The sequence below is a fragment of the Asterias amurensis genome, chromosome 14 (genome assembly GCF_032118995.1).
Source record: "Asterias amurensis chromosome 14, ASM3211899v1".
Taxonomy (NCBI): Eukaryota; Metazoa; Echinodermata; class Asteroidea; order Forcipulatida; family Asteriidae; genus Asterias; species Asterias amurensis.
Genome location: NC_092661.1, coordinates 7243047 through 7478261, shown reverse-complemented (window position 1 = coordinate 7478261; position 235215 = coordinate 7243047). Strand labels below are relative to the sequence as shown.

Genomic DNA, 235215 nt, shown 5'->3' with positions numbered 1-235215 from the left:
AGTGGGTCCATCAGAAACTTTCTAGACCCGGGCAGGGTCACCCCTAACCAAGGGTTGTGAGTGGGTCCATCAGAACCTTTCGAGACCCGGGCAGGGTCACCCCTAACCAAGGGTTGTGAGTGGGTCCATCAGAACCTTTCGAGACCCGGGCAGGGTCACCCCTAACCAAGGGTTGTGAGTGGGTCAATCAGAAACTTTCTAGACCCGGGGTGGGTCACCCCTAACACAATCGCTAAAAAGGGCTGTGGGTCACACCCATTGAGTCCAGTATAGAAATAGTTACTTCTATAGCAGACCATTTTGGACGGTTTCAGACCATCTGTCGGTGCTTTATATTCTGTAAGCAGACCCTAAGTTTCCAGGCTTGCACAGTTGGGCTTTGCTTTCATATCATGTGGTAATTCTATCAAACTGTCCTATCTAAAGTGTCAATGTTGTAAACAGTCTGCAATGGTCTGTGGAGAAAGCAGCCTTCAAATTATTCCAGATATTACATTTTAAAATTCTCCATTTCACTATTTTAACATGCATTCATGGGTTTATGTATTTGGAGGGAAAGTTAAGTGTGGTTGCACTAAATGGGTTGGTGGTTCAAAATTTCTGATTATTAATTTTCCAAGATTCATGGTAGTGTAAATCGATGGCGTGAGTCATGTTCATTGTGTAGCAATATTGTTATTATCTTCTCCAAATCGAAGCTCAACGAGCAAAACAGTCTTGAAGCTGAGTTGTTATTTGTATATCAGTGGAACTTGTTCAAGACGCTAATATAAAGGTGGTTGCAGCCGGGAACAATGCCCAGATACTGTCTTCTTAGACTGTGAGAAAACACTTGAAGCAAAACCAAAGTGTGCGCAAACTACAATTCAACAAGTTTTCCTATATATTCAATTGGGACTTTGAGGCGCTAGGTGGCAGCAGACTGACCATCAGGTTATTCCATTGTTCTCGATAACGTGTGCCTGCTCAGAAGACGTAACAATGGAATTATATATCTGATTAGTCTGTTGCCACCTGGTGTTCCAATGTCTCCAATTGAAAACTTAGTTCTGTGCACACCTTTACCGGGTTCTCCTGAACAATGATAAGGATTCCATAACTCTTTGCTTTAAAGGGAAGTCGGACTATTTTTAGAATAGTTACAAGCTGTGCTTTTTTTATGGGTTCCTCTACAGTTTCACACCCTGTTTACATAATACTGTATTGTATTTGACTGTTATACTTGAGAATACTGTAAAAATAAATGAACTGAACTGACAAAAGCCCGGCCTCTACAATGTTGCACTTAATATGAGCGACAAACTCAAACAGCAGCAAAAGTTATTCGGAAGACGGCGCTTTGAAACTTACATTGACCTTTTTTAATGAAATGATCAATCTTTTCAAATCACACCAAACTGCACAGACAACCATAATCTTCAGCATCTACATTTAGCTCTACATTATTATTGTAATACCCGGGTAAACACACCGCACGCAGTGGAACTGTGGGCCGCTTACAGTGGGCCGCCCTCTTTCCACACAAGCCCCATCTTCATAAAACCTGTAAGCAAAAAAACGTGATAAGCACAGAAAAGCATTGCTTACCAGAAACAGGTTACCGGCCAAACTTACATTAAGTTGTTTTTTGAGCAGAATATTCCGCTAAACAGCTTCAAGAAATAGGGCCATGGTCAAATAGGTCATATACGGGTCTCTGGACAACCTTTCACTGCACCCCACCCCCCCCCCCCCCCAACCAGCAATCACTAAAGTATCGCCCTTCAAGAAAATATTCAATTGACTTTTTGGAAATAAAGAAGATCCCAAAGTCTTTTTTAAAGGCGTCACCCAATAAAACGTATACCTCAATATAAAAAGTATAATTTATTTACTTCTTCCACTCAAATTGAAATGGTAAATGATGGGGGTACCCTCAACCAATGAAGAAAGTAAATACGGCTCATCAAGTCCACATGCATTACTTTTTAGGAGCACGTCTCAAGTAACAAAGCCTATCACTGTAATTATGGGTCCACGTGCTTACCGCCATACGCTCAGCACACAACGCCACAACCAGTTTTATCACCTTTAACTGATCATTGAAAAGCACATGCAATTAACCCAATTTAGAGATGGGGTTTGATTAGCACCCGGGCCACTAAGCAGGTGTTACCGCCGTGTAAAAGGAACAGCACCGCATTGTGCAAATAGTTCAAATGGAGGAGATCACATTCATTATAAGTCAAACTGGAACATTCGTAAAAGGACAAACTTTAGTCGGCAACGCAGATCATTATTGACTTCTTAATATAAAGCAGGATGAATGAACAGATTTAAGAAGGGCCTAATAAGCCGGTGGACTCACAGCGTAAGCAGCATATAACGGTAGCAGTCGGCATAAATCTAAGGTAGACACTTATTCATACTGCCGCCATTTTGGTAATGCCCCCTGTGTTCAAACAATAAAGATTCAACGTTCTTATTTTAAAACAAGAGCGCAGGCTCTTTCAGGCCCCCACCCATAGTTTGAATGTGAAATATTCTAATGTATCGATCAAGTTTTGTGGATTATTCTCTGGCTATTCATTCACTACTTTGGGATGTGGCTACCATGCAGACAGACCATCCATGGCGTCACATCGTTGCGCGGTGCCCATTAAATGAGTAGCGAAAACAGACGACTATAGTTGTATTTGAATTGTGCAATACGGGGCTGGTATATATTGCTACTTGGGCCGTATCCGCATTGGCAGCTACAGCTACGGCTACGACTGTTGCTAAGTGTGTTGCTAAGGACTTCCCATATTCCAACGCACGATGACGCGGAAATATAGCCATAGCCGTAGGCTGTAGCCGCTAATTCAGACACGGCCTTCAATTCAATTCAATTCAATTCACTTTATTATCCACGATGGGAAATTCATTTCGACCTTTTAAACAACAATTTTACAAAATTTACATAAGATTATTTAAAATATTATATAAAACAAAACAAAAAAACACTACAAGCCACAAAAGTCTATAGAAATATATATTATATATTACATGAAAAAAACTGGAAGTAAAAGATTGATTTTACAAAAATATTTTAACGTTGCAATTGTTCATTAAAAATGTTTGTCTCCCGACTCCGATGACCGATTGAGCCTAAATTTTCACAGGTTTGTTGTTTTATATGTAAGTTGTGATACACGAAGTGTGGGACTTGGACAATACTGTTTACCGAAAGTGTATAATAGCTTTAAGGGACGCTCCGTAAGCACAAAACAGCTGCTTACATGTTTTATGAAATTAGGCACTGGGCCATATAAACAAATACTCATAATATGTAGATATAATAGTAATAATGCTTATTAATTAGCTGGATCAAACATAATTCCACTTTTTCGTTTTTCAGCATAATAAGTTTAGTGTTTCCGGCAGCGTTAACATTTCAAATTAATTGTATCAGTGACTTTCTATAGAGCTCATGGAACCGAATCGACGTGTTCGATGACATTTCTAAAGACAGTTCTTCACTAGATATTCAATAGAAGCAGTAGTTTGCGTACAGGGAGATCATAATTCCATTTGTTTGTGTGAAGTTGTAGATGCTGTATTACTTCTCAAGTATGGTTTGAGAGTAAAAATGCCCATCTGATCGAAGCGTTGATTTGTCGCCATTTTGTTAACAACAAAATGTCACTGCAAATATTGTTTTCCTCCGCGCGAAATTTCGAATCTACTGATTAATTTCGTTGACTTTAATTGACGATTTTTATGGAAGCTTTTATGTACTTAAAGATGGTGGACACTATTGGTAATTACTCACAATAATCATTATCATAAAACCTTTCTCGTTTAAGAGTAATGGGGAGAGGTTGGTGGTATACAACATTGCGAGAAACAGCTCCTTCTGAAGTGACGTATAGTTTTCGAGAAAAATGTAATTTTCCACGAATTTGATTTCGAGACCTCAGATTAAGAATTTGAGGTCTCGATCATCAAGCATCTGAAAGCATCTAACTTCGTGTGACCATGGTGCGACAAGGGTGTTTTTTTTTCCTTTTCATTAATATCTCGCATCTTCGACGACGGAGTGAAACATACAGCAACAACTGTCATTTTGTTTTCTCAATTTATTTCAAATTCGCCATCATCACAACACAATAAACTCTTACACATTATTGCATAAACCTCTTTACCAATGATTATAAAACAAATAATATGAGCTAACATTTTCACAGGTTTGTTATTTTATGCATACAAAATATGTTGAGATACACCAGCTGTGAAGATTATTCTTTGACAATTAACAAAAGTGTCCGGTGTCTTTAAGTAATAGTTTAAAACTTTATTTGAATTAACTGATGAAATTGTACCCGCCGGTGGTTAGACAATTTGGAGGAAATCCGGCTCTGTGCTGGTAGAGGCAGTTGATAACAAAGTCACTAAAATTGTTCCTTTGTAATTGTTTAAACTGTGTAGAGATGGGTGTGTTATTCGAGGGGAACCAACGAAAAGGTCGAGTTGGCGTTGCATGGAACTCCTAATGTGTCGCCATGTTGGAAATTTGTTGTATGTCATGTGCTTTATTTGCGCTCTCTGTTTGGGCTGCTTGTCACAAGAATATCTTGGGTAGGGGAGATAATACTGCAGTCTGAACATGGATGCAAGAAGAATATCTTGGGTAGGTGAGATATGCACAACATACAACAGTCTGAACAGATAATGGCTGCATCTCTTTCGTCGAGGCATTCAAGTGAGGCCTTCGCGATAGGGTCGTTTCGTTAAAATTGCGATGTCTTAATCAGAGCGATGAACCAACAAAAGCTTCGGTGTTTGGTTTTCTCGGTTTTCTTTCTACATTTTCTCCTAACCCTCATAATAAATTTTACCACTATCTTATGAGGATCTAAGGGTCTCTCTTTTGAAATTAATTTTTGAAAAGAACCTTTCAACTTTTCGCATCGTAAACGGAATTAGATTCATCTCACTAGATATCGCCCTGTCCGCCGAGTTTAGGCGTAAAGTGATTTTATCGACATGGGTTTGGATATTTAAAGAGCCGTAGGGCTTGGTTTGAACGCTGAGGCATCAACAGGCTCCCCATCGTCAAGAAAGGATGAGTTAAGTCAAATCTGCCGGGTCCTTAAGGGGCCAACCCGCACATGCTGCATCATGACAAGCTACGAGCAGGCAATCTCACTGGTTGGTTGGATGGTTCACCACGCAATACTGCCATCTGGCTAGTTTGAAAGCGTAGTTAATAGAAGCAGAGCGGTATAACTTGGAGCCACAGTGGCCCAAAATTATCCCTTAAGGATAATTAAAGAGAAAATATACAAACAAGTATCTGGGCTAGAGTGTTCGTTGTTTGATAGTGTCATGTCGATGTGGATGATGGTACATCAAACTAAAACACTCACCTATAGAGAAGACGGTTCGGCCGTGATGACTATCAACCCTTCCATTATATCAGAATGGCGGAGGCCGGCCAAATGCAATGGTACTTCCCCCCTTAGGGACAAAACTAAAATAAATCAAATCAATTAAAGTTTTTATTAAACAGAAAGCTTTGGCAGGGATTTTCTTTGCTGATTGTTCCTTTAACCTAGATTAAGATGGGCCACTCGAAAGATCTCAATATATCAAAATATACTTCAATTGTGTTTACAGCATAGATATTGTCAATTGAAAGTAATTGACGAGTATTTATGGTATCTAGAATTTTGATTTAAATATTCAGAATAATATTGTCAGTAACGCCCTTCTCTGATTAAATTTTCAAAATATATATATTATTTGTTTTTTTGCTTCGAAAGGAAATGATTCTGAACATTTGTATCGATCGCATTCGATATTCAACGAATTATAGCGATGTGGATTAAAAACTAAAGTAGGCCCACACTCTACTAGTGCGAGTCAATCACGTGAACTACATGCGCACCAAAAACAGCATAGAGAATGGTTCTTATCGATTTTCAAACATTGAATCAACGAAAGGGAATACTGTGATAAAAAAAGTGTACTTTTGGTCTCGCTCTGTATTTTACTTCCTTTGAAAATTAATGAGCAAGCGATGTTTAAACTTTGTACTAATGTATATTTGGTTTGCGGCAACACAATGTGTGTATCTACTTGCCAGGTAGCAGGTAGAGCTTGTTTTTAGAGAACTGTCTTGCTTTTATTCTACTGGCGCGGAGTAGATAATCGGAGGTTCGGGAGACTTCTCAGTTCTGAAAAGAACTGTCCTGCTTTTTAAATATTACCCTGGAACACACATGGTGTTACCGCAAACCAAAATGTACATTGATACCTCACCATGCAATGCCTCAAATCCTATACAACATTGTACTAGTTGACATGTGTCCCCTTGCGTGTAGCCTGGCGGTTCTGAAGATGAGTTTAACTTCTTATAATTGAATAATAAAAATGGCTTTTCATTTCAAATTTAACATACAGAACAAGTTGATACTTAGAGATACACATAAACAATCTCTCGTGTTTATATGAAATTAACTCATGAATAAAGCCTGACGACCGATGAGCCGCGGGGAGAGCTGGGTGGGGGAGGGGGAAGGGGGTGAGGACGGGTAGGGAGTCTAGCAAACATCAATACAAAGCAGACAACCGTGACAGACTGTGGTTTAGCATACTGGGCGACAATGTCCTTCTGCTATCTAATCAAATGAAGGCATTTAGCGCCAATTATGAGAATAATACCAGTATTAAGACTACGGAAACAGACGCATTAGTACCTGATTGATCCGCCCATTAAAAGCCGCGACCGTCACATGTGCTGCATGGCCCCCACCCATTAGCTCAATTTCTCCCCCCTCTTTTAAGTATTTTTGTCGAATATTAATCAGTTTTGTAATAAATGTGTCAGTGAGAATGTTATGATTCTTTGAAGAATCTGTCCGGCGTGCTGAGTTTGTTTTAGGCGCTGCTGCGTAGTGGTGTTGTTGCACACGCTGCTCATTAGCCTACATATTCAACACCCTAAATCTTGCAGATTGCGGGTTGTGAGCAAGAAGTGCGCCCTCTTTTTTGTTGGCAACTGGATAACAGAGTATGGACAACAGTACACTATGGGTGCGTTCGATTTGACTTATCCGCAAGGATAAAGACAGGTAGCTCGGTAGCTGCTATTCAGATCCAGTGATTCCATTGGGTACAATGATATCATTGGATACAATTTACCATAGTTTTGTTTATTGGTCTGAGGTCACCTCGGTTGGACAATCAAAGCACAGATATGGAAAGCCCACTTTCGGTCGTCCGCAAGTGTGTCTACGTGTGTGGTATTAACGGCGCGTTCGTTTAGCTTCCCTAGGTCGACCCTGGTCTGCGCCCGGTGCATTCGAATAGCTTCAACGTAATTCCAGGGGTTCACCCGGGTCAGCCCCAAGTGCACTGCTCGTGGAGTGGGTCACTTGGGGCTAGCCCCAGGTGCATGGCGTCACCAAGAGAGGGCGAGTGTGATCGTTCGATTAGCTCTTGTCAGGGGCTTACCCGAGTGATGAGCACCGTCGCAGGGTCGACCCATCCCAGGGAAGCTATTATCGAACGCACCCAACTGTTAACAGTGGGTTTGTTCGGTTAGCTTCCCCCTGGGTTGACCCCGCTGTGCTCACTCGGGTGAGCCCCTGACAAGAGCTAATCGAACGATCACACTCGCCCTCTCGTGGTGACGGCATGCACCCCAGGTCACCCTATTAAAGTGAACCACTTCACAAGCAGGGCACTGGCGCTGACCCAGGTGAGCCCCGTCAAAGCTATTCGAACGCACCAGGGCAGACCGGGGTCGACCCAGGGAAGCTAAACGAATGCACCCATGCACATACATGGTGGATGGTAATTTGGGTGCGTTCGTTTAGCTTCCCTGGGTCGACCCCGGTGTGTGGCAGGTTTTTTCCCCAGGACGAACGTGGATATTTATCTGCACACGTTCGTCCTCGTTAAAGAAAGTGTCACACACCGGGGTCGACCCGGGCAAGCTAATCGAACGCACCCTAAGTTGGTGTCGAACATGTGCGTGTATCTGTGTGAGGTCAAAGGTCAAACTACACGCCGGTTTTTATGTTCAGGCTAGCGCTCGATAGCTTCTTTTGTGGGTTGTGAAAATGGGTGCGTTCTTTTAGCTTCCCTGGGTCGACCCCGGTCTGCCCCGGTACGTTCAAATAGCTTTAACGGGCTCACCCGGGTCAGCCCCAGTGCCCTGCTTGTGGAGTGGGCCACTTGGGGTGACCTGAGGAGCAACGAGAGGGCGAGTGTGATCGTTCGATTAGCTCTTGTCAGGGGCTCACCCGAGTGATGAGCACCGCCGCAGGGTCGACCCATCCCATGGAAGCTATTATCGAACGCACCTAACTGTTTCTCCGATATGATATGAGCCTTCGTATAAAATTGTCATTTTTCCCCCCAGAAAAACTAACATTTGGAGCCTTTTTCGGAGTTAGGGTGACGGGTAGCTCTTTCGCCGCCTGTGTCCCGCAGTGCCCGCAGACAATCACCACTGACACGAAACAAACATGAACTTGTAGCCCTTGATTTAGGGCTCTCTGTTGGTGCAGATCCAGTAATTTCTTCAGGGTGATATATGCCTTTGTTTTTTTAATTTCTCTTCAGAACGGCTGGTGTTGAAGTCCGGAAAACACTCTTCGTGCCGACCATTGGGAGTAGGCTTGCTTAAACATCTGTTTAGCACAACGGACTTGTTGCAGGATCCCCAAAAGTTTAATATCCGATGCGGGAATATCCAAGCCACACACAGGTTCTCTGATTTTCTCTCTAGCATACCTAGCTCAGGAGTTATGGTGAAGTTTACAGACTCGGAGTGAACTTGTATACCAACCATTTCTGGCATCCCGCCCCCTTGCGTTCTCAATCCTTGCCGAAACTTGGCTTTATAGGGCTCACACTTTTGTCGGCTGGCTGTTTCTTTTTGCATTATTGAATAGACGTTTTTATGAGTGATTGAATCTGTGTCAAAATTACCCGAAACTGCGTCAAACTATTGAGGTATCTAAATGAAAAGGCAGCTTGTTTATCCACTTCCCACATGAGATGCGCACCAAAGCTAAACAAAAATGGAATTAATTCTTGGTAAGTTTTTTGTTCGATGTTTCGGCGTCCACATGTCGTTGGAAAACACATGATTTGTTTGTTTGCTACTAAAGCAGCCGGTCTATCGACGAACGAAGTGAAACATCATTCTTTCCGGGACGGAACTTCAGTGATACGGTTGTTAACTAATGCACTCGCGCTGTGGTAGGAAGTTCTATTTTTATTATTATTTTTTCTTCTTCCCATGAATCCCCTTTTTAAAAAGGATTGTATCGATGTTGAGTCGCCAAAAAACAGATGACAACTAAACGTTCAATTATTGCTCCCAAACTACGTTCAATAATGGCTCACCAACTACACGTTCGGTAATGGCATTTGGGAGTCATTATTAACGCGTAGTTGAGCTAAAAACCCAGGTTTTCCAGACTACAGCTACGTCTAGATCAGCGCGTCTACCAGTGTTGAAGAATAGGCAGACGCGCGCGATCTAGCCGTAGAGCTGTAGCATAGATATTTCGGACACGGCCTTAGCTTCCCTGGGTCTGGGTCGACCCTGGACTGCCCGGTGCGTTCGAGGGGGGCTCACCCGGGTCGGCCCCCAGTGCCCTGCTTGTGGAGTGGGTCACTTGGGGGCTGGCCCCAGGTGCATGACGTCACTACGAGAGCGGGGAGTGGTCGTTCCTTTAGCTCTTTTCAGAGGCTCACCCGAGTAAGCACCGCGGGTTGTATGGGGCGCCGTTTATGACTTTGTTACGAAACCAATATATATAGAATGGAACCAATATATACAGAATGAAACCAATATATATAGAACGAAATAAATATATGCAGGACGAAATAAAAAATATATAGAACGAAATATGAAATATATAGAACGAAATAAATATATAGAATGAAATAAAAATATATAGAACGAAATAAAGTATATATAGAACGAAATAAAAATATAGAAAACGAAATAAAAATTATATAGAACGAAAATAAATATATAGAACGAAAAAAAATATATATAGAACGTAACCAAAATATATAGAACGAAATAAAATGTATGTAGAATGAAATATATATCTATATAACGAAATAATATTTGATATATAACGAAATAATAATATAAAAATAATATAGAACAAAACAGAAATATATGGGACGAAACATAATTATATAGATCGAATCAGAAATATATGGGACGAAACATAAATATAGATCGAATCAGAAATATATAGAACGAAACAAAAATATGTAGAACGAAGCGCCCCCTTCGACGAATAAGGGCCAGGGGTTGTACAACATTAGCATAATAGCACGAACATTAGCATAGTAGCACGGCACGAACATTAGCATAGTATCACGAACATAAGCATAAATAGCAGGAAGCGCCGCCCGCGCGACGGACCAGTATTTTAGACCTGAAATCAAGTCGTTAGATAACAGAGTCGTCGTGCACACTTCCTTACTGCTGATGATAAACGTTGAATTAACTATCGCTGTTGAAAGGATGGCTACACGACTGAACACGTTAACTAATAAATGTCAATGACCTTTGGATAATCACACAGCCAAAGAGAAATTTTCCCAATGTTGGGGAACAAACTGCAAAGGTGAATCCAACTTTCAGAGTATTAACACTAGGGGAACTCACTTCAGCCAGCAAACATTCAAGATCAATAACATGAATACTAAATGACTACAAATAAACCAAGAACACGGTGCCAATGTTTTTTTTTAACAGATTACAAATCAAAAGCCATAATACCTTGAGAAGCAGGCATTGCTGATATTATGAAGTAAATTACGCCGGGGTTGACAATTTTTTATGCAATGTTCATTGATAGTATTTATAACAAAAGTGGTGCACGAAGAACTTCTCTGAGACTCTAAACAAAACCAAGTATTTTCTTCAACTACCACACCAAAACTTCAACGACTTGTTTATCAGCATAAAAACAAATAATAGCACTAATAGTACAAAAGGTTATTATTAAAGGATTTAAGATGGTAACTTGAAACAAAGGAAGGAGAATCGATTATGCTAACGGTAAGGGTGGCTAGAGGGGGATGAATTATGTAGTGTGTCAGGCGAGGATGATTGGAATGTGTTGCAAAACAAGGTAGTGCACGTTATTATGAAAAATTAAAATATGGGTCATCAAGACTAGAGCTTGAATATCAAAAAGTACTAAAAATTGAAATGTATGGACTTGTGGCTGGTGCCAAATACCAAAAACTTTGGCTAGTAAAGAAATTTTTTAAGCAGTATTTTCTGCTCAACAGATGAAACTGGTGGGCCCTGGTATGTGAACGATATTTGTAAAGCATCTTGGGGAAGGGAAGGGAATCTTGAGGGATTCGAAAGCGTCCATGAGAGAACGTAAGTGTATCTTGAAACGTAAGCGTAGCTGCGTATCTTGAAACGTAAGCGTCACTGCGAATCTTGAAACGTAAGCGTAGCTTAGAATGAAAGCACACCTTTTGCTAAAAATTAAGCATAACATGAAGAAACGTAAGTGATCTTGGAACGTAGCGTGGCTTCGTATCTTGGAGCGTAAGCGTAGCTTGACTCGGGTTGAAAGTGTACCCTTGATTGAAAGGGTAACTGGACGAAACGTAAGCATATATTGGAACGTAAGCGCTGTTGCGTATCTTGGAACGTAAGCGTAACTTGACTCGTGATTGAAGCGTACCTTTTAATGGAATTATAGCGTAACTGGAAGGAAAGTAAGCGTATCTTGGAATGTCGGCGTAGCTTGGAACGTAACCATATCTTTTGGAACAACTCATGGGAAACTGCAACATTTAATTGCTTAGTCGAGTCGCAACAACGCTATTCAACTCACTCTCGGTCGTGCTGCTACGACTACGTACTGTAGTTACGACTATGTACTGTAGTCGCGATCGAATTCCTGCTTGGTTAAACACTTTTGTCGCCCACGACTATTCACGAATTTCAAAACACAATCTTTCAATCCTTTCAGCATGAGTTTTACTTTATTGTGCTTCGACAAACAATATGTCGCGATGCATCTTGGGCAATGGGAGTTAAAGATTCGCGACTAGTGGAAGTCGCAGCTATTGAGGAATGACTAGTTGAGTAATAAATTCCATTATAGGTAACCACTTGCTTGTTCTGTATTCTGGCTGGCTGAAACATGGTCACGTACTAGATCTAGTGATCGCGCACGCGTTTTACTCGTGGGCGGGCGGGCACTAGTCTTGGAAAATAGTGTTTGGCTACAGCGCCCTCTCTTGACTTGAACCATGAACAGCAACTACAAAACCGAACAAAAGTTGTTAACATGAATGCTATTTAAACAAGTTTACAGGCCCAATGTTTTTGTTTATAAATTAAATGTAATGTTGATACTTTGACACTTTTTTCGTAATTATTGATTACAAAAATAGGCCCGCACCTCATTGTTTAAAAAAAAACTTACCACACTTCTGCCGCTGACGGCGTGCGTCAAAATTAATTTCCATAAAAAAGCTGAACATTATTAAAATGCTTTCAATTAATATTATTGACTGAAAGCATTTTAAGACATTTCACCTATTTTGTTACCGTTTTCGTTAAAACTGGTCTTTCATTATATTCTACTTCCTGTCAGAGACAATGTGGCAATCGTTGAGGATGCATCAAAAGTGTCAAAAAAAGACACAGGTTTTCTCATGCGCTGCCAGCGTTCCAGTAGGACGGCGTAGCGTATGGCACTTGCGTGTATTGGATAAAAAGATTGATAGATAATGCCGTAAATTTAGGCTTTATTATGCCGTACATACTGGTAAAGTGTTTAATTCTTCAGTCACGGTATAATGCTAACAAACATTAACGTATTTCGTTTTAAAAAACGACAAAAAATCACCCGCGGTCGAAATAAATCGCCGGGGCGAAATAGCCGTGAATTTGTTAGGGCAATGGGTCGTATGAATAAAAAGTAGTATTTACTGACAAGTACTAGCAAAAAGTAAAAGCATAAACTTCCAAGTAGAAGCATTCAGTAAAAGCATCTTCTAAATTCCGTATGAATAAACCCATTCTTTTACTGCAAAATATTCACTTAATGCTTTGGAGTAAATACTTCTGATATACCATGGCTGAATGGCTCTTAACAAAAGGTTTCCTTTGTATTACAACTCCCATTCACGTCTACGTACGCACTCACACACACACAGCCAAAGCGGCATTTGATTTAACAGAAACATAGAAATCTTCAAGTCAGCCATGAGGTTTTTATTCTGACAACATTTTGATGAAGACGACTTATCTGGACACACAGAATAAAAACGTTTTTGTTAAGCTTTTGAAACTTGGAGTTGAGCATGACAGCGCTGTATAGAGAAGATGAGAGCTGGATATGAGCATAGCTATTTAACTTAAATTTAAAAGTTTTAATAATAACACGAACAACATTCTATTGAAATGCATTTAATTGTTTAAAAAATTACTTCTTCTGATTTAATGAACAATAAGCCTTAATGATCGAGGCATTAATTTCTGAGTTAAAAAAATTCTTTATATCTTTTTAAAAAGCTTACTGTAATGATGCAAAACGGATTTTTTACAAACGGTTTTATTTTATCCTCAGCATACATAAACAAGTTTGATTAAAAGCAGTTTGAGTTTGTGTGTATTGTTTCTGTTGTGAAACACTGTTATGTGTCTATTTAATATTTCAGTGATGTCTTTCCTTTGGACTAAAACATTTATCCTGTGAGGAACATTCATAAACACTGTCATTTCTTCGGACGAGCCTTTTACTTCTGTGCCCAAGGTAGCTCTGGAGCTACCTAGAAAAATCACTAGTTTTTACTTGCATTTTGTAGTATATTCTCCGTTTTATTCATATGGAAGTAAGTAAGTGCTAAAATTAAAAGAATTTACTTTTTGGTAAAAGTAGATACTTTTAGCATTTTAGTAAATACTTTTAAGTAACAGTTTTTACTTCCTTTTATTCATATGGATGGTAGTAAATACTTGAAATTTTCAAGTAAAAGTAAGTACTACTTTTTATTCATACGACCCATTGTCCTAAAAACGCTCCCATAATCTGCAATTATTTTTGTAATAAATTTTTCTTTCAGCTGCACTTGGAACTGAATCGTCATAAACCATCCTGAATTTAAGTTGCAGTTTGTTCCTCCAAATTTGGAAAATTGTCTACTATGGCTATGTGATGATCTAAGATCATTGAACATTTTGAGTTAACATGTCCAGTCGTGTAGCCTATGGCAAGCCATATGCCCAATAATTCGATAAACACTGTTTATCACCGATAAACTAAGTTTATCGCCGATAAACACTGTTTTTCGACCGATAAACACTGTTTTTCGAGATAAACATAGTTTATCAAGTGATAAACACTGTTTATCGAAAAACTATGTTTATCAAGCGATAAACACAGTTTTTCGAGGTGATAAACAGAGTTTTTCGATAAACAATGTTTATCGACTGATAAACACTGTTTATCGAAAAACTATGTTTATCGAGCGATAAACAGAGTTTTTCGAGGTGATAAACAGAGTTTTTCGATAAACACTGTTTAACAAGTGATAAACATTGTTTATCGAAAAACAGTGTTTATCGGTCGATAAACACAGTTTTACGCCGACGCCAGATGCCCAATAATTCGATAAACAGTTTTTATCGGTTGATAAACACTGTTTATCGAGAAAACTGTGTTTATCAACTGATAAACACAGTTTCACGCCGACGCCAGATGGCCAATAATTCGATAAACAGTGTTTATCAGTTGATAAACACTGTTTATCGAAAAACTATGTTTATCGACTGCTAAACACTGTTTATCGAAAAACTATGTTTATCGACTGATAAGCACAGTTTTACGCCGACGCCAGATGCCCAATAATTCGATAAACAGTGTTTATCAAGTGATAAACACGGTTTATCGAAAAACAGTGTTAATCGGTCGATACACACAGTTTCACGCCGACGCCAGATGCCCAATAATTCGATAAACAGTGTTTATCAAGTGATAAACACTGTTTATCGAAAAACTCTGTTTATCAACTGATAAACACTGTTTATCGAAAAACTATGTTTATCGCCCAAACTATGTTTATCGCCCAAACTGTGTTTATCAAGTGATAAACATAGTTTATCGAAAAACTCTTCATCAAGTGATAAACAGAGTTTATCGAATTAATGAGCATTTGGCGTTGGCGCATAACTGTGTTTATCGAAAAAACTATGTTTATCAAAAAACCTTGTTTATCAAGTGATAAACTGTGTTTATCGAAAAACTGTGTTTATCGACCCGATAAACACCGTTTTTCGATAAACCGTGTTTATCACTTGATAAATATCGTTTATCAAAAAACTCTGTTTATCACTTCGAAAAACTCTGTTTATCGCTTGATACACAGTTTTTCGATAAACAGTGTTTATCAGTTGATAAACTAAGTTTATCTCGATAAACTCTGTTTATCGGCGAAAAACAGTGTTTTTCGAGATAAACTAAGTTTATCAACTCTGTTTATCGGCGAAAAACAGTGTTTTTCGAGATAAACTAAGTTTATCAAGTGATAAACAGAGTTTTTCTCGAAAAACAATGTTTATCGGTCGATAAACAGTGTTTATCGAATTATTGGGCATATGGCTTGCCATAGTAGCCACCCTTATAACAGCGATCGATAATTAAACGTTTATCATCAGCAGTAAGGAAGTGTGCACGACGACTCTGTTGTCTAACGACTTGATTTCAAGTCTAGCATACTGGTCCGTCGCGCGGGCGGCGCTTCCTGCTATTATGCTAATGTACGTGGTACTATGCTAATATAGCGCGAAACAGAAATATATATATAGAATGAAACACAAATATATAGAACGAAGAGGCCGCACTGTGCGGCCTGGCCATTATTCGTCGAAGGGGCGCTTCGTTCTATATATATTTTTTTTCATTTTATATATCTGTTTCGCGCTATATATGTTTCGTTCCATATATTTCTGTTTTTTTTCTATATATTTTTTATTTCGTTATATATATGTAATAGGTTTGAGTGCGGCTAGCGCACTCTGTGCTGAAACATAATAAATTTTACAAGGGACACGCTGTTTTAGTGGTGTTGTAAAATATAAAGAAAGATTTATTCAAATCCCGACTACTATAAAGGGAGAGGCGACTTTAAAACGCTGTATTTAAACAATGTGAATGAGATACTAATAAAATCTCAAATACAAAAGAGAGAAGTAAACCCGGCGGGTCTCGACAATATTATAAATGCAACAAAAATAACAATGAAACTTTATACAATAGAAATATAAAACAAAAATAAATGAATGGCCTATCTGTTGGTGGTGGACTTGGACGGACGATAACTCAAATTGGAGCAAAGTTGAAGATATTGGGCTGTGAAGATGATGACAAACTTGGAGATGGGGACTTCAGAAACAGGTCCTTGTCCTTGATCAGGGGACAGGATTACTGTTTCTGGTACGACTGGTTATGACGAAAATGCAGTGAAGATAAATAGGCTACAGTTGATGACACGCTGTCCTGCTGGCTCTCTTGATTTGGATTCGGCCTAGAGCAGGACAGGGGATGAATATACAATTATTGTGGTGATAAAGCTGGGCTGGCGCAATCCAACGTAGATGTCCGACAGAGGCAAAGTGTAATTATTGAAGGAACTTGGAGGGTTAATTCTAACACTATCCGTCCTCTGTCGGTGTCCAGTGGCCAAGTTTAAAATTAATACTATGCCATTCACAAATATAAACTACACTAAAATTAAATACCTAATAATAAATCTTATAATCCTTTAACAGAAATCACTAATCTTGAAAGTAAATTAAGTGTGAAACAATAACAGCTGTGTGAGACTGTTACACTAGCCAGTGCAGTATGGGTGCTAAAAGGTCACACTATTCCCCAGACCAGTGCATGCCTGAGGCAAAATGATGGACAGGGTATTTAAAAGCCAATTAAGGGAAACTGCACCCCTTGCATAGTGTGTGGTATAAGACATTTCATGGAACAATGACTCATTGGTGCCATGAAATCAGGACGTTACAATAAACAATGAAAAACCGTGGGAATTGGTTTTGACTACAATGACTTATATACAATGGTAAACTTAAAAGAAGTCTAAATAAAATTAAAGTAAATGCAAAACATTAAAAACCAAACAAGAAGTTAAAAAGCAAAGATATATGTATGAAACCATAGAGCAAAACTATGATAAAAATAATCACTGGCTGAAAAGTATAGTTTCAGTAAATAAAAGAAAGATAGATGCATAAAACTAAAACCAAAGAAACTTCAAATACGCAACTAGTCTTTGTCTGTTGCCAAACTCATATCAAAATGTCTTTAGAAGGCTAGTTGGTAGAGGGTCCAGATGAAAAGACTTCGGAGGAGACTTACGAATGGTCATCTCAATATGTGATTGTGAAACAGTCTCTAAGCGGAGTTCACAACCGACCGGAAGTTCAGAAGCTTGGTCATCGGCATTCCTTGGTTGACCGCTGATTTCACATCCGCTCCTAATCACCTTTATTTTCTCTTGAAAGAAGCCGCTGAAGTGGTTAGCGAGTTCCACTGGAGTTGTATGGGTGGGTAATACAGTAGCAGCTTTCCGATGCAAAAGCGAATCAATCACCGGGAAAATCTGACGCCAATCACCTCTGTTTTCATCTATTAAGTTCTGGTAGTAGTGCGATTCGGCCTCATTTATTAGCCTTACCACTTTGTTCCTTTGTAGCTTGTACATGTCTTTGTTGATGGTTAGTTGACTCTTGCGCCAGCGTTGTTCCAACTTTTTACGTTTCAGTTTCTCGATGTTAATTGAAGATGTAAACCAAGATGTATTTGGACGGAGTGTTAATGTTTTAGATTGCAAAGGTGCATGTTTCTCGAGAAGATCGGAGAGATGTTTATTGTAGGCATTGGCGAGAACATCAATTCAAAATAAGAGCTTGTAAAAAGGAACTTCTTTTCTAGAACTTCAATCATCAAAATCTAAAACAATATCCTTACACAATAGAAAGTAGCAGCGGTTGTTAAAACTAAATGTTAAGCGACACGCCGATCTTTACTTTAACTTTTAAACCTAACTAGGTTCACAAGAAAGATAAAAGTAAAATCAAACTCACCTAGAGCAGGACAGGGGATGAATATACAACTAGAAATTGAGAGTTTGTGTACAAACTCAGGGTGTTCGGGTGAATGGTCAAATGAGGTCACGTTGTGTACAACATTTGTAGAACATTACAAGAGGTTTCATGTAGTGAAAGAATCTTGTATGTAGCATTTGAGGTTCTCAAGATATGAATTTTCTAGTGTTTAACGTGTTTCTGAGCATAATGACGTCATCAATGACGTCATCATTCCAAAAAAGTTGCGGGTTCATCTACTCATGAAGGTTCATGTTTATGATAAGTTTCAAGTTCATAGTAGTTTAACATTTTGTTCAAAATCGCACGAAGAAAGATGAGGCGAATCCCAGCGTAGTGGAATTTGAATTACGCGCGCCTTCAACGGAGTCTGCATGTGTATACACAACCCGTAATGCCCACAGCCACGCAGTGCTGTATTGTCGTAGAGCATGGATACAATGTAGGCCTACATGAACTACACGCACACACACCCACACACCCACAATACAATAGTAGCATTCACATACATGAATGGCGATACTATCTGGTTTCTACGCGTAATGAATGGAGGTCAACACAAACGCGCGCTTTTACGACCAGAAGGCAAAATTCAACTGGCATTATGTTTGTGCAAAAGTTTGAGCAGGATAACTGATCTTCAAACTGATATTCAAATTTTGCAAATATGATATATAGTTCTTGAGATATGAACTTTTGAAATTTTGTACTTCCGGTTTCAACCGGAAGTAAAAGTCACATGAGGTCACGTTGTGCACGACTTTTGTAGCTAATTACAAGACCTTTTATATGCACCAAATATCTTGTGTGTGGCATTTGTAGTTCTCAAGATATGAACTCTCCAATTTTTAGCGTTTTTTTGAACGTAATGACGTCATCAATGACGTCATCATTCCAAAAATGTTGCTGTTTCGTCTACTCATTAAGATCAATATATATGGTAAGTTTCAGGTTCATACAAGCTTTAGTTTTTGCGAAAATCGCGCGAGAACGTTCGAGGAGAAGAACACGCAGAAAAAAAAAAAAAAAAAAAAAAAACAGAACAATAACAATAGTTGTTCGGCTTGTGGCCGAACACCTAATTATTGTGGTGATAAAGCTGGGCTGGCGCAATCCAACGTAGATGTCCGACAGAGGCATAGCCTTGCTCAAGGCAGTCGCATTATTCGCTCCGAAAAGACGCAGCTGTAAACCCACCCGCCGTATACCCTGTGCATGGTGTGTGCGATCACACCGAATGACCAACCCGTATACACACTGTCACATCGCACGAATACTGTTCACACAAGTCATCGCACTCGTACACCACTAACCGCATGCGGAGGCTCGGCCTGACGGCCTCCGCATGCGGATAGTGTACGGGGGCATCGTGTCGTGCGATGTTACGCACAGTGAATACGGGTGGGTTTTTATACAGCGGCGGTCTTTTTTCGGAGTGAATAATTCGACTGCCTTGAGCAAGGCTAACAGAGGCTAAGTGTAATTATTGAAGGAACTTGGAGGGTTAATTCTAACACTGTGACCCCGCCCCCTGTCCCATCCCACCTTGTGCCCCATCCTATTGTGGTCTAAAGACGACAGGCCACTGCGTCCAAACGCAGGCCGCGCGCGTATTTTTTCAAACGGGTGAAGACCGTTCGTCACACGAAATGCGCTGTACACTTTTAAACGGAGTTGCTGCAGCAGAGAGAAGTTTTCGTCCTTTTAATTGTCATTTGGGGATAAATACAATTGGAATCGGATCAAACAAACTAAAAATGCTGATGGTGAAGTCGTGCGCGGCTGTCAATCACTGGAGGAGGGAAAACTGAGTCGGCAAAGGGAGTGTCTTTCCATAAGTAAGTAGGCCTTTGCATTTTTTTAGCGATTCATATTATTATTATTATATCTAACGTTACAAATATAAGCCGGAAATTTAAACTATCTTTCATAAAATAATTATTATAGGCCAAGTATTTGTTATTTTTACCGAGCAATACTATTTTTGTTTTCGCTCCGTTACAGATGGTTGTCTGGAATCGACGAGGACGGGAAGCCCGGATTTCAACAGATGTTTGTCATAGCATCAATAATTAAAAGGTTCGGGAAAGCGACAAGTATATGCGAATTATGTACAGACGATACAAGTTCGTTGAGAGGATCAGTCATCTCGGAAATAGCCGACTTCGTTATTTGTGACCAAAATAAAAATATTTATTTCTGGCGGAACAGTAAAACGGTTATGGAAGTTTTGCTGTTGGGATTGTTTTTCAATTAACATGATGAATAGAAGCTTCACAATAAAACAATAAAAAGTTTAAATTTGTTAATGGAGTCAACTCTCACTTATCACATTGTATTTTGTTTTCATCTTTCTTGTTTTTTCCCCTCGATTTTAGCGAGTATGTAGTTCTCACTCTAGTGCCTACTCGAATTGTTTATTGTAGGAGCGACTCTTGTTTTGTCTTTATATGGTTTATTGCCATTTTCTCAATGAACTGAAAGAATAAAAAAAAACATGTACCTGAATCCCAATACAGTTTCTTGGCCGAGTTTTTGTTTAGAAATTTAAATATCATTATCATAATACTAATAGGGCATTTGATAGAAACAAATGTAAAGTTAGTTTGCTTTATTGCATTTCACTCAGAAACTTTTTCATACTTCAAACTATCGATCGTCATGTTTTCCCCACATTTCTATTCTCAATTTACAACTTCAACTGACAGACTCAAACCCGACCAAGTGCACATTAATTTACCCGTTTGAAGGAATTGCGCCGCCATTGTTGGGCCGCGTGTTTATGCACGCAGCATAGCGCAATGTCCTATCCAGTCAGTATAATGGAGATCAATGGGCTGATCCAGGTGAGCGCCGTCAAAGCTATTCGAACATACCATAGATAGAGCTGTATATAGCTCTATGGAACATACCCTTAAGATGATGTAACCAATCGTAACCAAGCAACGTAAGACTCACGCGCCCTCAACGACAACATTCATTGTTTACGTCCGTCCGTCGTCGAGTCGCGTGTATAAGTGGGCGGCCGGGATCTGTGTCGTTCTCTTGACTGAGTAAATCTGTATATCTGTGATCCTTTCTACTCTACAAAAGAATTGTTCCTGACCAATAAAATCTCTATAAAAACTGTATAAATAAAGCTTAGCTTAATAAGTTGAAGTAAATAATATGTCACTTCATGTCATCACGGAGATCGGCGTTCCAGGACGAATTGGTATGTCTTTTCGTTCGTGGGTTTTTAGATAACTAACTAGACTAACTAGGCCTAAGTCTATATAAATTAAAGTATAGTAAAGTAGAATGCAACTTTGTTTTCTATTCATGACACGACTCTTTATCTGTTTATGTTCTGGTGTCAATCTCGTCAATTATAGTGGTGGGCTCTAAACTAAATCAACAACAAAATTAAAACTTAAGTTACAGGTACTTACACTTACTTGCAGGTCCTCTTCTGATTGTAGAATGTAGGCCTTTGCTGGCCTATTTCATCAGATCTTCATTGTTAACATTGCTTGTGCGCATGTATGTGGGGGTTGGTTCGTCAATGTCATATTTGAAGGGTTGGGATGACCAGATCTTATCTACAGTCTAGTCTTGCCTCAAAGGAAAGGAATTGACACTAGGTGCTGTCACAACAAAGTTTGGGAGTCTATTCTTAGGGGTTAGTATTCCATGTGTCTGCTGATCAGTGTACAAAGGAGAATTTTCTTACATCTAAGCGGGCATTGATCTTGTTGACTTTATACTGATGACCCCTTGTGTTGTTGGTGTTAAGTTGGATGAAATTTGTTACATGTGAGTCTTATTTCCCAGTGAGTATTTTGAACATCTCAATCATGTCTCCTCTTGTTAGTCTGTAAGCTAAGGTTGGTAATTTCAGATGTTTCAGTCTCTCCTCGTACGACATGTCCTTGAACCCAGGGATAAGTTTAGTTGCTCGTCTTTGGACGTTTTCGATTCCAGTGATGTGTTTCTTGAGGAGAGGTGCCCAGACTTGGTTCGCATATTCAAGGTGAGGCCTTACCATTGCTTTGTAGAGCAGCAGAAAACTGTCCTTATCCAGGTAGTCATATGTTGCTAATTAGACCCATAATAGAGTTAGCCTTGTTTATTTTCGAGGCCATGTGACTGCTGAAGGATAACTTTTCATCGATGATGACACCGAGGCCCCATTCTTCTGTAACTGATTTAAGTTGATGCTTATTTTCACCCATGGTGTAGTTATTAGCTCCCACTGTCGTTTTCCCAATTTTCATGAAAGTACACTTGTCGGGGTGGAATTTAGGTAATGAGTTTTTCGTCCATCCTACCAGACGGTCTACATCATGTTGGAGCAATTCACAGTCCTCTTCTGAAAAGATACATCTAAAAATCTTGGTGTCATCAGCAAAAAGGTATACCATTGAGTCCTGAACCATCGCTGGTAACGAGTTGATGTAAATAACAAACAAGATTGGTCCTAATTCAGATCCTTGTGGTATTCCACTGAGTACGTCATGCCATTCTAAAACTGTATCCTTAACAGCCACCCTCTGTTTTCTGTTACTCAGGAATGCTGCAATCCACTGTAAGAGAGGATCTCCAATACCATAATATTTCAATGTGTCTATTAGACGTCCATGGGGGACTTTGTCAAATGCTTTCATGAAGTCGCAGTACACTACGTCGATTAAACCTCCCATGTCCAGGATTTCTGTCCATTTGTCAAGTTACAGTGATAAGCTGCAACACTGTGGACCTCCCACTAACCAAGCCAAATTGTTTAGAACTAAATAAGTTATTGTCCTTCATGTAGTCAACGAGGGAGTTTCTGACGAGGGTTTCAGAGACTTTGCATTTTACAGTGGTAAGACTGATTGGTCTGTAGTTCCCTGCGACTTTCTTACTCCCTTTTTTATGAATCGCTGTGATATTAGCCCTCTTCCAGTCGTCTGGCAATACCCCTGAACGTAGTGATGTTTGGAAGACGATGGCTAGTGGTTTGCTAATAATGTCTTTAAGTTCATATAGTACCCTAGGATGAAATTTGTCAGGTCCTGGAGACTTGGACACATTGAGTTGCTCAAAGCTTTGTGTACACTGTCCTCACTGACGTCCAGATCCATCTCATGAGCTACGGTGATTGTTTCAGGCAAATCCCAATGCCCCTCTGGCTCCCTTGTGAAAACTGAAGAGAAGAAATCACCCAAGACATCTGCTTTCTCTCTGTCATTTTCTGTCAAGTCCTCCGCTTCAATGTTTCCTGATTTTGACAAATTTGGAATTCCAGATCAACTTTTGGTTTTAGCATTGGTGTAACTCCAGAACTTCTGCGGATTGGTTTTAACTTGTTTGGCTAAGTTTTGTTCATAAGTCTTTTTAGCTTTTCTGGTAATCCTCCTGATTTGGTTTCTCAGCCTACAATAGTTTTGATAAACCTTGCCTGATTTTGTTTGGATAAATTTATTCCAGAGTCTTTTTTTTTCTTCTTAATTTTACCCAGTGATTTCCGGTCTAATGGGATTGTGAAGAATTTCTTGTTAGTTCGGACGATCGTCTTCGGTATACACTTTAATTCTGTTTCACAACACTTAGTCGTGAATTTGTTCCACTGCTGATCCTCATTTTCTGGGCACTCCTTAAATTTGGCTTCCCAGTCAATGTCCAACATAGGCTTCATTTGTTCGTAGTTGCCTTTGTCAAAGCTAAATCTAATTTTAGGCGAGTTGTCTTCGACTGGATAGCACTGAAGGTCAATTGCTATCAGGGCATGATCACTTTTCCTGAGTGGTGCTGTGACGTTTAATGCATTTATCTCCTCCTTGCTATTAGTGGATACTAAGTCTAACAGGGAAGGGGTATTTGTTCCCCTACCCCTAGTAGGAACCTCCACATGCCAAATCTTTAAATTGTACCTTAAAATGATGTACTTTTGTAATGTAGAGCGTGAGAGGCGACACTTTGCAGAGAAGCGTGGTTATGATAAAGCTACAGTAAGAGGTCGTCAGTTTATACCTCATGGAGAAGGATCTCAACCAACATGGAATCCTCATCCACATTGCCTTCAAGTTAAATATTCAGAGTAAGTATTCAGACAATGTATTCCAACTTATCTTTAGTATGCACTAATCCTACAATGCTCGAAACGGAGTGTGATAATATAAGTTATCACACAAGAGCGAGTGGAATACAGAAAAATACAGCACTTTTGCGTCCCATATCCAACGAGGGACGCATACGCGCTATACTTTTTCGTGTTCCACGAGCGCGTGTGTTTTTACGAATTTATCTTCCAGTTTCACGTACGTCAAAGCGCAAAGTTTCAAATTTCAGAATGTTCTTTTGCAATGAAGCGCACAAAGTTAAGAATGTAATTTTTGCGCTGTCTATATACTGTGTAATAAAAACAGAGGAAGTAGGACATAAAACAGAGGAAGTAGAATATGCTTTTATCCCCTAGTAGTTAGAGCATCTGATTAGTGGATTAGCGCATACTTGAAGATAATAAGCCATACCTACTCCAACTTTTTTCTATTGAACTAAGTGTTAATGCGTCACGCTCCACATATGGTGACCGAACAAAAAAATTCTAAACTTGGCACGTGCATGCTGAACTTCATGAAATAACATTTTTGTGGTTGTTTTAATGACGCTAGAACATAAGTATGTTATCACGCGCACGCTCGTGGAATAAAGAAAATATAGCACATCTGCGTCCCATATCCAAGTTGGCCTTCGGCCTCGTTGGCTGTGGCAGAAGCGCTTTATTTTTCCGTATTCCACTCGCGCTTGTGTGATAGCCTATAAATCACATTCAGGTAATTAGTGTCGTCAACTTTGGAGGCCAAGAAGCAACTTTTTTGTTAAATTTTAGAGACCATTGCTCAACTTTGAGCTGCACAAGAAGTAGCTATAAAAAGCACAACATAATGTTGCCTACAAGAAAAAAAGTTTACTAGCCAAAATACCAAGTCAGGTGACTAACTGGTATTCCCCTCATTCTTGCAGGGGTTTACTTATTGTAAGTTGTATTCTGTGGTATGCATTTAAACTCTGTGGATTTGAAAGCTGTCATAGGTGCTAGTGGATTTTGTGTCTATCAGGACTGCAAAAAACACATAATATAGCTCGATCTTTATACATGAAGAGTGGTTTGCTCTGGTAAGGTTTTAAAATTGCTTAATGTTACTTATCTGTTTTTTGTTCTTTTTCATTTTCCACAGTAAGGGTCTAGATTGGTCATCTCGTGTTCGTTACATCCCTGCCCCAACTGATCCCGAGCCAAGGGAAGACTTTAAACTTCCATCTTTAAGATGCTATCAAGGTAAGGTTTCTAGCCAGGGAAATAGCTTTTAGAACCCCTTTATGTTTAAGATACTCGGATGGTAATGGATGAAGATCCATTTTATAACAGAGCATAATTTCATTGTTTTTTTAAAGGATTTGGGTACCTTTTCAAAATGTCCATAGATTTACATTAAACTTACAGGGTTTGAAGATAATGATAGTGGAAAGCTTCCCTTCAAATATTACTTACTGATGTGCTGTAGTTTTTGAGAAATGAGTAAAACAATGTCATGGAAATACGTTTGTAAATGATTATAATAATTTTCGTCTCATGAGACGAAAAATATTTTCATGACATTGTTTTACTCATTTCCCAAAAACTACAGCACCTCAGCACGTAATATTTCCAGGAAAGCTTTCAACTATCATTATCTTCAAACTGTGTAAGTTTAGTGTAAATCTGTGGACATTGTGTTTTTTGTCTTACAAAAGTTACATAGACCCTTTAAACAGAAAATCTTGCTGGATTAGTTGAAACATTTCTTCTTCTTTGCAACAAATTACAAACAGTAGGCAGTCTTGGCTTTGATTGTACATGTATAAGATACAGAGGTCCCATGAATGATGTTCTTGCACAAAATATCCTAACCATATTAAAGGCAGTGGAAACAGTTAGTATTGTGATGTCACCGACCGACCAGTATTTTCACTTGGTGTATCCCAATGGGTGCATTCGATTAGCTTCCCTGTGTTGACCCCGCTGTGCTCACTTGGGTGAGCCCCTGACAAGAGCTAAGCGAACGATCACACTCGCCCTCTCGTGGTAATGACATGCACCTCGGGTCACCTTCAAGTGACCCACTCCACAAGCAGGGCACTGGGGGCTGACAAGGGTGAGCCCCAGGAATGACTTCAAAGCTATTCGAACGCACCAGGGACAGACCGGGGTCGACCCAGGGAAGCTAAACAAATGCACCCAATGCATGTGTAGTAGGGGTAGAAAATTCTTTGTGTTGTTATTCAAGTTAATTAATTCCAGGTTCTAGTTAATTGCCCTTTCCTGTTTACATTGTCCCTTCAGCTGTTTTATTGCACCCCTGTACATGTAGTTTGTTATTTTTTTAGAAGTCTTTTGTTACATGTTTGTAAACAGTTCTTAATCCTTTGGTAGTGAAGTCACCCATCCAGTGTATTGTATATAATTATAATCAGATAGCAGCCTGGCAGCGCAGGGAGCACATGTGTTCTAGCTCTCTTCTTCAAGTTTTGTTTTTCTTCACCATGTAATTTTGCCATCTTCAAGTGTATTTTCTGCTATTCTGGACTCGGTAAGCATATACTTTCATTTGTTATTGTATAAATATCTTGACAAATTGTAATATTCCTGTGATTCTTTGGAAGTTACTTTTTCTTAAACATTGGATTGCATTTTTTAAAGACCATGTGTTCTTCCTAAACTTGATAGAACTGTATTTTAATCAATTGTATTTCTTGTTGTTTTATTTACACAGGTTTCCTAAAGCCATTTTGATTTTAATTTGTAACTTTTCTTTGGCACTGTGTTTTAGTTTTAATCTGGTTTAACTGTGTTTGGGTTTTAATTTTACTCTAGTTTAGTTTTGGTTTTTGAGTTTCAGTTAGATATCTTGGTTTAGGTTTGACTGGTTTAATTTACGGTTTATAAGGAAGAAAGTTTAGATCCTGAGTTTGGTCTAGAGGTTTTTTATTGTTTAATACTGCTTTTGTTGATTGATTTATAGTCAATAAAGCTATTTTTTATTTTTGTTGCTGAGAAACCTACATTTTGAGTCACTGTTCCTATTTTTTTGCATCTCCTCGCGTCTTAGCCCTATCCGATCTTGGTTTCTCTCATTTGTTCAAGCGAGTGCCCCCATAGTTAGCATTTTTATTTAGTTTTATTCATTCTTTTTCTAAGTGTACCCTTTTTCCTGGTTACATTTTTTTGGTGGAGAATCCGGGTAGGGTTTATGTTCCTTAAGAACTTAGCCAGGTCTTGTTAAAAAGTAGGGACGGTCATTAGTTTTAGGGTTACAAACACAGTGTCAGAGTTAAGGAGCATTTTATTTCACTATGGTTGAACGGCCGAGTTCCACCATTTTGCCAGATGGGACGCCATGTATATCCCCACCCCCAGGATTTGGTTGGGATGAGGGTATCCTGCAACCACCCCCTGGATTTGGTTGGGATGAGGGTATACTGCAACCAGTGGTTGTGCCCATTATGACCACTCTTCAAATGTGTGGGTTTGACCCACAACCGGTAGAAAGACCTTCAGTTCCGTCGATGGAGGAGCCTGCTAAGGAGAGGAGCTTGTTAGAGACGGTGAAGGATCTCCTTGGAGACATCGTTGCTCAGCAGCAACGACAAGGAGAACTGTTGGTAAGCCTGCAGATGCAGATGGATGGAAGTCACCGCCAGAGGAGAAGTTCTGCTTGGTGCAGTAAAGTACCCCGAAGTTGCCAGAGGCAATGGCGAGAGTTTGATGGCCAATCCACACCAACAACAGTTTATTATAGCCCGTCATCGTTTCAACAGGTAGATTCGACCACAGCAGTAGAGGAAGCAATCCTGCCAACTCCTCCCCCTGACGTGAAATCAGCCCAAATTAAAGATACGGTCATCTCCAGAGTCGTGGAGTTGAAATCTTCAGGTCAAAAGCAGCCCAGCCCCCATCAGCTGAAACGTGAACCAGGAGCGGTCAAGAGGCTGTTGCACTCTTGGGACAACCTCGAAATCAAAGAGGGTACATTGTGCTATCGGCAAGGCAAGGAGGAGCCGGTGTTGGAGGTTTTGCCCAAGACGATGATGTGGCCGATTTTACATAGTATACAGGTTTTATTCAACATTAAGGGTTTCCGGGAATTAATACGTTTGGCTCGTCTAAGTTATTTTTGGCCTTGATTTTTGTATCTATGTTTTCTTTTGTATTAAATTCATTTTTGCTGTGAATTCATTTCAGTTTCTTTTTGTGTAAAACTAACATTGTTGAGGACAACAATGGTTTTAAGTAGTGGCGAGTGTAGTAGGGGTAGAAAATTCTTTGTGTTGTTATTCAAGTTAATTAATTCCAGGTTCTAGTTAATTGCCCTTTCCTGTTTACATTGTCCCTTCAGCTGTTTTATTGCACCCCTGTACATGTAGTTTGTTATTTTTTTAGAAGTCTTTTGTTACATGTTTGTAAACAGTTCTTAATCCTTTGGTAGTGAAGTCACCCATCCAGTGTATTGTATATAATTATAATCAGATAGCAGCCTGGCAGCGCAGGGAGCACATGTGTTCTAGCTCTCTTCTTCAAGTTTTGTTTTTCTTCACCATGTGCCCCCATAGTTAGCATTTTTATTTAGTTTTATTCATTCTTTTTCTAAGTGTACCCTTTTTCCTGGTTACACATGCATTATAACCTGTGGATATTTGGGCTCATCAATTGGTCATCAAGGCTTGGACTACTACTTTTAACCCAGGTCATAGTAGTTGAAAAGCAGGACAGTTGTTTTCAGAACTGAGAAGTCTCCCAAAATCTGAAAATCTACTTCACGGTAGTAGAATATATAGCACGACAAGTTCTCTAAAATATAGAAGAGTTTGCGGTAACACCATGTAATAACAATCTCTAAATGAGTTGGGGTGGTTCTGAAAAGAACCGTTGGGTTAACTCGACGTTTCGATCAGTATGCTCTGATCGTCTTCTGGAGAATGCTGGACTCTGATGCTGCATGCTGCTTAAGTACTAGGCGGTGGATCAGCAGTGATGCATGAAGGCGGGAAATGTAGGCGGGAAGTGAACTCGATGATGCGTGGTGAAACCTGTTGTGGAGCCTTGGGGGTTGTGTGGGGGGTGTGTGCTCACTGAACCGTGTCAGTAGGAACAAGCACAGGGGACAGTGAGGGTGTGGGGCCTAGGTGACTGAGGGTATAGATGACCCAAAGCAGTCTAATAGTTGGGGCCTAGGGGGTGACCGTGGATATAGAAGATCCATTGGTCGGGAGAAAAGGGAGCCAGATGTCACTGATGTGGAAGCCGATGTCTTGGGGTACGGTGTCATGCTTGTGGATCTCGATGGCCTCTCTAATGCGTCTAGGGTGCCACGCCTGGATGGGAGCGATGATCTCAGCAGCATCCCAGTTCACTCGGTGGTCAGCGATGTGGGAATGCTTGACGATGGCGGATTTATCGAAGTCCCCCCTCCTTCCGTGTGCTCGGTGTTCCTTAAGTCTAGTGGGAAGGTTACGCCCGGTTTCCCCGACATAAACCTTACCACATTCGCATGGAATGCGATAGACTCCGGCACGGGCGGAGGGGTCCTTCTTGTCCTTGTGCGATTGGAGAGAGCCATGGAGTTTCTTCGGGGCGGAGTGATACACCTTGATACCTGCTTCCTTGAAGATGCGTTGGAGGCGATGAGAGGGGGGACCTAGGTATGGTAAACTAACTGTGGGTGTGTGTGTTTGACCTTGGGTATAGGAGACCCTTTGGTCGGGGGGGACGGGCTTGCTAGTCTTGACTTGCTTGGCGTTGTATCCATTCCGCTGTAGAGAAGTGGTGATGTGCTGCAACTCATGCTGGAGGCTATCCGGATCACAAATGGTATAAGCCCGTTGAACCAGCGCACGGTTGACTGACGACTTGATGGCTGGATGATGGAAAGACCGCTGATGCAGGTAGCGGTCGGTGTGGGTGGGTTTCCGGTAAATGCTGTGATGTAGGGTGCCGTCTTGGTTTCTTGTAATGAGAACATCCAGAAAGGGTAACTTTCCGGAATGTTCTTGCTCCATGGTGAACTTGATACTGGAGTGTTGTTGGTTGAGGTACTGCAGAAATTCATGGAGAGAGTCCTGACCGTGGGGCCACACGACAAAGGTGTCGTCAACGTAGCGGAGCCACAGGCTGGGTCGGAGGTCAGCGGTGAGGAGTGATGAGGACTCGAACTCCTCCATGAATATGTCAGCTAGAACCGGGGATATAGGGGATCCCATGGAGGTCCCAGCTGTCTGCTCGTAGTACTTGCCCTGGAATTGAAAACAACTGGAGGAAACGCATGTGTAAAGCAAATCATGAATTTGGTCAGGTGAAAGACCAGTACGATCAGGGAGGGATGGGTCATGTGATAATCTCTCCTTGGCCAAGAAGCAAGCTTCATCAGTGGGCACATTGGTGAAGAGAGATTCCACATCAAAACTTACCAAGATATCAGTGGGTTGTAGGGTTAGGTTGCGGGTAATGTCAACAAACTGGGTGGAATTGGAAACATGGTGTTCAGTGAGACCCACCAGGGGTCGAAGTACTTTAGCTAGGTACTTGGCAGTGTCGTAGGTGGGGGATTCCCTCGAGGCAACTATGGGGCGGAGGGGAACTTCCGGCTTGTGAATCTTGGGATTGCCGAAGAACCTGGGACAGGTGGAGCTGGATGGGCGGAGCCTACGATAGAGTGGGACGGAGAGAGCTCCAGACCGGTGGATGGAAAGGAGTTTGCTGGCAACCCTCTTCTCGATGCTAGGGGTGGGGTCCTTGGGGAGGGGGCGGTATGAACCAGATGATAAAATATTGCTTACCTTGTCAGTGTACTCCGTGCGGTCCATGATGACAGTGGCATTCCCTTTATCAGCAGGCAAGATGTGAATGGATTCGTCCCGGCGAAGTTCTCGGAGGGCTGCCTGCTCAACCTTGGAAAGGTTGGACTTGGCTGGTTTCGCCTTCCGCAGAACCTCGTTTATCTTGATCCGGACATCAATCTTCTCCGTCTTGCTGAGGTGTTTGAGGGCTTGCTCTGTAGACTGGATAATTTCTTCGGTAGGGATGGACTTGGGGGGCTGGGCAAAGTTCATACCCAGGGACAGGACGCTGGTCTCGGTTTCCGTGATACTCCGGTTGCTAAGGTTGACTACGGTGTGTTTCTGGAAAGCGCGTTGACTACGGAGGTGAACTGGTGGCCGTGAGGATATAGGAGATCCTGTGGGTTGCCCAGGGACGCGATTGAATAGAGATATAGGAGATCTCATCTTCTCGGAGGGTGCGCGATTGAAGTGAGATATAGACGATCTCTGCTTCTGGTGGTATAACTTGTGGAATTTGGCTATCTGCTTCCTGCGGGCGGTCGTGAAGGCATGTTGGCTGGATGAACTGGAGAGGGCGCTGATCTTGGAGAAATCTCTCGGGAGTAGGGAGGATTGCAGTTCCCGCTCGGTGTGGGTGATGTCATGATCTAGACCGGCTAGAGATGATCTGGTGGATGATATCCGCTCCTTGAGAAGGGCGGAACTAGCGGCTTGAAGGATGGACGAAGAACGGCGGCTGCGGACTGGATCTTGGAGGCGGAGTCCGTTTGGTTCATACCGCCCCCTCCCCAAGGACCCCACCCCTAGCATCGAGAAGAGGGTTGCCAGCAAACTCCTTTCCATCCACCGGTCTGGAGCTCTCTCCGTCCCACTCTATCGTAGGCTCCGCCCATCCAGCTCCACCTGTCCCAGGTTCTTCGGCAATCCCAAGATTCACAAGCCGGAAGTTCCCCTCCGCCCCATAGTTGCCTCGAGGGGTTCCCCCACCTACGACACTGCCAAGTACCTAGCTAAAGTACTTCGACCCCTGGTGGGTCTCACTGAACACCATGTTTCCAATTCCACCCAGTTTGTTGACATTACCCGCAACCTAACCCTACAACCCACTGATATCATGGTAAGTTTTGATGTGGAATCTCTCTTCACCAATGTGCCCACTGATGAAGCTTGCTTCTTGGCCAAGGAGAGATTATCACATGACCCATCCCTCCCTGATCGTACTGGTCTTTCACCTGACCAAATTCATGATTTGCTTTACACATGCGTTTCCTCCAGTTGTTTTCAATTCCAGGGCAAGTACTACGAGCAGACAGCTGGGACCTCCATGGGATCCCCTATATCCCCGGTTCTAGCTGACATATTCATGGAGGAGTTCGAGTCCTCATCACTCCTCACCGCTGACCTCCGACCCAGCCTGTGGCTCCGCTACGTTGACGACACCTTTGTCGTGTGGCCCCACGGTCAGGACTCTCTCCATGAATTTCTGCAGTACCTCAACCAACAACACTCCAGTATCAAGTTCACCATGGAGCAAGAACATTCCGGAAAGTTACCCTTTCTGGATGTTCTCATTACAAGAAACCAAGACGGCACCCTACATCACAGCATTTACCGGAAACCCACCCACACCGACCGCTACCTGCATCAGCGGTCTTTCCATCATCCAGCCATCAAGTCGTCAGTCAACCGTGCGCTGGTTCAACGGGCTTATACCATTTGTGATCCGGATAGCCTCCAGCATGAGTTGCAGCACATCACCACTTCTCTACAGCGGAATGGATACAACGCCAAGCAAGTCAAGACTAGCAAGCCCGTCCCCCCCCGACCAAAGGGTCTCCTATACCCAAGGTCAAACACACACACCCACAGTTAGTTTACCATACCTAGGTCCCCCCTCTCATCGCCTCCAACGCATCTTCAAGGAAGCAGGTATCAAGGTGTATCACTCCGCCCCGAAGAAACTCCATGGCTCTCTCCAATCGCACAAGGACAAGAAGGACCCCTTCGCCCGTGCCGGAGTCTATCGCATTCCATGCGAATGTGGTAAGGTTTATGTCGGGGAAACCGGGCGTAACCTTCCCACTAGACTTAAGGAACACCGAGCACACGGAAGGAGGGGGGACTTCGATAAATCCGCCATCGTCAAGCATTCCCACATCGCTGACCACCGAGTGAACTTGGATGCTGCTGAGATCATCGCTCCCATCCAGGCGTGGCACCCTAGACGCATTAGAGAGGCCATCGAGATCCACAAGCATGACACCGTACCCCAAGACATCGGCTTCCACATCAGTGACATCTGGCTCCCTCTTCTCCCGACCAATGGATCTTCTATATCCACGGTCACCCCCTAGGCCCCAACTATTAGACTGCTTTGGGTCATCTATACCCTCAGTCACCTAGGCCCCACACCCTCACTGTCCCCTGTGCTTGTTCCTACTGACACGGTTCAGTGAGCACACACCCCCCACACAACCCCCAAGGCTCCACAACAGGTTTCACCACGCATCATCGAGTTCACTTCCCGCCTACATTTCCCGCCTTCATGCATCACCGCTGATCCACCGCCTAGTACTTAAGCAGCATGCAGCATCAGAGTCCAGCATTCTCCAGAAGACGATCAGAGCATACTGATCGAAACGTCGAGTTAACCCAACGGTTCTTTTCAGAACCACCCCAACTCATTTAGAGATTGTTATTACATGGTGTTACCGCAAACTCTTCTATATCTTATCTCCACCATGCAAAGTTTCAAATCCTACTTAAGTTCTCTAAAGACCAAACTCTACCAAGCAAGTAGACACACACATGGTGTTACTGCAAAACAAATGTAGATAAAAGCAGTTCTTTTCAACACAAAGCAGAGTTAACTCAAAGTGTATTGTTATTTCTTTCAGGTGCTCTTTTCCAGACTCAGACTGAGTGGTCCTTTTACCCTGAAGGCTTCCACATCGGCAAACGATGCCAGTTTCCTCCTGATGCACTACCTCAAGATAAAAATCATCCAGCAAGTACGACGTCATCAAAGGAAATCACTCACTCCATTATGCTGGGAAAAAATAGAAAATGTGAGAACATTTCTTTTTATTATTTTTAGCCTCAATTTTGTTGACCTTCAAGAGAGAATTTTGTTCAATGTATGTGTTCAATTAGAAGTTGCGAGTAGGAGAAATACTGATGATACTGCAAGAATAATCACCAGTGGAAGTGGCAGACCTTAATTGAAGATTAACTTGGAGGAAAAGGAATTACAACATTAGGTTTTGAAAAAACATTAGGTGAACGTACATTAGGTGGACCCGCTTCGATGAAAACTGCAAAAATAGTTTGAAGGGCGAGTTAGTTTGTCCTTGTGTCTATATGAGGCAAGTGTACATTTATACTGGCACTTTCAAGGGGTACCAAGGCCAGAGGCAGTGGAGGCTTTGTTGAAGTAGAATCAGTCCTGAGTTTTGTATTTGCCAAGGAATTTGCTTGTGTGCATATTTTTTAAGGTTTATGTTTATTACAAAAATAAAAAAGGAGATTTTAAATGTGTTTTTTGTTCTGCTCTAATTTCAATGGTACAGTGCACACCAAACAGAACCATTTCTATTGAGAATACAAACTGACATGAACATAACAAATTTACAATCAGTGACCTCTAAGTTTGTGTCTTTTAATTATTGTTTAAGTGGGTGTTTTCCAATCTCGTATAAGTTGGTTCCCAATCCTTTATATATTGTGTTTGTGATGAGGAAGTTTACCTTTTTTGAAAACATTTACCTTTCTCCTTTAAACTCAATATTATTTTTCAGCATAGTTTTTGAAATCTGCAATTTGGCACCGTTCTACATCCTACTATTGCATCATAATAACGCTAATTTTTGCTTCTATATAGTGCATATATCTGTCACTCAGTAACGCTCGAAAAGCTTCTATGTTCAGTATTTTCCTGCAAGGTATGCAAGACTAGGAATTATGCGACCTTACTCCGTTTACATAACACCATGTACCGGTAATGGTTTGAAAAGTGCTGTGGCTCTATATTATTGCCAATCAACCATGCCAGGCACACCACGTGAACCCCTTCTCTTTTTTGCGGTAAGTGTACTGGGTTCTTTTACGTGCGTACATACGACCAACAGCTTTAAGTCTCATCCGAAGGACGAAGCGTCATGGTTAAGTGTCTAAATGGGACTCGAACCCACACTCTGCTGATCAGAAACACCAGAGTTTGAATACTGTGCTCTTAAACAGTAGGCCATGACACGCTATGCTAAGCTGTAATAAATAATGTGTTTGTTTTCTGTCTTCCATTTAGTGCCATCCACATTTGAAAGAAGAGGTTATATCCCTGCCGCTGCATCAGGAGATAAGTCTTATCAAGCTGTAGAATATTCTCCTCAATTCCACAACTTTGGCTCCACAAGACCTATTGTTAACTTTGGGTAAGGAAGCAGTATGGAGACACTTTTATTCATTATTGTATTGACCTGTTGTACTAATGACACATGCAGCAACTGTCTGCCCATTGTCTGCCATTTTGAGAATCAAATTGCATTTAAAGTGAAGATAACATGCACATAATATGATGCGATCAAGCAAAGTGAGTCGTTTGTCGACCCCGGTCATTTTTTACTTGTTGATACATTTAAAAAAGAGCATAATCTGCGCTTTAAAGCCATTGGACACTTTTGGTAAATATTATTATCCAAAGGCCCTCACTTTGTGTATCACAACTTACACATAAAATATCGAACCTGTGAAATTTAAGGCTCAATCGGTCATAACGGGAAAACCCACCCTTGTTTCTGCACATTTCCCTGTGTCATGACATGTGTTTAAAATAAATCCGTAATTCTCGATATCGCGAATTTATAATTGTTTTAAAGTTTTCATGGACTGCTATTTCAAGGGAAGTCTTTCACCATTACCTTCGGTAAACCCTGTAAGTTATTTGTAAATCTGTGAACTTTTAATTTTTGTTCTGTTCAGAAAGTGTCCAATGGCCTCTAAAAAGTTATGAAATTAGAAACACCAAAAAATGTGAGAGAGTTGACCGGAGAAAAGGATTTTAAATCAAGTTGTTAATTGATACATTGGCACATTTTATTCATTTTATTTCAATATTAATTTTAACTCTCTTTTGAAACCAGTCACAAAGATTTGACATCACACAAATGGCATTAATGCTATTCAACTTCCAAACTTAGACTTGTTTTACCACTTGCATAGAAATAAGACTATATTGAACAGAGCTGTAGTGTAAAAGATCAAAAGATCACCTTGAATGAAATCACTCATGTGATATCATAATACAAAGTTTTCCTCCCTGTTATTTTGTTGAAACTTCATTGTAAAAATTGGACCCTGTTCTTTTATTTTTGAACAAGCGTTTTTCTTTGTCAAAAACAGAAGAAAAACCCAATACATGACGTGGTAGGGTATGTAGGTGTTCATATCAAAATCATGTACAACTACAATTGGAAGGGCTAACAAAAAAATCAAACTTTGCACAGTCTCTGACTGATTATTTACAGTAAAGAAATACTTTGAACACATAGAGTAATGTGTTTTTATATATGTATTTGTCCTTGCAGCGGTGATGTACGGAAAAAACATGACACGTTTGTCCCTCTTCAAGACTTGCCAAGTTATCCAAGGTAAGTTTAATATTATAATGAATGTTTATGAGTGCAATGATGCAAATATTGAAAGATGAAAGATGGAATGTTCCATTCAACGAGGCGGATCCAAGTTGAATGAAACCATCCATCTTTCAATAAATGAAAATATATTCCCACTACATGTATTGCACAAATAAAAAACATTCATTATTTGTTTTTTATAACATCCAAGTAGATCTTTGTCAATTTAATTGGATGAAACTTTGAAAACAAAGCATACAATATTTAATTGTGAAAATAGGCCTACCCAGTTCTTTTTGTTTGACACTTGGAGTTTGTTTTTTGTTTAACTTGTTTGGAGTTTGTACTGTGCATATTTTGAGACATGCGGGCGCCATAATGTAGAATGCCTTGCAGTTACTGTACTGCTGCATTATCAAAGAATGGACTGAAAAATGCACAGTGAATGACATAGCCTGCAATGGTACATTTATTTTATTTTTTATCATGTGACGGACAACCCTCCAATGGATCGGCTTGGGTGTTAAATAATATACAAATAATGAGTGTTTATGAATGCAATGGTGAGAGTACTTTCTTGAGTTGAAAGATTTGGCATTGTCCCAGTCAACAAGGCGAATGGTGATGGTCTGGCATGCAGTTGTGCAAAAAGGATGTACCAGAAGTGCAAGCTCAGTCTGTCAGTGAAATGATGTAAAAAAAAACGAATGCCTCGTGCCCGCCTATCGTCCAATCAAATGACACAAATTTTCTTGGGCGCTTAATAAAAAGGTTTATTTAAATCCTTCAGTTTACCTCTGATAGCTGTGTTCATCTTGTTCCCTGTATTCTTCATGTCTGTTCTAATTGTCCTCAATGTAAGGGTACCTGGATATTTTGCTTTTAGGCTCAATTTGGGCGGACATTTCACCAGACTTGCATCTCAAAATTTTTACTGGACACGGATTTATTTTACAAGAACAGAATCAAAATGAGTTAAACAAGCACTTAAAACGATATCAATTTCATTTGTGTTTGTAAGGATACTTTGATACTTTTGAAAGGCAATTGAAAAGTTAGTTGGCACATTCAGTCACATTCAGTCACATTCAGTCACATTCAGTCACATTCAGTCACCATTTTTTCACAAAGATTGTTTTGTAACGAGGTATATGTATGTTATTCATTTGAAAATTCACCAGCCTCATCATGTCTGTGCTAAACTTTGAGCTGGTTTGTGACAAATAGCAGTGAAGCAAATATCATAGGGGAAGTAATTGCACCACAAATGTTCATAATGACCTACTGAAATGTATTTGTCAATTTTTCCAGTGAGCGTTTCTCCATCAAGGAAAGAAGACGAAAGTATCGCGAGGAACTTAACTCTGTACAACAGTTAGATGTATGGGAACCAGCTATTCCACTTGGTGCCCCATTTGGAAGTGAAGAAAGCAGAAAATATATCACCGTGTAGGGAGTGATTTTAAGATCAGATGTTTGGACACTCGGCAGTTATTTATTTGTATTTGTAAATGGGACGATCTGCAAGGCTGGATGAGAGTTTGTTCTTTTTGAAGCTTGTAGAAGAATACTGGGAGAAGATATTACCACCATCTTTGTCATGTTCCCTATGTTAAGCAATATCACTATAATCATGGATTTTTGGAATGCAATGGGACCAGTCTACATTGTCAATTCAGAGAAAGTTTGAGTGCACTCCAGGGTTAACTAAAGGTTGACTATTTTTAATCGAACCTAGGCTGGTCGACCATTGGTTGACCACTATGTTAATTTTGGTTTTTACCCATACACCGATGTGTGTTAGCACTGTATACTCAGTACTTCCCGAGTCCTGTGAAAAAATATCACAGGCATGTTACTTGGGTGGGATTCGAACCCACGACCCTTGCAATTCTAGAGCAGTTTCTTACCAACTAGACTACCGAGGTTGCCCGGCAGCTAGAGGCAGTTCGAATCCTATGTTTTGGCAGCGGGTACCGCAACGATATAATAGATGTTAAATTTGCATCGGGGATAAAGAATATTAACTTTGACCACTATGGTTGTCCATTTGGAACCAGCCTCAGGACTATGGTTTCTTCCTTGCTCGGATAGCCTGTTCCATGCTTACATGTGTAAAGCGCAGAAGGGAACGGCAGAAGGCAATGGAATGCTCTATACCATGGTACCAATGGTTGACTAGGCTTCCAATGAGTCGTTCAAGTGAGTATGTCACTGCGCAAGTACGTTGCTAGTCGATCACGGGTCGACTAAATGTGTGCACTCAAACTTGCTCTCAGCCTGACGTTGATTACATAAAAAACATGCATTTATACAGCGCTTAATACAAGGTTTCTAAGCGCTGAACAGGAAGTGTAAGATAACAAAAAATCACAATTAAAAGTGGGATGAAATAGCAGAAACTGAATAGACTAGATGGATTTAAATAAGTGTGTTTTTAGAGCGGTTTTAAATGAGTCCAGTGTAGATGAGGCACGGATGTGAACGGGAAGATTTTTCCAAAGAGTGGCGATTGAGAAGGAGCGGTTTCCATAGCGAGTGCGGGGGATAGGACTAGAGTTGAATTCCAGGTGGGCAGTAGATGATGATTGAAAAACACGAGTTGTAGGTTGCTTTTTAGGAATAAGTAATTCTGAGATATATTTAGAGGCTAGACCATGTTTAACTTTAAATTGGATCCTTTGAGACACAGGGAGCCAGTGTAAGGAGCGCAGAACAGGAGTGATGTGGTCTGATTTCTTTGTGCGAGAAACTAGACGAGCTGCTGAATTCTGTATACGTTGTATATGAAGGTCTTCCATAGCAAAGTACTGAATGCAATGGTGGTGGGCCTACAGAGCTATATTGAAACAAGTGAAATCATTCAATTGGTGTTGAAGTGTAGTCGGCACGCTGCGCCATCTTTACTTTGTACACAAAGAAAATAAAGAATACTGTCTTTTGAACTTTTAATCCAAAAAATTGTGTCTTCCACAACAATTTCCCTGACTTGACTGCATTAGATATTGATTTACAATGTAGGATACACCTAATAAATTGTAACTACACAGCAAGTGAATATTGAAATTCTGACTGAGAAACCAACCCATTTCCATGTCCGCGATACTTAAACTCATTGGTTTCAGGAATTACTTTATGTTTTGAAATCAACACAAAGTCAAAAATACTATGAATTGGGTTTGTGTACTCTTGGGTAGTATTAGTGAGTAGTATTAGTAAGACTTTGTTCAGAGAAATAATGTATTTACAGATGATTTCAGTACAGCCTTTTTATGCACAAATTTACACATTGCTTTGTTGTTTTGTGTGGTCTTTTCCTAATGCTTTTTTTTTCATAGATGCAAGATACTTACAATTTACCAAGAAAACTGAACAACAACAATTTTGCTGTTTTTATATTTTTATTCGTCACATCAAGTAGAAGCAACTCTTTGTATATTTTAAGATTCTATCACGTTTTTCTGTAAAATATGTACAAATTCAGTGCTGTAGATAATTGATATAAAACCTTACTTTATACTTTTGATCAAAGTAGACATAAAGTGTACCACATTGTGGGTTTTTTGCTACATGTTTGCAAATAAATGAAATTTGAGTAAAGACTACTCTCTAATGATGCTGGTCTGGAATGAGATATTCTTGAAACCTTATGGGAACATTTTATGGAAAAAGAAGAGCATGGTTTTGGCAAAGTCCTCCATGAAAGACTGTTGGATCAATGTCCATTAGTTCACGGCAGATTACCACCCAATATTAATAACTACATATATGAAGTTCTTATGAAGCACATTTTACAATAACGTATCCATGCGCTTTACATTAGTGCCCTACGGGTGGATTTCATTAAGAGTTAATACAAGTCTATCTCCAGTTAGGATGAGTTACATCCTAATTTAGGACTAGCCTTAAATTTGTAACAACTCCTTAAATAAAGGCAATGAACACTTGGTAATTACTCAAAATAATTATTAGCATAAAAACTTACTTGATAATGAGTAATGGAGAGTTGTTGATAAGATAAAACAATGTGAGAAACAGCTCCCTCTGGCAAGCCAGGTGATAGCAACATCTATAGTCTGTTTTCTTGTCAATCAGGAACATTGGCAGCATATTTAAGTGATCTTGTGCAGATATACACCACAGGACATCGTGGCTTACGGTCTACAAAACACAAACTCATCCAGGAAAAAACAACTAAACGTCGATGGGGGGAGAGAAGTTTTCAGAGCGCAGCACCAAAGCTTTTGGAACTCCCTCCCGAACACTGTGAAATTCTCCAAATCACTCAACACATTCAACATCAGTTTAAAAACTCATCTTCATAGAGAGGCTTTTTGTTAAGTTTATTTTCTTATTTTGTTTTGCTACTTTCATTGCTTAGTAGTTGTTCTTTTGTAGAGTAGCGCCATGAGCTCCGCTTGCGGCGGATACCGGTGCTTTAAAAGTGTCCATTATTATATTAATAAGTAACATACTTTTTGAGAAAAAAAGTAATTTCTCACTTAAATATCTGAATTTGATTTCGAAACCTCAGAATTTGATTTTGAGGTCTTGAAATCAAGCATCTGAAAGCACACAACTTGTGCAACAATGGCGTTTTTTCTTCCATTATTCTCTCACAAATTTGACGACCAATTGAGCCCAAATTTTTACAGGTTTGTTATTTTATGCATATGTTGAGATACACTAAGTGAGAAGACTGGTCTTTGACAATTACCAATAGTATCCAGTGTCTTTAAAAGCCCTGGGACTAGTTTGAAGTTAGGACTGTCTTTGTGAAATTGATGCAGGTCATTGGGCCAATGTTTCTCAGCTCATTGAAAGGTATACAGCCCCAAGCTCCTCCAAATACTTTTCCAAACACAATAGAAACCTCTACCCTCGCAGGTACCCATTTATACCACTGGGTGAAGAGAAGCAATTGTAGAGGTGGCTTGCTCAAGCCATTTAATACATCCTGATGGAAACAGTACAAATGTACATTTTGAGCCACAAAAGTCAGCAAACATAGCGTCATGAAACAAATCAAAACATATTTCCCAATACTTGGACACAAGTTATGTTTGCTAAGTCTTTCCTTCATACTACAATGTCAAAGTAGCATTTTAATCTAGTTTGGTTAACACAATGCGTCTGGGTGTCACCTGACCAGCTGGTGGTGTCTGATTGGTTAATACAGCTTCCTTATCAGTTTGCCCTTGTGACGATTCTTCAATACCCTCCATTGGAGCTCCGATAATGGTTCTGTTATCCTGTTGCATAAGAACTGCTGGGTTTCCAGAAGAAGTAGGTATTTCTACCGGCATGTTGACATTGACTGGGGGTTGGATTGTGGTGGTTTGGGTTTCTGGGGCTATTTCACCATCAGTTTGTTTGATGGTGGTGAGCTGGATACGTCTTGGTTGGACTGCTGAAAAAATAAATCATAATCAAAAATAAGGTATTTGAATGATTGAACAAGGCCTTATGAAGTCATGACATGACACAGCTGACTTGATGCCCTGTATAGCCCCCGATTCAGTTGGCTGTTGGTTCAGAATAAAGAAATAAACGCACAACAGTTTTGCTAAGTTGACATAATCAGTTTTATCTTCCAGTCTGCGCTAATCCTCCAATCAGATGCTCAAAAATGAGTGTGATATAAAAAGCTATAACCTACTCCCAGTTTTTTAAATTGCACTCTGCGTATTGTGAGTTTCAATGCACCACGCTCTGCATACGGTCAATGCAAAAATTACATTCTAAATTGTGCGTGTGCAAAACCCAAAACAAAAACAAAACCTAACCTCATTGACTCAATGAGGCTGAAAGATAAAATTCGTTATCACACTTGTGCTTGTGGAATACAGACAAATATAGCGCATCTGCCTTCCCTATCCAACTCGGCCTTTGTTCTCTGTAATCCATGAGCGTGATTGTGTTAACTTATAATACTCATAAATAGCTTGATGTATAATACCCCATATCACCTTGTTATATACCAAAAGAGTATTCTGGTGCATTTGAGGCAGGCAAACTGCTTCAAGCAAGCAATGTCCTGAACATAAAAATCAGCCAAATCTAAGGACAGTTTATTGGCTGGGCTGATATCAGCCCAATTTTCCCGACTGTGTTTTAACAGGGTTGAGATTTCACTTCATAGTCAAGTTCGGTTCGGAAGCAGTAGTGCCAAGCCGAACGGATGTCATTGTGGGTCTAACATGTGGATGGATCTCTTCGTTTAAAATCTCTCCACGTGTAGAAAAGTAACCTGCAAGTGTGGCTGGGAAAACATTTGTCACCCACAACATGGTCTCATAAGAGCAAAATGGAGGGATGAACAGATGGACGCAGTAAGCAAGGACAGTACCCCTTTCAGCCTATGGGACCGAGGAGTAAACATGATATTGAGCTTAGTTTATTATAAATGCCAGTTTGGTTACTTTATTTATTTGTTTTTTATTTTTATTATTTTTATGCAAGTCGCCAGACACTCAAGGCCTGAAAACCACTCCAAGGTGTGGGCTACAAATCAACAACTTTTCAAGGGGCCGTTGCTACCTACTCCTAGGGCTGAAACAGGGTTACCCCCTTTAGAGTCCATACAGATGTAGGCTTGGGTATCATCCTAACTGGTAGAGCAGAAAGCACCACCTCCCCAACTTTACGAAGCAAGCATGCTTAAGCGTCTTGCTTAAGGACGTAAATGTCACGACCGGGATTTGAACCCACACTCTGCTGATCAGAAACACTAAGCTTGAATCCGGTGATCTTAACCCCTAGGCTAAGACACGGTTATTGTTGAACATGACTCACCATTTAGTGATTGTCTGCTAGGCTGGGGCTGGGTAGTTAGGCAGGACGTTGATGGTGACAGGGAATTGTTGCTGGTAGTAGGGGAGCTCTGACTTGAAGATACTCTTTGAGGAATCTCACCAACAGTGGGGCTGGACAGTAGGGTGGTACAAATCCGTCTTGCACCAGTACTAAAAATCAATCAAGCCATCAAAATTCAAATCAGCAAAAAAAAAAACAGGTAAAACATTTTTAATTGATCCAGCTACAACTTGTTTTCCTCGAGAATAAAAAAGAAAGATTTGAAACTTTGCGGTAGAATAATATAAACTAAGAGAGGGCTGCGGTAACACCATGTGGATATCTCTTTCTGAGTAGTGTTGGTTCTTAAAAGAACCTGTGGTTAACGACTCAACGCTTCGGTCAGTATGCTCTGATCAAGTTAATTTTCCTGAAGACGATCAGAGCATACTGATTGAAACGTTGAGTCGTTAACCACCGGTTCTTTTCAGAACCAACACTACTTAAAAAGAGATCCACTTGGTGTTGTTGCAACCTCTCTTAGTAGCAAACATAACTTCATGACAACCTGTCTTGCTTATTTTCACCCTTTTTCCTTTCTTTCTGCCCAGCTTACGACAAGCAAACTAATGTGCTTTCGAAAAGCAGTAAAAAGTGAACGTACCAGTGGGTTTAAAGAAACACGATGCCTTGGATCGGTCAAGCTGGTCTATGAAAAGCGTTTGTAACCATTTGTTATAAAATGCATGGTTAGAGAGATATTTTAAAAGTAGAATATAATGATCCACACAAGTATCACTCGAAATATCACTTGTGTGGTATTCCTTATACCTCGTCGACTAACACGGTCGGCCATGGCCAACCGTGTTAGTTTGCAAAGTAAATGGAAAACCATGCAATTTCGAAGCAATTTTGTTTGGATCATTGTATTCTACTTTTTAAACATCTTTCTAACCATATGCATTTTATAACAAACGGTTACAAACGCTTTTCAAAGACCAACTCAACCGATCCAAGGCTCGGTGTTCCTTTAATTACTCAGACATGTAACTTTCTAATTCCAAAAAAGAAAAGCAAATGGCCGATCACACATAACTTTTGTACAGTGTTTTTCAGTTTCCTATGGCACTGTTCTGAAAAGAAAAAGAGGAAATCAGCTGATCAGCTGAAAAGTTGCATGCCTGATAACTACGATTTAAAACTGTGTGTGCACATTCACAAAGAACAAGTGAATTTACCTGTTGGTTTTGGCTGGAGGATTGTTGGTAGGGCCAGTAGGTGACACTCTCCTTGGCTCAATCTTTCTAATAATCATAGCCTCTCCCTGATTTGCTTTCACATCATGAATATTCAAAGGAGGTGGCTGAGCCTGATTGGATGAAACTGAAGTTGACCCTGCAGCTTGAGAATTGACCTTTGGTGCCTCTGTTGCTATTGGTTTTACCGGTGCTTTTTCAAAAGGAATACCAATTTCTCCTTCCTCGAAAGTGACCAATGAACAGAAGCCGTCTGTGGAGGACACAACTAAAACTCGTCCGTCTGGTGACCTAAATCAATGGAATAAAATTTTAGAAATTATTAATATATATTTGATTTGCAGTAACACCCTGTGTGTCTCTACCTGCCAGGTAGATTTTGTTCTTTAAAGAACTGTCTTGCTTTATATTCTAATACAGCGGAGTAGATTTTCGGAATCCATGAAACTTCCCAGAAAAGAATTGTCCTGCTACGGTACCTGGGCGGACGGTAGAAAATCAGCCGGGACTACTATCATTAACTGATCAAAGTACAAGTAATTTACTTCAACCCAGCAGATTATTAACATTTACAGTCCTCCAGAGAAATGGTTTCAGCGGAAGCCGCCTTCTTTACCAGTTGAGAAAATAGCTTTAAAAGAAACTTGCATTTTGTTTTATGCATTGTCTCAGAATATAAACACTCGGCAAAATCCGTCTTTTCCATTTCACTCGCCTTCACCTCAAAAAATGGAATAGTCCAGACTTTATCTTACAATTAGATTCTGAGAAAATAGAATTAGCTGCTGCAAACAATTTACTAACCAAAACGACCAACCAATGGTATCAATGCAAAAAATTGATACCTGTTTATGTTTGTTGTGTTGTCATTTAGCCGTTGAGAAAGACTCTGCTAGGGTTGAAATGTCAGGCCATTAACATTTTTAGCATTTATACCATAGGTCCTTTGTTGGTAGGCAGTTTGCAATCAGCTAATTCTATTTTTGAGAATAAATGATTGTCAGTATTGACAAGTGTATTCTCACCATGTGACATCACTGAGTTGGTGATAGTGGATATTTGAAATCATTCCAAAAGGAATACTTTGTTGAGAGTCATAGAGGATAAGACTGTCTTCAGTCAACACTGCAAAGACAATTCTGTATGGAAGACTGTTGGAAAAGTAAACATAATAGCGTTATTGCCCAAGAACAAAAATGCACTTAATAAAAAATGAAGCCTTGTATAGTGGAGCAACAGTAGGCCTATGGTTTGATTTTGCAGCAACACCATTTAAAGTTTGTCGAGTGGATTCTTATTTGTGGTATGTCCTGGCCGAGCAGTCAAGCGCATTTGACTCAAGCTCTGGTGTTTCTGATCAGCAGACTATGGGTTTAAGCCCCGGTCGCAACACTTGCATCCTTCAGCAAGACACTTAACCATTATTGCTTCATCCTTAGGATGGGATGTTAAAACGTAGGACCAAAAAGGTTAAAGAGGAGGGTTATTTAAAGCCCGGGTGTTTCTGGTATTGTGCAGGAATATTTGCCACCTCAGCTTGTATTCCTTTCAAGGTGTTGTATTTTATGGTTGCTTTGTCTCATAAAATCATTCTGTACAATCTCCAACAGATTTTATAATTCAGCAGGCCAGCAGCCTATTTCACGAAAATATACGCCAATGCGTAAGTCAGGCATGAGAATGGGTGATGACAAAAGGACAGAAAAAAAATTCAGTTTATTGCAAATGTTGCAGCGCGAAGTCCCTTAGGGCCGGGGTCTACAAGGGTATTTTAGAAGTTCTGTTGTGGTCTTTGATGCATTTTTGACACCTATTGTTCCAGGTAGAAGTGAGCTACTTTCGTACGATTTTTCCTTTTTTTTAACAAAAAATAGTAGGTTTACAGGAAAATACGAAGTGTAAAGCTCAAACAATTTAATTGCGAGGTCGCCTGCGATTTTGTTACGATTCCAGAAAAAAGAAACAGAATAAAAAAAAATAAAAAACATTAAATGATAATGAAGCAGGATTTCTTGGAACAATTTCTGTTAAGGTTTGCAAGTAATGATAACATTTATATTCCAGGCTTAATGATGCTTTTCTGAAACTCAAAGTTCTGCAAAAGTTGCGATGACTGTATATCAAATGCTATTTTTGAAACGTCCTCTAACTGATCTTACTTGAATAAGGAGATGGGTTCATTATTACTGGGTTCCGTATCAACAGATGGTGACATTTCTTTAGGGTTGTCCGATTTCTCCGCCGTTACATCGTTTGTGACTGTGGATGTGTCCATTGACTCTGTAAAACAAGAATTAAATAAAATGCTATCAGTCTTAGCCTCTTTTAAAGCCGTCACTAAGCCAACTTTTCTCACTTACTATGAGCAAGTTCGAGTGTGCACCATGGTTTACTAAGGGAATGTGTGGTGAAGAGGTTTTCAACTAGTGGTTTATTCCCAACGAGGCCTGGTTTTTGATAATTTTACCGAGACGAAGTCGAGGTAAATTATCAAGAACCAGGCCTCGGCGGGTTTAAACCACTAGTTGAAAACCGAAAATTATAATTGTTCAATGATTTCTTTCAACACAACAACTCTCCAGCTATGAAATGGTAAAGCCCTCCGCCGCACTCGGGTAAACAACTCCTTATAAGGGAATGCTGTGGGCGTCGCGCGTATCGCGTGATGTGGCACAACTGTCCCGGCTGTTGCTCTCTACAATAGGAATGAAGAAACTGTCTTATAAGCACAGGTGCGAGCTCGCGTGTCACGCCCATGTTTCAACACTTTTTACCGGTCATAAACAAAGATTTATACACACCCACATGACGTGCTCTCCACCAATAGGAATAGCAAAACTGTCCGAGGTATTTATGAATTAAGGTTTACAAGTTTTAACTCAAACCCAGGCTGGTCAACCATTGGTTAACTTGTTTAGGGTAACAAGCTAAATCAGCTATTCTGGTGATCATTCATTAAGTCACACACACATTGGTCTCACTCTCTGGAAAAGCGACCTGCAAAGAATTCTTCTTCTTTTTTAAGTGAAAGGAAAGTCTAAAAACATCACAGATTCTGAAAGAAAAATTCCTGAATCAAAAATTTTCTCCAGGCATTATTTCTTTTGGATTCTAGTATTTATTGGAGCAAACTTAGTCAAGTTGGTATGGTTCACACTGGAATGATGACAAACTTAAAATGGGATCGGGGAAAAAAGACTTGTGTCGTAATAAACACAATACAAAAAACACCATGTAAGAGCATTCACACGCATCTTCAGGGCTAGAATTTAGGAGAAAAATCCACAAGAATGCAGGGCTTGTAGCACACAACTTTTATGGACTAGAAATGTCTGTACAAGACCAGAATAGAAAAGGTAGAACAACTTCCTGAGTCGTGACAACATTAATTAAAATGCACTAAGACATCTGTAAGAGAAGTATTATCTCATCTGACTTTGTTGCTATTCAAAGTATACTTCATTACTCCAACAGAATTGAAAGGTTTTTTTCTGACTCAAAGTCAACATTTGAACAACATTTGTTTCTCTTCAAGATATCACACTGTGAGGTATTGTTTCTCTTCAAGATATCACACTGTGAGGTATTGTTTCTCTTCAAGATATCATACTGTGAGGTATTGTTATTCAAGATATCACACTGTGAGGTATTGTTATTCAAGATATCATACTGTGAGGTATTGTTATTCAAGATATCATACTGTGAGGTATTGTTATTCAAGATATCACACTGTGAGGTATTGTTATTCAAGATATCACACTGTGAGGTATTGTTATTCAAGATATCATACTGTGAGGTATTGTTATTCAAGATATCATACTGTGAGGTATTGTTATTCAAGATATCATACTGTGAGGTATTGTTATTCAAGATATCATACTGTGAGGTATTGTTATTCAAGATATCATACTGTGAGGTATTGTTATTCAAGATATCATACTGTGAGGTATTGTTATTCAAGATATCATACTGTGAGGTATTGTTATTCAAGATATCATACTGTGAGCAGGCCTCAAATTTCCCGATTTTTAGGGCAAGGCCACTTTGGCCTTGAATTTGTCAAATTTTGAAAGGGCACCAAGGCCATGAGGTAGGGCACCAAGGCCAACTTAAAATTTGAAAAAGGGTATCAAGGCCATAAAAAATAAAGATCGTTAAACGATTTCTGTTAAGGTCCATGAAGGCTATTTTAATTAACCATTTCATTACTTTTGCTTTCCTTTAACAAAAAACATCAAGTTTTTTTAAATGTGTTTAATTTTATTGATTAATGGGAAGTAAAAGTACGCATGAATTTTTTGTTGCGATGGCCAGACGTAAACAATGAACTGTCACTTAACTGTGTGCAGCGGAGATTTTGTTGCGACGGCGGGACGTAAATAATGAGCTGTCACTTGACTGTGTGTAGAGCGGAGATTTATTCAACGGACATACATGTACCATGTACATGTACCTTTCATGTACATGTACCTTTCATGTACATGTACATGATGCGTGATTTACGTAACATGGCCCACGTGCACAAACATGTACGAGTACCAGTGAACAAGCACAATACCAGTGGAATAGGCGAACGCCCAACTTCGAATGAAACCGAAATTGTGATTAGCTGGTACCCATCATGGACAACCATGCGTGGGTACGCGTGTTGCAAAATGAGTACCAGTGCGATTGTTCTCAAATGGTCGTTGCAAGTACATCCGGCCCGTGTATAAACTTCGAGTACACAATGTGTATGGATGCACGTCTGTCGTTCGTTCTGCATCGTGCACACACATGCACTGCATGCTGCCGTCCGTTTCAATGGACTTCACAACCGACCGCGCTCTGTGTGCGTGTATTAATATAGGATGTACATGTAAGTGTTTGATTTTATGTGCACACAGACGGACGGTATCAAAACGTAAATTTTGATCTCAAAAAGGGCACGGCGGCCATCGGAGAAAAAGGGCACGGCCTTTTTGGCCGCGAAAACGTCCAATTTTCTCGGGGCACCACGGCCAGTTAGAAGGGCACCGGCGGCCATGGCCGTCGTGGCCGCCGGGAAATTTGAGGCCTGTGTGAGGTATTGTTATTCAAGATATCACACTGTGAGGTATTGTTATTCAATTGTTAGACAATATTACTGGACAATTTGCTGGACAATATTGCTGGACTTGTCTGGTCATAAGTTTACTTGCCCGACACTAAATCCACCGGCCTCAGCCCTTCGGTCCAGTAAAATTCAGGCCCTGATCTTGAGAAATGCAACTAACTCACCATCATGGACTGAATCATCTTTGGGTTCCTTAAGCTCCTCCTCTGGTTTACGCAGTTCAAATAAAATAGGACAGCATCGTACAGCAATAGTGGCTTTGGTAGCACCAGGCAGATACATCACTGGTCTACAATTAAATCAATGCATTCCATTTTGAATTCAGAATTCACTTTTATTGTGAAGATCTAATATGGGCTAAATTACTGCGAACAATATGTATTGGCCCCTTTGATTGATCGCTCAAGGCTACAATAGAAAACCTTAACAAAATAAAAGAACAAATTCATGGAGGAAAGATGGCTAGTAAAATTTGGTTTGACCTATGACAGATTGTACAACGATGGACAGCAAATTCATACAAGTTGGGAGTTTCAAAGTGTACATAACAAGGGAAAATGTTGCAGAATGTCTCACAATTACCAAGTGTCGTGGCCGAGCGGTTAAGAGCACCGAATTCAAACTCTGGTGTTTCTGATCAGCAGAGTGTGGGTTTGAATCCCAAGCCGTGACACTTGTGTCCTTAAGCAAGACACTTAACCATTGCTTCGTCCTTCGGATGGGACATAAAGCTGTTGGTCCTATGTGTTGTGTAATGCATGTAAAAGAACCTAGTGCACTTATCGAAAAGAGAAGGGGTTCGAGCGGATAAGAGCACCGAACTCGAGCTCTGGTGCTTCTGTTCAGCAGAGTGTGAGTTTGAATCCCGGTCACGACACTTGTGTCCTTGAGCAAGATACTTAACTATAATTGCTTCTCTCCACCCAGGGGTAAATGGGTACCTGTGAGGGCAGAGATGGTTCTTGTGATTGATTTAGCTGAGTAGCGCATATTAATGTGGCACAGGCTGCATACTCCCCACCAGGGAGCTTAGATAATTTAAGGAGTGATTTAAGGCCCAGTGACCAGGGGTAATAATATGAAGCGCTTTGGGACATATAAAAATGGGTTATTATTATTATTGTTATTATTATTATTATTATTACTATTATAAGGTGCTACATTGGGTCTCAGAATTCATAACTTTCAATAATCTTTCTCCAGAAGACGATCAGAGCATACTGATCGAAACGTCGAGTTGAAACCAACGGTTCTTTTCAGAACCACCCCAACTCATTAGAGATAGTCGTTACATGGTGTTACAGCAAACCTTTCTATATTGTATTTCCACCATGCAAAGTTTCATATCCTACTTTTCAATAATCTCTCTTTCTGTATAAATATATATACTAAGCGCCTTGAGTACCTTGTTGGTAGATGCGTGAGCTTTATAAGACTTTGATATTATTATTATTATTGACATTAGTGTCCAGTGCCAAGAAATCATGCCAAGAAAAAGACAACAAATATACAATTCCAAGCGGTAAAGTATTACCTTGGTACTGAAGACCGTGTAAAGATGTATGTGGTGTTACATGATGTGGAGGAATCTCCCACCTCTAAGGAACCAGAAGGGACTATAAGAAGCTGACCATCGGGACTAAACGTCAAACGACGGAAGAAAGATTTCATACTGTCATCATGGAACAAGCGACACTGCTTTGTTGTACTCTACAAATAAGATCAAAACAAAATAGATAAAATTTACAAACAGACCAGCTTTAATAGAAAAAGTACAGTATTGTCAACAATCAAATAAAAGGGAATAAAAGGGTAGCGACGAGTTCTTACACGGCCGTTTAAAGGCGGCAGGGTCAAATTGCCATGTGATAAAGGCGAGGGCCTTAAGCGCACGGCAACGACCCTCCAAGGTTTTAAACGGACATTTAAGAATGAGTCACTACTCTTTTATTTCAATTCATAAATGCCCTTTTGTTAAAAAACGTTAAAAAAATACAATTACATACACTTTGACAGTAGAAAAATCAAGGTTTGAATTTCTTTTCTTCAAAACTGCCTTGTGAAGAGTCTGTTTCGCGTGGGTTGTGTGTACGCACGCGCGCTTAGAAATAGATTATGCATGCGCGCTTAGAAGTAGATTACGCGCTGTGAATAGCGTTCCGCGTGATAATCTTCAGCGCCTGACACACGAAAGCCAGCTGGTTATGAACACTAGTCATTATCAACCGTTTAAACACCCCCACGTGACGCGCTCTCCACACATAGGAGTAGAGAAACTGTCTGGGGTATTTATGAACTTCTTTTTAAAGCTTACTGATTATAAAGTTCACACGACCCCCTTTTCTCAATAGAGTTACTTCTGCTGAAAAACTCTCAAAGTTCTGAAAATAGCATTTTAAAAAAATCACAATTTATCACTGCAGAATTTAAAGCCATTGGACACTTTCGGAACAAGAAAAAAAAAGAAGTTCACAGATTTATAAATAACTTACAGGGTTTATTCCATGAAATGCTTTACTTTTTGAGAAAACATTAAAACAGATATCAATTCTTGATATCGAGAATTACAGATTTATTTAAAACATATGTCTGACACAAGGGTGGAAACAAGGGTGGGTTTTCCCGTTATTTTCTCCCAACTCCGATGACCGATTGAGCCTAAATTTTCACAGGTTTGTTATTTTATATATAAATTGTGATACACGAAGTGTGGGCCTTTGGACAATACTGTTTACCGAAAGTGTCCAATGGCTTTAATTCCTTGAAAATCTTAACCAGTTTTTCCGTTAATTCCCTTAAATGTGAGCATCAAATTTGATTTTCAGAGATTGGTTGTATGGTTTGTTTATCAAAGGTAGGAGGATAGAAATATTTTTTCGTTTCTAAAAACCAACGATGAAGTCTAATTTCCATTTAACTGGAAACATAATGCAAACATCATTTGCTGAGAATGAAAACATACCTCTCCATTGTTGCTGGTTGATGACATAGTCATCTTGACTATATTAAACGCACAGCGATTATTATTTAGGTTGTATAAACGCAGTGACCTGTAGAACCAATGACACAAAAAAACATAAATAGTTAGAACATTGCGATTGGACATAGGATTGTGCATAGTTTTCCAAAATAGTTAAACAGAACTTTGGACTTGTGGTTAAGCGTTCAAACATTTAAATGAATTTCAATCTGAACTGTCTGTGAACTTCGGATAACTGTTAAAAACTTCATTCAGTAGTTCAGCAGAACGCAGACTGCACTGCTATCCTGATGTTGGACAAACAAAGCAGTCACTTCATTCCAAACAATAATTTACACTATAAGTCTTTACATACTACAATAAAGGCAAGACACATTGTACGTAGCACGAGAAGGCTCTTTCTGAACAATGCGATAGAATAAGCATACGCACTCTGCAGGTGAAATATAACAATGCAATACGCGATAGCATCAAAATAGCAGTAACAAATGCCTTCATCTAAGACTACACTCGTCTGCACATGCTCTGGAAATCATTGCTGGTAAGATTAGTTTGAAATAAGAAAATGGTATCAGGCCACCAGGTTTTCTGGAGAAACGCAACTTGTTTTCTACTGTCCCTGCTGGCTAGTAATAACAGGGATGCCAGTGACTCTTTCCCTCAGAGCCTGAAACAATTCGCTGCCAAGGAAAGGGGGTCACCCCCCCCCCACCCACCCCTCAAACCAAAAGATAAAAAAAATATATATATATTTTTTTTTTTCGGCCAGATGAAACATGGAGCGCCGGAAAAATTCGGGGAAAATTTGAAAAAGCCTGAATTCCGGCAATAGCCGGAAAACTGGCATCCCTGTAATAAGTTTCAACCACTGAGCGAGTCTACTCTTTGAGTCTGCACACATCAGGCCATGAATTGTACGCAGGCCATGGAAGTGCCCTTTGCATAATGAAAATGGCCTTGCCCTCTCAAAGATGAAACTCCAGTCCACGCTAGTTGACGCTACTAGGGCCGAACTCGGCTCGAGACGTTGTTACAACGGATATGTCCAATGTTAGAAATTCGTCTGTGCCATCCAGGTTGATCCTAGGCAGCTTGAACAGCTTGATCATGTTGTAGGCCATTGGTTGTATTAGCTGTGATATATGTAGGTGCAGCGGAGGCTTCTACCCTGTCGAAGGGTTCAGATGGCTGGTTTTGTGGATTTACGAAGGTAGCGAGAGGCACCTCAGGCCTGACACATTGCTGTTAGTAATGTGATGAATGTTGTACACAGCCAAAGAATGTGAGCGCAATACTTGTACATCCTACTACCAGGGACCAAATAAAGTACAATATTTTCAAAAAAGCAAGCCATGTCTAGCAACAGGCATAACCTGGGATAAACACTTGTGTCCCAATACTGAATACTGAATAGAGGAAATTACAAAATGTCAATGATTTTGTATGGTATTTTTCAATTTTGAATGGTAAAACTGAGATTTAAAAAAAAGATTAAATCAGCTGATCCAAGGAAAAGTTGCATGCCTGTTTTACCTTGAGTTGTATAATCTAACTTACCTATCACAGCTCAATGTAGCGCAGTACTTGCCCAATGGATCCCATGCCACTCCCTGTACAAAACTACGATGATCTTTCAAAATTACAAGCTTTTCACCTAAAACAATAGAGCAATCAATAAGAGACTTTTAGACAATTGATGGCAGCAGAAATACCAAGTAAATTCGCATTGCTTACATTATACTGAAAATGAGTTCATTTAAAGCATTTTAAAATTAATACTATTTGTTGTCAGGATCCAATTTAAGGAATGTTTCAGGGCTCCAATAACATTACAGCCCAGTAAGAATCAGGGTTTGAATTCAACACTGGACCGCAAGCCTGAGGTCTGTGAGCATTGGGCCAGTAAACTCACAATAGGACAAGCATAGTGGTCTTGTCTTGTTATTTCAATTTGATAACATACCTCATTATGAAATATATTTGTGATAAAAAGTTGACTGACCATGACAACTATCTTTCAATTGTCTTTCACCATTATCAAATTACACATAAGCTGTAAGTAAACATTACACAAATGAAATTGCTATTGTTTAAATGCTTGTTCAACTAATTTAGATTCTGGTTTTGTAAAATAAATTCAGTCCAGTAAAACATTTGATCTGCAAGCCCTGCAAGCTTGTGCATTTTCCATTCAAATTTGAGCCCTGCCAGGATATTAATTGGCTTTCAAGTAAGACACTGCCTGGATTCCTGTATACGGACCTTTCTCATAAGCATTGAGAGAAGGATTAGGGGGGGTCAAAAATATATACCAATCGGGATAGTTTGAGTGTAAACCCTGCATTGAAATGAAAACAAAGCGAGGAAGTGAAGTTGTTGTTACCTTTAGTTACGTCCCAGATGATTGCGCTGTTATCCACTGATCCAGAGAGTAGACGAGTCCCATCAGGTGACCAGGATAGATCATATACATCCTCTAAATGACCTCTGTAACAAACAATCACAGAATAGTTCATTAAATAAGGGTCCAACAACAAAAGGCTTCTGGGGATCCCAAGACAAGTCCACTGACCAAGTTTGGAATTGATACGCCTAGTCCTTCTGGAGTTATAGACTGTGCAAGTCTCGCGCGCACCGGAGCGAGAAAACACGACAACTGAAGAACTTAATTTGTTATGAATCAAATCTTTGCTTTATTTTTTTCTTAATGCCGAATCTGAACAACAAAAATACCCATTAGAGCTTGTTTAAATTAGTTTTAGCTTTTTAAACTAATACACAATTATCGGTTAAAGTCTATGTATAGACAAAAGTAAAACTCTGGGACAAGGATGTTTGTTTGATCTTAAATGTTTTGAAACCATTAATGGAGATCAATGTTTGAAACCCCTTTTGTAAATCTACGCCCGAATGTGAAACTACTGAAATTTAGCTGGTTTATACGCGGACGCACGATGGTCGCAAGGGCGTTAGATAAACGCGTGACGCATTTTAAAGAGGAAGCCGACGCCTAAGCGACCAATGAAAAGGCTTTCCACCCCACGCGGCCAAAACAAGCGTCTGCATAAGTTTCGTGATCGGAGATGGGCACAAATGCTTAATTTTTTACAAGTAACTTGACCTGAGGTCAAGTTTAAATATCGGTTTTTCTTTGTTATTATGTTGACTTTATTTTTACTTTTATATATGTTGTTAATTAGTATTACATTTTTAACAACATATGTCATTTTTATGGTCATAAACTATATTAAACTAGAGTAATGGACGAAACAAAATCTCCCCAACGTAAAACTCCATAAGGTTGGGACCACAATGGTCCCGGAAGTTCAAATCTGCGCGAGACTTGCAGTCTATTACTCGGACAACTTTCTTTTCTTTTTTTAGCCACAAAGACCTTTACATTTTTACCTTAGTGGTAAGCTTGGGCGATATCTCGATGTTATCGAAAATCGCGATACCATTTCTTTAATGATTACCATATCGTCTAGATTTTTTGTTAATCAAATGATTGGCATATTCGTGGTTTTGATGAAGTATCATGATGTATTCCCTCATTGAGACGTCTTGCAACCAGAAAGGGCTGTTTCAAAAAATATATAGTCCCAGAACCAACTGCAGGATTCCCCAATTGATCCCAAAATGACAGGGTTTCTTTGAAAAAACAACATCAAAGTCTTTAGCGCCCAGGCGGTCTCACACAAACACTACAGAAGTAATACAATTGTATTATTTTCCCCTGTGTGTGGAGCAAGGCGGTCTCACACAGACACTACAGAAGCAATACAATTGTAGAATTTTCCCCCTGTGAGTGGAGCCGGCCCGCCGTGTGCCGCAAAATGAAAACCACATTGGGATCATAACACAAACCACAACCCATCAGAAGTCATCACATGTGCATTATGGATGCTTATTGGTTAATTAGAATGAAATGGGCGGGATCTACCAAAATATGCACACATGTTAGAACAGTCATGCGCAGTAGACACTTCAAAAGACTCTTGATGTCAGTATGTGTGTGTAACTGAAAGGCCAAGGTTTGCACAATAGATAGACAGTACCAGTGCTGGGCGAATAGTGAAATTTGGGTATTCGGTTACCGCTGGCCAACCATCTGAAATTAACCGGATATTCGAATAGGTTTTTCCGCCGCTAGAGGGCGCTATTAAAAATTTAAAAACTGGGAAAAAAATTGCCGCTAGAAGGGGCGCTGTTAGTTTGTGAATGAGATCTTATGGGCGGGTTGATATTAGACAGTGTTACTCGGTTCATTCATAAAAATAACCGGATCTAATTTAAAGATGGCGATTTGCTTTTTCTTTTGATCTGAATTGACTCTACGTGAAGGAAAACTTTCGTAATCTTTGTACAATTACGTCAGAAATGTCATTATTTCAACTCTTCACGGAGGTGAGCATAGTTAAATACTTAATTTATGCTGTTTTATGCTGTCTTAATAGAAGTTTCATAAGGATTCAGACAAAACATTCCTATCAGTTGTCGCCCAACGTCCGCGGATATTCAGATATTAAAGAATATCCGGTTACTTGGTTGTAATTACAGAACTATCCGGTTTTGAATAGGTATTCGCGCCCATTGCGGGTATCCAGTTAAGAAAAAAAATATTTGAATAATTCGCCCAGGCCTAGACAGTAGGCCTGGGCGAATTATTCGAATATCCGGTTAATGGCGAATAGGTTTTCCTATCCGTAACCGCGAATGCCTTTTTTTTCTTAACCGGATATCCGCATAGGGCGCAAATACCTCTGTACAAACCGGATAATTCTGTAATAACAACCGAGTAACCGGATATTCTTTAACTATCCGAATATCCGCAAACGTCGGGCGACAACAGATATAAATGTTTCGTCTGAATCCTTATGAAACTTCTGTTAAGACAGCATAAAACAGTATAAATTAAGTATTTAACTATGCTCACCTCCGTGAAGAGTTAAAACAATGACATTTCTGACGTAATTTGTCCAAAGATTACACAAGTTTTCCTTCACGTAGAGTCAATAACGATCAAAAGAAAAAGCAAATCGCCATCTTTAAATTAGATCTGGTCATTTTTATGAATGAACCGAGTGACACTGTCTAAAACTGATATCAATCCGCCCATAAGATCTCATTCACAAACGAACAGCGCCCTCTATTGGCAAACAAAAATATTTTTTTTATATTTTTTTTTAAATAGCGCCCTCTCGTGGCGAAAAAATTATTCGAGTATCCGGTTAATTTCGGATAGTTGGCCAGCGGTATCCGAATAACAAAATTTCACTATTCGCCCAGCACTACTAGACAGTACATCCGACATTGTGGAATTAAAGCAATATCGCCCAAGCTTATTAGGGGGTCCAAAAACAATAGGCTTCTAGGGGATTCCAAGACAAGTCCACAAACCAAGTTTGGAATTGATACGCCTAGTCCTTCTGGAGTTATTGCTCGGACAACACTTCTTTTGTTTTAGCCATTACAACGTCCGTCGATGTATTGAAAATACTCAAAAACTCGATATTTGTTTTGACATCGAAATCGCCAATGTCACTTTTTTAATCATATCAAAATATCGAAAAATTTTGATGTTTTCGATATATCAAATTTTTTTGATGTTTTGAAATTTTCGATGTTCCTAAATGATATCGAAAATACCAAAAGAGTGTCGGATTATTAAAAAAGAAATCTGTGTTTGAGTATTAGAAAAGCCGTCACCATTATTGAGTTTCATCATTTTGAGTTGCCCTGTTAAATAAAATACTTTTTACAACCAAGTATGTCTGTCTCCCTGTTCTTTGTGTTTCGCCATCAGCCGCCCACCGCAGAAGTTCACGACAGCGGCGAGCGCACAGTAAAAACCTCAAAAGAAACCGACGTTGCTGCCTCAGCCTATCGGCTGTTTAAGATGCAACTTCCAATCGCACATGTGATCAAAATCAATGCGTCTTCATCACAGCATTTTTGACTTGGCAAAAATAGCCCACAAAAACTTCCCCAAAACAAAACAAAGAACAAAGTGTTATGTTATACTGAAAAATAATCTTTCTATCGATCCAAGGTATCGTAATTGGCGTCATTTTGGTCAAATAAAGCCTACACGTTGTGTTGTTTTCGTAAACAATCTAACATTTCCGCGGAACTATAATTTTATGCTTCGCAGACCATGCTGTCGGCGGCTATTGTGTGCGTACCAGCGAAGACATGCTGTTGTACGGTTTAAGCGTGCACACCAGCGTTGGTGGTTATTGCAATTCGGGGGGAAAACCCATTTGCCCAAGCATGCGCAGACACGATCAGTCTCGTTCAATGTTTCTAGCCTTTATAGTAGTACCACTGCTGCGGGCATTGTATAAATTGTGATCGCGGAGTGGTACATGTGTAGGTCTGTGTTTTGTGGGACTTTCTAGTAATTTTTTTCGATGATTATCTCAACTATTCTCAACTGTAAAAGTGTAAACATAGTAGGCATCTTACAATACAAACGGGCCATCGACGGCAGTTGGATAAAAAAGGGCTTGTGAATTGTCGTTATTTTCGAGAGCATCACGTCTCAGTGCCCGTCAGTGCCGTTGTTTATTTCGAGGCATGATACGGTCTATTAAAATTAAACAACTAATTTTTGAAATAAATATGTGTAATTCTCTCTCTTACTACATAATTTCAATGAATTTTCGAATAATTTGTTTATAATTTTGGCTCTTAAATGTTTTTTTCCCTAACTACTTTAGTGTTGACAAAGTTTGAAGCGCCACGCTCCTAGCACACTTCATTCTCCACATAGAACACAGGCCTGTTTACCTAATGTAGTTCTGACCGCACGAAATTAGATTTATTTCAACACAATCTCAACTCAAAGCTGCCCGCCAGCGCCCATCTGACAACTTGATTGACACTTCTATGTCAATGCATCGGCAACTGACGCCATTGTCGGCGGGTCACGCACCTCACAAAGGCTGTGTCATTTTGAGACGGCCAATCACGAATCGAGAATTGTGGTGAGCGTTCACAATTAGCCAAGCCAGCGGCAGCGGCGATCATACTTTGTTGTAAAAGCAGAAATAATGGGGGCGGGACTACGCAATTTGATATTGAACTAAAACAAAGTTTGGGGGATCAGACAGAAACAGGTTTAAATGTAACCCTATTAAACTGTTAGTCTTCGGTATATATATTTCTACCTCCATGAGTATACCAAGTGCTTTTTTTAGGCTTCATATTGCGCGCGGGAAATACTTGATATATTGAGTATAATCGATATTAAATTTTTGATTAATCGGTTATGGAAAAAAAACCGACATCGACGGACGTTAAGCCATATGACCTTTACACTTAACCTAGGGGATGCAAAACCAATAGATTCAGTAAATAGATTGTTCTCACCTCAACATCTTGAATGCATTCCAGCCTTCTTTGCTTTCTTCATCCTCCTTCCCAAATGCTGATCCTCCTCCCTGAGTATCGGTCAACCTCCATAAGATCACTAAACAGTCTACAGCAACAAAAAACATGACATTATCAACATGGTTGTAGCTAGACCAATTTAAGTGGTGGGCAATACATCCAAAATATTCGGAGTCCACCAAGGACCAGATCAACAAAATTATTCATGTTTAATTATGGGGCCATTATTGCTAAAGTGGGGCCAGGTTTCCAAACTGTTTGTGTATGGGTCCATGCAATAAGTTAGATGGCCTATTGACTGTGTTCTTTATTTGTGACATTTGATACTCCTTATCATAAGCTGTGTCTCAGACCAATACACAGTGGACAATATTTTGAAATCTGTGCTGGGAAAACTCAGGCCTGCCCAGCACCGCCCACCATGGCTACAACACTGATTATCAACACTGCATGGTCTACCCAGGAGCCAATAGGTACCTGGGTGAGCAGAGATGGTTCTTATAATTGATTTAGCTTGATATCTTGCATATTTAGCAGCAGTCACAGATTGCATACTACCCATGGTGCTGAGATGGTTTGAGGTACAGTATAAATAGCCCAAGGACCCCAGTAACAACAGTTTTTTCCTTCCTCCTATCAGAGTGATTGGGTGACAACAAGGCTCCCTGCTTGTTCTCACCCATACACTCTCGCTTTGCTGATAGATGTACGTGTATATTGTAGAATCAAGAATTACTCAAACAGCTTTATTCCACTTACTGCATCTTTTTGGAACTCCTTGCCTGGTGTATGTTTGCCTCTACCCTACAATCTTGACTGTTTTAAGTGGAATATCAATTCCTACCTTCACCTTTTGTGACTCATTTTCATATTACCAAATAATAAACCACACTTTCTTCTTAAGCCCTTTATTCTTGTAGTCTCTTACCAACAGTGGATGTTAGCCTTGTTTTGGCAAACTTGTTTATGCGGAATCAACATAAATCAAACAACACAGGCCTGGAATTTCATATTTGAAAGGGCAAGGCCAATTTTATTTCGCAAAGGGTATTTTCATTGAAATATCTAAAAGTCAATGGGGAACTTTTAAAGGGACACCAAGACCAAGGCCTCCGTGGCCTGCGTGTAATTCCAGGTCTGACAAGTTGAAGACCTAAACATACCATCGCCTCCAGATGATAGAATCTGTCCATCCGGTGAGAAACGTACGACATTGACGGACTTTGTGTGACGTGACATATTAGAAGCAAACTCTGCTGTAGCTTTGCCATCATTATTGATTCTGATGTACCACATCTACAGTGAGAACACAATAAACATTCACAAATCAGATCCAAAACAAACAATTTTTTGAAAAAGAAAAAAAAATAGAAAAAAGGAAAAGCGCAATACATTATATTTGACCATGCAATTACATTAATTTGTACTTGTGCGCATTTTTACATCATGGAACTTTAAGTACCAGGTACAGTGCTTTTAAATCTATTTCTTTTTATGGAAACAAAACTGCAATATTTAACATTAACTTGTGAAACCTGCATGATCCATACACAACACACTAAACAATAAATCAGGCCTGTTACTTCACTCTTGTCATTAGACCGATCCATTAGGCTCCGCCCACGTCGACGTGTGAGCAAGAACATGTGAGCCTCTCCAATGCCTTTGTGCACAACTCTGCCGCGCGCGCCAACCTACGCGCCCGCATGGCGGACCTTATTTGTTGGACCTTCGTTGCATTGTGATTGGTCAATACGCAATAAGGCAGATCTTAATGGATCGGTCTATTGTCAGGACTAGGAAGTTTTCATTATCAGCATGATCAAAGAGCACCTCAATGAGGGTAATCTAAACTTCTGCTGTCAAAACAAGTCAAGGGGCACCAAGGTGATAACCAGGGGCATGGAGGCAGCCCTCTGAGCGGTATCATAATTGACAAATGGGAGAAAAATGTTAAGTTAACATTACAAATACATTCAATTGATATAACCACATTCAGGGCTTAAATTCAACACTGGACCACAGGCCTGTGATTTCAGCATCGGACCAGTAAACTAAAAACTTGACAACCACGGTGGTCTTGGGTTTTTTCAATTAAATAATAAGAGGCTACCTAATTAATGTCTTTGTGAAAAAAGTGTTGACTTTATGAATCTGAACCAATTGTTCAACTTCACTAGATCTTCTCTTACTTCTTAGTGCTTGTTCAACTCATTTTGTTTCTGGTCTTGTAAGACAAAGTCCCGTCAACATTTTGGGCTACAAGCCCTGCAGCCCTGACGTTATTCTGTAGTGAAAGGGTTAATTAAATAAAGAGGATACCTACCCGTAGGTTGCCATCATTACCACAGCCTGCTGTGGCTAGCCGTCGAGGTTCTTTCTTGGCTGTACTCAACGGCTGGAAATCAAGACTATAGATGGGTTCTCTACCATGCCAAGAAATCTCTGGAGTGTCTAGCTTCATCTCTACAGAAAATAAAGTCAATTTGTTTCATCATTTTTCGTTCAGTAACAAAGGTGAGCCATACAAACAATGGCTCCTGACAAAAAGATACTTACTTTTTGCCGTGCATAGATCGGAACGTTGGTTGTGTGTGACCGCGCAGCACCAATGGTCTTGGAACCAAGACTCTGGCTGCACAGTTGCAGGGAAACACAATGCACCACACGCAGCGCTGAGTCAATGACCCTGCTGACGTGCACACGGCCGAAGCTCCGCCCCCCTCAGATTCGAATTTTCAACCTGGGCCATTTTTTACTCTTTCGCTCGAGGATCTGGTAAGTTTTTGTCTTTTTTCTTCAAATTATTTCCTCGATGGTGTTTAGAGTGATATTGTAGGATTCATTAGACATTGAGGATCAAGTTCGTGTTCCTAGAATTTGTGTCATGATTTTCAAAAGTGGTAAAAATGGAGCAAATCTGCTGACTAGCTGTCGAAATTTTACGTTTTTAACCATTTCGCCCTGCACACATTGCGTTAGCTTCGTAACCCTCCGGCTACGCCATCGGCAGGAGGGTTACGTTATCGCAACTATTAACTAAGCCAATTATAATTTTTATTATAAAGAATATAACTTATATTAGGGGGTCTATAAGTTTCTAAAAATAACACTAAAAAACAGAATACACAGTACACACAAAACAAAATGTTCACTGAATTGTGTCTAATTTTTTCTCAAGGTTTTTAAAGTCTAAAGGATCACCTCACACACGTCATGTCTCATGACAATAAGTCAAAGTTGTACCATGCAACAACATAATAATATGATATTGATAAAAATGACATTGTTGACAGTGCAGTGGGAAAAGTTTCCGTATGGCGCCACCACTTTTTCATTCGATATAAAATAATACAGGAACTTCTTGACCTGATTGATATATCCCTCTTTAGTCTTTGTAAAAATGAGTGAAAAAGTGGTAGCGCCATACGGAAAGTTATCAGTGCAGTGGGCCACTTTTGTAGCAATACTACAATACTAGCCACACTTGTGTGGCCAAGGCTAGCTGAATCTAGGATTAAGCCACACAAGTGGGGCTACAACAACTTCACTAACTAGTCTAGCACTACCTACCATACTCCTAGAACTATTTCGGTTTCGTCCGGCTATCGTCTCCGGTTACGGGAAGACGATAGCCTAACGGGAGACGATGATAGCCGGCGGACGAAACCGAAATAGTTCTAGGAGTATACCTACCAGTACTATACTATGGAGGAATACATTAGCTAATTTATTCCATTTATTCCTCCATGCAAGTACGTAGACTGTACTTCTATTCTGTGAGCCTTATAAAATAGTTTCTAGAAGTACGTAGACTGTGCCTGTGAGCCTTATAGTTTCTAGAAGTACGTAGACTGTCATTGGCAGTGGAGTGGCCATCCAGCATGTCCAGCACTAAGTAGGGCTAGCTGAGAAGGATTCAGCTAGCCTTGGCGACACAAGTGGGGCTATAGTCCAGCACAGCATCAGCATGCACACTCACACTGCCCACCACAGCCGGCCACGACAGCACAACAGAAGTAAACGGAACACCGATCGGCGATCGGTGGACGATGGTCATTGGTCATATTAATTATGGTCGGACGATGGATCTCTAATACTAACAAACGAATATAGGCCAACTTACCTTTTTCGAAATCAAATGCGGAACTTATTAAAAACAAATAATAAATTGGGTTTGATTAGGCACGCCACAGGATTGATTAGTTCAGAGAGCAAAACAACAGTCACAGACACACACAGTGTTCGAGCGATAGATATGCAGTTTACGTTTGCCAAATTTGCCGCGAAAGTTAAAAGAAACTGCGCATGCGTGGATCCATACTCCCAAGCCTTCTGGAAATTTGTACGTATCAAGCAAGGGGATGGCTCAACAACTAATGGTCCCACGAATCTCGCGAGTACACCGCCACAACTCGACTATCTCACCGCCCCGGCGGTGGAACCATTGACTTGTCCACAAGAACTTCATGATTGAAGAATGAAAAGGACTGCCGCCCAGAGATTATTGATCTGCTTTTCAGTTGCCAATGCAGAAAAGTTCTGAATAACTGAAAACATTTTAAAACCAAAATGAATATGAAAAAAATGTAACTGGAAAATAGTTATAATTTTTCACCGGTTTCCTTTATTTTTAGCCTGGCATTTAGATACATGTTCTTTACTAATAGCATTTTTCATACCTGCTAAAAAGCATTGGTTTGCACAAATCTGACAAGCCCAAATACATTTTGCTTAGCAAAAAATGTGAGCGCTCTTTAAGAAATATTTCTGCTGTGCCCCTTTATGAAAATACAAAGTGAAACTTCAAACACAAAATAAGTACATTATCATAAGAAAACTTTATTCAAACAAAAATCAACTCGATTTTGTTACCTTCAACAACAAACTTTGGAATGACAACTTAACTAAAATTCTGAACAGTTCTAAAAACTTTGTTACTGTAAGTTGGAATGGACCCTTCCCATGAAATTACATTACGCATGCGTACATACCCCATTGGTTGGCAAACACCATAGAGTTGTGCCCTAAGCAGCCGCGCAATCGCGACTGTGTCACGCACCCATTAGCCGTGTACAAAACAGCCCGATATTCCCTCATTTTGCCGACTAATTTGCACATGCAAGTGCGCACGCACTATGTGAAGATGACATATTTCATGGGAAGGGTCTATTGCATCAATGTCTGGTTACGGTACAATGATTAACTACATGTCATGGGTCAATGTTTTGTCAATGTACAATGACATTAATTTACAAAAAACTTCCATAATACTGACCACAAGGCAGTGACACATGAAGGACATGATATAATCCAAATATCTGATTTTGTGGGTAATAAAAGCCATTACTAGGCACTATTATTCTTAGCTTCTGTGTCAAGGTGCATTTTCACTCTTACTTCCCATGTTCATTGGGCATTGAGGAGATGCAGCACCAACAGTCATAGGATGCTAATCATTCACTTCAACAATCTCTCATAAGAAATATAGATTTATTATTATTTCCTATGGTCATGTAATATGACTTAGACAATTGACCTAAACTTTTCTGGTTGAATGTGATTACTTTGTAGACATTGCTAAACACTGGGGCAAACCTGGCCAGGCAGGAAGAATCCCTATAGGAATACACAATTTAAGCTTACACTCAAATTTTCGGGATAAAAAGTTCTTTCCACAAGGTTGTGCTTGGAAGTTTCTAAAAATGCATTTTACTGTCGAAAGCTGCTGTAGTTCTTACCTCCAAAGTTTTCAAAGACCCATCAAAAAAACTATAACGACTGGTTATATTGGAATACTATAAATTCTCTTGTTTTCATGGAGCATGTCAGAAAACTAAAGCCCTGTTCGCATTGGACTTAATTTGGGTAAACTAACCGAGCCAATGGCCATTTTAAATCCAATGCGAACAGCCCAGGAAGTTTCCTCCCAGGTAACTTATCCGACCCGAATGGGTAGTTTAACCGAGCCAAAGGTGCCCAGGAAGATTGACCAGGTTAGTTTAACCAAGCCAAAAAGTCCAATGCGGACGCGATGACTCTGTTAAATCTCCCATCCGCCCGTTACCTGAAGAAACTGACATGTTTTGTCACTTTTGTCACGGAAGAATAAGATTTTCGTGATTATCGAACTATTCAATGTTATGCAAGGGGCCAGCTCGGTTAGTTTACCCACGGTCTCGGTAAGTTTACCCCAGTCAAATCAATCCAAGTGCGGATGGTGGGAAAGTTAACCCGTCAGAATGTTACCCAGCGTCATGGTTAAGTTACCCAAAATATGAATCCAGTGCGAACACGGCTTTAGACATATTTACCAATAAAACTGCTACTCACTCTCTTAAGAAGGGCTCCAAGTTCAGTTTTGTGATGCAATTATTTTCCAATAGATGGAATCTTTATGTAAATAGGGGGCCTATACTATATGGTCTCCCAACTTACAATAAACCATTGATTTGCAAGTAAATTTATCATTGAAAAACATTTAGTAGGTCAAATATACCAAATCATCATCAAAAGATTGTCTTAAGTCCTTTCCAGCAAATCAAACTGTTTCTTTCATGATAGAAAAATACTTTAATATGAACATCTTTACAAATGCAAAAGTGATTTGATCTTCCTTTTCCAGATTGTTTTTCTTAACTACAAGAGCTCTTTCATTTAAACTGACACAAATATTGAGAGAACAAATCTTGAAGGTTGTGGTTAAAAAAATGAATCGGGCTTAGTGCTTAAAATGGATGCCGACCAACACAATCATAGACCTGCTTTGCCCCAAGCTATAATTTAAGACTGTAGATTTTCACTTTTAAAAGCTGAAGAGGATTTTTGAATGGTGTTTATAAATGATGGGTTTGTAAACATGGTAAATGGTGGGTTTGTATTGTGGGTTTTTTAAGGGACCATTTGTTTTATTGTTTAAAAGTGCATAGTTAATTCATTTGGACTGTGTTTCAAATGTTTACTTTTCTCGGAACTGTCAGAGGCAAACCACACACAAACATGGCTGTATCACACTCAACAGTTGTTGCAAACAATGTTCAGTGGGAGCAAGTTATGTATGCACTGGCAACATTAGCATACATCAGCAACAGTTGACAAATATGTTCCCGAGTGTTCACTGGTGGTGGCATTCTCCGCTTTTGCCAAGGGGCGCCACCATATTGACTTGCTCAGTGAACAAAAGTTCATTTTACTTAAAGGCACTCAAAGACCAGTATTCTCCCTATGCATAAAATAAAAAGTCTGTGAAATTTTGGACTCCATTGGTCATCGCAGTTACAAGAGAAGAATGACAGAAAAACACCCTAGTTGAGTAATTACCATGTGTCCAGTTCTTTTAACAGGTAACATTTGTGCAAATGATTTTCTAAAATGTTTGCTCACCCAATGATTGTGTTGTATTTTGTCCCAAGTTGTGATTGAATTCCATGTAAATAATCATCCACACAACTACATGTATAATCACATTTCCAAACCTTTAAACTGCAACCAAACAAACTACCGATCTGTGGTTAAAATCTGCCCACAAATAATTAATCAAAGTTAAACCCAGATTCAGTATTGACTCATTCTGCCTCGTGAATCACGACATGCAATACACCTTGTACATTGTACCTTACAGTTAAAAATGTTTGGTAGTTGAAGATGTTATCAGGCCTGGATGTTATACAGCAGGACCATGAGGTGTCATGATGAGAGAGTTGTAGACGGAATGAAATGGTTTCTACATCGCTCATGGAATACCTGAAATTCAAAAAGAGAAAGTTTAAAAATAAGGCAACTAATTGTACCGCCATGACTACTACATGAACCAACAATCATCAGTAACCCAATCCTTCAATCCACTCAACGTGAATTTTACTATATTGCACTTGGGGCAAACAATATGCCACAATGCATCTTGGGAGTTAAAAATTAATTGCGACTAGTGTCAAAAACACAACTATTTGACGCTTGACAAGTAGAGTAGTGTATTTTAATAGTTGCACAGGCTTACATTTCAGTGACACATGACATCAAACTCAGTCCTCAGAAAACTGCAGCTTGATAATGTACACTATGACATTTATTGGCACTGAAAAAGTACACAACTTTTACAGTTGAAGGTTCAGAAATCATTCAAACATCTGCATTCAATACACTTTTAGTTTGATTTGTGTTTGGGACGTTTCAATCGTTCTCCCCCCAGCAGTGGTCTGCTAGCCAATAAGGGAATCAATGTGTGGTGAAGAGTTTTTCAACTATAAGGGAATCAATGTGTGGTGAAGAGGTTTTCAACAATAAGGGAATCATGTGTGGTGAAGAGGTTTTCAACTAGTGGTTTAAACCCGCGCCAAGGCCTGGACTTGATAATTTTACCAACCGAAGTCGAGGTAAATTATCAAGAACCAACACACTTTGAGTCCCACCTGAACCGGGTAACAGATTTCAAATACTTGAGCTCGTAGGTTAATGACACAAAGAAGGAAGGCACTCAACTCCATGAAGAACATATGGTCAAGTCAGATGTCCCAGTTCCTGAAGGAATGAGTACTGCTGAATGGATGTGAGTCCTGGACACTAGCCAGTGGTCTAGAGAAGAGACTGGACGGCTGCTATACGAGAATGCTTCGCTGTGTTAAACAGATTCATTGGGAGAGGCATGTCACAAACCTGGAACTCTACGGTGGACTACCGAGAGTTAGCACCAAGATTAGGGCAAGAAGGCTGAGATTAGCAGGTCACTGCCTCAGACATGCTGAGCTGGCAGTGAGCAAGCTTATGCTTTGGGCCCCTACTCAAGGTCACTGTTCCCGAGGCAGACTACAAACCACCTATGTGGACACCTTGTGCCGGGATTCTGGACTGCGTCGAGAAGAGCTGCGTACAGCAATGGAGGACCAACGTGTTTGGAGGGCCATCATGAATGAAATGAATTGATTCCCATTCATAAATACCTTTTCGATCAAAAAACATCAACACTTTTTGTTCAAAAGGTAAAATAAATGCAAAAAATTATAATTGTCCAATGATTTCTTTCAACACAACACCCCTCCAGCTGTGAAATGGTAAGGCCCTCGGGTAAACAACTCCTTATAAGGAGATTCTGTGCGCGTCGCACATATCGCGTGATGTGGCACAACTGTTTCAGTCGTTGCTCTCGACCAATAGGAATGAAGAAACTGCCTAGTAAGCACAGGTGCAAGCTCGCGTGTCACACCCATGTTTCAACACTTTTTACTGGTCATTATCAAAGGTCTATACACCCCCACGTGACGTGCTCTCCACCAATAGGAATAGCAAAACTGTCTAAAGTTTTTATGAATGCTAGTGATGAGTGATGACCCGCCACAATTCTCTCCAATTGGTCTGGCTGTGTTGTTCTCATGATGATGACTAGAGCAATCTAGTCAAAATGATAAGAACCAATTCTAAATCTAAGGTAGTGAAGATAATAATGATTCACTAAAAGCTTAGAGGCACTTGACACCTTTGGTAATTGTCATAGACCAGTATTCTCATTTGGTGTATCCCAACATAATTACATATGCATAAAATAACAAACCTGTGAAAATTTGGGCTTTTCTTGGTCATCGATTTTGCAAGAAAATGATGAAAGAAAAAACAACCTAGTTGTACAAATTTGTGCTTTTAAGTAGAAAAAAAAACACTTCAGTTGAAGTTTTTTAATAAGTTATTGAGAAAATACCTCTTTCTCAAAAACTTTGTTCTTTCAGAGGGAATCGTTTCTCACAATGTTTTATACTATCAACAGCTCTCCGTAGCTCGTTACCAAGTAAGGTTTTATGCTACTATACTTTGAGTAATTACCAAACATGTACAGTGCCTTTATTGGACACTATTGGTATTCACTCAAAATATTTATTAGCATAAAACCTTACTTGGTGACGAGTAATGGGGAGAGGTTGATGGTATAAAACATTGTTAGAAACAGCTCCCTCTGAAGTGACATAGTTTTCAAGAAAGAAGTAATTTTCCACGAATTTGATTTCGAGACCTCAAGTTTAGAACTTGAGGTCTCGAAATCAACCATCTAAACGCACACAACTTCATTTGACAAGGGTATTTTTTCTTTCATTATTATCTCTTAAGTTTGGCGACCAATTGAGCTCAAATTTTCACAGGTTTGTTATTTTATGCATATGTTGAGATATACAAACTGTGAAGGCTAGTCTTTGACAATTAACAATAGTGTCCATTGCCTTTAAGTAGTAGTCCTGGCTGAAGTCTACCTTCTGCCCAGGTAGTAGTTTAAAAAAAAAACAGTTCTTTTCAGAACTAAGAAGTCTCCTAAATTCAGATAATCTACTCAGTGGTAGTAGAATATAAAGCAAGCAGAAGAATAATCTACCTGGCAAAAAGATACACACATGGTCTTGCCACAAACCAAACGTATAGTTCAGTGTTAAAAAGCATTCCTATTTAATATGAAACAAGGACTAGTAAAACAACTGGGCCTTGTGAAACAATAAGGTTTATCTTGCTAATCACGGAAAAGTTAAAGACTCTGGACACTATTGGTAATTGTCAAAGACCAGTCTTCTCACTTAAAGCAATCGCACAACATCGGTTAACAGTATTATCCAAAAACCCACACTTCTTGTACCACAAATTATATAAAATAACAAACCTGTGAAAATTTAGGCTCAATCGGTCATTGGATTCTAGAGAAAATAATGGGAAAACCCACCCTTTTTTCCACACATTTCACCATGTCATGACATGTGTTTAAAATAAATCTGTTATTCTCAATATCGAGAGTTGATAATTGTTTTAATGTTTTCTCAAAAAGTAAAGCATTTCATGGAATAATATTTCAAGGGAAGTCTTTCACCATTACCTGTAGGTTATTTGTTAATCTGTGAACATTTAAGTTTTGTTCTGTTCAGAAAGTGTCCAATGGCTTTAATGTATCTCAACATATGCAAACAAATAGCAAACCTGTGAAATTTTGAGCTCAATTGGTCATCGAAGTTGCGAGATATAAATGAAAGAAAAAAAACACCCCTGTCATACGAAGTTGTGTGCATTGAGATGGTTGATTTTGAGACCTCAAATTCTAAATCTGAGGCCTCAAAATCAAATTTGTGAAAAATTTCTCTTTCTCGATAACTATGTCACTTCAGAGGGAGCCGTTTCTCACAATGTTTTATACCATCAACCTCTCCACATTACTAGCACCAAGGAAGGTTTTATGCCAATAACTATTTTGAGTAAGTACCAAAAGTGTCCACTGCCTTTAAGGGAAAACCCAGTACTGTAAAAAAACACTTACTTTATAACTTCTATCTTTAACAATTTCTTCAATGTTCAGCTCAGACTGCATAAGCTGTAGCTGTGAAAGAAAGAAAGCCAACAAAAATGAAATCATGTATCTATGAAGTATTAACAGAGTATGACCCAACTACCTGACATCATCCTAATAGTAGGTTATTGGTTGTGTCATTTTGGGCATCAATGTAGCTGTGTGTTATACAGTGTCTAATACGCCTTTTAAGCAACGTGGTGTTTACACACTACATGTCATTTTCCAAATGATAAGCACAGCAGCAGTATACGCACACGTCAGATTTTCTTATAAAAAATAGTATTAAATGGCATAACGAGAGCACTGAGAAACATTGCACCCCTTATAGTTTGGACCTATTTTTTGCGCTGAAGGCAGGGAAAGAACTCACTAAACCAACCTGGTCCCCCAGATAGCATAAGCCCTAAAGGAAACAAGTTGCACCCTGTCAGACCCTTACCTTTGTTCGTTCCTTTTTTAAGTTCCTGTTGACGGTAACATTATCTGGATCTTGAGCCCTGGCTTCACGTAGTTTAGTCACAGTTGTAGATACTTGGGATATACATCTTTTTATAGCACTATCTCGTTGACTGTATGATTTTTCTAACTGCAAGTTAAGAAGGCAAAGAACAGACCGATTCATTGAAAACACGTAATTGGAAATTATTAATAAAATTAAAAATAATTACTTGTAACGTGATGCGCACATACTGTATCCACCATGCTGGGTGTTCATTCAAAGGCGTAGTAAAACCAAAAACAAACAAGAGAAAACAGAAAAACAATTTGTTGATTACCGGTAGTTTTAAAGACATTGGACACTATTGGTAATTTTCAAAGACTAGTCTGCACAGTTGGTGTATCTCAACATAATATGCATAAAATAACAAATCTGTGAAAATTTGAGCTCAATCGGTCGTCGAAGTTGCGAGATAATAATGAAAGAAAAAACACCCTTGTCACACGAAGTTGTGTGCATTCTGATGCTTGATTTATGAGGTCTTGAAATCAAATTCGTGGAAAATTACTTCTATCTCAAACTACGTCACTTCAGAGGGAGCTGTTTCTCACAATGTTTTATACTATCAACCTCTCCCCATTACTCTTAATCAAGAAAGGTTTTTTGATGATATTTATTTTGAGTAATTACCAATAGTGTCCACTGCCTTTAAAGCAGCAGACATAACAGGTCAATTTCCATTGTTTATATCGTTCTGGGCAAGTGCACTTTTCTAAGATCAACAGATGGACCTAGTCAGTCTGCTGTCACCTTGTGTTTCGAAAAAGTCTCACTAAGTTCACAAACTATTTACATCAGAAATACTGTCAAAGTAAAGTCTCGATGTGCTTGTAAGATTCTCCCTGCCCTAGTAAAAGCAATCTATAAATTCAATGAGTGGGTCTCATCTGTACAAATCAGATTCAGTTTTATAAATGAATACAATAATAAGGGAATCAATGTGTGGTGAAGGGGTTTTCAACTAGTGGTTTGAACCAGCGCCAAAGCCTGGGCTTGATAATTTTACCGAGACGAAGTCGAGGTAAATTGTCAAGAACCAGGCCTCGGCGGGTTTCAACCAATAGTTGAAAACCGATTCAACACACTTTGATTCCCATTCATACAACGTAAATACCTTTTCGGTCAAAAACATCCAGCACTTTTGGTCAAAAGGTAAAATAAATGCAAAATTTTTAATTGTTCTATGATTTCTTTCAACACAACACCCCTCCAGCTATGAAATGGTAAGGCCCTCGGGTAAACAACTCCTTATAAGGAGATGCTGTGCACGTTGCGCGTATCACGTGATGTTGCACAACTGTTTCAGCCGTTGCTCTCGACCAATAGGAATGAAGAAAGCACAGGTGCAAGTTCGCGTGTCACGCCCACTATCTATCTAGTGTACAAGACCCTATTCCGAGGGGCAGAAAAAAGGGAAAAAAACATATACAACAAAAGAGAAATATAGAATGCAATCTCGTTGTCATTAACCCTGCATTTGTGAGTCACAGTGATGTCACATTTAAAATAATATGGATTGCATGTTTTTGTACAGGAATTTATTTTTATTTGTTTCAGTAAAAAAGGCGTTGAACTTGACCTTTTGACTGATGCCAAAACTCGGTGGAGACCAAGTATTTGAATCGTGCTCGACTGTGACATGTACATGTACATGTGTAGATCACTCACTACATGTGTACCTGTCTACCTGGCTGCATGGTGTTTATATTGACTCCAAACCATGATGATTGGGAGGGTGGAGTAGAGTTAAAGAAGAAACCTGAGCAGTACCTGTGAATACAAATCTTGACATGTTGCACTGGCATCGACTTGTCCCTTGAAGGATTGAGTAGGAACTGTTGTATTTAGAGCGTAGATTATTTTATCATCAATGGTACGCATACTCTTTAAAGCTTCCTATAAAATAAAAACAACATATTAAATACCTCAGACTCAAAGAGTTTAATGCACTCTGACTGGTTGAAGACTGTCAAATGGGAGTGTATTTAAAACATGAGATGTAAAGACTGGCCTTGCGAACTAGCAAATAAAATTGCCCCTACTAAAAAAGCATGTGTAAAAGTTCTGTTTGATCTGTGCTTGTGTGCTGTGCAGTTAGTTCAGCCTATCTGTTTTTGTGTAGTTTACTTAAAGACTTTCGGCAGTGCCAATTGGCCAGCAGAGCAGAGGGCGCCAGAACAGCTCCATATAGTGTAACTTCTGCTGGGATCTGTCGATCGTTGAAGATGCGTCTTCTAATCGAGTTTACGAGGTAGAGTGGCAGTGTGTGTGCACTGTCCATTACGATGCCCAGCATTCACGCATAACGCACACATAATTTTGACACAACACGGTGTACTGCAAACACCCCTTTCAGGGTTAGGCGTTGGGCTCAGCTGTGAGTTAGCTGTGAGCTTCCTTGCTCTATGGTGGTAGGCCTCATGTAAATTGAAAAGTTCAGTCCCACACCACATGCCCCCCAAAAAGCTTGATCTTGTAAAGTTATTAGTACGAAAATTTAAAATGTTATTAGACTACAATTATTTTCGTAATTAAAATTACCAAGGAGTCCAGCATGGACGCACAAAACTGTCGCCGGGCCGTCGGGTCCCCATCAACAACTGAGGCCGGTAAATCACGCTTTGTTAAAAAGCAAAAAATCCACTGAAACAATTAACCAAACACTTATTAACATTTTTAAAAGCCCAATGCCTACATCAAAAAATGGTGCCGCACTTTCATCGACATGGAGGCAATTCAGCCTACGTACATGTAGGCGCCTAAAAACTGAACACTGTGCGAACGGTAAATTTTCCGGGGAAAACAAATCTCCGACGCCAACTTGCAAATAATCTGGCTGTTGTGCCTTGTTGAGATACAGTCAGAAAGATAATTTAGAAACCCTGGATGGTATTATATCTGGACCAGCTGCTTTATGGATGTTAAGACAATCAAGTAACTTTTTTAAGTCACCTGGAAATATATTTTGTTTTTCTTCAAACACTAGAGTATATGTTTCTGAACAATAAAATAATTTTTTTAGTAATTTTTTTTAACGATTTATATGTTTAAAAAAATAAATAAAGTTGTGTGGGGGTGACTCCGCCTACCCCTTTTGTGACATCAATCGAGGCAGACTTTGCATCGATCGAACATACGTACGTGCAACTTGTACATTCAAGTCCTAGTCGTGAGTTTTTTTTTAAAGTTTTTTTCTTGCATTTTTTCGGCAATGTCGACCACGTGTATTGCTGCTGGATGCAGCAAAACAACTAAAGATGGGATCAGTTTGCAAGTCTTTTCCAGCGCTGTGCAGCAAACACTTCGAGCGGTCGTGCTTCGAGAATCAGGAATACACTACACATTTTGACAATTTGACATGAAGAGAAAAGTTATTTTCTAAAACATGACGCCATCCCAACAATTTTTCCAGCTAGTGGGGAAGTCGAAGAAGGTACCTGAAAGCGGAACGAACCTAAAGGAGCATTTGCCTAATGTGAAAAAAATCAGGTATTGTTTCAACTTTGAGGGCATGATTTAGCTTGCGCCAGGCGTCAATATCTTGTGTTGGCACTGCATGCGATTCATCGCGCCTCTATTACTGTCACGAACAGCGCCCACTTGGTTCGAGATTATTTTCAAATTTGTAAATAACATGGAAACAAATTTTTTTAAACTTTAGTTAATTGTTTACTCATACACGTATTCCACTCATCAAAACACATATTTTAGTGACATAAGCTTTATTTTGACAAAATACCACTTCCAGCAGCCGATTTCACGAACACTAAGATTAATCCTAACTCGAGTTAGGACGAGTAACCCGTCCTAACTAAGGATGAGTTCAATGCGTCCTTTGTATTTGGATACAGAACTGAACCCGTCCTAAGTCTGAGATTAATCTTAAGTTAGGAAGAGTTTGGTGAAATCGACGGCAGGTGGACCTTAACTCCTTCGGATGACACAGTAGAAGAACCCATGCTTTTTTTATGGTTGCTATGTCCTCGTCCTTGTTGAAAACTGACATGACTGAGGAAAACTGTTCATTCAGTATACATGTACATGTATTTGCTTTTGTCAAACCGTAAGAATACGTTACGCGGTTCTTGCCTTAAGTGGAGAGACACCAGAATTGTCACATTTTTTGCTTTTGATAAAACCTCAGAATCATTTTGGGTTAGTTGTCAACTCAGGGCTGATGTACTCACTGTATGCATGTTTAACAGGCAGACCTTGCTGTTGTAGTAGGGAGTCCGGCAAAATTTGCCTTTTTTCACAAAACCCCAACAAGTTTTATACCATTGGAAAGAGGATAGCAAAAGCAATCCAATGGTGTTTATTTCATTTCATTAGCTTTGGGGAAGCTACGCTCATTTAAACATGGCAGAGGGACGTTTTGAGTCTTTCAATTTCTTATTGATTAAAAGAGTGTGGAAACTGCTCCTGATTTATTAATAAGAGCATATTACGACAAATTAAAAAATATATAATTTTTTTTAATCCATCTTTTCAAAAGGACTGGCCTAGGAGCTTTTCCCAAATCTAACTTGATGCTCTCGTACACTTGTAACCGTCTGTTTCATAAAACAATATTAGTGAATGCCTACCAGCAAATCTTTTTAGTGTTATCCGACCCTGTTAAGTGTTATTGTTAGTGTTAACACAGGTCCTCATGCAACTAATACTAGGTATAAATAAGTTTGCGGTTGATTTAAAGCCATTGGACCCTTTCGGTAAACAGTGTTGTCCAAGGCCCACACTTTGTGTACCACAACTTCTACATCAAATAACAAACCTGTGAAAGTTTAGGCTCAATCAGTCATCGGAGTCGGGAGAAAATAACGGAAAAACCCACCCTTGTTTCTGCGCGTTTTGCCGTGTCATGACATGTGTTTAAAATAAATCCGTAATTCTCGTTAACGAGAATTTGTATTGTTTTGCTGTTTTCTCAAAAAGTAAAGCATTTCATGGCATAATATTTCAAGAGAAGTCTTTCACCATTGCCTTCTGTAAACCCTGTAAGTTATGTGTAAATCTGTGAACTTTTATTTTTTTTTCTGAACTGAAAGGGTCCAATGGCTTTAAACTGAAGAATTGGTGGCCTGTTTGATTTGAAATACTTAGCGGCCATCTTGAAGAAAAAAAAGTAAATAGTAAATAGTAAGGCCCTCATCCACCTCTTTTTTGAAAAATCCGGACGATCAAGTAGTATTTTTTGTTATTTGGCCTTAGACATAATAAATTTGACACAATTGATCTCGGTATTCATTTCCAATGGGAAACTAGGTGAAAATTGTGTCTTGTTTTTTTATATATTTAAAGCCTAATTTTTTATATATTCAAAAAAAGGTAAACAAATTAAAAAAACATGTAGCATGAATATATCAATGTTTGTTCTTCGTTTCAGGTACCTCAAGTCTTGAAGATTCAAGCAAGTCAGAAAGACATAAGCTGCACAACTAACCGCTACCATGGCAACTGAAAAAGTGCATTTTATGTCAATAAACAAATGCTAGTAAAGAAATATGGGAATTTGTGTGGCAAAAAAAAGGTGTTTTTTTTAACATAGTTACCCGGTGTTTTATTTAAGGTAGTATCGATTAATTAGAGTAATTATGTTTTCTTCTGTTTATTGTGACGCAAATTTTAAGCCCTTTTTTCATTTCTGAAAGTTAAAATAAACATTGCCAAATGTGAGTGACCCAAAGTTGATTGAAGCTTCTTTGACTTAAGTTATAATAATATTGCTTGGTTTTTGGTGCCGAGGTTAAGTAAAAGAAAAAAAGGGGTCGGTGCTGAGTTTGTATAGTGCCGACATTCTGGTTCCAAGTGGGTGCCGAATTTGCAAGGTGCCGAGTTTGCAGGTGTCGAGTTGTCCGGTATTCGTACGTTCGTGTGGCCCAAAAGGGGCGGAATCGGTGGACGGGTGTATTCTGGTGGACTTGCTATTTTCAACCCAACAACAAATATGACATTGTAATTGTATTGTCATTGACATTGACAAGGCAAGGCAAGCAAATGAACGATTTTTACTGAAGTCTGAATCTGAATTATATCTGAATCTGACTTATAATTATATAGTCGGCAAAGCATCCTTTCAGGAAACATCACACCAACTTTTGTTAAGCTTGCGCGTCGCGTGGGTGGGGGCGATTATTTTGCTCCGTATATTATGAATATGATGTACAAAATTCTCAATAAATTAGTAGACATCCCAACTGTAGACTGTCTGACTGAGTCTGACTCCTAATAATCGCTCATCACGGGGACATAAACAAAAACTTATGCAGATACGCACCAGAACTAGAATTTTCGACAACAGCTTCTTTCTTTCCAAGAACAATCAAAGATTCGAACAGCCTCCCACGTAAAATTATAGATGGCATCCCACTTTCGCACTCTGCATTTTTAGGCAAGAACTACTTAGCCTACATCATAGTTAGTCTGCATATAATATAAAACAGTGACATTAACAGATAAGGCCACAAAAGTATATGACAAAGTCAACATTTCATCTCGCAATCTTGCTCATTATACAACCGTGAATGAAACTTCACCTGAAACTGAAGAAAATCTCCACAAAACACGTTTTCGTCCATGTTGGCTGCCATCTTGGGTTGATACGGGGGAATGTACCATTTTGATTTGAAGAAAAAAAGTTCTGCCGTTTTCCCTATTTAATATTTTAAGCCCAGGTGATCTAAATTCTTGACAATTATTTTGAAATAAGTGTTCACATGCGAATTTTATAATTATTTGAATTTGGGTAAGATGTGATTATCCAAATACGGACTACATCACGCGATTTATGATGTAATTAACAATGAGTATCACCTACTAAAAAATGGTGTAGGCTAATAATCATTGACCACCTAAGCTGGTATAATTTTGTCCTGATGGGGCAGCAAAAAAAACTAGTCTGGTTCCCAGACCCAAAAATCTCCGACTAGGCTCTGTCGAATTAACAAGAGACGTCAAGGAATCTTTGGTTAGGGGACCAGACTACCTATGGGTGCGTTCGTTTAGCTTCCCTTGGTCGACCCCGGTGTGTGGCGTGTTTTTTCCCCATGACGAACGTGGGTAATTATCTGCACACGTTTGTCCTGGAAAAAGAAAACGCCACACACCGGGGTCGACCCAGGGGAGCTAAACGAACGCACCCACTATTGGCTGCGTTCGTCTGGGTCGTGGATCAGCCGTTGATAGTAAATTCATGGTAGTCTAGACCAGGGGTGCGTTCCACTCGCGCAAACGTTGCCAACAGTTGCGCACGTTCGCCAACAATTTCAAGTGGAACGAGTTGTTCGCCGCCACCGTTGGCGAACGTTGGCAACTTTAGGCGAACATACTTCTGAGGTGTTTGCGAGTGGTTTTTAAAATGGCGGACAAGCATACCGTATTATTTCTTTGTCACAAACATAATTACATTGTATTTTCAGTGGATGATAATGCAGATTTGGAATAAAAAGTTCATTAATTGATGTAATGATGTCAAAAAGAGGACTATTGCAGCAAAAACAAAGTAAAAAAAAAAAACTACGTATGGTGCGCGCCATCTTCATTTTAGGGCGCCGCCATATTGACATCGCGTATAAGCGCCAATCGCTAATAACCATCACACAGCAATATTTGTTTAATGATATTTAAGCTGTGTGTGAATTAATTGATCAAAGACCAGTACTCTCACTTGGTGTATCCCAACATAAGAAAATTTAGGCTCAATTGGTCATTGAAGTTGCAAGAGAATATTGAAAGAAAAGACACCCTTGTTAATTGCAGATGTATAATTAAAGGTTTCAGAAGTCTTTTACTATTTGAGTGAGAAATTACCTCATTATCAAAAACTAAATGTTTCTTCAGAGGGTTTGCTTTTAAATCCCCATTGCTTGTTTCCATACCAAGTAAGTTTTAATGCCAACAATTACTTTGAGTAACTTTTACTCACGCGCCTTTAAAATTGTCCAGTTTAAAGCCATTGGACACTTTCGGAACAGAAAACAAATAAAAGTTCACAGATTTACAAATAACTTACAGGGTTTACAGAAGGTAATGGTGAAAGACTTGTCTTGAAATATTATTCCATGAAATGCTTTACTTTTTGAAAAAAACATTTTTTTAAAAATCAATTCTCGATATCGAGAATTACGGATTTATTTTAAACACATGTCATGACACAGCGAAACATGCGGAAACAAGGGTGGGTTTTCCCGTTATTTTCTCCCGACTCCAATGACCGATTGAGCCTAAATTTTCAAAGGTTTGTTATTGGCGAGCTGCAGAGCAGTGCGAGCCTATCTAATACCAATTTCCGTCCGGCGTCCGTCTGTCTGTCCTTCCGCATTAAAGTTTTTGAAAATGTTAAAAGTTTTTGGTTTAAGTTTAAGTCTTTGAGTTGAGTTGTTTTTGGTATATATATACATGCCAAAGTGAGATTGTTATATACAATTGCCAGTCATTTCAGTAATTTTCAGGGGTTTTTTTCAAATAATGTTGAAGTTTTTGGAATAAAAAAATGTTAAAATGTAAAAGAAACAAACTCAAATTAAAATCTTTGAAATAATTTGTTAAAACAAAAATCAAACTCTCTGTCACTGGTTCCAGTTGAATGAGCTGAAACAATGAAGAACATAAATGATCATAACTCCTGATTGCAATGATGTGCTGACTTGAAACTTAAGTCAAACATTGCTTCTTACAAGTAGATTCGTATGAAAAGAGATAACTCAAAGAATTAATCGCAGGTCTCAGTTGAATGAGATAAAACAATGAAAATTATTAAATGGTCATAACTCCTTATTGCAATGATGTACTGACTTGAAACTTAAGTCAAACATTGCTTCTTACAAGTAGATTCATATGAATAGATAAAACTCAAAGAATTAATCACTGGTTTCAGTTGAATGAGCTAAAACAATGAAAAATATTAAATGATCATAACTCCTTACTGCAATGATGTACTGACTTGAAACATAAGTCAAATATTGCTTCTTACTTGTAGTTTCATATGAAAAGATAAAACTCAAATAATTAATCACAGGTTTTAGTTGAATGAGCTAAAACAATGAAAAACATCAAATGGTCATAACTCCTTATTGCACTGATGTACTGACTTGAAATGTAGATTCATATGAAAAGATAAAACTCAAAATATTAATCACTGGTTTCAGTTGAATGAGCTAAATCAATGAAAACCTTTAACCTCATACTTGTCAACATCCCGACCCCTTTGACCTTCAGTTGATCAAATGATTGGTTTTTCTGTCAGTCATTGGTTCTATATGGTGATCAGCAGCTCGCCATGGCAGCTTCACTGTTCTAGTTTTATATATAAGTTGTGAAACACGAAGTGTGGGTCTTGGATAATACTGTTTACCGAAAGTTTTAAGCTGTCGGAAAATTAGCGTCATTGTTGTTCTATGCAGTTCATTGACATTTTCAACAACAAAAAAGTTTTCTTCGAAATAAAAATAAAACAATGAGACCCCAGGTTAATTAGTTGCATTTAGATGTGGTCCTTGGACCCTCAAACAAGTACAGTAAAACTTTAGAAGTAACACGTCAACATGCAGTCGGCCTATAGGTTGTCTGGGCCCAATTTCATAAAACCTAGCACAAAAACTTGCTAAAAGCGTAAACAACGTGCTTATTAGCAGAAACTGGACGTAGGATAACCAGATAAGTCAATAAAGTTTACATTGTGACAGGTGCCCCACCCATTCTTTTGCCTAGCGTTGAAAATTAATTGAAATCGGGCCCTGGATATAAAAAACTGGACACGATGAAACATTTAAGGTCAGTTCATTCGAATTACTGCACAAAATGTAGAATGTCAAACAAGTAACTGTTTTTCTTTGACACCCCTATTCGACGGTGTCTCTACGATCATCTCCTATAATAGACTTGTGGACAAGTCGTTTAATGTCTGTCGCGGTGATAGCGTTCCGAATCTCCTCCCGCGGTTCCCGCGGTATTCTCGCGAGACTGCTTGCCCCACGAGACTAATGCTATTACTACTACGGTCCCTGAATGGAGTAGTCTTGAAATCAAGTCGGTATTTGTTAAGTGCGGTGTGGTCATGGGGACGGTATACTCATCCTCGATACCAGTATGTGTGTTATAGCACTGTGACTGTTGCTTGAACGGAAGATAGGCAGCGCCTAACGACTTGTCATCAAGCCTATGAATGGAGTATTCAGCAATACAACCTGCAGTACACGCGAGAGCAGTAATCTCGCAAGAACACCGCTACAACTCGACTATCTCACCGCAGCACACCATTGACGACTTGTTCACAAGTCTACCCCGGGCCCACTTACGGTTCTCGAAAAAATCGCGAGAAAATAGGAGATTCAATAGCAGCTGACATTTTTCGGAGTACAAATTTAACGTGTATTTGATGATAAAAGTTAGATATATTTTACCTTAAAAAACATCCTTAAGCTTGTAAATTTTTATGTTTAGTTTAAAACTCAATTTCAGATATGCAGTTTGAACAAACATTTAGGAAAATTAGGACCCAATATCCGCATTTTACAAAATGTTCAACTACTCGTTAATTGAAAAAACTAATTTGTCGTCGACGAAAAGTAGTGTGCACAAGTCTGCCGGAAATAGATGTGTATTTTGTGGAATTCTTGCGAAAGAAAGGTAACAGTTTTACTTGATTTTTTATCAAACAACTTTAATCTTGTTGAAGTACATAATGTATTATTTTTGTATGATATTCAACATTAATTTTTGTTGTGAAATACTTGACCGATTGTAAAAATTGCCTGCCGGTAAAAAAAGGATTTGCAATGCAATTGCATGCTTCTTCCTTCCAGTTCCATCCCTATCCATGTGCCCACACCTCGATCACTTACAAAACCGTACAAACAGGGAATCATAAAATTATTGACATTCTATTATTCTGTTAATTTTAAATGTAAATTACAATACAATGAATTTTACTATAAATCATCATTCATGAGATTAGATTGAGATTGAGAATGCTGCCACTGCACCGACTCAGTCACACTGCACTGGTTTTAACTTTTATTCATAATTTCCATAAATACCTAGTCAGAGTCAGACAGTTTCGCTATTCCTATTGGTGGAGAGCGCATCACGTGGGGGTGTTTAAACCTTTGATAATGACCAGTGTTTATAACCAGTTGTCTTGAGTCTTGAGTCTTGAGTAATTTAATCCCTAAACAGCTTACGTAGGAAGCTAAACTGGGATGGTGCGTTAGTGGCGCCATTGGTCGACGGTGCAAGGTGCGAAGAGAATAAATAAGAAAAAGGAAACAAAAAGGTTGTGTACTATTTACATTGTGCAAGACTGGATTCCTCCATGGTTTACAGCATCCTAGAGCGGAAACTCCACGCTAGTCTTACTCTTGGTCATGGGTCATGTTGGTGCAAGATGTTTCTTGTTACGGGCGCTGTTGGTGAGTTGGCCGCGCTGTGTGTGAAAGGAAAACAAGAACGTGTTGCACCAAGACTATACGCACATGAACGGAACCAGAAACTGTCGGAAATAGGTGTCTGACTCTGACTCATAACAATGCAGCACACGGACGTCATACGTACATCATACAGAGGCTCGAGCTCTTGGAAAGCAAAAAAACTGTAAGAGTGCCCTTCACAATTTTTCAGAATATTGTTGTTTACATCTTAAACTTGCATTTATAAAAAAATTACGCATTTTGAAAAATACGCATTTTCGCAAATCAAGGTTAAAGGTCAAATTTTTGCGTATTTTTTCGGTGGTGCGTGGAAATTTTTTGATTTTATGTTATCAAATGTGGGCCATGTCAAGAGCTTCAAAATGATGTAAGTATTATCTTTGTAGGTGTTTTACTTTTGGAGATATGATTGTCCAAACATAGCAGGTCATGCTAATTAGTCAAAAGTTCGTTAAGCCGTATCTCCCAAAATAATGATCCGAGTTACATAAAATTTGGGATTTGGGCATTTCTCAGGGAGTCCAATCAGCACACCGAATTTCATTTAAATTCGTGAGGGTCAGGTCCAAAAGCGTGTTGAATTGACACGGAATGACCCACAACAATTCTACTAAATCTACAATGGCCTTCACTCCAATTCAGAAAGGAAGTGGCTATGAAGATCATGCTATATAAAGTCTCCCACAGCCTTATTGCAATAGACAGAGCCCAGTACCTTACACCTATGTCTGATACTAGACTAAGAAACTACCATCCAGCAAAATACCAGCTCCTAACTCATTCCTCTAAAGATATTTACAAGTTCTCCTTCATGCCCACAGCAGTCAGGCTATGGAACGCACTCCCTGCAGACGTCATCACCGCTTTATCGGTGACTGTCTTCAGGTCACACGTCTACACCCATTAGTTTCAACTAGTGTTGTTTTTATTGAACTTATTTTCTACATGTAAGCACAACTTTCCACCTGTTTCACGCACACCTAGTCTTCACCTCAGCTTTTACATCCAGAAGTGTACTTTGCTGAGTCAGCGTAGATGTAGATGTTTTAAACGGCCGTGAAAGAACTCGTCACTACCCTGTTATCCCTTATTTACTGATAAGTTTTGTTGTCTGAAGACATGACATGACTGATGCGATATTCGTAACCTTCCATCCTCCTGCTGATGATCGCTTAGTTGCGATAACGTAACCCTCCCCCGATGGCGAAGCCGGAGGGTTACGACCCAGGTTCGAAACGAACTGGGCAAAATGGTCAAACAAGTACAATTTTGACAGCTGGTCAACAGATTTGCTCCATTTCTACCACTTTTGAAAATCATTTATAACACAAATTCTAGGAGCACAAACTTAACCCTTTCAATACCACGTTGTTTATTGCAAGCCCCCAACCTGATACCTCATTGTTGTTGACAAAGGTCACATTGCTGTGCTTTGTACCATATTTTTTTCACACAAAAAGCAACTTGCAAGTATTGACCCCTTGCACCTGTATCACACGCGGCGACCAATGCCACGCTCGCCATGTTGGTGGGCAGTTAGGTTTATGTGTATTAACGCCGCGTCGCCTAAAATGCACACTTTCACTGCATAACGCACAGCAGAGTTAATATAAAAACGCACACCAGTATGGCGCATTCAAGATTTTTGTGCTGATGACGTCAGGTAGTCAGGTGAATGGGTCAATATTTGTTTCAATCTTGATTTTTCTGTGGGAAGACATAATTTTTTTGAAAAACTTTGTGCCTACCACGTACATGTATTTGTAGCATTAAATGATCTTTCATACGATGTCAAATTTGTATACTATCTTTCTTTTTTTGCAAGATTTCTGACTAAAATTACTAAGATTTTCAACCTACTTTGTCCTCATGACAAGTATTTAGAAACTTTTCAGACAAACCTATTTGATAATAAAGCTTCCATTTGTACTAAACATTGGTGCCTATTTTGTTGAAAAATCGATCTGTTTTGAATGTGTTTGGCCACCTCTGTAACTGCGACCAGCTCGAGTGGGTCAAGGACCGCCAAGCCCAGGCCGAGGTCCACAATGGTGAACGGGTGATGTGCTCGGTTGCTAAACGTACGTGTCTATAGCCCGGTTCTCTTTCATCACATTAATACATGTGTACACGCAGGGTTCGACATTAACGCTGGTCCGCTGGCCAAATGCCAGTAGAAATCGCGTCGGACCAGCTGAAACCCTTTGCCAACTGGTCCGGCTGACCAGTAAAAAATATCGGCAGCGGTACTACAGAACTATGACTATTTTTAAAATATTTTTAGGCTCGAATAAAACGTAAAAACATTCACTTAAGGTTTGGATAAATCGTAAAAAAAAACACTCGAAGTGCCGCTGAACGCTGGCAAACTTCCGACGATCACGCATACACATGTGCACACAGCGCAAAATCCCATCATGCAACGCAAAGGCTCGTAGTCTTCGTATTAGTTCACGTGTGGCAAAAAGTGTAAGAAACATTGAACACTAGAGGGCGTTTCAGAATATTCGATAGCGTGGGAATAGACGCCCTCTATTGGTGAAAGTACGCGATAGCTTACAAAACTAGCTTCAATCGCCTTGACAAAAGACCACAAAGCAAAACACATTCTGTCAGCAGCATGGTCGTCGACAACGGAGCAGATTTCGGTGTGGGAATTAAGAGTCTAGCGTGTTTACGAAAAACCAGCAAGACGGTGAGGCCTCATTCAACAAAAATTACCAAGTTACAATACTCTGGATGAGCAAAAAGGAGTATTTAATTGTGTTTAGTAAGGTTCTTCCGTCCTCATTTTGCTTATTTTTTTTTGTTAATTGGGGCTTGTTTTTTTTGCGGGCGATTGGTGGGTGATCTAGTTTTGCTCCATGGTTTTATGGTCAAATATAATGCGCGGTTGTTTGGGTTTTTTTGCGGGTTGATTTCAAGAAAGACTTGGGTTCTAGAATGCAATACCTCCATGGTTAAACAAAGGCGCAGTTGTTTTTGCTACTTTTAAATGAAAGTTTTGTTCACAAAACAGACGCCGGTATAATTGAAAAAAAATACCGTAAAACTCATATGCTTCTTCATGGATGTTGCAACTATTTTCATGTCTACCTTTTGGGGGGTTTATTTTTCTGGACGAAAGTGGGAAGATTTTGGGAACTTCGGTTATCGGTACGATGTATTATGTTTATGAATACTTATTAAAAGTACAAATAGGCAATGTTTATACATGATAAAATAACTTGAGCGATTGCATGTAACCCTCCCCACCGTAGATTTGAAGGCAATACATAAAAAGTTAATTTGATATTTTTAACAGTCGGTTTTAAAGTGGTTTTTTTTGTTAAGTAAAACACTAAAAAAGAAAATCATAAAAAAAGTTCTTCTTACTTGGGAATACTTGGATGTCGAGTGCTTACAATAAACCGTGGACTAAAAAAACTACCTAAATAAAGATCATATTAAATTTTTTCATTTGCTCTGACAAATAATTTGACCCGTTTTTAAATTAACTTTAATAATATTATTGTTTACATATTTTAAAAGAAAAAATACTCTCAAATTAGTGAGCCCCCTTACGAACACAGTATCTTGGTACACATAAATTAAGTATGGCTTCCACTGCAGTTAAGTTGACGTTGCAATTCATGTTGAATTTTGAAATAGCGACGATCGGAAATCGAGTAGTTGGTATACAACAGTATACTTTTAGTTAAAAAAAATATACAAAAATTGACGGACCAGTCAAAAACGTGGCGGACCAGTGAAAAATCAAGCCAACTGGTCCTGCTGGCCAGTTGAAAAAAAAGTTAAGGGCAACCCCTGACACGCCTGGTGACGAAATACATGTACTATTTTTTTTTAGAGTCACTTTATGCAAAAATATTTGCCAAAACCTCTGTGTAATGAACAGCCATAGACCTTTTCGCAAATACTGGGGCGCGCGCGTAAAGCTTGGAATTAGGTGCATTGTGGTCTAGCTGGTAGCAAAATTTGATTCATATCTATCCCACAATGCACCTCATTCAACAGTCTGCGCTTGCGCATTGGTATTTGCGATAAAGCCTATGATGAAGATTTTTGTCGGAAAAAAACAGAAGCGTGAATTCTTGAAGTGAACTTTTCTTGTAAAATCATAATGCCGCCCTCATATACAACACACGCCATTGTAAAGCTTGTTAAGAGTCCCTGCCCGTAAGAATGTACCAAATTAGGGGGGGGGGGTGTGATTCATGGGTTCGCAGTTCTTCTTCTAAAAAATTAGAGTGATACATCATCATACCAATTGAATAAATCTAAAATTTTAGTTTGCTGACGCTTTCGGTTTTGGAGTTACCAGTTATCAAAGTTTGGGCCAAAAGACCCTCGAGAAACAAATAGTACATTCCCTGTAAACACAAAAATGTGCGCCAAGCTCGCCTCAACAAAAGTAAAACATTTTTTGAAACCTCCAGTTTGGGCTTATAACAAAAGCGTACCTGAACCTTTGACGAACAGTGCCCTCGTGCCATTTTCAACGCCTCATAATTCATCGCGCCTATAAGATCCCATAACAAGTTCACATGAAAGAGCTTACATCCCTTAAACAAATTTAAGTGCAAAGTCCTGGGATCTCGTTGGCGCAGAGAAATAATAGAGGTCAAAGTTCAAATTTTACCAATATATTGCGTTTTCGCACCTCCGTAACCTTGCGCGCCAACAACAAAAAGTTGTTTTATGGCAACCCAGTGTTGGAATAGTTTTCATCTAACGACAAATGAAAAAAGAATCTTGGGATCTCTGCAACTTGCATGTCAAAAGATTTTTTGAAAATTTTCTAATGTATTGCCATTCCACACATTTTGGCCTAAATTGGCACAACATTCACTTTTTTCATCACTGTAAGTATCTGTGCCAACAAGATCCCATCAATGTTTTCTTGTATTTGGTTAAGTTGAGTGTTCCTAAACAGATTTCAATTGAAAAATAATTTGGATCATGTTGGCCCACCAATATAACAAAGGTCAAAGGTCATATGAAACTACACTACTGCCTATTTCGGGCGATTTTGCGTCGTCTAGAAATCCTTGTGCCAATATGATCCCATTAAATTGTCTGCGTTTTATGATTATATAGATTCTCAGCAACACATAAAAAGCAAAAACCAAATGGGATTTGAGTGGCGCTAATAAATATTCCTGAGAGTTGTGTGTGGTGTGCTTGTTCATGTACATTATTATAATCATGTATGTGCGCTATCAAAAAAACTGTAACCATTTTGCAAATCAGGCCACTAATGACAGATGTGTGTTTGCAGTCGGTGGACTCTTTTCACCAGGCATGCCAGGAGCGGGTGAAAAGTCTGTTTCGTCGTAATTTAGACGATAATGGCCACCCGTTTCATGGTGGACTTACTGATCATATTATTCCAAGAAGTGGTAGGATGAGACTTAAGCTTGGGCGATATTGCTTTTATTATCCCACGATATATCTTCAAAAAAGTATCGCGATATTGGATTAAATCGTGATTTATATTTGAAGTGTAAAATTTTAAAATTTTACTTCGCCTAATTTGATACTTCAAAATTCTAAACAAATCGAGGTATGAATCTGTGAGGTGTACTGTCTACCCATGGTGTTATAGCTCTGAGTTACACACACATTAAGTGTCTTTTAAAGTGTCTACTGCGCATGACTGTTCTTACATGTGTGTATATCCTGCGTATTTCATTCTAGCTAACCAATAAGCATCCATAATGCACATGGGGTGACCTCTCATTCATAAAACGTTGTGGATGGATTGTAATTGATACATTGTGTTACTTCTGAAGTGTCTTTGGGAGATCGCCTGGGCGCTGAAGTCTTTGATGTTATTTTTTTCAATTGGGGAATCTTGGGGTTGGTTCTGGGACGTTATATTTTGTTTTAATCAGCCCGTTGTGGTTGCAAGACGTCTCATCTAGGGAAGACATTGTGATACTTCATCAAAACCACGATATGCCGATAATTCGATTAACAAAAAATCAAGATGATATGGTAATCGTTTAAAGGCAGTGGACACTATTGGTAATTACTCAAAATAATTATTAGCATAAAACCTTACTTGGTAACGAGTAATGGGATGAGGTTGATGGTATAAAACATTGTGAGAAACGGCTCCCTCTGAAGTGACTTAGTGACTCACGGGACTTGAATCAGAAGATTTCAAGTCAGCAATGGGGGACAGAAAGGCTTGGGGAACCATCGTGATTCAAAGACACCACTCGACTTAAGCAAGCTAAGTAAGCAAGCAAGCACAGGTACACGGATGGGTCACAACATAGTTTTTGCCAACAGTTGAAAAGATGGACATGTACCCACTTTTAGTCACATGACGAAACATTGGTTGCGCAATCGGTTTTATTGTGGCACCCTATATTGATCTCTCGCAATCCTTGTGCACACTCTCCGTTGCACTCCTACCACAAAGAACATTCCTGGTGTTTGTTGTTATATGGGCCCCTTTGTCCTTGGGAAAACTTGCATTGTCACCTGGTGTTAATCGATTGGTTCAATTAAATGTCAGCTTGCATTTTTCAACACCAAACCTTTTCCTGTGGATTCAGGAAATCTAAGATTGAAATATTTAAGGGCATGAACAAAATCGTTTGTGATGCAGTGAGAGTGAGTGCTGAGCTATATACATGTACAGTACATGTACATACATCATGGATAGATGGCTGGGCCTTCATACTGTCCATGTACTGTACAAGACTCGCTGCCATTCAGTGGTGATTTGTATGAAATTCATGTCAGATGTTGATTTACAGTACCTTACTTATCAGATAATATTTTATAACAAGGTGGAAGTCCTCTAGTTCTTAGAGGCTTGTCCTTTGTTTCCTACATAGCATTGGTTTAGGAAAATTGTATAACTTGCAGTTGACTCCATTGCAGGAAATCCATGATTGCAAAATTCTGCTCATATTTTTGCCTGATTGGAACCTCTCACGGGTAGGCCCTATTTTTGATGAAGTTGTTCCAACATTAACATTACGGATGGAAGTGAGTGAATCATATTGCATCTTGAGTCCTGTGGTTATTTTAAGATGGCTGGATGTGTCAGACAGTGACTCAGTATGTGAAATCATCTTTGTGGTTAAGGGTCAGTTATGCTGTAGAGAATGCCACCATGCATGCCATAAGAACCACAAGTCAGGTACATGTATAGAGGAAGGGAAAGGGCATATGGTGCTCAATACATGAGCGTATCCGTGTACACTATACAACTGTACATGTGTAGTCTTAATTAAATGTACAATGTTGTGGCGTTGCATACATTTTTACTTCAGTATTTATGTACATCAATTGTTGTCAGTGTATAACTCTAAATGGGTTTTAAAGTTTGTGCGCACTATTGGACATATTTTGTGGCACAGGAAAAATTATGTTGTGCATCCATACAGGAGAAAGTGTGCACATAAATGTACATGTAGTGTGTTTATGTAACTGGATTTATAATGCACCAGTCTGTCTAAGAATGGAATATGAAATGATTCCCTTTCTTCATAACACGTTCAAGGTGATGTGGTGCTGCCAGTGCCAAAGTTTACATTGTCAAATACATGTCTGTACATCTACACATGTACCATACATACATATGTGGATGTGTGCGTCACTTTACATTAAATTATGTATTGATGTACACTGAATGAATCAAACTTAAACTGTATGCAGCTCTGTATAGGGCACCCATCAGTTAACATCCAAGACCAAAAGAGTCTAACAAACTCTAATTTTAAGGTAGCATGAGTAGACCCTAAACTATCTATTTGTAGGCATTAAGAAAAATAACGATAACTAATTATTAAAAAAGGCTAAAATTTCAAACACCATCGGTGTTTATAAATAATAGGCCTCGAATTGCCGTGATGCCCTTTTAAAGGCAGTGGACACTATTGGTAATTGTCAAAGATTAGCCTTCACAGTTGGTGTATCTCAACATAGCATAAAATAACAAACCTGTGAAAATTTGAGCTCAATCGGTCATCAAAGTTGCGAGATTAAAGAAAGAAAAAATACCATTGTCACACGAAGTTGTGTTCGTTTAGATGGTTGATTTCGAGACTTCAAGTTCTAAATCTGAGGTCTCGAAATCAAATTTGTGGAAAATTACGTCTTTCTCTAAAACTATGGCACTTCAGAGGGAGCCGTTTCTCACAATGTTTTACACCATCAACCTCTCCCCATTACTCGTCTGCGTCACCAAGTAAGGTGTTATGGCAATAATTATTTTGAGTAATTACCAATAGTGTCCACTGCCTTTAAAAATCAGGTACCTTACGGCCACTTGGCCGTCGTGCCCTTTTCCATTGATTCCATAACATTATTTATTCGAAAATGTTATTTTATGTTTAAATACATTGTGATCCATTTAATTATGAAGGAAATTGTTTCGGAACGTACGATCCCACACACTAGTTTTTACAATGCTGCTTTGCAATATAAAAATATGTGTTGAGAACCTGGCATGGTAACCATATCAAACATAGTTGATCTGTTTACTACTAAAAACGCTGCACCAGACTACTCCCATGTATTCGAACTAAGTTACGCATTTTCGCACTGATTTTGTCTAATAATTGAGATCTGTATTTGTAGGAGATGGAGGCGCGGGGGCAGGATACAGTCTATGTTTTTCCCGTGGCTATTTTGCTGGTGTCCAAGGCTTGTGGTTTTAGATTAATGTGTGTGACCCACCACTACCAGTGACCTGCCTGCCTTGCGCTTTTCTTTTTCATTGCCAAACACATGTTTGTGTGCACACAACAAGCGTGGAATTGTAAAACGTCAAAATCAGATTATATGGAGGTAACGGTAGAGCCCTAATTTTGGAAATCATCATACTCCATCAAGTTCATTATTGGTTATTCAGCTTGCCATCCCACAAAAGACGCAAAAATAAGCAGGAAGGCGAAACGGCCGGGCTGGCAGCAAAGTGCAAACGTTTAGAAGCGTTTTTTAATTAGGTGCGTTTGTTTTTTAGTAAGTATTTTAGCAGTCTAGCGTGAACATCGGCATGCATGTTACAACTTACATAGCTAAATGCTAGGCCAATTATTTTGTGCTAAGGGGGAGGGGTTCGTTTTTAATTTTCAAAATCATGTTAAAAAGATTTTTTTTTTTTAAATCAAGATACTTATTTTAAATTTTAAGGTTCATTTTTCTGAGTCAGCGGACTTGGTTGAGCCTTCAGGGTTGGTGGGTTGTTGGCGTGGGTGCTCGTTTGTCTCGCAGAGTTGGGGTGGTGGTGAGCCGGGGATTGTTGTTTTTTCTTCAGATTAGCACGCAGGTAATTAATGTTCTTAATATTTTATTCAACAATTCTTTGTTCTGGAGCAATGATTTGTTTTCAGCTGAGCAGAAGGGAGTGTAATTAAGTCGGGGAGGGGGGGGGGATGGGGTAAGTTACTGGGACAATCGTTTGCAATGTGAGTGCTATAAATAATTCAGCAACAAATATTTTAAAACTTTTATTCAATTTCAATTGCACAGCATGTAAACAGCGACAATGAAATAAATATGGGTTGTAAAGTTGACCACCAACTTGAAATCAGTGGAAAGTATAATAACATAATCATCAACAAATAAAGGTTTGAAAATGGCCTTGGTGCCCTTTCAGTTGGCCTTGGTGCCCCTTTCATTTTTGGAGCTTTTGAGGCCAACTGGCCTTGACCCTTGAAGCTAAAGGTTGAGGCCTGAAATAAGGGAATCAATGTGTGGTGAAGAGGTTTTTAACTAGTTGTTTAATCCCAACGAGGCCTGGTTCTTGATAATTTTACCGAGACGAAGTCGAGGTAAATTATCAAGAACCAGGCCTCGGCGAGTTTAAACTACTAGTTGAAAACCGATTCAACACACTTGACTTTGATTCCCATTCATACCTTTTTGGTTAAAAGGCGTAATAAAGTAATAAACTCTGTAAAACTTTATTCGTTTCCGAGTGCTTGAGCTCTGTATGTTTCCACCTCCATGGTATGTTCAGTATACGTCTTGAATGTACATGTACGATGTCTGTACGCGTGTGTTTTCCGGTTCCATTTGTGCGCATGCCTGTATAGTCTTGGTGCATATTCGCTGGTTTTCCTTTCACACACAGCGCGGCCAAATCACTGACAGCGCCTGCATCGCCCGTAACAAGAATCGTCTTGCATTAAGACTAGCGCGGACAACCAGCTATAAACACTGGTCATTATCAACGGTTTAAACACCCCCACGTGACGCGCTCTCCACCAATAGGAAAAGCGAAACTGTCTGAGGTATTTGTGAATAAAACATAGAGATTTTCCCCTAATTGTACGGTACTTTATTAGTGATGATGATAGTTTCTACAGGTTTCCTGTAAATAATTGTGTAACAGACAGCGCAGAGTTGATTTCCAGTTATTTCCCCTTCCAAATTGCCAAGCAGCGTTCTAGCCAGGCATTAAACAGCGTGCCGGGCTGACACGCTATCGAAAAGCTCGGACACTCTTTGGAACCGCCAATACGCTATCGATACGCTATAATAAAAAAAATCATGAATGTTTTTTCTTTGTTTTTCGTTTTGTCAGAAAAACTTCTGGTGTGTTTTTCTGTTATTTATTTGTTATTTTTTTTAATCCAAAAAATTTTCGCGATGCACATTCACAGTGTAGCTTACCGTCTTGCTGTCACAACAGCGTCGTAAAAGCGTTCAAAAATTACCACATCGTATAGAGCAGCATGCAGCATGAACCCCACGCACGCATGGTATGAAAGCGGAGAATTTTTACGCGTTTTCGTTAGATATTTGGGTACCAATCTCAACCTCCAATCTCATAAACCATTGACTCAGAATTTGCCTACATGACGTTGCATGACGTGACTGTCGACAACCTTATACCGCATACATTCTACAGTTGCTTGAAATGGAACTTCAATTGGTTCCACAGCTTTTCTAAGGCTTCATGTGTGTGATGTGATGTGGGATGCAGCGGCAAGCGGCAAACATTCGCTGATGTGATGATTTTTTTTCTGCAGGCGTTGTAGAGTTTGTTTGAAGCATCGCCATCGCTGCGCACTACTTTTTTTCTGAGTTCAGTGTTTGCACATATCAGGTATTTTAATCATGTTTTAATAAAACTGAGTTGATAAAACGATGTTTTCTTTCTGTTCGAAAGTTGGTGGAGAATAGTCTCATCTACATGTATAAAATTGCACAGCTAGCCAGTTACATGTACGTAGCTTGCTAAGCAAAGATCGATGTCTCATGTTATTTTAATCTGAAATCGTTTTTTTTTTTAATTGCTGTTTTCTCCTAACTCCTTAATTATTAAACCTAACGGAATTTATTTGTCCATCACCAGTTTTTGTTCAGTGGAAATAATTAATGGCAATGTCTTTTGTTGATGTTTTTTTCTTCAAACATCGATTACAACTTGCCTTTGACCTGTGTCATACAGTAGTTTTTAAGATATCATTCATTATTATTTACAAAAATTAAACAACTTATAATAAAACGTTATGCAAACATACAAATACTAAGAAAAAGGTCAGTTGACTTGGTTAGTCAGTTTAAATTTTTGAGCAAACAATTAATTATTACCGTAAATAAATCTCGATATATGTTGATTGGTTGCTAACACTTTTGTTAATTGATTAAATTAATTAATTATTCATTTGTTTAAAATAAATATTTTAAAAACTAAATTATCTGCTTCATGACCAAATAATTATACATCGAATGGATAACAGATGGGAAACAGTCCTAATTTCTACAATAAAGATTTTTTTAAATGCCTCTTCATTTAAATTTTGTTTAGTCTTTAAACAAAAATCTGTATCAGAAGTATCACAATTGGGCCAAACCATATTTTGTGGACAAACTTTTACTGCATTATTTGTATTACTTTTAAGTCATTTCAGATGATGTTAAAGGGTCCAAGAAATGTCTCTGAAAAGGCCTTAGATTGCACTAGAGGGCATCTACGACATAAAAATTTCCCAGGCCCTAAAGCGGGCCCCGGACTCCACGCTGTAATGGCGTCGCGCTTCGTGCTCGCAATTTCAGATGTTTTAATGCCCCCACCCTATAATCCCTATAATTCTTTTCTGGCTAGAACACTGTTGCCAAGATCTCATCCGGCGGCCTGTTGGGTGTCCACATTTGATGTCAGCCTAAAAACACTTTCTTAAGCTGGCTTGGGCAGCAGCTAATCAGCTGGTCAGAAATTCAAGCAAAATAAAAATGCACTAACTGATTTGAACTGGTTTGACAATATTTAGGAGGAAATAAAAGAAAAACAAGAACGCATTGAATTTTGGGGGCAATTCATGTAAGTTGTTGTTCCCTGTGTATTCATTACTACATAATGATACACTGTGTCCGCATTGTATGTACATGTACATGTATGCCTTAGATTCACTGTGCATGCACAAAGAGGTGTTGTGCACATTGCAGTGAGTTTAAGTTTACCAAATTGATTGTGAGAAAACTTTTTAGAATGATGGTGTAACTTAAAGCAACATTCTGACATGGTCATGAATATTGGTCGACTGGATGTATTCACTAAACATGTAGTGTGAGGTGAAAATCAAAAACTTGTTCCTGATCTATCTAAGTGTACCTTATTTTGAAATAAAAGTTTGTCCGAAGCCACACTATTTTAAAAAGCTTCCAGATGTGATTTCTGCTTAATGTGTACTAAGCAACAATCTCAGTTCCTTATCCCATTGCTACATTTTTTGTATTTTTTAATCCTTTATGTACCTTGAGTGGCAGCTTTAAGGAAAGTAAGAATGTAGGTAGAATGGCTGACCTTTGGCTGATTTTATCAATATATACACGTTATGTACTCATATTCGTTCAGGGAAGACATATTGAAAAGGTTTTGTCTGGGTAAATAAATTAAATAGATAAATGGTGCCTGGGCGTTCATTTTCCACCTGTATCTCGTAAGCATTCATTATTAAGAAAATGGCCATCAAGCCTTCACTTTTTAACATTCTACTTCAGGCCTACATGTACATGTGTACATCATGTCTTTAAAGTAACTTACCAATAGGAGCTGTACAAGTACAAGTCGTTATGGTTAGAACAATTGATCACTTTGTAATCATCTGTTCATTCATGTATTCACCACATGACACAAGTTCATCATGAACAATTTAGGAGTGAATTATGCCAACCTTGGTTGGTAAGCTAAAGTATGAGCAACCTTCCTGCAAAAGATTTTCCATACATGTATGACAACATGTATGATAATGACTCATTATTAAACAGTATCAAATCACCACAGTTATCCAAACTGATAAATCATTTTTACTACCTAAAACTAACTCTTTAATAAAAGCAAATATGATATTTTTTATTAAAAAGTGCACAATTGTGCCAACCTACATGTTTGCGATTGACACTGAATGCTACATACTGCATGGTGCATAGTGATCTGTAGAACAGTATTAAAATGCAACCCAATATACGTAAATTCTTGTATTTGTTTATATTCTATTATAGTACAGCAACTATGGCAAGCTCTAACCAAAACAAAGGTCACTTCCATATGTATAAGAACAAGGCGTTGGGATTGGATGAACTGCGCAAACGACGAGAGGAAGAAGGAGTTCAGCTTCGAAAGCAGAAGCGGGAAGAGCAGGTATGTCAAAAATACACTACGTATACAGACAGAAATTGAACCCCCTCCCAGTGTTCTCCACAGACTCTTTTTTTTAGGAGGGCGGCATGACGTTATTAAAATTGTGCTCGTTGATATGATGTAATCAAAATGGCGCCTATTTTTATATGATGTCATCAGACGTGAAAGTAACAAATGCTTGAGAAAAACCTTTTCTTAAGAATAATGTAATATATCCCAGGGCCCAACGGCGCTACCTATTGTTTGAAATCCATTTCGGTCGAAACAACCCTATTTTAAAAACTAAATCAAAGCATACAAATTATATATTTTGCTTTGTGCTGCGGGCCAATAACCTCAAAGGGATGATCCGCATGCCGCACGCACAGTCAGTGTAGGAATTTCGGAATTTAAAAAGCGGGTGATTGGACAGCCTTCACGTGCAATTTTCAAAACGGAAAAAATTTCAACATTTTTGGACGATCTTATCCCCAAATGGTGGCCCTAAATGATACTTTTTCCATCAAAAACCATTTTCATGAGTTAGTGATTAGCGGTTCCGTAGTTAAGAACTTCATTTGCATTAAAATCATTGAGATTCAACCACACAGAACAATAATTATCAATGAACTTTGCCCCGCATCGCGCACGCCTGCGGACTGTAATGCACTATGCATGCAGTGAGTATTTCCATGGTATGGTATGTGTGCATGGTTGATGCACTCGGCATACGAACCATGTGGCCATCTGTACATCGTGTTTTAATGTTTGTTTAGGATTGCATTTCTGATGCTGTAGTTTTGAAGTCGGTTTTGGCTTGTCAGGTACTCGTTTGATCTTATTTTTGCGGCCTAAATTTTAGGAGGGCGGTCCACCCTCCCAAAACACGTGTGTGGAGAACACTCCCCCCTCCCCATCGTATTTTACAAAATACTCAAGGGATTCTTATGAAACTTCCCACAACGGTTAACTTCACTAAGTTCTAAATGATTAATATAAAATATTTTTACAATTTGAAAAAAAAGTTGTCAATATTTTTTGTAGGAAAACAACAATTTTAAAATGTATAATTTCCATATTGTTCTACCATTATAAATAAAGTTATTTATTTTGACAATAATTCAATATGTTTCATTACTTGTGTCACCATTGTTGGCACAATGAGGTGGGGAAAAATAATTGTTGTTGGTTTTTTCCTCTCAGAAATTTATATCTCTGCCAGCGTTTAGGGACTAGGGTGCAGTGAGGGGGTCTGATTGATTATTCTACGTATATAACATGTGTTCCTTGACCTGCAAAGTTTGAAATATTGTTAATATGGTTTGAACGCCTTAATACAGGCTGAAAACATGGAATCCAAAATGGCGGCCAGATATGGTGCCCATCTCGGATTTCCAGAATGCATTTAAAACCATGTGCCTCGTCACATCACTTTCATTGCGAAAAACCCCAAAACGAAGTAGACCTTTATTTTTTTTTAACCATAACATCTTTAAAATCGTTTGACACCTTTAGAATATATTGCTGTAAACTTTACATTTATCGAGCTCATTAGCATTAACGACAAATATTATTTGGTTTGAAACAAGATAATCAACTTTGTGTAATGTTGGTGTTTGTTTTCTTGTTCCTTTTATTAAATCCAGATTTTCAAGAGACGGAATGTTGATATTCTACTTGAGAATGAGTCATCTCATCAAGATAGCCTTATCACCTCTACACAGGTAAACATTAGAGGGCATCTCTTTGTTCTGTTTGTTTGTCTGTCTGTTTGTTTGTCTGTCTGTCTGTCTGTCTGTCTGACTGTCTGTCTGTCTATTTGTTTATTTGTAAGCAGGATGTATACAAGAGTTGGGGATTTGCAGGTATGTGATGCAATTGCAGTCATTTGAGTTACTTGAGCTACGTAAAGGAAAATGTCTATTACTTCAAAACGTAGGGTGCTATGTAAAGGAAAATGTCTATTACTTCAAAACGTAGGGTGCTATGTAAAGGAAAATGTCTATTGATTCAAAACATAGGGTGCTACGTAAAGGAAAATGTCTATTAATTCAAAACGTAGGGTGCTATGTAAAGGAAAATGTCTATTAATTCAAAACGTAGGGTGCTATGTAAAGGAAAATGTCTAATACTTCAAAACGTAGGGTGCTATGTAAGACTTTTAAGTCTATTACTTCAAAACTTAGCTCAACTTTCCTTGCAGCATAACCTCCAAGGTATGTTGAGCTAAGTTCAAGCACTATGAGCGTCACGCTGATTGATGGATTTGAGCGCTGCTACACAAGAAGCCATTGTTACTATTATTATTTTTAACAGTATTGTTACACACCATGCAAAGATTCAAATCTTACTTTGAATTATTATTGTTGTTGTTTTTTTACAGGGCTTTGTCAGTCCAGATATGGTTCAAGCTTTGATGAGTGATGATGTCACCCAACAACTTGCCGCTACACAAAAGTTTAGAAAATTGCTCTCAAAAGGTACATTTTATAATCACACTTCATTTTACAGGCATGCAACCTGATCAGGACCCCGATTCCATGGCACTGCTTACCGCCAAATTCTGCGCTTACAATCACCATTCTCCGTTTACGGGCAAGCGCCAAATTTCTGGGCTAGATGTGTAAAGCAAAGAATGGCTTAGTAACGTGGAGTACACACGCTCACAGGCAAATTTTCCCTGCTAACCCGTGCAATACCTTGCAGGAAAATATTGTATGTTAAAGCCCCTTTAGCATCAGTGAGCGACTATTAGTATTATTTATTATTACTTTAAATAACTGCTTGATTGACAGAACCCAATCCACCCATAGATGAAGTCATTCACACAGGAATTGTACCAAGATTTGTTGAGTTTCTACAAAATGATAGCAACAGCACGCTACAAGTAAGTACCAAATGATTAGGGGTGGCAAAAAACACACAAGATGTTTATAACATGCCTTGTTGATTGGCCAAAACACTGTCTCAAGGTTGTCACTAATATTACTAGTACATGTGTGCTAGTTCCTGAATAGACCGATCCATTAAGCTCCGCCCCATCACAACGCAACCACAACGCAACGAAGGTCCGACACTAAGGTCCGACATGCGTGTTCTTGCTCACACGTGCGTCGTGGGCAGAGCCTACTGGATCTCTCTATTGTGGGGTCACTACCACCCAGTGTCTTGCCATTGGTTTATGTTATTGTTTGTTATTTTTTAGCAATGTTCGACATTTTGGTTCATTTCTCAAGTCTGGGTTTTGAAGTATCTACATGTATGTGGGTTGAACAAAGAAAAATTTACTAGAACCAGATTTGAACCTGTGACCTCTGTGTTAATTTGGTGCTCTACCAACTGAGATATTTATTTAGCCCTAAATTATTAATAAAGGATATCCTTGAGGTGTAAGAGAATGTAATTCGGATTTCAGATATAAAGTGATATCCCACAGGGGAAACAGACTGGGTAAATTTGTATTGCTCTACGTGTATAAACCCGTTATTCTTGGAATGTAAGTTTATGCTTTGCACTACACAATCAATGTTAGTACAAAGGTGTGTCTCCAGAAACCTTGCGTAACAATGTCTCCAATGTGTGTGAAATTCCGTTTAAAGCCATTGGACCCTTTTGGTTCAGGAAAAAAAAAAAGTTCACAGATTTACAAATCACTTACAGGGTTTACAGAAGGCAATGGTGAAAGACTTTTCTTGAAATATTATTCCATGAAATGCTTTACTTTTTAAAAAAACAGCAAAACAATATAAATTCTCGTTAACGAGAATTACGGATTTATTTTAAACACATGTCATGACACGGCGAAACGCGCGGAAACAAGGGTGGGTTTTTCCGTTGTTTTCTCCCGACTCCGATGACCGATTGAGCCTAAATTTTCACAGGTTTGTTATTTGATATAGAAGTTGTGATACACGAAGTGTGGGCCTTGGACAATACTGTTTACCGAAAGGGTCCAATGGCTTTAATGTTCGATTTGGTAACCATTGTTTTGTGTTGTTATTTTATCTAGTTTGAAGCTGCATGGGTTCTAACTAATATAGCATCAGGTACGTCCCTACAGACACGCTGTGTTATAGAGGCTGGAGCTGTCCCATTGTTTATCCAGTTGCTCAACTCAGACTTTGAAGATGTTCAAGAACAGGTGAGTTAGGGTTTCCCGTTGTTTTGTTTTCACTCACTAGCCTGATGAGGTCAACCAAAACTTTTGAGTCCCCCGCAAGTTTTTTTTACTGTCCAGTGTGTACAAATGTATGCATGCGCACAATTTTTGAAGGTGTCAAAAATAAAAACGCAAGCTGAGTTGACAAATTTGACACTAGTACAGAACATGAGAGATCTGACACTGTTTCATGCAGTACCTTATGTCATGGTCAAACACAAGTTTCTGGTCAGTATACCTTTTTTATAATGATACATTTGTCTGTAACCCTATATTTGATTATGTTTTTGTACAGGCTGTATGGGCTCTTGGTAACATTGCAGGAGATAGTCCAGACTGCAGAGACTTTGTTATTGATAGTGGAATCATCATGCCATTATTACAGTAAGTATGAATCTATTAAAGATGGTGTCTGGTTTAGATTAGTGAATCAATGAAACCAAAGGGAGGACAGAAGGGTACAATAATTAGATTCATAATCATGTCGCCCACAGGTGGCATCCCGTGGATGGGGATCCCCGGCGGCATCTTCAATCTTCCCTGTCCTTTTTGCAGGCAGCAAACTTTGTTATGGTCTCTGTCCCAGCATCTCTCATCAAGACACTGACATAGCTCAACCTCTGTCTTTCCCTTAGCTTCACCCCATGAGACGGTTCCCACAGCACCAGTCTGCTTGCAGGCAGCTCAGAGTTCCTGTTTTCCCTGTCCTTTATGCAGGCAGCCAACTCTGTAGTGGTCGCTTCCCCAGCATCTCTCATCAAGACACTGACATAGCTCAACCTCTGTCTTCCCCTTAGCTTCACCCCATGAGACAGTTCCCACAGCACCAGTCTGCTTGCAGGCAGCTCAGAGTTCCTGTTTTCCCTGTCCTTTATGCAGGCAACCAACTCTGTAGTGGTCTCTTCCCCAGCATCTCTCATCAAGACACTGACATAGCTCAACCTCTGTCTTCCCCTTAGCTTCACCCCATGAGACGGTTCCCACAGCACCAGTCTGCTTGCAGGCAGCTCAGAGTGCCTGTTTTCCCCCATCCTTTATGCACCCAGGGGTAAATGGGTAACTGTAAGGGGAGAGATTGTTCTTGTGAATGGTTTAGCTGAGTAATAATTTAGTCGCAAATAATTGTTGCACAGGCTGCATACTCCCCAGGGAGCTGAGATGGTTTAAGGAATGATTAAGGCCCTGTGACCAGGGGTAATAATGTTGGAAGAGCTTTGAGAAGCCCTCGGGTGTGAAAAGGGCTAAATAAAAACTGGCTATTATTATTTGTATAATAAGTCAAGGCCTGTAGTTTGTGTTTTGGACGGAATTTTTAAGCTCAGTGTGTTCTCTTAAAGGCACTAGAGTCGGTTTCACAAAGAGTAATGACTTGGGACTAGTCCTAGTAGATGTTCAAAAAGTGCGGCTAGTCCTAAGTTAGGATGAGTAACTCGACATTTCTAGAGATAAGACCAGTCTTTACTCTTTGTGAAATCTACCCCTGGACATGGTATGTAATTACCCAAATTTACACAGCTTTGTTTTTTCATAAATTGTTGGGCTACACCAAGTGTGAATACTGGTCTTTGACATTACCAAACATGTCCAGTGCCGCTGCCAGCAATATTACTCTGGAGTTCTTTGTTCATGAATGTATGTACATTTCAAATCATTTTCACTTGTTACAGATTACTTGCAAAATCCAACAAATTATCGATGACAAGGAATGCTGTATGGGCCTTGTCCAATTTATGTAGAGGAAAGAACCCACCACCAACCTTTGATAAGGTAAGTATTTATTTCTATATGTTGTTTGCAACAGAGATATTTTTGTTTTTAGACTTACACAACGATGTGTGTAGGCACTGCATACACAGTCCAGTGTAAGCACAGTATTCTCATCAGTTAAAACCAAAACGATTATTCTTTCCTCTGATGCAAATTAAATATCTATTAAATCGAAGTAGTACACACTGTTAAAATATAGGATTCAAACTTCCTCTAGCTACCGAGCAATCTCGGTGGTCGAGTTGGTGTGACAACCCTGCTCTATAATGCAAAGGTCGTAGGTTCAAATCCCACCTGAGTAATATGCCTGTGATTTTTCTTTCTACTGTCAAAAAGGTCAAATCTTGTTTGTGTATTTGACGCTAGATACACTCCATGTGTCCTTGAGTCACATAACCATATTTGTGTACTTCAAATGGGATAAAAAGCTGTAGGTTCCATGCTTTATGTAATGCTCTTAAAAGAACCCAGTTACACTTACAGGTATCACTAAGAAAGGGGAATGCCTCATGTTTCTGTAAGTGGCTGCTTACTGCGCCGCAGCACCTTATAAACCCTTACAAGGAGATTTCTGGAAATGAATAATAATGAGCGTCTGTAGATGAAGTGATATATAAAAAATAGTTATTTTTATTATTATTATTAACGGGAAGGTACACGTTTAGGAATTGTCAAAAACCAGTCTGCTCACTTGGTGTATCCCATCACAAGCATAAAATAACAAGCCTGTGAAAATTGAGGCTCAATCGGTCATCGAAGTTGCGAGAAAATTATGAAAGAAAAATAAAACCTTGTTGGACGAATTTGTGTGCTTTCACATAAAAATAAAAGACTTCTAGCTAGAAGTCTTTTTATTATTTTAGTGAGAAATTACCTCTTTCTCAAAAACTGCATTTCTTCGTTGTTTCTCACAATGTGTTATACTATCAACAGCTCTCCAGTGCTCATTACCAAGTCAGTTTTTAAGTTAATATTTGTTTTGAGTAACTACCAAACGTGTACCTTCCCTTTAAGTGTCACAGCAGGGATAAAACCCACACTCCAATGACTCGGCTATCAGAACTTGAGTCTGATAACCTTAGTCACTGGGACATAACATCAATCGATCGTCGTAGGCTACTCTGCCTGTTGACTTAAAAACCCTCTGGGGTTAATTTTGGGTGGCATGGTTGGCTTGTGCATAAAGTGCTCGCCTCTCACCAAGGTGACCCCGCCTCTCACCAAGGTGACCCCGGTTCGATTCCCGGCCGGGGCCATATGTGAGTTGAGTTGTGCGTTGGTTCTCTTGTGTGCCACAAGGGTTTTCCATATCATACGGTTTTCCTCCCTCGGGAAAAAAATAAAACGCTTTTGATCTTTGGCTGTGCTCCTTGGTCATAATGGGTTGATGTGGCTGGCAGCCATAGGCGCCCTTGCATGCCAGCTTCTCGAACACGTTGTAGCCGCGTCATTCGCAATTCAGCTCTTAGCTGCGAGTAAGGATGATTAGCCCCCCAAATTATTATTATTATTATATAGCTGGTGCAGGGATGATTTTGCATAGCTGTAGGGTCGACGCAAATAGTTCAGCCACGCTGAGGCTACTCCACCCTGGTGATTCTGTTGATCCAGCGGAGTTTGGGTCTTCCAACGGTGTCCAAGTGAAGTTCCATCAAGCACTGCTGCTGCAAGACCACCCTGGCGTACTACATGGCAAAGCCAAGCAGCTTTTTTTGTTCCATGATTGTGTTGGCAGAGAGACACCACCTGTTGCCGATCAGCGCTTTTAGGGTTTGGTTTATGACATGAAATGACTGGTTGTTTCTCTTATCTCTTTGTTTGAATGTTTAGGTAAAGACCTGCCTACCAGTATTATCCCGTCTATTATTCCATAATGATCAAGATGTATTAGCAGATGCTTGTTGGGCTTTATCGTATCTGTCTGATGGTCCTAATGAGAAGATTCAAGCTGTCATAGACAGTGGAGTATGCAGGAGACTAGTAGAGCTACTCATGTAAGTCATCTCAAACCCACCCACCCCCCACCCCAAAGTAAATGATAACCCTTATCCTACACCATACCACAGACCTGTATGCTCCGTTTTTGAAAGGGCAAGGGCACCCATTAAGGAAATTGTAAGTTTCTACATAGCATTTCAAGGGGCACCAAGGCATTGACCAAGGGGCATGGAGGCAATCGCTTCCTCCGTGAAACATCATACAGCTGGAAATTTATAAGCAATAATTGCTGCTTCAGCAGCTTTATCAAATTGGGCCTTGTATCAAATCTAGAGGAGGTACATAATTTAGGCTATATCCAATTGCCAGCTACGGCTACAACTGTTGCTAATAATGTTGCTAAAGGTCATCTTAGAATGTACTTCAATCCATATGGCCTGTTGGATTGCCCTATCCCGTCCGACCGTAAAAGTAGAAAAATCTTGGTTGCGTTTTTTTAAATATTTTTTTTTTTTTTCATTTTGTTTTTCTCTTTTTTTACTTCCGAATTTTGATTTTATGAATATTTTATGCTTTCAAAATGGTAAATTTGATACAAATATTAGTTTTTGGCCGACTACTAACGGTCGACAGTAATAATTATCCAGTGCAACAGTCGTGGTTTCAACGTTCACAAAAACGCAACGTACAAAATGTAGATCGATTTCCCTCACACGCACGGATATAGGGTGAGCCTGTGTCACATATCAAACCACACGCCCGTTTATCCGACGTCATGCTTTCACAAGGAACCAGTCTAACACTCCATTGAACAGCAGAGGGCACTGTTGCCAGTAATGCCTTTACATGTATATGGTATCGCTCATTTATTGAACGGACGAAAAACACGGTGATTGAAATGACTCTTGGAAATTGTTTTTGAAGGAATTTGCCAAAATAAAGACGCAAAAACAGCAATTGAAGCGAGATGTATAAGATGATTAATACCTTGCTTGCTTGACAACTTGATCTTTCATGAAATGTTTATGCAGTTTTGGGCGTTCTTTGACATCTGGAAAAAGAAAAAAAAAGGAAATAAATCCGACCGACCGACCCAAGCAAAAAATGGGGTGAAAGGGTAATCCAACATATATTTTTTTTTAAGCCTAATGATATAGTGATCTAGCCATACCCGTAGCCAATTTGGACATGGCCTTCCATGTGAGGTACTCATTAAATATTGCATTTTGTTGTTTGGTGAAACAGGAATGCGTCTCAGAGTGTTGTATCTGCTGCCCTCAGAGCTGTAGGAAATATCGTCACAGGAGATGACATTCAAACACAGGTAGGACTTATTATTGGATAACAACTAACTGACAAATTAGGTATTTCACTGCCACAAACTTGTTTAAGTTGATTCCAAAATACAAGTACAGTAGAGAAAGAAAGTGCATTTTACTCATTAATTAAAACAAGATATCATAATGCAAGCTGGTATTAAATCGATGCTGATTATATTGACTGGTCAGACAGTTGGAGGGTTAACTATTGCTTTACTGTGGGTATGTAATTGCAGATAATCCTGAATTGTTCAGCTCTACCGTACCTCATGCACCTACTGAGTAGCCCTAAGGAATCTATTAGGAAAGAAGCTTGCTGGACTATCTCAAATATCACCGCTGGAAATAGACAACAGATACAGGTAAATAGTCAACAACATCGCATAATATTATACACATATTGACTGGCAATGAGGTAACTAGTGTACGTCTATTCCCCCGAGGGACTTTGAGTGTCCGGAAGAGCGACCTATAGGCCCCTCTTCTGGTCACTCACAGTTACCGAATTATGCCAGTCAATATGTGTTTTATAACACAGCTCGGTCATAAATGTGAAATAGGAACAGAAATCTGGAAAAGAAAGGAAGTTTTGTAGTTCCTGTTCATGGTTCAAGTCAAGAGAGGGCGCTGTTACCGGGCACTATTTTCAAAGACTAGTGCCCGCTCGGGAACTAGTTCCCGCAAACACGCGCGCGCGATCACTAGACTATATTAGTTCATCCCACGTGACCGTATTTCAGCCAACAAGAATACAGAACAAGCAAGAGGTGTGTTATAATACTTTATAGAAAGAGGCGTTGTTCAAGTTAATATTTTGTATCCCTAATGCAAATTTCCATCTAAATATAGCCGCTGTTAAAATATAAAGAGGCTGCTTTCCAGTTTCTTTTGGCATTTCGTCAGCAATATTATGGTAAACACCCAGGACAGAAAGAATCAATAATGTTTAATATTTGGACAAATGGAAGAAACACTGATAGTATATGGAACCAGACTGTTTTTCCTTACAGCCGCAGTTTTTCTTTTACTTGCACCAGCAGCCTACCTGCATCTGTATAAATACACCTTATTTCAGGTATTTCTGTGAGCTTTTTTACCGACATGTTCCCGCGGCCTGCTTACTTTTGCACTTCATAGTTTGATATTACTGACACGTGAGGCTTGTACTCGTATAGGAAGAAGAAGAAGAAGCCTCGGTCAGCTTACATTGTGTTTAATGGGAGTACAACAATATAACCCTACTACAGTCGACTCCCGTTATTACGAGCTCGCATATTATGAGGTTCCGGTTAATACGAGTTTTTTGCAGGTCCCGAACTGCCCCATGCGTGTTTCAATGCATTAAAATATGGATTATACGAGCATGGTAGTAGCGAGAACACGGTTATAACAAGAACAATACAAAAACCAACAAAGGAAATACCTGTACAGACTGTAAAGTTATTTGTGGCTTTTAAGACACACAATAGAGGTGTTAACTGGACGCTTCCAATAGCAACACTAATCCGAAACCGGGAGTCACGAGTCGGCAAGCAAGGTTGTTTTACCTGGTATCTCACATTGGCAATGAACCATTTAACATGACACAGGTGTTTACCAATGAAAATCAAGATTCCATTTTTAGTTAACTGCTAGCTGCGACTAGGTGTATTTCATGTGCACACACATGCGTGAGCTATATGACACGGAACAGAAAGATCTTTCCTGGTATCTCGCGTTAGCAATGGACCATCAATCATTTCACTGTTGGTTACCAATGAAAATCCAACTTTTATTTTATTGACTGCTACATGCTGAATTTTTCACAATGTGTGCAATATGCATTGCAGCAGCAAGATTTTCCCTGGTATCTCGCGTTAGCAATGAACCATCAAGCATTGAACGGGTGGTTACCGATGAAAACCAAGACTCTAATTATTGGCAATAAACTGCCTGGGACCAAAGTTTTGCACGGGATCGGAAACTTTACAAAACAGTAACGCAAGTTAAAATCTCACTAATTTTTTAATCACGTAAAATGTAAATTGATTTTAAAATTGAATTTAAAACTAAACTAACTTAATTAATACAGTTTTATTAGCCTAAGTTTGTGCTTGTTTGTGCAGTACATCACACACTACTCTATGCACACAGTAGTCAATTGCAGCTCCGCCATGCATCTGTGTACACACGTGCAGCCATTATGTCACGCACGTACATGTGTTGTGTGCATGCACAATGATGACGTGTGTATCTATATTTAGCGCGCTGCGTTTAAGACGAGGTTCGGATAATACGAGGAAAATGGGCCAGTCTGGCGGACCTCGTATTAACGGGAGTCGACTGTATAGTGTATATTATTTAACGTGTATTTTTCTACGTACAACAGTCCGTCATTGATGCTAATATCATCCCAGCTCTAGTAGATGTTCTTGGAAAAGCTGAATTCAAGACAAGAAAAGAAGCTGCCTGGGCCATCACAAATGCTACCTCTGGTGGTGGCGCTGAACAGATCAGGTAGTTTGTTTTCCTACTTTGTAATCCTACCAACTCCATGATCCATAAGATAAAGTGACCAGAGTTTGAGGCATTTGATTTGGCACAGCCCAACAAACTGGGCCCAGTTTTGTAGCGCTGCTTAACGGTAAGCAAATATTTGTGCTTACTGTAGCAGAAAAATCCTGCTAAGGTGCCAGCGTATTCCACAGGTTAGGCATAATATAAAAAAATGTTAAGTTGGCGTAACCCGACCGACCCTAAAAATACGGCCAACCCTGGATATTTTTTTTTTTTCATGGGAAGAAATTTAATGATTACAATCTTTTTAAATTAGTTATAAATACGTTAAAACCATTTCTGACTGTGTCTCACTGTTGACTGACGCTCCCTGCACGTGGAACTTGCATGACTTGCACAATGTTGCACCATAACTTTCTCTATGGTTGCACCAACGACCAAATGGCACATCAGAAGATTATGCAGGCTCTACAGCAATGTACAGTACATACATGTACATACGGAGGTATTCATTAGATGCACCATTGGTACATGGCTCGGTCGGTACTCTACACGGGCTGCTTTCTTGGAAGTCTGGTTCAGTGCCCGCTAGAGCTACGTATGCGTATGTCTCTAACCCCAGGGGTATGATCGAGCAAAAGAAAATGGCGCGGTGAGATCGTACACCACTGGGAACGAGGTTGGCGTGAGGGCTCTCTACATGAAAAATATGGTAGCCTCGTCCTAGACTGTTGCACGGCGCAGACTAATACATACAATATGACAAAATATTTTGCTATTTATTTTGCATTCAAAAAATTGTTTGTTAGAATATAAATTATTTTAATTATTGTTCCAGCCTTTTACTCAATAAAAAATGATATTAACACTTTCTTAAAATTGCAAGTTATTTTGTGACCCCGGCGATGGCCCCGTGTTTGCATGACGGCACCGTTGTTTACACATATCAACATGGAGCCCGGTTCCGAAGGGTACAGTGTTTCCATCAAGGGAAAATGTGAATCTGCGGTCATTTTTTATCGTTTAAAGCGGATGAATTTAAGTTAACAGCTGAAGGTAAAGGAAGAATTGGGTCATTTTCGTTGCTGGGAGGGGGGGGGGGGGAAATCCATACCGACGGACCCTATTTTTGGGGGCCTGTTACGCCAAAATAACATTTTCTTTATTTTAATGCCTTATGTTCACCATGGATTTACATTGTGATGTCAATTATTTTTGTGTAGTCAATACCGGGAGGTTAGCATGCCTTGTTGTGTGTTTACGGTTAGCAGGGCTAAGAAATTGGGCCCTGTTCTTTGCAAGGGTTCAGGTGTAGCAGTTTAGTAATTTGCATCAGGAGTTAACACATTGAAAACGGCTTTACCCATTCATTGAAAGTCAGTACCCATAGATATCCAAACACTCCAAAGTCCTTCAAAATCCTTCCCATGGTTTTGTCTGATTTTTGGAGATACTGTACTTCCAAACGTCCCCACCCACTCAAGTGGCAAACAAGTGTTGCTAGTGTTTTTGAGGTACCATAGAGTGAAGTACTCTAAAGGGTTGTGGAGTAACTCTAGCTAATGAAAATGGGGTTAATGTTAAGAGATAATAATAATAACTGACATTTATATGAGCAGTGGGGGGGCCGTGACCCCCTTTTCTTCGCAGCAAACTTTTTTTCAGGCTCTGAGGGAAAGAGTCATGGCATCCCTGAAAGATTAGAGTGTCAAAATCTTGCAAATAGATTGATTTGTTTGGTTCTAGATTTATTGTTGAACACAACTGCATTCCACCGCTGTGTGATCTACTGACAGTGATGGATCCCAAGATTGTGCAGGTAGCCTTGAATGGTCTGGATAATATCTTAAAGCTTGGTGAGCAAGATGCCAAGACTATGGGAGCACAGAACCAATATGCTCTTATTGTTGAGCAGTGTGGAGGTAAGGTCATTCTTCAGTTCTTTACTAAATTAGGTATTTAGCCCTGTTCGCATTGGACTTAATTTGGCTAAACTAACCGAGCCAATGGGTAACTTACCAATTTTAAGTCCAATGCGAACAGCCCAGGAAGTTTTCCTCCCAGGTAACTTACCTGACCCGAATGGCTAGTTTAACCGAGCCAAAGGTGCCCGGTTAAATTGACCAGGTTAGTTTAATCGAGCCGAAAAGTCCAATGCGAACGCGATCAGGGTAAAAGCCGTCCCAGTAAAAAGCCACATCCGGTCCCCGATCTACCTGCAGCCACCTGATTGTGTGATGACGCATCGTACATCGTGCATTGTGTACATGGACGGAAGCTCGGTTGCACTCAATGCATTCTCGCTGTCATGCACCCCTGTCAAAGGTCACTGCGATAGCGCCCTCTTGCATTTTTCTTAAGTTAGTCGATATGTGTTTTACCGACCGTGTCGGTTAGTTTACCCACGTCAATAATCCAAGTGCGGACGCTGGTAAGTTTCCCCTTTTGGAATGTTAACCACTGTCTCGGTAAAACGTTAGTCCAATGCGAACACGGCTTTAGCGTGTTTACTACTGTGGCTGTACTGAATATTGATTGGCGGCACATTGCGCCACAGCATCTTGTAAACCATTACCTGGTGCTATGTAAAAAGGAGTTGCTGAAGTGCAATCAGGGGGAAATCTGTGCTAGGCAGCACAGTGTATTTTGCTCAGAGTGCTGGGTTGTTAGTTCTTAGCGGCCTGCCTAGCACCAACCACCATGGTTACAACACTGCAGTGTTGTGTTGTGTTGTAGCTAGACCAATTTTAGTTGTGGGTTCTAAATCCAATTTAGTCCACCAACCCCCATCGTGACTGCAACACTGCTCATGAGCAGTTTTGGGGATTACCATTGTGATATTTCACCTTCAACTCTTGTCTAATTTCTTCGCCAGGCATTGATAAGATAGAGTTCCTACAATCGCATGAGAATCAAGATATCTACCAGAAGGCCTTTGATATCATTGATCGTTACTTCAGTAGTGGAGAAGAAGACACCAAACTGGCCCCTAAGATTGATGAGAATGCTCAAGTCTTTGAATTTGCTGCTCAAGAGAACATTGATGACTTCCAGTTTTGAAGAGACACGGAGACGCCTTAAGTCACGAGTGGCGCTGAATGATTTATGAGATGGGGTAATGTATAAGCTGAACTGTGTACGATGGAGTTGTGAAAAGCAGATTTATCCTCCAATGTTAATTCTATGGACATATTTTGAGCTCTCTGTTCAGCAGAAAGTCCCAGCAAACAGTTCCTCCCTAACTCCTGCCTCGGCACTATTTCATAAAGCTGCCAAGTTTCATAAGCACAGACAAATCTTACTTGGCAGAAACAAGTTGCCAACCATGCAGTGTTAACTGCTGCTCACTAAAATCCCCTGCCTAAGATCTGCTTAGGAAATGATTGACAAGTAACTTGAACCATGCCGCAGCTTTATAAAATAAGTGTCATCGAAAACACAATCATTCCCCCCCCCCCCCATGTTTAGCCGGTTTGTATCCCGCATGCGAGAGAGTTCTGTGTTGATTACATCATGGAGGTAACTAGTTGGTGACTCCATATGTAGGCCATTTCCAACTTATCATTGATGGGTAAATGTGATGAAAACCAGAAGAAAATGTGAAAGCTTGGTGTTGATAGGTACAAGTATGATAGCTAGACCTCTCAAGTTGTCGGCCCAGCTGGTGTATCAACAAGTATAACTAGCTTAAAGTCCCAAGGGAAGGAGATTGTATGTGAGATTAGTGCATTGGAGATAGAGTTGTATGTGAGTGTATTGTGTGGTGATTTCTATCTGTTTGAAAGACAATAATAAGATATAATTCAATACTAAGCATCCTTTCTTTCATCTTGCTCTCCCCAAATAAGAACAATTAAAAGTACATCTGAATGGTTTTTAATGAGCTTCACCAGATTTTTACTATAATTAAAAAACTTCATTTTACTGAGGAGAACTATTTGAAATGAAGGATGATGGTTTTAGAAATTCCACCAATAAATCTGATTTGGTTTTTTGTGTGCGTTATCGTGACTTAAAACCTTTGAAATAATAAGAAACAATGATTCACAAAATGCTGCTGTATAAGCCATCTTCGGATTTCTTCCTTTATGCATAACAGAAAAATTAAAATCTTAAAGAAATATATAAAAAGAATGGAAGTGGTGAAGATTTTGCTACAAAATATTAAGAATTGAAATATGTGATAAGGGAGATGTTATAAAAAAGTAGGGGGTGCAACATGGGTGTAAGCAGAGCCATTTATTGACAGGGTTGCAACAACTTAAGATTAAATGCCATTTTCGGACCCCCCCCCCCCCAAAAAAAAAATATATAAATAAATAAAAATAAAAAAACAGTACCGAAAGTGGCGTCCAGCATTCATGTGCTGCAACTCTCTCAATACAAAGCTCTGGGTTTTAGGTAAATTTCATGGAAAGTATGACACCTGTCATTCAATCAATTTAGAACAATAGTGGTTAAGTGTACATATGCAGAGAACCAGTCCCAGGAAATGACGTTGCATAGTATTTTGGCTGGTAACCTTTTGCCTGGCCCATTTCCGGGTATGCTCTTGTAACGCAACAAAGGTTTGGTTTACAAATCAGAGGAATCCGTTTGATGCTTTTAGTCTGCCTTAATATCAAACTCAATTACTGCTGTTTTTGAATGATTCATATACATTGTAACTACAATTAAAATAAAATAAAATAAAATTGCAATTACGACTAACACCCTCATTTAACCCTCCTACTATTGGTACCATTATTCAATCTGTCTTATGTTGATAGCTGATCATGGTTTCATGTAAATGGTTGTGGAATCAATGAAGCACAATTAAATATACCATGTTGTACCTACCTTATAAAGGCACTGGACACTATTGGTAATTACTCAAAATAATTGTTATCATAAAAACTTACTTGGTAAAGAGCAATATGGGGAGCTGTTGATAGTATAAAACATTTTGAGAAACGGCTCCCTCTGAAGTAACATAGTTTTTGAGAAAGAGGTAATTTTTGACTCAAATATTAAGATACTTCAGGCCTTAAGTTTTTTTTTTTTAAGATCTAAAACCGCACAAATTTGTGCAACAAGTGTTTGGGATACGCCAATTAAGAATACTGGTCTTTGACAATTACCAAAGGTGTCCAGTGCCTTAAAAAAAAAATATAAAATTTAAAAAATAAATAACAAAAAAATTAAAAATACTAAATGATGAATATTCAACAGTGTGTGATGTGGGAAGTCTGATGGAGAATTTTTTATGATGCGGGTCAAACCAGCTTTTTTGAGCGATGTATGTTTTTGTATGTGTGTGTTAAATACTGTAAAACAGTGTGTTGTGCATTATACATGTATGTAGAACAAAATATGAACTCAGTAAGGAAAATGTTGATTGCCTAAAGTAAGGCAATTTAGTTTCTCTACCAGGGATGTATATTGCCCTTATGAGACAAGGGAGTTATATTGCCCTGGTTGTCTGGTTTTACACAGAGGGCATGTAGAGCACCCAAGGATGATGTACATGTGTATTTAATGCCCCAATGAGTCGATGTTACAAGGATGTTACATTGCCCTGTCTGGGTTTTCACTACAGGCATGTAGTACACCAAAGGATGTATATTGCCTTAAGGAGACGAGGATGTTATATTGCCCTTCTAGTCTAGGTTTACTCAAAGGGCTCGTAGAACACCCTAGGATGTGTGTATTGCACTAAGGACTCAGTGTTACAAGGAAACATATTGTTGCGTTGGTTGTCTGGGTAACTCAGAGGGCACGTAGCATACAAAAGGATGTGCAGTATATTGCCCTAAGGAGTTATATTGCCCTGGTTATCAGACTGTACACATACTTAAGGCAATAATGGCACACCCATTGCCCTGAAGAGTCAACAGTCTGCTGTGAAGTACATGTAATATTTACCTCATGTTTTACCTGAGGATACATTGTACATAATGCTCTGAGAGACCACCATATGAGGGATTTTTTTTTATCCAAGGCACATGTAGTCGATGTTTACCAGTGAGCTTACTGTATATTGACTGAAATGTTAGCTAGTCTTCAGGCAATATTAATTCAGTGCACTTTTGTTGTCTGCTTGTCCTAGTGGTAGACTACAATTGTATGTAATACTGGCTTTTCATTTGCCTTATTGTTCTGTCTCTGTGATGTATGTGGTAAACTAATGGGATGAAATATTGTAAAACCTTCCTACTTTTATACAATGTGCCAATAAGTAGATTTTACCATTTATTTCTGTAATGGTTTTAAACAACTTTGTACAGAACTATAGACCGTGCAAGTCTCACGCATATTCAAAAGATTCTGGACCATGTTTTGAAGGAGAGCAAACTTGCACACTTTAACGGGTCCCGATGTTCGAATACCAGCAAGACTTGCACAATGTGAAGTCTATTGTGATCAGTAACCACAAAGTTGCAGGCTGCTTAAGCTTTTTTCAGGAAAAACCCTGGATGAACTGATCAGACAGTAGGGGGGTTTTAAAGTACATGTTTCTCTCGTCATAGAGTCAATATACAAGAACAACTAAGCAGGGAACCAGTCATAACCTATTATACAGTTCATGTTATTTTGGCTGGTAACTTGATTCTGCTAAGCACAACTCATCTTTGCTTAGCAAGTTGAGGCTCTATCATGTATACACAGTGGATCTATTTTTAATTTCACCTCAGTTCTTAAATCTGCTCGGAAAAAAAGTGAATTGCCTTGGATTAGTAATTATATATCTCTCCCTTTTACCATTCCTGTATGTTTCCCTTTCAAAACTAAGTTGATTTTACTGCCAGGAAGAGTTGCTTAACCCTCTAAAAGAAATACAGTATTCAGTGTAAATAATACATTTGTTTTTGTTCTGTGAAGCTTGGTAAACTATTACACAATATTGTATAGTGTAGTGTAAAACACAGATCACAAAACTGTCCCCTAAACTGAAAAGACATTGGCTAACTTGTTCTTTAGGTACATTAATCCTGTGTTACATGAAAAATGAAAAGACAAGCCCCGTTGTCCTAGCCTCATTAATGAAAAGCATCAAAGTGTAATGTGACATGCACATTAAACTAAATAGTTTTGCATTGCGAGCATGGAGGGTAAGGCTTTATGGTTTGTGAAAGAAATTCATTTTGTTGCCATTTCTTTTACATTTATTGTTATTTTACCATTAGAAAATGTCATCAAATGTCAATCCTTTTTTCCTAAACTTTTTCCGGCTTTGCAATACTTTTCAAATGGGCTGAGACTAAGTACACTGTACAGTGAAACAGATACTTCTTTTTAAAAAGGCATCAAATATTTATTAAATTTCTACTCTGATTTTACTTTGTGGCTAGATGACTATTGTGTTGTCAATAAACTTTATTGCCAAACCATGATTTTGATACTTTGCAATGATGCTCTCACATTTGAAGAAACCCACATAAATAATGTATTGACCTTGAATTTGACATTGATGTTACACTTTAGTGTTGGTGGATGGTTACACCTTTCAAAAAGCTTTTCTTTTGATGTGAATGATGGAAATATTGATTAATTTATCCATTTTCTTGATGCCTGCTGATCTTAAAATACTATAACACAATAAATCTATCAAGCTTTTTCGTAGTTTGACTTGTTTTACAGTTGATACCCTGAAATATTTTATCTTGTTGCTAAGGCCCTTTTCACAACCACTGTTGTGGATTGAGCTCAGACTTAGATTCAGGCTCAGACTTGGGCTCCGACTGAGGCACCAGCTATACATGTAGCTTAGTCAAAGCCCAAGTCTGGTTCAGTCTCCAGAGCTTACGCCCCGGCTTAGGCTCCAGCTATACCTGTAGCTTACTCAAAGCCCAAGTCTGGCTCAGTCTCCAGCCTTGGCTTAGATTAAGACTCCAGCTTTCGCCCCGGCTTAGGCTCCAGCTTTACATGTAGCTTAGTCAAAGCCCAAGTCTGGCTCAGTCTCCAGCCTTGGCTTAGATTAAGACTCCAGCTTACGCCCCGGCTTAGGTTCCAGCTGAGGCCTGTTACTCTTTTTGAGGCTCTTTTTGAGAGCTTTGTGGTTTGTTTTACACCTAAAAGAAACACTCTCGTAATACTTTTTTTGGAAACTGTCAATTGATTCTATTTATGTTTAGTCTATTAAGTTGCTGTCAACTGGTATACTGCTTTCAGCAAGAGTCTATGCTAGACATTTGACCGATTGATGCTGATTACCAGCTAGTACAATTGATGTACATAAATATAGTTTAACCAAAATACAAGTCAATCTGAGGTAATTTTCCAGTGTTTTGCCGACTTTCATCTGAGTAACAAGGCATGACATCAGACCTGTTTGGGTAATTCTTGTTATTAAACTCAATCTATGTCCTTCATTGTTTTGGGGGCTCATAATTCATTGTACATTTGTCCAAGTTATTGATTTAGTTGTTGATAGCTTGCTTTTATCACCTGATTATTTTGCCCTGTTTGACAACAATAAATGTGGATGAATTGTTGCTTAGCATTGTAGACCACAGAGAGCATCTTACTTGAATCTACAGGCAAGTTCGAGTGTGCACTATGGTTAACTAAAAGGTTGACTATTCTGACTCGAACCCAGATTGGTCGACCATTGGTTGACTACTGTGGTCGACTGATTGAAACCAGCCTCGGGACCATGATTTATTCTGTGGTCATGATAGAACTTGTGTTTGTTTGACAGTGAGTAGGTAAAGCATTGAGTAGCCAGGTTGGTTTATGGTGAAGTAGAGTTATTTTAAGTTGGATTTAAACACTTGTTGTCAAACATCCATGTTCATACTAACATGTAGTGTAAATGTAATAACTGTAATATAGTAAGTGCAAACAAAAACACATCAAAACTTGTATAAAAAAATGCAAACATACCTTCAAGTAAATATATAAAAACATGTCTGAAAATATATACATTATTATATCATATACATGTGTTAAAATAAACACAAACAAAGTACTTGATTATATTGTACATACTTAATGTAAACATTTCATGCAAAATTACATAAATTTATTTTTTACAAGAAAACAACTGACATGCATTTAACTCTCTTAAAACAATAAAACAAGTGCAAGATATTAAAAGATTTATTTGAAAATATTAACACATTTCAAGCACATTTTATTGCCATTAATACATTTTGTACTAATAATAAAATAACATTCTTAAAAACACACGTAACATAAAATATTTAACATTTTTTGTAAATCTGGGCCAGGAAACAGTTTTTGACTCATTCTATGAAATCTGGTTGTTTTTTCCTATGCAAATTTAGTTATTTCGAATCTCTGAGCTGTCGCTGTGACGTTTACCATGTTTGATTTATAAAGATTCTACTTGTTCATTTAATAATTACTTTTACCTCAACATTTTCAGTTTTGTTTCTTAATTCTTCAGCTCAGGAAAATTCAAACAATAAAACTATTTTGACTAGAAACTAAAAGTTATTTATTGTTTCCTATAATGTGTACAACAGTATGTGGACTGAATCACACAGTCACAATGTATTTTCATGTGTTTTTTTATATGTATTTTTTTCAAATTGAACAATCTGCCGCCATCTGTTGTCTGAATTCCTGACTGCAGTACCAATGATGAATACTGAATTGCATCATATTAAAAGTGCCAGACTATTCTGCCCCACAGACAGTCTTAATTTTGGTTTAATTGATTTGAGAGTTGATTGCAAATTTATGATCAATCTCCATCAGACATGAAACAGTTAAATTTATCACAAAATACTAACACGCATGCACTGCAAATTGTAATTCAAAAGGTGCTCATTTTTTTAAAGGAAATCAGCAAAAAAAATTCCTTTTTGTTTGGTAAAACAGGCAGCTGCAGTTTCAACATATTTGTTTTCTACATATTTTTCAAACATTACCAGCAGTTCTTGGTGATTTGCTGTTAAGTTAAAAAGTGTCAACTACACACCAATAAGCTTTCTAGTTTCTTTTGGATTATGCCAACACATTTCTCCTTTATTTGGTTTATGCAAACAATATTAGCTTCACTCAGCGATATGTTAACACAAATTTTACAAACTGCACACTGATAAACTAATAAATATAACATTGTCTCAGAATACTTTAGGCATAGGTTTGACAAAACCAAATTATGTAATGCCTTGTGCCAAATGTAGTCATCCCATGTTAAGTAGTTGTTGATATTACTGCACATGAGTTCAAGAGTCATGATTGGTATTGCAAATATGTTAGTGACATGAAGCTTTCAGTGGCAAACAAGTACACACATATAGCAACATCTCATTCAAAACAAATTACTGCAATGTGTTGTTCTGAGCTTTTTTTTTGGGGGGGGAGGGTGATAATGAGTTGATAAAATTTGGTGACAGTTACACATATTTAGGAAACACATCAATATTTAAATTTGTTTAAAACAGTTTTTTTACAGTTTACATCTGACAGCAGATCATTTGCCACATTTTTACGAAGTGTTTTGAAATTGAAAGTTCAAATAGTGGATAAATTAAATACTTTTTGGTTGACTTCAATAATTCTTATTATAATTCTTGAGCAACAGAAATTTTGCCAACTTGTTAAACTGAGCTGTAAAAAAAACTATGCAACAATTTTAAGGAAAAAGTATGCTCAGATAAAAAATAATTCCAAATACGAGAGCAGATTGTTCTGTTATATTTCCAATTTTTCCCAAAGTTTTGATGTGCAATCTTTTTATTTGACAAACTTTTTCATTTATTAAAAAAAATCAGTTATCTTTTTGATGTGTTTAAATTCTAAATTGCTTAACTAAACAAAGCAAAGCTGTATTTAGGTTAAGTTATTTAAAAACAATTTAAAAATGAATATCCCTAATTGACGAAATCAAGTGGATGACGTTGAATCAATATGAATAGTTGGTGAAAACCTTCACTCTGCAATTCTTTTTCAAGCTGCCTTTTCAAATTCCAAGGATGCAAAACTGAACCTAAAATAACAAAGACCTCTGAAAAAAATGAGAGTTTCCTTTTTATTTGTCTACTTGTTTAATAAAATCATTCCATATTTTGGCTTTATCAAGGACTAAAACAGTAACTAATGATTAGAATGTCTTTCTGCAAGTTTTTTTAGAGCTATTTGATTCAAGGCATAAGGAATGCAGGCAAATAATATCTATCAAATCAATTTCTTTTTGATCCATTTTATTTATTTTTTTGTTTGGGTTGGGCTTTTATTTTAATTTTGTAAAAGATGAGATTTGATATGTTCATTGTGCTTCCATTTTTAAACTTGATTTTTTTTTTCTCCAAAACCACCTAACACTACTTTTTGCTGAAGGATTACTGTTTTGATATGTCATAACTTGTGTAAACTATTTACCACTGAAAACCAAGCTGCCAAATGTTTTATATTTGGACAGTTAAACCATCTATAGAGTTAAAACAAATCTCTAAGACCAACTAAAACAAAATACCAGTTCATCGTCCATGTTTTTCAAAAAAGAGGTCGAGGGCCTTTTTATTTTTTGTTTTTTATTTCTTTCAAAGATGGCCGCCAATTTGTTTAATTCAAACTGGCCACCAATTCTTCAGTTTAAAGTCACCATTTACTTTATTAAAGGCAGTGAACACTATTGGTAATTGTCAAAGACTAGCCTTCACAGTTGGTGTATCTCAACATATGCATAAAATAACAAACCTGTGAAAATTTAAGCTCAATCGGTCATCGAATTTGCGAGATAATAATGAAAGATAAAAACACCCTTGTCACACGAAGTTGTGTGCTTTCAGAAGATTGATTTCGAGACCTCAAATTCTGAATTTGAGGTCTCAAATTCGTGGAAAATTACTTCTTTCTTGAAAACTGTGACACTTCAGAGGCAGCCATTTCTCACATTGTTTTATACCATCAACCTCTCCCCTTTACTCATTGCCAAGTGAGGTTTTACGCTAATAATTATTTTGAGTAATTACCAATAGTGTCCACTGCCTTTAAGTTACAAGTTCTTAAAGGCAGTGGACACTATTGGTAATTGCTCAAAATAATTAATATCATTAAACCTCTCTTGGTTACGAGTAATGGAGAGAGGTTGATTGTATAAACCATTGTGAGAAACAGCTCCCTCTGAAGTGACGTAGTTTTTGAGAAAGAAGTAATTTTCCATGAATTTGATTTCGAGACCTCAGATTCAGAATTTGAGGTCTCGAAATCAATCTTCTGAAAGCACACAACTTCGTGTGACCATGAGGCGACAAAGATGTTTTTTCTTTCATTAATATCTCGCAACTTCGAAGACAATTAACAATAGTGTCCAGTGTCTTTAAAAGATAAGTACTTTTATGGGAAATACACAGAAAATTTGTCTTTTTGAAAGAACAAAATAGTTAAAAAAAAAGGATGTGACCTCAAAAAAGGATGAGGGAGGGGAATGCTGCTGTGCGTTGTTCAGTGGAGGGCGCGTTTTAGGCGACGCGGCGTTTACACATAAACTTATTGCCCACCAACATGGTGAGCGTGGCACAGTCGCCGCGTGTGACGTACGTGCAAGATGTCTATATGCGCATTCCACAGCTGTCCGCTCAGTGTTTTTCCACATTAAATGAAGCTGCCTTCCAAATATGGCAAGTAGCAATTTGATTAGCTATTGAGGACAAGCACTGAATCCCATACAAGGAAATTGACAATTGACATCTTATCAAATATTGCTTGTTATTACACAAATGCAGAAAGATTACTAGTTTACTAAAGGATAGAGCGACAAACAAGTCTTATAATTTTATAGAAATGTTCCTCAGGACGCAAACTGGTCTTTCAACTGCAATTTCAACAACTTGAAGTCATCAACGCTTTTCATTCATGCTTTTCACATGGCAGTTTGCTGATTTGGTTTTTATTTGGGTTTCTTAGTTCCTTGGAATTACTGGGTGGGGGTGGAACCATCTTGACACAAATTAATATTATTTAATATTTGCATCAAGTAGTAAGAAACAATCAATCTTAATGTCAGATTTATGTATCAATATTCAAAACACACACACACCCCATCAACACACACACACGCATACCCATCAACAATTGTTTCCTGGAGTAGAATTTGACTCATATTGGTGCACATGTTATGATTTATTGTAATTAAGATTACACCACCGGCATATTTTAATTTTTTCTTTCAGAGGTTGATCTGTCATGCATGCAATATTCCATCTTTCTTGCAAAAGTATATAGTTCCTTAAAGCCATTATACACTTTTGGCAAACAGTATTGTCCAAGTCCCACACTTTGTGTATCACAACTTATATATAAAATAACAAACCTGTGAAAATTTAGGCTCAATCGGTCGGGAAAACTCACTCTTGTTTCCGCACATTTCGCTGTGTCATGACATGTGTTTAAAATAAATCCGTAATTCTCCCTATCGAGAATTGATATTGTTTTGATGTTTTCTCAAAAAGTAAAGCATTTCATGGAATAATATTTCAAGATAAGTCTTTCACCATTACCTTCTGTAAACCCTGTAAGTTATTTGTAAATCTGTGAACTTTTATTTTATTTTCTGTACCGAAAGTGTATAATGGCATTAAATTGACTTATAGTACAACAGATAGGATGGAATTTTCCTTACAGATTGACCTCTTTAAACCAATTAAAACAGTTTTTTTAGAAGATCCAGTATATGAGACAAGTTATATTTCAGGGATTTTGTTCATACACGAAGACAAACAATTACAAAACACTCTAGACATAAATTCTTTGTATTAAGGTTTTTTTTAAACATGTTTTATTTGTCATTTTTTTGGTATGTCAATGTTTATTAACGAAATATTTTCATAGGTTTTTCCCACACAAACATTAACATTAAAAACCTAAATCATTCTTACTTATTACAGATCATTTCATATTTGACATTGACATCAACAAACAGTGAATATGTAAAACATTGCACAAAAACCAACGCTAACACATATTGTGTAAATAGCATGATTTTCTTTCCTTCATCATTTTATGTAAACATAATAATATAGTTATTGTATGAGGTGAGGTGTTAAGGTTATACAAAACTTCATTCATTATCATCAATTATGTATAATATTTCTCATTTACTTGGAACTGATTCCAAGTTGTTTGCGTCATATCCACACTGAGTAAAGAATTGGTTTTTCTTTAAATACTGTTTAGAATAGTAAGTGAAAACATGTTGTCATAATTATGACCCTCCCCCTTCCTCAAACCAATCATCCCCTTAACCCCTTTGGTAAAAACAAAACCAACTACACACTCCACTTTGATGGTTGATGTTATGCAATAGCCAAATCAGCTATGCTTTTGCTTGACTCCCAGTCCCAGGTATAGAAATAGTCAGTGCAAGTCTTGCTTCAGTTAAAATAGTTTGGACATAATAACTCATGTACATATTATGTCCAGGCACATTTTGCTAGAAATTCCAATACATTTGTGACTTGCACAAACTATTCCATCAGATTCCATTGGTTTGGTAGTTGGATTTTGATGGATTCATGGGCTCCTTGTACAAATACCAAAATCCTTTGTGCCTAGTTCACCCCAGTAACGGTTATTTTAGAGTTACAAGATAAAACTGTCCAGAGTTCAGATTACACGCCCCTGTTGGTGTTCGTTTTGGTTTTTTTTTTTTTTTTTTTTAAGCAATTGCATTCTGGCTAACCCACATATACACCATGTAAAATCCAATCATTGTATGGCACGAGTGAACCATTTGATTGTAAACATTGGCCTATACAGTGTACAGACAAAACTAATGTAATATAGATGTTGTTGTAAACAAAAGCAGTTAATTGTTAATTTGATAACAATAGAAATACTAGGTGGGAGCAAACATATCAAGTAATTTCCTATTGTGTTGTAGCGCTGAGCATGCGCACATTTCAACAGTTAATTGACCTGGTGAGTCTGCTGCCACCTATCTTCTATTACGGTTTCTCGTTTTGCAGACTACAATTAGATGATCACACAATTATAAGTACAGGGGTCAATTTGGGGAAATCCACAATACTGCAGGGCTAGACACACTGCACACACTTTACTGCGCTAGAACATTGCTTTTAAGACCAGAATCAAAATGAAAAAAAGTATCACAGTTTAAAAAACTGTTTATTTTGGAACAGGCACAAAGATAATATTATCAATGAATTTCAATACTGAACAGCATTGAAATATATTTACTGAGCACAAGAACATAATTTAAAATTTTAAATATTACACATTCATTTGAAAAACACAAAACCCACTAGACTTCTTTAGCGGTTTGTAAATTTACTGGTCTGATGCTAAAATGATTGGCAATGTAATACAGAGCCCTGCAGTAAAGTACTTAATGATTGTCCGCTATGTGACATTTGGGACCCAGGCAAACTCCACTAGAGTCCATGAATGTAGTAGATTCCAAACAGCATGACGCTGAAATTTGATAGATTCAGAAAGGTTCCGGGAGAAGTCAGAAAATTCAATATTGTGTAGCTTTGTACATTGAAGAAACTTGAATCAAATTCCCCCTTCCAGGGAAAAAAAACAAATTCAATATCAATGCAGCGAGAAACATTTCTGTGCAAGAAAGTGAAAACAATTTTCAACATTGCGTAACAAATCTTGATTGTGTCTGACTCTACTTCCTAGTGGAGTTATAGGAACAATAAATTGTAGGACTTTTGCATCAATTATGTTTGGTTTGTTGTTTGCCGTTTGTCACTTCAAACAGATTATTTGAAAACTTGAGTGATTAATAGTAAAGATTTGTAAAGCTACTTGACAATAAGTTACAGCCATTTGGGTGTTGTTTTTAAACTTGGTATCAACGCATGAAGCACCAGAGCCCATGTAGCTCATTAACTATAATAACAAACTCTAGATTTGGAAGAAACAATTGTAAGTCTCTTGGCTCACAGTAACAACGTCAAACTCGTCACACAGGTACCACAAAGATATTTAAATTTAATTGTGTTTTACTCCCAGGTGATGAGAAGCAATTATGGTTTGCTCAATGGCATGACTTGTTGTGAATAACGAAAGAAAAATATACGTATTATGATACAATAATTTAATTTTGAAAACGTTTTTTTTGTTACAATGGCAAAGTTACAAACCATTAAATCATTGTAAAATTATTTTATTCAACAATTTTTCACATTGAAAGCATTGTATGTTAAACTTACATTTGATTGTCAAATGAGTTGATCAATAAAAACAATTCAGTTACCAAATTTTCTAGCCTTCAAGTTGATGTATATTTTGTTAGTCTCAATTTTTTCCCAGTTCACGCAACCAGCCTACACTTAATTCCTGCTGCAACTGTCGTATGACGTAGGAATATCATGTTTGGATATTAAGAGTCGCACATGTTGGTTTATGTGGATTTGGGATCACATCAGGGCAACATTTCATAGAGCTGCGCATAAAATATTGCTTAATGTTTGTCTGCTAAAAAGAAATGAGCAGGATACCAGTTACAAATTGTACATGTGACATGGTAGTTTAGCTGGAAACCTTTTTATGGTAAGCATAATTTGTTATGCTTTAGCTACTCTAGCAGCTCTATGAAATTGGGCCCTTATGTGGGAACCCTATGCAAGTGTGGGGAGCCTGTGGATATGGGGAGCTCACCGGGGCCCAATTTCATGGCTCTGCATACCGTAAGCATAGAATCGGCGCTTACGGAAGCAGGGAATTCTGTGCTTACGGCAAGCGTATTTCACGGGTTAGCAGCGAATTTTGGCTTCTGCGCATGCGTACTCCACGTTACTAGGCATTCTATGCTTACAAGGCTAGTGCAGAAATTCGGCACTGCAAGTAAGGGGGGAATCAAGATCGTAAGCGCAGAATTCGGCGGTAAGCAGAGCCATGAAATTAGGCCCTGTTTGGGCGTAGGCTAGTTAGACTGAAACATGGCCGCCATCAGAACCCTCTAAAAAGACTAATAATAGACAATCTGACCTGTGACATCACGTGTTTACAAAAGAGCCAAAGAGCCTGGACTTCCTGCAGGCACGATTTGTACACAGCCTAATGAAAATAACGCAACTGTGAAAATTATGTATAATGTACCATGTCCGTGTCACGGCGCGACCTTTCTTCGCAGACGACCTTTCATTGCATAGTCAAAGTGTTGTTGATTAGAAGAATCTTTATTCTGTATATAAAAGAAATATTGACTGCTTAATAATCGGGGAACAGTTGAAATTATAGGCCCTCGGTCAAAACCATGGCTATAGCAGTCAATATTTCCATACTAATCAGTGGAGTTAGCAATACCATCATTACAACAAAGAGCATTTTCCAAAGTCTTATTAGGCGCCAGCCCTATAGCTTCATCATCAGTTTTGAAATGAGTTTGCACAGAACCGAGGCCTGAAATATACATTCTTGTTTAAAATCTTTCAATTTATGCTGATCAAAGCTCATTCGTTGGTCAGACAGTATTAAATCCAGGCTTGATCGATCAAGGTATCCCCTGTAGGAGCTCCAAGAGCAATCCCCAACTATAGTTGGGGCAATCCCAACTATAGTTGGGGCAATCCCAACTATAGTTGGGGCAATCCCAACTATACTTGGGACGCCCAAGTAAGGACCAGTCAATACTTTTGTTGGGACAATTGTCAAGTTGGTGGGGCGGAACAGTGACATCCTACCTGTGTGGATGTTGAGATGTCATTTGTGGATGTGAAGATCCAACCAGCGGATGTGGGATCCCCTCCCCCTAAAAAAAACTGGCCAATATGTCAATACAAACTGGCCAATCCAACTGGTAAGGGTAAGTTCACCTTCAAAAGAATGTATAAACATTGCAATTTATTATTTTGCCTGGGGCAGTAAACCCTTTATTTCAAATTCCAGACATTTATTGATTAAAGCTGTTTACAAGAAGAGACATACATTTATTGGAAGACACTTTTTGTGTGCTTCTTTTAAAGAAGCAACAGTTGATGACATCAATCAAAACATATGTTAACATTGTACCCAAAATATAATAGAGGGCTTATATGTAGTTCTATATAACCATGTATTAGTTTCTCCTATTAATCTATGAACCTACATAGCAGGGTTTTTCAGAGCAGAAAGAAGCTTGATGAATACCACCGAGTATTAGCTTAAGGGGGCGAGTACAGTAAAAGGAAGTGAACAAACAGAGAAGAGAGAAGTTGAGGTGGGGCTAATAAACAGAATAAATATTCATACAACAACCTGTTTTATTTGGAAACCTATACTCGCACATCAATTTGTAAAGCTAGAAAACTTGCGAAAGCCCAATTTTATTCATAAAAGGTTTTATTGAATATCTTGGGTCAGTCTTCAGGAAGTGTCATACAGAACGCAGACCTGACCTGAGGCAAGATGGACAGCTGCCATCATGCCTCAGGTCATTGCCTCTGTGCCCAATGAAATATTCCAGTACAAATTGATAGACCGCTTGGCAATTGCCTCCATGCCCCTGGTCATTGCCTTGGTGCCTCTTGATATGTTCCAATACAAATTGATAGACCGCTTGGCCTTTGCCTAAACTTTCATCACAGATGTGCCTATATTAATGAGAAACTGCTGAGCCTTACCAGGTTAGCATGACCAAGTTGTCCATAGTCTAAACACCAAGCTTTGAAAGCATTTTGTATGATAAACTTGTTTTTTGAATCTTTGGTCTTCAGAGGGTATAACTCAAGTGAAAGAAATCAAATCCTTGAACTAAGAAGAAAGCATTATTTTTGTTAGACTACGAACTTAAATGATTTTAAGAGGTGGGCAAGTTGATGGACATTTTCAATTGTGTTTGTGTTTTACTGGAACAAGATTTAAGATAAATTTATCTACATTTGACTGCTACTATATTGACAAATGACAAGTATTACAGAAATATATTTATTTCAAGTTGGTGTAAGGAAGATGTAAACACCTTTAGACCAACAGCTTGTAATACAACCGCAAGCTCAAACTACAAGCCAAAGATCAAAAGATAGGTTTCATTGAAACTTTAAACCTACAGGCAAATTTCAGCATATTGGATTCATTGACTGTTGCTGGTATACAATGAGAGTAACATTGTAATATTTATCAGTCATCACTAAGAAACCACTGAGATGAATGGTAACCCCTTCACTATCCAATCTAGCAAATGTTTCATTGCAACATGGTTTATCATTAACTTTGGAAACACTCTAGTTGAACTGTACTACAATAGTTGAGTTTGAAATTCCAATACAAACCATGCAGGCATTAACCTTGGGTTCCAATGTATGTAAATTGCTTTACCAAACAATTACCAAATGGTAGAATACATGCAGTCTATTGACTCTACACTAACACACACTTTTAAGCAAATATGCTTGCAGTCAAGCTTTGTTCTACAGACATTGCATCAAGTAGTCATTCTATGACACACCTCCGGCCCCTACAAAACTGCAATTTTAGCTTGCACACCGGCAATGGCGCTGTACTCTTCTTTGGAGCCTTGTACGGAAATCCCATGTTTTCAAAATAACCAACAGATCATAAAGCCAGATCTGATGAAGCCATGGTTTCCTAAAGAGCTTCATTTGAATACAACAAATAGTGCTGCACCTCTTTGGTATAATCAATTTGGTATAATCAATTTGGTATAATCAAAATCAGCAGTCATTCTTGCTGCATGTTGCTGCAAGAGAACATGATAATTAGGTGGCAGTATCATGACTAAAGGTTTTTGCTCACACGTGCCTGGTGTGTGGTTTAAAATACATATTAAAAAAGAACTTTACATATTTTTGTTCAAGAGGAAACCTTCACAACTTGCCTACACTTTGTAAATAAAACAAAAAGCGCACTGTCCTTTATGTCGTTGAAGCAATGCCAAGCACTTTCTATATTATTTACCACGCTGCTGATTGCTTTTAAGACTATTATAAAAATGCCCTTTTCTTCAAGATCAATATGATCTTTTTTCTTTATTTTCTACTTTTCAAAGCAGCAGGAAAATTTGAATAAAGAAGAGACCATTACAACTTTCCTACACTTTAAGAATAAACATAAAGGCGTACTCTCCCCTGTTGTCAAAGCAATGCAAAGCGCTATCTACATTATATACCACACTGACGCTGAGTGCTTTTATTAGACTACAATAATGCCCTTTCCATCTAGATCAATCTAAATTGTTTATTTTTGTTTCAAAAAGTGTTCTCAAAGCAGCAGAAATATTTGAATGAAAGGCTGTCTCTGCAACACACTGCACTCTTCACTTTGGCGCATTCTGTGACTCGATGAGTTTACTGTATGTCTCTGGATGTCTCCGAATGTTTATATTGGAGACACTTTCTCCTTTTTTAGCCCTTGATTTTCCGATGATAACCATCGCAATGGCTGCTATCAATGTGGCTACACCCATTCCTATGTTCACATAGATACGGAACTTGTTCTTGGCAGAATTCAAAGCAGCTTCACTGTAAGTAAAAAGCAATTTAGAAGTCATTATTTTCAGATTTATCTAACTTTTGGGGGTACTATCAACAAGCAAACAGGTAACTTTATTAACCTTTTTAAGTCCAGTGTTAACAGCCCGGGAAAATTTGCCTTCAGGTTACATCAATTTTCAAGGGTTGTTGAACCGGCCAAATTCTGACCAGGCAAACTAACCTGGTCAAATTCACCAAGACAAACAGTCCAGTGAGGATGCATCAACCTGGTAAAACCAGCCAGTAAAATACCACAGCTGATGCAAAATCTGTTCACCTGATCACCTGTTGCAAACTTGGAATACAGAACTCAGAATGCATCCCTTTACTTGCGTTGTTTTTCATATTAGACAAAATACATTGACACCAATGTACTTGTTTGATGTAGTGAAATCTGCTTGAGATTATTCAACATGAAGAAAGAACACATACTGATCTATGGTTTTACTGTACATACCACCACAAAGGACAAAGCAATTGTGTTTTAAAAGTGTTTTAGTTTTTAAGGACACAAGCGCCATGAACAGGATTTGAACCCAGACTCTGACAACAGCCGAATTTGAGTTTGATCCACTGATACATAAATAGTGTCCATAGCATTTAACTCAATGTGGTGTCCAATTGTAGAACAAGATACAAACTGGCCACTCATTACTGTGAAGGTACTATTTTATATACATACAGCGCATTAATATACTGTGACCTCAATACGTCACTAGGTCAATCCAGGTACTCTCGCTCTCCAGTAAACAGTAATCTTGTATATGGTATGAATCAGTCACGTCAATAATAAATCATTACATTACTCCAGAATATATGTCTACCGATATAGTATTATTACATGGTGGCAGCAAAGGATCAGGCAAGTGTCTCATCAAGTTTTAGCAATAACTGTGTACAGAATTTGATCCGATTGGACAGAACAAATCCAACGAACGGCACTGCTGGACGGACACATTCCGCCATTTTGACACGTGAGTTACAGTACATGTAAATCAACGCTACGTACCATACGTGTATCACGTACCGGGTAGACCGCATAAAACGCAAAAACAACTACACGCATATTGTGATACGAACATTTTAACTGTATTTTCACGCAATGGCTGATACAATACCTCATCCAAAGATGGACTGGAGCCATCCAGATCGCCCTCAGGCTTATAAAGAGTTTAAGCAGACATCAAATATGTGGTTCCAGGTCAAGAACATTGTACCTGATAAGCAGCACAACTACATAATTTTGTGGGCAGGTCGCGAGGGGCTCAGGATTTTCAACACCTGGGGCCTCACTGATGAACAGCTTCAAGATCCCACAAACATATGGGATAAGTTTTCGAAGCATGTACAGCCTCATGAGAACTTTAGGATACACCGGCTTGAATTTCAGCGGTACAAACAGATTGATTCAGAGTCTGTTGATGATTTTTACACACGTTGCAAGGCAAAGGCCATGAAATGTCAGTTCAAGGAAAATTCTGCACTCGAGGAACGCATCATTGAGGTACTGATTTCCGGTATCAAATACACGCAGACGCAGAAGAAATTGCTAGGCAAGGACGACAAGCTGTCTTTGCAGGATGCTCTCGACATATGCCGTACACATGAAGCTAGTGTGAACCACATGGCTCAACTCGGCAACATCGGACACGCTGCCACGGTGGATATGGTAAAACTTCGCGGTCAATGTAAAAACTGCGGGGGCAGCCATCCATACAAGCCGAGAGATGGGTGCCCAGCATACGGTACTACATGCAGAAAATGTGGTAAAACTGGACATTGGCAACAGGTATGCCTCAGCTCTGCTGGCAAAGGACAAAGCCAACAACAGCGACGCAAACCACGACCCAGATCGGATAATCGACCTCACGGATCATACAGGAGAAGCAACACTCCGAAACCGAATAACCGTCAAAGTGAGGTTCACTATGTCCAGCAACAGGACATGGATGATGCATCCAATGACTTTGAGAACATGAGCTTTGAGACAGTCACAATCACGCAACAGATCGACGGTATAAACAATACCAACAACAAGCGCGTAGACAATCGCGATCAAGTGTTCACGTCGCTCAACATCAAGTTCAAACAACGGCCAGGCAATCACACGCTCACAGCAAAAGTTGACACGGGTGCACAGGGAAATATCATCCCCCTCCGATTATTTCGACGCATGTTCCCCACATTGTTGGACGCAGAAGGATTTCCAAAACTTGGCGCTACAACCCCGGTAAAGGGAATTCTCACAGCTTACAATGGCACACAAATACCGCAGCATGGCAGTATAACAATTCCATGCAAATTCAACAGTGGTGAGTGGATAGACGCAGAGTTCTTCATTGCTGACGCAACAGGACCTGCAATTATTGGACTGCCAAGTTCACGCGCACTCAAACTCCTCACGATGAATTGTGCCATACGTACACCCGCAATGCCAACGCCAACGCCTAAAGTCGCAAACTTGGGGCCCATACGCAACAAGAAGGACCTCAAAGCCCAATATCCGGATCGATTTACCGGTATTGGCAAGTTTCCTGGTCAATTTCACATTACGCTGCACGAGGATGCGCAACCTTCCGTACAACCGCCTCGCAAATACCCCATCCAGCTCAAGGATGAAATGAAAGCCGAACTTGACAGGATGACAGCGTTAAATGTAATAGCCAAGGTGATAGAGCCCACAGATTGGGTGTCGTCCCTTGCATTTAGCAGGAAAGCCAACGGCCAACTTCGGATCTGCCTCGATCCAAAAGCCCTGAATCGAGCCTCCAAACGCACGTATCACAAAACGCCAACGCTCGAGGAGATTACCCACAAGTTCAGTGGTGCAGGGGTCTTCAGCAAACTTGACGCACGTCACGGGTACTGGTCCATCGAGTTGGATTCAGAGTCCAGTTACCTGACCACGTTCAATTCGCCTTTCGGACGCTATCGCTTCAAACGACTACCATTTGGACTCAAGGTTTCACAAGATATTTTCCAAGAGAAAATGGACATGATATTGGAGCAATGCCCCGGTACCATCGGCATAGCCGACGACGTTGCAGTGTTTGGGCATGATATGGAGGAACACAACAAAAACCTTCATAACCTCATGCACATAGCTCGCAAATACGGTCTGATCTTCAACTTGGACAAGTGTGATATTAACATTCCCAGCATCAAGTTTTTTGGGTGCTACTACGATGCTCAGGGCGTACACCCTGACCCCGCGAAAGTAAGTGACATTCACTCGCTACCATCGCCAACCAACGTCAACGAACTGCAACAATTTCTCGGTTTGGTCCAGTATATGGCACCATTCATACCAAACCTCGCAGATCATACTGACACCATACGCGCACTCATACGCAAAGATAGCGATTGGCAATGGTCAGCATCGCACCAGACAGCGTTTGACAAAGTGAAATCCATGATCAGCACCGAATGTACACTAACGTACTTTAACACTCGCAAACCAACAGTCATTCAAGTTGACGCCTCGTTAAAAGGGCTCGGTGCAGCTCTTCTACAGGACAACAAACCTGTCGCATTCGCGAGCAAGGCTCTCACCGACGCCGAGAAACGCTACGCAAACATCGAACGAGAATTGCTAGCTGTAGTGTTTGGTTGCACTCGCTTCCATACTTACATATATGGATCAAAGTTCACCGTCGAGTCGGACCACAAACCGCTAGAGAACATACAACACAAAAGCATGGCTAACACTCCGCCACGACTGCAGAGAATGATGCTACCCCTGCAACCGTACGACTACAACATAGTCTACCGCCCTGGACGCGAAATGGTACTCGCAGATGCACTATCGAGGCTTGGCCCAACGCGCGGTCCACGGATTGATCTCGATACGACCATATACGCCGTACAGTTCTCTACAGACAAGCTTGCAGAAATGCAACGCCAGAAACAAAGTGACAAAACACTACGCCTCCTCAGTGAAACTATCGTCACTGGGTGGCCGGATGACCCAAAACAACTACCCAAGTGCATCCGCCACTACTGGTCCAACCGCGATGAACTGTCGGTTGATAACGGTCTCGTCATCAAGGGCGAACGAATCGTCATCCCTGAGACAATGCAAAGCGAAGCATTGCAAAAGATTCACGCGGGACACCAAGGCATCAACAAATGCCAGCTCAGGGCCAAAACATGCATCTTCTGGCCTGGCATCAATAAAGACATTGAACAATTGGTAGCGCATGCAGCACATGCCAACGACACCAAAAAAGCCAACCTCCGGAACCACTTATTCCTCACGACATTCCACAGCGACCGTGGCAAACCGTAGGGACAGACATGTTCCACTACAACAACGCCGAATACTTGATTATAGCGGACTACTACTCAAAGTACCCATTTATCAGGAAAATCAGTGGACGGTGCACAAGTGCCACAGTCATACGCCTCACGAAACAGATTTTCAGTGAACTAGGCATCCCCACGAAAGTAATCAGCGACAACGGCCCACACTACGACAGCCACGAATATCGCAAATTCGCTCGTGACTGGGGATTTGACCACGTGACATCAAGCCCCAGATATCCGCAAAGCAATGGTTTTATTGAAAGAGCCATTCAAACTGTCAAAGCTACATTGACAAAAGCCCAACAGTCCAACATGGACATAGATCTCGCTCTACTTTGCCTACGCACTACTCCGTTGGACAATGTTATTCCCTCACCAGCGGAACTACTACATGGACGCAAACTAAGGAGCAACCTTCCTATCAAAATTCGCAACACGGTACCCCAAAAGGACGCAATCCATCAACGCCTCGTCGCTCGTCAGACTAGTCAGAAAGATAACCATGACAAGTATGGTGTACGTGCCCTACCCCCTCTCAGTGTAGGCCAGCATGTTAGCGTACAAGATCAACAGTCTGGCAATTGGTTACCTGCTGTCGTGAAAGACAAATGTCCAGAGCCCCGATCGTACATGATCGAAACACCAATCGGACATTCACTACGACGTAACAGGAGACAATTACGCCCACGGGACACAGAGAAGAAACAAGTCCGTTTCATCGACACACCACCAGTTGAGCTTCCTCAATTAACACCTACTCCCAAACCGCAGGAAAACAAACTTTCCCATGGACAAAACAACTCGGAGAAACCAGACAGTAACTCTGATCAAACTTATCACACACGCACTGGTCGTGCTGTGACAAGGCCAAAACGGCTTATCGAATCCTAAAGAAGGAAAATCAGAACAGTGACATTTCAAAAAGACATTGAAAAACTCAGTTATTACTATTGATGTTACCACTGCTATTTTGTTGACAAACAAAATTTGTTGACAAACAAAGTTACTGCTGTTGATGTTTATCATTTTAACAAAGTTACTGCTGTTGATGTTCATCATTTTTAATTGTTGTTGAACAAGTTGTTACAAACCGTTTTTATTGCATGTTGTAAAAAACTGGAGTCCACTTAAACCCCAAACAACTCAAAAGTATGTTTACTGTTCTTGCATATAATGTGACAAAATTTATATCATTGGATCTCGCACATTGAAGTATTTTGTACCAGTGTTCCCAATTTTTATTGATTCCAATATGCCTAAATAGTCCTTCATTTAGCAAGCCATTTTAGTATATGAATTTCTCGAAAAAGGGAGGATGTGAAGGTACTATTTTATATACATACAGCGCATTAATATACTGTGACCTCAATACGTCACTAGGTCAATCCAGGTACTCTCGCTCTCCAGTAAACAGTAATCTTGTATATGGTATGAATCAGTCACGTCAATAATAAATCATTACATTACTCCAGAATATATGTCTACCGATATAGTATTATTACAATTACCAGGCATACTCAGTGGTCTAGTGGTTTTAAAGAAAACTGCTCTAAAATGTGGGGGTCATGAGTTGATGTGCAGGGCAACCCAACTAGCCTGTGTCTTTTTGTTTGTGCATGACTCAGAAAGCATGGATCAGCCCTACATATTTTGCAATTAATATTATTGTTCAAAAATAAGGAAAAGTTTCCACTTTTTCATTCGATATGAAATAATTTAGTATATAATTTACCTCAATGAGATAAATAAACATCAAATAAACCCTAACAATCAATATAAAAGTTGCTTACGAGACTTGATCTGGTACTTCATTGGCTGTCTTGTACTTTCCAGACCACACAAAGATTTTTCTTTCAAAGTTTGTTGGTGACCTTTTCCGACTGGTGCTGGACACAGCTTCAGATGAATCAGAAGTTCCTGTTGAGAGATAGTAAAGCAAACATTTAGCAAGACTCAACAAAGAGACATTTGCAACTAAACCATTACTAAATAGTTCGTAGTTTGAATGTTTGTAAAGTGTGCTCAACGAGCCCCAATAATGCACGACCAATAACACACAATCCTGGCCTGGATTTTCATTACCTGTTGCTGATTCTGATGCCGTTGTAGTTGTTTTTTCAACTTCCTTGCCTGCACTATAACTCCGACATATGTAAGATGACTCAGCAAAACAGCTGGTATTTGCATTCAGTTTACCTCCGACGAGAGCAGGCAGACTGGTACGAGCTGATGCACATAATGTGAATGTCTGCTGCCGTCCAATGCACGATTGAGGCCTAGCAAACATCCGCCCTGAAACGGTCTCGAAAGACCTCGGAAAGGCGCTCGAAAACTGCCTTGCAATCTTACTCGACAATCTCAACATGATGTATGCAGACCCGACCACTAATTCAACGGTACAAAAAAGAAATAATTACTATTCCTCGAAATACTAATGAACGCACGACTGAGTCTCAGTTTCGCCAGGTAAGCTTTTTAGAGGTGCCTGTCTAGCCGGCCAGCAGCTGTAAAATACTCGACACGACTCTCTCTCTCTCGTCTTGTTGTTGTAACCTGACCTTTGGACTCTAGGGGTCACCAGCTGTCTGCCGGTACGCTTTCTAACGGATGAGCTGAATGGCAGACAAGGGACGTTTGGCCAATCAGAAAAGGTTTGAGATACAATCTCTACAGTGGGATGCGGGAGTTTCCCAATTTGTTCGGAGCAATAAATTGTGTTTCTTTCTAAACAAGCAAGGTGTAGCTGCTCCCAGTCTCGTTATTAACCATACAGAACAGTGTCAAGAAGTGAGAGATCTTGTATACATTTTTAGGGAAGAGAGTGTTTGTTACAAATTCATGTGAGTATTATTAATGGTTAACTGTTCTGCATGGATGTTCTGTTTTTGTAATAATAAGGTTTTTTTTTTTTGAATGAGTTAATTTAATTGATATGTCATTCATGTCATTTGATCCTTTCTTGTTGAGAAAATGATGGTGTTGCAAACTATTTACAAAATACAAACAAATTGTGAACCAAGTCTCTTAATAATCTTATTGGTAAAGTGACCGTTTTTTCTTTCTTTCTTAGTTACGGTATAGAATTATAAATTTATGCAGGTATCAATTATCCTAGTTTCTGTTCTGGGTTTTCAATCATAGCGTCATATGTTATCAACCCTCATATGTTTTCGAACCCCAACTTTGATTCCCGTTTACCGCGAGATTGTGCAAGCTGCACCGGTGACAGAAGCTATGCAGTTTTACTCATGGTCTGTATTTTCATCAGGCTTAATGTCTCAATGTCTAATGAATCCTACAATATCACTCAAATCAAAACACCATCGAGGAAATAATTTGAAGAAAAGGCACAAAAACTTACCAGATTCCCGAGCGAAAGACCCAGGTTGAAAATTCGAACCTGGATCCTTCGCGTTTTGTCTTTTCCAGGAGTAGTTTGGCACGCTTGACAGAGCTTTCTGCGAGTCCATTGGACTGAGGGTAGTAGGGACTACTTGTTGTATGTTGGAAACCCCATGACGTGCAAACTGTTTGAAGGCAAAGCAATCAAATTGTCGTGCGTTGTCACTGATGATGATGCCGGGGATCCCATGGATGGAAAATTGTCTCTTTAGTACCTCAATAACTGTGGAGGCACAGTTGTCGTCGAGCGAGGCAAAATCAAACCAGCCGGAGTATGAGTCGCCAAGGGCTAGGTAATCCATGCCGTTCCATTGGGCGCTAAGCAGGGGCTTCTTGACGATAGTGACCAATGGCTGGTGATCAGTTTCAACGATAATGTCTTTACCGGAGATGTAGTCATGAAACTTGGTGCAGGCAAACACGACAGCAAGCAGTTCTTTCTCGATCTGTGCATACCGTTGTTCGGTGTCGGTCATAGTGCGTGAGACGTACGCTATGGGGTCGCCCTCTTGCAGGCAAGCTGCACCAAGGCCAAACTTTGAGGCATCGCATGTCACTGTGATTGGTTTCTTGACGTCGAAGTACTTGAGTGTCGGTGCGTGAGCGATCTTGTCCTTGATTTCCAAAAACACTGCATTGTGACGGTCTAATCAGCACCAGTGGACGTCGTTATGTGTGAGCTGGCGTAGTGGGGCTGCTAAGTCGCTTAGATTCGGTATGAACTTGGCCAGGTACATGTCACCATGCCAAGGAAGCGTTGTAGGGCAGTGATGTCCTCAGGTGGGGGCATGTCGGTAATAGCACTGACTTTTGCTGGATCGGGCCGAAGGCCAGTAGCGGTGAATACGTGACCGACATATGATACTTGTGCGAGACCGAATCGGCATTTCTGGGGGTTGAGACGCATGTTGACTTTGCGAATCCGATTAAAGACAGCTTGGAGGTTTCGATCATGTTCTTCTTTGTTACGTCCACCAACTAGTATGTCATCTACGATGATGGAGCATGGCAGATCAGCGAATAATTGTTCCATGGTTCTCTGGTATACATCAGGGGCAGAACAAATACCATAGGGCATGCGGAGGAACCGGTACCTGCCGTGTGGTGTGCTGAAAGTAGTTAGCAATGATGACTGATAATCAAGGGGGATCTGCTAGAAGGAACATTTAGCGTCGAGCACTGAGAAAACAGTGGCACCATCCTTCTGTGCTGCAACTTCCTCTACTGTTCGTGTAGGGTGGTGCGGGCGCTTTAGAGCTTGGTTAAGGTCACAAGGGTCGATGCATAAGCGAATCTCTTCGGTGTTTTTCTTATGAGTTGCGACCATGGAGGTTCCGAGACCGGAGTGATTACACCGAGGGTAGTCATGCGTTTTAGTTCGGACTTGACCTTGTCTTGCATTACTGCTGGAATGCGTCGTGGGGGGCGAACAACTGGTGTGGCGTTAAGGTCGATGGTCATGGAGTAGATGACAGGTAGTGACCCGAGGGAGTCGTCGAACAGGTCTTTGTAGTCTGTAAAGAGCTGTGTAGATGTTGAGTCGGTTGCGACGTGATACACGATGTTGTTGTTAACTGACAGCAGGCCTAGTCGAAGGCAATCGGTCAATCCAAGGATTGCTTTCACTCGCGAGTCTACGATGTGAAAGTCAATCATATGGTGTGTTTGTGATGACTCGATGATGCATGGCAGTGTGGCTTGGCCGAATCGATTGTCTTGAGCTCATTCCCTCCATATGCTACAAGTGTAGTAGGCTTAGTATTGTCGATAGATTTGGGCGGTGCAATGATGTTGAATAGCTTTATTGGTAGGACGTTACAGTGTGCACCTGTGTCTAGTTGGATGGGAACGTGTGTGCCATTTATTATAAGTGTGGCATGGATATTGTGCTTAAAGTTCAAGTTGGTGTTGTCGAGAGCTCTAATGTGGAACAGTTCCTGATCATCGGCGATTGAGGCTTCCTCCTCCGAGTAAGATTCGGGGTTAACGGTGTGAATTCGGCGGCTGCCTCTGCAGTAATCACCGTAATGATTCAGTTTGTTACATTTGCGGCAAGTTTTGCCGTAGGCGGGGCATTCTCGCCGCTTGTGGAAAGTTCCACAATTTCCACAGGGTCGTCTGGGCCTTTGATCTTGTTGCTGTGTTGGTTTGGTACCATATGATTGTTGATGAGGATTGGACTGACCTGTTTTTGACCGTTGAGCTTGTTTCTTTCGAAAAGCGTTGATGCTCGGACTGGATTCAGTGGTGGTACTGGCTGTCAGCATTTTAGCCTGGTCACCTGCAAGCTGCATTGATTGTGCAAGTTCCACTTCCGTTTGAGGTCAAGTTTATCCTCTGGTTGGGAGAGCAGGGATTTCTGGATCCGTTCATCCTGCACACCACAAACCAGCCGATCTCTCAGCATCTCATCAAGCTTTTGTCCGTAGTTGCAGTCACTGGCGAGTGCACGCAGGGCTGCTAGATAGTCAGCAATCGTTTCACCGGACCGTCAGTATCGGCTGTTGAACTGGAAATGGGCGATAATGCTAGACTTTGTAGGCTTAAAATGCTTCTCCAATGTGTCTACCAGCTCGATGTACGTAGCTTGGTTTGGTTTCTTTGGAGCAAGAAGATCGCTGATAAGCTTGTACGTCTGTGATCCAACGACGGAGTTTAGGATTGCCCGTTTTCGTGTGGAGTCCGTTATGTTGTTGGCTGTAAAGTATTCGCCAAGGCGGTCCGTGTACATCAACCACGTTTCCTTTTTGATGAAAAACTCACTGATAGATCCAAAAGTGGCCATTGTGGGTTACTCTGACACCATGTAAGAAGATACAACTTCGTATGTTATGATTATAAGTCAAGCTTTATTCCAGATAATGATAATTGACTGTTACATGCGGGCGGCCATGTTATAAGGTGATACAATGCATTATGGGAAGTAAACACTAGACTTGACTAAGTCTGCTTATGGCATACTGCTACAAGTGCTATAAAATTGGCCCTTGGTGAAATAGGACAGATTGTTGATTCCAGAACAGAGCTTCTTGTTCAACTTAATCTTGACCCATCTCGTAAATGGGAATCAAATTGGAGATCGAAAATCAAAAGGTCATACAGAAGTCTATGGATTAGACTTTTGGTGTTTTTGTGTTGTTCATTTACTCATTAACTCTAAAGTGTTATTTTTTACTACACAGATAAAGTAAAACATTTGTTTGTAACAAGTGTCAAAGCAAAAACATGTGTGAAACCAAACAAAGGCAAAGCACAAAACATGGTATTCTTACATGTACCTGCAATGCCTTTTTGACAAAAAGTACAAAATTTGATAACTAAGCAGATGATCTCACCAACAAAGTAACACACACTGAGCTCCAATACAAAGTTAAATGAAACCTGATGAGCTGATCGAACTGAAAATCAGTGGACACTATTGATAACTGTCAAAGACCAGTCATTTCACTTGGTGTATCTCAACACATGCACAAAATAACAAACGTGTAAAAATTTGAGCTCAATTGCTTGATGTCGAGACCTCACATTCTAAATCTGAGGTCTCGAAATCAAATTCGTGAAAAAATACTTCTTTCTCGAAAACTACAATACTTCATAGGGAGCAGTTTTTTACAATGTTTTATACTATCAACCTCTCCCAATTACTCGTATTCAAGTAAAGGTTTTATGATAATATTTATTTTGAGTAATTACCCAAAATGTCCACTGCCTTAAAGTCACCTGGAAGTGGTATTTTTTTAAAATAAAGCTTTTGTCACTAAAATATGTGTTTTTATGAGAGGAATGTGAATAAAAAGTTAACTAAGGTTTAAAAATATTAGTTTTGATTGTATTTACAAATTTACGAGTAGGCCCCGACCCGAGAGGGCGCTGTTCGTGACGTAATTCAAGGCGCGATATTTGAAGAGAAAATTTGTAGTCAGGCCCCCGTACATTACGCCTGGGAACATGGCACATCAAAACAAATTTAGACACGATTTTACACATATACGTACATTGAAACTTGAACATGTTGAACGCCTAGTGGTTTTTACAAAAGCTATTGCTGCTATTTTTATTTAACTATGCGACTTTTTAGTGACCAAATGGGTTGTAAGATGTGGGTCTGCCTACGTATTATTATAGAAATACGGCCACGGAGCAGACTGCACGCACGCACTATGGCTGCTGTATAATGTGCGGACGGTCACATAGGACCTGCACGCACAGTGAATCGCATGCGGTACCAAAACAAAATCGTGTCACTTGGCAAAAGCTAAAAACATACCCTCAAAGTTCAAACTTACCCGAATTTTTTCACGTTTAGCAAATGCTCCTCTGGGTTCGTCACGTCTTTCAGATACCTTCTTCAATTTCCCACTAGCTGGAAAAATTGTTGGGACGGCGTCGTGTTTAAGAATGGCTCTTCTCGTCATGTCAAATGAGTGGTGTATCCCGGATTCGAAGCACGACGGCTCGAAGTGTTCACTGCATAGCGCTGAAAAAGACATCGGACCGGACCACTTTGCTCTAGTTAATCTGACTTTCGCAGCCCACAACCGCCTATACTTGGGATCTGCAGGAAATAGATGAAGACTGACCTCATCTTTAGTTGTTTTGCTGCATCCAGCAGCAATACACGTGGTCGGCATTGCCGGAAAAATGCCAGAAAAAAAAACTTTTTCGCAGCGTACAAACTCACGTCTTAGAACTACATGTACTTTTGCACGTGTGTTTATCTACGCATCGAGGCAAAGTCTTCCTTTTCCTACAGCACAAAAGGGGTAGGCGGAGTCAACCCCCCAAGCACTTAATTAATTTTTTTAACATATAAATCGTGACAAACAATTACTCAAAAACTTGTTTTATTGTTTTCCATACTCTTATGTTTAAAAGAAAAAAAAATCTTATTTCCAGGTGCCTTTCACTTTATTAGCCCTTATTGAGAAAAATTTCTCATAATCATAGTTTCAGACATAGACCACTTCTCAGATACAAATTAATAAAATAAAACATTTATATCTACATATACCAGCCAAAAAGTGCTCTAGAAAGAAAAATAACACGGCATAGTTTGTTAATGGCTGGCATCCATGCTAGATATGGATCATTGACTCGGGAAGACGATTAAGGTAAATGTCAAGCTTGATTTTGAATTTTGAGGTCAAAAGGTCGAAAAAGGTCAAAAATCAATTTTTTCAAATTTGTTGTCAAATTTAATCACATTTTAATAGATCTATCCCTAAAATGTATTTGTAACTTTTGTTGATATTACAAACCTATGTAATTAACAACTTTGACCTTGCACACTAAAGTGTAGCAAAGCAAAACGTAAAAGTGTGATTATCTTGAAAAGTGTATATTTTGAGTACACCAATTGTTTTTGCATTCCCCATCCTCAATGGTGCACATATTTGTTTCAAACAACTTTTTTTGAAAGGTACATATACCCAGGCAGTTTTTGAGAAGAAAAAAATCAAATACCACCTTCATGGGGGACCATTTAACGACTCATCGTTTTTGAAATTTTCACAAAATTTAACCCCAAGTGGGACATCTATCCATAAAATCTAGTTTCATATCATATTGACATGCCAAGTCTGTGAAATTATGAGTTAATAATTTTGTCTTGTACACAGCGAAATTACAGTAGTCTTGTGCCAGATGTATAGGAAAATTAAATCTTAAAGTGCAATTTTCTCAAAAAGAGAGCATAATAAAACAAACTTTTTGAAAGGTAAATATACCAAGGCAGTTTTTAATAATAATAAACATATTACACTTTCCGAAGTGGTAAATTGAAACAAGAAATGCGTATGCTGTTTCATGAATTTAGTTTGATATAGTAGTTACAATGGGGGTATGGGGTATCGTGCAGTTGATAATTGTATGCTTTCTTATCTGGAGTGCCATTATTCAAAGCTAACTCCAGAGCTACATGAAGCCAGGCACACCAAAACCACTATACAGATTGACATACTTTTATGCCAAGTTTCTTTGATAAAGAATTCTCACTATACTCTTCTGGAGGCACTAGCAGACAACGACACTCTCAACACTTTGATCAATCACTTTGTGGACATAAAACACAGGTCAGAAACATACACATAGCATCGGGGATAAAGAATATTAATTTTTGGTTTTTACCCATATACACCGATGTAGCACTGTATACTCAGTACTTTCCCTAGTCCTGTGAAAAAAATCACAGGCATATTACTCGGGTGGGATTCGAACCCACGACCTTTGCAATTTTAGAGCAGTGTCATACCAACTAGACCACCGAGATTGCCCGGTAGATTTGATGTGTTCCGACTAAACCCAACCTTCGCAAAGAAGATGACACAGACTCTGATATTCTTAGAGAGATACCACTGGTATCTTTGACAACCAAAGCAATGCACCAGTTGATGTGTTAAGTGATCTTTTTAAAACAACTCCAGATCATGGAACGCAGTATATGATGACCAACTGGAAGCAATGTCTGCTTCAAGAAACTGTTGGTTTTAGTGACGCCCTGAAAAAAACATTGCTCAAAAACTTTTTCTGATCTGTACAATTTTTTAACCAAACAAATTATGTACGGTACAAGTACTACAAAAGCCTATAAATACAAACAGAAAGTTACTGCAACAATTGCTCAATGCTGCCACTGGAAGTACTTTGGAAGAGAACAGACTACAAGTGGTAGTTGATCACTAGATTGGAGAGGGCTTTACCAAGGCAGTGACATGGTCAAACAGAATGGGAAAGAAAAGCCAATTCCAAAGTTCATCCATAGACCCGGGTCATCCCATCCCAATCGTCTTCCCGAGCCCATACATCTATCTAGCATGGATGCCAGCCATAAACAAACTATGCCATCCAAAGTGTAATTTTACACTTTGGCTGGACTACTATGAAGTAAATTATGGTTTATGTTTTGTGGGTGTGGGTGTGTGAAGGGGGAGGTGAGTGTGCCACACCCCTTCAGGGTTCGACATTAACGCTGGTCCGCTGGCCAAATGCCAGTAGAAATCGCGTCGGACCAGCTGAAACCCTTTGCCAACTGGTCCGGCTGACCAGTAAAAAATATCGGCAGCGGTACTACAGAACTATGACTATTTTTAAAATATTTTTAGGCTCGAATAAAACGTAAAAACATTCACTTAAGGTTTGGATAAATCGTAAAAAAAAACACTCGAAGTGCCGCTGAACGCTGGCAAACTTCCGACGATCACGCATACACATGTGCACACAGCGCAAAATCCCATCATGCAACGCAAAGGCTCGTAGTCTTCGTATTAGTTCACGTGTGGCAAAAAGTGTAAGAAACATTGAACACTAGAGGGCGTTTCAGAATATTCGATAGCGTGGGAATAGACGCCCTCTATTGGTGAAAGTACGCGATAGCTTACAAAACTAGCTTCAATCGCCTTGACAAAAGACCACAAAGCAAAACACATTCTGTCAGCAGCATGGTCGTCGACAACGGAGCAGATTTCGGTGTGGGAATTAAGAGTCTAGCGTGTTTACGAAAAACCAGCAAGACGGTGAGGCCTCATTCAACAAAAATTACCAAGTTACAATACTCTGGATGAGCAAAAAGGAGTATTTAATTGTGTTTAGTAAGGTTCTTCCGTCCTCATTTTGCTTATTTTTTTTTGTTAATTGGGGCTTGTTTTTTTTGCGGGCGATTGGTGGGTGATCTAGTTTTGCTCCATGGTTTTATGGTCAAATATAATGCGCGGTTGTTTGGGTTTTTTTGCGGGTTGATTTCAAGAAAGACTTGGGTTCTAGAATGCAATACCTCCATGGTTAAACAAAGGCGCAGTTGTTTTTGCTACTTTTAAATGAAAGTTTTGTTCACAAAACAGACGCCGGTATAATTGAAAAAAAATACCGTAAAACTCATATGCTTCTTCATGGATGTTGCAACTATTTTCATGTCTACCTTTTGGGGGGTTTATTTTTCTGGACGAAAGTGGGAAGATTTTGGGAACTTCGGTTATCGGTACGATGTATTATGTTTATGAATACTTATTAAAAGTACAAATAGGCAATGTTTATACATGATAAAATAACTTGAGCGATTGCATGTAACCCTCCCCACCGTAGATTTGAAGGCAATACATAAAAAGTTAATTTGATATTTTTAACAGTCGGTTTTAAAGTGGTTTTTTTTGTTAAGTAAAACACTAAAAAAGAAAATCATAAAAAAAGTTCTTCTTACTTGGGAATACTTGGATGTCGAGTGCTTACAATAAACCGTGGACTAAAAAAACTACCTAAATAAAGATCATATTAAATTTTTTCATTTGCTCTGACAAATAATTTGACCCGTTTTTAAATTAACTTTAATAATATTATTGTTTACATATTTTAAAAGAAAAAATACTCTCAAATTAGTGAGCCCCCTTACGAACACAGTATCTTGGTACACATAAATTAAGTATGGCTTCCACTGCAGTTAAGTTGACGTTGCAATTCATGTTGAATTTTGAAATAGCGACGATCGGAAATCGAGTAGTTGGTATACAACAGTATACTTTTAGTTAAAAAAAATATACAAAAATTGACGGACCAGTCAAAAACGTGGCGGACCAGTGAAAAATCAAGCCAACTGGTCCTGCTGGCCAGTTGAAAAAAAAGTTAAGGGCAACCCCTGCCCTTGAGAGGATGCTCGATGATCATTCAACAGTGACGCACGGGCCCTTCTGCGCTCCCCAAAAAAGTCATCAATATTTAGCCCGAACCTTGAAGAACAATCCCTATTGCCGATGACACCAATGTTTTCTTTAGTCATAGTAACTTAAAGGAGGCAGTTTCAGTAATGAACTCAGAACTGCATAAGGTTTCATTGTGGTTTAAATGTAACAAACTATCAATTAATGAAAAGAAAACTTGCTTTATGTTCTTTTCAAATATATGTAAAGATGACAACATCAATATTTATATAAATAACTCTAAAATAAGCCAAGTTAATTCTTTTAGATTCCTAGGTGTTATAATTGACAGCAACCTTACATGGAAGTCTCACTGCCAAAAGATTCACACATCAGTTTCCCAAATTTTGGGTGTTCTACGTAAACTTAAACATATTCTGCCTAGAAATGTGCTTTTCTCTATTTATAATACGCTGGCATTGCCCCACTTTCAATACGGAATTCTAGCCTGGGGAAATACTCATGCTTCTTACCTGAACAAGCTATTAATCGTACAGAAGAAATCCTTGAGAGTTATAGCCAATTCTAGCTTTAGAGAGCACACTGCACCCCTTTTCAAGCAATTTAAAACACTCGATATTTTTAAACTGTATAAATATCATCTTGGGGTCCTTATGTTTAAGTTTGAATCTAACTTGTTACCAGGTAACGTAAGACTCCTCTTTACACGAAATATTGACATCCATTCACATAACACTAGATCAGCTACTAAAATTCATATTGGAAAGGCTCGGACCACTTTATTTATGAAAACAGTCAGACATCAAGGCCCCCTACTCTGGAATCAGCTCACCCCAATACCTTCATTTAGAACTGTGCACAGCTTCAAAAAATACATGAAAAACCTACTTATAACCAGTATCGTCTAAAATGACACCACCTGTAACTACACGCGTACCATGATTATCCATTCCAAATTATCAAGTTTTGTAATTTCCTAAATAATGTTCTGTTAATTTTCCTTTTTGTTATCAACTCTCAATATGTATTTATGGCTGCATAGCAAACAAATTTTTTCAAAACAGTTTAATTACAAACAATCATTGTGTTATTTTTGCTGTTTGCACTATACCTTTCACCGTACCTTAATTTCAATAATCAATATTGTTATTGTTATAAACTAAAACCTATTAATTTACATTATAAAGGGTCCAGGCTCTGTACAAGCCTAGGCTTTTTTCCTGGTGCCCTCCTCTTATCACTCGTTGTTCTTATTTCTTGTATGTTTCATGATTATTTATTGTGATATTTGGAAATAAAAAAACAAACAAACAAAACAAACAAATCTTCTGTGACTTGGATCATCAATTGGACTTTGTGCACCACCCTCCCCCCTCCCCAATTTCTAATATCTTTCAATCTGCAATTGCATTTTAATTATATGATCTCTTTCTACAGAACAACCCACACGTCAAGTATTGATGTTGAGACTTTAACTGCTAAGATGTCTCTACAGTTATTCAACTGTGAGATTTGCGGACAGGAAGCTATGACAGAGCCTGACCTTCGAACCCATCTACGATTAGAGCATGAGGAAAATGAAGGCAGTTGCCCTCTGTGTGATCTTCGACATTTAACCCTGGAGGAGTTACACTTGCATGTGAATACTGCACATTCATTGGTGTTGAGTCCTCATCAAGTTGATAAACAAAAAAAGAAGAAGGCAGACTCAAAAGATGCTTCTTGTAGTTCCAACGAGAACAAGGAAACTATAGATCTGGTAGAAGAGTTTGTGTCAGTCGAGGGAAGCTGTAAAACCAGCCCAATAGAAACAAATGAAAGGACAATCCATTATGTTAGTTCAAACAGAGTAAAACAACCTAGATCATGTGCTTGTCATTTTGAAAATGGTACAAAACTTGAGCCGGATGTCAATGGTGAAAACAATTTTGATGAACATGAAAAGGAGCTACCTCTATGTAACATGGAGAAATATTCATGCCTTCGTTTTCCATCAGGCAGTTCAGACAACAACGCTGCTAAAAGTATGTCACTTCCTATTGTTAAAGATTCTTCTTCAGTTCATGTTCGCAAGAGAACTAGAAGTACCGCTCAATGGAGTTCAGCATCTAGTGCTAGCAATAGTGTAACTAACATTGATTTGTTCGAGGAACACTCCAATAGAAGTAAATCAACTTCAAGTCCTTTTAAGAAATTCTTAAGAATGTTCAGTCCCAACAAAAGTAAACAAGGGAAGAAGAAGTCGGATGATGACGATGTTGAAGAGGTTCAGATAGTTTCCTGTAGATCCGGATCAGATGGAATCTGGAATGAGGATCAGGATGATAGTGTCATGTCCGAGCCAGAGTGTCCGTTCTGTCAGATCTCTGGTTTAGACCTAGAGGCCATGGAACAGCATGTAGAGGTTGAACACAGTGATGCTTTCATCAACTCATCCAAGACAGCCACCATGAATGGAGGTCACTGGAATACCTCATCGACTCCAGACAAGTCTCATCCAAAACCTACTCTCTTAAGTCTAAGCAAACATGCACATAATTTACACTCAGCTGTTACTTGTCCAATTTGTGGATTAGGTAGCTACGATCCGGATTTCCTTGCTGTGCATATTAACACTGAACACCCTACTCCCAGTACCTCCGAACAAACGACCTCAATACCTCAGAACAACTCAAATGAACAACATCTTTCTGATGAAGCCGGACCTAGCAGGGGAGTAGAAACATGTCCGATATGTGGGATCTCAGCATCAGACGTGACATCATTGAATGACCATGTAGATGGCCATTTTGAAAGTCCTGAATCTTTTACAGCTGACCGTCAACTTGCTCGACAGTTGGACGAGCAAGAAAGGCAGTTACAGGAGAGAAGAGAAAGGGATACATTCAAACAATTACAGGTAGCTACAGATACCCCCTGTCACCCCTTGTCATACATGTATAACATGGGCCTTGAAGACTATTTTTCCATTTCTGGGCAGAGGTTGCATTTAAAAGTGGCTAGTTTTCCCCCAACAACAAAATTATGTCGTTGTTGGTTATCAGTTAGCATTAGGCCTATTTTTAAAGTGGTTTCAAATTTTCAGTCAGTTTGCTTTTAAAAGAACTTACACATAAAAGTTTGTATGAAATAGTGCCGGCCTTTTGGCCCTATGCTTTGTTTTTGAAAGGGCAAGGGCACCAAGGCAAATTCTCCTTGGTAAAGGGCACCCTTCACTGCCTCGGTGTGAAGTATCGGGCCTGGTGTTGAATGGCAAAATAATGTGTTACTCTAAACTGTTGGGAAAATAATCTTTCTAAACTTACAAAGTTTTTGAGGTTGCACTGTATTCTGAATCTCTTGAACTGTGAAACTATTACTGTTTATAATTCTGACTTCATTGTTACATAACTTCCCTCAATGTGTATAAATGTTGTTGTTTTTTAAGGCACAGTATGGAATGAGCGAGTCGGGCAGTTACAAGCAACAGTCTGAACAGGAGTTGGAGAAAGCTGTTGTACGTGGTCAAATCACTGTAGCCGATTACAACCAACGTATGACTAGTGTAGGACGATCCTTAGCTGAAGGTGTAGATGATGGGAAATCACGTACTCCAGGTACAAATATTGCCTCTGTGTAACAATGTTGTAACTCAGTTTAGTCAAAAGGTCATATCCAGTGTTTTGGGGTTGTTTTTTTAAAGGACCGACCTTAATGGATATTTTGTTTTAAAAACTAGTGGCAAAATTGGTCTGTGAACATCATAGAACAATTATGTGTAATCTGTTATTCAGCTGAAAAAAATATTTGTAAATGATATCGTATTCATGTGCAGTAATCTTCACTTATGAAGTGCCCATCACTTTTAAGGAAGAAGAAGAAGAAGAATGCAATGGTGTGCACTTTATAGCTTGGTTGGGGGTGGCAAATGCCAAGGGCACCCTCTTGTGTGAGGGGAGGGATGCCAAACAATGGTTGTGGTCATTACTAATCTGACGAACTCTCTAAAATTGACAAAGAACCTAAATGACTGAAGTAAGCCTAGGATGTTTAGGAAGGGTGCATTAGTGAAAATGGGGTCAATATGGATCAGTTTTGCGCACCAATTTTGGGTAAGTCTGCCTTACACTGCAAAAAGAGAAATTATTATTAGTAAATCGAGCCCAGTGTTTTGGTTTTACACTTTCAATATTGCCTAGTCCACATTTTTACTTTACTTTTGTATGTGTTTTTGTATTCTTTGTTTATTCAGGTTTAATTCAGAAGATGACAACTTTCTACACAGAGCAGACATTGCCAGGATTGAGCTATGTACGACTGTGTAACCAGGCAGATCATTTCTCATCAACATACGGTGATAAAGGCTGGGGCTGTGGGTATCGCAATCTACAAATACTACTCTCATCATTGGCTCACATTGCAGAGTACCAGCGGGTGGTATTTAATGGTAAGGTTGCATATGATCTCTGTAAAGAATTTGTTCTTAAAGTTGTGGGTTTTTTTTTTATGTGACATAAAACAGCTTTCAGGTGTATATTCACAAACACCTAATGTTTAGGTGTGTTGTTTTAGGTGAAGCTTTAAGACAAAGTGAATGGTTGGTGATTAGGGAAGAAGAAATTTGACAAATTTAGATTTGAAAGCTTCTTGCTAATACATTCATATCAGTACCAATCCTCCAGAGAAATACTTAGATCACAAATGCTTGAAAAAAGCATTTGGAGACTAGATAAATCCCTAATTGCTTTTTTTTATTGTGCTCTCAAAATAGGCTGAGCACAACTTTATGCAATTCCCTGTGTCAAAACATGATCGGGGTTAATTTGTCAAGCAAATTAATGCAGTAAATGAATGCTTATGTGTGCAATGGTGAGAATGTTTTCAATTTTCCATTCAACAAGGCAAAGTCAAATACAATGGTTTGATGTTGTGTAAAGAGAGAAATAGTTCTTGGTTTAGACAATTGCATGCTTTCTGAATGGTAAAATGTTTGTACAGCTACATTGCCTTGTACAGCGATTGCTCTTTAAAAGATTCTAGGAGAATGAAATCATAGCATCATTGGATGTACTAATTTGTAGACTTTTTGACAAACTGGCTAGTTAAAGAATTTTTAAGGAATGGTATACAGCATTATGACAGCTTCATTCCAGTCACTGATTAATTTTTGGAGTTTAATCTTGTAGTTGTTTGATGTTATTTTTGCTGCAGGTCAGAACGCTATTCCCTCAATCCACAAGCTACAGCAGCTCATTCAGGCTGCTTGGACCAAGGGATTCGACCCACAGGGCAGAGAACAGCTTGGTGGCCAGTTAGTCAATTCTCGCAAGTGGATTGGTGCCACAGAGATCGTAGCTATGCTTTCTTCTCTGCATGCCAAGTGTCAATTAATAGACTTCCACACCCCAAGCGGAGCAGGGAGCACACACCCAGTGCTATTTGAGTGGGTTAGAGACTACTTTGGAAGGACTGAGACTGGGACTTCATTGAGACTTAGATTGCTTGGCAATAATAGCTTAAAAGCAAGCAGTATACAGACTTGTAAGCCACCGTTGTATCTGCAGCACCAAGGTAATAATATAAAGTTCTTTATAAAGGGCATTTTACAATAACCGCCTCAATGCGCTTTCAGTAGTGCCTTGGTCATTGGGCCAATAACATTCCTTTAATCTTTCTCAGCTCCCTGGGGAGTATACATGTACAACCTGTGCAACTATAGAGCTATATGTTTTTTCATACACAATATCAACCCCTACCCTCACAGGTACCCATTTATACCCCTGGGTGAAGAGAAGTAGTTATAGTAAAGTATCTTGCTCATCAAGGACACAAGTGCCCTGAATGGGTAGTATTTCTTCATGTAAATGTACATCTAAAGGCTATGCCAAGATATTTGAGTAGGTCAAAGAAAACATTGAGCCAGAAAATTTCTTACACCAGGCTAGAAAATGTCTTTCAAAGACTTATAAATAGAAAGATATGCTGGGTATTTTCCCTTATTAAACTGGCAAAAAAAGCACTTAACAAATTGTTACAGACATGTAGAATTGTAGATCCAGGCATTTTACTTAAAGACACAAGAACAGAAAAAGTAACTAGTTCCATTTCGAAAGCTCAATGTTTAGAACAAAAGTATGGAAATATTGAAGATTCCAAATACCAGATCACCCTGCTTATTTTGACTGCCATCTAAATGAGCACCAATATGAATTGTACAAATTCTCTGAACAAATGTTAAAACAAAAAGTTGTGTTTACTCAAGCTGGAGTAATGTTGTTAGGATGCTGCATTTATTGAAAACTAGAGAATACTTACCGGTAAATGGTGTTTGAAGCTTTTTATGGTGTGGAGAATAAAAGCAACTATACATATTAATAGTAAACTTGGGGGTTAAAACCATGGGTAAAAACTTTTTCAAAAACATTGATGCAGTACACATTTAAAGATAGGGTCATGTAGTTACTTTAAAAATGGATGACCATATAAATTGACTTGGTGAGCAGCACAACAGCTGTTGATAGTATGAGTTTTCAATATTGGTCAGTTTTGTGGTGCACCAGTGTTTGGAAAGTCTGCCTTACATTGCAAAAAAGATATATTACTGCATTAGTAAATATTGACTTAAATGCAGTGGAAACTATGGATAGTTACTCAAAATAATTATTATCATAAAACCTTACTTGATTACGAGTAATGGGGAGAGGTTGATAGTATAAAACATTGTGAGAAGCTGCTCCCTCTGAAGTGATGTAGTTTTCGCGAAAGAAGATTTTTTCCACGAATTTGATTTCAAGACATCAAGTTTCAAGTTTCAGGTCTCGAAATCAAGCATCTGAAAGCACACAACTTCGTGTGACAATGGTGTTTTTTTCTTTTATTGATATCTCGCAACTTCGACGACCAATTGCGCTCAAATTTTCACAGGTTTGTTATTTTATGCATATGTTGAGATACACCTACTATGAAGACTAATCTTTGACAATTACCAATAGTGTCCACTGTCTTTAACTCCAGTGTTTGGGTTTTACACTTCCAATATTGTTTGGTTGGATTTGGCGTTCTTGTGAAAATACTGTGAATTTGTGAAATTGTTTTCTCAGCAATTAGACGCTGTATTTAGCTAAAACTTTTACAAATGATTTTAATTGAATCTTTCTTTATAATTTTGCCTGTAAAGCAGCATTTCGTCAACAAAAACCGATCTACAACCCTACCTTTAAAACACAGTTAGTGCTGCCCCATCACTTTTTTTATAAAAAGCTAAAGTTTTTTCATTCTGAATCAATCAAACAGGCCATAGCAGGACCATCATTGGCTGTGAAGTCCACAAAGACAACTCCATCAGGCTTCTTCTGTTTGACCCCAGCTATAAGGTTAATGATATGCGAGGTCTAGGCATGGACAAGCTAGATGGATATGCTATGCGACCAATCAGAAAGAGTCTTGTACAGATGAAGGCCAAACAGTACCAGATAGTGAGTGTTGATAGGCTGATGACAACCCAACAGGAATATGAGGTATTGGTTCAATTTGCATGCACCCTGTCACTGTTTCATGGAGCTGCCTATACACACAAATTTGCTCAGCACAGACATATCCTGCATATCAGAAACTGAATATCAGCCAAAATACCACCTCAAATTTGTTTTATGTGACAGGTCCTCTGCCTAAAGGCACTGAAAACTATTTGTAAATACTCAAAATATTTGTTTGCATAAAAACTGACTTGGTAATGAGCAATGGAGAGCTGTTGATAGTATAAAACAATGTGAGAAACCCGGGCTCCCTCTGCAGTGACGTAGTTTTTGAGAAGGAAGTAATTTTTCACTAAAATATTTGGACTTGATTTCGAGATCTCAGCTGAGGTCTCGAAATCAAGCATCTGAAAGCCAACAATTTCGTGTGACTAGGGTGTTTTTTCTTCCATTAACTTGTCGCAACTTTCACTTCGACAACCAATTGAGTTCAAATTTTAACAGGTTTGTTATTTTATGCATATGTTGAGATACACCAAGTGAGAAGACTGGTCTTTGGCAATTACAAAATGTGTCCATAAGAGCAGATGATCATATTCTAAGCATTTGGACACTCCTGTGTTCATTACTGACCCTGCGACTAAGTTAAGCTTTGGCGATAAAGATTTATTTTATTCACGATATATCGCCGACAATATATCGCGATATTCAATATAATCGCGATTAATGAAATTTGACATCATCAGTCTTCAATCTCCCCATGAAAGTTGTAGAAGAGACAGTCATAGCATAAGAGAGGTGTTCTAATGACCTATTCTTCTGGTTTTACTTCAAACCTATGGGGTGCAAGATGTCTCAGCTAGGAAATACATCACGATATTGCGATACCTAATCGATATCGCGATATATCGTGATATATCGCGATATATCGCGATATCGATATTTCAATTAAAACCAAAGCGATCCGATATCGAAATCGTTTCCAAATTAGTATCGCGATATTCGATAATATCGTACTATTGCCCAAGCTTACTAAAAGTGTCAATTGCTTAGTATGTAGCTCTGAGCACACTTTAAGAACATTGAATGGACCTGGTGAGTCTACCACCCACTGGATATCGTAAATCTTCATTCAATCCACAAATGCCTGGAATTAAGTTATCCAAGAAATATAAAAATTAAGGAAATATTCAGTATTGTGTGTACATGTAGCACATCATTTTGTAATTCAGAGATTTGCAAAACAAACAGTCAACAAATGAATGTGGACATTTGAATGTTATACTTGCATACAACTAGATCGTTGCTGCATTAGTCACATGCCAACATAGATAATGTTTTTTAAATTAAGTTTGTGCTCTTTGTTTCTTTGTTTGACTTTTAATATGGGTCATTCCATGTCAGACCAACACACTTTATTACCTCATGTCTTCTGATTTTGATAAAAATGGCTGTGCTTGTAGGTCCTAATGAGCAATGAATGCACACCAATTTTTAGCCCGATTCGTCTTACCATGTGGTCAGGAAGAGCCCAACGGTTTCTTAGTGGATTCTGGTAGAGGAAGACACGCTCTATCAAGTGATTTTTATTGTGTTGATTTTTGGAATGATACATTTTTTCAAAAACTGGGTCAATGGTCACGATAACATATTAAAGATTACAAGATTACAGTGACCTACATTTCAGAAAATTTATTTTTGACAAAAGAATTGATTTGAACATGCAATTCTCATCATTTTGATACCAAATTTGCATATATGTCATTGGAATTGACATAGTTGACATGGTTATGACATATTTTTACCAAAAAGGTGGTATTTTACCCTAAAATGTCAGTTTTTAGTGGTTTCTGCCCTGACCACATGGTAAGTCCGATCGGGCTAAAAATTTGTGTGCATTCATTGCTCATAAGGACCTACAATCACAGCAGTTTTTATCAAAATCGGAAGACATGAGGTAAGTCTGACATGTCCATCTAATACACATATGTGTCTTAGATGGACATTTTAAAGGAATTGAATATTTATTTGCTATGCATTATGTGCAAAAATGACCTTTTCAGGGCAAACTCTTGTGGTCAGCTTTACTATTAGAATTATCAGAACTAGCCGGAAGAGTTTTGCGCTTTTTCGATTTTACAAAGCACATAGATTGAACTTTGTATCGATCTTAATTGCTAAGCAAAGAGTGACGTCACAATACCAATTACCCTGTCCCTGTTTGTACTCCTTTTTATTAAATAATTTTGTTCCCTTTCAGTTTATTCTTTTCCTGTCCCGTATCATTTTTTTAGTCCCTTGTCTGTTTTCCTTTCCCGTATTATTTCCCAACCCCGTTAATTTTTTTCCGTCCTGATCATTATTTTCTCGTCCTGTTTTTCCCGTTTTGTATTATTTGTCAGTCGAATTAATTTTGTTCCCGTCCCGTTCATTATCCCTCATTCGCACACTTGTACGCAAATTCCTGTACTGCGGGTCCCACTAGACAAGTAAACTGGGCACCTGAATACCTGCTATGCATGAAAATGTGCACTGTTGATGATCTGATCATAGTGCAAGGGGGGTGATGCGTTACACAATGACCACGTAACGACAGTAAAGTTGCGATGACATCATCAGATCACATCAAAAAATCAGTGTTAGTGTTAGTTTTACTGACATCACTTTAAAAATAATAATATTCAAGAAACACCCATCAAATTGCATTTAAAAGATATCGTGAAGCAAATGTGTGACACATGCAAGCTGCCATTTATGACACCAAACCAATCCAATGACTTCATAATTAAAGAATAAGTGATAATTAAGTGTATAATCTTCGGCTGGTTGTTAAAGTAACGGTAACCAAATCTTAAAAATAATTTGTCATGTGCAATGAATGTCCAAATGCGTAAACTTTTAAGGCATGTTTCACTCAGTTTGTCCGAACTATAAAGAAAGTCGTGTGTTTTTGGAGGGGGGGGGTAATTAAAAAGGTGTAGATGTCGCGATTTTTAAAATGAACGTCCCCATGTGTAAACTTTTAATTTAAGGCGTGTTTTATTCAGTTTTATTCATCCCCCTGCCTCTTCCCTCTCCCCGCCCCACGTGCTCTAAAACCTGCCTCCGTTCTCCATGATCCCGTCCCATAGCATCAGTTAAATAATAGGTGCCGTTCCCCCGTCCCCCTGCGCCTTCCCTCTCCTCGTCCTATACATGCTCTAAAGCCTGCCTTTGTTCTCCATTCCTCCGTTCTTCACGATCCCATCCCATAGAAACAGTTAAATACTAGGTGCCGTTCCCACGTCCCTCTGCGCCTTCCCTCTCCCCGTCCTATACATGCTCTAAAGCCTGCCTTTGTTCTCCATTCCTCCGTTCTTCACGATCCCATCCCATAGAAACAGTTAAATACTAGGTGCCGTTCCCACGTCCCTCTGCGCCTTCCCTCTCCCCGTCCTATACATGCTCTAAAGCCTGCCTTTGTTTACCATTCCTCCGTTCTCCATGATCCCATCCCATAGAAACAGTTAAATACTAGGTGCCGTTCCCACGTCCCCCTGCCCCTACCCTCTCCCCGTCCCTTGGCTCTAAAGCCTGCCTCCGTTCTCTATGATCCTGTCCCATATGCCTTTCTTAATATTTATGCACGACGTCAATATTCTTACCCAAAATCAGGCTATGGGCGCAGCCACTGTACTGTACTCGCGCACAGCCCATAGCAACCGCTCTTTGCTTTCACTGTACGCGCGCGCTGCCCATAGCAACAGTAAAAACAGCGCGCAACACCCCACAAATTTTGCTGTTTTTTGCTTATAAATCTGTCAATTCTCAATTTTGTTCAAAAATAGATGAGTGTCAAGACAAAGTCAGCGTCTTTCTTCTGTGTAAATTTGGTGAGGTTTGATGTGGTATCCAGGGAGGAGATCCAATAACATACACACGCACGCACACACACGCACACACAGACACGATCCGGCTTTTTATAATGAGATTGCACAGTAGTGGTTATCGTTATAATCTTTTTATTTATTTTTTCAAAAAGTGGAAACTTAAAAATAACTGATTATAAAAGTTGATATCACTACCAATCCATAAAAGAAATTTTTCTTTCTGAAATACTGTCAAAGTTTAGAAAAGAGAAATAAGAATGTATGTGAATGTGTACAAATCCCTACATTTTATAAACCATTTTGTTGTTGTTGTTGCTGTATTGAAACCAAACATTTGATGACATTTTTACAGCTTTGTTTGATTGCATGGTGTGTTTGTTGATCGCTATAGGATAGAAATTAAGTTACTTCTACTAAGTATAATGATGGAATTATGGGTGGCAGGGTAACCAAGGTAACTTTAACATAGCAAATACAAATCTTTTCTGATAATTATATGAGTTTTTGTTTCTCTTTTTCAGGAAAGTAAAATTCTGAGATCACAGAGGAAACCTTGATGATTGCATCATCAACTTGGACTTGAATCCCATTGTGCTTCAGCTAGAAATCATTCCTTGGCTTTGACACCTTTGGTTATTTCAAATAAAAGGCTTCGGGGCCTGAAGTATTTTAATATTTCATAAGAAATTACCTCTTTCACAAAAATTTTGTTACTTCAGAAGTAGCCGTTTCTCACAATGTTTTATATTATCAACAGCTCTCCATTGCTCGTTACCAAGTAAGTTTTTATGCTAACTGTTAATTAAAGTAATTACCAATAGTGTCCAGTGTCTTTCTCGAAATAAGATATGATAATAAACTAGATTTTCTGTCAGTGTAAAGGTTGAACGACCATACATGTATTAAGTGATTGACATGCTTGGACTGTACGACACTGGTGATCTTCCTTAAAGGAAGGTTACAGAATTGGTAAGAAACAAAAATTGTGAAGATCACAGATTTACATAAAACTTACACGATCAAATGATGATGATAGTTGAAAACATCCCTTGAAATATTTCTGTCTGAAATGTCATATTTGATGAGAAATAAATAATACAACTTCGCGTTTGGAGTTAATCGCTCAGTGAGCGTTTTATTATTTTTTAGTTTGGCATTGATGCAATGCAAAATTTGTAACCAGTTTTTCACTATTCTCTCGTGACCCAGATGGCCATCGATCTCAAACTTCTACAGGTTTGTCAGTTTATGTATATGGTGGATTACATAAAGTACTTACACTGCCAGTAACTGTTTTGTTAGCAAAAACCAATTCTGTAATGTTCCTTTACAGTCACCTGGAAATAGAATTTTTTTTCTTTCAAACATAAGAGTATATGCTTACGAAACAATGTTTTTAGTAATTGTTTGTCACGATTTATATGTTTAAAAAATATATAAAGTTGTTTGGGGGGCTGACTCCGCCTACCCCTTTTGTGACGTCTATCGAGGCAGACTTTGCCTGCAATGCGTATAGTAAACACACGTGCAAAGTACATGTATGTCCAAGTCGTGAGTTGGTACATTTCAAAAAGTGTTTTTCTGCATTCAGCAGCAATACACCCGGTCGGCGTTGCCGGGAAAAAAACATTTTTTTTTTCTGAAACGTACAAACTCACGACTTGGTCCGTACATGTACTTTGCAATTGTGTTTACTCTACGCAACACAGGCAAAGTCTGCCTCGATTTTCGTCACGAACAGCGCCCTCTCGGGTCGGGGTCTACTCTTAAATTTGTAAATAACATAAGAACTGATTTTTTAAAACCTTAGTTAACTGTTTATTCACATTCCACTCATCAAAACACATATATTAGTGACAAAAGCTTTATTTTGAAAAAATACCACTTCCAGGTGACTTTAAGAGTGTGTCTTTTTAATGAAATCAAATCAAATAGTTTCTCGTTTACTATAGTTACCCCAAAAACTTATTTATTACTTTAGAGAAAAAAACGATGTATGTTTTTGTAACCATTTTCCCATATTTTCGCTTTTGTTTAATTTTTGTCAATAAACACAAGTGTAAAAAGTATCTGTGTGATTTGTCCTAGGTTTTTCTGTGGATCAAAAATGGTTCAGAGGGTGATTGCTAGACTTCAGAATCGGAGGTCCCCTGTTCGTTTCCTAGGCCAGGAACTTAAATTTTCATTTACATACATGTATGGCCATTTCAATATTGATAAGGGCAACCAGAAATTTATCAGTATGATTTTTCCTTTGTTTTTGTGTGAATCCAAATGGTCCATAGGGTATTTGCTAGATTCCGAAGTTCGATCAAATCTCTTTTTACCCTTTATCTTTTTAAAATTGATGGGTGTAGAAACTTATCAGAAGATTTTTCGTTGGTATTTCTGTAAATCGGATTGGTCTAGCGGTAAATCTCTCGACTTGGGAATCAAAAGTCCTCCGTTCGAATCCTAGGTCAGGATGTTGTGGATTATTTTTGCTAGGTTTTTCTGTGGATCGATTTGGTCTACCGGTAGATGTCTCGACTTAGGAGTCAAAGGTCCTCCGTTCGAATCCTTGGTCAGGATGTCAGTATTTTGTTTCATTTGACCATTTCAAAATTGATAGAGGCTGCATATTTGTGGAAATTTTCTTAGGTTTTTCTGTGGATCGATTTGGTCTAGCGCTAGATCTCTCGACTTCGGAGTTAAAGGTCCTCTGTTCGAATCCTTGGTCATGATGTCAATATTTTGTTTCATTTGACCATTTCAAAATTGACAGAGAATGCATATTTGTGGATTTTTTCCCTAGATTTTTCTGTGGATCGATTTGGTCTAGCGGTAGATGTCTCGACTTCGGAGTCAAAGGTCCCCCGTTCGAATCCTTTGCAAGGATGTCAATATTTTGTTTCATTTGAAATTTTCAAAATCGAAAGGGGATGCAGAAATATATAGGTGAGATTTTTCCTAAGTTTTTCTGTGGATCGATTTGGTCTAGCGGTAGATGTCTCGACTTCGGAGTCAAAGGTCCCCCGTTCGAATCCTTTGCAAGCATGTCAATATTTTGTTTCATTTGAAATTTTCAAAATCGAAAGGGGATGCAGAAATATATAGGTGAGATTTTTCCTAAGTTTTTCTGTGGATCTATTTGGTCTAGCGGTAGATCTCTCTACTTAGGAAGTAAAGGACCCCGTTCGAATCCTTGGCCATCAGGATGTCAACACTTTGTTTCATTTGACATTTTTTTAAATCGATAGGGGATGCAGAAATTTATAGTTGATATTTTTCATAGGTTTTTCTGTGGATCGATTCGGTGTAGCGATAGATCTTTCGACTTCAAAGTCAAAGGTCCTCCGTTCGAATCCTTGGCCAGGATGTCAATATTTTGTTTCATTTGAAATTTTCAAAATCGAAAGGGGATGCAGAAATTTATAGGTGAGGATTTTCCTAGGTTTTTCTGTGCATGGATCTATTTGGTCTAGCGATAGATGTCTCGACTTCGCAGTCCTTGGCCAGGATGTCAATATTTTGTTTTATATGAAATTTTCAAAATCGAAAGGGGATGCAGAAATATATAGGTGAGATTTTTCCTAAGTTTTTCTGTGGATCTATTTGGTCTAGCGGTAGATCTCTCTACTTAGGAAGTAAAGGTCCCCGTTCGAATCATTGGCCATCAGGATGTCAACACTTTGTTTCATTTGACATTTTTTAAAATCGATAGGGGATGCAGAAATTTATAGGTGATATTTTTCATAGGTTTTTCTGTGGATCGATTCGGTGTAACGATAGATCTTTCGACTTCAAAGTCAAAGGTCCTCCGTTCGAATCCTTGGTCAGGATGTCAATATTTTGTTTCATTTGACCATTTCAAAATTGATAGAGGATGCATATTTGTGGAATTTTTCCTTGGTTTTTCTGTGGATTGATTTGGTCTAAAGCGATAGATATCTCGACTTCGGAGTTAAAGGTCCCCCGTTCGAATCCTTGGCCAGGATGTCAATATTTTGTTTCATTTGACTTTTTTCAAAATCGATAGGGGATGCAGAAATTTATAGGTGAGATTTATCATAGGTTTTCCTGTGGATCGATTTGGTCTAGCGGTAGATCTCTCGACTTCGGAGTCAAAGGTCCCCGTTCGCATCCTTGGCCAGGATGTAAATATTTTTGTTTCGTTGGACCATTTCAAAATTGATAGAGGATGCATATTTGTGGTATTGTTGATAGGTTTTTCTGTGGATCGAGTTCGTCTAGCGATAGATCTTTCGACTTCAAAGTCAAAGGTCCTCCGTTCGAATCCTTGGCCAGGATGTCAATATTTTGTTTCATTTGAAATTTTCAAAATCGAAAGGGGATGCAGAAATTTATAGGTGAGGATTTTCCTAGGTTTTTCTGTGCATGGATCTATTTGGTCTAGCGATAGATGTCTCGACTTCGCAGTCCTTGGCCAGGATGTCAATATTTTGTTTTATATGAAATTTTCAAAATCGAAAGGGGATGGAGAAATATATAGGTGAGATTTTTCCTAAGTTTTTCTGTGGATCTATTTGGTCTAGCGGTAGATCTCTCGACTTAGGAAGTAAAGGTCCCCGTTCGAATCATTGGCCATCAGGATGTCAACACTTTGTTTCATTTGACATTTTTTAAAATCGATAGGGGATGCAGAAATTTATAGGTGATATTTTTCATAGGTTTTTCTGTGGATCGATTCGGTGTAGCGATAGATCTTTCGACTTCAAAGTCAAAGGTCCTCCGTTCGAATCCTTGGTCAGGATGTCAATATTTTGTTTCATTTGACCATTTCAAAATTGATAGAGGATGCATATTTGTGGAATTTTTCCTTGGTTTTTCTGTGGATTGATTTGGTCTAAAGCGATAGATGTCTCGACTTCGGAGTTAAAGGTCCCCCGTTCGAATCCTTGGCCAGGATGTCAATATTTTGTTTTATTTGACTTTTTTCAAAATCGAAAGGGGATGCAGAAATTTATAGGTGAGATTTTTCATAGGTTTTTCTGTGGATCGATTCGGTGTAGCGATAGATCTCTCGACTTAGGAATCAAAGGACCTCCGTTCGAATCCTTGGTCATGATGTCAATTTTGTTTCATTGGACCATTTTAAAAATGATAGAGGATGCATATTTTTTTGTGGAGTTTTTGCTATGTTTGTCTGGGGGTGGATCGATTTGGTGTAGCGATAGTTCTCCCGACTTCAGAATCCGAGGTCCCCTGGTCGCTTCCTGGGCCAATATCTTTTTTTTTTTTTCAACATTTTACCATTTTTAAATTGACAAAGGATGCGTATATCTGTGTGATTTTTCCTATTTTTTTTTTGTGGATCAAAATGGTTCAGAAGGTGTTTGCTGGACTTCAGAATCAGAGGTCCCCTGTTCGATTTCTAGGCCAGGATCTTAAATTTTCATTTACATATATGACCATTTCAATATTGATAAGGGCAACCAGAAATTTGTCAGTATGATTTTTCCTATGTTTTTCTGTAAATCAAAATGGTACAGAGGGTGTTTGCTAGATTTCGGAGTCGGAGGTCCCCCCGTTCGCTTCCGTGGCCAGATGTCAAATTTCTTTTTACCTTTGATTTTTTTTTAAATTGATGTAGAAACTTATCAAAATTGTAGATCTCTCGACTTCGGAGTTGTATTGATAAGGCTGCTGGCTTTGCGGTCCGACCGCCAAGCCGCGGTCGGGGAACCATACCCACGAAAAACAGAAAGCTGCCATATCAAAATGGATGATGTCATCGTCAGTCAATCACCGTGCAGGTTGATTTTTCCGTAACGGGAGTTTTGGACCGTACTGGTGGAAATCGCTGTATCCTCATGACATGACTGGCTATGTCTCGCTTTTTTAAAACCTTCCCAGAAATGTTCTGGGTATTTTTGGGTAGGATATGAAATAATGTATCCATATACACTAATTGGGTACTGCTGCCGACATTTATAACGGGAAATTTACAGTGTTTTTGTGACTTGTTTTCTGTCTTTTTGAAACTTTTTACGTACAAAGTTTCTCTTTTAAACATTTGAGTTTCACCGTTTTTTTCTTAATACAAAATGACAAATGCTCTTCATTATTAATACTGCTGCATGATTTCTGTCAATACTTTTCAGATAAGGCCCAAAAAGACTGAATTTCAGAAGCCCTTTGGACTAATCAAATATTCAAACCGAGGTCACGCATGGAATACCACACATGTTAACGCATGGGGTGCGGATTGACTGTCTTCGATTCAATGGGTGCGTTAGTTTAGCTTCCCCCTTAGCCTTGCTCAAGGCAGTCGAATTATTCACTCCGAAAAAAGACCGCCGCTGTATAAAAACCCACCCGTATTCACTGTGCGTAAAACCCACCCGTATTCACTGTGCGTAACATCGCACGACACGATGCCCCCGTACACTATCCGCATGCGGAGGCCGTCAGGCCGACAGCCTTGTAGGATCTGTGTTGAAGCCACTGACCTCATTACTATAATAAGCGAAGAGTTCCCACGGTCAGCTCATTACCATAATGCCCGCGAAAGACGAGACATGTTTACCTCACACACCACCACCACGGACGCATGATAGGGTACAAAGGTCGTGATAAGGGAAGTGCGTGATTGGACGTCAAAATGAATAATTCATTTGCCTCACATCCTGTGTTGTCTGATAGGTCTGACGAACGATATACATATTCATGAGCTGCATACTAGCATATCCTCGAGCCCCCCCAATTTCGTCCACTATTGGAATTTTTTCAATACAACACATTAAAACGGGAAGATACAGATCCGACAAGGCTGTCGGCCTCACGGCCTCCGCATGCGGTTAGTGGTGTACGAGTGCGATGACTTGTGTGAACAGTATTCGTGCGATGTGACAGTGTGTATACGGGTTAGTCATTCGGTGTGATCGCACACACCATGCACAGGGTATACGGCGGGTGGGTTTACAGCTGCGTCTTTTCGGAGCGAATAATGCGACTGCCTTGAGCAAGGCTACTTCCCCCTGGGTCTACCCCGCGGTGCTCACTCTGGTGAGCCCCTGACATACAAGAGCTAAACGAACGACCACTCACCGCTCTCTATAGTGACGTCGTTTACTTGGGGCCAGCCTCAAAGTAACCCACTCCACAAGCAGGGCACTGGGGGCTGACCTGGGTGGGCCCCATGGTGACGTCAAAAGCTATTCAATAGCACCGGGGCAGACCGGGGATGACCCAGGGAAGCCTAAACGAACGCACCCAATATTGGGTGCGTTCGTTTAGCTTCCCTGGGTCGACCCCGGTGTGTGGCGGTTTTTTCTTTCAGGACAGACGTGGGTAATTATCTGCACACGTTAGTCCTGGGAAAAAAACCCGTCACACACCGGGGTCGACCCAGGGAAGCTAAACGAACGCACCCATTGTGCGGTGCGCGCATACAGTTTTGAAAGGGTTCCGCTAATCCACCCGATCCGGATCAAAACCATTTCTAACCATAACTTGTATTACTTCTCGAAACTGCTTTCACAAAAGGGTGACAGCCTGTGAAAAAGAACTGCCCACTGCCATTTTTTGATGAGAAACAGATCTGCCACCCACCCTACCATCCACCGGCCACCCCCGGGTAAAAATGGAATATGTTTAGATCGACCGCATTTTTTTTTAAACTAGCTATAGGGTGCGTTCGATAAGCTTCCTTGGGTCGACCCCCGCAGTGCTCACTCTAGTGTGAGCCCCTGACAAGAGCTAATCGAACGATCACACTCGCCTTCTCGTGGTAATGGCATGCACCTCGGGTACCCCCAAAAGCATGGAGGAATACCCCCAAGTGACCGACTCCACAAGCAGGGCGGGGGGGCTGACCTGGGTGAGCCCCTGGAATGACGTCAAAGCTATCGCCCATATCAAAATCGAAATCACCCATAAGACTACGACATGTCAACCTCGTCCCCAGGGTGTGTCGAGCGGTTACAAGGTTGACTTTTGTAAACATGGTTGAAAATAAAGTACATCATGGGGACGAGGTTGACGACATGTGGTACGTGTAATGACCTCTGTAAAGTACGCCCATTTATGTTAATTGACCACGTTCGTCCTCGACCTCTAGGAAAAGAAAATACGCACCCGGTACCTCGTGTGCATCACACACGATATACGTACACAACACACACACCTCACGATCGACGATCAAAACAACACACAACAGAATCACTATTAATTCTGAACTACAAACTAGTGTCGGTCCAGAATTGATTCAATTTGGGGTTTGAATCCTTGGTTATCAGCACAATGAGATTCTTCGTGAATCATCTTCCAGACTATAAAGACGGCTCCGAGGTAGAAATCCCCGTTACTGACCTCCAAGAACGGATCCGAAACATTGTGGATGCCATTGTGCAGAATGTTCAACCTCGCAATCCTCGTAACCGTGACGGCGGGTTGTACGTTGGTTCAGCAGGGATTGCATACGCCTTATGGTATATCAGCATGACGGGAGGGTTCCCTAAAGATGCCATGAGGTTTCTAAGTCTCTCTAAGAAATACATCGACGTAGCAGTTGAGTTTGAGAAAGGGAGTGCAAAGTCAATGGGTCCTTCATTCCTGTGTGGAACGTGTGGAGTCCATGCTGTGGGGGCGCTGTACTATCAAACGTCTGCTTCACAGTCGGACGGCAGCAATCAAGCAGCAGCTCAATTTCTACAGAGGTAGGTATAACATCCTTACAGCATTTATAAGAGTAATGCTATTTATTAAAGTTATCACACACGGAACAAGATAGCACATCTGCATCCCAAGGCCATATCCGCATCCCATATCCAATTCCTACAACAAGACCGGTATAGCGCTTCGTGCTGCGTCCAACCCAGTTTGATATGGGACGCAGGCGTGCTATATCTTATTTTACTATACCTCATACATATTCACGACCGAGAGTCGAGTTCTCATTGGTCCATTCACCATCACGAGCCAGGTGTTAATTTTGCTAACTACCAAGCGCGCACTAGCCCTGGTAGGACGTCAGTCAGTGCAAAGGAGGAGTCCAACCTGGGCTAAAGCGCGCACGTGAGTATTCACGCAAGTGGTGAATGCACATAACAAGTATTATAACCATAGAGCAAGGACCAGAAGGAGTTACAACTAGCCGTACTTCAAAGGTTCCATGTGTTACCGCGGTCACAAACGACCAGCGCTAATCGGCAGAAACATCTGCGGGAGCATTTCCAGGCAAACGAAGTATAAAAGAACCATGAAAGAACTAGGTATTATGTCTGTGGTTACGTCACAGAAAAATACACAGATTGCATTGCCTTCAAGCGTTCTTCTCAACCAATGGCATACGTCAAGGATGATTTTGGCTAAGAATAACGAGATTTCAATGATTTTGGCAAACGAAAATGCAATAGGAATTACCGTTTTGCAATATTCTTATAAAAAAAACACAAAATCAGTTGAATAATTACGTCTCTCTCAAGTTTCTTAACCAAAAAATATCTCACCCAAAGTTGTCCAAAAGTAAACCAAAAAATGCCATTTAATATCCCCTTTTTCAGTTTGTGTGCAATTGTGTGTACCGTTCAAATGCATATCCGCCGATAGGAAAAACGATTGCCAACAATCTCAACTCGTTTTCAATGGCCGGAGACCACGGACATTCTTTTCATGATAAAAAAATCAACATTACATTTTTCATAATTATCCCGATCAGCAAAACCTAACAAATGTCATAACTCAACACAGGAACGGCCAATTTGTTATCCCGATCAGCAAAACCTAACAAATGTCATAACTCAACACAGGAACGGCCAATTTGTTTGCTTCAAAATTCAGTAGAAAGCTCAAAGTCATCAGTTTCTAATGTAGCACTGTGCGCATGCAACAAGACTTACATCGTCTACTGCGCACGCGTTGAACTTGTATGTTGCTACTTTACCACTACAATAATTATTAATGGATAACGACGTGATACCAGCGACGGCAGCGAAAGGCGGTAACACACATGGGGTTCAAAGAGCTCGCTGCAGTCGGAATGTGTACAGCCTTTTACAGGCGCTGCGGTTCACATCAATAGTGTTTCCACTGGAGGCGGGTGCAGCGCTATTCGGATTAACTTGAGCTTTTTGGAGTTGTAACTCCTTCTGGTCCTTGCTCTATGTTATAACACACCTCTTGCTTTTTCTGTATTATGGTTGGCTGAAACACGGCCACGTGGGATGAACTAATATAGGCTATGTGATCGCGTGTGCGTGTTTTGCGGGAATAGTACCAGAGCGGGCACTAGTCTTTGCAAATAGTGCCTGCGATAACAGCGCCCTCTCTTGACTTGAACCGCGAACAAACTACAAAATTCCTGTTTCTGTTCTTATTTGACATTTTAAGACCGTGCTGTGTTATAAAACACATATTGACTGGCATAATTCGGTAACTAGTGTACGTCTATTCCCCCCTGTGAGTGACCAGAATAGGGACCTATTTCCCTCGGCCTTTGGCCTTGGGAAATAGGTCGCTCTTGTGGTCACTCTAAGTCACTCGTTGCACTTAATATCAGTGGGGGCACCGGACATTTTTTTTTGGGGGGGGGGGGGGACACATGTTAACATTACACGTTTTTTCAGAGTATTTTGTTTTTGTTGTCAGAATGTTCTAGAAAAAAGACAGACGAACAAAATTCCCCTCCCCCGCCCCTTTAAAGGTAACCCTATTTTCACTGCTAACTTGCTACAATTGTAGCCTAATGGATCATCTACATCTACATCTATTCAGCTACTTGTCAAAGCCTATTCAGCATCTAGACAAGGGTGAGGCTGCCGACGGTGGACGGTTTGTGTGCTCAGTGGGTGTCAAAATACGTACAAAAATAGAGATGTGTGCAAGTAAAAACGTGACTTTTGATGCCTACTCGCAACCGATGGCCTCCTTGAACTGCTCCAAGGTGGGCAGCTCGATGATGTCTTGAGGAAGCTCATCCAAGTCTTTTATGGTGCGGGGAAAGAAGCTGTATTTGATGATGATGTTCATAAGTCTTGTAAATTTCAGGGGGTGTTGACTTCTGGTTGCTCTGGCTTTATGTTTGATGTAGATTGTGATCTGATTGTTGAGGATATTGAACATCATGACGTGATTGTAATCATTGTTCTTGAAGTGTTGGGAGACCGATGTCCAATCTCATAGCTGTGACGCTGTCTTCTCTGTTTAGTGAGATGGATTAAGGACAAAAAACACGAAGATCGTGACACGGCGGACAAAAGCACCAAATTTTCACCAAAGTATCAGTTTGACCCGTAGATTTCAAAAAAGTCATGCTCCAAAAAATCTGAGCATGGGATGACCTTGAATTACGTCATTATGACGTCATTACGTCTATTAATGTAATGAACCCAACACAAATACCATGGTTGGATTTCTAGGTGCCAAAATTATGTTTCTGGGGCCAAGGAATTTAATGAGGGTGGTATTAGTTTGTAACAAATTAATATCCTTGATGGTGACTATGTTGATGCTCAAAAAAAATTGCAATGACCTTGACCTTATTATGACGTAATATATTCAAAATGGCAGTCATTTCCTGAAAACAGCATAACTTTAGTTATGTAATGCCGATGCTAGTGATTTTAGTTGCGAATTATATGTATCAGAGGCCAAGGAATCGAATGGCAACATTCTTGTTTCGCTGAAACAAACAGTTTTATGATTTGTGTATTAAATTTTTATTTCTTTAGCATAGAATAGTATAAAATACGTCATCATCACTGAGGACAAATCTTGTAAATTTCAGGGGGTGTTGACTTCTGGTTGCTCTGGCTTTATGTTTGATGTAGATTGTGATCTGATTGTTGAGGATATTGAACATCATGACGTGATTGTAATCATTGTTCTTGAAGTGTTGGGAGACCGATGTCCAATCTCATAGCTGTGACGCTGTCTTCTCTGTTTAGTGAGATGGATTAAGGACAAAAAACACGAAGATCGTGACACGGCGGACAAAAGCACCAAATTTTCACCAAAGTATCAGTTTGACCCGTAGATTTCAAAAAAGTCATGCTCCAAAAAATCTGAGCATGGGATGACCTTGAATTACGTCATTATGACGTCATTACGTCTATTAATGTAATGAACCCAACACAAATACCATGGTTGGATTTCTAGGTGCCAAAATTATGTTTCTGGGGCCAAGGAATTTAATGAGGGTGGTATTAGTTTGTAACAAATTAATATCCTTGATGGTGACTATGTTGATGCTCAAAAAAAATTGCAATGACCTTGACCTTATTATGACGTAATATATTCAAAATGGCAGTCATTTCCTGAAAACAGCATAACTTTAGTTATGTAATGCCGATGCTTGTGATTTTAGTTGCGAATTATATGTATCAGAGGCCAAGGAATCGAATGGCAACATTCTTGTTTCGCTGAAACAAACAGTTTTATGATTTGTGTATTAAATTTTTATTTCTTTAGCATAGAATAGTATAAAATACGTCATCATCACTGAGGACAAATCAGTGGTTTGTATTAAAATATTTGAATATGTTTGATTTTCAGCTCATGGTTCTGATGGCTAGCAAACCAACGTTAGTAACACTTGAAATTAAAACTTGATTTTGGATTGAATGGTTTTGTTTCAAAACAATGCAATTGCCATATTACAACTTTGTAAACTTTTTTGGGGGGGGGCAACTGGTGTCAAAAACGTCCTACGATGACCAAACCACTGATAGTTTTGGAGATCAAAAAACACAAGTATAAACACCATGCATCTGGATTGCGTCTGGTGGTGCCAATATTGTCTTGACTGCTATTGTTAGATTAAACGAATGGTATCCAGATTTCTATCACTCACTGATTTTTGTTTGAAACCGGAACATGTTCTAGCAAATTGGTCGGAAGCTGAAGACAAATTGTACAACGATCTAAGCTCCACTATCAGCGACGTCCCAGAGCAAGATCCAATCTTCATCCTCGGGGATCTGAACGCCAGAGTTGGTACCGATCAAAAATCCTGGTATTCCTGAATGGGGCAGTTTTGCATCGGAAAGTTATAAATGAAAACGGTCAGCGTCTTCTTGAGTTCTGCTGTACAACAATCTCTGCATCACTAACACTTTCTTCAACACAAAGCCCCAACACAAGGTATCCTGGAGACACCCTAGATCAAAGCATTGGCACCAACTTGACCTCGTGCTCACGAGACGTAGGGACCTATGCAGCGTCAAGATAACCCGCAGCTACCAAAGTGCAGACTGCACGATACAGACCACTCCCTTGTGTGCAGCAAAGTAAAGCTTCAACCAAGGAGCGTTCACAGATCCAAGAAGGCAGGGCAGCCTCACATTGACACGAACAAGATTTACAACCCAGAGATGGTGGAAGCGTTTGTCCAGATCCAAAAAGATGTCTTGCCAAGTGTACCCAATTTCGATGTCAGCGGAAGATGGAAACACCTCAGGGATGCTGTCTACAATGCCACTAGTTCGGCAAGAGGCTAATCAAGTCACCTGATTGGTTCGAGGCTCATGCTGATTAGATATCAACTCTCATAGAAAATAAGAGACGCGCTCTCTCAGCATACAAACACTCACATTCTGTGAGAAACTTGCAGGCACCAAGGACCACGTGAAACCGAGTCCAGCAAACCGCAAGGTGATACACTAATTGACAAAACAAAGGAAGGTAATAAGATCATTTAAATTATAAAACATTAGTTTGTGTATCATGTCTCAACCATCTCTGACAATCTCTCGCTTGAAGTAGAACTCAACAGGCGTAAAGGAAAGGCTGCCACAACACTCTCCACGCTTACAAAGAGAGTATGATGCAACAAAAGGCTTTCAGAGCATACACCAAAGTCCAGGCCTACAAGGCTTGTTTGGTGAAAACGCTCCTCTATGGCAGTGAACCCCGTACCCTAGGCTTCCGTCAAGAGCATATAGACTCGACGCCTTCCACATGCAACGCCTGAGATGCATCCTCTGCATCTCCTTGAGAGATCACATACCAATAACACATTACTTGATAGAGCGGCAAGTCTCTATGTTTACCACCCTCAAAGTAGAGACGCATGCCTTGGCTGGGACATGTCACCAAGTAGAGGACGGATGTATCCCAAAAGACCTCCTGTATGGAGAGCTGGCATCAGGGAAGAGGCCGTTCGGAAGACCCAAAGCTGCACTACAAAGACACTTCTAAGTGTGACCTCCAAGTCCCTTGCCACCAATACAACCACCTGGGAAGCAGCCACTGCAGACCGATGCACCCGGAAGCAGGAGGTGCAGAGAGGTATTTCCAAGTTCGAGGAAGACCTGTCGCAACGAGCAGATGAGGGATGACTCCCAAGAAAGGCCCAGCCTCAAGCAGTTAGAACAGCTTCATCTTTCACCTGCAGTTACTGCGGTAGAGACTGTCATTCCCGCATTGGACTCTACAGCCACACCATACCATATTCCCTAGCCGACATCCAACGACACAACTCCGTGGTTCTCAAGGATTGACGGATGCCTACTACTATTAATACAAAAAACCACAGTTTTGACCCTCTGTAAGACTTTTTTGCAACATTTCCTATGAAGGCGCTATTCAACATAATTAATCTACCCTATAACCTATATCTGGTAAGAATCATTGTGTTTCATTGTCTTAATGTGTTTTGTTTTGGTTGATAGTATTGTTTATGATATCATAATGACATCACGGAATCTTATAGATCAGTGCCATGGTAATTGGACCATATGAACACAAAAAAGATTAGCATTTTGCCGAAACCACAGGACATTAATTTTGTTTTCAAACTTTGTGTAATTTGTGTAGTGTTGATGATGATGACGTCACAATTACATCAATATACTCACCATAAAGGATATTATTTTTTACAAACTAATACCACCCTAATTGAATTCCTTGACCAGAAACATAATTTTGGCAAGTAGAAATCCCAACGCATGGCATTTCCCTATGCTTCATTACATAAAAAGAGGTTATGACGTCATAATGACGTAATTCAAGGTGATGCCATTTTCAGATTTTTTGGAGCATGACTTTTTTGAAATCTGTGGGTCACACTGATACTTTGGTGAAAAAATGGTGCTTTTGTCCGCCGTGTCACGATTTTTTCCTTAATCCACCTCACTAGTTGTAGTGTTCAGTGATAAAGCGTATCCCCCTCCTCTGAACTTTCTCAAGGCTGTCAATTTGATTTTGCCGATATGGATCCCATATTGTAGCCCCGTATTCCAGTTGTGACCTGACAGATGTTGTGCAAGCTTGGTGTTGTGCATGACTGTTTCTTGATGGAGGGAGAACATAGGCTGTGATTGCGTCTATGAATGCAAGGGTTCTGTTGGCTTTGGGTGCGACTGCTTTGATGTGGGATTTCCAGCTGAGTTTTTTAGGACTGGCTTGAGACCGTGGTAAGTGCCTCATTTCCCATGGTGTAGTTGTGGATGATGGGCTCCTGTTTGCGATGGATTGACATGGTGTAGCACTTCATCGCACTTAATACATGTACCATCTGCCAGCAGTCCAGTTGTTCAGGTTTTGAGATCTTCTTGCAGAACCTTGGTATCCTTCATTGTGTTGATTTCACGGAACAGGAGGCAATCATCTGCCAAGAGCTTGAAGGTTGAGCTTATATTCTTGGCAATGTCATTGATGTAAAGTAGACGCATCAATGGCCCCAGAACAGTCTCCTGTAGTACACCAGAATCGACATGGATGGTTTCCGACGCCTCTCCATCAACCACCACTCGCTGTGATCTTGTGGTCAGCCAGGTCTTAATCCTGTTCTTGGTGTTGTCTCGAATACCAAAGGGGTCTATCTTTCCCAGGAGTCGTTGGTGAGGTACACAATCAAAAGTTTTCGAAATGTCGTGAATCAACATGTCAATTTGGTGATGGTTGTCCAAAGCCTTCGATACTTCTTCCAATGTGACAATTAACTGCGACTCGGTAGAATGTTGTTTCCTGAACCCATGTTGGTAATGTTGAAGCAGTTTGTGAGAATCAAGATGAGCCATGATGGAGTGAAAGATGATATGCTCCATCAACTTGGTTATCACACACGTCAAGGACACTGGGCGATAATTAGCTGAGTAGACTTCTGTTGCCCTTCTTGTAGATGGCCACGATATTTGCGGAGAGCCAATCCTGAGGTAGGGTCCCATTTTCATTTGATTTAGTGAAGATGTCCTTTAGAATAGAAGCAATCTGATATGCAGCCTCTCTCAATATGGGGATCGGTATATGATCAGGTCCCAATGGTTTGCCTGGATTCAAGCCTAACAAAAGCTTCTTAATGCCTTCAGTGTCAAAAATGATATCGCACATAGATGGGTGTTGGCTGGTGCTGATGGTTGGAATATTTGTAGTATCCTCTTTCGTGAGTACAGACTGATATTTTTGATTCAGAGCTGTTGCTTTCATCTTGTTGTATGTCGCTGGGCCTTTATCAGTTTTCAAGGTTGGAATGCCATTTACGTCTTTTTATTAAACTACTGATGCATGACCAGAATTTCTTTGGTCTCTCCTTCAGTGAGTTCTCCAAGATTCCCATCATGTATTCTTCATGTGATTTCTTCATCTCGGCTGTAACTGCTTTCCTGATTTTCATGAACTTTCCCAGTCTTCTTCAAGCTTTGATCTTTTTGCTTTGTTCCATGATCTCTTCTTCTTTCTGATCTTCCTACCCCCTTGATGGTATTGGTCATCCAGGGAACATGTTGCCATGAGGATAAGCGTTTCTTTGGTATGTTTTTGTCCTTGGTATGAAATATAGCATTTTTCAGCAGGTTCAATTTTCTTCTACACTGTTGTTAATGGGCTTAGATTGAAGAAATGAGTCCTTGAAGTTTTCTAGCTCATTCCTGACTCCAGTCATATCTCCTTTATTAGGTAGACAGTTCTTGGTTGCTTACGACTGTACCCATGTACTTGATGGCCGTATCCAACTCAATGCAGACAGTGTCATGATCAGATATGCCCGAAGCTGTACCCATTTTTTTCAGTTGATCGGGAAGGGTGGTGAACGTAAATCAAATATGTTTCTCCCGCGGGTTGGTTTTTGCTGGACTTGTGTCAGCATATTGTTGTTTCCTATGTCATTGAGGAGTTGGTTGAGTTTCTTGCCGTACTGAGGTTTATTCTTCCCCTTGATGATTGAGTTGGTATTCCAGTTCATGTGAGGTGTGTTGAAGTCACCTACAAGTATTATATTTGGTAATCTGTTTTTGATAGTCAACTTCTTCAAAGCTTTGTCCAATTCTTCCAGAGGCTTTATGTTATCATCTGTTGGTCTGTTCATGGAACAGACATAGAGTGGTTGTTTACCAGCGAAGATAATTATTTTAACCCAGATTGATTCACAATCTGTTTGGAGGCTCTCCTCTTCCATCCCGAGTAGATCCTGTCTTAGTCCGATGAACACTCCTCCTCCATGGCTGTTCCTATCTTTCCTATAGATGTCATAGTTGCCAGGAAAAACGCCACTCGTGTTGTAACTTCAATCCAGGTGAGTCTCACATCCACAGATGATGTCCGGATCTTCCCGTTGGATTACACTGTGCAAGTCTCTTTGTTTCCGCTTGCTTTTTAGCCCTCTACAACATGAGTTTTTATGATAGGACCAAATCTTGTTTATATTCTTTTCAATTTATTTTCAGCTATGCCAATTTTGCTGCCGTGTGTGCTCCAGAGAATTTTCTGCAATGTGGTTCTGATGAGCTGCTCGTTGGCCGGGCTGGCTACTTGTGTGGGGTGCAGTTACTGGCCCAAAAAGTTGGTAAACAAGTAAGTATTGTACACTCTTAAAACTGACCTTGAACTTGTTCAGTGACTGTAGCCAGCAAAACCAGTTTTTTTCTTCAAAATTGTCATTAGTAATTTGAACTATGAATTGGTTTACATACAGTAATGAAAGGACTTTAGCAATAAACAAGCCCCCAGGACTACATGTAGTAGGACAGAAAAGACCGATCCATTAGGCTCTGCCCATGGCGCACGTGTGAGCAAGAACATGTGAGCAACTCCAATGTCATTCTGCACAACTCTCCCGCGTGCGCCAAGCATTCGTGCACGAATGTCGGACCTTATTTTGTCGGACTTTTGGTTGCGCAATGGGTTGTGATTGGTCAATACGCAATGGGGCGGAGCTGAAGGGATCGGTCTATTCCTCAGGTTACTTACATGTACATACTGGCATTTGGCCAGCGAACCACTGAAAGGGAGATCACTGTATAAAAGCACACATGATCAAAACACTTTTCAAAAGACAAGTACTACTACGTATCTTTCTTGGTGAATTTCTTTAAAATCAGGCTCTTTGTGTTCACTATGTATTGTCATGGAGCTGCAAAAGAATCAACATCGTTCAGAACACAATCACTAGCTATACCCTTAACTAAGAGCAAGAGCATATGACCACATTACACATTTTGTGCAAGTCAGCCTGCAGGTTTCAACACCTTGTGCTCATAAAAGAATTTCCGGAAACACCTTGCTGTTCTCGTCACCATAATCCAAACACTAGCGCCCATCAATTACTGAAACCTCCTCCGGACCTTAGTCTTAACAGAACGTCAAAAGATTTGCCTCCTGTATGCACCAGTGGAATTTGGCACCTCCCCCCCCCCATGTGAATGCAGCCAACCAAATAATTGACAACTGCTCCCTGTACTCGCCCCCAAGGTCAGAATGGAACTGGAGTCCCAAAAGATTCACCATCAATTGTTTGCGCAATTTGACAATTTAGTGCAGGAATGGTTTGCGCAAATTGACAACAGTGCAGGAATGGTTTGCGAATTTGATGGTATAGTGCAGGATTGGTTTAGCGCCCGGGCAAAATCGAACCCTGTGGAGAACCCTTCAAAGGTTTGGTCATAGATGCTCAGTGTCAACTAAAAAGTTCATGTTTTGAGTCTAGACTCTATAGTGAGACAGTACATCTGTATGGAGATAAGACCTGGGCTAGCCCTATATAGGACTCTTTCTCTGTACACAGGAACAGAGCCTTAACTATTGAGGCCCGTTTCTGGGGCGGAAAAATTTCACAGCTTCATAACTTAAATCAACAAGCCACTAATTTCAACAGATTCACATTCCTTGGCGGCATACATTTTTCTGCGGTGGGTGTTGTTCCTCATATTTTCCTCACAAATCCGTCATTTTCGTGAAATAATGCAGCTTCCAACGTTAAAAAATTCCCGATTCGATCGTTTTCTCACAGTGTTGTCTGTTGTCGTGCGTACGCGTATACATTCGCGTGCAAGACGCATGATGCAAGCTTAGACGCATGAATTCTTGGTCACCGTATCTTGACTGCACAGCGTTAACAACACAATTCATAATTTGCGCGTTGTGCGTCTTGCGTACACGCGGCAGACTGTGAAAAAATGAGGAATTCCTTAACGTTGGGAGCTGCATTATTTAATGAAAATGACGGATTTGTGAAGAATATATGACGATCAAAACCCACCGCAGAAAAACATATGCTGCCATGGAATGTGAATCTGTTGAAGTTGGTGCTTTCTTGCAGGTAAGATTTTAGTTATGAAGCTGTGAAAATTTTCCGCCCCAGAAATGTACCCTGATGTCCAGGACGTCACTGTAGTACAAAACGAAAGTGTAAGGCCGCCAGGGCTAAGACCTGGGCCATCAATACTATGATAGAGAGGCCTCTAGATGGATGTTTGCTGTGAAGGAACCTGAACATCTCATGGCAGGATCACATGAGGAATGACATAGACCTATTTGCTGGCATGCCGAAGTTGACAGAAAAGATCCGTCAGCGCCGGCTCAAGCCTGCAGGGCTGTCACATGGGGCTTGTAGGTAGCCCAACCATTCTGTCAAAATCTATGTGGGCCACTGCCTCACTTGGGAGAAGATATTTCTCCTTCATAAGCCTTACTGAAACGAGACACCAGCTTGGCCAGCACTGAGGAGCTACGAACTTGCATGCTGGACTGAGTCATTCGGACCAAGATCAATGGTCAGGCTGGAGATGCTGTCTAGCCTTGAATTAATTGATCTACATGGTGCTTGGCTACTGGTTTGGAAGACAAGACAGCCCTCGTCCTTCTCCTTGGTGTCATGGTTTGACTACGTAGATGGCTGTTCTTTCTGCTTGCTCAATTGCCAGCCTACAAGTATCTATACGTGGCACAAATTCCCAATGTGTGTCGAAGACAAAAAGAGTTGATACAATTGAAACATATAACCGTGACAAGTTCAATTGACTACACATAAAAAGCACAACATCAATTCCAAACTAGACATAATTGCATTTGTGCACAAATGCAGAGCTGTTTCGTTAATAACATTTTAAATTTTTTCAATTGAATTTGAAATTTATTCATTTTTTTACAGCAGTTATGACCAATCCAGGCTATTTAAAAAAATAATTTGGATTATACCATGTTCGGATAGCAATTTATGTGTTAAAGGTGCAAAAATAGAAAAAATCTTAAAAAATCGTGTGATGACGTCATCATGACGTCATTTCACAATTCACGAAAACTTGCTAATATCTAACAATCTACAAAGTTTCAACAAAATCGCGTCATTACTTCGAGAGTTATACGACTTCAAAAAGTGCACCTTTAATGCCGCGTCACGTGACCCCCGATGACATCATTGATCTGAAACTTCACACATATGATGCCTGCCTGACCGTAAGCGTGTGTGTAAAAATTAAAGTGATTACAAAAAACTTCACCACAGACATCTTCTAAAAGTCCATTTTGAAGAGTTTTCAACCTGCCGCTAGAGGGCGCTGTTACAATTTGTGACGTCATCAATGTTTTTTTTTAACTGCCCACCCTTGCTAGACACTTACGCCCTTGGAAAGCAACTTCATAACTTTTACCACTTTTGAGTTACAGGGCACTTCCGTTTTTGGCCCGTTACGACCGGAAGTAGAGGTCATGTGAGGTCACGCACACAAAACAAAATGAACACCTAATTTATCCCTACCCAATCCCGCAAACAAAAACCTACGGTCTCTTTTGGCTGATTTGATATAGATTTTCAAACATTTAACAAAAAACACCTTTAAGATGACGTCACGTGACTGCTGATGACGTCATCATGACATCATTGCTTTAGGATCATCATTGTATCATTATCTTCCATCCCTGAAAGTTTCATTGCAATTGCTCTTTAGGAACTATGCAAAAAGGTGCGAGTACTGAAACAGACAAATAAAAAAAATAATAATAACTAGAGCTAAATTGCATTTGTGCACAAATGCAGAGCTGTTTCGTCAAAAAAAAATTCAAATTTCTCAACTGAGTTTTAAATTTGTTGGGTATTCAAAGCAATTTGCCCAATGTGGCATAAATAAAAAAATAATTTGGATTAAACCATATTCAGATAGCAATTTATGTGTTAAAGGTGCAAAAATTGAAAAAATCTTAAAAAATCATGTGATGACGTCATCATGACGTCATTTCACATTTCACAAGAACTTGTCAATATCCAACAACCTACCAAGTTTCAACATGATCGCATAATTACTTAGGGAGTTATATTAGTTCAAAAAGTGCACCTTTGAGGCCAAGTCACGTGACCCCCGATGACGTCATAAATCTGAAACTTCACACATATGATGGCTGCTTGACCGTAAGCATGTGTGTAAAATTTAAAGTGATTACAAAAAACTTCACCACACACATCTTCAAAAAGTCCATTTTGAAGAGTTTTTAACCTGCCGCTAGAGGGCGCTGTTGCAATTTGTGACGTCATCAATATTTTTTTTCTAACTGCCCACTCTTGCTAGGCACTAACATCGTTAAAAGCAACTTCATATCTTTTGCCAATTTTGAATTAGAGGGCCACTTCCGGTTTCGACCGGAAGTAGAGGTCATGTGAGGTCACGCACACAAAACAAAATGAAGACCTATTTTATCCCTCCCCAATCCCGCAAACAGAAACCTACGGCCTCATGTGGCTGATTTGTTATAAATTTTCAAACATTTAACATAAAACACCTTTAAGATGACGTCACGTGACCGGTGATGACGTCATCATGACATCATTGCTTTAGGATCATCATTGCACCATAACCTTCGATCCCTGAAAGTTTAATTGCAATTACTCTTTAGGAACTATGCAAAAAATTGCGAGTACTGAAACAGACAAATAAAAAAAAATAATAAAAAAAACTTTAACAAAAACAAGAGCTGTTTCGCTGCGCTTCGCTACGAAACAGCTAATAAAAAAAACTTTAACAAAAACAAGAGCTGTTTCGCTGCGCTTCGCTACGAAACAGCTAAAAATAAACCAAGCAAAGGAGAGTATCTATCTCTGCAATTGTGTTGATTTTTATTTGACACGCTGAGTAAAATTTTCAAAATTTCTGCACACAGGTATTGAGCCCAGAAGTTGTTCATTCATTGTGTGCAACAGTAGTCCAATCTGGACGCAAATACTCACGACGACACAATTCTCCTTGCCCATTGATGTATGCTTACTACGAGACGGAGTATCTGGGTAAGTTTTTCCTTGTTATTGCAATCAAACAGTGAGTTGTATCGGGAATGCAGATTCAAACCTTTTAGACTCAAACAAAACTTTTGGAAATCTTTTAGAGGATTTTGGGTGGTTATGGTTTGACAGGAAAAACTTAATCAAGGTCCTATGTAGCTCAACAAACGTTTTAAGACACCTCCCCTACACATTGTAGCGGCAATTCCGATCGACCAGTAGGGGGCGCCAGCACGACTCCCCGTCGGAGCACCGCTGGTGGCCAGGAAGGTCGATTGGTAAATCTGCTTGCCGGAGAGGGCGCTTTTCGGCTTAGGTTTCTGTTTCGTGTAATTTTATGACTTGTTGTGTGTGAATAAACCTCCAAAGAAACAGACAGAAAAGGCAGTTAATTGTATCTTCTTGTGTCATTAAACTGTGCAACCCATGGTCAACGCTACAATATGTAATTGAAAAGCAACCTTGTCGTACCATTTTCATCCTCAAGAACAGACTTATTGTCTTAAGTCCCACTCGCTCATTATGTTACTTGTAGTTCCTCAAGGCAGATTCTAAATTTGTGAATTTTATGAATTTGTACTTTCTTAAGACCTCACTCTCCCTTAGTAACAAGCTAATTATTATTTGTTTTTCATGGAATAGACTTAAGCCCCATAGATTCGGCACTTTCATCTTTAAGGTCCATAATTTGAGTATTTGGGGGGTGGGGGCGATGGTTGCCCTAATGACAAGTTGGGATTGTTTGTGGGCATAGAAACATGGTTTGGGGATATTTTTATTGTTGTACTTATTGCTTTATTAAAAATGCAAACATGGGACCAAAAAGCCTAATTGTCGATACACACAAATAATAAAAACATTACAGTTTTAAAAATTGCAAAAAACAATTAAAATGATTAATTTTGTGCATAATATTGTCTCAGTTTTAACAAAACTCACAAACCTACAATAATGAAACACATTCGAAATTGAAACGCTTAACCTAATTCTTTTCTGAATCTTTGTAGGTGCTGCACATGGTCTGTCAGGCATCCTTCAAGTCTTACTAGGTTTTCCAGAATACATCAAGTCTGATCCATCAGCTGAGAAGGATATCAGAGATTCTGTTGAGTTCTTAGTGACATGTCTTGAGAATAAAGGGAACATTCCACCAGCTCTAGATGAATGTGGACGACAGGTCAGACCTGCTGAGCAAGAATTGCTACATTGGTGTCATGGAGCACCTGGTGAGCTTTTATTCATTTGTCCAAGTACATGTATCTTGTAGCATCTTGAAAAAATAGGTAAAGGAAGATATCATATCGGGCTGATTGTGAAAGGATTTTAATCATAATCATAGTCATAATTTGTTTTTGTTTTAAATGTTCTAGCTTGCACAGTAGAGTTTTAAAACCACACAAAAACATCCATTAAGTCAAAAGCAATTCAATGACTTCTTTTCAATTCAGCAAACTTCTGCCAAACTTTAATCTATTCATTTATTTAGTCCTTGACACAAGGTTTCGCTCATTGGCTAAAAAATGCAGTCGAAATGCCGTTGACGAAGCGAATTCTGAGTACCAGCTGCTGTACGCTGTTCATACCAAAGTTATACTATCGTGTAATTTTAAGGCGCATAGAAAGGGTGACTTGCGTTCATTGTAAGTAATTTTTGAGAATGTTTGTCAGAGCGCTGACGATTTTGCCTGGTTGCTCAACGATTTTGTCTAGGCGCAATGTATTTGAACAAGCACATTTGGTATTTTGAGACAAGCAAACCACTTGGAGGAGAACCCTGAGTTAGTAAACAATTGATATCATTGAATACACATGTATGTAACTCCAAATGTAACTCCAAGATGTAGTGCACGATGTTTACATGGTGTTGTATGTTCCCACAGGGGTTGTGTACCTGTTTGCCAAAGCTTATCTAACCTGGAAGGAAGAAGCCTACCTGAATGCATGCAAGAAATGTTCTGAGATCACATGGACTAAAGGTCTTCTTAAGAAAGGCCCTGGTATCTGTCATGGAGTTGCAGGGAATGGGTATGTCTTCCTTCTTATGTATCGTCTGACTGGGGAGAAGAAATACTTACATCAAGCTTTGCAGTTTGCTTCGTTTATGGAAGAGAAGAAGTTTTGTAAAGAGGCCAGTACTCCAGATACTCCATATAGTTTGTTTGAAGGTTATGCTGGAACTATCTGCTTCTTGGCTGATTTAATGCAACCAGACAAAGCAGAATTTCCATTCTTTAACGTCTTTTGAACACAGACAATTATATCTGATCTTTGTCTTTACATTTTGTTACGGGGATAAATGGGAATTTGGCTCACTCAAAAAAAGATTCTGAAATAAACAGTTGTGGAGCTGCATATCTTCGCAGGGTTTTTACGAATTGACGCGATCAACTCCACAAAGGTAAACCTTGGTTTAAAAATAATCAAATTTGAAGTTGGTGATTTTTTAACATCGATCTTGGATGGATTTGTATAACTGGGAATTCCCCACAAACTTCGTATGACAGTCCATACATCTAGCCATTACTTACTTTTAAAAAATCTATTCATATTTAAAGCCATTGGACACTTTCAGAACAGAAAAAAAAGTTCACAGGGTTCACAGAAGGTAATGGTGAAAGACTTCTCTTGAAACATAATTCCATGAAATGCTTTACTTTTTTAGAAAACATTAAAACAATATCAATTCTCGATATCGAGAATTACGGATTTATTTTAAACACATGTCATGACACGGCGAAACGTGCGGAAACAAGGGTGGGTTTTCCCGTTATTTTCTCCCGACTCCGATGACCAATTGAGCCTACATTTTCACAGGTTTGTTATTTTATATATAAGTTGTGATACACGAAGAGTGGGCCTTTGGACAACACTGTTTACCGAAAGTGTCCAATGGCTTTAATGAGTAATTGTAAAAAATAACAAACACACAGCGCCCGTCGTGCAAGTTGCCAGTATTAAAACTGTCACTTCGTGGAATTTAAAGTGTCGAGGATTATCTTGCCTAGTACGCGCGTAATGCGCGTAAGCATTTCATACCAACACGCCGGATTGCCCGTATGCAAAGTGCCGGTTTACTTATATTGTATATTTGCCTTCTTGAAGGAAGAATATTTCTCTTCTAACTTATCATGTCAAATAAACGTTTTCAGTCTTCCTGAAGTAAAACTCTGTTAATAAATGGCCTACTAAAAATTTGTAAAGAAATATATTATAATAAAAAAAAATTGACTTATTTCATAGTATTTTCCAATAGATTAAGTATGTTTATAAAAAGTATTTAAGACATGCTAATGTTTTCTTGGAGAAAAACGTTGAACATTTTGGAGTCTAACTTCAAACACTTCTTTTTATTTTCCACATATTCAACCATTGTTAAAGGCAGTGGACACTATTGGTAATTACTCAAAATAATTATTAGCATAAAACCTTACTTGGTAACGAGTAATGGGGAGAGGTTGATGGTATAAAACATTGTGAGAAACGGCACCCTCTGAAGTGCCATAGTTTTCGAGAAAGAAGTAATTTTCCATGAATTTGATTTCGATACCTCAGATTTAGAGCTTGAGGTCTCGAAATCAACCATCTTAACGCACACAACTTCGTGTGACAAGGGTGTTTTTTCTTTCATTATTATCTCGCAAGTTCGATGACTGATTGAGCTCAAATTTTCACAGGTTTGTTATTTTATGCACATGTTGAGATACACCAACTGTGAAGGCTAGTCTTTGACAATTACCAATAGTGTCCACTGCCTTTAAGCAACATTAAAACAAAATTATTGAAATTTATTGAACTTACACAATTTCTCTTTTTTGAAATTATCATGCTTGCGTAAAAAATACATTATTTTATGTCATTAAAAGTATGTTTGACTTACAAAAAAAGTAGCATAAATTTTAAAATCCTAACCTCCCTAAGTCTTCTTAAATCCTTCTGAAAATTGTGTCTGATTTTGGAAGATATTGGTCCTGTACATCTGAGCCATCCATTGCATTGGAGCCAATCTTATCAGAGTCTGAAGCATTTGGGTGGCACTGGACACTATTGGTACAATGTAATTACTCAAAATAATTGTAAGCATAAAACATTACTTGGTAGCGAGTTATGGAATGTTGTTGATAGTAAAAAAAAAAGCATTGTGAGAAACAGCTCCAGTTAATTTCTCATTCAAATAATAAAAGATTTCAGATAAAGCATTTTATTATGCATCTGAGCACACAAAGTAATGAAGCAAGGGTGTTTTTTCTTTCATTGTTTTCTTGCAAACTTGATGACCAATAGACCGATCCATTAGGCTCTGCCCACGACGCACGTGTGAGCAAGAACACCTGCGCCTCTCCAATGCCTTTCTGCACAACTTTGTTGGGCGCGCCAAGCATACGCGCACGCATGTCAGAGTTATTTGTCGGACCTTCGTTGCGTTGTGATTGGTCAATACGCAATGGGGCGGAGCTTAATGGATCGGTCTATTGCGCCCAAATGGTCACTGATTATTTAGTGAGAATACCGGTTCTTGACACTCATCAAATATGTCCAGTGCCTTTAGTATACCATAGAGTGAAGTATTTTGCAGGATTTAGGAAGGTCTTCAGCCAGAAACGTCTTGAAGATTGTTAATGAGATTTTAAATGTATGATGAGAAAAGTATTGATCTTTGGTAATGTCAAAATAAAGAAGACATACACACTTTCATATCAATAAAGAATTCATGTAATAAATGCTCTTATTGTTTCAACCCTAATGGTCATACAACCTGAATAAATTGTTGCAGTGCACTTCACTAAAAATCAGCTGATAGAAACAAACGAGCTCAACGCTTGGTAATTGATTGATTACCACAGTATTCTAAAACCAAAGCATTATTGTATGGCAGTATTTCTGCAAAGTTTTCGATGATTTAACAAATTTTTCAAACAAAAATTTTGTTTAACTTTTTCATCTAAAAACTTCCTTTTGTGTAATACAAATTTTTCAGTGAAACATTCCATTTGTTGTAATGCCAAGAGATATCAAATTGTCCTACAATGCCAGCATTCCGATTCTGATTTCATGGGATTTACATTTATTCCAAATCCCTGTCTAAACATCATCCATGTCCCACAACCATATCATACAACCACCAAATGTTCATACTCTGGGCTCATACTCACCAAGAGCTAATGTTGATCCTAACTCGTATTCACAAACAGCTAATATTGATCTTAACTATAAAATCAACCTTAATTACTGAAGCCATGGAGATAGAAAGCAAAGTGAGATGTCATGATACAAATCGCTATGACAATACTAACAACTCATAATGAGATGGATCTTGGTCTTTGTAAAATCAATCTCAGCTGTTTTATGAAAAAAATAAAGGTTGGCAATAAATGGTACTCTTGTGAAGTTCAGTTAGTCCAAAGAACTAAAAAAAAACACGTTAAGCGTCCCCGCCCGCTTCCTTTTTCATAGTCGAAAGAAGAAAACAATTGAAAGATAGTCCACCTGGTTCTGTCTTTAATATTGTGTCGGCTGGCCATTTTGAAGAGAAAAAAGGCCCTCCTTCCCTTTTTTAAAAAGGCAGGGTTTTTGGGGCCATCATGCCGTCAAATTGTACCCCTGGCTTGTTCGTTGTTGACAGGAAATCCTGTCAAGGCTTTTGACCTTTGCACCGAGCCAAAGTAGGTTTAATCTTTAAACAAATACAGCACATTACTTTTTAAAAGGCCTTATCCTCCATAGGTAAACTGTGCTTGGAGAATCAACATTGAAGTGTTCAAATAAGTCCAGAGTTGTAATTGAGTAATTGATTTGTTTGTAAGCAGATTGACTGTATATAATGATGCAGATGTTTCTATTCATAGTGCAATTAAGTTGCATGTGTACATGGGTTTCTTCATTTGATTTGACAATCCTTCACACCAATGATATTCACACTCGCTTTGAGGAGACTAGTGAGAACTTTGGTGGTGTGTGTACGGCAGAGCTTGCTGAGCAAGGGGTCTGTTATGGTGGGGAGGCTCGGCGAGCAACAGTAGTTAAAGAGATTCGTCAGTCTGTGCCTAATACTCTACTCCTTGATGCAGGGGATCATTTTCAGGGTACTGTCTGGTTTTATGCCTTTAGGGGAGAGGCTTCGGCTTGTTTTATGAACCTTCTGGGGTATGACGCCATGGTGAGTCAAAATGTTCAAATTTTATAGGAAATGCTTTAAATGTGTAATGAGGTGCAATCAAGAAACATATGTTATTGCAGATTTTAAACATGTTTTCCCTCTAGATTGGTATGCTATTTTGACATTGTTTTTAGTCTTGTCTTACAAAATATGCAAACAATTTTCAGTGTAAATTTTGCTTTCAAATATACAATCATATTGAACCATCGAGCAGGACCAAAGTAAACTTAATGTAGTAAGCATAAATACCAAGATAACATTTAAGAGTGCAGTGTATTGGAATAATGTCACTGCTATTAAGCAACCAGCAGCAAGAAGTTAAGTTTGGAGGATAAGGAATGTCATGTCATTTCATCATGTGATACTTTTGCCTTTTATTTCTGAGTTTTTTCAATTCATTCAATGACCACTGTGACTTCAATATTGGAAGGACATGATATGTATGGAATTACAGCAATGGATTGAAAGCTGGTAGTGGTTTCATGATGTACATAACATTAATAACAATTTGGGATTGAACAAAGACAATTACTAGAGCGAATTTAGACCATCAACTTCTTTCATCCCCAAATCTAATCACCAGTTCTCCCCTTTCAAAGAGCATAAGAATGGGTATCTAGCTAGTATTCAATAAAGTTGCTAAAACCTCCCATTTTCATAAATTCTGTTTTTATATTTCTGTTTAAAGGCACTTGGAAACCATGAGTTTGACATCGGTATCTCCGGCCTGTTGCCCTTTCTAAACAATGTGTCTTTCCCAGTCCTTAGCTGTAACATTGACAGTACATCGGAGCCATCTATGAGTGGTCTGTATGCCTGTTACACTGTGGTCAACATGGAAGGTGCAGAAAGGGTCGGCATTGTGGGCTACACATCGGTAGACACACCTTTATTCTCTAAATCAGGTACAGTAGAAATTTATTTTCTTACGTTTGAACGAGGCAGTGACTTAGTACAAAAGTTAGTTCCTAGCATACCAATCCGCTGTGAAGTTCTTGGTGGACGTTCTTGGTGGACGTTCTTGGTGGACGTTGTGGACGTTGTATATAAGGTTGGGCGGGGCATTAAGGTGCCATCTGCGTACCAACAGACAATGCAACACATTCTAAATAAAGACAAATTAAATTAAGAAATTACTGTGCAAGGTTTTCCAGAGCAATTTCTCCATACAGAGTTTTGACCTCTGGTTTTTCATCCCGCAACAGCATAGTTTATTAACAACATAATAATGGTGTATAAACTGTGAGATTATTTCATAAAAGTGTAGTCGTTAATGTGAAAACAAAACTAATAAACAAGGGTCCACGTCTGTTGGTAGGCCCTCCCAATGTTGTAAACCAGCAGTTGTTTGTGTTTTGTAAGAATGATATCTGTCGTGCAGCTTTATTGACATGGCCCTTGTACAACTTTCAACATGAGTCATGGCCGTGTGATCTAGTTCACCACATAGCTCATTGGTTCACCTGAGCTCTGGTGTTGTCAGCAGTAGGGTGTAGGTTTGAATCCTGGTCATGACACAAGCCCTTGATCAAAACTCTGCAGTTTCTGAAGATTTTGTTTTTAACTTTCAAACCTTTATTGAACTCGGAAACACATAAAAGGGGTCTTAAACTCAATGGATCAGTCTAGAGTAAGTTTGGGTGGATAACTAGAGGCAACTAGCCTTAATCACAGTTGACCTGAACAATACAAGGTTTGACTAGTTAAAATTTAGTCCAACCTGCCAACCAGAGAACTTCCAAGTTACACTTCTAGTAGGCATGGTAGGGGAGAAAATTGTGTTAACATTTGTGATTATAAATTGTTTGTTTTGCCAATATGCAAACCAGTGTGATAGTACTATATATTTTTCACTATCATTGCAGGATAGTTTGTTTTCACAAATATTTTCCTGCCTTAAAGTAAGCACAGATCAAAAAGAGAAGTAGATGTATGTGAGACACATGCATACTTTGTTGTTCTTCCAATAGTCACTCACCGTAAAAAAGAAGTGTATTATGCTCAATCTCTAGAACTTAGATAAGATTTTGCCAAAATTGAATATTCATAAAAATTACCCTCCTTTCTAATCATTTCAGTGAACTATCACCAGATCCAAAATGCTAATATTGATAATCATTTTGATATAACAGGTAATCTTGTCTTCAATCCTGAAGTTGAATCTTTACAACCAGCTGTCGACAAGCTGATTGCTAGTGGAGTCAATAAGATCATTGCATTGGGCCATTCTGGTATTGATACTGATATAGACATCGCACAGCATGTACAAGGAATCGATATCGTGGTTGGTGGGCACACAAATACTTTTATGTACACAGGTAAGAATTTATTTCTGTTTTTGAAGTACTTTATTGGATTAACAGACTTTCGGGTCACAGTTAAAAAGTAATCTTTTGTTAATCCTGGCCAGCTTTAACTGGGTTGTCTTTGCCCCTAATCCCCTGCTGTTCCATCTCCCACCCTATTTTCCGTCCTTACCCAATCTACCATCATCTCTCATCTATTCTTCACATATTCCTTGTTGTATCCATATCCTTGTTGTATGGTAGGCCTACAGGTAGTTCTGTACAACATTTTTTTCTTTCTTTTTTTCCTGTAGCTAAACTTTTGTTTGCAAGTTTCTGTACTATATTTGTGAAACAGCCGAATAAAAAAATAATCATCCAAATATCATAAAGCTACATGTATGAGGTCTTCTTAAATTCATCAGCTGTTTTCATTATTTGACATTTGACTCCTTTGTTGTGTATGCATTCTACATTGAAACTACTATTTCTTGATAATTGCTTTATAATAATGTGTAGGTAGTCCGCCCTCCAGTGAAGTTCCGTATAGTGATTATCCATTGGTAGTGAGGCCCAGCCATGACCCATCATCCACTGTATTAATCATCTCAGCCTATGCATATGGTAAATACCTCGGACGACTTGATGTTACGTTTGACGAGGAGGGAGCTGTAAGGTCTTTTGATGGGAACCCAATTCTGCTTGATAGCAATGTGCAACAAGGTACTGTACTGTGATTAATGCTACTTTAAATAAGGGAATAAAAGGGTAACGATGAGTTATTAAACTGCCGTTTAAAACCGGAAGGGTCGTGGTCGTGCAATAAAGGCCCAAGCCTTTCAAGATTTTAAGCAGCATTGAACAAGTCACTACTATCTTATTCCCGTTCATAAATGCCCTTTTGTTAAGTGGAAACATTTTACAATTGCAGACAATTTGTGAATTTTCTTTTCTTTAGCAGGGTTGGTACACTTTCAAAAACTAGGAGTTTTCCTCCAAGGTCTTAAAACTGAAATTTCTTCATTGTCTTCTTAAGAAGATCTTCTTTGATCTCTGGCTGTGTTCCTTGGTCATATTAGGTTGATGTGGCTGGCTGCCAAAGGTGCCCTTGCATGCCTGCTTCTCGTACATGTTGTAGTCACTTCCTTCGCAATTCTGCTCTTAGCTGCGAGCAAGGATGATTAGCCTCCCAAATTAGTATGTTTCCATTAGGATGCTTTGTTGATTGTTTAAATCAGGTTCAGATAGAGCTACTCAAACATCTGGGAGACTGACTGCTCATAATGTGTATGATGGTACTGCATTGGGGCATGCTTTTGTTATTAACTTTCATGTGTGTAGGCCCTATCTCTATTTAACAACCCAACCCCAATCATAATACAAAACCTTTGAGCCCTAATCAATTGTTGTTTTAGTAATTTGATGATATTTTTACCTTACCCACTTTATAGATGCTGACACACTCAATGATATGTTGTTATGGAAACAGCAAGTGGATCTTGTTGCTAATGAGGTTGTGGGTACCTCACTGGTTCCCTTACAGGGCAATGAATTCTGCTACTTCATGGAGTGCAACATGGGCAATATACTGGCAGACGCCATGTTAGAATCATACATCAATCAAACAGACGGGTCATGGAGTGATGTAGCTGTTACCATGACAACAACGGGTAGTGTATCTGCAAATGAAGTAACTGCAGGTAAGCATTATTAAAAACCATTCATTTTCAATGGCAATCATAATCATTTCGTCAAAGCTTGATTGATTTGAAATAAACTGAGCGTAACGATGAGCCTCGATTTTAATATATTAATAAAATTGGCAACCAAGGGTGCTTTCAAACCAAGTATTCAAGAGTGCCTTATAGGTTCTCATTATATCTATTACTGGATTCGTCAGGCCTTGAGCATTTCACAGTAGGATGTCATGGCCGAGTGGTTAAGGTCACCGAAGTGTGGGTTCCAATCCCGGTAGTGGCACTTCTGTCCTTGAGCAAGATACTTGAATGGGTACCTGCGGGGGTAAAGGTTGATATTGTGTATGAAATAACCCACTGGAGCACCACGGCAGCTCAGGGCTGTAAACTCCACAGGGAGCTGAAAAAGCAGGGCTGTATACTCTACAGGGAGCTGAGAAAGAAAAAGCAATGTTATTGGCCCAATGACCAGGGCACTAATGTAAAGCGCATTGACACGGTTATTGTGAAATGCGCTATATATAAGAATTTGTTATTATTATTATTATAAAACCAAGTCCTTAGGAGTATTACAGCACCAGTAGGTGAATGTGTGCTATACATGTAGGCTGCTTATTCATAAGAACTATCTCTGCCATCACACACACCCATTTACTTCTGGGTTGGCCTGGTGATGACAAGCAAGTCTTCTTCATTCATACAAACTGCAATACACCGGATGACTCGGACACCTTGATTCTAATACCCTAGACTCCTCAGTCACTTTTTTCCCTCATCGTTCATTTGCATTTAACCAACCATTTCTTCAAAAGACCCCGGTGCTGTTCCAAGTAAATGACAGCACACTTGCCAATTTCTTTTGGTTTTGATTTGAGGAATTTAATTTGACCTTCAGCCTTACATATCAGCAGTCTGGTGACTCAGTTGTCAGAAAGTCATCAAAGTGCTGGTTTAAATTCTGGTTTGGACAGAACATAATGTTTGTGTTTCTTAAAACTATAATTTGCTTCTCTAACTCAGGTGAACCACGCAAGGTCTGAACAGTCAGAGATTAATCCCCTAGTGTATGCTCCTCAGGGAGTTAAGTATGCCTGGTGAACAGCAATAATTCATTTGAAGAGCCTCTTAATGTAAAACAAACATTTATATTTTTATTACGGTGCAAATTTAACATCTATTAAATCATTGCGGTACCCGCTGCTAAATAATAGGATTTGAACTGCCTCTATCTACCGAGCAATCTTGGTGGTCTAGTTGGTATGACACTGCTCTAGAATTGCAAAGATCGTGGATTCAAATCCCACCTGAGTAACATGCCTGTGATTTTTGAGTTTAAATAGCGCTTTTTCACTCCCGAACGGGTGTCTCAAAGCGCTTCAAATTATTACCCCTGGTCACTGGGCCTTAATTCACTCCTTAAACCATCTCATCTCCCTGGGGAGTATACAGCCTTGGCAACAAATGCGCTACGCGGCTAAATCAATCACAAGAACCTTCTCTGCCCTCACAGGTCCCAATTTACCCCTGGGTGGAGAGAAGCAATAATAGTTAAGTGTCTTGCTCAGGGACACAAGTGTCACGACCGGGATTTGAACCCACACTCTGCTGAACAGAATCAGCAGAGCTTGAATTCGGTGCTCTTAACCGCTTGGCCACGACACACCGGTTTAGGGTAAAACCAAACTCAAAACCTCTTGATGTAGCAACTAGGATATGTGCGCTATTTAACAACCTTTATTATCCTAATATGGATGAAATTACAGGTGACATTACAATAAATGACCTGCTATTGAACATGCCCTATGGTAATACCATCGATGTTCTAGAACTGAAAGGTAAACACATCCTGGACATGTTGGAGCATTCAGTCAAGCGATATGAAGATAGTGGAAACGCTGGTGAATTTATACAATTGTCAGGTAAGAAACAGTCATTTAAGAGTAGACTTTTAGTGTGCCTGACAGAAAGATGTTTCAGCTTGGCCCAGTTTCATGGCTCTGCTTACCGCTGAATTCTGCACTACGGTCACCATTCTCTGCTTGCAAGCAAGCGTCCATTTTCTATGCTAGCTCTGCAGCGAAGAATGCCTAGTAACGTGGACTACACTCTCGCACACGCCAAAATTCCCTGTTAGCCTGTGAAATATGCTTGATGTAAACGCAGAATTCCCTGCTTCCGAAAGCAGCGATTCTATCTTAGGCATAAAAAAAATGTTATTTTGGCGTAACCAGACCTACCCTAAAAATAAGGCCCACCGTGGATATTTTTATATTTTTCAATGGAAGAAATTTTATGATTAAAAATCTATTAAAGACATAAAATATAAAATAAATGTCATCAAGAGTCCCTACCTACCTACCCTATTTTTGGGGAGCCTGTTACGCCAACATAACTTTTTTTTTTTAGTGCCTTATGGTAAGCAGAGCCATGAAATCGGGCCTGGGTCTTGGTGGGCAAAAACATTCATCCAAGCAAAAGGATATGAACAAGAAAACCAAACCGTAACTGTAATGAGAATTACTCTCTATATTTATTATGTTATCGCTATGCTGCATTTACTTTTTATACAAATATTGACTGCTTCGAGTGCCATGGTTAAAACTGCAACTCCCGAGGTAATCCCCAGAGCGTTATATTTTCCTGATGCGCAGCCGAGGGAAAATGGAACGGTTCTGGGGATCACCTAGGGAGTCAGAGATTTAACCATAGCACTAGTAAAAGCAGTCAATATTTGTTTTATAACACCCCAACAGACTACTTATCATACTTTAAGCAGTTTGGAGTTATATATATGCTCCCCTGGGAGTAAATAAAGTTAAAATGTGCCCGATGAACTAGGATAATAATAAAGTTGTAAAGGGCCTTGATCAAACTTAAGGATATTATGTGTGTTAGATAAGAACCCATTTTTAAATTTTTTTATTATTTTTTATCGCAGCATGGAAGCAAATTATTCGCAAAATGAATACAGCCACAGTCTCAGACACAACGTAAGCTGTATTTTGTCATTTTCAATAAATGTGCACCATATCTCCAAATTTGAAGAAATTACCACGGGTTGGTTATGTGGTCCTTTTTAACTAGTGGATTGACATGAATTTACTCTTCTGAAATTCTAAGATGTTTTCATTCCTTCAGCATCATTCATATCTTACACTCATGTCGCCTAAGTTTCTTTCAATTTCTAATTTGTAGGGCTACGAGTCATTTACGATGTCACTCTTCCCATTGGTCAAAGGGTTCTAGATGTGCGCGTACGTTGTGCTGATTGCACTGTACCTTCATATAGCAGCCTTAACATGGAGAAAGTTTACCGAGTTGCAATGAACAGTTACATGGCAGGAGGCGGATATGGATTCAGTGCAAATCAAAACAAACTCAGCCTTATAAAAGGTAAAGTTGTCAATCAATTATTTCAGACAATAAATGATTTTGTTTCTTTGATAGATCTGTTGATGACAATTAAGTTCCCAACATTATTTTTAAAAAGGACTGAACAAGAGGTTCATAGGAGCTTAAACTGTGAACCACTTCGTAATAGAATTCATGAAAATGGTTTCATGTGCTCAAAGAATGTAGTTTGGCTAAACATTGAGTGACTGTAAATAATGTGAAACTCGGGGCTTTGTTTGTTTCTCCAACTCCTGTTTGATAGCTCCTGTAACTGTTTAACATGTAGGTTGCAGTGTGTAAGGCCTAATGAACACCATGTGGATATGTATTGACAGTTCCTTTTATTTTTTAACTCACGAGGTGATCTGGATGTTTATGTGTGCTGTTAATTCTTGTGTAACTGCAGGGCCTACATGGCCACAAACGGCTGGGTTTGGTTTGCTCAACAATTTCATGTAGTTTGACATAGTCACGTTCCTATTTGTGGGTTCAAATGGGTCTGGTATGCCCAACTTTCAAATGGGTCTGGTGTGCCCAACTTTCAAATGAGTCTGGTGTGCCCAACTTTCAAATGAGTCTGGTGTGCCCAACTTTCAAATGGGTCTGGTGTGCCCAACTTTCACTTTCAAATGAGTCTGGTGTGCCCAACTTTCAAATGGGTCTGGTGTGCCCAACTTTCAAATGGGTCTGGTGTGCCCAACTTTCAAATGAGTCTGGTGTGCCCAACTTTCAAATGAGTCTGGTGTGCCCAACTTTCAAATGAGTCTGGTGTGCCCAACTTTCAAATGAGTCTGGTGTGCCCAACTTTCAAATGGGTCTGGTGTGCCCAACTTTCAAATGGGTCTGGTGTGCCCAACTTTCAAATGGGTCTGGTGTGCCCAACTTTCAAATGGGTCTGGTGTGCCCAACTTTCAAATGGGACTGGTGTGCCCAACTTCCAAATGGGACTGTTGTGCCCAACTTTCAAATGTGTCTAGTGTGCCCAACTTTCAATTGGGTCTGGTGTGCCCAACTTTCAAATGGGTCTGGTGTCTCCAACTTTCAAATGAGTCTGGTGTGCCCAACTTTCAAATAGGTCTGATGTGCCCAACTTTTAAATGGGTCCGGTGTGCCCAACTTTCAAATGGGTCTGGTGTGCCCAACTTTCAAATGGGTCTGGTGTCTCCAACTTTCAAATGAGTCTGGTGTGCCCAACTTTCAAATAGGTCTGATGTGCCCAACTTTTAAATGGGTCCGGTGTGCCCAACTTTCAAATGGGTCTGGTGTGCCCAACTTTCAAATGGGACTGGTGTGCCCAACTTTCAAATGGGACTGTTGTGCCCAACTTTCAAATGTGTCTAGTGTGCCCAACTTTCAATTGGGTCTGGTGTGCCCAACTTTCAAATGGGTCTGGTGTCTCCAACTTTCAAATGAGTCTGGTGTGCCCAACTTTCAAATGGGTCTGATGTGCCCAACTTTTAAATGGGTCCGGTGTGCCCAACTTTCAAATGGGTCTGGTGTCTCCAACTTTCACTTTCAAATGGGTCTGGTGTGCCCAACTTTCACTTTCAAATGAGTCTGGTGTGCCCAACTTTCAAATGGGTCTGGTGTACCCAACTTTCAAATGGGTCTGGTGTGCCCAACTTTCAAATGGGTCTGGTGTGCCCAACTTTCACTTTCAAATGAGTCTGGTGTGCCCAACTTTCAAATGAGTCTGGTGTGCCCAACTTTCAAATAGGTCTGATGTGCCCAACTTTTAAATGGGTCTGGTGTGCCCAACTTTCAAATGGGTCTGGTGTCTCCAACTTTGACTTTCAAATGGGTCTGGTGTGCCCAACTTTCAATTGGGTCTGGTGTCTCCAACTTTCAAATGAGTCTGGTGTGCCCAACTTTCAAATAGGTCTGATGTGCCCAACTTTCAAATGGGTCTGGTGTGCCCAACTTTCAAATGGGTCTGGTGTGCCCAACTTTCACTTTCAAATGAGTCTGGTGTGCCCAACTTTCACTTTCAAATGAGTCTGGTGTGCCCAACTTTCAAATGGGTCTGGTGTATCCAACTTTCAAATGGGTCTGGTGTATCCAACTTTCAAATGGGTCTGGTGTGCCCAACTTTCAAATGGGTCTGGTGTGCCCAACTTTCACTTTCAATTGAGTCTGGTGTGCACAACTTTCAAATGAGTCTGGTGTGCCCAACTTTCAAATAGGTCTGATGTGCCCAACTTTTAAATGGGTCTGGTGTGCCCAACTTTCACTTTCAAATGGGTCTGGTGTGCCCAACTTTCACTTTCAAATGAGTCTGGTGTGCCCAACTTTCAAATGGGTCTGGTGTACCCAACTTTTAAATGGGTCTGGTGTGCCACACTTTCAAATGGGTCTGGTGTGCCCAACTTTCACTTTCAAATGAGTCTGGTGTGCCCAACTTTGAAATGGGTCTGGTGTGCCCAACTTTGAAATGGGTCTGGTGTGCCCAACTTTGAAATGGGTCTGGTGTGCCCAACTTTGAAATGGGTCTGGTGTGCCCAACTTTCAAATGGGTCTGGTGTGCACAACCTTCAAATGGGTCTGGTGTGCCCAACTTTCACTTTCAAATGAGTCTGGTGTGCCCAACTTTCAAATGGGTCTGGTGTGCCCAACTTTCAAATGGGTCTGGTGTGCCCAACTTTCAAATGGGTCTGGTGTGCCCAACTTTCAAATGAGTCTGGTGTGCCCAACTTTCAAATGAGTCTGGTGTGCCCAACTTTCAAATGGGTCTGGTGTGCCCAACTTTCAAATGGGTCTGGTGTGCCCAACTTTCACTTTCAAATGAGTCTGGTGTGCCCAACTTTCAAATGAGTCTGGTGTGCCCAATTTTCAAATAGGTCTGATGTGCCCAACTTTTAAATGGGTCTGGTGTGCCCAACTTTCACTTTCAAATGGGTCTGGTGTGCCCAACTTTCACTTTCAAATGAGTCTGGTGTGCCCAACTTTCAAATGGGTCTGGTGTACCCAACTTTCAAATGGGTCTGGTGTGCCCAACTTTCAAATGGGTCTGGTGTGCCCAACTTTCAAATGGGTCTGGCGTCTCCAACTTTCAAATGAGTCTGGTGTGCCCCACTTTCAAATAGGTCTGATGTGCCCAACTTTTAAATGGGTCTGGTGTTCCCAACTTTCACTTTCAAATGAGTCTGGTGTGCCCAACTTTCAAATGGGTCTGGTGTGCCCGACTTTCACTTTCAAATGAGTCTGGTATGCCCAACTTTCACATGGGTCTGATGTGCCCAACTTTGAAATGGGTCTGGTGTGCCCAACTTTGAAATGGGTCTGGTGTGCCCAACTTTGAAATGGGTCTGGTGTGCCCAACTTTGAAATGGGTCTGGTGTGCCCAACTTTGAAATGGGTCTGGTGTGCACAACTTTCAAATGGGTCTGGTGTGCCCAACTTTCACTTTCAAATGAGTCTGGTGTGCCCAACTTTCAAATGGGTCTGGTGTGCCCGACTTTCACTTTCAAATGAGTCTGGTATGCCCAACTTTCAAATGGGTCTGATGTGCCCAACTTTGAAATGGGTCTGGAGTGCCCAACTTTGAAATGGGTCTGGTGTGCCCAACTTTGTAATGGGTCTGGTGTGCCCAACTTTGAAATGGGTCTGGTGTGCCCAACTTTCAAATGGGTCTGGTGTGCCCAACTTTCAAATGGGTCTGGTATGCCCAACTTTCAAATAGGTCTAGTATGCCCAACTTTGAAATGGGTCTGGTGTGCCCAACTTTCAAATGATTCTGGTGTGCCCAACTTTCAAATGGGTCTGGTGTGCCCAACTTTCAAATGGGTCTGATGTGCCCAACTATCAAATGAGTCTGGTGTGCCCAACTTTCAAATGAGTCTGGTGTGCCCAACTTTCAAATGGGTCTGGTGTGCCCGACTTTCACTTTCAAATGAGTCTGGTATGCCCAACTTTCAAATGGGTCTGATGTGCCCAACTTTGAAATGGGTCTGGTGTGCCCAACTTTGAAATGGGTCTGGTGTGCCCAACTTTGTAATGGGTCTGGTGTGCCCAACTTTGAAATGGGTCTGGTGTGCCCAACTTTCAAATGGGTCTGGTGTGCCCAACTTTCAAATGGGTCTGGTATGCCCAACTTTCAAATAGGTCTAGTATGCCCAACTTTGAAATGGGTCTGGTGTGCCCAACTTTCAAATGATTCTGGTGTGCCCAACTTTCAAATGGGTCTGGTGTGCCCAACTTTCAAATGGGTCTGATGTGCCCAACTTTCAAATGAGTCTGGTGTGCCCAACTTTCAAATGAGTCTGGTGTGCCCAACTTTCAAATGGGTCTGGTGTGCCCAACTTTCAAATGGGTCTTGTGTGCCCAACTTTGAAATGGGTCTGGTGTGCCCATACAACTTTGAAATGGGTCTGGTGTGCCCAACTTTCAAATGGGTCTGGTGTGCCCAACTTTCAAATGGGTCTGGTGTGCCCACGAACTTTGAAATGGGTCTGGTGTGCCCAACTTTCAAATGGGTCTGGTGTGCCCAACTTTCAAATGGGTCTGGTGTGCCCAACTTTCAAATGGGTCTGGTGTGCCCAACTTTCACTTTCAAATGAGTCTGGTGTGCCCAACTTTCAAATGGGTCTGGTGTACCCAACTTTCAAATGGGTCTGGTGTACCCAACTTTCAAATGAGTCTGATGTGCCCAACTTTCAAATGGGTCTGGTGTGCCCAACTTTCAAATGGGTCTGGTATGCCCAACTTTCAAATGGGTCAGGTATGCCCAACTTAACTTTCTTAGATTTTATTTGCCGGTTTGCACTGAACACAAAGTATTTGTATCCAGTAAGAAATTTGTTGTGGCTGAAATCAAAATAAATTCAAGCTGTGGCATTATGTCACAAAACAAGACTGTAAAAAAATTGGGTAAAAAAATGCCCAACTTTTTACCCATTTAAGGGCGAATAGTGAACTCCTCCAACCTTTGGGCAAAGTATTACCCATTAAAGTTGGGCGCTCTGATTGCCAAATAGTTGGGTAATATTTCATCATCAATAGTTGGGTATATTTTGGTAACCAACAGTTGGGTAATTTTTTGTTTACCCATTTTCTGGGTATTTAATAATTATCAATTACCCACTTATTGGGCGATGATTTTATTCATGATCTAGTTAAAATGTTTAACCATTTTCGGTGTTATCCAACAAATGGTGAATGTATTTAACCCTTTGATTTACAGTTTCTCCTGTGATACGTCATACAACCAGGCATATACAATATATTTTCCACGATGGCAAACGGTGGTGAGTTGTGACCTTGGCATCTCTCTCAAAATCGTGAGGGTGCTCAGTGGTTTGTAGATGCTTTGGAAGGTTAGTTTTTAACTAAACAAAGTTTGTTTCCTGTTCAATTATTGTACACAGTCGTGACAGTTGCAGCGCAAGCAATGCAGTGATTAATGTATTTCATACACAAAGCAACACAACAACCACGCATACATGCCACAACCGGCGTTGCACATAATGGCATGATAAAACTGAAACTATCACAGTAGTGTCAATGTGTCGCTCGCTCTGCAATTGTCACGACTATACGTACGACTGAATAGAAAACACAACTTCATATTTAGTTAAAAACTCACCTTCAAATTGGATCTATATCTACTGGACAACCCCGCTCCTCACAGCCACTCCTCCACTCGCCATGTTGGAAAATATCTTTGTTCTACTGTTTAATGCCCAACTTTTTGGCAACTCTTTGATCGTAGTACGCATGATCGGACGATTTTGACCAACTAATGTGCATAATTTTAACCAACAATCGAGATTAATCAAAATTACCAAAAAGTTGCCCAATAAATAAGCAAAAGTGTAACCAACAGTTATGATGAATTCAGATTACGAAATATTTTCCCAACTTTTGTTCCGCTTTTTAAACAAAGAATGGGCAAACAAAATGTTTGCCCAACAAGACCAATTATTTGTTTTGTTGGGCAATTATCGACCAATAATTGTTGAAGTTACTTTGCCCAACAAAAAATTTGACCAACGTTTTTGCAGTGAAAATACTCCCGTCTCCCGTTTATTAGTCTTAGAAAATTATTGACAGTTCTTTTTATTTTATTTTCCAAGGTGAACTGGATGTTGAAGTGACGTCTCGCTATTTTCAAACTTATTCACCAATCACAACGGGACTTGAAAGGCGTGTTACTGTATACAACGGCAACTCACCATGTTACCAAGATCCTAGTGCTGGTAAAGCAAACCAATTGATGGATGTCAATCATTTGACATTTGTTGTCGTTTTGTCTTTACTTTCTGTGGTCCTGAATGCAAAAATGAATTAAAATCATAATCTAATCATACACCTTTATCATGGTACAACCATCTTGGACATATTCATTTTATTCTTTAGGAAACTCTTGACTCTGAGGCTGCAAAGGGAGCCATGGTTTAAGCATGCTAGACGGGGTCCAGGTGCTGTGTGGCTCCTTTTCTGAGGCATTACCGGAAAATCTATCTAGATTTTATCATTGGGGGGCGGGGCGCTGGAAAATGTTTAATGAAAAACACAATATTTGTATAAAATGCAGTCTGTTTTTATTTAAATAGTAACCAAAAGAATAATGCTATACACAGAGTCTACTGCATAGTTTTTTTTCTGGTCTATCTGTTAAAATTATTTTATAGTATCAACATTTTACTGTATGTACACCTACAGTTACACTTAAATATCATGCATTTTTTTAGGATATCAACAATAGATCACATGTTCTACTTATTTGAACTTGGACTGTATCCAAATTGGCTGTTATGGCTACGGCTTGATCACCGTGTCATTATATGTTGGTATAAGTATAAGAAAACCTTAGCACCTCCCTTAGCAATAGTCGTAGCCGTAGGCGACAAATTGGATACAGCCTATGACGAAACATTACAATACACTGGGTATGTATTTGCCTCATTCCCAATACAGACATCACTCCCTGAAACCAAAGGTTCTGTGCATGTGATATGCTTATTATGGTACCAGACTATTTGGTTCTGTTTCTATGCAATATTTTATTCAGGGTGCAACCATCTAGTGTTTCTTTCCAATTTGAGTTGTTAAATGTTGTTGCTGTTTTAGGCCCAATTCAACCAAGTCCTTTAAAATAAGTTGCTGGTCCAAGGGTTCTGGGTTCAACTCCAACTCAAACTCATGTTCCTTTTTCAATACCTGTGTCCAATTCATCAGTTTCTTAGGATGACCGACTGGTCTAGTGGAAGGATTCAATGACTCTGGAACCTATGGTCCTGGGTTTAATACCCGATATTTACAACATGGGCTTCTTGATTTTAGAAACTATTTAAATTATTATTTTGGGATGTGAACTGGGGGGATATTGCCTCTCCACCACATTTTAAATAAAAGTTACACAACTACAAATTCAAACTAAAGTAAAATCAAAGACAGTTTGGCGCAAAAAATCTGAATTAAAAACAATAGCTAAATAAATGGGTAAATCAAGCACTTGCATTGTAATTTAAGGGACATTGGAAAGTGCATTATTATAAAAGTTAGTGTTTGCCTTTTTGTAACACAACATTTCCGTTTCAATTTCAATGAGGAATTGTGGAAGAGTAATCTTAACAGAAACTGGTTTGGAAAAATAAATTCTTCACTCCATTCCCAGTCTGTAACAATACATTCCCCAAACTTGATTGAAGTATGTGACTCTCTTTTAGTGAAAACATTACCGTCCCAAATACTAAAATGTTCTTGAAGCTTTGCTGCAAAAGTTTGTTGAGCGATATTTACTGAATTAGTTGCAACATGAAATTGAGCCTTAAAACCCTAACAAAACAAGCATTGTTTGAAACATTGTTAGAGCTACAGCCTCAGATTAAGCAAATGTTTTTATAAATTAATTAATACTGGCAGTGAGTTCATTTAATTTAACATGTTTATATCGTCCTAAAAAAAAAAGTCCACTTGACAAAATAGAGTTGTTTTAACTTCAATATACTTGAAGAGTTTTGAGATCAAAAAGGCACTGGCAATGCCAAAAGAGAGCAACTCCACTAAACAACATGAAACACAAATTGATATTATCAGCAAAGTAAGAATGTGATACCTAAGGAATAAATTACATATTGATTTGTTTTGTTTAAAACACAATGATTTCAGTTCAAACAATTAATACTGATGCAATAATGAAGAACCTAATGCTGTTTTCTTCACAACATTCACATCATTTGTGTTAAAACAAAACATTATTTTGAGATTTCAAAGTTTGGACCAATGTTTCAATGTGTAGAAGGAAGGTAATGAAGTAAACTGATCATTACTATTTCAGTGGAGACTGTTGTTTTTACATCAAGTTAACCTTTACAGGGCAAAGCCCCTATGTACACACACCTGGTTATGCTACTGTTCCTAATGTAAAAGCCTTTTTATTGGGTTTTTATACTCCGAGCCCCATAGACATCACCCATTGTGTATCCATCTTGTTTCAAGCAGTTATGACCAAATAATTGTAGAAGCTGAAAGGAATAGGGTCTGGTCCCTGTTACTAAAATGAGAACTAGGAATATGTTATCAGTCATCACGTAGAAAAGGGGAACCAGACAAAGTTTCAAACATTTTTATCAAACTCTGGTCAACTTGCTTTCCATAAAGCCTAATGGAATGAAACAGACTTTTGAATTGATTGAGTATCCAGCAATCAAGTTGTGTTTTACCTTCAAGAGAAATTTGACCAGGTTTTTAATTTACAGGTATAACCTTTTCAGTAAGAAAATATATCTATCAACACACCTGCTTTATATTCAGATTGTTATGAGCACCTTTGAACTAAAGCACCAATTCTTAAATTATGCTTTTAAAATAAACATGCATTGTCAACATACAGTGTAGGTATCAATTATAAATAGCTTAGACTTGTTGCCATAAGTCCACTTTGATTTGCAACTACAAAGTGATCAAAATGGCTTTAATGTAATGTAAAATTCTCTAATAAATAACAAAGTAAAGTTATACAAATTATTCAGCTATCATATATACAGTATTAATAAGTTATCAAAACATTTTAAACAGTGCCACACTAAGGCAAGGGATGTCGCCAGATTTATATTGACTGTTGGTTACCAGACTTTGTTTTTGTCCATGAAAACCAGTCTAACCAGACTGGGCTGAAAGGGAAACAGTCTGGTGCCTTCTATATTACAATAGGTATTCAGAGGGAGATTATTCCAAACAGGGAATCTGTGAAGTTTTTGCTATTCTCTTCATTAAATTCAAATATACATTTTTGTATACATGTAGCACCAATATCATAAACACCTTCATATGGTACAATCAGGGATGAAAATAGGGCCTAGGGGGCACACATGGGCACATCAATTTTTTTCTAGGTGTACTTCTGGCCGAATTAAACTGCAGTTTGCATTTGAGTCTTGTTTTTTTTAACAACATCTGATCTACACAATAAATGGTAAAATCTTTAACAGTGCTCCTTTTAAAGGCTGTTTGTACTATGTGTATATTACCTGACAAGACAACCTGGGAAAAATACTGTTTCTTTAAAAATAGAAAAACAGCTTTAAGGACTAATAATAAATACAAGCTTTTGAGGGTACTATTTGATCTTAAATGTTCAGAATTTAGTTGTGGGAGCTCCTTCCATTGGAAATCTGGCCTCTGGGAGGGCAGTACAATGGAAAACCTTTTGAGATACTTGTGAGAGGTTCTAAAGACCAAAGCTACTGATGCAGACAGAGTCGATTCTCTATCACTGCTTGACATTTCAATAATTGCTCTTCATTTTGTGATCAAGTTAATTACTTGTGGACTTTATGTTTTTTTTATCTGAGATTTATTGGTAGATTTTAATACACTTTGGTACTCTGTCATTTATTCAAACAATCGTTAGCATAACAAATTACTTGGTTACAAGCAATGGAGAACTGCTGAAAGTAAGAGGGTAATTTCGCAACTAAATAAATAAAACACTTCAGACCTCAAGTCTACTATTAGGCATCAAAAGCACAAAAAGTTGTGCAACAAGGGTGTTTTTTCTTTCTTTTTTTCTCTTGCAACTTCGATGACCAATTGAGCCAATTTACAGGTTAGTTATTTTATGCATATGTTAGGATACAACAAGTGAGAAAACTAGTCTTTGACAATTACCAAATGTGTCTAGTGCTTTAAGGGTAATATAAATTATTGTTACAATGGTTGACAATAATTTACAATCTCAAAGCTTACTTTTTAAAAACTGACACCGACATTATACAATCCAACCTTAGTAAAGTCTTTCTTGAAAGCTAAAACAAGGTTTAAAACATGATACCTGTACCAATGACATAGGATTCCTTTCTAAAATACTAGGACCAGAGACAATTGGCACAGACACTCACTTGCAAGATCGAAATTAGACCGCGCAATTGAACATGCAAAAAATGATAAGACTTAAATGGAAATCATTGTGTCTACTCAAAAACTGGGCTCCTGGCTATTCAGAATGATTGTGTGTGCATTCTATGTACTAGAGGATAGGAACATCAAAGATTTGTCTTTTTGTGTAAATTAAATGAGGCATCACCCCTTTCACCTTATTGCAATTTGTGGTTCACACTGACTGTAAGAATAATTGGTCTACTGCAAGCCCTTGATATCAATCACTTTAACAGTGTCTTCCTGGAGTCAGCCAAAACTTTCCTTGTTATAATGAAACTTGGTCTTGCGTTGATTCCATCCATTGCAATGCTTGTGAACACGCTTTGAGAGTTTCTTGGGACCACAGACAAAAACACCAACATTAGACCTGAAGGGAAAAGACATTGCAGTGTTTAGTGTCATCAGCTTCTGAAAAGGTTGCATTGAAAAGGTTGCAGCAGAGCACCAATTTAATCCCATCGGGCACCCCCCCCCCTCCATTAAGCTTCTCTTGGTACCCTTAAAACAAGTGTGGGAAGTTTGGTTCTTTAATCCGGCGTGTCACAATGTTTTCCTTAAGCCACAGGACTATATACCTCCAATCGACAGTCAATGCCCTATTTTCTAAACTCATAAACTAACACAGGATTGGATATGAAACCAGTGGACCACAAGTTGTCATGTTACACTATGTGACCAGTGCCTCAAACCCAAACCAGACCCCTTGAAACAAACTTACCCAGGATTGCATAATGAGACTTCACTGAATAGTTGTTTCAAATCTGGCCTTCCCTTATTGACTCTACTCCACACCAGACTCTGTGTTGCTGAACTCTCCTTCATTGAATTGTAGTTATCCTCACCAGTGACATACAGCCTGAATATCAACAGATCTGGTCGGTTGGAATCCCACAGCTACAATAGAAGAGGACTCAACGTTATGATTGGAATAAAACAAGAGCACCTGCTCATCCCATAGACCTTTTTGCAAAACCACAATTGCGCAAGTGCTAACTGATGAATGAGTTGCATGCTGGTCTAGCTAGCGACCAAACTAGATCGCTAGCTAGACCAGCATGCACCTCTTTCCACTCCTAGCGCGTACCGTGGTCTGTATTTGCGATAAGGTCTATGTACTAATTCTTAGAACAATGCTGAGACTTTACAGGGAGACAATTGAAGCGCAGCATGCGAGAAGTGCCATCAAATTGGACCCAGGATTTGTGGCTGCATGGTAAAGACATCCATAAAACTTATCTGACAGTATAAGCATTCAAGTAGACCAGCTTGAGTGTGACAATCTTTTACAAATGTTCTGTTCTTTGTTAGCAACAAATTGATTTTCATAAATACCTCAGACAGTTTCGCTATTCCTATTGGTGGAGAGTGCGTCACGTGGGTGTGTATAAACCTTTGTTTATGACCGGTAAAAAGTGTTAATTCATGGAATTACGTGACACGCGACCTGGTCGAGAGCAACGGCTGAAACAGTTATGCCACATCACGCGATACGCGCGACGCGCGCAGCATTCCCTTATAAGGAGTTGTTTACCCGAGGGCGGCGTAGGGCTTTACCATTTCATAGCCGGAGGGGTGTTGTGTTGAAAGAAATCATTTAACAATTATAAGTTTTGCATTTATTTTACTTTTTGACCAAAAAGTGATGATGTTTTTGACCGAAAAGGTATTTATGAATGGGAATCAAAGTGTGTTGAATTGGTTTTCAACTAGTGGTTTAAACCTGCCGAGGCCAGGTTCTTTATAATTTACCTAGACTTTGTTTTGGTAAAATTATCAAGAACCAGGCCTCGCTGGGATTAAACCACTAGTTGAAAACCTCTTCACCACACATTGATTCCCTTAGTAATTTAAATGGATTCAAATTTGCTTCTCAACTATTACATTACCAGTAAGACAATATGATAATTATTTGAATCAAAAACAGAACTTTCAAATGTATGACACCTTACAATGTAGTCATTTGTTTGTCAAACAACATGAATTATATTGAACCACCTTGAGACCATGCTTCATGACACCCAATTAACTGTTGGGATGGGACTATTCTATGGTAGTTAACCGGCCATTTCATCTCAATAGCTTCTACGAGTCGTTTTGGCCCCCCCCCCCCTTCAAATAACAAACAAATAAATAAAAATTAAGATTGTACCATTTATCTCCCAGGCAGCCAAACTATTACAACATGGTTTGTGATTGATATGCAAATTAGATATTGGATGGTTACTGAGAGCGATGATGTCACGTTTATGCCCCTTTTAAGGGCGGGGTGGGTTCCCCTAATCTCTTGAAAACCATTTTTAAAATACTTGCGCATTTAATAAAAAATATTAAAAAATATTTTAGGTATAAAAAGTCATGTTTAATCGCTTAAATTATTTTAAAAAACACTGCAGCCACCCTTTAAAGTAAACTTAGTTTTGGTCAAGTAATACAAACTTACCTTTTTATGAAGTTGTGCTATGCAGTCTGCAAACCAGTCAAAGCTAGAAACACTGCGACACACCCATATAAAGTACAATCTGCGTAACTTGGTTTTGTGTTGACTATCCTCTCTGTAGAATGGAGTAATCCAATATACCTGGTCAATCAAGTGCAAATGGGGCTTTGTGCACTGTTAACAACACCGAGGTTCCTTTAACTACCACATAATTGCATTGATGTTTGTATAAGCTGTTTGTACAACTCTTGTATGAATCAATCAGTTCTCAGGCAAAGCTGCCTACATGTATATACTGTACATGTGTATTGCACACTAACATAGACTATATACAGGGTATGCAGAACACTGTCAAAATGTTCTAAAATCATTCCCAGTACCACTTTCAAGTCTTCACAAGGCCGGCCCTTCCAACAATGTATCAGAATGCATGCAGAATCTAGCTACGCCTCTCTCGTCAGTGTGGTTAACGGTTAATTAATGTCTTTGAGAATTTAACATGGTTGATTAAACTTAAGTATTTTCAGTTGCCTCAAGAAAATAAATCATGTACATTCTCTTTTAAAAGCCTCTTTTTTTCTCTCTCTCTCTTTCATTCAAAAATCTTAAACTAAAGCAGATAAAAAATGTGTAAAAAGTTTCTCAACTTGAAACTGTTTTGGAATAAATGTTACTTACAGAAGTGAATTTAAAACTGCAGCAAATGGAGTGACACCAACTCCTCCAGCTATGCATATACTGGTGTCATAGCGAAACACATCTTCACTAGCACTACCAAAAGGCCCATCAATGTACAATCTAAAATAAATAGGATTGGTATTATGGTTAGATAGAATTTAAAAATGATTTGGAGGAGGAAGAAACTTTTCCCATTTAATTGGTCTCTGTTTACTGAATAACTTCAATATTGTTCAATGGTGACTTGTAGAGATTCAACTTTCTGTTGTGTCCAAATGAGAGTGCTGCAGCCAGACATTTGGTCACCTTGCTAAAAAACATGGACGGATTCGATGTTCTTTATGAAAGTATGGGGACAGTTTTTTTTTTTTTTTCTCTAGCACTGTTTTCAAGAAAGTGTCACAGGTGACTTTTCTAGCATCTTTGCTAAATGTTGTCTATAAATCAACATGAGGGTCAAAAACCAAGCGAAGACCCTACCTTTTAATTCCCTTATTCTAAGGATCCATAGAAAGAGCATAGAGCAAGTGCAAATTTCAGTCCTACCTTGGTAGCTGAAGACATTCAGAATCACCCATTCCTGGCCCACAACTTTTCATTAATAAATTTCTAAGAGAGCCTGCAAACAAAAAGTAATTTAATTTTATTTCTTATATTTTTTATTTTTATTTAAATTTATCATGGTCTGAAAGACCATTTAATCCTAGACTAATTTGATAAAATTAATAGCTTGTGCACTAAGGACCTGATACTGAACCAACTATATACACATTGAGGTGAGTTATCTTGACTCAAAGTTAAACGGAATCAACACGTTATGGCCTCATGCTGGGAATTAAAAGACATGAACATATAAAAAATAACTAGAACATATCTTCAGTGTTTCACAAAGGACAAACTTAGAATTTTTATTTAATGAGTAATGAACTGTTGAACACGAGTTTCTCTTCGTGAAAACTGCGCGGGGAGGTCTGTGTCCCTTCAAAAAAACTAAGACTAAAAACGCAAAAGTGGGAGTTTATTAAGTGGTCCCTGTGCTAATTAGTGTAATTAGAAAAATAAAACAATTTAGCATCTAAAACTATGGGAAAATGTTTTGTGTCACTAATAACATACATTAAGTTAATAAAAAATGTTTTGCCAAAATGTGTGATTTTTTTGAAGAATTGCCTCTTCATGAAAACATTGACGATATGGAACCACTTATAATTTCATGAATCAAACTGAGTCCTGCTCCAAAGAACCTATGGTTGTGAACCTTCTGCCCAAGGGTCAAACTTCAGGACAAACCTTTCCTTACACTAAGCTGTAGCTAATCACAGAACTTACTTGTCCAGTCCCCCTTGATTCTGATATGAACAGTAAAAGTCCAGTTGCTTATTGATGGGCACTGTAAGGATCAAGTGAAAAGTCAGAAATCCTGTAACATTTCTACAACATTTCTATCAACGCTACAAATCAAAACGAACAGATGATCTTTTATTTTTACCAAAAAAAGAGTCCAACAGACATCACAGGATTATTAATTAATGTGATTTATGATTTATGTTCTTGTATTTGACGGGCAATATTTCTCTACAGGATTTGATTTAAGGTCTGTGAGATTTTGCAATAAACTAATCGTGTTTTTTCCTCCTGATAATTACTGTACCATGAATGCAAGTATTGTAGCATAATATTATAAGTTCACACAAGCGTGAATGGAATATGGAAAAATATAGCACTTCTGCGTCCCATATCCAACGAGGCTGAAGGCCGAGTTGGACATGGGACGCAGACGCGCTAAAATTCTGTGTATTCCACGAGCGCGCATGTTATAACGAATTTATCTTCCAGTCTCACGTAAAACTCGCATAGTTTAAAATTTCAGAACGTTACTTCGCGACGAACAACATGCACGCACACAAAGTTTATAATGTAATTTTTGCACTGTCCGTATATTAGCGTGACGCATTGCTATCACAATACGCACTGTGTAATAAAAACAGAGGAAGTTGTATACAAAACAGAGGAAGTAGTATATATGTTTTTATCCCCTAATAGTTTGAGCATCTGATTGGTGGATTAGCGCGTACTGGAAGATAATGATAAAGATGATTATTAACAAGGCATTTTGCAAAATATGGAGGAATTCCAGGATTTATTTGGTAGAACCCTGACAATATTTTGGAAGTTAATCGGCAAAATAATCCATCAAGTTGAGAAACACTTTAGATGAATGTAAAGCCATTTTGAGGTGAAAATGTTAAAATACCCAATGTCTTTTGCAATGACTTTCCTTAGCGCATCAACACTGAATTGTACAGTCCTCTGTCTAAGACACTGTAGCTATTGTTTATGAATTGGAACACATTAAGTGTATTCTTACTCACAATGTATATGTAGTAAGGCTTAGCCAATCTGGAGGTTGCTACAAGTACAAGCTAACCTAACCAGACAGAAACTGTTGTTATAATCAGAGCAATATTCAACTGGGAGTCACAACTGGCTGGATTTCTTACCCTTGTTATTGTGAATGGATGCCATTCAAAACGTGACACTAATGGACATTGTAGCATAACATACTGCAAGAGAGGGTGAAAAAGAAATACTGACTAATTATATTGTGGTCGATTTGTTATCAAACACTACCTCTTTATATGGCACAAACCTGGGAGAACACTTGTGGCTCAACAAGTTTAAAGGACTTTAAAATTTTAAATATTTTAAAATACCAGAATAAAAATTGCAAAACATTTTCTGACTCAGTTTAACATGCATTTAATATTAAATTAAAAAACACAAGACCAAAGTCTGGTCATACATTTACTGACCCGACACTAAAACTAATGCCATCTGGCCTCAAATCCAGTGTAAAATTTGAGCTCTGCTTAATTATTAGTATGATTCTTTCCAATTAATAAGGCACTTGCTTTGAAATATTATTACCCTTTCATGAAATGTGCTTACAGTGTACTATCTGTGTTGTTTTGTTAGAGTTGTTACTGACTTAATATAATAGCCTTCATGTGGCTTGTGATGCAAACTGATACTTTACCCTTTTGATATTTTATGGCAAGAAGCATCTTTTATTAAACAATTTTAAAACCAAAACAAACACTAATACTCCTGTTCATCAAGTCAAGAAATATTTCTGAATCCATCTCATTTCTTTATCAGTTATGTATCAACTCCTTAGCAGTATGCAGCACCAACAACCAAAAATGTCACACAGTGTTGCATAATTTTTCCAATTCTTATTTAGAGCACCATAAGCTTAACCCTAACGGCAACAAGGGGCCCCATACATGCTAGGAATCAAAACAAAACAAATTTTCCAGGCATACCTCAAAGTTGGAAAAAGATTAATAACCCCAATGTAATAACAATACACACTATTTCAACAATCTCCGATTGTCAAATAACTTGTCATACAACAACATTTCAGTAAGACCCTTAAAAAAAATATTGACAGTTTGGGCTGTTGTTCAGTCACTTTCTAGTGGGGTGGGTATACCCAATGTTCAAATAAACACAAGACATACAAAGTCTATTGGAAATATGATGGGAACCAACCTGTCCTGGAAGAGCCTTCAACTTATCCACATGTAACTCCAACTCCATGACATCACACGCTTGGAACCGAACAGCTGTTATAGTTACACTTTGATAGCTTTTGAAGAATCTCCATATTCTCTCAAAAATATATAAACCAGCGGGGAGTACTAGAAAACACCATGTCTAAGGAGAGAAGAAATCAAGGTTTAAAAGCCACATCAAAATAACAAATCAAAGTGAACTGTAACGTCTAATCCAAGCAACTAGACACTTCAAGAAGGGTGGGGGACTACTACATCCAGTAGTTTTTAAACTACATTTCCTCACTGGAGAGCAAAACCCAAATGCTCCATCCTGAAACCATTTATTTTCTCTTCATTTTGATGTGATATGATGTAAAAATGTTACATCACTAAGAGAAGGGGTTTCCCCCTGGTATTAAAGTGGCACCTTGTAAACCCCTATATAAGGTGCTACATAAAATGTATCATAATTCAAAAACTTCAAAACCCTGTTTTCAAAGAAACAACAAACACTTTTGTGAACACCAAAAGAATCATTTTAACATTGGAGGTGTTTGTGTGTGTGTTGGGGTGGGGCATACAAGCTGTTTTGAGTTAAGTTTTATTTTACTTGAACACTACTTCTCTGCATCCAGATATAATATTTGCCAGCCAGTCCTGGGGAGGAATGAGCTACTTAATCCATAGCATGTCATCAGCCATTGGTGGCGTGTCATGGCCTAGCGATTAAGAGCACTTGATTTAAACTCTGGTGTTTCTGATTAGCAGAGTGTGGGTTTGAGTCCCAGTCGTTACACCTGTGTCCTTACTTACGCAAGAAACTTAACACGATGGAACGTCCTTCGGATGGGACGTACAGCAGTTTGTCTAGTGTTTTGTGTAAGGCACGTAAAAGAACCCAGTGCAATGATCATAAAGAGAAGGGGTTCGCCCCAGTGATCCTGGTTTGATTGGCAGCATATTGCGCCACAGCACCTTGTAAACCACTACATGGTGCTACGTAAAAGGAGTAGGTCTTATTGTAGTCCCACATACCTTGCAGGAAAATATTGAATGCTGAAGCGCCTTGAGCATCACTGTCAAGTGAGGGATATGCATGCCATATAAGAAGCCAATATTAGTATTATTGATCCATCAGGATTAAGTGACTTACATCGGATCTATGTGAAACAAAAGCAGGTTTCTCTTGACATATCATGGTGGTATTCTTGTCCATGTCTACTCCATGTTGGTTTGGTTCTGGTTCCGCAGCGGGTATGGGTGTGTCTATACAGCCCGGTGTATGCATATTCAGATTATACTGCTCTTTTAAGACACCTCTGAAGTAAAAACAATTTATTTATTATAATGACAACATTACTGTACAGGGTTGGCTTTATTCACTACAAATGTTTTAGTTTGTTGCAGTTATTTTTTTAACGAAATAATGAATTATCAGACAAAGGTTTTTTTTAAATAATGTGAAGCAATGACATTTTCAAGGGTAGTTTTATCTTGTTCACTTCCCACTGGTATATTGCATTCACATGTATCAAATGCATGAGGGCCCAATATTTAAAACATGCAATAATGAAACGGTGTGTTACATTCAGGCTTTTTTTTTTTTAACCCTTACCAGTATTTGAAGAGGTTTGCTTTTGGTACAAGGTTGCAAACAGGTGAATGGAGCAAGAGACTTTGTTTAAAAAGGAGCTTCATGTATTTTACAAAGGAGGCTGGGTGTGAGTTTCTTTACATCAAATTATATATAATGGAGCCTATGGCACTGGATACACCTACAACTATGTTCTCCATGCTGCAAGCAAATCGGACAAATGATTTACCACCATACACATTATAGTGACTTCAGGCCTGACTGCTTCGTTTCCTTAAAAGGGCAAGGGCCACAAGGCATTTTCTCCTCCGTCACCCAATGAGGAAATTGTAAGTTTTTACTGGAGCATTTCAAGGACACCAATTAGGGCACTGTATGGGGGCATAAGAGGCAATCGCCTTCGAGGCTTGTGCTTTCAACAAACTACAGTGGAATGGTCCCAACCAATTTCATCGACTATCATACCTATCAAATCATGACTCAAATTAATTGATGACAAATCTGTCAAATTTCTGTAGAAAACCATTATAACAATGAATTTGAAACTTCACTTACCCTAATGAGTGGGCTATAAGTAGTGCATAGAACACAAAGAAAAATTGATGGCAGTACCAGAACAACTCGTGTCTTGATGTCCTGTGATGTAAAGTAAAGAAATGTCACATAGAATGTCAGGCAATCCCTAAACAAGAACAGAAAATAAATAGTTGTAGAGAGTATTTTGTTCCAAGCGAACAGGAAACAGCAAAATATGCACTTAAACATAACATTTTGTGGCTGCATGACTGGAATTTAATATTTGAGCGAGCAAAGTCATTTTCATTTTTTCAAGGACACTTACTGGAAAATATTGAAGTCTATGAGACACTTTTGAAGGGGCAAAGGGGCAAAGGGGCAACGGGGCCATCTCTTTAATTATTGGATGTTATTTTCATTGAAAACTAGAGAATGGGAATGAATTTACTTTTGCAAACACATTGATGTATTATACTTTTGGCAAAAACAAAATCTGGAGCGAGACTATACCTCCCAACAATGAGCAATTATTCCCTTGAGTTGACCACATGATTGAATGAGCCACAGGATGCCCTGTGGTTGATTTGATTTCATCAACAGTAAACGCGGGGTGTCTCAATTAAGAAGGCTGCCCATCGAGTTCAATTAAACCTTATTAAGTTGTTTTAGAGATTTGTCACACCATAAACTTGCAAAGTTCTGGACTTGTGTTTATCAAGCAAAATTGGTTGATTAGAGCTAACATTTGAGAACTCACAGATTACAAAGTATCTTGAGGACCCTTAATAGTTGTAGGCATATTGCGCCACAGCACCTTGTAAATCGGTACATGGTGCTATGAAGGAGGTCTCATACTTCAAAACATAGCTCCACATACCTTGCAGGGAAAATTACTAAGTTCTTTAATAAGCCCCTAGGGTGTGATAAAACGCTATATAAGAACCTAGTCTTACTATTAATTATCCACTTCTGACCAGTCTGAGAATTTAGCATTTGAAGACCTTGGGCCACATACCAATTGCTTGATTGTCATATTATTTAAAATCCATGTAAGCATGATTACTCAGATAACACTTAAACTACTGGTACTTTTGAAACTAGCACAGTCGAGATCATTTCACATATATTCTTAATACATTTTTAAGCAAGTCCTTTTTTAGGCCAGGACACAACTTCAAAAACTTTCATAAAAGCTATGTGGGACATCACATATACACTGCCTGCTGATTGCTCTTGTGCTAAGCAACTTTGCCTGCTTAAAGGTACTGGACACCTTTGGTAAGTGTCAAAGACCAGTATTCTCACCTGGTGTATCCCAAATTATGCATACAATAACAAATCTGTGCAAGTTTTGACTCAATTGGTCATCAAATTGCAAGAGAATAATGACAGAAAAAACACCCTTGATGCACAAATAAAAGGCTTGTGGCCAGAATATTCGAGTGAGAAATTACCTCTTTCTCAAAACATTACTACATTACTTAAGGGGGAGCCGTTTCTCACTAATTGTTAATACTTTCAACAGCTCTCCGTGGCTCGTTATCCAAGTAAGTTTTTATGCTTACAATTTTTTTGAGTAATAACCAATAGTGTCCAGTGCCTTTAGCAGTTAAAATATATAAATAATTAGGAAATTGTGTCCAGCTGGCTTTTCCTAGTTACCTTACAGCTCGGCAGGACGTTAGGACGATTGCCGCCAATATAATGAGCATAAGGCAGCCTGTTATTCCAGGCACTGTAACAAAATAAAACAATATACAGACAATCAAACATCATTCCAACAGTGCCAAAGGTCTATATCCAAGGTCTATACAAGAAAACCAATTTTATTCAGTTTCAAACACTGTTTCCACAACCATCAAAATCAAAGTTAACAAAGGGGTTCGGTTAGCAATATTAGGACACAGTTGGTAATTATTTATGGCACTAAAAATTACCCCCTCCACCCAAAAGCGTTAAACAACAACAACACTCCAACAAACAAACAAACTTCTAAACAAACAAACAAACAAACAAACAAACACACCAACACCCCAACGAACGAACGAACGAACGGACGAACGAACGAACGAACAAACGAACGAACGAACGAACGAACAAACGAACGAACAAACGAACGAACGAACGAATGAACAAACAAACAAACAAACAAACAAACATACACTATTGTTTATGTTAAGTACACATGTGAACAATTGAACAGTTGACCTTCAATTTTATTAATGTTGTGGGGCTGTTTGTATTGGTTTGTTTTGTTTCTGAAAGAGGGAAATAAATTCAAAATGACAATGATGTAATTATATTTGACGCACCTGTTGTGAAAATTATCCTGCAAGGGTTCTGTGTAGAAGAGAAAAATGCAATAATTAAATATTAAATAACTAACAATTTAACAAAAAATAAGCAGTTTGAATACCCTCAACTCTGGGAGTAATGTGTATATTATTTGAACTAACAAAAAAAATAGTGAAATGATTAGTTTTATTGTTTGCAAAAAGAAACCAAAACCCACCTCACCGAGATACTGCGCTACATTTACATCTGGAATATTAACATTGAAACGATTGGAGAAATGTACAGCATTGAAGAAATGAGCAACACAGTGAACAGCTGCAAAGAACAAGCACAGATAATTGTGATAACAAGTAGATTTGTAATTTTTATATTACAACAAATTTATTAGTTTGATTCTGATCAATAATATGAAACTTTTGTTGATTACAAACAATAGTGCCTATTGCTTACATAATCATATACAAAATATTTCAAGTTCTGCAAGAAAACAAACAGCTGAAACATTGCCAAAACTAGTGCAATAGCATTTAAAGGTACTTGGCAATTGTCAAAAACAGTGTTCTCACTTGGTGCAACAAGGGTGTTTTTCTTTCATTATTTGTTTGCAACTTCGATGACGCCGTTGAGCCCAATTTGTTCACAGGTTGGTTATTTTATGCCAAATTATGTTTGGATACACCAAGTTATAATACTTTTTTTTGACAATCAAAAGTGTATGCAGTGCCTTTAAAGACAAGAAATTACAGAAAGTGTTTATGTCTTATGAGTCAAGCTGTCAGTTTGTATGCATGGACTCACCACCCACCATCTGACCCTTTTAAAACGTTTCTGACAATAGATCAAATTGTGAGACACCCAACTCAAAACTCGAAGGTCAGAGGGCAAATTCATAGACATAGGGTCGAAAGTAATCTCGAGTAATAATGATACACAACTCTATTAATGTCAAAATAAAAGGAGTAGAAAATTTACAATTATGAGTGTGACTTGACGGCGCCACTGTACTTATAGCACTTGAAAGAAAGGTTCAAGTTTGGAATGACTGTTGTATGTTTGTTGATTGTAGGAGTTAAGGCTCACAGGGAGCCTTATAGCTTCCTTCCTCCACTCCATGATTATAGTTTCTAGAAGTAGGAGAACCAACTGACTAATAACAACTACTTTTGACATTCAATTAAACCATTTATAGTTCTGACGAAAGACAGATAAGGCCAAATCAAAAACAAAACATGGTAAGTGTCCTCCTTTTTTTTTTAAGGTAGGAGGATTTTTTGTTTGTTTTGAATGGCCGCCCAACACATTTTTTAATCAAATGGCTGAGCTATTATTTTTCAACATGATTTTTTGCTGAGATCGTTAAAATATATCATCTTTTTGTTGTTAAAAACAAAACAGAAAAAGCCTAGGCGGCCTCTCAAAAGGGAGCGATCGGGGACGCTAAGCATGTTTTTACTTTTATTTGGCCTAATACCCTAATAGTCACATTAACTGAGAGTAGGGCTAGTCTTTATGTTATTGAACAATTGGAGTTTAAAAGTCATGTTTTTGTTTTTGTTTACTTGACGAATAAACAATTCAATTCAAATCAATGTTAATGTTAGATTAAAAATTTCACAACAGGATAATTCTAGTGAGGTTTTTGATTGGAAACAAAAAAAAGCTCATAAAAGGTCCATTTCGTTTCTTTTTTGCGTGTTTGTGATGATCCAAACATGGCGTGCTGGTGAGACAACTTTAATTGCTTTATTGTGATAGCCTATAAACAAGCACACTATTTATCCTTTGCGACCTTGCTTTTTCATTCTAAATGAACACCTATTGTATATGGTTGTGATAATAGCCCTTGGTTTAACAACCCGTTAAAATGTCATTCAAAAGAAAACCAATGCCTTTTGAAACATACGGAACTGACTTACCTGTTCCTGCACAAATGAAGACGGCTATAACGATGTGTACAAATCGACTTCTGTCCAAGCATTTCCTTGTGGTTCGGTGGACCTATGGGAGCAGATTTTTGAATTAACAGACCATTCCTGTCATTATTATTGAGTGACACCAAGTACTTCATTTGATAAAGGACACACGAAAAGGGGCTTACTATTGAATTGAATTGAATTGAATTTAATGGTTTATTTATTCGTCAAGTATATAAAAATACATGAAATTTACAATCCTATTGTACAGCAACACATAAAATATGAAAAGGTAAAATAAGCATGGAGGTAGAGCTCCATGCTATATAAGCGTACGATACCCGTTAATTTCCATAAGACTTGTTCCGTATTTCATCTATAGAGCACCCACCCTGACCCTGACCATTAGATAATTTGACTCGCTGGATGTCAGCTACTTCGTTCCTTTGCCATTTAGAACCGAACCAAATTGGTCACGCTACTTGCAACCGTAATAAAATACCATGCATGCCATAAATAAAAGGAACTTACAATAATAAAAACAAACAAAAACATTTTCGTTATTTATAAAGGTTCAAGTGTTTTGAAGAAGTCAGTAAGTCACTGAAATAGTCCCGAAACGGTGACATCTTCAAGCACGTGATGTTTGAATGACTTCTCAAAATGATTATGCAAAAATATAAGACCTTCTTATTTCTTTGAATAGATGATGCCACACAAATTGTATTTGGTATTTTGTTCAACCAAACTATTTTCCACAGCACTTTTATGGTCATGAATGTAAATTTTCTCAGAAAAAAATACATCATTTGTTTAAATTGTATTAAGTTTGTGTGTTTAGATTGTTTGTGACAACCGGTTGCAACCATCCAGTACCCGTGAACTTTTGATTCTAATTGTCCGTGTTGGTTTTAGCGGTGACGCCGTAAGAACCACAGTGAAAGACACGATGATCAAGGACATTAACAATCAATCAAGAAAATACTACGGTATCATAACGTACACATTACACTGCAGGAAGGTTAACATTCTTTAAGCACGATTAGCAATGAACTAGTCACTAAACGTAAACCACTTTGTCTGACCTCTTTTGTGGTCTTATTTTTAAGACGAGTGTTGGCATTGTACTCAGATTTAGTGGCATTTATTACATGCATGATTAATGATGGTTAGACTGCTGACTGTGAAGGCAACACACTTGCACAACTTCATATAACAGCATAAAACACCCAGAAACTTACATGCACATACATTCACACTCGAGCGCCCTTTGAAAGAAAAACTATTACCATTTTGTTTAATTTCGTTGTAAAGAATTTTTTTAAAAGGACGATGTAAATGAAAACGATGTGTTTTGCAACTAACTGCGACGTTGTTTCTTTTAATCTTCGCAGGGGTTAATTTTGTAAGGGTGCCATCTGATATTTTTTATGATAAAGATAGGCCTACTGATGTATTTTGTAATAAAACATTCCCATCATATCATTTCAAACATTAACATTCAGACAACAAAACAAACCGTACGCGCGACACGCTCAATGAGTATTCATAAAATTGTTCAGCAAAGTGAATATGTGATCGTTTTTGGGTGGTTTTGGGGGTGTTTTTTTTTTTGGGGGGGGGGGGCGGGGGGTAAATGTTCGTTTCTAAATGTTTGTAAATACATCGCTAAATGCCGGTAAATATCATCAACGTCCTGCGAATGTTCCGATTAATAATAAAATCTTCCTGTAGCCGTAAGCGGCGGGTTACGTGCGTTGTTGGGCAGATAATAAGTTACATTTCAGAAAAAGAGACATACGGTACTTCGAGAAACTCTTACAGGGCGCACTTTCTCGAGTTATTTTCCGTCTGCAAAAATTAAAATACATTTTCGCTGCACCAAAACTTTAAATGTTTGGTTGCAGCGGTGGGATTAAACATAGATAAGGTGCACATGACACAGTTTTTTCACAATGTTCCGATTCAAATGCATATCATTGGCAGATTAGGGATAAAATAACAAGCCGAGATGCCATCCCCTAAAACAGTCACGATCCCTGCCGATGATAACATGAAGGACTTTCTAATGAAAGGTCTATATCACTTCTAGATTTCCTTGACCACAGACTCAGCACAAGGTATCTAGTATTGACGTATGGCTCCTCATCCCCAATCATAAAACACTCTCATATTGAAAGTATTGTATGTATAATCCCAAATAGTTCCGTGGATCGTATATATAACTTACATGTTTAGAACTCCTGATCAGTGACAGCACACATCTGCACATTGGTAGCAAGATTGTAGCACAATTAAGATTAAGCACGGCTGCTGAACCCCTCGAAAAACAAAGCCCAAGCTGCAAAACGAAATCAATGTTAAACAATATGGTATCATCCAAGCAGGTGTAGGGAACCTAGACATTGGTATAAAGGTATCATTTGCATAATATTGAAAAGTAATCTGTTTATTAAAAATCACGTTTTAATTTGTCAGTGTTTTTGCGCTTGACTGCTAATGTCGCAAATAGAAACAGCTCGCATGCTGTGTTGACTTGGACAATACTATAGGGCCAATTCATACCGAAGAAGTTGAATAAAATATTATCACTTTTGTAATAAAAGTGCTTTCCTATTTAAACTTTGCATTTCCCTGATAACTAAACGAAACTGCACTCTGTGCTGCCTGTAGCCCAAATCCAAGGTCGTCAGAAAACATACAATCAAAATAATTTAAAAAGAAGTCTGGCACGAATGGTTTGTCTGATGAGGACAAAACAAAATGTTGTCCTTTTTACATTTGCGAAGTTCAATCATCAAATAAGGGTTTTTATTGTAACATGTCAGATACTGATTCAAATGTTTGGTTTCATGAGTCAGGTTTTGTTTCTGAAACACCGAAAACTCTCTTTACAATTTGAGCCAGCCATAATTAAAATATCATGTTCATAACGGCAAGACTATGTGCCTATTTTTTTTTACTTTTCTTTTTTTAAGGTGCAACTTCGCTCTCAATGGGCCGGATAAATAAAAACTAGCAATTACTTATCAAGTTAAAGGTCCAGCATTAGCAAGAAGACAGAAAAGTAAAAGATCGGGCATGAACATTTTGCTCGCTGGATTACCTTTCACTTATAGACATATAAATAAAAACGACATTTTACTAACATACTGTAGCAATTACTTGTATTTTTACAAGCTACTGTATGAGGAGCTTGATATTTTACTTGAACAACAGTGTTGCATATGGCTCGGTATCGGGTCAGTATTAAAGGGTTATATTTCCCTTGGCCTAATGATCCAACTATAAATGTTACTTATACATTTGTTGTGTACTTTAATTGCTCTAAAAGAACCAATCTCTGGAGCTCTGGCGTGGAGAGGCTGACTGTTTCCTCATAGCCACTGCCGCCATCAAAAACTAAACTAAGTGGAAACTGCCCCGCCTGCATTTCAGTTAATCGCTATTGATCAGCGAGTCCATGCCTCTATTGTTATACTCCTGAATATCCCGCTATTGTGCTTTTCTCCGACCACTTACTAATCCGTTCAAGTAAATGGTGTTTTTCCAGTAAAAGGTTATTTATAGAGATTTGAGAAAATTCTCATGCCTGATCTTAAACTTATCGACATTTTTGTTAATGCTGGCCTTTACACGGCCCAGTATCTTGTGAAACTATCAGGTAATAGTAAAATGTCGGTTTTATTTACATCTCAATAAGAAGAGTCCCTCAAGCATTGATTTTACCTACTAGTTCGACCAATTACTAGCAATATTAAGGCTTACTTTTATTTATAAGGATTTAAGTAAAAGACTAGTAAAAGCATATGCTAGTTTTTATTTATCTGGCCCATAGTCACTGCTTTGTGTTGCTGCACTGATGCCTTATGGGTTCGAAGTGAACATTACAACTGCACTTTCCAGATTCATGCCGAACGTGACGTGAACAAACAATCCGCACAAAGACATTACTTCAAGAGGATGTGTTCAAACTTTGAAGGTGCTCTACTGCTAGACTTTGTCTAGTCTGAAACGTGAATATTTACCAGGAACAAAAGTATTAGTTTCAGCGCCCACTCCATCAATTGCAGCATAGTTAAATTATCTGTCTTATGACCGGACACTGAAACTAAACGTTACCAGGTAACGTTGCGATGACAGCATGAGTGCCAATAACCAAGTATTATGAAATGTTGACGATTGGTGTCAACAACATATTATAAATAATAGGCCTACATGAATACAAAAACAAACACAAATTTAATATTTATATATTTGTTTGTTTAAATAAATAAATAAACAAATAAATAAGGGAATCAATGTGTGGTAAAGAGGTTTTCAACTAGCGGTTTCATCCCAACGAGGCCTGGTTCTTGACGACTAGTTGAAAACCGATTCAACACACTTTGATTCCCATTCCTAAATACCATTTCGGTCAAAAAACATCAACACTTTTGGTCAACAAGTAAAATAAATGGGAATTTTTTAATTGTTCAATGATTTCTTTCAGCACAACACCCCTCCAGCTATGAAATGGTTAAGGCCCTCCGCCGCCCTCGGGTAAAGAACTCCTTATAAGGGAATGCTGTGCGCGTCGCGCGTATAATGTCTAAAGTACACAACTGTCCCGGCCGTTGCTCTCGACCAATAGGAATGAAGAAACTGTCTTATATAAGCACCGGTGCAAGCTCGCGTGCACGCCCATGTTTCAACACTTTTTACTGATCATAAACAAAGGTTTATACACACCCACGTGACGCGCTCTCCACCAATAGGAATAGCGAAACTACCTGAGGTATTTCTGAATATTCATTAAAATGTAACTTTCCTGTCCATTTACATAGGCTTCCCAACACAAGCACTATCTGGGCAAGCACTATCGGGGCATTTCCCTAGAGTTATTTAGTATGTTATTTCGTGATTTAATGTTAATTTGTATGCCTATTGTCAACAAGCGAAATGGAAATAATTTTTTATCAGTTTAATTTAAACTACTTTAATAATTCCAGGCAACACTCGTCCGGTTCAAAAAACCCAGATGTCTTAGAGTTTTGATTTAATTCAACAAATAGAATAAAAATCTGCTCTGTGCGCAAAATCTCTCACAAAACATACACTGGTAATTATTACGTGATTTCTCGACATTGAACAAGTTTCGTTTGATGAAATGACTTGTAGAATTTAGTTGTATCTCTGTAGTAATTTGAATAAAACCTTCATAAAAATGTTTACACCAATCTTTAATTTTGCTATATATAATAGCCGTGTAACAAGAAGTTGACACTTAACCTGTGTGCTTACCCCTAGAATACCACGCAAGTAGTAATACTTGGCTTCCATCTTGTATTGCATGTAGCTCCACCAAAACACTGCAAAATTGATGCCCGTCCATGTCACCTATGACAAAACACAAACAAGTTGCCTTTTAGTCTTCACATGGCTGGCACCAGTGTGTTTTTTTTTTTACAAAGTAGAAAGCAATTTCTAGTTCTAAGGCAATTAACATGTTGCATACGAAAAACTGCACTTATCAAATGAGGCTTTATAAGTTTCTAATATCTTAACACCGAAATATTTTTTTTCAAAATGTTTAGCTAAAGAAATTGACTAAAATGTTTATTGAACCGACAAATAAAGGAGAATGTTTTATACCTGTCACACTGGTTTCGTGTATTAGTTCTGTTCAAGCTCACTTGAATAATAAAAAGAAAACTTTTTAGATAATTAGGCTATGGTTTACTTTTCATTTAAATTGCAACGATAGTAACCTTTCGAGACTCTGGACACATGGGGGGGGGGGGGGGGTAGCAAAACAGGGGTCTTTTGAGGAACAGAACGGCAACACTCGCAGATGGAAACAAAAACGTCCTTTGAAAAGAACGTAGAAATGTATAGTACATGCGTATTTGGGTGCACTGCTGAAATGGCAAATGGAAATGCTTAATGTTGATTCCGGAAACGGAAGAGTGTCAACTTGATTTGGCAGTGGGTCTCGTCTAGACGGCTCGTCTGACATGCTCTCAAGACTACGATGCTACGTCCTGGCATTGAGCTGGCAAGATTACTGAAAACTGTATCTTCGGCAATGGGTTTTATCTATTACAGGAGCGAAACCATCGGCAAAATATGGGGTTTTCTTTGGAAAAGAACTATTCTATCATACTGATGCGACACAGATTTAAAAAAACAACAACAAAAACAACAACAACAACAACAACAACAACAACAACAACAACCAACAAACCAACAAACCAACAAACAAACAAACAAACAAGACAAAAAAACGATAAATAAATATGTAAACAACACAATCATGTATAAACAACATAAATAAACAAAAATGACAATTAAATGCAAAAATTTAATTAAAAAAGAATGAATAAATGAACAAGTAAAATACACTTTATATCACTTATGATTATTTTGATTGCTGATCTCAGTTGTTATTGAAGAATTAATGTTTTGTCAGTGTTGGTTTAACTTAAATTAAATTGTGCTTTTATTGAGAACTAAAGAGCAAAGAAATTACTTGACTCAGATTACACATCAAGCTTTACGTATTGTGGGACAACAACGTCGGTCAATAACCCACGGGCACCAGCAAGGCCTTATGGACTTACAAAGTACTGTTGTTCGTTCTTTAGTATGAGTATGGGTATGTTCAGACAGCGTACTAAGTTAGACCCGAACCGGTTTAACTTTTACGAGCAGCAGGGGGTGATCGTAAAAATAAAACCCCTTTGCGTTCAGACAGCACTGAGTTAAACCCGATCCGGTTTATCTTTGGTTTTAAGAGGTCAAAGAAAACGCGACCCGTTACTCTAACGTCCTGTTTATTGTCCTGTTCATTGGTCACCGTGTTACGTAATGATTACGGAGGTCAATGGGTCGCCTGTTGTGAGTTAAACCGGATGTGGTATTTTTTATTCTGTCCACACACAGTGTTAAAAGATAAACCCGAAGCGGTCTAAAGATAAACCCCCTCCCTGGACGGTTTATATTTTGTGGGTTGAACTCAATTCGGACTAACTTTAGATCCGTTCAGACACACTGAGTTGAACTCGATCGAGTTGAACCATGAGTTAAACCAACTTTAGTACCGTGTCTGAACGCACCCTATGACTGTCGTGGTAAGTTGACAAGGGGCAGTTTAAAGGGGAGGTACACGTTTGGTAGTTTCTCAAAACAAATATTAACTTAAAAACTGACTTGGTAACGAGCATTGGAGAGCAGGTTGATAGTATAAAACACTGTGGGAAACAACTCCCTCTGAAGTACCGTCGTTTTTGAGAAAGAGGTAATTTCTCACTAAAATAATAAAAGACTTCTAGCTAGAAGTCTTTTATTCCTATCTGAAAGCACACAAATTCGTCCAACAATGGTGTTTTTTCTTTCATCATTTTCTCGCAACTTTGATACCTTCCCTTTAACATGTGTCCCCATCAAAATTTATGCTACTTCAGAGGGAACCGTTTCTCACAATGTTGTAATACTATCAATAGCTCTTCAATGCAATGCTCGTTACCAAGTCGGTTTTTAAGTTAATATTTTTGAGTAATAACCAATCACTCTACAGAAAAGTCGAGTCCAGTGGGAACACGTGCTTTAGATGAGACCACTGTGTTACGTAATAATGTCGTCTCTGTTACGTAATGTGGGTTTAGAAATATTATATCAAATAACGATGTTGGAAGATTTACATAGCGTGGATCAAATTGCAGGTGCAACTATAATTATGGGAGAAGTGTGTTTTGAGAAGAGACCACACACCAGCTCTTCTCAGAACCAACACTTCTTCGAGAAACAGCCAAGGGTTAATGATCTATACTTCAAACCAATCGATGGGAGTGCAATGTTTTTTAAACAGACATCATTGTAAGGGGAAATAGTGGCATTGTTACTGCACTTTGAGTTAAACTCAGATGTTTCTGAATTAAAACGTCAAGCAACATTATAATTTAGAACGCATGGTTGGGGATCATGAGTTGAAAAAGTCAACAAGGCCCTCAAAAATCGGCCAATTTTGTTTCTCGAGACTAGAGACCCTTTCCCGATGGCTGAAAATAAATCACGGTATACAGTGTTTGGACTGTGATGTGCAAACTGTACAAAATATCCGTACAATTTACGGCACTTTACCTGGCAGCTAGGCTGCAAGCAGGTAAAGTGCCGTTAATTTCACGGTGAAAGTTTTGTAACATGTGCCTTGAAGGGGTAGTTTACAACATTTTCACATGTGAAACTTACGGCACTTTACCTGGCACTAGCTGCCAGGTAAAGTGCCGTAAATTTTACGGATATTTTTTTGCAGTAGTAAAACTATAGTATACAATAGTATATGCTATAGTATAGAGACAGCCCATGCCTCTCCCCGCCCTTCGTGAAAGGGAACAAAATGTGTAGATACATTTTGGTGTTCATGATGAAGGGCTGTGAGACTTCAATTAGCATTGGGTATTGGTTGCACCACATTTCCTTCAGTTTTTGTGCTAACAATTTAATACCTTCTGTTGATGCGTATAGACTGTAATAAGCATCTCATCGTATGAAGTGGTTTGTGTGTCACCGAAGATATGGATGTTGAAGAAATTTAGTTGTGTTTTTGTCCCTCCTTGTGTTTTATGTCCCGCAATTTTTGTTTTCCCCAAAAGACATTGCAATGATTTGGTAAAAGAGCAGGCCAATTTCATTATGACGTAATTTTGCCGGAAAGAGCCAATTTTGACGGAAAGGGGAAAAATATTGCAATGTCGTTTAGGGGATAAAAATCGCGACCCGGAGTCCGTGTCAGTTTGACCCAGTGTCAATAAGAAACGTGGTTCAATTCTGGACTTTCTGCTCGAATTCCGGTTCTTGTTCTTAGACCCGGAATCCAGGTCGATTCTGCCTTTTGGGCCCTTTTCGAAACCACGGCTTGGTCTTGGTCTTGGGCTGTGTCTGTTACTTAGAAAACGTGTGGTTTTCTTACAGAGCAACCAGGCGGACTAAGCCACAGTCGTAGTTTCGAAAAGGGGGTGCAAGATTGACGCATATGCTCATACAAACACGGTGAACTTACGTCAGCGGTTTGGGTAAAACGCCCGACCCGATTTTCGTTGGGAAAACAAGTTTTGTGTTATAGTTTAATCTTTCTCTGAAAGAATTTTGACAGATGACGCTGTTTTTCATGCATCACGGCCAATACACAAAATATGCACGTAACATCCAACGTTGTTTGTACGGCACATGGCCGATGGGTGTGAGATTTGGATCCCGACAATATTCATTTCTAGTTTTTAGACAACGGAAGGCCTTAGGCCAACAAAGCTTCAATCATTTAATAAGCTTATAGTTATCGTTTTCGAATCTTTGAAAATAGCCATTACTGCTGCTCTCACAATGTGGGGAATATCTTGCGAATATATATTTGAATTTCGCGGTGAATTCGCCCAAATTGTGCGATTGGATGGTGAACATTTTCATCTCAGTCACCCCTCGGTCGTCCCTTGACCACTCCTTACCAATATGTTACTAGTATATTACGCCTACCGATGCTTGCTATGCCTGCCGATGCCTTATACGAATAGCTATAACGAACGCTGCGAATGTTGCGAATGAGCTTACGAACATTTTCAAATAAATGCAGGGATGTCTTGCGAATGTTACGAATACTTACGAATGGGCTTGCAAACGTTACGAATGTACATACGAATGTCCTACCAACGTTGCCAATGCCTTGCCATTGTTTTACGTTACGAATTATTTGACGACGCGGCCGCGATTGGTGTAAATATGCAGAGCGAATCTGCCTCTTATTTTCTGGGCACCTCCCTGCGGGAAGCAATATTTGTCTCAATATTGGCAAGACATTTGCAATTTTTATAAAGGAACACGTTGCCTTGGATCGGACGAGTTGGTCAAAACAAAAGCCTTTGTAACCGTTTTTTATAAAATGCATATGGTTGGAAAGATGTTTTAAAAGTAGAATACAATGATCCACACAAGTTTGCCTCGAAATTGCGTGGTTTTCCTTCTACTGTGCGAACTAACATGGTCGGCCATTTATGGGAGTCAAAATTTTGACCCCCATAAATGGCCGACGTGTTAGTCAACAAGGTAAAAGGAAAACCACGCAATTTCGAGGCATGTTTGTGTGGATCATTGTATTCTACTTTTACAACATCTTTCTACCCATATGCATTTTATAAAAAACGGTTACAAACGCTTTTCAAAGACCAACTCGACCGATCCAAGGCAACGTGTTCCTTTAATGGCACTTAAAAAATAAGACACGTGCACAATATTGGTAACCGTTCATCAGCATTTGCAATCCATTGGGAAGCTTTCAAACATTGGCAAGTGTTCGAAGCAAATTCTCTCTCAATTGGTAAAGTATTGGTAAGCCATCCGTAACAGTGGCAAAGTATTGGTGAAGCTGTTGTAACATTGACAACAGTGGTAAGACATTCGTAAAGGAGGAGAACCGGCGAAAATTACAAACGCCTTACACATGCCTTGATGCTACTCTCCCCCTTGGGCGAAAGTTCTTGCGAATATTAATATTGAAATTCGCGATGAATTCGCCAAAAAGTTGCGATTTGATAGTGAATATGTTCTCGGTCGTCCCTAAACCCCTCCTTACCAATATATTACGCACAATACGCACGCTTTACCAACAGTACAAATGGCTTACCAATGCTTACGAAAATCGGTGGCGAATTACCGTCTTCACAACATTCGCTGAAACTAAGGGTGGCGAATGGCCTTGTGAAGATGAATATTTTAATTTCGCGTTGATTTCGTCCAAAATGGCGGTTGTATAGTGAATATTTTCATCTCGGTCTCAACCCTCGATCGTACTCGGTCGGCCCTCTCCTTACCAATATATAACGAATGTTTACCAACGCTTGCCAATGCCTTTAACAATGTTGCCAACGCTTACGCACGCTTCACCAACGTTACCAATCTTACGAAAATCGACGGCGAATGACCGTCTTCTCAACATTCGCTGAAATTTAGAAACCGGTTTGTAAATATTGACCGATCTTCGTAAGGAGGTGGGGAATAATTTTTGTACGTTCCGAATTTGTTACCAACGCTTTCGAAGACACGGCGAACGTTGCGAAGTTTTAGCGAGTGTCAAATACTTCCCTCCGTTATATAGCATATTTGCTCGCATATTCGACGTATGAGAGCAGCATAAATTGACCGATCTTCGTAAGGAGGTGGAGAATGACTAGAGAACGTATAGTGAATTTGTGGCGAATGTTGCGAAGTTTGAGCGATTGTTAAACATTCGCTAGCATATTCTCCCTAGTGTGAGAGAAGCATTACGAACAACGTTGCCAACGCTTACCAATGGCTTACCAATGCTTACGAAATTCGACAGCGATTGACCGTCTTCACAACATTCGCTGAAATTTAGGAAGCGCTTTCTTAACTGACCGATCTTCGTATAAGTTCGTATTTGTTACCAACGCGTACGAAGACACGGCGAATATTTCAAAGTCAAATGTTTCCACGTGTAAGCATAGTCGCCACAGTGTGAGAGTGGATTTTCCGACATTGCATCGTATGATATAAAGGCACTGGACACCGTTGGGATTGGTAATCATAAATAATTGTTATCATAAAAACTTTACTTGGTAACTAATAAGCAACATGCTGAAACGTCAGAGGGAGCCGTTTCTCACAGAGAAAGAGATAACTTCTCACTCAATTACTAAAAGACTCCTAAAGCCTTTTATGATGAAACCGAGAGCACACAAATTTGTGCTGTGCAATAAGGGTGTTTTTTCTTTCATTGTTCATCGATGACCAACTGAGTCCAAGTTCACAGACTTGTTATTTTATGCATACGTTGGGATACACAATTGTAGTGAGAAAACCAAAGGTGCCCAGTGCCTTTCATTCAGCAAGAAGGCGATATCATCATGGAGAAATGACTCATGCTGGCCGACCTCTGCTTGCATGGGCTTTGCATTGATTGTTAATATTCTAAACACGCTGGGAAAGCTGTCAATCCTTATTACAAAATACTAAATCAAAACAATGTTCAGGTATTTATAGCCGCTATACTCTCGATATTATGATGGGTCGAAAGTGAGAGTTCCAAGTTGTTGTATTATAAATAATAACACCTGACCTGCCCCCCAGTGATATCTTGCAGGCAGAGTTGGTATATAGGGTGCAAAATGGCATAGAGGAGCTATGGCACGAGGACCCCCAACCCCAATCTCATGGAGGAAGACGGATCATGAACTGCATACACTACATAGGGTGCAAAATGGCATAGAAGAGCTATGGCAAGAGGACCCCCAACCCCAATCTCATGGAGGAAGACGGATCATGAACTGCATACACTACATAGGGTGCAAAATGGCATAGAGGAGCTATGGCACGAGGACCCCCAACCCCAATCTCATGGAGGAAGACGGATCATGAACTGCATACACTACATAGGGTGCAAAATGGCATAGAAGAGCTATGGCAAGAGGACCCCCAACCCCAATCTCATGGAGGAAGACGGATCATGAACTGCATACACTACATAGGGTGCAAAATGGCATAGAGGAGCTATGGCACGAGGACCCCCAACCTCAATCTCATGGAGGAAGACGGATCATGAACTGCATACACTACATAGGGTGCAAAATGGCATAGAGGAGCTATGGCAAGAGGACCCCCAACCCCAATCTCATGGAGGAAGACGGATCATGAACTGCATACACTATATAGAGTGCAAAATGGCATAGAGGAGCTATGGCAAGAGGACCCCCAACCCCAATCTCATGGAGGAAGACGGATCATGAACTGCATATACTCGATCACAACAATTCCACATCATTGGGGCCGAGAAAATAGTAGTTTCGGTTGTTGTTAAAGAATTTAGGTCATCGAGGAAAATAAGACATTTTATTACTGTCGTTCAAAGTATATAGTATAGGCTACCCAAACTCGGCCCTTTAAAATTGTCACAAACTGCATGGAAAGTAACGGCAGCTCTTTTTTTTTGTCAGAGTCAAGTTGGCCTACTACATGTGGGCCTATACGGTCTTCTACCTTTTGAGTGCAGCCTTCAAATTAATGACTAGGCCTACTTGAATGTGGGGGGTTTTTTTTACTAAAAAGAAATCGGATGTTCGGAAAAAATGTCAACATCATGTCATGATGGTTGGGTAAGATTAAAAACCAAAATTGAAAAATTAACTGGATAGTTGTGCTTGTATCAAGTTTTTAAGCGTGAGTTTATTTCAAATTAAAGCAGTAAACAATAACATTGGCTATGTTGGATCAAGATTGACTGTCAATCAAGTGACCCGAATATAGCTGTATGATAAACATTACACGCGACAGAAGATAACAAGTAAAAAGGACTGTACGGTTCAATCAGTCAACCAGGGAGCAATAAACTATAGTTCATTATTTCAATCTGCCTGGCCATTCCCTGCATCACTTCAGAGTGGCCATTGTTTGCAAAGAGTATTTAGAAACAGAAGCTCAGTGCTGAAAAAAAGAACCTGAGCTGTATTAATGGGGACCGAAGCGTCGCGACGGTTTCCTGTCCCACAACCACAACTACTACTAGGAATATACCCCTTTTTACTTTTTTACTGGATTCACTCATCCATTACTTTCTTGTACATGTATTTCCTAAGCTTGTCCCGTTCATTTCTATCTAAATAGTATCGAAAGGTCATGTAGTTTTTTAGATGCAATAACGTAACCCTCATGCCGACGGCAGGAGGGTTACGTTATCGCAACTAATGTAGTAGTTTTTATGTTCATAGTCTTTTTGAGCGCTATAGTGACTACCGAATTCCTTGTGAAAATCAAACGGTAGCATGGAGGAAGGAAACAGCCATGGTCACAGTCATTCTACCTAACCATGGTCTAACTGTCAAACTGATTATTTTGAACAAAGATGTGACATTGATAATCTGTGTTCTAGTAAGGTTACACTACACAGGCTGGAGATGGAGTTAATCATTGAGTACCCCCCCCCCCAAACAACCACCCTCCCGAGAACCTTGGTGGGCCGGGTGCATAGTGGGTGACACGCATGACACCATTAATTATAAGAGCAAATAATCTACTTTTCTTTGTTTCTGAAAGACTTTACTGTTAAAACCATCGATAAATTGAGATCACAAAATGTCTTGACATTCATTCTGTGTAAATGTAATCATTGGACGTCAATACATACCAGGAAAAAATACTTGAAACCGCCATTCCGTAGCCAACTACACGTTGAGAAATGATTAGTAGTGTCTGGTCTGCGGTGACACTTAGTTACAGTCCTGCCCGTCGTCGGCGCGTAGTCCACAGAGATGGGAGCCATAGGCCGGTTGCAGCTGAGCTCATTACCTCCCTCCAGCAGGTTCATGCTCGATACACTCTTCTTATAAAAATCCAAGACTGCAGTTTTGATCTCGTTCCTACTCCTTCACAGTCCGTCTTGGCAACTGACCAGCAAGATCGAAGATCATGGTCACTGAGCACTGTCCAGCTTCGCCAAGTGTTGACAATGTCCACATTGCTTAGTCCTTCGCGAAAGGAGGGAGGCTGATCTTCAATTGTTAATGTTTGTTAAGTTTCATACCCACTGTAGTTAAACGCCTTCGGCTATTATCAGAGAATAGACCGACAGTGAAGATGTGAATAGGATGTTTATGAGCCGGTAAATGCCGGCCGCTACCCGACCATCAGCTGACTGGGAGTTGCGAGGACGAATGACGAACCGACGCAGACGAGCCGTAATACATCATTGCATTGGATGTAACTAAAAATACACCTTGAGATTTATAAATGTTATGAATGAACTGTTGCTTCAGAACAAAGGAAGTGAACAAGCAGGGTAACCTTGGGCCAAACCATTTACACTCGAAGGGGGGTTAACTGTAATTGTTTTTGATGAAAGTAGACACCGGTAGTTGGCAGTTTAAAATGAGACACCCCTATTGACATTTAATGACACGTCTGCTAGTCTGCGGTATGCTATGTAAATAATTATAGAAATACTGTTCAGCATAAAGCAGGAGCGCTCTTCGTGTACCGTGGGTGAACTCATGCACAAGTGCATGGATCATGTAGGCCTACTATACGTAGGTTGTTGACTGACAGCAAATAGGAATAAGTTGAACGTCACCATGGTTGACTACCTCCATGGTTGAACTATGGAGGTCGAACCTTTCCTTTCAATAATGTAATTTTCACAGTGCACTATTGCCGTTGTTTGTCCTGGAGTTATGTACATATAATGCAAGTTTTTATTATTTTATACCACTGTCATTGGGGATTCCCCCCCTTCCGAGTGAGTCGGTATCGGTGCCCCACCCCTACACCTACTTCCCAAGCGCTGACAATTTACAATTCTCGCCTATTAAAACGTGTCTCCACACCCATTCCGAACACTTCATTGTTTTTCTTTAGGCCTACTTGTTATGTTCCACGGTCTTTCTACAAAAACAGTTATCACTAAAAATGATACAATATTGGTTTATTTCACTTTCAAAACCAATGTACAGTATGCCGATAGGTTGAATTATTGCACTGTTACAAGTCAAAATGTCTTTAAAAGTCTGAAAGCAAGATTTATAAACAATCAAAACACCAATTATTCAACCGGCACAAAACCTAATTAAGAATGTGACTTTAAAATAATATGTATATGCCATCGATTTATTTGGCCCATTTGTTTAAGTTTATCCTTGAAATAAGGAGTTAAAAAAAACGCTCCGGCCTCAGTCGTCCTTTTTACGGGTTGTTTCCATCAGCCACAGATGAATGATCAACAGCAATGGAAGTCTTCCCACCGCATTACTCGGTCACTATTTATAATAGCTTCTAAGAAGACATTTTTTTTACAATGGTGTAGCCTTGGCCTTGCCAATTCTTTCACTCGAGGCAGATGTTCAAGGTGATTCCAAAGAAGCTGTCATGATTCCTTGTGACATCAATCCCCTCAAATCTTCAAGGTTGTTTTGTATGTTTTTGCGAAAGCTCATTGGAGACAATTGAGGTGACTCGGTGTCCGTGGTTGTGTTTGCCATCATGAAAACAGTGGCCGTTCACCAAGGTCCATGTGACTGCTTGCCCTTCAATGAACTACTTGATCTAGTCGGAGACTGTGCTCAATATTCTCAGTGCATCCAAAATGTGTTCCGAATGGCTTCTTGTTTTAACTGCACATTATATTTTTGGGTTATGTTGCTAAAACTCAATTGGTCGTCGGAGTTGCGAGATATGGAAGAGGGAAACAAACTTGTCACACGAAGCTGTGTGCTGTCAGATGCTTGATTTCGGGACCTCAAAATCTAATTCTGTCGAGGTCTCGAAATCAAATTCATGGAAAATTACTTCTTTCTCACTAACTACGTTACTTCAGAGAAAGCCGTTTCATCACAATGTTTTTAAGACTGCACAAATATCAGAATTGACTACCTCAAAATGAAATTGAATGACTAAACACACGCCTCAAAAACACTCCTGCGAATTTGAATGCAGCTTCGATGAATTGTTAAATTGAATGATTATTTTGTTAAATCGAATGACGTAAAAGTAGATTTGACTAGTCTTTAAAGCCATTGGACCCTTTCGGTAAACAGTGTTGTCCAAGGTCCACACTTTGTGTACCACAACTTCTATATCAAATAACAAACCTGTGAAAGTTTAGGCTCAATCGGTCATCGGAGTCGGGAGAAAACAACGGAAAAACCCACCCATGTTTCCGCGCGTTTCGCCGTGTCATGACATGTTTTTAAAATAAATCCGTAATTCTCGTTAACGAGAATTTATATTGTTTTACCGTTTTCTCAAAAAGTAAAGCATTTCATGGACTAATATTTCAAGAGAAGTCTTTCACCATTACCTTCTGTAAACCCTGTAAATTATTTGCAAATCTGTGAACTTTTTTTTTTCTGTACCGAAAGGGTCCAATGGCTTTAAATGAAATCGAATGACCCTTTTTTAGTAGCATTCGATTTCGTGCGAAATAGAATAGGCTGGTGGTTAAATTGGCTGCTCATTTTCCGAAATTGACCGAGAAAACCTATACTATCAACAGCTCTCCAATGCTTTCGAGTAAGTTTTTATTAATAGTTATGTTTTAGTTATTACCAAAAGTGTCCAGGCTTAGTGTCCATTGCCTTTGCACCTGGAAGTGGTATTTTTTCAAAATAAAGCTTTTGTCACTAATATATGTGTTTTGATGAGTGGAATGTGAATAAACAGTTAACTAAGGTTTTAAAAAAATCAGTTCTTATGTTATTTACAAATTTAAGAGTAGACCCCGACCCGAGAGGGCGCTGTTCGTGACGTCAATCGAGGCAGACTTTGCCTGTAATGCGTAGAGTAAACACAATTGCAAAGTACATGTACGGACCAAGTCGTGAGTTTGTACGTTTCAAAAAAAAAAAAAATGCCGACCAGGTGTATTGCTGCTGAATGCAGAAAAACACTTTTTGAAATGTACCAACTCACGACTTGGACGTACATGTACTTTGTACGTGTGTTTACTACACGCATTGCAGGCAAAGTCTGCCTCGATTGACGTCACAAAAGGGGTAGGCGGAGTCAGCCCCCCAAACAACTTTATATATTTTTTAAACGTATAAATCGTGACAAACAATAATTTACTAAAAAAAATGTTTTATTGTTCGTAAGCATATACTCTTATGTTTGAAAGAAAAAAAATTCTATTTCCAGGTGACTTTAACTCTGAGTAGACATGGGAAATTATGGTGTTATGGTCTATGTCTGCAGTTGTAGCCCCCTACGTCCTTATATTTATTATTATTATCATTATCATTATCATTATCATTATCATTATCATTATCATTATCATTATCATTATCATTATCATTATCATTATCATTATCATTATCATTATCATTATCATTATCATTATCATTATCATTATCATTATCATTATCATTATCATTATCATTATCATTATCATTATCATTATCATTATCATTATCATTATTATTTATTCAGCCATTTCAACAATACATGACAATACAAAAAATACTTCCAGATGGGCTAGGAGAAACAAAAGCAAAATAATTACTGTGGTCCATAGACCTGCCTCCCCACATCTGGTTGTATAAATACCAGTAATAAAACGAGTAATCAAATATGTATAAAGCAATTCATGTACAAAAAGATAGAAAAGTTAACTATAAATAAAACATGTCTATGTACATCAAAATTTGGCAACTGAAACAAAAAGCAATATAAAGCATGGACTATTTGAGATAGAACCAGTTTTAGGAGTGAAATATTTGAGAAACTTGCACAGTGTAAAAACAAACTAACAACAAACAGAAACATTCCTAAACACTTAAATAATGTAAGTAGAATGCAAATTAAATGTAAGTGACCAAATCTATAAAGAGAAAAGAAAAATCCATCAAAAATAATATGTGAATAAATAATTTTATGAGTAAATAAACAAATAAATTAATAAATATAAAAATACAAAAATAAGTAAACAAATAAATAAACAAACAAATAAATAAATAAATATACATAAATATTTAACTCCTTAAAAGTAAATTGTGGGATTGCGCATAGTTGTTATGAAACTGTAAAAGGATTAAGCACAAGACCAGTTAAGAAATATGAGCTGTAGCTACACTATCTTCATGCTTCAGAGCTTTTAAAAAGGATGGCAGAGAAGTTAAAATGGCACAATTGCGGAATTCGATTGGCAGAGCTGACCTGAGCCTGGGAAATATGTGGATAGCACTCAAATGCAAAGATTGAGTTCTGGCAAATAAATGTTTGAATGTTAAAGCGCTATCATATCTATGGTTAACAACAATGTTCTTATTAACAGATTCACATTCAATTGTAAAAAAAAAGACACTTAACAACAAATGAGGTCATCCAACTTTTACGGCGACTTGATAAAGAAGACCATTTTAAAGCACAAAGTCTGTCGGTATATGACATTTCTCCAAATCGTTGACCTAATATAAATCTAGTTGCACGCCTCTGGATTCGCTCAAGAGACTCCTCCTCGAAAACAAATCTCTCTTTATACTTTTGAAGTTATAATTAATTTCAAAAGTAAAATAAAATATTAAAATGGTCTATAGCCGTGTTCGCACTGGATTAATGTTTTGGGTAACTTAACCATGACGCTGGGTAACATTCTGACGGGTTAACTTTCCCACCGTCCGTCCGCACT

At 39.1% G+C, this 235215-nt stretch overlaps 12 protein-coding genes and 1 non-coding gene across 16 annotated transcripts; 7 read left to right on the top strand and 6 right to left on the bottom strand.

Annotated features, from left to right (window-relative positions):
* The first annotated feature begins 21162 nt into the window (after positions 1 to 21162).
* Positions 21163 to 41704, top strand: LOC139946773 (spermatogenesis-associated serine-rich protein 1-like). The gene is made up of 7 exons (XM_071944457.1): positions 21163 to 21374; positions 24083 to 24221; positions 25363 to 25463; positions 33898 to 34068; positions 35304 to 35430; positions 36583 to 36645; positions 37942 to 41704. Exons 1-7 carry the CDS (start codon positions 21329 to 21331, stop codon positions 38081 to 38083), a joined length of 789 nt encoding a protein of 262 aa, XP_071800558.1. The 5' UTR covers positions 21163 to 21328; the 3' UTR covers positions 38084 to 41704.
* LOC139946772 (uncharacterized) lies at positions 26412 to 28755 on the top strand. The gene is made up of 2 exons (XM_071944456.1): positions 26412 to 26754; positions 26938 to 28755. Exon 2 carries the CDS (start codon positions 27518 to 27520, stop codon positions 28346 to 28348), a length of 831 nt encoding a protein of 276 aa, XP_071800557.1. The 5' UTR covers positions 26412 to 26754; positions 26938 to 27517; the 3' UTR covers positions 28349 to 28755.
* Positions 29393 to 31444, bottom strand: LOC139947303 (uncharacterized). The gene has a single exon (XM_071945197.1). It carries the CDS (start codon positions 31442 to 31444, stop codon positions 29393 to 29395), a length of 2052 nt encoding a protein of 683 aa, XP_071801298.1.
* LOC139947302 (uncharacterized) lies at positions 31719 to 33763 on the top strand. Its single transcript, XM_071945195.1, has one exon. The coding sequence runs from the start codon at positions 31719 to 31721 to the stop codon at positions 32871 to 32873; it is 1155 nt and encodes a 384-aa protein (XP_071801296.1). The 3' UTR covers positions 32874 to 33763.
* Positions 41705 to 41734: 30 nt separating the features above from the next.
* LOC139946771 (chromatin assembly factor 1 subunit B-like) lies at positions 41735 to 64412 on the bottom strand. 2 transcript variants are annotated; one of them, XM_071944454.1, is made up of 14 exons: positions 64278 to 64412; positions 62478 to 62617; positions 61315 to 61447; positions 60131 to 60239; positions 55140 to 55243; positions 54314 to 54410; positions 52739 to 52826; positions 51311 to 51486; positions 49941 to 50065; positions 46841 to 46961; positions 45707 to 45832; positions 44664 to 44972; positions 43426 to 43595; positions 41735 to 42040 (listed from the first exon to the last, which is right to left on the bottom strand). In XM_071944454.1, the coding sequence occupies exons 2-14, from the start codon at positions 62613 to 62615 to the stop codon at positions 41736 to 41738; spliced, it is 2001 nt and encodes a 666-aa protein (XP_071800555.1). In that variant the 5' UTR covers positions 62616 to 62617; positions 64278 to 64412; the 3' UTR covers position 41735. The 2 variants fall into 2 exon arrangements, with proteins under 2 accessions (XP_071800555.1, XP_071800556.1); XM_071944455.1 differs by having other exon boundaries at positions 41735 to 42037.
* Positions 64413 to 64973: 561 nt separating this feature from the next.
* Positions 64974 to 78641, bottom strand: LOC139947436 (protein MIX23-like). 2 transcript variants are annotated; one of them, XM_071945340.1, is made up of 5 exons: positions 78495 to 78641; positions 73729 to 73854; positions 71899 to 72045; positions 71427 to 71486; positions 64974 to 67894 (listed from the first exon to the last, which is right to left on the bottom strand). In XM_071945340.1, the coding sequence occupies exons 1-5, from the start codon at positions 78546 to 78548 to the stop codon at positions 67838 to 67840; spliced, it is 444 nt and encodes a 147-aa protein (XP_071801441.1). In that variant the 5' UTR covers positions 78549 to 78641; the 3' UTR covers positions 64974 to 67837. The 2 variants fall into 2 exon arrangements, with proteins under 2 accessions (XP_071801441.1, XP_071801442.1); XM_071945341.1 differs by lacking the exon at positions 78495 to 78641 and adding an exon at positions 78236 to 78441.
* Positions 78642 to 82501: 3860 nt separating this feature from the next.
* LOC139947446 (importin subunit alpha-7-like) lies at positions 82502 to 120603 on the top strand. The gene is made up of 14 exons (XM_071945354.1): positions 82502 to 82584; positions 96864 to 97002; positions 98628 to 98705; positions 99365 to 99461; positions 99777 to 99868; positions 100991 to 101122; positions 101436 to 101524; positions 102808 to 102907; positions 104738 to 104901; positions 106091 to 106169; positions 106401 to 106526; positions 108533 to 108660; positions 110407 to 110582; positions 111536 to 120603. The coding sequence occupies exons 2-14, from the start codon at positions 96874 to 96876 to the stop codon at positions 111718 to 111720; spliced, it is 1575 nt and encodes a 524-aa protein (XP_071801455.1). The 5' UTR covers positions 82502 to 82584; positions 96864 to 96873; the 3' UTR covers positions 111721 to 120603.
* A 6203-nt stretch (positions 120604 to 126806) lies between these two features.
* On the bottom strand, positions 126807 to 135907 carry LOC139947447 (UPF0389 protein CG9231-like). Its single transcript, XM_071945356.1, has 3 exons — positions 135447 to 135907; positions 135155 to 135281; positions 126807 to 129047 (listed from the first exon to the last, which is right to left on the bottom strand). The coding sequence occupies exons 1-3, from the start codon at positions 135727 to 135729 to the stop codon at positions 128843 to 128845; spliced, it is 615 nt and encodes a 204-aa protein (XP_071801457.1). The 5' UTR covers positions 135730 to 135907; the 3' UTR covers positions 126807 to 128842.
* Positions 135908 to 135963: 56 nt separating this feature from the next.
* LOC139947441 (zinc finger-containing ubiquitin peptidase 1-like) lies at positions 135964 to 158730 on the top strand. Of its 2 annotated transcripts, none has more exons than XM_071945347.1 (7): positions 135964 to 136204; positions 146849 to 148310; positions 148839 to 149007; positions 149643 to 149837; positions 150602 to 150961; positions 152684 to 152907; positions 157256 to 158730. In XM_071945347.1, exons 1-7 carry the CDS (start codon positions 135981 to 135983, stop codon positions 157289 to 157291), a joined length of 2670 nt encoding a protein of 889 aa, XP_071801448.1. In that variant the 5' UTR covers positions 135964 to 135980; the 3' UTR covers positions 157292 to 158730. The 2 variants fall into 2 exon arrangements, with proteins under 2 accessions (XP_071801448.1, XP_071801449.1); XM_071945348.1 differs by lacking the exon at positions 135964 to 136204 and adding an exon at positions 144220 to 144277.
* Trnaf-aaa (transfer RNA phenylalanine (anticodon AAA)) lies at positions 142960 to 143034 on the bottom strand. The gene has a single exon. It is a non-coding gene; the product is annotated as a tRNA-Phe (tRNA).
* A 6212-nt stretch (positions 158731 to 164942) lies between the features above and the next one.
* On the top strand, positions 164943 to 183774 carry LOC139947439 (lanC-like protein 3). Its single transcript, XM_071945343.1, has 5 exons — positions 164943 to 165394; positions 174338 to 174464; positions 179040 to 179163; positions 180165 to 180383; positions 181038 to 183774. The coding sequence occupies exons 1-5, from the start codon at positions 164979 to 164981 to the stop codon at positions 181400 to 181402; spliced, it is 1251 nt and encodes a 416-aa protein (XP_071801444.1). The 5' UTR covers positions 164943 to 164978; the 3' UTR covers positions 181403 to 183774.
* Positions 183775 to 184902: 1128 nt separating this feature from the next.
* Positions 184903 to 200623, top strand: LOC139946986 (snake venom 5'-nucleotidase-like). Its single transcript, XM_071944789.1, has 8 exons — positions 184903 to 185311; positions 186000 to 186216; positions 187444 to 187629; positions 188116 to 188319; positions 189048 to 189296; positions 191057 to 191212; positions 192489 to 192686; positions 198758 to 200623. The coding sequence occupies exons 1-8, from the start codon at positions 184976 to 184978 to the stop codon at positions 198970 to 198972; spliced, it is 1761 nt and encodes a 586-aa protein (XP_071800890.1). The 5' UTR covers positions 184903 to 184975; the 3' UTR covers positions 198973 to 200623.
* A 1807-nt stretch (positions 200624 to 202430) lies between these two features.
* On the bottom strand, positions 202431 to 231163 carry LOC139946985 (NADPH oxidase 4-like). The gene is made up of 17 exons (XM_071944788.1): positions 230227 to 231163; positions 221343 to 221438; positions 218290 to 218400; positions 216063 to 216144; positions 214364 to 214461; positions 214164 to 214191; positions 213514 to 213586; positions 211891 to 211971; positions 210895 to 211060; positions 209737 to 209901; positions 208683 to 208745; positions 207511 to 207571; positions 206728 to 206800; positions 206182 to 206301; positions 205507 to 205618; positions 203785 to 203960; positions 202431 to 203433 (listed from the first exon to the last, which is right to left on the bottom strand). Exons 1-17 carry the CDS (start codon positions 230404 to 230406, stop codon positions 203313 to 203315), a joined length of 1806 nt encoding a protein of 601 aa, XP_071800889.1. The 5' UTR covers positions 230407 to 231163; the 3' UTR covers positions 202431 to 203312.
* Positions 231164 to 235215: the final 4052 nt, after the last annotated feature.

Excerpts from the sequence above, each read along its gene's own strand:
- LOC139947447 (XM_071945356.1), bottom strand. The coding sequence starts at position 135,729 with ATGTTGAGATTGTCGAGTAAGATTGCAAGGCAGTTTTCGAGCGCCTTT. Across the intron at positions 135,282-135,446 it reads GGCATCAGAATCAGCAACAG|GAACTTCTGATTCATCTGAA; the intron begins GTAATGAAAATC and ends ATCTCTCAACAG. Across the intron at positions 129,048-135,154 it reads GAAGTACCAGATCAAGTCTC|TGAAGCTGCTTTGAATTCTG; the intron begins GTAAGCAACTTT and ends TTTTACTTACAG.
- LOC139947439 (XM_071945343.1), top strand. The coding sequence starts at position 164,979 with ATGAGATTCTTCGTGAATCATCTTCCAGACTATAAAGACGGCTCCGAG. Across the intron at positions 165,395-174,337 it reads GCAGCTCAATTTCTACAGAG|CTATGCCAATTTTGCTGCCG; the intron begins GTAGGTATAACA and ends ATTTATTTTCAG. Across the intron at positions 179,164-180,164 it reads CTACGAGACGGAGTATCTGG|GTGCTGCACATGGTCTGTCA; the intron begins GTAAGTTTTTCC and ends GAATCTTTGTAG.
- LOC139947446 (XM_071945354.1), top strand. The coding sequence starts at position 96,874 with ATGGCAAGCTCTAACCAAAACAAAGGTCACTTCCATATGTATAAGAAC. Across the intron at positions 97,003-98,627 it reads AGCAGAAGCGGGAAGAGCAG|ATTTTCAAGAGACGGAATGT; the intron begins GTATGTCAAAAA and ends TATTAAATCCAG. Across the intron at positions 108,661-110,406 it reads GGTGGCGCTGAACAGATCAG|ATTTATTGTTGAACACAACT; the intron begins GTAGTTTGTTTT and ends GTTTGGTTCTAG.
- LOC139947302 (XM_071945195.1), top strand. The coding sequence starts at position 31,719 with ATGGACGAAGAACGGCGGCTGCGGACTGGATCTTGGAGGCGGAGTCCG.
- LOC139947436 (XM_071945340.1), bottom strand. The coding sequence starts at position 78,548 with ATGGCAGCCAACATGGACGAAAACGTGTTTTGTGGAGATTTTCTTCAG. Across the intron at positions 72,046-73,728 it reads GTCAAGATTTGTATTCACAG|TTAGAAAAATCATACAGTCA; the intron begins GTACTGCTCAGG and ends CTTAACTTGCAG. Across the intron at positions 67,895-71,426 it reads TTAAAGATAGAAGTTATAAA|GTATTCCATGAGCGATGTAG; the intron begins GTAAGTGTTTTT and ends TTTGAATTTCAG.
- LOC139946985 (XM_071944788.1), bottom strand. The coding sequence starts at position 230,406 with ATGAACCTGCTGGAGGGAGGTAATGAGCTCAGCTGCAACCGGCCTATG. Across the intron at positions 206,302-206,727 it reads GAATGTCTTCAGCTACCAAG|ATTGTACATTGATGGGCCTT; the intron begins GTAGGACTGAAA and ends TATTTATTTTAG. Across the intron at positions 205,619-206,181 it reads GCAGTTTTAAATTCACTTCT|AGAGGATAGTCAACACAAAA; the intron begins GTAAGTAACATT and ends TCCATTCTACAG.
- LOC139946772 (XM_071944456.1), top strand. The coding sequence starts at position 27,518 with ATGGTTGAACGGCCGAGTTCCACCATTTTGCCAGATGGGACGCCATGT.
- LOC139947303 (XM_071945197.1), bottom strand. The coding sequence starts at position 31,444 with ATGAGATCTCCTATATCTCTATTCAATCGCGTCCCTGGGCAACCCACA.
- LOC139946771 (XM_071944454.1), bottom strand. The coding sequence starts at position 62,615 with ATGAAGCTAGACACTCCAGAGATTTCTTGGCATGGTAGAGAACCCATC. Across the intron at positions 60,240-61,314 it reads TCTATCATCTGGAGGCGATG|ACTGTTTAGTGATCTTATGG; the intron begins GTATGTTTAGGT and ends TTGTTGCTGTAG. Across the intron at positions 44,973-45,706 it reads CAACTCAGTGATGTCACATG|GTCACCAGACGGACGAGTTT; the intron begins GTGAGAATACAC and ends CCATTGATTTAG.
- LOC139946986 (XM_071944789.1), top strand. The coding sequence starts at position 184,976 with ATGATGCAGATGTTTCTATTCATAGTGCAATTAAGTTGCATGTGTACA. Across the intron at positions 186,217-187,443 it reads ACCTTTATTCTCTAAATCAG|GTAATCTTGTCTTCAATCCT; the intron begins GTACAGTAGAAA and ends TTGATATAACAG. Across the intron at positions 191,213-192,488 it reads TGAATTTATACAATTGTCAG|GGCTACGAGTCATTTACGAT; the intron begins GTAAGAAACAGT and ends TCTAATTTGTAG.
- LOC139946773 (XM_071944457.1), top strand. The coding sequence starts at position 21,329 with ATGTCACTTCATGTCATCACGGAGATCGGCGTTCCAGGACGAATTG. Across the intron at positions 24,222-25,362 it reads CTTCAAGTTAAATATTCAGA|TAAGGGTCTAGATTGGTCAT; the intron begins GTAAGTATTCAG and ends CATTTTCCACAG. Across the intron at positions 25,464-33,897 it reads ATCTTTAAGATGCTATCAAG|GTGCTCTTTTCCAGACTCAG; the intron begins GTAAGGTTTCTA and ends TATTTCTTTCAG.
- LOC139947441 (XM_071945347.1), top strand. The coding sequence starts at position 135,981 with ATGGCAGACAAGGGACGTTTGGCCAATCAGAAAAGGTTTGAGATACAA. Across the intron at positions 149,838-150,601 it reads CCAGCGGGTGGTATTTAATG|GTCAGAACGCTATTCCCTCA; the intron begins GTAAGGTTGCAT and ends TTTTTGCTGCAG. Across the intron at positions 150,962-152,683 it reads GTTGTATCTGCAGCACCAAG|GCCATAGCAGGACCATCATT; the intron begins GTAATAATATAA and ends TCAATCAAACAG.